The sequence below is a fragment of the Natrix helvetica genome, assembly GCF_964273705.1.
Source record: "Natrix helvetica genome assembly, chromosome: 5".
NCBI classification, from domain to species: Eukaryota; Metazoa; Chordata; class Lepidosauria; order Squamata; family Natricidae; genus Natrix; species Natrix helvetica.
Window position 1 is genome coordinate 37,181,025 of NC_138551.1, and position 288,358 is coordinate 37,469,382.

Here is a 288,358-nt window from a genome sequence, read left to right on the forward strand (position 1 = left end):
TCTGAGACAGCAACAGATGTGGGATAAAGATCAAGCAGAAGAAGTACAATGGCAAGACAAAACCTATATGGGATGTACCATGGAAAACTGAGGTGGCAGAAATTAGGAAATACTTCCAGTGGTTGAAAAGGACTTGACTAAAAGACAGTACTGAGACATTATTCATAGCAGCACAAGGAGAAGCATTAAGCATCACATCCATAGAAGCAGGGGTCTACCACACTAGACAGGACCATAATGCAACCTATGCAGACATCGCAGGCTAATGCATAGTGGAAGGATGTGTGATACAGGAGGGAACAAAGATCCTGAACAGCACAATAAAGGCATTGTGTACAGGAACATCTGTAGAGAATAGGGTCTAGGCCCTCTTAGGTTTTAATGGGAGATCCCGTAAAAGATTGTAAACATAAGAAAGCAAAGATCCTGTGGAACTTCCAGATCCAGACTGATAGGCAGGTACTGGCTAATTAGTCAGACATTTTGGTTGTATACAAGAACCATAAGGCATCCATAGTGATAGATATAGCAATGCCAAATGACAGCAACATCAGGAAGAAGGTATATGAAAAACTGGGTGCCTGAAGGTGCTGAAGGAGAAACTGAAGAGGATTTGGAAAGTAAGGACCAAAGTGGTCCCAGTGATGGTAGGATCACTTCGGGCTCTGACTCCTAAGCTGGCCCCGACAGATTTTAGGAATGGCATTGATGCTCTTTGTCCAGAAGAGTGCAATGTTAGGAACAGCTAAGATACTATGTAGAACCTTCAAATTCTGGGCCTCTGATAGAAGACCCGAAACTGTCTTATGCACGAGAAATGATTTTTTTTTAAAAATGTATTTATTTTTCTTCCTTTCTCCCCATCCAGGTTTTCCTTCATCTTCTACATGTAAGGGGCTTTACTGGGTGTTCAAAATATAATGGGAGAATAATTTCTAATAATTAGAAGTCATATTATATGTCTCTTCTTCTCCCTCTGTGTAAAAAAAATTATGCCACTGATTGGATATATTGATTCCGTTTTTGATACTTGTCTATTTGGTTCTCCAGGTAACTAGTTCTTTGCAACCATTGGGGTATGAAGTGCTGCCAGGTCTTATGAGATCCAAGTAATTTATCAGTCTTAAAATAAGAGTTTGTATTGCTTCATTAATGAAACATATAGAAAGTTATTTTATATCTTCTTTTCATATCTCTATATGGAATCCATTGAAAAATGCATTGAGAAAGAACTAAAATCATGTCATTGATTTTGCTATATATGTTTAGTGGAAAGTTGATTAAAGTAGGATTTTTTTGTGATTGGATGCCAACTATGCAGATTATGATTGTGAGGGAAAAAATACCTGTGCTATATATCCAAGTGGCTTCACTTAATTGTATGCAAACCATTGTATCAAGGGAAGATTAGAAGATACAGTCTTATTAATTCCTTTGTGCATATTTGTATGAGGCAAATGTATTTTGTCCTTCTATTAGAGTATTAATTTGCAAGATAGTAGAGATATGTAGAACAACCACAATATGATAGGATCAATAAATTGATGTGGAATATCCAATCACATCAAATATTCTTTTAAATCAAGAATTTCTGTGGACATACTTAATTCATTTCATAATTTGACTTGCTCAGTTTTGATTCTCAATTTTACTCAAATAATCAAATGAAAGGTTTGAACCAATTTTCCAAGCTTTTCATAACCCTTGTAAATACTATATTTAATTGTTTTTAATATGAAATAATGACATTTTAGAAAAATAATGTAAGGGTTAGGTGCTGGTTTGGGACCAGGAAAAACCAGTTTCAGATCTATATTTAGCTATGGTAAATATAAATAAATTATAAGCAGCTTACTCTGGAAAAATAGGATTGCAAAAAAAGAGAGAGATGTATTTCCAGTCTTGTTCTATTATGTAAAATTTCAGGGGAATTATCACTTTAAAAATAACTGCCAAGCTTGCCAATAAACTCACATTTGTTGCACTAAACAACTCTTTCTAAATGTTCCTTGCCTTCCCAGCAAGGATTGCATTTGGCATTCCGTTGGCCACTGCATACTTAGCAGCTTAATTTTACAGTTGAACATACAGTGAGACAGTAAAATGGATGCAGAAAGGGCAGCTACAAGGAAAAGGGAGCGTTGCTTCATCCTTGGTGTAATCATCAAAGGAAAGACGGACAGATTTGTGACCAGAGCTCGGCGTATATATGTGATTTCATCTGCTAAGTACTAAATACAATTGATTCTAAATCAAACTCATTGGCTTTGAGGCATGCAGCATTTTCATGGGGAAATGTAGCGCTATAAGATGCACATAAAGTTAAGATGCTGGCATTTCTCACATTCAATGTTGACTAACCGTATACAAGCCTAAGGTGAAAAATGGGGGAAAAGCTACCATGAGACTTAGCAATAGAGATAGCTCTAGTTGTCATTAGCTGATATAGGCTGAAAAAGAAGTTAAGAAGAGAAATAGGTTTCACTTCTACTTTTATTGGCAGGAGAATGGAGTAGCTTATTTACTTTTCTTATCTCTTTGCAAACAAATATATACCCAAATCTCTGTTCTTTAAACCATTCCTATTTCTGGGCAAGGTAATACATTTCCTGGATTTCCTTTGCAGCAGTGGCAGCAATAATCTAGTTGTCTGTGAAAACAACTCTACTATCTGAAAGCTGTTTTTTTTCTATTTTAGGGGGACATTTTTTCTCTATTTCCCCCCTTTGAACTAAATTAGATTCCTCTTGTGTTTATATACAGTCACATTTATGAAATTACAAGACATCTCATGTAACATGCTTGGGTAAGGAAATGTACCTATTTAAATTGCAGAATTGTATTTTATTGCAGCTGGAGGAAAAACCAGTTATAGTCCTCTATCCAGCTGCCTTATTCTTATTGTTCTTTTGAAGGCCAGGCTACAAATACAATTATTCCCATAAAGGAACAGACTGAAGTTATCAGGAATTTCACTTAAGATCAAAAGTAGTTTACATGTCAGTGTAAAATTCTTTTTCTAGGGAAGACGTAGTGAAGTTTTGACATCACAGATGTTGCTGAACAGAGTTGTGTAAAGTGGACTTGAACAAAACACCCACTTGAAGCTGTTCTGCAAAGCAATGGGGTCCTTTTGTTTCTGAGAACAAATGGTAACAATATCTGTCAGCCTTTTCCCCCACACAGAGATTACATTGAAATAGAAGTCTTGAAAGGACTCTAGAGTCCCAATTCTAGCTGAACTTTTCTAGATTAGGCAGATTTTGCAAATGCTTTGGGAGTGCCTGAAGTACACACTGAGGTTTGCCAGCTTGGATTGCTCTCTTGTGTACTGCTGACATGTTTCCATGTGGATCAAATGAAACAAATGGGATGTGACAGAAGTAATGGGAGAGCCTGAAGCATTTGTCAAAGTTGCCAAGCCTGGAAGATCTTTATCTAGCACCAGGGCAGAAAGACCTTCTCTGTCCTTTCACAAAACATAAGGTAGCTTGAAAATCTTGCAGGTTGAGACCTTCCATGCACTGTGTAATACGTTATACAGCCACTTCACCTGGAAACACTTTGGCTAGAGCCAAAGTGTTCCCACAGCACAAAGTGGTTCACAGGCATCTAAGATTTGCTTTGTTGAAACAACCAAGTTGCTGCTTCTCTACAGTAAAGCAACTCATATTGTTCCTATGGTATAGCTGTTTTATCAAAGTGAACCTAAGTTGCTTTATATATCTACTGCTGAGCTTCAATGTAGTAGCTTCAATATTCTTTACTATTGGCTATGCCTCCTAGAGATGCTAGTCAGATAGAGGAAGATGAGTAGACTAAAATCCAACTGCGAGAAGGCTAAACAATATATTAATAATTCATCTAGAATATTAGAAAGTACATTGTCAAAAAGAGCCATTTGATCTTTATATTTGAACTCTTACTTTGTTTAGATCATTGTTATTAGGACATTAGTACTACTAGACAGTTAGCTACACTATAGTATGTGTGCATATAATCATGCAATTAATGCAATTAATTTAGATACTGGTAAATGTTTTAGAGGAGATCCACTTTGGAGTAGTGGTTAAGACATCAGGCCAGAAACCAGGAGATTGTAAGTTCTAGTTCTGCCTTAGGCACAAAGCCACCTGGCTGACTTGGGCCTTTTACTCGCTCTCAGTTCCAGGAAGAAAGCAAGGCCAAATCACACTAAAAATGTGCCAAGAAAGCTGCAGGCAATCACTAGTCACCACTGACATGAAGATACACACCAGTGGTGGGTTCTGGATTCCATTCCAACTGGTATGGTTGAAAAGGCCCCTGCATCACCCACATGGACGTGTGCAGTGCGCGCATGCGTCATACTTGCCTGCGACGCTTCTGTAAGCCTCCGCAATGCTCCAGCTGCTCAGCAGAGCGTCACACAGGTGCTGTATGTGCCATGTGCGTGCGAGGAAGCGTCAAAGGCTTGAAGGACAGGTAAGGAGCTCAGGCGGGTGGGCAGGCCCTCTGGAGCACCGTACTGGAATGGTACCCAGTGTTCCAAGCAGGTTCCGGTATGCCTGTACCGGGGTGTACCGCCTGCAACCCACCACTGATACACACACGCACACGAACAGCTACCTCAGGCAACCACAGAAAAAGTCCTACCAAGAAATAAAATTAATTAATTAAATTAAGCATATATCCTGACATTTCCAATAAATATATTTTAAAATAAAGATGATTAGCCTTCTTTGCATCTTTTTTTTACAAGTGGGAGAGCTGAGTAAGGAGACAGAGACGACAACTATGAAAGCATCTGGCTTTAGGCATCAAGGCTTCCAAGCATCATGGAAGGAATCAGTTAATTAATGACAGAGGTGACAGAAAAATGGAATGGGTTTGAACCACTTTGTGGCAAAACCACCTGCTGATGGGGAGAGGGTCAGGCTAGGAACAGTAAAGAGACATTCCAGCTTAGAGTCATTTTGGGGGAGAAAATGGCTGAAGTCAAAACCTTATATCTTTTCCTTTCCCAAGGGAATGTGGACAGCCTGGTGAGATTCTTGTAATATTGGTAATCAACAATAAAATATCTGTTTGGTTGTATCCACAAGTAGATCTCGTTGTTTGTGCCTGAGACTTTAAGAATCATTTGTGCATTTGCACAAGTGGAAGTGGTCAGTAATTGCCTGATTTCATTTTAACTTGCAGTACAGATTCTTAGCAAGACTTGGTAAACTATAAATCTGAACTATGTGTGGTGAATAGTAGCAAAGTTCTATCTAGGCCAGTGATGGTGAACCTATGGCACGCGTGCCACAGGTGGCACGTGGAGCCATTTGTCAGGGCATGCGAGGCACTGCCCTGTCAGCTGGCCAGCGTGCATGCGTATGCTGGCCAGCTGAGTTCACGGTTTTTAAAAGCCATTTTTCGCCCTCCCCAGGCTCCAGAGGCTTTATAAGAGCCTGGGGAGGGTGAAAAGAGCCCCCCTCCCCCTCCCCGGAGGCCCTCCGGAGGCTTCAGGGACCGTCTGGAGGCTTTCCTCATGTGCATCTAACCATGACATAAACACACAAGGACTTTCTTCAGTTGTGTTTCTTGAGGTTGCTTTCATTACATCTCCAGTCCTTGAATAAAAGAGGTTTAAATCAGATCCACTTTGGAGGTAACTCATATGATTGTGCTAACTTAAAATAGAAGCTATAGAAGCAGGATAGGAATCTGCAAATTTTACGACTGTATTTTTCTGTCACCTCAAAGATCAGTAGGAATCCCACTTCAACTCATCAATGGGGTAGAAAAGCTAAAGGCAATTCTCTATTACTGAAACACTCCCTTCCAAAACTTCTATTTTTCCTGTTGCCATATTATAAGCCTGAGTCCAAATTGCTTTTCAGAACAATACAATACAATACAATGCAATGCAATACAATACAATACAATACAATAGCAGAGTTGGAAGGGACCTTGGAGGTCTTCTAATCCAACCCCCTGCCTAGGCAGGAAACCCTGTACCATTTCAGACAAATGGCTATCCAACATCTTTTTTTTAAAGAATTTTATTGGTTTTTACAAATATTTATAAGAAGGGGGTAGGTAGATATACAAAATTTTGACAGCTACATCGTGCGAAAGGTAGAAATCCCCCCAAATCTCTCAACTTTTACAGAAAAAAAAGTAAAGATCAAAAATTAAAAGATAAACATTGGCAGCTTTTTGTTTTACATTATATCAACAATATATTCAATCAACTTATATGTCACTTCCAACAATTACATTATAACAACAATTGCAATAATATTTCAAACTTATTTTTGTGACCTGAGTGTTCTCGATATTGCTTCCTCCCCCCTGCCCTCTTGCAGAGCCACAACCCCTCCATCCTTCATATCTTGTGTACTGTCCCCTGTTCCATCTAGAAAGGCAATGTGTTTTTTAAGCTATCCAACATCTTCTTAAAGACTTCCAGTGTTGGGGCATTCACAACTTCTGGAGGCAAGCTGTTCCACTTATTAATTGTTCTAACTATCAGGAAGTTTCTCCTCAGTTCTAAGTTGCTTCTCTCCTTGATTAGTTTCCACCCATTGCTTCTTGTTTTACCCTCAGGTGCCTTGGAAAATAGTTTGAGTCCCTCTTCTTTGTGGCAACCCTTGAGACATTGGAAGACTGCTATCATGTCTCCCCTAGTCCTTCTTTGTATTAAACTAGACATAACCAGTTCCTGCAACTGTTCTTCATATGTTTTAGTCACCAGTCCCCTAATCATCTTTGTTGCTCTTCTCTGCGCTTTTTCTAGAGTCTCCACATCTTTTCTACATCGTGGTAACCAAAACTGAATGCAGTATTCCAAGTGTGGCCTTACCAAGGCATTATAAAGTGGTATTAACACTTCATGTGATCTTGATTCTATCCCTCTGTTGATGCAGCCTAGAACTGTGTTGGCTTTTTGGCAGCTGCTGCACACTGCTGGCTCATATTTAAATGGTTGTCCACTAGGACTCCAAGATCCCTTTCACAGTTACTACTGTTAAGCAAGGTACCACTGTTAGATATTAGCATATATCGTAGTAAGTCTCCCCTGTGGTCCGCTGCTACAGCGGGAAACAGGTATCGTTCTGATTGGTCGAGGGGTGTACCCGATCCCTATAAAAGGGGAACCCTCCGACCACAGAGTAAGCTGGATCACTACTATTACTAATAAAGAGCTGTTAAGTCACTTCGTGTCCGCAGTCTGTCTCTCGTTGCCCAGATCTAACATTGGCGATGAAGGTGGGATTGAGAGGCAGATAGGACGAAGAACGCTACCTCCAGAATCTCCGGATTTGATCCAGCCCAGGAATTCGGCAGAAATTCCGGCAGCCATCTCAGATCACCACAGCGCGGCAAATTCAAACAGAGAAGATGGCGATGCATGCTCCCCCCGCTCCTTTCGACCCAGCAAATGACGAATGGGAAGCCTTCATGATTTGTTTCGAGTGTTTCCTCGAAGCAAACGAATACACGGGGATCACCGACGCGAGGAAGAAAAACATCTTCCTCGGCTACTGCGGAAAGGAAGTCTTCAATACGGCCAGAGACCTCACCGCGCCTACTCCAATACAGGCAGTATCGTGGACGGCGTTGCAACAGGCTCTGCAAACTCATTACGCGCCAAAACCTTCCCGGCATGTCTGCCGCAAGGAATTCAACACGAGGAATCAGAAGGCGGGAGAATCCATAAATCAATATGTTGCAGCCCTACGAAAAGCAGCAACTCACTGCGAGTTCAGGGATCTGGACGAGCACATCTTAGCGCAGCTCATCTGTGGGTTAAGAGACATTTCGCTACAAAAGAATCTGTTGGCAAACCCGAATTTAACCCTACAGATAGCGCTAAACGAAGCAAGAGCGTCAGAGTCAGCGGAGAAATCATCGGTGACCATACAACGAGGGGCCAACGTAAACCAGCCAGCACCAAGACAAACCAGAGTACACTACGAGGACACAAGCCCCGACTACGAGAATCCCGAGTTCGAGGACAGTCACCTGATGCAGAGCAGTCACTTGAGGCCTGGGGGGAGACCCGGATTCCGTTTGCCGCCCTGCGCAAGCTGCGGAGGGAATCACCCCAGGTCTACTTGTAGGTTCAGGAACGTTGTTTGTTCGCATTGCAACAAACTTGGGCACATCGCACGAGTGTGCCGGAGCGGAGTCCCTGCCACACAGCAGCCACCCATGTACCGCCAACAGAAGCCCAACCCAGGGGCTTGGCGAAATCAAAAAGGGCGCCCAGAGAGAAATCCACAAGTGTTTACCCAGAGAGAAAATTTCCAAAGAGCTGAACGAGCGTATCCCCAGAGAGATTACTCACAAGGAGCTGAGCGAGCGTATCCCCAGAGAGAATACACACAAAGAGCTGAAAGAGCGTTCTATCAAGACGCTCAACGAGAGTATTTTCAGGATATAGACGATGAGATAGATTTGACCCAGAGAGAGGAGTTGCGAACGTATCTCACCACAATACATCAGGTCCGCCCTAAGCGGCCAAAAAGGCTGAGAGTCACAGTCCTCTTGGAGGGCTCACCCTGCGAGCTAGAAGTTGACACAGGATCAACCCTGACGATTATTTCATGGGCATCCATGAAACAGGCTATCCCTAGCCTCAGAAAGAGCCAACTACGCGCTCCAGACGTCCTGCTACGAGACTACCAGGGGAACCAAGTCCCCATCGTGGGCCAAGGCACATTCCACATCCGTTTCAAGGACATCGAAGCCCAGCTGCCCGTGACCATCGCCAGCGCGCCATTGCAGAACCTTCTGGGGCTTGATTGGTTTGAAGCCCTGGGGTTAGAAGTCACCGGAATCAACGCCGTGAGAAACAGCAGCGCTGAACAGATTTTTAAGGAGTTCGAGGATGTGTTCAGCCCCGGTCTTGGTAAGTATGTGGGTAAACCAATATCATTCAATTTAGACCCCAAAGTGGCGCCAATCCGACTTAAACCGAGACGAGTGCCTTTTGCACTCCGCCCAAAAATAGATAAGGAAATAGATAAGTTAGTGGAGCAAGGAATCCTTGAGCCGGTAGATCACGCGCGCTGGGAAACACCCATCGTGACCCCAGTCAAACCAGACGGATCAGTCCACATTTGCGCGGACTATAAATGCACAATTAATGTCGCGCTACAACAGAGCGCATATCCTGTGCCTGTAGTACAGCACTTATTGCACTCGTTGGGGCCAGGAAAGGTATTTGCTAAGTTAGACATGGCACAAGCTTACCAGCAACTGCCAGTTGATAGCGCCACAGCGGAGGCCCAGACGATAGTGACGCATAGAGGAGCATTCAAATGCAACCGGCTACAATTCGGTGTGAGTATTGCCCCAGGATTGTTCCAGAGCATCATGGAACAACTTTTGCAAGGGATACCGGGAGTCGTCCCCTATTTTGACGACATCTTGGTGTCCGCTGCAAACGAGGAGCAATTAAATAAAAGAGTCAGAACTGTTTTGGCCAGAATCAGAGAAAAGGGTCTCCGCCTTAAAAAGGAAAAATGCCAAATTAACGTGCCTAGCGTAGAATTCCTGGGTTATAGAATCGATGGTCAGGGAATACACCCCACTTCAAAGAAAATTAAGGCGATCCAGGACGCCCCCACACCACGAAACCAGACCGAGTTTCAGGCCTTCCTCGGATTACTTAACTTCTACAGCGTTTTTCTGAGGCAGAAGGCGACCGTTGCTGAGCCACTACACCGTCTACTCCAGAGGAACGCACCATGGAAATGGGGACGATCCGAAGCTGCAGCTTTCGCCGGGGTAAAGCGCCTGCTCACCACTGACTCACTGCTTGTCCAATACAGCCAGACCCTACCGCTGGTATTGACCTGCGACGCATCACCCTTCGGAGTTGGAGCAGTCCTCAGCCACAGGATGCCCGACGGAAAAGAAGCACCCATCGCTTTCTACTCCAGAACTCTTTCATCGGCCGAAAGGAATTACAGCCAAATTGACAGGGAAGCGCTGGCTGCTGTAGCTGGAGTAAAGCGTTTCCACGAATACCTCTACGGCCGCGATTTTGAACTAATTACAGATCACAAACCGTTGTTGGGACTTTTGGCGGGAAACCGCCCCACCCCGGTCTCCCTTTCTCCACGCATGACCAGGTGGACTGTTTTCCTGGCTGCATATTCATACAAATTGATTCATCGACCGGGCTCCACTCTCGGTCACGCAGATGCACTCAGCCGTTGCCCATTACCTGACATTCTGCCAGACCCCACTCCAGAAGTACCGGTATTGCTCATTGACTGTTTGGACTCTGGACCGGTTTCTTCATACGACGTTGCAAGGTTCTCCTCTAAAGACAACGTAATAAAGCAAGTTCAAACTTGGGTTTGGAGGGGGTGGCCGAAGGGAAACGTGGGCCCGGAATTCAAAATGTTTTGGTCAAAACGGGACGAACTCTCAGTGTTACAAGGTTGTTTATTGTGGGGGGATCGAGTTGTTATTCCGTATGTTTTACGTAGGAATGTATTAGATGCTTTACATATGGGTCATCCGGGGATTGTTAGAATGAAGGCGTTAGCAAGAAGTTACGTTTGGTGGCCAAACATGGACTAAGAAATAGAGGAGTGGGTGGCCACTTGCGACCCATGCCAGGAATCGAGACCAGCACCCCCGGAAGCGCCCGCCACAGAATGGGAGAAACCTAAAGCACCCTGGTCGCGAATACACATCGACTTCGCAGGGCCATTCCAAGGTCAGACTTTCCTTATAGTTGTGGATGCATACTCAAAATGGCTAGATGTACTTCTAATGACTTCAACCACGGCAGAGGCAGTCATTAAGGTTCTACGGCGACTTTTCGCCACTCATGGCCTGCCCGACCTCCTAGTCTCCGATAACGGGCCCCAATTCACGGCCATGCATTTCGAAACATTTTTAGCAGGTCAGGGAATTCGGCATGCCCTCGTCGCGCCATTCCATCCGGCATCAAACGGACAGGCGGAGAGAATGGTGCGATTCGCAAAAGAGGCCCTCGCTAGGATGGGTCCAGGTGATTGGCAAACACGCATTGACCATTACCTCCTAATTCAGCATATTACCCCAAGCGCAACGACGGGTAGGAGTCCTGCTGAACTACTCATGGGCCGCCGTCTACGGTCTCACCTGGACCGTCTTCACCCAAATTACTCTGCCACAGCTCCCCCAGACTCCACAAGTAAAATTCGGTCTTTCAGCATAGGGGATTCAGTATACGCCCACAACTATGCAGGGGGAACATTGTGGATGCCGGCAAAGGTCATTGGCATCACGGGTCCACGATCGTATTTGCTGGAACTAGAAGATGGACGGAACTGGAAAAGGCACATCGATCAACTTCGGGGTCGCCTAGCACACTCAGACCTTCGAAACGAAGACGAGAGTTCCCTGCCTACAGAAAGTCAACCACGCGAGAGCCCCATCATAGAAAACTACGACACCTGCGAACCAAGCTTGGAACAAGAAAACACGCACGAAGCAGAGCGAACCCCAGACAACGCAACTGAGCAGACTCCAGAACGCCTTAGCAACGAAGGCACAAAACCCCCCGAACGTGAAACAGGAAAAGCACCCGATCCTGCAACCACTTCTAACCAGCCCGAACTACGACGCTCCTCCCGAGCAAGACAAACTCCCACATACCTAAAAGACTATGTTACCTACCGCAACGTTCCATCTAGGAGGGGAGGGGTGTTAGATATTAGCATATATCGTAGTAAGTCTCCCCTCTGGTCCGCTGCTACAGCGGGAAACAGGTATCGTTCTGATTGGTCGAGGGGCGTACCCGATCCCTATAAAAGGGGAACCCTCCGACCACAGAGTAAGCTGGATCACTACTATTACTAATAAAGAGCTGTTAAGTCACTTCGTGTCCGCAGTCTGTCTCTCGTTGCCCAGATCTAACAACCACCTATTCTGTACCTGTGCATTTCGTTTTTGTTGCCTAAATGTAGAACCTTACTCTTTTCACCATTGAATTTCATTTTATTAGATAGTGCCCAATGTTCAAGTTTGTCAAGATCCTTCTGTATCTTTAGCCTATCTTCTGGAGTGTTGGCTATTCCTGCCAGCTTGGTGTCATCTGCAAATTTGATGAGTTCCCCATTTAGTCCCTCATCCAAAACATAGATGAAGATGTTGAAGAGTACTGGGCCCTAAACAAAGCCTTGGGGTACTCCACTGCATACCTCCCTCCATGTAGATGCAGTTCCATTGAGGACTACACGTTGAGTGCGGTTGGTCAGCCAGTTACAAATCCATCTGGTGGTGATGCTGTCCAACCCAGATTCTTCTACTTTATCTAGTAGTAGGTTATGGTCTACCTTATCAAAAGCCTTACTGAAGTCCAAGTAAACTATATCGACGGCATTCCTCTGGTCCACTAATTTTGTCACTTTCTCAAAGAATGCAACAAGATTAGTCTGGCATGATCTGTTTTTGACAAACCCATGTTGGCTTTTGGCTATTACTTTGTTTCTAGGTGTTCGCTAATTCATTGCTTGATTATCTTTTCCAGAATCTTTCCTGGTATTGAGGTCAGGCTGATAGCTCTGTAGTTTCCTGGATCTGTTTTTTCCCCTTTTTTGAAGATGGGAACCACATCAGCTCTTTTCCAGTTCTCTGGCAGTTCCCCAGTTCTCCAGGATCTCTGAAAGATATAGTTCAGTGGTTCTGAGATCTCGTCTGCCAGTTCTTTCAGAACACACAAATAACACATATAACATTAGAACTGCCAGATACAATAAATGTGAAATATTAGTCTCTGTGTCTGTAGAGGTTCACAGGCTCATTCATCTCTCGGCTCTACTAGCACTTGTTCTTTTGTTTTTAGATATTTAACAACATCCTCTTTTTTCCCCTAGAGCTTGGAACTGGTAAAGAAAGAAGAAATTAAGCAATGTTGATAAATTATTTTACAATTTTATTTTACTTATGATTGCATAGATGAATTAATAGCCAGTTAACTCCTTGTTGCTAATCTTTATCCCATTCAACATGACATTTACCAACCTCTTACAGTTTGCCTTTCATGTACATATATCAGTAATGGTATCCTCTTTTCTTCACTACTGATTCAGTAGCGGGAGCGCAACTGCAGAAGGTCCATGATGATGTCTGCGTGGGTGCGTGGAGCCTTGTGCCGCCACCAGTATCAGTTCTCCCAAACCGATGCGAACCGGCAGAATACCACCTGTGATATATATATATCTGTATGGCTTTATTTTCAGGGTAGGTCTTATTTTAGTGTATGTGCCCAAAAGCCCAATTGAGCTTATTATCCGGAGAGGTCTTATTTTCAGGGAAACAGGGTAGAAAGATGAAAACATAGGGGAGGGGAGAAGGAGATGAGAAAATAACATACACACATTGCATTGTAGCATAGCCTTTTGTTTCCCAGAGTACGGGTGATGGTTCAAAGCCTTAAAAGGGTCTGAAAAGTTAACAAGGCAACTGAGTCCATGTCAGAATTTTCCATTTGGTGGCCATAAACATGATATATACATGCCAATTTCACTTGTTTCAAAGCCAAACTGTGTTTTAAATATGCAACATGGAGGAAAGCTGGCTGAAGTTATAAAACATAATGAAACACACATACTACACTTTATAAAAGATGGTTCAGTCTGCTGAAGATGCTTAGGAAATAGTAAAAGAGAAATAAAGTTACAGAAAAATGTTACAAACATTCTCATTTCTTTGTAACAGAGCCATTGGAATCAGATTAGAGCAAGCACTTACTATTTCTCTATGATATAATTACTTTCATTTCAGGTAAGTTACTATTGGAGTAAAATATTTTAAGTTAATATCATCAATGCAAGATAGGAAGATTTGGAGAGACGTGGCACAGAGAATCAGACAGACATGGCTGAATAGATAGCATCATCATCAATATCATCTTATCAGTTCTTATTATTTTCAACTCAGAATTGTGGTATAGAAATTGTTCTCTTAAATTTCTGGTAATTTGGACCTTGGGCGAGTTTTATTTTGACAGTAAAAAAAAGAAGTCTTCAGATGTTGATGTAGATGTTGTGGCCCAACAGCGGCCGGCTGAGCTTTTGGTGAAATCTGACAGCGATGAACACTATGGGACTGCCCTGGGGGCTGAAGAAGACTCATGTGTGTGTGTGTTCGGAGTCAGAGCAGGGACTAGAGAGTCCTGTTGGCCACCAGGTGGTGTCTGAGTCAGGGAGAAGTGAGGAAGAACAGAGGGAGGCTGTTGGGCTGCGAGGAGGAGGGAGCAGCTTTGGAAAAAGGATCACACAAGAAAATAGGAACAGGTGGCTACTGATTGGCCCCTCCTGGAGAGCTTATAGGTTGGGGGATGGGAGGGGAATTTTGCAGGAAACAACAATTTACTGATCCAGCCATAGAGAACAATTGGGAGAATTTTGTGAGTTCAAGCCTTGTTTCATAGAGGTTCCGGTTGCAGCGGCTGACGGCGACGGGCAACTTGTTGCTCGCTCCGGCTCCCCGGTGGGCTTCCCCACTTCTTGGGGGGCACAGGACGCCCCGCAGAGGCGTCCTGCCAGAGGGGCGGCATCGCGGGGGATCCCTGGAAGAATGAAGGGAGGTCCCCCACCTCGCCCAAGGCACCGGGGAGCAGATTGGAGGACGCGTGGGCGTCTTTACTGAGAGGCTGTTCGGAAAAAAAAGAAAACTGAAGGATGCGGCGGCGGAGCGGTGAGGCGTAGACTCCCTTCATTTCTATTACCAACTTAAAAACTTGTCAGTTGTGCAAACTTTTTTTCGGTTTGACTTGAAGAGGTGCGGCTGGAGGGGAGGGGGATTTCCCCCCCCTTCGGACAAGCGGCTGGAAACAAGCTCTCAGCCCCAAGGGAAGGAGGAGGGGGAGAGCCAAACCAAAGATGCCACACCCTAACTAAGTGGATTTTCGGACTTAAACCTATAAAATAATGAGATCTGGAAGCTTTGGGATTTTTGAACTTTGAAACCTTTATTTGTTGCCTCGAAACCCGAAGCTGGCAGGGCAAGATGGCACACTTCCGTTGTCTTTATGAAATGTGAAACTTGACTCCACCTTCCAAACTTCAGGCTTCCGGTCTTTGTCTCTGTGCTACTTGGATAACTCTCTTGTTGATTGTTTGCCTTTGAACTCCTTGGAGTGAAAAACTTTTGCTCATCTGCCAGGGTGATTAGAAAATTCCCCTCTGCCTGGACTCTCTATCTCCTGGACTCTCTTGGCTGTTCTACTCTTCTGACTGATCCTTCTTTATACTGACTGGACTCTTTATTTTATAAACAATGGCATCTAAAAGACCACCTCCTGGAAAGTCAGGATTTGCTGCCTCTGCCCCAACATCTGCAACCTCCAGTCTTAGCACACAATCAACATTAACCGCCTTCAAGCAACCTAAATCTACGGACTTGGAGTTTCATCAAATGTTTCAGCAAATCCTACAGGGACAAGAGGAAATAAAGAGACAACTGAAGGAGATGAAAGAAGAAATTAAAGAGAACCAGGATAAAATTAATAAGAACTCACAGAGATTGGATCTTTTGGAGGATGGGGCGGCTGAGATGAGGGGGAGGGATAGAGGGTGTGCAGAAGGGAAACAAAGAACTTGACACTCAACAAATGAAAATAGAGTTTGAGAGAATGTCTTTTTATCTTAGATTCCAAAACGTGATGGAGACAGATGATGAAAACATAAGGGACATCATGACAAACATTTTGGCTGAGTATATTCAGAAGGAGAAACAACAGATGGGGTGGGAAATAGACCTGGTTTATAGAGTAAACTCAGCTTATGCTAGAACACACAATGTTCCCAGGGAGGTACACATTAAATTTCTTAGGAAAAGTACAAGAGATGAAATCCTGAATGCACAAAGGGGGCAAGCTTTGACATATAAAGATAAGGGGATAACCATCCTGAAACAGATCCCCAAGAAAGTGAGGGAAAAAAGAAAACACTATTCGCAATTGGCGAATAAATTATACCAGAAGGGGGTGTGGTTTAGATGGTTGATGCCTGAAGGTATGTTAATATTCTGGGAGGAGACAAGAGTTAGGATTAATACGCCCATAGAGGCGCAGGCCTTTATGGAGAAAAATAAACTGCTCCTAGAAAAACCAGATGATTCTTAAACAGACATACAAGACACGGGAGGGGCCGGAGCTCTGCCAGCGGGGGGAGATGGGGTGACAACAAGAAAGCTCAGATCACACAAATGAGTAAGAAAAGTTATCTGATATAAACTGATCGAAACTACCAATTGAATTTACCACACTGACTACATGTTATTACTTAATATTGAATTTTATGCAAATGTATACTATGAGTTTGGAGGGGGAGTGCATCCAACTGTATTTCGCAGCTGCCAAAATTTGTAACTTTTCCCTTACCTTTTCCCTTTGTAAAAATTAAAAAAACCAATAAAACTTTGTTTATCTGTTTCATAGAGATAACTTTCTGGGCTCCCAGCCAAGGGGTTGCAGCCAAGTCTGCATCCATATATATTGTAGAGGCTTGGGACAGAACAGTAGATTAGAAAATACATGACAAATTTGAAAAAATGACAAAAATACTAGATTATTGCCATTACATAACCTGTTTTTTTAAATAAATAATCTCACATACATAATACCTATTCAATATTTCCTATTGATTTTTAAATAGGAATAAATTAAATATTTCATTTAAGAAAATAGTAAGTTCACTTGATATTGACTCACAGAGTTACCTTAAGGTAAGATGGGTGGCCTATAAATTTTATAAATAAATATGGTGCTACTGCAGTCTTAGATTTATTCATTTTTGTTAATCACTAAATTAATTTAGTGCATTTATAATAATGAAAGGAATTTTAACTTGAATAGAGAAAAATTATTTGTAGCAAACTTTAACATATGCACACACATAATAAATAAATAATCCAACAAACAAGCACATAAGAGCAAAGTGTGGATTTGGTCTGTAATAGATGCTGTAGCTTTGTAGCTGCAGTATTGCTATTTAGAATTTTATCAGAGAAGAGTGCTAATGACATTTGTGATAACTCCAGATAGTAATCTGTATGTTCTTTCAGTGACAAGTGAACATACCGGTAATCATAGGGTGAATTCTGAAAAGATAGACTTGTGTATTTCACACACAGGCCTAATTTTTTAAAAAAATCAATCTTTTCAATCTTGCAATTTCTTCCCTCACAACAATTCTGCTTCAACTGATTTTTCAAATCCCAAAAGTGTTTAATGTTGAGCTGGCTTTCAAAGCATTTGTTGAGGGTGAGATTTCCATGTTTCTCTACAAAGAATTCAAGAATCCTTTAGAAATACAATGTACTATATCTATGCATTAAACTCTTATAATACGGTGGTTTTCACCAACTTTTTTCCTTTGCTATTCAACACTTCAATGCTTGACAATTTACTGCTTCAAAGAAGCTTATGGTGAACCCTAGCTCATAACCAAGATTCTAGGCCAAGTCCTAGATAATCCTATGAAAGGTTTAGGTAGCAGAAGATCTGAAGGACGTGTTCAAATTTGTCTTCTGTCACATTTTGCTTATGTGGTAAAGTTTTCATTTGATATCAATATGGACAAGAAGGGTTTTTCTTTATTTTCTAATAAAATATCCCAAAAGGAATGGCTTAAAATCCACAGCAATATCCTTAGAGATTCTAGGTATATAAATAATGAATAAATCTGAATCATTTTGCCTTAGCAACAGCGTTCTGAATCTGAAAATATACTGCAGTTTCAGAAACCTGAGTTAGTACAAAGTGAACTTGCTGCATTAGGAATATTACCACAAAAAGAGCTGTCAAATAATTTTTTAAAAAATGAAGAGACATCTAAATCTGATTAGTATGGTGCAACCATCTAAACATGCATAAGATAGAAATTATATGCAATTACTTCACAGTCTCGTTTTTAATTGAATGTTTCATGCTTGATTTTTAAAAAATAAAATCATTTAATTATGGAAATAGGAAAGCAATTTTATAAGTGAAGTTTAAATAACATGCAACATAAATTACCAAAGCAGAGCTGAAAGAGAGGTTCAGACCATCAAGCCCAACCTCCTGCTCAGTGTAGGAATCTAAATTAAATCCTACCCCAGAGATGATGATGTAACTTCTGTTGGAAATGGTCTGGGGCTAAACTGTTCTTATACAATAATTATGAATATTTTTCCAATATTAAGTTGGATCTGCTTTTCTGTAATTTAAATATATTATTTAATGACCTATACTCAGGCCTTTGTGGTTATTTGTGTGATATATGTTCAGGTATCTGTAGGATATGAAGTTTTTTTGCCACAGTATGTGTGTGTGTGTGTGTGTGTGTGTGTGTGTGTGTTTGTATGTATGTTTGTATGTACAGGTGAAACTTGAAAAATCAGAATATCGTGCAAAAGTTCATTTATTTGAGTAGTGCAACTTAAAAGGTGAAACTAGTATATGAGGTAAGACTCATTACATGCAAAGCAAGATAGTTCAAGCCGTGATTTGTCATACTTGTGATGATTATGGCTTATAGCTCATGAAAACCCCAAATCCACCATCTCAGAAAATTAGAATATTACATGCAATCAATAAAACAAGGATTGTACATAGAACACTATCGGACCTCTGAAAAGTATAAGCATGCATATGTACTCAGTACGGTGTGGCATGGAAGCTATCAGCCTATGGCGCTGCTGAGGTGTATGGAAACCCAGGATGCTTCAATAGCGGCCTTCAGCTCTTCTGCATTGTTCAGTCTCATGTCTCTCATCTTTCCCTTGGCAATGCCCCATAGATTATTTATGGGGTTCAGGTCAGGCGAGTTTGCTGGCCAATCAAGCACAGTAATCCCACAGTCATTGAACCAGGTTTTGGTGCTTTTGGCAATGTGGGCAGCTGGAAAATGAAGTCAGCATCCCCATAAATCTCGTCTGCAGAAGGAAGCATGAAGTGCTCCAAAATCTCCTGGTAGACAGCTGTGTTGACCCTGGTTTTAATGAAGCACAGTGGTCCAAAGTCCTGTTGCTCAGTGGTCCAAAGTCCTCTTTTCTGATGAGAACAACTTTTGCATCTCATTTGGAAACCAAGGACTCAGAGTATGGAGGACGAATGGAGAGGCTAATAAAGCAAAGTAATCCCAAGGTCATTGAACCAGTTTTGGTGCTTTTGGCAAAAGTTGCTCTCATCAGAAAGGAGGACTTTGGACCAAGAAGTAGGCCTTATATTAATTTCACCTTTTAAGTTGCATTACTGAAATAAATGAACTTTTGCACGATATTCTAATTTTTTGAGTTTCGTATGTATGTATGTATGTATGTATGTATGTATGTATGTATGTATGTATTCTGTTCTTTCAATCAATAGAAATTAATTCCTATTACCTTGACCATTTTGACTGCCCTGATTTTTCTGAATAATATCCTGTTTTTTAACTGGGCACAGTATTCAAGGTGGCACTATGGAACTATTATTTCCTAATAAGAAAATAATTTGGAAATTATATTTCAGCTTATCTATTTACGATTTACAGTATCTATTTACCAGTGGTGGGTTTCAATTTTTTTTAGAACATCTTCTGTAGGTGTGGCCTGCTTTGTGGGAGTGGCTTGGCAGTCATGTGACTCAGTGGGCGTGGCCAACTTGTAAAATGTGGTGAAACTCATTTACAACACTCTTGCTTAGCAACCAAAATGTTGACTCAGAAGACTTGTGGACTTCAATTCCCAGAATTCCTCCTCCAGTCACGTTGGCTCAGGAACTCTGGCATTGAAGTGTGCAAGTCTTAAAGCTGTCAAGTTACAAGACCCTTGCACCCCTAACCCTTTAGAAAAAAACCCCAGGGGTGTTCAAACTTGACAGCTTTAAGACTTGTGGACTTCAAATCCCAGAATTCCTTCTCTTGCTCTTCATGTTAATGATGTGCGGATGGGCGGAGGGGAGGGAGCTTGAACTGGTTCTAAACGGCACTGTAGATTTGTGGAACATCTTCTATAGAAGAGGTTAGAACTGGCAAGAACCCATCCCTGCTATTTACGGTATGCAATATAAAATTGAGTACAACACATATTCACGTTAATTATTATCTCTCCCAATTTTGGCAAATTTGCAGATCTGATCAACATTCTTTCAACTTCTTCACCCAGATACACCCAGATAATAACTATTAATTTAACATATTTAACTAGTTTGCTAATTACAGTATCATATATTTCATAAAATATTTACATGCTGCCTCAATTATGGAAAAAATAACTCAATATAGTAGAATTAAAACTGTCATAGGAACAGTTTTTTTTTGAGATTGCTTCCAGTTGTTGAGAGCGACGGACGTGTTTTGTCCGCTCTGAGCTCTCTTGGTGGGCTTCCCTCGGCTGGGGGGGGCACAGGGTGCCTTGAAGGGGCACCCTGCTTTATGGGCTGCTCGCTGGGGGTCCCCTGGATTGGCGGTGGCCGCGTGGGGGCTCCTGGCATTGCCTCAGGAGCCGAGAAGCGAGAGGGGGTGCACGACAGAGTTTTTTACGCTCCCGCGTCCTTTCGCTTCTAGACAGCTGAATGATTGACAATTTGAAGGATACAGCTGAAGTGCGGTGAGATGGGGATTCCCCCCAATTCTCCTTTTGACATTTAAATGAAAGATCCTCAGCTTTTTAAAAGATTTTCAATCCCCTGCTGGGAAGTGTGATTGGATGGAGGGGGATTTCCCCCCCCTCGGAAAAGCGGCTTGAACTCATCTCCTCTCTCGGAGGAGGGAGAGAGAGTTTTAAAGGAAATCACACTCGCTATAAGCAATGGCAAAATGAACATACTAATGCAATTGTGAAAGAAAAGTGATGATCTGACTTTTTTAAAAAAAAACTTGGAAAACTTTAGACTTGTTGCTTTCTGATCCCCGGGGCTGGCGAAGCAAGATGGCATACTTCCGTTGTCTTTATGCCCTTTGAAATTAGACTCCTCCTATGAAAACTGCTGGCATTGTACTTTTGCCTCCGTGACTCCCAGAAATATCTCTTGTTACAGAGTTTCTTGGATTTGGAATAACTGACTTTTGGCTGGATTTGAATTATATAGAGGGTCTTTATTCCTGTCTGGACTGCCTGCCTCATGGTCTCTCTTGGTTGTGCCTCTCCACAGTCGCCTCTTCTTTGTATGGACATAGATAGCTCTGAGTCCTCTTTTTATGATGGCTCTGAAGAAACCACCACCTGGGAAGCCAGGTTCTGCTCCAGCATCTTCAACACCCAGTCCAATTGGTCAACAGTCATTAACATCGTTTTTACAACCTAAAGCCCCGGAGGAAGAATCAATAACCCATCAGCTGCTTCAAAAGATTTTAAAAGGACAGGAGGAAATGAAAAATCAATTGAGAGAGATGAATGAACAGCTCAGAGAAAATCAAAACCAAACGGCACAAAACAAACAGAGACTAGACGTTCTGGAGGAGGGGACGGCTGAGATGAGGGGGGAGGTGAGGGGTCCAGAGAGGAAATTTAGAACTTGAGAACCACATGATAAAAATGGAATTTGAAAGGATGTCTTTTTTCCTTAGATTTCAAAACATAATTGAGACTGACAATGAAGACCTGAAGGAGATCATGACAACAATGTTAGCTGAATACATTAAAAAAGACAAACAGCAGTTAGGATAGGATATTGACCTGGTTTATAGAGTTAATTCAGCTTATGCTAGAACACACAATGTTCCAAGAGAGATTCATATCAAATTTCTTAGAAAGGCTATAAGAGATGAGATTCTGGGGGCACAAAGGGGGCAAACATTAAAATACAAGGATAGAGAGATAGCCATCCTGAAACAAATCCCGAAGAAAGTAAGAGACAAGAGGAAAAAATATGCACTATTAGCAAAAAAAATCTTTGACAAAGGATTCTGGTTTAGTGGCTTTTGCCAGAAGGTATGTTGATTTTCTGGGAGGGCAGCAGAGTTAGAATTAATACAACTATGGAGGCGGAGGCCTTCATGGAAAAAAACAAAGCTCTTCTAGACAAAGCAGGAGTCAGTACACAAGATATGGGAGGGGCCGAGGCTTTGCTGGCGGGCGGGGGGGGAGGAGGCAACAATGAGAAAACTCAGATCACAAAAGTAAGTTAGAAAAATAGTGCAATTGCTGATATAATGAATCTTTTTGTTAGATACAAAGTAAATGATTGAAATTATTGAAAGATATAATGTAAAAATAAACTGTTAAAATTTAGTTAAGCAGTAACATCTTGTTTATCATTTTGTAAAGGTTATGAGACTTAGGGGGAATACCATTTCCTGCACGATGTAGCTGTCAAAATTTGTACCCATATCCACTACCCCGATCCTTAAAATTTTTATAAAACCAATAAAACTTTTTTTTCAAAAAAAAAAAAAAAAACCAACTGTCATAGGAACAATAAAATGTACGATGACAATACCCACCACTCATTGGGAATGATATCAAGTTAAAAAAAAAGGAATCAAGTTGGAAGAAACTACCAGGGAGTAGATCTTTATACCCTACTCCATGGTTTTCTGAAACAACTAAGTTTTCAAAGGATTCAGGCCATTCAAGGCTCAAAGATAAAATGTTCTACAGGCAGGCACATATATGGAGGAGGAGCCTTCAAGATTATTTATAACATGCTGTATTTAGTTTTTATGTATTGGGCTATAGCTCTATGCATTCTTCTTATGACCCTTTTTGAACATTAGTATTCTTTAGCTCCTCTTCAAATTTCTAAAACATGTCTTCCTTTCAAGCCAAAGTAGTACGCAATTTTTTTCAGTACTTTAAGAGAAGGGGCAGGGCCTTCTCTGTGATGGGCCCAGCCCTCTGGAATGACCTCCCCCCCAACATTAGGACAGCAACCGACCTCCGCTCCTTCCGCACGAAACTCAAGACCCACCTGTTCCAACTAGCCGGCCTGGCCTGAATTATAGCTATCTTCTAATCCCTCTGGATAAAATTTTAAATTAAGTTTGACTCTGGGTATTTTAATTGTTTTTAATTGCATTTTGCTGTTTTTAATTAATTGATTATTTATTTATTATGTGTTGTACATTGCTTTTATATCTCCTCCTTGTTATTTATTTGTTGTGTAATAAATTGTACGCCGCCCCGAGTCCCTTGGTGGTGAGGGTGCGGCATATAAATTAGATTAATAAATAAATAAATAAATAAATAAATAAATAAATAAATAAATAAATAAATAAATAAATAAATAAATAAATAAATAAATAAATAAATAAATAAATAAATAAATAAATAAATAAATAAATAAATAAATAAAAGATATAATTTATTTGGCCTTGAACTCAAGTAAATATTCATTTAATATTTGTTTTAAAATTAGTCTCTAGCTTTAATCCTGTCCTTTTATTCTATCTTGACAATTTCCTTGTGGAACTTTTTACACACACACGCACACGCACACGCACACGCACATGCACACACACACACACACATTTTGCCTTATCTATGTGAGGTCTTAGATCTTGCATTTTACCATCTTCACTGAGCAGCTAGTGTTCCCTTTTTTTCTCTTCGTTTTATTTTGATCATGTTGAAAGAAGCCTTTTTGATTATTGCTCACAATTTTCACCATTCTTAGTTCATTCTACCTTTTCTTTTCTTGACAACCTCTCTCTCTATAAAAAAGGGAATGTAATGCTGGACAATAAGGAAAATTTATGAGAGCAAAGCCAAACTTGCCTCTATGCTTTCATGTTCTCAGTCAGGCTGTGAAAATGGAAGGTTTTATCAGCAAATGTTGAAGTGGTTGGAAGAATAAATGCTTTAAAAAATGAATGCTGTGAGCTTTTTAGGAAAGCAGGAGAGGCTTAGACTATATTTGAAAAGCTATGCTTTTTCTTAAATCTAATTGCTACATTGCCAAATTGGAATTGAAATTGAAAAAAACTGGTGTAAGGCTGGGGGATATCTGTAAGAAATTTCCTAAAACATAAGGAAGGTTTGCTGAATCAAACTAAAAGATCTTCTATATCAAGAATTACATGCATTCTGGTAATTTTAAGATTGGACTGAATTTTTCATCATTTTTCCTTAGCAGCTGATAACATCAAGTATAAAGCTTGTGATTAAAATCAATCAATCAGAATAGAGCTGGAAGGGACCTTGGAGATCTTCTAGTCCAATCCCCTGTACAGCAGGAGATCCTATGCCATTTTAGACAGGTGGCTCTCCGGTCTTTTATTAAAAATCTTCAATGATAAAGCATCTACAACTTCTGAAGGCTCCAGTGGTTAATTGTTCTTAATGTTAGGAGGTTTCTACTTAATTCCAGGTTGCTTCTCTGGCTGATTAGTTTCCACCCATTGTTTCTTGTCTTGCCTTCTGGTGCTTTGGAAAACAAGTTGACTTCCTCTTCTTTGTGGCAGCCCTCAAAAACTGGAATACTGCTATCATGTCATCCCTCATCCTTCTTTTCTCTAGCCTAGCCATATCCAATTCCTGTAACCATTCTTTATATGTTTTGGTCTCCAGGACTTTAATCAGCTTAATTGCTCTTCTTTACACTTTTTCCAAATCTCAACATCTTTTTTTAAATGTGATGACCAAAACTGGATGCAGTATTCCCGGTGTGGTCTAACTAAGTATTTATAAAGCGGTATTAATGCTTCACATGATTTTGATTCTATTTCTCTGTTTATTCAACCAAGGATAGTACACTATTACCTTTTTTGGCTGTGGCTGCACACTGCTGATTCATGTTTAAGTGATTGTCTACTAGGACTCCAAGATCTTTTGCGCAGTTACTGCTATTGAGCCAGGTTTCACCTAATCTGTACTTGTACCTTTAGTTTTACCTGCCTAGGTGTAAAACCTTGATTTTTTCCACATTAAATGTCATGTTGTTGAAATGGATAGGAAGAAAATATTTCTTCCATGCATTAGATTGTAACCAAGTATTATGAATGCATTTTATTACTTTATCCTGTGACCAGCAATCCATTACTGCAGACTCCATTAAAAAAATACTGGATCTGATACTGGTATTTGAAATCTGGATGATGTGGGCAGATTTTGTTTTCATTTATTTATTTATTTTAAATCTAAATATGCTATTCTAAGCACATGTTCTTTTATTTAATTTCACTAAGCAAAGGAAACCTTACTTTGAAGGAAGTATATAAAGATTATACATACTCTATTATTTTTTCCAGTAATTTGTACCAGTAATATCTAAAGAGGAAAGAATCTATTCCTTTTATTAAGGAATTTTACAAATGTGTGTTTTAGCAAAAAATATATGCACATGAATGAATCGCTCTACGTAGATATATAACAATATTTTGATCAATATAATATTTAAATTGAAGAGGTCTTACTTGGAATTTAGTCAAAGTAGGACCTGAAGTTTGGCAAAAAAAGAGAGGCTTTAATGGAAATTACAAGCCTATTATAACAATATCCTTAGTTAAGAAGCATTTTTTAAAATTATTCCTCTCCATTAAGTCTTAGCTTTCCATCCTCTCTTTTCTCTATCTATACAAAATAGAAATGCTATTTTTCAGAATTACCACAGCAGCTCCCAAACCATCCCATCCAACTACCTTTTAGTTTCACAACGGATTCCCCTCCCCTTTTGACTTAAAAGCAAGGTGATTTTTAACTGAAGCTCTTTCCAATTATTGATATCTAAAATTTGCATTAAATGATCATTACACAGAGAAAAAGCTTTTACTGAGTTAGTCATTTAATGGGCAATAAAGTTATGACAATAATTGGGACCATTATAATCAGCATAAACAGAATCAAAGCAATGTCAAGTAAGTAAAGCATTTCCATCTGCCAATGAATCTTGATTTTTAAGTGGCATATATATTCAAATCAAATTACACTAAGAACTTTTTAATATAATATAAATAATCTTCAAAGGCTTTGGATTTACTAGAAGAGGTTTAAATTCACCTCTCCTTTATTATAACATAAACTGGCATGCAATAAGACTGGGACTGAAACAAGGCTACTTTTAAAGTGGTGTCAGCTGAATGTCCACTACTGATGTATTTATGATACTGACAGCTGCGTGTAAATGTATATTCAAGGACATAGTTTGGCACAATAGTCATTAAGTGAAATATAAGCAATTTAGCTTTCAAAGTAGGTGTGACTGAGCCAAAGGTAAGAGTAAAAAAAGGAGGCATTTAGACAACTGTAGAAAAAAAGAAACCAGCCCAATGTTGAGAGGCCCATTGTCAAATGTTGAGGATCACTAGTTTACAGCATTGCAGAAATGAAAGCAAGAGCAAAGGGCATTACTGTGAAAAGAATTCAGATGCTGAATTTTTAAAATGTTTAATTTAGAAATGCCATTATGATACAAGTCTAATATTATTTCCAATTTCTATCAAAGTTTTCCGATAGTTTTATGTATACCGAATGTTCCATTATTTGGACTTTAAAAGGTATTTCTTCTTTCATTGCTCATAGCCATGAGATTTGGCTATGTGTTATATGATTTTATGGATAAATAATGAGAGCATGGCACTCAGCTTTGATTCTGATTGTTGAATTGATCCAATTCAACAGTTTATATCTATTTTTTTAAAAAAAAACTCTGATTTTTATTAAAGGTATCAATTTAAAAAAAATCAAATCTGGTAGGTCTGATTCAATTTTCTGCAATGACTTTTTAAAGAGGCATCTCCTGAATCAAAGCCATCAAAAGTTCTAAGGTTCAAAAGTGATTTGACTAAAGGATTGATTGAATTGCCTTTGAATCTAATCTATGAGATGGATCTTAATTGATTAGCTTGATTGATCAACTCTAGTAACAAAGCTCTGCCATTGCTTGTTTTGTTTTTGTTTTGCCAGGAGAAAGAAAAGGAATCATCTTCCTTGCCTGGGCATTCTGTATTATGCTGTATGCTTGCAATTTCATTGTGTACTATAAATGGGGAGTATAGTTTGAGTGTTAATCCAACTGTGGTTACTAGGATCCTATTTTCCCATATGCTAACGAAGAACAGTTTAACTGTGGGCAGGCGACCACAGATGAAGTTTGAAGCAATATATACAAGTGCTCATTTTCCTCTACCCAACAAGAATGAAGGATATGCTTGCTTTTGAATAATCAAAAAGAATGATTCCATGAGATATGGTTATTTCATTCTAGCTACAAGCAAAACTCCTTTTATCAGACCCAAGACAGCTTGTATTGCTTATTGTTATGTGAAGTTGTGCCAGTGGCATGCCTAGCTTCCTTTTCCTTTGGCATGTTTCATATTTCCTTCAATGAATATATCATAGGCACAGATATCACTTCAATCTACTTTATTTACTTCAGCCAATGGAACCAGGTTAGTAAAATGACTAATTTATTATGAACTAAAATGTTATTATGGAATGATTGTCAAAGTTATTTAGAATTCTTGGCTGAGTCTGAACAATGTTTATTCATTAATATTAGACATTCCCAAAATACTTCTGGCACAAGACTGAATCACTCTAATAATAGATGCTAAATATGAATTTATTGCCCAGTAATCATCACATCATCATTCATTTAAAATAACAAGCACAGTTAGAGTTCTGAATGATTTGAGGCAGGAGTCCAGGTAAAACATTATGTAAGCATATAAAATATAAACAGGTATAATTATTATAAGATTTGTTTGTTATACATGGACTTTTTAAAATGTACAATATATTTGAAGAATCAGTTTCAAAGTTCCTTTAAATGAAAGCAAAACAAACGGGGAAATATTCCTGGTTATTGTTCAGCCAAATATCTATAAATCCATTTGTCCTACCTTCATTGTGCAAAAATATCTGGAGTACAGCCATTAATTACTGAAAATGATGGAGGCAGGACCAATGCTCCCACTTCTATGCTTTTTTGGAACAGGTACAATGTACCTATGGGATGCGGTGGCTCAGTGGCTAAGAAGCTGAGCTTGTCGATTAGAAAGATTGGCAGTTCGGTGGTTCGAATCCCTAGCACCGCAAAACGGAGTGAGCTCCTGTTACTTGTCCTACCTTCTGCCAACCTAGCAGTTCGAAAGCATGTAAAAATGCAAGTAGAAAAATAGGAACCACCTTTGGTGGGAAGGTAACAGCTTTCCGTGTGCCTTCAGCGTTTAGTCACATGCCAGCCACATGACACGGAGACATCTTTGGACAGTGCTAGCTCTTTGGATTTGAAACAGAGATGACCACCGCGTCCTAAACTCAGGAACTACTACGGTAGCACATATGTGCAAGGGGAACTTTTACCTTTTACAATGTAACTTTCTGAATCAGGCCTTGATTTCTATTTAAGTGCCTTGTCCAATGATACTGGCCAAAGGGTTGTTGAGTAGACATCACATTATGTAAGCACAGAAGGCAGTTGTAGGCTTTCTTTCTATATTGGTGACTTTTCTGGAAAATCTGTAGTAAAACTCTTATTGATCTGAATATGATCACAAATCTCCAAGGGATTCAGAACCTTGGCAAAATACTGTTCCTGAACACAGACTTCTGACAACAAATTTGGACTGGATGTAGTTATATTTCCACTCAGATCTTCAGGCAAACAAGGGAAAATTGAAACTACAAATGATAATGTAGCACTCAGTAACAAACTTTCAGTCTATAAATTTTTAATGTGTGTATAATAATAATAGTTCATTTGAACTATTCTTACACCTTGCTAATCCTGTTATTTTTCTTTCTGCTTAATTAATACTTGCTTTTTCTATCATTGTTCATCAGAGGTGAAGATGCCAGTGAAAGGAAAATCTGGAATCAGAGTTTGTCTTCTGTGATTCTGGCTACTGGGGAACAAGAATGAAAGGCAGATATTCCCTTCCTGTTAATGATTTTGAATTACCATGAGCTTCTTGGAGGAAGAAGGGAATTTCAATGCAGGCAGTTGTTGCTTCGGTGTGATTTAAGCCCTATGAACGCATCTGGAACATTTACATATTTACCAATGGGTAGAGTTTGGATTCTGCTCCATGATTGCCATCTCATGTCTTTGTTTCCTGGGGGTGTTGCAGTTTCTGAATTACCCAAATAGATTTGGTTGGTTGCCAGGACACAGAGTTCTTGTATAAATGGGTCCTTAGTCTGATACTATAAAGTTTTTCACAAATTTGAATTCAGATCAAATGTGTGCTTAACCATATTTATTAATTATTTGCTATAAGACTGCATATATTTTTAAAATTGGGCTCTTTTCATTTTAGTCTATGTAATTTTTGCAGAAGATTTTTTTTTTAAAAAGTGCTTGGAGAAAACAGTATGCGAAAGCTTCAGGTGCATAGCATGAAGCTTTCAAGATGTTGGATTTCAACTTTTCACTACAGGCATGACTGAGTGGGAATGCTTGGAGTTGTAATTTAGCAGCACATGTAAGACCAACAATTCCTCACTTCAGAATTTTAAATCACATATTTCCTTTAACTATACATTAAAACTTTTCAGTTCCATGGTTTGATGTGGAAAAAAAAGTTATATTTAATTCCTGTCTTGAAAAGGAAGGGAGACCTTAAAATGCTTACTTTTTGATAAATACTGATGAAGCTATCAAGGACACAGTTTTAAACAAATACAATATGAAACTGGAATGTTTCCCTTTAACTTTTTCAATTTTCTTATTTAACTGAGATAAATTGAATAGACTTGTCACAAAGAATTTAAAACCACGAGTGATTTTGTAACAAGAATCATAGAACAAATATATTAGAATCCAGTGGAGAGATCACATTTGTTCAATTTTTCTACCCTGTTAGGTTTTTATTATATATGTGATTTTTACTGTAGATACCTTTCACTTCAACATTAATCTTTTTTCTTAGAAGCAGATTAATGCCCATTACAGAGATGGATGGGAGATTGTCTATGGAATGCAGCACTGCAATTCTGCACAAGTTACTTAATTTTTTTACATAGTGAAAAAATACAAACATTAGCATGAACTTGGAATAAAAATATGCATTTGAGGCTGCAATCTAACATATATTCACTTAAAAAAATGAAAACCTGCTGAACTGAGATAAACTTTATTTAAGGAAATTTTCTTACCTGTTAACTTAAATTTGCTTCTACCCTACAAAATACCTCACATGTAATTTTTAAAAGAACGGTTTGCCAACTTCACTGTATGCAAAAAAGATTAAAACAACAGCACTACTACATCTAACACTATTACTACTACTTCTTGTACTACTACTTTTAACAATAGGATGATCTGAAATAATAAAATTCAAATGGTCTCCAGAGTATTCTTTGCTACTTGTTATCCAAGACTACTTGTATTTCCAAAACTTCGCACTGTTAAGATGTGTGGACTTCAACTTCCAAAATTCCCCAGCCAGAAAGATTCATTTAGGATCTTTCTTGCAGCAGGTGCACTTATATTATGTTTCCATTCTGACCTTTTCCAGATTTATTAGATTCAAATCAAATATGTCATCTTGGAATTATGGGAACTAAATTTCAGCCCGTGTAGAATACTGTGGTGATACAGCATGCTCTTTGCAAATCCATACATTGCCTTTTCCTATTTTTAAATAGAAATGGCAGGTGTTTTTTTTTTAGCTCTCTGCATGTTGTCTTTTCTTTTAAGTAAAACATTTTTATAAGGCAGTCAATCTTGAAAGCTGTAAACTAATCAAAGTGCATTTCTTATCACTTGAATTTTTGTATTATTTTATAGGAATATTGCATGATAGTCAATGTACTGATTCAACTATTAGACAACTAACTGATTAACTCGTGGTCATTAGTCTACGCAACTGGTTATATGATATAATATAAGAAGAAAAACACTTTCTCCAGAAACAAGTAATTTATGACATCACCTTTATTGAGCAATTCTCCTTCCTTTCTTCCTTCCTTCCTTCCTCCCTCCCTCCCTCCCTCCCTCTCTCCCTCCCTCCCTCCACTCTCTTCAGACTGTAACTGCAGTCAGGGGCAATACATGCCATATACAAAGATCCAGATAACCAATCTGGGAATAGGAAGTTTAGTGTTTTTTATTTGTATTGCCTCTAGTGGCCATTCAGAGGATTGCAGCACAGATCAGATATTTGGCATAGTAAAATAAATAAATAAATTAAACATTTTGTTAGAATATCAATGATATGAGATTATATTTAAGAAATGTAAGCTGAGGCCATTAAAATTTACAAATATAAAAATCTAATGATAATATGACTAAAGCTTTGTGTATTTGTATAACCACTGAAGATGCTCCAACTGATTCAATTACAGATTAAACAAAATATAGGTGTAAGTGGTTAAAAAGTACTGTACTTCCCTTATTTCCTTGATTATTAAACTATTGAAAGAACTAAATTTGTCCACATTAACTCCAATTTCCCGGTTAGGATATACTGTAATTAAGTCTTTGAAAGGATGAGGAGGGGGAGAGGAAAAGGAAGAGGAGGAGGAGGAGGAGGAGGAGGAGGAGGAGGAGGAGGAGGAGGAGGAGGAGGAGGAGGAGGAGGAGGAGGAGGAGGAGGAGGAGGAGGAGGAGGAGGAGGAGGAGGAGGAGGAGGAGGAGAAAAAAGTACCATGCCTTAGAATGTATGAAATAGTCTTTGCAAAGTAAGAAGTGTTAAAGCAAAATAACACACTTTTCTATTTTAAGTTACAGTATCCTTTTAGAAATTGATTGATTGATATTTTATGTCATTTTGGTGTCATATGAAATAAATGTTTGTGGAAAAAAATCAGTGTTGTGTTTTATAAAGATGCTACAATTAAATAATATATCAAATTGATTGTTTATCATCTTAATGTGCACATATGATTCAGAAAAACCCTTGATAATGTACTATCATAGATAATCAAGTTTCTATTTTAGAGTGCAATAGTTTTATGCTTCAACCAGTGTAATCAAATGGTAATGCATTCTGAGAATTATAAGCAATGCACCAGGAAGATTTGGGTTAGATATGAACTATGCGGGAATGCATGATGGAATGCTTTATTTATAAAAAAAAATAACTTGTCAGGAAAAATATGTAGATATTTATAGAAAAGAGCTCACTCATTTGTTATCTTCTCAAAGCATGAAGAAGTATAATTAAAGATTGGAATTATTATTTTATGTATCTTTGTATAAATTCATACTGTTTCTTTATCTTTTCTGTCTGACTTCTGTATAAAAAAAGAATAACAACTGTCAAACAAATTGAAGTCAATTTATACTTAACAACTGGAACTTTGTTTTCTTGGGTAATGATCAAATTACCAGTAGAGGGTACCCTTGGCACAAATCTCCAAAGTTCTCTATAGCTACAAATATCTTCCACAAAAGTATGCCTTTTAGAATATACTTGGGAAAAGTATACACCAATCACAAGAGTTCTTTATAATATTGAAACCCATTATTACTGCAATGCAAAGAAAAATATGTGCTAAATTATTTTAACTTCAAATGCTAGGTATCATTTTTATGCAATGGGTAATCATTATAGATTTCCAGCACCACTACATTTTGATGGTTGAATCCTTATCCGTGCCCAAATGAAGAGTTTGTAGGATAATACATTCAATCATTTTCCCACTGGTTTGTGCTGAATTGTCAGACAGAGTTATCAATTGTGCATGTTAAATGGAAACTTTGGACTCATATGTGCATAGAATTAAATATATCTAAGTCTCTTCTTTATTTTAACTGTGTACCTTACTTTTCAGGATACCTAATCATGATGGCTGAACATTAGTCATATGATATGCTTTTTCTACTCTTTAAAATTATATATATAGAAAAGGATTAACCATTCTTATAATCTAATTTATTATTTTATATATCTGAAATTTATATTAAAATGTCCTTATTGTCCTTCAATGTCTATGGAGATTCTCAGTCATTCAGGTCATTGTTATCACAAAGGTGCTTTTTCAAAAAGCAACTGGACTTTTTCCTTGAAGACATTCACATTTCATCCAAGAAGCTTCTTCAGTCCCTTAATAATTTTTCCCCAAAATAATTTGACCATTTTTCAAGTCTGAAAAAAGAAGACAGACTAATTTCTTGTTAAAAGAGGGAAAGGTTTATTCTACAGACGAAAATTATTTCCATATGGTCCAATGCTATTCTGTATCAATATAAAAAATAAAGCTTGTTAACATTAATGCATTTCTTTCATCCAAAAACTTTTTCTAATTCATAAATAAGTCCACAAATTTCTATATATCTTTTCCTTCCCCAATATAAACATTTTGAGAGTTCAAATGGTCATTCACATTAAGAGGTTGTCAAAAGTGCTTCCACCTTTCTGCTGTTTAAAAATGGTGTAGATTTGAGAGACAAAAAAAATATATGAGATAATCAGATCATATTAGTAAATTTGTCATAAGATGAGAAAACACTTTTAAACTCTTCCTGATTTCAATGAAGCTATTGTGTATTACTCTTAGAGCATTGATAATTTTGGCAATCATCTTAAACAATATTTTGTTCTTAGCTAGTTAATAAAAGAGGCAACATGGACCAAATCGCACCCCTATAGTGAGAAACTAAAATAATATACAGACATGTGAGATTTGTCACAAAATACTTTAGAGAAGAGTATTTCTGTTCCGGATTCTGGCCTGCTGGCTGGGCTCTTTGCCAAGTTTATGTATTCTTTCTCTAATAAAAAGTAGCTGTTATTGTATGGCCATTAAGTATGAGACAGTGTTGGGCATTCCCTCTAACCTTTTTAGAAAACCATGAACCACTGATAACCATTAAATAGGTGTAGTTAAAGAGGTATTAACCTGAAGAAGACACCTTTGGCCATTACTTTAATGACAAAGTGGTATTACATAGTTAATCCTATACAAGTTATATTATAACTGGATTCCTTTTAAACAGCTATATTAGTGGCCTACAAATCTCTTGCATTGTATAGTCTTTCATTGGAAAGCTCTTGCAAATACAACTCACATATTACTTTCTCATATAATTATTTAACTACAATACATACAAATGTCAGCAACCTATTCTTGCTACCTTTAAGTCTTCTGTTATGAAGCTAGTGACATACTATCAGATGTAGCTATTTAACACTATAGCCAGATCACAGTTTTATAAATTAGTTCACCACAACCTCAATGAGAATAGTTCTGATTTTTCACACTGCTGCTTTGCATCTAAATACATTCTGTCCCTTAAAATGAGAATAGGCAAATTTCTTAGTGGCTCACTTTCTGATGAAGTCACAGTACAGCTTAATCTTCAAAACTTAGATTTGTATAACATCATTTCATATTTTTTTTAAAGTAGCCTTTTCTCAAAGAATGTACACTCAATTACTAATGTAAAGAGATGGGAAAAGTTGGGATAGAGGGACTGAGTGGGATACAGAAAACATCTCTGTTGTTGCTTAACTAAAATTGGTAATTATGTTCTGTCAAGCAATCACTACTCTCTGGCTGGCACAATTAAAGAAATAGCTGATCAGTTCCAGGTACTGATTCTGCTAACATGTTTGTTCACAGTTGCTTCTGGTCTAATTAGCTCATCCTACTCACACCTCAACCCATTTTCTCTTTCTCAGTCTGAGAACATACTTTTTAGTCAGATCTTTTTACAGACAGTACTGTACACTAGGCATATTTTTGTATTAACAAACTCTAAACAACTGGTCCTTCTTTTATTCTTGGCAGTGACTGGGATTCCTTAGAACAAATATGCTCTGTAAATTAGAGACTATGTGTCCGTGGAGGGGGGGTTGAGGAGTGGGTGGTGCACATGTGTGTCCATGTGTGTGGCATTTTCTATAAAGAAAAGCTTTCTGGAAGAAACATTTCAGCTTTTTGAAACGTTCGTAGTTGGCTATTTCATAATAATGAAAATCAATATGGGTAAAAAGTGTATAAGACGCTTAAAAATAAATTCAATACCCTAAAATAAAAACAAAACAATATACTAGAATATATATATATATATATATATATATATATATATATATATATATATATATATATATATATATATATATATATATATATATATATATATATATATATATATATATATATATATATATATATATATATATATATATATATATATATAATACAAGCATGATAAAAATGCAAAACCAAAACCATCAATAAGGGAGCAACCAAATACTATCCAAAATATTTCAGTTCAAAATATGGGTCTTAGTATCATCCATCAAAAATCAGAGTTGCAATTGCAAAAGAGATGGGGATTTGCATATTTAATTTCAGTGTATCCCATTTTCATTATACAAAGCCAGTTTGACTTTATTTTGACTCTGAATGTGTTCTAAAATATTTTTGTTAAAGCTTTGAATAGTAGACTGGCTATTCTGCTCATAGAATCTAGAATTTATTTCTGACCCAAAGTGTACTGTACAGTTAAATAGCTTTCTCTTTTAAATGGCTTTCCCTTAATCTTTAACCCTCATAATCCACTAATCTTTAACCCTCATAATCCACTAATCAACACATATCTGCATATTCAGTTCCTAGTTAGGGAAACTTGGATTGAACTTTATCACAGTCCTGCTCTAGTACACACAGCTTTTCTTCATTTAAAGACAAATGCATTTAAAGCCTAAACCCTTGTACAAATGATGCCAGTACACATTTGGTTTCCTAGCCAAATGTGGAAGTGACTATACATTTGACTGATGGCACTTCTAGTGTGAGATTTCTGAGAGCTTGTCTTCAAAACTAAGTGTGAGGAGATAAATTTGACCAAACTTAAACACTGATGGGAGACAGAGGAGACCTTTGAACATGAAGAGTAGGTTGAAAATTCTTTAACATAAAAAGTTCTTGCAAAGTGGGAGCTAAGTAGGAGAAAGATGCGAGATACTGTAGAGTAATTTTGAATTTTCATTATTTATTCCATTATTTTTATTGGAAAAACTGAAATATGTATAGCCTTGCTCATTAAAAAAAAGTCAACCCCATATCTAGATGATTTGATTACTATATTAAATGGAGCAATTAATAAACTCCTACATTTCAAATGCATATTGAAATGAATTCATCACAAACAATTTTTTACTTTAACTGTAATTGTTCTACGTTTATGTTTTAAAAATTTTGGGGCAAAAATGAAGCCACTTTTTAAAAAGTTAGATTTTGAGGCAAAAAGAATAATTCATTGAGTTTTTCAAACATTAGGTTAGATAATTTTTTATTATTTCTCCTTCAATATCATTTTACAACATTTGCTGAGGTTGCATGAAATGGTAGTTTACGATGCATAATATTTATTTATTTATTTGTGCTATATAAATCAAATACCCCAACAATAATAATTTTAAAAAAGTCTGAATCCAAAATTAAAAAGTGAAAGTCATCATGCAACATCTAGAAGCCATAGCACTTCCACAAATACAACCCAAAATATGAACCAGATCCAAGTTTACCAGCAAAGAAAGAAGAAAGAAAAGAAAGAAAGAAAAAGAAGGAAAGAAGAAAACAACTCACTACCCCTCCTGGACATCCTGACCAACAATGCTGGTCTGCTGACCCACCAAGTGCTCCAATACCAAAACAACAGCCCAACCTCCCACAAAGGAAGCTGCATAAGAACTTTATTTAGATGAGCCCAAACTCATTGCAGCAACTCAGAGCAGCAGGGAAAGGAAACAGAGAATCTATGCAACATATTCCAACACAATGGATATCCACAACCAACACAAATCCTAAAAAGAGTAACACAGCCATACTGTTAGATCGGGTAATGAAAAGCACAAAAGGCATCCACTGAATGCATGGTCGGGCAGCTCCCTTTTTAAGAGGAGCCGTCCAGCGCTCCAGCCAATCAGGGGCCTCTCTGTTCCCATACAAAAGAGAGGACCTGAGTGGACACTACTATTGTTTTGCTGCAACACCAGGAGGGGAGGGAGTATTTAACACATACATTAAGAATATCTCAGAAGCCACCAACAGACTACTACAACCACATCAGTGTAAACATAAACCAACTAAAGGCTTTCAAACCATCCTAAGCAAACTAAAAGATCCAATATTCAAAGGAAAAATAAGGAATCATATACAACATACAGTGAAATGACTGGAACAACCACTACATAGAACAAATAGACAGAAGACTGGCAGAATGCATCGATGAACACCAACTAGGTCACAAGATATGATGAAAACTCTTTAATTTCACAACATATAGACAGACTTAACCATAGTTTCAATTGGGAAAATGTGACCTTCCTAAAGCAAGCAAAGATTTAAAAAAATGCTTGGAAATGTCTAGAAACCCAGCACTCTGACAAATTACTCATCAATAGACATAAACAATATCTATATATTATGCAAAAGAGATAATCAACATGTCAAAAAAGGGAACAAAAAGACCAAAACACCTTGTCACCAACAATCAGCACCCAGTTGAGAATAGATTAACTCCAAGATTAACATTATATCAACAATCAAATAAACAATATCCCAACCAAGGTATTGCTGAACAAGCTAACAATAAACAGCCCAAACAAAGAACCTCTAACACCAGTTGTACCACCACTGACAGTACGTGCCACTAGAACATAAACTGAGAGAAAGTCCCACTCCTTACTAGCACTGACGATGTTATCTAGTTTGGATCATGAAATTTCTGCAAGAAAACAACCAAGCTCAGAGAGCCGAGAGCAGCCATACAGTGAAATTGGTAGCAAAAAATTTTGACAGATAAATACATATATATGTTGGTGATGTTGTACTTTCAGATGACCCCTTAATATTGTTAATGCAACACAGGTAATTCTTGATTTACAACCATTCCTTTAGCAACAAGAGTTTAGTTACAAAAGCACTGAAAAAAGTGACCCACAACTGGTCCAAAGATTTATGTTAACTGAAGCTGAACAAATAAAATGTTGTTTTATTAACGGATGCATAGTAGTAGCTAAGAAAAAAAATGAAAATTTCAATAGAATACAAAGTTTACCCCAAATATTATGCTTATAGAAAAATTGGTATAAGTTATTTTATCATTGGTAGAGTATTATTTTATGGATCATTCTTTTATGTCTGATAGCAAAGTTGTAAAGGCAACAGTTCTGGGATGTGATTCACATCAGAATGAAATTAATTTTAAAAGTTCAATTCCCATTTCAGCCTGCAACATTCCCTTGCTGGTATATAACTGAAATTAAAATTTGGTTGACATATTTTCTCAAAGTATACTGAATTAGCTTCTACATGCTAACTGCTATAAGGATATTTATAGTTTTTATCAGGAAAGTTATTTAACTCCCATATTGGAAAAATGGTTGACTAAGTTGTAGCCCTGTGCTTTGCTATCTAAAACAGCTTCATATCTTAAAATTAAATTTTATATCTAATAATTAAAACTGAAAATCATTAGTAGATTACAAATTAACACATGGGATTGTACCACATGCTTTACTATATGTTGTATTATGTATATACTTCAATTTTACAGGATTGAATTGCTGGCTGGAGATTTCTGAAAATTAAAATCCATACATCTTAAAGTTGCTGAGTTGAGAAATACAGCTTTATTGATTAGTAGAGAGGTCTGAAGTATTTCGTCATGCTGTGTCATGGCCATATCTATCCCATTATAAGCAGCTGAATGTATATAATTCCAATTGCTCATTTTAATTTTTTTTACGCTTTCCCCCCCCTTTCTGAAAAATTGTGCTTCTTACCATCAAGGCTTATGGCTGTAAGCTACCTCCCTGTCATCATACAATACTGCTACTTAGTTGAGGGTTAAAAATAGGTCACAACTAATATCCTGGATGTTTTTCAAGATAAATACATATATGTATCTATCTCAATCTTGAAAGCTATTCCAATTTACTGTATAGATAAATAATCATAAACTTAATATTACAAGCATTAGTAGTACATGGTTATTTAAGGGAATTGTTATTGTAAAAGGTGGACACCATTACAGAAACACCATGCTTCCTAATTTCCAGGACTGAATATTGAATATTTATATTCTCAATCAATATTGTTTGACAGAACCTGAATCATACTGAGTCTGCTCAATCTAGCCAGACAGGAAGAAACCATGGTAAATAGGTTGTCTCTCAGACAAAGGCCTTATTGAATACCAGAATTCAAGGTGATTAGCAGCAGTTTGATTTCCACCTGAAAAGTCATCAGGAACCAGGGCTATTTACAGAGTACGGGTATCACATGGGAACACTGTTGCTTTCATGGCTCTATTATCGGCTTTGTGTGGGCGTCAAATGGATAAATGTAGAAAAAGGATATTGGATTGAAAAAAAAAAAAAACCCAGGACAGCTTCTACGCATGCAAAAGCATTCTTACATGAAAATAGCAATGGATTGTTCTGTGTTGAATAAAGGCCCTATCTTAGGTACGATTTGGGAAATTCAGACTATAGTCACTTTTTCATAAATAAAGAGATGATTCTGGTTGAAGTAATGCTCTGTATCCTAATAAGGAATCCTAAGCATAAGCTATTATAAAACACTTTTTCAGAAGTTTATAGAAGATAGGTCTCACACAATTATTCTGAACATTTTAATTTGCAGTAAGATCTATTAGTGATGAATTCTACGGTATACCTCTGTATTTTAAAATACAACAATAGAATTAAGCAGGATGAGTAGATTTAATTTAGGGTCGGCTGAGTAAGAAAAATGTATTCCATAAAGAGTAATTGCTATCTTGTATGTTAAAGAAAAGTAGTAGAAAGTGACTGATTTTCACTGTTGGTCCTATACCAATGTATGCCATGCTGCTCCCTATTCAAAAACTTTGAGCAATTTTGATGCTACACCCAAATTTGAAAAGCTGGGAACTCTTATTTTCCCTGAAGATTTAAATTTTCTAATCATCATCCAAAAAAAGCCATGAGATAAAGATAATAAAGAGCAGGGATATGCACATGGCATCAAGAATTTCATATGAGCTGGGTGCAGAAGGAATAAAAGCTGAAAAATAAGATAACAAGTGCTTGTACAAAATGGAGGGCTTGCTTTTTTGGCACTACATAAGAGGTGAAGCAAGAAAGCTTTCTTGGTCTGTTATACTTGTTTTCAGTGGCTATGACAGCTGCCAGGGAATAAGGGGCTGTTGACTTCACGTTGAACATTTTAATCACTTCAGCAGGGATGCAGAATAAAATACATGTGCTTTAAATGCTGCTATTTTCAGACAACTCTTACTCACAGAAGAATTCAAAATAAGGCTTTAATAATTTATGCTCTGTGTCTTATATCACTAAAAAGAGGTTATATATATATGTGTGTGTGTGTGTATGTATGTATGTGTGTGTGTGTATGTATATGTTTTCGTATATATATATAGGCAGGCAGGCAGGCAGGCAGGCAGGCAGGCACACAAATCTGATTTATGTGGCCCGAGTTGGAGAATGGTATCTATGAATGCATGTAAGAAAATGAACATATCGATTAACTGAATGGAAGAGATAAAACGTATGTTATAAACCATGGATTGATGTCATGTAAATTATCATGATTGCTTGTGAAAGTAGGACTTCACTGATTGATGACATGGTGTTTTTTTTTTGTTTTTTGTTTTTTTGCTGTGGTAAATAGTGAACCCTAACCCTAACCACAATTATGCAAGAATAAGAAATAAACAACCCAGCAGAAACAACCTAACTACCTTAGAGATTCCAAGAATGTGTATTTTGTGCAAGCCTTCCTAGGAAGAAAGGCAGAAAAAAGCTACCTCAGGTTAGCTGTCTCTTAGATAATCAGTAGGCAAAATGATAAGCAAACAGGGTAAATAAAAGATCCTTAGCTCTTTACTTATACCAGTAGTATAAGTAAAGTACCTGCACATGCCCGTGTGTGCCCCCCACGTGGGGGGGATTTCCCCCCTGGCCCTCCATTCCCAAACTTCCAGTTTGCCCCTTGGGCTATTTTTCACTGTCCCCAGAGCCTGGGGAGGGCAAAAAATGGCCCAATCATTCCCAAACTTCTGGTTTGCCTGTTTTTCACCTTTCCAGGCTTGCACACGAGAGCTGAGGGCTGCCATGCTGGCAAATATGGCTCTGCCTGCCACCTGTGGCACACGTACCATAGGTTTGCCATCATGGACCTATACCATATTGGCCCTTAATGCCAGAAGATCATGTAGGGCTGAGCAGTGCATTTATACCTGAAATAATCTGACCATATCAACTAACTTTCATTGTAATAATTTAGGCTCCCAGTCAAAACCATGGAATCCTCTTTAGTCACAATAGGCAAACAACATGTTTCTAATTACCATAAATAGTCCTTATATTTTTACCCATGAATACATTAAATAATTAAGGGAGCATCAGATATTCATTATCTTGCTCCCTGTTCAATGTTAAACCAATGTTAAAAGCAGACGGTTGGCTGAGCTCTGGGTCCCCTCACTGATTGAGGGGACCAGAGCTCAGCCAACCGTCTGCTTTTACTGGCTGTGCAGAAACTCCAGGAAACATGCAACTCCTTAAACAACTGGGCCCCATGCCAAGTAGGGCCTTATAAGTAATAACCACCACCTTGAATATGCACATATAGTTGTAAGATGCTGCTTAAAACAAAGTGTGGTGATCTCATAGCAAGAAGAGAAAAAGAAAGAAAAGGAAGTAAGACCATTGCTATATGTCATGTTTTTAGTTTTGAAAACTTCTCAATCTAAACACAATTAATGTGGCTGTTGGTATAAACAGTTGACAGACTAAGTAACTAAATGAATCTATCTCCCTGATTGCATAGTGTTTTATTTAATTGTTACATAAACTACATGTTAGGACTGAAAACTAGCACAATGGTTTATAAAATAAATAAACTAATCATGCTGCTGGTAAGAAATATTATTTTAGAGGCAATCATTTAGCTTTCGCATGCTTTCTGTTGTGGCTTTATTCCTAACAACTAAAATATGACTGTATTTTTACTGGATAATCATAGCAAGAAGAATGCAGCTGTAATGGAGGTTTCAAATAAATTATACTCTCCAACACATACTTAGCCAAATATGCTTGTAAATCTGATAAGACCTCAATATTACTGCAGAATACAGCTTCAAAAGGTTTAATATATGCAAAAATGAAAAGTTGAATAGGCTTATACAACACTTGCTGCTCAGTAACAAAGAAGACTTAGCTGAATTCCATCCTGCACCATTTTTAGTAACTGCTGCAGTAAAAGTGAAGGCAAGGGAGATATTCTTGTGAGTATTGTCCTTGTAGTACTATTTTAAAAATATTTAATACCTTAAATTATTTACCATTTTTGTATCATTCTTTGAAGTAAAAAAGTAAAGCATTTAATTATCCTTTAACAATTTTATTCTCAGAGCTGGCGGCTTTAAGATGTATAGACCAACTCCCAGAATTCTGGAAGTTCAAAAAATCAGCACTGGCCAGCTAAGTTTTGGCTTCTGGAGGGCGGGGAGGACATTTTCACCTTCCCCAGGCTCCCGGAAAGCCTCCAGAGCCTGGGGAGGGCCAACTAGGCTCTGGAGGCTTTCTGGAGCCTGGGGAGGGTTAAAACGTCCTCTCCCACTCCTCCGGAGGCCCTCCGGAAGCCGGAACAGATCATTTCTGAACTTTCGGTAGGCCTGTTGGGCTCATTTTTCGTCCTTCCCGGGCTCCCGAGGCTTCCCCAGAGGAAATATCAAGTTAGCTTGGAGGCGAGTAGTGCGGCATGTGTGTGGTGGTAGGGTGGTGGTGGTGGTTGTGCACGCATGTGCATGTGAAAACGGGCTTTGCATTATGGGTGCCTGCACGCATGCATGCTATCACACAAGCCCTCTTGCATTTTTGGCACCCAACAACAAAAAGGTTAGCCATCACTGTCCTATAGCAAACTGGATTGCATTTTATTTTGGCACCTTTCGTGAATAACTCTAAACATGAAAATTTCTATACCATTCAATGCTTATCAAAGATACTTATATCCTTATAAAAGTAAACTATACATAATAGTACAGATGTGGTATTCAGCAAATTCGGACTGATTCAGGTGAACCGGTAGTGCCGACGATCAGTTGGCCCCACCCACCTGCCCCCACCCTGTCCTATCCTTTATTTTCTGCTTTTTAGCTCATCTCAATCATGCCACACAGCTGATTCCCACCCACCTCTCACTGTTCTACTTACCATTGCTGACTTGGAAGGTAAGCATCTGAACTTCTAAAGGCTCCATTTTCAGCGCTACATGCAAGCGCTTTAGCCACATGCATGCATTCACCAAACGGGTTGTTAAACTGGCAGCATCCCACCACTGTTTGTATCAGGTAGCTATGATTCATTTCATGTGCTGTGTATATTATTCTATTTACTCATCAGGACACTTTGGATTATACTGAGGTTCTGGCAGAGCTGCAGCAGCTGGACAAGGGTTTTTCATGGACTGTACAGGGGGGGGTCTATGACAATTCACTGTGGCCATGGCCAACTTACATGGCTACTTCACCATGACCACTTCACCATGGGCAATAATATCAAAGAAATGGTGGCATAGAATCATTAAAAAAAGAGTTCAAAATGAGGGACAAAATGAAATGTGCATGAAAATAATAATAATATTTTATTTATTTTAAATAATTAAATACAATTGTTAAATTGTCCCTCAGGGAGTTGACGAGTTGGTCATGGCGAATTTTTCAGCAGTGAATTGGCCTTGGCGAGTTGGCTGTGGCAAGTTGTCCAATTCCATGTACAGAGGTACTATAGCTTGCTACCAGAGTCCAGTGTAGCTAGCAAAACTGTAAAAGTTTTGCTTTTAGGAGTAGAGGTGTACTTTTCTGCTAAGCAATTTCAAAGGTGTGCTTTATATAAATTTTTGCCAAAGTTAGGCACCTTTCAATGCTGTCCAATAATATATCTTGGGTAGGCCATAAAAAGAACAAAAATAAGATCAGTTGGGCAGCAGATGGGGAAATCAGAAAGACAGTCATTTTTAGCAGTATAAAACAATCTAATCTTTCAAACCAAGTTTGAAATATTACACTAATGTAGGCATAACAAAATCGGACACAGCCTGTTTGTACCAAGTACCAGTACCAAGTATCAAGCTAAAAATCAACAGTCTTTGGACTAGCTAATCTCTCTCAGAAGGAAGTCAGTGTCAATAATGTTACCAATAAACTACATGAACTTGTTTGGGCATTTGCCAGGAGTCAAGATGGACTTCAAAATGTACAAAATGAGAGAGAGAAAAAGAGAGGGGGGGGGAATGGAGGGATGGATGGAGAGATAGAAATGTTAGTGGATAAACCATTTAAATAGCATAGAATATCCTATTTTCTTCTTTTGTGGATCAGTTTCTCTAAGTAGCTAAAAGCACTGAAAAGCACCTTCTGTTCTTATAATACTTGTTATTCTGCCAAGGGCATAAAGGAAAATAGGTCTTTTTTTTACATAAATGCTTACATTGGTCTCTTTTTACATAAATGCTTACATTATTTTGGAGAAGACAAATGCCATATAGAAGCTTGGTAGGAGAATGAGATACAATGTTCATTATAGGGCTACTTTATTTATAGTTCACATTTATAAATGTTACATAAAAAGATAAATTACAATAGTTTGTCCCTATTGTGCATCTGGAATTCTGTGTTTATATGTAATGGCTATGTAGCAGCTTGGACAATTACGTGTGCCCCTATAAGGACACATTGTATCTCTGGTTTCTGAGCTGCATCAGTTAGCAGTTTGCTTCCAGATCCCTTTAGGTGCCGATTTTGATTTTTAAACCCAGCTTATCTGAGAGACAGGCTGTTTTTGATTATATCTATCCATTCATCAGGTCCATGCAGAAGAAGCATGCTATAGGTTCTGTCTGTGAAAGAGTTCCATGCAATGGGCTCTGGAAGCAAACTTTTTCTGCCATGGCACCTGGCCTCTGGAACATCATCTCTCTCAAGGTAAGCCCAACCCTTATGGATTTCTGGAAAGCCCTTAAAAATAAGGTTCTTCAACAAGACTGGAGATAAAAAGCCTGGTAACAGGTAGACTGCATGCTGGCTATATTACTGTGGTGTTTTCTTGCTTGTGGTCTTGTTTTTATCTATGTTTACTATTTAATAGTTTCCAATTGGTTTGTAGTAAGTTTTAATAGGTTTTATTGTACAGAATCCAGATTCATTTTATGTGAGATGGGTAGCTATATAACTTTTGGCAAACAATACCTACCTACCTACCTACCTATATACACACATACATACAATAATATTGGGTGGCACAGTGGCTCAATGGTTAAGATGCTGAGCTTGTGGGCTGGAAAGCTGGTAGCCAAGGTTCAAGACCTAAACACCATGCGTGGATGGGGGTGAGCTCCCATCCTCACCCCAGCTCCTGCCAACCCAGCAATTTGAAAGCATGCAAATTCAAGTAGATAAATAAGCATCATTTTGGTACAAAGGTAACAGTGCTGCACGATGTCATGCTGCCCAAATCATTGTAGAAATGTTTTTGGACTGCACTGGGTCAATGATCTTGAAATGGAGATGAAGTACTCTCCTCTATAATCAACAACAACTAGCAGAGTAAAATCCACAGGGACTCCCTTTATACAATAATACACAAAACAATATTCACCACTACTTTTTATGTTGCACGGAGATATTTTTAATTAACAATGATCAATCCCATGTGTTCCAAAGATTTTTCTCAAATCATGCCCATTCATCCATCCATATTTCCATCTATCCATATCTTTTTGAGTAAGGTAAAGGTAAAGGCTCCCCTTGCACATATTTGCTAGTCTTTCACAACTCTAGGGGGCGGTGCTCATCTCCATTTCAAAGCCAAAGAGCCAGCACTGTTCGAAGACGTCTCCGGGTCATGTGGCCAGCATGACTAAACGCTGAAGGTGCACAGAACGCTGTTACCTTCCCATCAAGATGTTCCCTATTTTCTGGCTTGCATTTTTACATGCTTTCAAACTGCTAGGTTTGCAGAAGCTGGGACAAGTAATGAGAGCTCACTTCGTTACGCCGTGCTAGAGACTCAAACTGCCGAACTTCTGATTGACAAGCTCAGCATCTTAGCCACTGGGCCACCACATCCCTTAACCTTTTGAGTGGGTGGCCATAATTAACAACAACAACAATATCATTCAGAAGTATTACATTATAGATAAAGCAAACTTGTATTTTACTGAGGAAAGGCTTCTTTTAAGTTGAGTTTGACACCAGTGATTTCATGCACATACAGTACAGTATGTGCACCTATTTCTTAATAACAGTTTGGAAAAGATTTGCCATTGCTGTCTTCTGATTCTGGCTCACATATCAGCATTCTGGTCACCCAGTTAGCAAGACTGATTTTAGTTACCTCCACATACATTTCAGGAGAGAGAGGAAAGGAGAGGAAATGTGACAAGGGATTGTTATATGCTGGTAGCATGTTCATTGTCATAGTTAATTTACTTCAAACTCCTAGTTCCATAAAGATGAAATCAAAATAAAATAAAGTAGAATAAGGCTTTGCAACAGGACATATATTTCGCTTCCATTATAAGACACACAAACTAGCCAACCAACCAATCCTATTTGTGAGCATAAATGTTTACATATAAAGTTCCTCTGGAAAAGTTATCTGTATACAAAGCTAAGAACAGCCTTTGTTTTCTTTTGACCTACTTACATAAAATATCCCGATAAGAATTATTCTGTGGTTTGGGAAGAAATGTACAAGCTTTACAATCAACACCGAACAGACAGAGCTAGTCTCTGGGCTATAGAAAGCTTACATTAAAAATAATTCTACACAGGAAATTAAACAAGCAAAGGCAACAGATAAATGAGCAGGAATGGAAAAGAGAAAGAAGCATAATTTAAGACTTACAAGATACTAAATACAGTTCTGAATTGCATTTTTTCTGGGTGGGAAAATGTTACATAAATCTATCCCAATCGATGATTCAGAAAATTAACATGTTAGTCTGCTTCAGCAGTAATAACAAAAGAATATTGTGGCACTCTGAAGACTAACCACAAAGCTCTTAATTGTTTTTGTTCTCTATTACGGTAACTCAGGTAGAGGAAAAGTTAAGGCAAGGTAAGATGGAGGTGAAACAAAGGGTAAATTCCTGTTTGTGGTAAAGATGAGTATTTCTGCCAATTCTGGTTTTGTTCATTTTTCCATGTTACTGAAGTTTATTTGCCTCTGCCTAAAAAAAAGGAAAGAAAAAGTATCTATGAAAGCATGCATGTTAGGATTCCCTCTTTGAATATTTACATTTTTGTATGCATTTTTATAAGCATTTTCTCCTTGTCTATCCATTTTATGCATATTTTGGGAGCAAAGAGTAGCTTTTTAAATTTGAATTATATCAAAAACTCTGAAAAGAACAAGTATGGGCTTGTAAGGTCATTCTGCACTTCCTATAAATTTAAAATATATGAATATAATATTTTTATATGAAATTCAGGATGAAAATTCATCCATTTCTCATTTCTGTGGACCTACACCATTTTAGAAAACCAACAAAAAGCCTCTACAAACATAACTTTATAAATTATAAATCACAGCATATGTACTATTGACAATGTGTTCTTTTTATCTTAGTTATGCAAAACAGCTTAGTTTTTTTCAGACTATTTCATAAAGATATATATACTCAAGGGCTTTTTTCAGCAGTATTAAAGCAACAGCTACATTAAAAATAGAGAGTACCAATGGAGCTTGATTTTAAAAAATAGACACCTTCACACATATTTTTCAGAATAGTTAGCATTTTCCTATCATAGTAACATCAAAGCTATGACTATATGTACTCCTCATTAGCAGACAGGAAGAAATTATGTTAACGTGAAAATAAATAAATAAAAATAATAATTTAAAAGTCTGGTTTCTGACAATGAACTTTGAACTGTAAGCTCAAGCCTGTATAATTATGAGATCAGACACTTCTTATGGACTCAACACTCAATATATGTATTTGTGTTACAACCCCTGGTATGCCCAAATTTGTGTGTGTGTGTGTGTGTGTGTGTGTGTTGTATTTGTGCTGATAAATAAATAAAGGGAGACTTTATTTAACACAAATACATACATACATACATACATACATGTATTTGTGTTACACAAATACATACCTATTTCTCTGGTTCAACTGATAAGGAGGCGAGCCTGTGGCTCAGTGGCTAAGACTCCTGCCTAAGATATAATACAGCCCAGGTTCAAATCCCAGTAAGGGTATGGCTAGCTGATGAGAGCTAATTAGCTCGAAATAGATCTATACTAGTCTCCCTTTATTTATTTATCAGTACAAATACAACACACACACACACACACACACACACACACATATATATATATATGCTGATATGTTTAAAAAACAGCAATAGCAGTAATTGTGAAGCCTCAGAAAGTTGATAGAACAGTCCTACTCAAAATCATGATAGATTTACAGTTTTGCCAGTGTTTGCTAGTTTTTGCCTTTATGGGAAATATGATGGCATATATCTTCATATGCCTTTATTTAAGAAAGTCATATTTTATATAGAAAATAAAATATTTCAAATGACTCCACATTTAAGTTTGCTAATAACACTTTTCTATACTTATTATATCTATATCCAGACCCAAAGCCAGATACACACGGTCAGAGTTGGACAAGAGTTAGGGGGGCTGCAGAGCAATGGAGAGATGATTATTATATAGTAAACATTGATATTCACCTCATAAATATTTCAAGAAAACCACACTGTTCCCATGAAAATTTAATAGAAAATTATTTCCTCATTGAAATAATTTCTGTACCAAATATATATTTATGAAATGGAATCAAAATGGATAGAAAAAAGGATTTTTCTGCTCATCTAATTTTACCTATCTGTTCCAAATAATAGTTTAACTTATGAAATGCATGAATATAGAGGACTGCATATTTCCTCTTTACTAAGGTACTATTAAAGTTCTAAATGTATTGAATTATGATAAAAATGTTGGGAAGAATAAAGTTTTCCCAGAATATTCACTGAGTGAAATTGGAAAGGACAGGCAATCTTTCAATTTTATATCCCAAACCCCCAAAAATAAATAAAACAAACCACATATGACTCTGGTAAGGGGTTGTTTAGGTTTTCAGAGAGCTAATAGAAGCAGTGACAATAATTTGGGTGAACTTCATGAAGGCAATTCTGCAGGCATTCTGAAATGTTGAATGATGCAAAAAAAATTGCCAGTTGTCTTAACTCTAGATTTGAAATAATATTCTAGAAACTGATCATAACCCCTCCTGAAGTACAATTACCAGAAGGATATCAGCAAAAATGCAAAAGATGATAATGGAAGAAAGGAGTCTTTCTGCTGAATTTGTAATACAGAAAAAAACCAGTAATGTTTTCATCATATGAAAAAAGAAAAATAGAGTTCTATAACAAGGAATGTTTAAAGAAAGCTAATAACGTATTGGGATAAAAAATGCCTGTAAGTGAATAGAATACTTAAGTTTAGCCTTTCATTCATAACTATACTTAACTTTTCTTTAATCAAAATTATGACAATGGCAAGCCGAATCTTGGAGTTTAGAGATTACTGTCTACATCTGGTTTTTGCAGAACACTACCAAAAATAAATTGGCATTCAGATAAAAGTATAAAGTTTAAATTAAATTAAAACACATATAAACGTCTGACACCAGTCCTTATTTTCATGACTGAAACTTCCAGGAAGTATGCTTATGTTTGAAATGGAGTCCCGAATGTGTACATACCATGTTCACTAATAATCTCAACAGAATGCAGTGTTATCCCTCTTTTTCATTCCTCTTTCCTCGGTTTCTTTCATTCATGGACTTTTTATGGCATTATTGAATAGTAATAGTAGAACCTATGGAAACTGAAAAGGGAACCTAATGGCAGAGGTTAAAGTGCCCAAAGTCAGATTTTCAAGCTTTAATTGGATTCTAAAATCTCAACCATCTGAAAGAATGGTGATGTTCCCTTTGGGCTACATACAATAGACTGTGTGGGTTGATGCCATCTGCAGCCTAGAGATGAACAAAAAAGATGTTTGAGGAAGAGGGGGATTTCTCAAAGATATTATAGAATGGGAATTATCTAAAAGTCATCCATCAAACCTCTGACATAAATCACAACACACAACAGCCCACGGCCTTGGTGTCAGCCATTGCCTGCAGGGTGTCTCATTGGCATCGGCACTTTTGTGCCTTCTGCCCCTGTGTTTTGGAAAGGCAATAATTTCATTGGATGAAGACTGCCATAGTGATCGGTGCTCACTAATGCGGTCTTTATGATTGCGCACCCTAACATACACTCGTGATGCATTCATCTTTTGACTCTGCGGGACAATAGATCTTGAGCTGGGTGCTGAATTTGCCAGATGTTGCTCTGTCTCATAATTAAGTTAGCACTATTTTGGTTGCTTAATGACCTTGGGGCAATATAAGCTAACCAAGAGTATAAGAAGTCTCCAAGCCCAGTTGATGATTACCTGATTTATCGCTGAACGTTTAAATCAGAGCATTTCATTTTCAAATATGAGTTCAGCTTCCTGACTATAAATAAATTTTTCTGGACATTAAATAACAAAATTAAATAACAAGATGGTGATTGAAAAACAAAAGATGTATAATCATTAATCAATGGGAAAGAATCAAGTGTGCTTATATATGTCTGTCTCTGTGGGTAGATGTATCAATATACACTCACTTATGCTGTTTTCCAAAAAGAGTAATAAAATCATATCAATTTTCTGAAAGGTCTATTGAAAAAATTAGTTAGCATAATGTTTATGTTAGATAAAAACACTGTTTTTAAATATCTGACTTGAATTAAGAGAATAAAAAAGAATTAAAGTGGACTTACAGAGAAAATGTAAATGTTTACTTAGGAGTAAGATATATTAAAGTCAAAGTGATTTACAGGATTATAATATTACATTTTTTTCAGATAAAATGAAATATAAAACACTGCTGAATTATCAAATTAATCAATTTATATTTTAAATTGAGTTTTTTTTTACAGTTTACGACAAGAAAGCTATAAGTCGTCATGAGTCACTCTATGCTAAGGCAACAATAATAATTCATCTAAGAAGGTTTTTAAATCAGATTTGATATTCCAAGTTTGAACAAAGCCTCCATCTGAAAGTTAACTATAGACAGCGTGAATGACAAGCCTTTCAATCTTCACAATAAAATAACTATATGTAAATTGCTACCTCTACATTATCCTTTAGCTTGTCAAACTATCAAAAATTGACTAGAGAAGAGGATATTCAGCATGTTTAAGAGTGCTGCTGCAATGCTCTGCACATTTATCTACAACAAAATCCTTTTGAATTCACAAGTTATAAAAAGTCTTCATATCTTGGCTTCTAATCTGTAAAATCAGATCACATTTGCCAGTTTTAACTTTATAATCATACATGTCCATTTTTTTCTGATATGACCAAACACAAGCTTTAGAAATTTCTGTTCTAGTGCTTTGATTTAGCAGTATTCTATTCCCCTTTTCCATTGCTGCCACCAATATCGCTTGTTTTGCCTGACCTTTTAGCTGTTAGATGAAAATGTTGCTTTGGTTTTCCTTTAGTGATGCAAACAATTTTCAGTGGGGAAAAAAAAATCAAAATTCACTACAAAAATCAGGGTTAGAAATATTTGGCTGTTTTTACAACATGGGCCTTACTTCTGATTTCAACCAAAAGTCTTGAGAAACATTGTAGATCTTAACTTCTTCAGCTTTGAACATATCCTATGTAATGTAGAAATTTATACTTGGAATTAGAATCATATTAAGTTAGGGAAAAATGAAATTATGTTCTAGCTAATTTCTAATTTTCCATGATAATAAAGGTGAAAACACATTGATAATAATAGAATCATGAAGTTAAAAGAGACCTTGGGAGGTATCTACCCAAATTTCCTGCTCAATTCAGGATCTGTAAAGCAGAAGGCAATTACAACATACCTGACAGATGGCCATTCAGCATTTGTTTATTTTCCCCAGCAAGGAGAGTCTACTATGTTACATGGCAGTCTGTTTCACCACCGAACACTTTGTAATTTTAGGACATTTCTTAAATTTAGTTGAAATTTCATCTCTTGCAGAGTCTACATATTAATTCTATTTCTGCCTTTTTGTAGCTACAAAGAACAAAGAGTTCCAACTTCTGTGTGGCGGTCTTTTAGATATCAATGCTGATATGTCTCTCATGAATCTTATTTTCTTTTATAGACTAAACATCTGCTGGGGATTTTTTTTTGTTATGTTTTGCTTTGCTTTTAATGACCCTAATAGAATTTGGTTTCCATATTCCTTTCCATCCAGCTCTTTTCTCTGAACATATTCCAACATTTTATAAAATGACAACTGAACTTTGTCAGAATTGTCTTTTATATCTTTTGGCTTTATCAACTCTTTATAAACTCCTATCTTCCTCCTCCTTGCAATATAAAGTCTGAACTAAGTTCTGCAGCTTTCGGTAGATCTTACAAGATCTTATCATGCACTAAGTGTGCACCAACCCTTCCCACACAGTATATTTTCTGGGACACTTCTGCCTTTAAAACTATGAAGTCCAATATACATGGATCAAATCATGTTAATTTCTCTGCTGAACAAGGCAAGAATAGGCAATTAGTGTCTGAATATTTGATTTAGAAAAGCAAAACAAAGGCAATTTGATGGGATCTCTAAATCGGATTGGGTTTTTGAATGAAAACAATGATGTAGTCTGAATTATCATACTGAATTGAACACCATGAATGAGATTTGAAACAGCCAGTTTAGATACATGAGCATGTGTTTTTAATACATGCATTCATTCAAATCTATTTGGACTATTAAAATCAAATTGGACAGGTTTTCCAATTCAAATCAATGATTAGAATTACTTTGACTCAACAATCTAAATCATATTGTCTATTTGAATTGTACCAGCCCTAATTCACATAGGCCAAGTAGTTAGTACTGAATTCAAATACTGTTTCATTGACATCTTCTCCCTAATCTAACACAGCTCAGACCTAAGGAAAAGAATTCAAGTTACAGAAAAAGCCGTAAATATGCTGAAAACATGAGTAATACTTCACAGTCTTCCTTAAACCCAGTTTTTGCTTTGGAAAATTCTGAGACAAAGAGTCCTAGAAATGTATTACTAGTAGTAAATCTGAACACCTTTTACCGAGTATATTGACCATACAAAAACTCTATTTCCCCCCATAACTGTATTAATTTTCTTTTGATTTGTTCTCGAATTCTTGAAACTACTCAATCAGTGACAAACTCAGGTGGGAGAAATTGTCCTTCACTACTTCTATCCTATATCTATTTTCTATTTAGGCTATAAATCTGCGGGATGGACAAATTACTTTAAAGTTCATTTTCAGAGTGCTTTGTTGGAGATGTCATACAAATGATTATAGTTATTTTACTGTTTCTATAAAAACTGATTTGCTTTTTCTATTGAAAAGTACCTTGAAGGAATTTTACCCAATTGGGAAACATTTTAGTTGTGCAAAAATGATTTTATCCAGACAAGGGACTATACAACATTTGCAGAATGATAGAAGACAACTACTGTAATGCAACAATTTGATGTGTTGCCTAGAGATACATCTCTGTACATACATATGTACATACCTGTAGGTCATTAAATTAGGACCTTAGCCTATATTGCCAAACTTCTGAGTTTTGACATATAATCTGTGAAATATTATTCTCTACATATCCCACTTTCCTTTTCAGAAACAAAATATATAACCATACAACCATATTAAAATTCTTGACTCTACCTCCCTATAGATCCTACTCCAGACTACATCGGCAGCCACAATTGCTATTTTAATGAAGTATATATTTATAATATAGTTTCATGATATGCTGTAGTTTCATGTATGTCTTCACTGAGCTTCAATATTTAATTGTTATTGTGACAATAAAGGTTATCTTATCTCATTCGTTAAATTTATTTGTGGCCTATCTCCCTATGAGGTTACTATAGGCAGCTTTATATTTGTGCAAATGAATTTATATATTTATATCTATTTATATATGTGCATATAGATAACAGGTATAGGTTTCTTTCATTGCCTTATTTTCTAACCCTCATAATTTTTCTGCATATTCTTTGTTTGCTTGCTTTTTCAAATTGTTTTTAATACTCTGTATGCATATGAATTAACTGGTAGCTAGAATGATTTCATTCGCATGATCTCAAAATAATCTTACTCTTGGACAGTCTTGTCAAAATAGCTTAATTGAGATAAAAAAAGAGAATTAGGATGTGGATGCCTTTAGACTGAAAGAAATGTTCAGTATTTCATACTGACTTGGCTTGGATGTAGTTTGATTTGAGCTATCATTGCATAAATCATTTCCAGAGAATTTTTGTCTCCAAACACACAGAGTAAACACAAATTAAAGCTCCACAGCTCTCACATCTGTCATTTGGTTTTTAAATGAGTTTGCCAAAAAAGCAATTTGTTGAAAAGTGTTTTTTTTTCATAGACACTATCATGAGCTGATGGTATGGAGAGAGTTTGGCATCTTTGCTATATTAACATTTGAGTAGTCCAAAAGCTGATAGCTGCTTAAGATGGGCAAGACAGTCAGAATATAACCAAAAGATACAAAAGACTTTTGTTATAATTCCATTTCTGAAAAGCTTGTTCATATCCAGTGCTAAAGGCAATTGCCATTATCAGAGAACTTTGGCATAGCAATATAGTTCCTTAGGCAAAGCAGATGGGATTTTATTAGACGGGTAATAGTTTTTAATAGTAAGATATGGGCCAAGGAAAGAGTAGTTCATGTTGACCGAATGCATGAGCAACATACTGTGTATAACTGGGAGGACAAAGAGAATTTTCCATTCCTAAAAGCAGCTTGCTTCTCAAGCAACAGCAAATCTATGTCAAATACTGTTGTTGCCTTTGACTGTTGTTGTTGGATTGAGGCCACTTACATGAAGTGAGGGTGTTTTCATCGTAAGCATTTCTACAACATTCATCATTAAAAATAAATCAGTCAGATTATCTTCCTTGAATCACAGCAATTGCATGCACAGTAAGATGTTGGAATGCTTTAAGTATTGCCAGCCAATATTAATGATTCCAGCTTGATGGACCAATGTTAAACTTCAACAGAAAGTAATCTTTGTTGATCCTTCTGCCTTGATCTCTATAAAGTGCCTGTTTCTAGTGTTGCTTTTGTTTCTAGCATTTATCCTTCTTGGGTTCAGGTCTGTTTCTTTCAATGCATATGTAACAAGGAGTTTTATTTTTCAGCCAACTACTCACAAAATTAAATGCTGTTTAGGACTAAAAGGGACTTTTAGATTACCCAGATCACTAAGTGGGAGGAGATCAGAGCCTGTTTCAAGTCCAGCTGCTTAACGAGGGTTGGGTTGCTGCTGGCATTACTGCCAGATTGGCATGCAAAAATCTTTGTGCGTACCTGCTTGTTTCATTTTTGCACATTTGCACCTAAAAAGGGTCTGCACATACACACAACGTTAGAAAAGGGATTTTTTTTTTGCAGTGAATATTGTTCTGCGCATGAGTAGAACCAAACATCAAGATGGCACCGCCATCGATAGAACCGTTTCGGGGGCATGGCAGCCCAAGTTACTACTTATTCTTCCAAACCGGTCCTAACTGGTAGGAACCCACCTCTGTGCTTAACCATTATACCATACTGGCTCCCAAAGTACCTGTTTCTAATAAAAGTTTTTAAAAGAACAGTAAGAATAGAAAATTACTGGGTTGTAAAGATATTGAGTGTGCTGTGTAAAAGCAACAGTCTTGTTAAATCACAAATTTAACCTGTTAGGATTATTTGGATATAACGTAGGATAGATAAGAACTACATTATTAGGTCTTCAAAATTCATTAGCCATTAAGAACTTTCATTATTGACACTTTATATGAACTATTGGAGCACAGACCTATATAGTTTTATATTCTCTTTCATAATACTCTTTTGAAAGTGATACCAACATTAACCAGGCAATTGTAGAAAGCGCTGATGTTTCAGATATGTGTACGTATACAACTGTGTGATGTGGCATCATTCAAACATGAAGATTTTTGAAATACTAAATATACATTTCAAAAACATGACACTTTGTGATAAGTGTATATATTTCATCCAGGTAACACTTAAGTCTGGAGAACCATTTTAGGCAGACTAGGAATCTATGCTTATGAACTAATAGAAACACACTTTTCCCCCACTTAAATAGAAATGTATGTGATATCATAGCTTGAGTAGTCCCACAGACACCTGCCAAAGTCCTTGGCTTTGAAAATAAATTGTGATTCTCTTTAAAAAAAAAGAAAAGTGCCATAGTATAAACCAGTGGTTCTCAAATTGTGATCTGGAGACCTTTGGCACTATCCAAAACACTTTCAAGGGTAGGTCTGCAAAGTGAAATAATTTGTTTTTTAAAAAATTAAGCTGTTTGAGAAACACTGTCATAGAACAAAATTATAATCTAAACATCATTTTTACCTCCAAGTATGTTTTTCTATGCCATCAGAATGGCCTATAAGCTTTGATTGAAAGTAAAAATGATGGGTAATTACATTCATGTGTTTATTTGGAAAGAACAGGCTGCTCATAAAAATTGCAGGCACCTGTGCTGCCTTCTTTTCCTCCTGTTTGAGCTTTCACCTCAGCATCAGAATGGCAATGTTGCCAATAAAGCTGTAACCTTGAAACTGGTGAGGGAGGACATGTGTGTTTTGGAAGCTTTGCAGTACCAACAAACAGAATAAAGCAGACCAATAAAATAAGGTGTTTTTCATTCAAAGAGAATGAATGTTTCAGAGGAAAGTTGTATAGAGGCACAGCAAGGAAAAGTGTAATTATAAAAAGCACAATGTGGAAAATTCCAGAGAGATTTAAGACAGAATAGTGCTTGGAAAAAGAAAACTTCGTGAAAGAATAATGTATTCTATACAATTTTGTATTGTATAGCAATAGTTATAGAAAAACTATTGGGTTATAAAACAGAGACAATAGAAAACATACATACATACATACATACATACATACATACATACATACATACATACATACATACATACATACATAATCAATTATATATTGGAGATGAATCATGATACAATTTATTAAAACCTTTAATACAATCATTAGAAAAACAACTGGTTTAAAGTATGAATCCTTTTTGTTAGCCCAAGTATATCAATAGGAAAGAACTCTTTCACAGTTCTAATACATAACATGAGCTAATAGGAGGAGGAAGCAATATTATATACTTTTTCTGCTTTGAATTATATAAAAATAAAGGTGGAATAAAAAAAAATTACTACTAATCTTCAATTTACATTTCAATATCTTATAAAATTGGATTATTGGTTCAATGCACCATCATTGAAAAAAAAATAGAATTATAGGTGTTTCTGGGGCTGTTAAAGCATCTGGGTCATTCTGTTTTTCTGAGCATCTAAGTTTTAAATATTATCAATTATACATTGGAGATTAATCAAGACACAATTTACAATACAATACAATACAATACAATACAATACAATAGTAGAGTTGGAAAATTCTTCTAGTCCAACCCCCTGCCTAAGCAGGAAACCCTATACCGTTTCAGACAAATAGCTATCCAACATCTTCTTAAAGACTTCCAGTGTTGGGGCATTCACAACATCTGGAGGCAAGCTGTTCCACTGATTAATTGTTCTAACTGTCAGGAAGTTTCTCCTCAGTTCTAAGTTGCTTCTCTCCTTGATTAGTTTCTACCCATTGCTTCTTGTTCTACCCTCAGGTGCTTGGAGAATAGTTTGACTCCCTCTTCTTTGTGGCAACCCCTGAGATATTAGAACAATGCTATCATGTCTCCCCTAGTCCTTCTTTCTGTTAAGCTAAACATACCCAGTTCCTGCAACCGTTCTTCAAATGTTTTGGTCTCCAGTCCCCTAATCATCTTTGTTGCTCTTCTCTGCACTCTTTCTAGAGTCTCCACATCTTTTTTACATCGTGGCGACCAGAACTGAATGCAGTATTCCAAGTGTGGCCTTACCAAGGCATTATAAAGTGGTATTAACACTTCACGTGATCTTGATTCTATCCCTCTGTTGATGCAGCCTAGGACTATGTTGGCTTTTTTGGCAGCTGCTGCACACTGCTGGCTCATATTTAAATGGTTGTCCACTAGGACTCCAAGATCCCTTTCATAGTTACTACTACTGAGCAAGCTATCTCCTACACTGTACCTGTGCATTCCATTTTTGTTGCCTAAATGTAGAACCTTACTCTTTTCACCATTGAATTTCATTTTATTAGATAGTGCCCAATGTTCAAGTTTGTCAAGATCCTTCTGTATCTTAAGCCTATCTTCTGGAGTGTTGGCTATTCCTGCCAGCTTGGTGTCATCTGCAAATTTGATGATTTCCCCATTTATTCCCTCATCCAAATCATTGATGAAGATGTTGAAGAGTACTGGGCCTAAAACAGAGCCTTGGGGTACTCCACTGCATACTTCCCTCCATGTAGATGCAGTTCCATTGAGAACTACACATTGAGTGTGGTTGGTCAGCCAGTTACGAATCCATCTGGTGGTGATGCTGTCTAACCCACATTCTTCTACTTTATCTAGTAGTAGGTTATGGTCTACCTTATCAAAAGCCTTATCAAAATTTATCAAAGCTTTTAATAAATCATAAGAAAAACAACTGGTTTAAAGTATGAATCCTTTTTTAAGGCAAGGATATCAATAGAAAAAATTGATATCAATATAACCAAATATGAGTTATATCATAATGTTAATTTATCATGGATTCAAAATAAAAACATAACTACCGTACTTACATAACAATAACCTAAATGAGCAAGTATAATGTTTTGACTCATTTGTTTAATTGGATTCTCTTTATCTAATTTTAGGATTTGTGCAGTGAACAGATAATATTTTAGATTATATTGATGTAAAAATATTGAAAATTCAAAAGCCTTCATAAACTTTCATAAGTTCATAAAACTAAGCACCACTTTAATTTAATGGGTTGACAAACATAACTTTAGCCACAGGATGAATATACAAAATTGAAAGCAAAAAGTAAGGGAAATCTACTTAAAACACAATAAATTCAGTGTGTATTATACCAAAGCCTTTTCAAAATTACAGAAAATTCCAGCATATCTACAATTAAAACCATCATGTCAGTCACCAAAAACTATAGGATAATGGCCCATTTTTAATAAATCCAGATTGAGATAGCGGTATTATCAGAGGTGTCCAACCTTTCTTGCTTCATGGATTGGCAGCAGCAATGGTGACAGCAGCAGTGGTGGGAGGAAGGGATGGTTTCATGAGAGCAACCTAGTTCCCACACATGCACAAATAAAATTTTGTGCACTCACCTGCCACTTGCACAGCTCAGTTCTCTAGTATATTTGGCATTAGCTTCTGTGTTATTACTTAAAGATTGCTAAGGTTAGTGACTGTTTGAATATACAATGGTTCTGAAAGCAACTTTACAACTGGTCCTCACAGTTACAACTGTTGCAGCATCCTCAGGGTCATGTGATTGACTTGCAACAGGTGATACTTAGGACCGTGACAGTATCCCATGACCATGTGATGACCAATCACTTCATAACTGGCTTCCAACAAGGATAGTCAATGAAGAAGACAGCAGTAAAATCGCAAACTGAAGTCACATTGATCTGCAATTAATGATCAAACAGGGGTAATACAAGTTTATTGTGAGCACGCTTGACAAAGTTGCTGGTTCCAATTATAGCTACTAAGCAAAAACTATCTGTATTGTTAATATTGTATCATTCACATTAAGGAAAGATATTAGTCTATTGTTTCCACAACTTGTCATATATTTCTCAAGCTTGAATATTACTGTAATGTAATCATCATAGAATGATGAAGGAAATATAGAGAGATTAAATGACTGATTACAGATTGCCCTTGATTTACAAACACAACTGAGCGCAAAATTTCTGTTGCTGAGCAAGTTAACTGAATTTTGACCTTTCTTGCACAGTTGTTACATGAATCACTGCAGTTGCTAAGTTAGTAATTATTGTTGTTAAGTGAATCTGGTTTCCCTATTTACATTGCTTGTCACAAGGTGGCAAATGGATCACACGATACTGCAACTGTTGCAGCTATGAAACAGCAGCAAAGCATCTGAATTTTGATCATGTGACCTTGGAGATATTGCAATGGTCAAAAGTATAAAAACAGTCATAATTCAACTGAAAATTAATAATCTGGGGACTTTTCTCAATTTAATTGATTGCAATGTCTATCTCCTGTGATATCAATGTTTATACCAACTTAGGTTTATATTTAGAACAATCTCTCCCATTTCCATATGTTCTAGGAAATTAATAATTCACTGTTCTGCCTCAGAAGTCTCTAGTTGATATAATGTAGCTTAAAAATAATAAAATTGTTGATTAATAGGTTGTGCTTTGTTAAGTAACTGTGCATGATTAATCTGAACTCCAGATATAAAGTTTCATTGTTGTTTCAAATGATAACCTATAACTTTTCAGCTTTGTCTCCAATTCCCAATGTTTTTGGCTAATACATTTCAAATTGTTCTGGATGTGAAGTCCCCAATTTTAACTCTGCTATTGTAAAAGCTTGGTATGATTTGTCTGTGGGGTCTCTGGCATATAACAAAAGTGAGTCTTTAACCATCTGTTCCAACAGTATAAAATTAGAGTCCCTAAGTCTCCTTTTTTGCTGATGCAGAAGCAATAATGGATTCCCTAATGAATGCTTTAAATGTGTCCCAGAGAGTTAAAGTATTAGTTGAACCCTGATTAATTTCAGACAAGGAACAAATTTCTCTCTTAATATATTCAAAAAATAAAAAAATAAAAAGAAAGAAATAAGAAAAATGTGGAGTGTCTCTAAGGAGAGAAGCATTCAAGTACCATCTGGAATTAGCTGATTTATAGTTATTAATTTTCAAAGTTAGAGTCACAGGAGCAATAGAGCCAATTGAAAAGATCATAACTTCATCTATCAAAATAGAGAAATTATAGAATAAGCTAATCCATACCAAAGTTAATATGTATCCTAAAAAATAATGGTTAAGAAGCCAAATAATGTTCATATTTTGGGTGTAACCACTAGGTAGAGATAATGGAATCAAAGCTGGACTATTTCAGATGTTTGGGCAGAGGTGATAAGATTCTGTTGATATATTACTGACAGACAGTTTCCCTGCCTGTCCAGAAAGAGCTGAACTCCAATTTGGTTTTGAGATGAGTGGTTTGGTGCAAATCTGATTGTTTTTTATTGCCCACTTTGTAGAACAGATTTGTGTTCTAGTAGATTTATGTTCAGGCTTTTAATAAAAACATCTAGACATAAAATAGCTGGTCCATTAAAGGGAAGAGTTCAAGAATACCTACTTTTGAAAATATATGAGCTGGACAGCACTTTTTACTCTTTCTTTTCACAACCAGAATGCCACACATATCTGCAGAAGTTGCTTTTTCTTGGTATTTTTTTCCTGTAAATGTGCTGTGTACAATGAGGACTGACTGGATATGTACAAAAATCATGGAATATTGATTTACATAATGTGACTGCTATGGAAAAAGTGAAAATTGCAAGTACAAACAGGAAATGGATTCCTAAGCTCTTAGGGACTTCTTAAGTAAAGAACTTTTTACTCCCCCCCCGCCTCTCACATCTTTGGTAGATTTCTAAATTTCTAGCATAGCTATGTGACTCTGGACATTTTACAGATAAAACTATAGAAATACATTAAAATTTATCGTTAAAAACAAAGTTAAAAATGGCATTTAAAAAAGGTTAAAATAATGTTTTAAAATTTACTTTAATTGTTCTGGGAGTTCAGGATCAAAACAGAAATATATAATAAACATGAATAAATATATGCTTCTTTTGATATTTCACCATCATCTATCTTGCTGATAACTTAGTCATCAGAACAAAACTGGTTGCTACATTTTTCTTTTCAAGTAATAAAATGAATCCATGACTATGTATTAATATTTATGTATTCATTTTGAAATTCAAGTAGTTACATGTCACACTTCTTGTATCCAAGATGTTTCCCCACTTTTATATTTCACTAAACCAATTTGCTTGATTACTGCATTGAAAAAAGGTATTTCCTAGTATGTTGCTCATATTATATGCTTACTCTATATTTTGTAATTAAAAATCTGCAGAAAGAGAATAATGCCATGAAGCATTCTTTTCCTCAAGCAAAACTCAAATTATCCAATTTGCATGTTGCAGAGCAAGGGGTACTGGGTTTTAGAACTAAGAATGTAACTCTAAACTCATTCATTATATATCAGTACTCTAAATGTTTATATAGATGACTCAAACAAACAAAACTCTATTTTCATCACAAAGGGACTTAATTATACTGATAGGAAATTAAGAAGACATGTGCATCCTGCTAATTTCTTGATTTCAAGGTCACAAAAAAGTAGGTGCCTTTCTCCAAATTGTGTGAATTTTCTGTAACAGCCTAATTTATATTTTTCAGTCGTCAAAACTTTGAATGCCACATAGCATCTGTCATGGCTATCAGAGCTTGGGTGAAAGCACCTACTTTTAAAAACTTCCGCTAGGAAGACTTCAGTTTGAAAGATAATAACAGAAACCATAAGGAAACCATAAGTAGACTCACAATAGATCATACCACATCTATCTAAACAGATTGCTGTTTCCTACAGCACCTTTCCTGTAGTTATCTTTTCTGTGATTTGTGTAAGATTTTTTTTAAAGCTTCCCATCTTAATGCCATTATTACATCATACAGTGAAGCCTTTGGATAAAAGACTGCTTGGAAACCATTTATACAATTTTAAAAGCTAAGATGTTTATTCCAAATGATAGTATGTAGCTTAATTCTTTTATCAGTTTTGTCTTCATGCTACCTTTGCCTGGTGATTTCATTTCTGCAGTCATTAATTTTCCTTGACATCTTGAAGCATGCCTCTTTTCTTGGCAGTGCTATTATGCCAATGGAACTCTTGTCAAAGACATTGAAAAAAGTATTTCTTTGCAATAAAAAAGAGAAAAGAAAGAGAAAGAAAGAAACCAAAATTATTCTTGAATTGCTTCCAAGTGGAAGCTGCAACTAATTTATTAGTAAATTGAAATGCAAGTAAGGAAAGCCTAACATGTTGAAGATCTTTGGATTAGGAGTAGTTATTCCATGCTAGGTTTTCATGCTTAAAGTGCTCTGTTGTAGATTGTTTCTTGGTGCAAAATAAACATGATTATGGAATTCCAAATATGATGTTGGTTCTTTTTTTAAAAAATCACTTTCAAAATAGCTATTTATGACTGGAGTTTTATAAGAGAATTTTTCTGAGAAAGCAGTTTCTGAAGAAGCTGAAATCATCCCTTCTTATGCCCTGTGGGGCTGAATACTAAAGGAAAATTGTGTGTTTCCTTCTTGCCCTCATCTAAATGTAGCGCAAGGCCTCTAGAGGCCCAAGAACTCACAATAGCTGTTACTAAGCTGTTGTTAGACTGACAGCAAAAAGCTTTGGGAAGATGGAGCAATGTGTGTAGGTAGACATGGGAAAATACAGGGTTGAAAAGACTAAATAAAATGGGCCTGAGTACTGATTTGATTCCGCTTCACATCCAAGCTTACCGATAAGCTTTTCTTTTAAAATTATAAGCCAGTGTAAATAATCACTTAACCTCAGCTCCAGCTTAAAGTCTGATTGATTTCAGCACGATAACTAAATTTGTTTTTTTTTTAAATCACACCCTTTAAAGCAAGGTTAAATCATTATATAGGGTACTCTGTGCTTAAAGTCTGATTGATTTCAGTACGATAACTAAATTTGTTTTTTTAAATCACACCCTTTAAAGCAAGTCTGATCAAAGTTAAATCATTATATTGGATATTCTATGCTTATTTATCTATAAATGCATCTCACTGGAATCAACACACTTTTCTGCAAAGTAAATGTATATACAAACATTTTTCCAGATATGTTAGACTACAGAGACTCCTGAATATGCTAATTAGACAGTAGGAGAAAGTTAATTCAGCATATCTGGAGGACTTCAGTGTGTGAAGCGTTAACTAGACCATTCTCTTTGTTAGTTAAATCAACAACATTCCTATAATGAAAAACTAGTTATGATTAATATACAAATTAGGCTAAAAGATATAGGGATGGTGAAAAGTACATTTCCAAGGTCCCACCAGATGGCAACATTTAAGGGAAGAGACTTGGAATATTCTCACTCTATCCTATTAAGAAGAATGGGAAGATACCCTTAATTACCCTGAAATTAACTCAGCCTGGTGCTAGGTAGTAGCTTAAAGATAATAACCAACATTCTGAATTGCAATTAGAAAACAACTGGAAGTTAGTGCACCTTGCACAGCAATATTGTGACAATGGCAAACCAAAAAGTGCCCAATACTATGTGAGCAAATTAACCACCCTCTCAACAATCTTCCTTTTCCAGATGAATTATCCAAGAGGGTCACATCCAAGGATGATCTCCTGAAAAAATGGGCACACTACCTTCTTCAAAGATGTATCAACCACCACTTGGACCTGACTACATGACTTTCCCAGTAGGACTTGACCAGCTGGGAGAGGCATGGATCCAAAACACAGTCACAAGGATCCTATCCACTTATTCAAAATCAACCTGTTCATAACTAAGCCCAGATGTACCTCACTGACTTCTTAGGGTATGCTCAGTTATTGTCCAGCTATTCGAGTGAACTCAAACAATAGTGTGTAACAGACGCTGAGAATATTCTTTACGGTGACCCTGAAAGGTTTCCCTTGGATTCTCCTTACCTTCAGGTCACTTGAAACAGGACTGTTGGCCAGCTATCTGAGATATAATAAGAGCAGAGAAGTAATGCACACTAGCCATTCATGTTAAGCACAGACACATCACAAAGTTAGTCAGATATTTAGCCTGGATTTGGCATTTTAAATCACCTATTGACTCCTTCCCAAGGACTTGAGATAGGGAGACATTGTGTTTGATGTTGTTAAAAGTATCATCGCAGGATGTAGGTTGTTCTGAATAAAACTGCTTTTTGCAATTAACTGTGATGTGTCAATTCTTATGGTGTTCAAGTGATGCTTCTAAGGTTTTGTGATTGCACCTGAGACACCCATTACTACTACTATCTCTGTTTTCTTTGCCACAGTTATTCTACTTCTATTTGCAAACCTTGGTATTTTAGGATTTTCTGCAGTTCTTTCCCTTCTATTCATCTGTCTCCAGGCACTACAACATCCACATTCCAGACTTTTTTGTCTTTCTTATCAACAATTGTTATGTCTGTGGTGTTAGGAGCCAGATGTTTAGTCTTTTTGAATTCTAAAGTCCCAGAGCACTTTAGCTTCTTCATTTTCTATTAACTTGTCTACGTTGTAATTTTGTCAGTTTTTGCATGCAGGGAAATGATATTTCTTGTATTTCAGTGCACCATTGTTGCTATGTTGATATTTCTTGTATTTCAGTGCACCATTGTTGCTATTTTTTCATGCCGTTGTTTGTATTTAGTGTGTGCGATCTTCTTGCAGCAGCTAACCAGGTGGTTCACTATTTCATCAGTTTCTTTGCAGAGGAGGCATTTGCTTTCTATTGCTTTCTTCTCAATTCTTGCTTTGTATGCATTTGTTCTTAAGGCTTAGTGTTGTGTAGGCAGAATTAGCCTCTGTCTCTCTTTCTTCAAATTTCCAGCTTTTAGCCATTGCCAGGTCATCTTGTTATCTGCTTTGCCTGCTATTTTAAGTACTGGCCTTGTAACACTTTGACTTGCTATGTTTGTTTTCTATTCCTCATTTAGTATTTTTTGTGCGCCAGTTTGGTCTCTCCAATATTTAGTTAAGTTTCATGATATACTAGCATCAGTGCATGTTCTTCACTGTCCTTCAGATATTCTTTCAATGCCTTTTCCCCCCTTCAACTGTCTGGTATACTTGCAACATTCCACACTCACTTATTTGGTCATAAATAACTTTTTTTCAGTGCTGTTTTAACTTCGAATGTAAGTTGAGGACTACCTGTACTATAAATACACATTCATACTAATAATACTTAATAAGATGCAAGAAGCACAAGATAAAAATACAGAAAACCACTTTAAAAATCATGTTATAAAACATGATCAGTGGGCAAAACATTCAGCAATACTTAATATAGCCATTTACTAGACTCTACATCACTATCAGATTTCCATGCCAGACATTGTATTTAGACCCTTATGAAAGGCCAGTAGGGTCTTTCAGGGGCATGATGTTCCAAAGGGTGGGCGCCATGACAGAAAAGGGTGTATTCTGGGATCCTATGGGATAACACTCTTAACAGAGAAGAGCTGAGACATGCCTCTTTGGCTGGATTTAATAGGATGGGTAGATATAATTGAGAAGATACAGTCCCTCAAATAACTAGGTGAATGACATGTAGTGTTCTATAGGTCATTACCAGGCAGGGTTGGGTTCCGGCAGGCACTACTGCCAGTTTGCTCATGTGCATGCCGCACACGCTTCATGTGCATCTGCAGTGCAATAAAAATGTTTTGTGCATGCGCAGAAGCGAAAAACAAAAAACGGTTCAGGGGCGTGTCATGTTCCAGCAACCCAGGCCACCAAACCACTACCAGTTCAGCTGAACTGGTCCGAACCAGTAGGAACCCACCACTGTTACCAGGACTTTAAATAGATCCATTTCAGCTCATTGAGCAGAGATGCAATGTGATCTGAGCAGAGAGTGTACAAAACTGCCCATATTGCCACCTTTAGCCTTCCAGATGTTGTTCAAGTGCAGCCCCATGTACAATGCATTACAATAATCCATTTGGGAGGCAACCATGCAATAAGTGAGCAAGGAACAAATCCAGGAACAGGCTGAAAACGCACAAGAAAAAGTTGTACAAAGGTATCCTTCCCAGGACATGGCTGCTGCCTTTACTTTGACATGAGTTATAAGGTATTTCTTTCTTTCTTTTTTCAGTAATATTTTAAAAAAAGATTTAATCATAGCAATAAAATTATAACTGTGGTTGAAAAGAAGAAAGTGTGGCTAATTGATGGGGCAATAGCACGGAAGAATAGAACAGAAGACAGAGAAATTACAAAGTATCAAGATCTGAAAATCAATATTGAAAGATTAGGGCATAAACCAAACATGGTGGTCCCAGGGGTTATTGAAACACTCAGTGCCATATCAAAAAATCTTGGATGGCATTTACAAAATCTATACATTCAAAACATTTTAATCTGCCTATCCCAGGTCTTTGGAAAGGACTTGATTAGTGGACAGAAATGCCAAATCCAGTTTGAACATCTAGCTGACTCTGCAATGAACCACAATTGTTGATTAAGAAAGACAAAATAGTCTGGATAGTGGATGTTGCAGTATATGGAATAGAATAGAAAAGCAGAATAGAAAAGAACCGAAGTCACAGAATTTTCCTATTTATCTTTCATCTATCTATCTATCTATCATCTATCTATCTATCATCTATCTATCTATCTATCTATCTATCTATCTATCTATCTATCTATCTACCATCTGTCTGTCTGTCTGTCTGTCTGTCTGTCTGTCCGTCCGTTTGCTTGCTTGCTTGCTTGCTTAATTATCTATCTGTCCATTTATTTACTTAATTACTTAATTAATTTCTATGTTGCCCATTTCACAGAGTCAGTGACTCTGGGTAGCATACAATATAATAAAAGTTAAAAACTGCTAAAACAATTTAAAATTAGAAAACCATCAGGCCACCCCATCATCTTGTTTTTTTTAATCCTTAATTTTTCTATTGAAGTTTTCTGATTTTAAATTGTTTTAGCAGTTTTTAACTTTTATTTATTAATTTCTATGCTGCCCTTCTCAAATTTTCTAATTTCTAGTTTAGACACTTCACTAAGACATACCTTTGTGTATTTAATGTTTTATTACTTTATATAAATAACTTGTATAAAAGAGCCCAGAATGTTCAATAACATGCAAGTCTGTACATATTTATCTGGGAATAATTCTCACAGAACAGTTGGAATAACTTCTGAGCTATAGTGTACTGCACCTGGAGAAAATCAGGTTTATTTCTAAACAAGCACATTTAGAAGTTACATTAACTAGTTCTTATTTTTTCACCTCTGCCAACATACCTCTCAGAAGTGTACAAAGCTTTTTCTATTAAAAATTATACATTCAATCCAGCAATTGTAATCTTGGCAGGGTATGAATTACAGTGCTTTTCTTGTACAAATTAAATCAAAGAAGCCATGAAAGTATTTATCAATGCCTGACACGGCATCTGCTGGAACTCTATATAAATGGGACATAGCATGCTCCCCTTAGCGTGACGGTGGGGCCCCTCGTCAAAATGTAGATCACATTGTGCCTGGCTGTAAAGTGAGGGCATATACTGGTCCAATATCTGATTTTTTAAAATATAAACAATGCTGTGTTTCCATGGTTAGATGGCCTAGACATTAGTACTGAACACAGATCTTTTAAACATATACCCTGTTTCCCTGAAAATAAGATCTCCCTGGATAATAAACCTAATTGGGCTTTTGAGCACATGCACTAAAATAAGCCCTCCCCTGAAAATAAGCCCTCCGTGAAAATAAGCCCTCGCTGAAAAAATTGCAACACAGCAGCAGTCATGAGGTAACCACACTTGCCGCCTCCTGCACCTCAAAGCGCTTATTTTGGGGGGGGGGGGTCAAAAGAAAATAAGACCGTGTCTTATTTTCAGGGAAACATGGTATATAGTTCATTGTGTTTACTAATATGGGTGACATGTTAATATAGATTACAGGCTTGTGTACGCCATGCCATATACTAAATAAATAAATTTCTCAGTGTATACTGATATTAAAATAAGGCACAAAACCTTTATTTATGTGCCTTATATGCTATCCCATCATACTTGAGCACCACATGAACAACAGTGAGCAGCCATAAAAACAAAACCAAACAAACAAACAAACAACCTGCTCATTTTCTCCAGTAAGTATTTTCAGGCAAAGTATTTTCAGGATTGTAGATAATCCATTACAGGACCTTAATTAAAATAATCAACAACCAACACCTCCACAAACATAATAATCGAGGTGTATTTCCTTTGAGGCAGAGGCTGCTAATATTTGGGGTGTTGTCCATTTAAAAAGGAAAGTCATGTTACAGCAGAACTTTCTACCCACAGAACAGAGAAAATAATGATTTCATTTGCATGCGACAAAAAGGCAAGTGCTCAACATGTTCATTGATCAAACATAGTGTTCTGAAACTACCTCACTTTTTTTGTTTTACATTCATTTCATGTGAGCAATTTTGAGCAGGAGGAAAAAAGCTAGGAGCTTTAGAGCATTTCAGAAAATACCCACCATTTGGTGCAATCATGTGCATTCCAAAAGAGGTAGTAAAAGGCCCTTTGGAGCCAAGGAATAAAATTAAGGTGCTTCAAAGATGCTTTCAGAGGGCATCTAGGACGAATGACTTATACATCAAGGATGGCAAGAAAAAAAACAACAAAGCCCTTCGCTGCTCTGCTCCACATTTAACACAGAGAAATGTAGTTTTGTTTCAGGCTTCCCACCTTTAAATTAAGGAACCCATATTTTTGAAGTAATTAATGGCATAGGTAGAAGGAAAAAACAAGTTAAGTCAATAGAACAGTTAGGTTGCCAGAACTGATCTATGGCTAAGACAATAGCATACAGGCAGTGGTGCAAATGTCGGCAAGTAAATCATCATTAGAATCATCAAAATTGATTGGATCTCTCTATTGTTACAAACTGTTTCTGGTTTTAGCAATCCACCACTCCTACACTTATCACAGAACAGAGAAGATGTAATTGTTATGCAGTGATCAACTACCCAAAATATTGTAAGCATTAATTATGCTTAAATCTAACGGTATCTTCAGTCATAAAAACTTACCTAAAGATTGCAGACTTTAATTAAAACTTATCCTTAGAATAATGGTTTTCCAAAGGAAGCCTTAGGGGGAAGATTGCCCTGATTTTATTTGGTGGTTGCTGCTGTTATTCCTATAAACCTACTTTTCTGACAATGATGGTGGTTAATTGCAGAAAGAAAGAAAAAACAAAAAGAAATGCAAAATGAACTCCCAAACTAGTACAATTAAAATATACTGCAGTTATTTTAAACATAATAAAGCCAAAATTTAAAATAGTTTCTTCTGACTCTCCATCACTCTGCTTTATTTTATTAATAATTGGAGTTCCTTCCTGACCGTCAGACAAGCTGTTGACCTAGTTTTGTACATAGTCACTCAGGGAGCAACATTTGTTCTGCCTTTGTGTTGCTTTTACACTTCCTCTCAATTTTGAATAGTATCATTCCCTTGCAGGAATATTGCAAAATGAACCGTCTCTCTCCTAGCAACATGAAAAGGAAAAATATAGGGAGAAGAACACACGAGGGGGCTGTATGTGACTTATCTTTCCTGTACTACTTGTGCACGCAGCAATGCTGTGTGCATATTTGCACACGGCTCATAATTTTGCACTGTGTTTTTCAGGCCATGAAGTTATTAATCAGCATGATCACAGCTGCCATTATGTATCTGCTCTGTGATTAAGATTCAGGGCCAGAGATTTACTGTGCAGCAATTCTGGAGAGGATATTCGTGAAAAAAAAAACCATGCCTTAAATGTAGAATTGAAATCGCACATGTATCTTTCTTGTAAGCGTTTGGCACCAAGTAAAGATCTACTTGTTTGTTCAGACTTTGAATTAAATTTCTGCTGCTTTATTTCATGTTCTCTTCCTATTTTCACTATTTATGTTCTTTGCAAGGGTTGTACTTTTTTATTTTTACTATATTGTATCATGGGTGTGTGTGTGTCATTTTATAATGAAAAGTATGTGACCAGTTAATTTCAATGCATCGTATTTTCTGCCTGGCCAATATGGGGGAAGAGGAATAACTGTTCAACTGTAGAAATCTACCAGCTATGTCTCACATCACCCTTATGTGCTCAGTTTCTTCGCCACTTTGGCAACACTGTGAGCATTGTAGATGCTGATCCTCCATCAACTGGTTCAGTTACAAGACAGTATAGATATGAAGCAAGTTTCCAAAAGTGCCAATCCCAAAACCTTAGAAACCATTATTCACACTTAAAAAAAAACAAGTGGAACAAATCAGTACTATCTACAGGTAGTCAATTTAACAACCATTCCCTTAATGACTGTGCAAAGTTACGACAGTGCTGAACAAAGTGACTTAAAGCTGATTCTTGCACTTGCAATAATTACAGCATCCTTGTGGTCTTGTGATCAAAATTTGGGTACTTTTCAACCAACATGGATGACAGCTACAGCGTAAAGGGTGATGTGATCTTCATTTGCAACCTTCCCAACAGGCTTCTGACAATCAATGTGGGAAGCTGGATTCACTTAACAATCATGTCATTCACTTAATGACCATGGTGATTTGCTTAATGGCTATATCAAAAAAGATAATAAAATCAGGCATAACTTCCTTAAAGACCACATATTTAGCAATGGAAATTCTGGTCTCAATTGTGGTCATAGGTTAAGGACTATTTGTAACAGTTTGTCTGGTATATACAAGTTTCTATTTTTTATTTTTTATTTTGCTGTACAGACCACCTTCTATACTTCCTTAGCTTAGAATTTAACCAAAGCTTTGTAGGATACCCTTGTGTTCTTTGTTATTGGGAGGAAAATACTTTCAGTTCCACCATGCTACAGTCACATGACTTCATGTGACTGGAATGCTATATTTCACAGGATTTGCTAGAATCCCACTTTCACTGTGTTGTGATTTGCAATGCAGATCCATCACCATGATAAACAGAAAACTTTTAAGGCATCTCCATTTAAAACTGCAGTTTAAAACACCATCTATTTTTGCAAACATTCTTCATTGTAGCCTATTATAGAATAGAATAGAATTCTTTATTGGCCAAATGTGATTGGACATACAAAGAATTTGTCTTTAGTACATATGCTCTCAGTGTACATAGAGAAAGATAAGTCATTCATCAATAATCATAAGATGCAGTACTTAGTGATAGTCATAGGTTAATAATAAGCAATCAAATCATACTAGAAAACAAATAAAACAATATAAATTTTAAATTTATATGGTTATAGTCATAAGTGGAAGGATATAGGTAATAGAAAGGATTAGAATAATAATATTGATACCATCTTAGTAAATAGTTTTACAGTGTTGTGGGAATTAGTTGTTTATCAGAGTGATGGCATTCAAGAAAAGACTGTCCTTGTGTCAAGTTGTTCTGGTGTGCAATGCCCTATAGTGTTGTTTGAGGGTAGAAGTTGAAACAGTTTATGTCCAGTTTATATTTTCACAACCCTCCTTTGGACTCATGCAGTATACAGGTCCTCAATGGAAGGCACGTTGGTAGCAATTATTTTTTATGCAGTTCTAATTATCCGTTGAAGTCTGTGCCTGTTTTGTTTGTTTGCAAAGCCAAACCAGACAGTTATGGAGGTGCAGATGACAGACTCAGTACTTCCACTGTAGAACTTAATCAGAAGCTCTTTGGACAGTTTGAGCTTTCTGAGTTGGCATAGAAAGAACATACTTTGTTGTGTTTTTTGATGACATTTTTGATGTTAGGTGTCCATTTTAAGTCTTGAGATATGATAGAACCTAGTAACTTGAAGGTTGCTACTGTTGCTACTGTGTTGTCTAGTATTGTAAGAGGTGGTATTATAAGATGGTTTCTCCTAAAATCTACCAACAATTCTATGGTTTTTGAGTGTATTTAGTTCAAGATTGTTCTGGTTGCAGCACAAGGCTAGTTGTTCAACCTCCCATCTGTATGCAGATTCATCATTGTTTTGAATGAGCCAATCGCTGTTGTAACATCTACAAACTTCAGTACTTTAACAGAGGGATCTTTCGAGATGCAGTCATTGGTGTATAGAGAGAAGTGGAGAGAACACCCAGCCCTGGGGGCCCCTGTACTAATTGTACAGGTATCGGATGTGATTTTGCCGCGCTTCACCTGCTGCTTCCTGTCTGTTAGGAAGCTTATGATATGTTTACAAGTGTGGTCAGATATAGCTAGATGATTTAGTTTAGTTAGAAGAATATCTGGAATGATGGTATTGAATGCTGAGCTGAAGTCTATAAAGAGGACCCTTGCATAGGTCTTTGGAGATTCAAGATGTTGCAGGATATAGTGCAGAGTGATATTAACAGCATCGTCTGTCGATTTATTTGCTCGGTAGGCAAATTACAAGGGTCTAACAGTGGATCTGTGATAATTTTCAGGTGAACCAGCACTAGCCTTTCATAACTACAGATGTTATAGCAACCAGTCTGAAGTCATTCAGTTCCTCAATGGAGTTTCTTTGGCAGTGGGATGATAGTAGAGTATTTGAAGCAAGAAGGAACATCGAACATCTCTAGTGTCTATTAAAGATGCAGGTGAAAATAGGGGCCAATTCATCAGCACAAGCTTTTAAGCAAGAAGGGATTATCTTGTCTGGGCCTGGTGCTTTTCCTGACTTTTGTCTGTGAAATAGACCTTGCACCCCATTTTCTGTAATCACCAGAGATGGTGGGCCCAATGGAATGGGATCAGTTGTAGAAGGCTTGATTGTTGTTGGTGTGTCTGAGATGGGGATTGTGGAGATGGATGGCATTAGTAGTTTAAACCTACAGTAAAACACATTCAGGTCATCTGCCAGTTGCTGATTTCCTTCAGCATGGGAAGGTGGTTTGCTGTAACAGGCAATATTTTTAAAGAATTTTCCACATGTCTACTGCTCATTTGTTCAGAACTGATTCCTTAGCTTTTCAGAGTAGCTTCTTTTTGCTGCTCTGATCTCCGTTGTTAATATGTTTCAGGCCTGATTATCACCTTTCATGTAGGCTTCCTCTTTGGAACGATGTAGCTGCTTAAGTTTAGCTGTGAACCAAGATTTATTGTTACTGTATCTTTGCAGGTTTCTGGTTGGCACACATGATGCTACAGTATCTGTGAGTTCATCCAAGTCTGCAGAGTATCTTCGAAAATATGCCAATCAGTGTAGCCACAGGTTTGCCTCCTCAATCCAAGTTCTCACTGATTTAATTGTTGGTTTCATGGTTTTAAATCTTTGTCTGTAAGCAGGTCCAAGGTGAATCATGCAATGATCTGAAGGTCCCCCAACTTCTCATGGTAAAGACCAATAAGCATCTTTTAATGTTGTGTAGCAATGGTCTAAAGTATTCTTGCCTCTCATGAGACAATTGACATGCTGAAAATATTTTGGTAGCTCTTTCCTTAAGTTGGCTTTGTTAAAATCTCCTGAAATAATGCATCTGGATATTTAACTTCAGCCCACATAATCTGTTCAGCTAGAGTTCGTAATGCATTGTTTACACAAGCTTGTGGACAAACATATACAGCAATTATGAGAAATGAGAGAACTCTCTTGGAGAATACAATGTTTTGCAATTGATAATTGATAATAGAAAGAGTTTTTACAAATTATCAGAAAATTTTACCCAAGATGATGTGAAATATGAATGGATCATTTTGTTTAGTAATGTGCGAGAAGCATTTGTGTCTATTTTGTGAAAAAAAAGACTGCTTTTAACTCACTGGAGGGTCTGGTGGGCGGTTTCAAACAGAAAAATGTGCATTGATTGGCTAGTAGTTTACATTCAGCTTGGACACTGAAGAATAATTAGCTGGTTTCTCTGAAAGCAACAAATTCACATACCATACAGAAATGCATGAGATCTGTAGATAGTGAAGACATGTGGACAAAATGCAAGTATAATTTAAAGTGTGCTGCAGAGGACTAGCAAATGTAAACATGTACGGCATGGCAGATGTTACTAAATCTAATAATAGCAATTATAGAGTCAAACCATCACTAACCTGTCCTACGTTTTCATATTTAGGGTTGTTTTTCAACCACACCTCTGCCAATTGCCATCAGGCAAATCAACATTTTTTTAATAAAGGATTTTATACAACCAATTGGCTTGTTTGTTTCTTCTAGGGATGTAGAAAGACCACAAGGCGATTCTGTTTTATTTCTGGATCTTCCACTTCTAATCATAGAAACTCACCTTAGATAAACAGAAACAAAAAAAAAAACAATTTAGAACAGTGGATGTCATACTTAACAAATGGGATAGAGCTTCTCTGGGAACTGCTGAGGGAAAAACTCTAATGGATTCTTTTCTGACTTAAATTTTAAACTTTGAATTGAAATTTTAAGCCTTGGATTCCTTTTTGTCTTTGCAGTTCTATTTTGATTTTCAGTGTATCTTAAGTCTTCTATCAAAGGTAAGTCCAGTTGAGTTTGTTAAATAGAAGAGAACAGAGCCTTAAGAGTGTAGAGGCATAAATCAGTTAGATTTTAATGGGGGTCCAGCAATTATTTGCACGTTTCTTCTTTCTAACAAGGCTTGGGAAACTTTGTGAAGCAATTTATCACCATCCTCAATTTGCATTTTTCGTAAGAATGTAACATTCAGTTGTAAGCCTGTAACACCCACCCTTTTTTTTTGTTTCCTCTTCCTCCCCTGTATTTTAATCATCTTGTCAGATTAAGAGGTTGTCCGATTCTGAAAGTTTATACAGTGCTTTGTAATTGAGCTAATTAATTCAGATTTTGCACATTTTGGGCCACAGCCGATAGTTACTTTTTAAAAATGTTTTGCACAAATATCCCTCGATTTAATTTTGGTAACATATAAATATAAAACACATTCCATTTAGGGTACAAGAAAGGGGCAGAAGCCTCAGGGTCATCAGATTCTGCCATATTGCAACTTCGCCGGCCTCTTCTTCGCTCAGCCGCAACCCACGTGGTGGCGCTGTTGCTTTACGGAGGAATCACGCAACTGTGGGGAATGGAAAGGCTTTGAGAATCCTTCCCTCTCCCCCACCCCCACCCCGCCTTTTTGGGTTTATGGGTCCATCCCTTAAATGCACAGTCGAGAAAAGGGAAGTCCACTTTCCCTATGTGCTGGAGGACAAAGCAAGCAAGCGAATAAAGGTGTTCTTGAAAAGAGACAAGGTTGCTTGCAACGTTGATCTTCGCCGGCCACGTGCGCTCTTACTGATGAAAGCTGCTGCTGTTGCGCGTAAAAGACCTCGGGGACCGAGCCATAAAGTAGTTGCTCTCTAAGAATTAAGCGTCCCTAGTGGAAGGAAATTGCTCGCCGTCCGGTTTATATTAAAACAACAAAAAAGTCAGCTATTAGCAGGCGGATTTGGTGATCTCGGAGGAATGCCTTCCGAGTGGAGCTGCCAGGATGGGGAGTTTTGGCGTAAAGGACCAGGTCACCGTTTCGCATTTTTCTCCCCGAGACATAATCAAACATACACAAAAAGGATATTTTCGAAAATAGGCTTGTTTCTTGTTGCCATTGTCCTATTTACGAAAAGTTCTCCCCTGGTTTTAGGGAGGACCTTCTAAACCGCGGAATTCATGTGAATGCCTTATTTATTTCAGTTGGATTAGGCGAGAAAAACCACGGATGGGTCGTGGATGTTTCTTACGAGCGACCGCTTTTAAAAGCGGTTAGAATTGGCTGGACCAGACAGGAAGTTCCTTAAAAATCAAAGGCATGAAATCCTCCTCATTGCTTTTTCTATTAATTTTCATTCCTCTTATTTCCTGAAGCATATTTTTTATCAAGCCCTTTCCCTGAAAACTAGAGCACAGCCTAGTCTGCTTCAGTTCTCGTGAAACGTTCGCACACAATGCAGGCGTCTCTCGCGAAATTATCCCGCAATCTTCCTTTTCTGTATTGTATGCCATTCAAAGGGGAAAAAAATAAGGACATAATTACAGTAAACCTCAATTTAATAAGCTCGCGTTTTGTTATTTCTATAAAGATTTTTTTCCTAATTCGGGGGGGGGAGGGGAGCAGCGATTTCAGTTCTGACAGTTCATGTCGCTTCCCTGCTGGACATAATTCAGGATATCCTTCGTTAGTCCAGGAATTTCAGGGGAGAAATTCTAGAGAAGCGTCCTCTTGGAAGGAAACCCAAATGAGTTCAGTGCGATCTGCTCGCAGGTAAGTGGACATAAGAATACGAGAAAAGCTTGAGCCAAGCTTGGAGGCAAGAAAGTACCACAGTCGATGCCTACTTGAGGAAGGAGAAAAACAACAAAAAGGCGCAGACCGTCCGCCAGCCACTTCTGCACCTTTCGAGGAAGCTCTGAATACGAGAAGAACCAGAAGAAGGAGGGGCCCTTTGAGCATGGAGGGCGTGGTTTCGGGAAGAGGGCGGGTCTGGGAGGGCCTTTCTCTCAAACAGCCTTCCTGACAGGCGAATGGCGTTGATGGACGGCGAGACGTCACGATTTCTTCCCCGCCCCCTTGGCAATGTCTACAGCCTGCTGCACTCCCAATTTAAGCATTTATTCCACTGGGATAGAGGAGGCTAGAGCAGCGGTAGCACCAAAAAACCATGGCTGGGATTGTATATTTCACCGTCTTTTCGTTTCTCTTTGGGATTTGCGAGGGGGTCACCGGTTCTCGGATATATCCGGCCAATGAAGGTGAGTGAGAGAAAAAGGGTCCCGGGCCGAGCCGAGACTTTCCCCTCTTGCTCGTGTGGCTTGTACGGGGCAGGGGGATCTGAGTCGGTGCGAGGGGTCTTCCTCTCTTTCAGCACCCGCTGCTGCGGACCGAACACTGGGCAAAACTTGGATCAGGCAGACAATCTAAAGTTCGACCTCTCGCCTGCAAAAGAAAGGACAGCCGCGCGGGTAGCTCGCGGCAAACTTAGGCTGGTGGCGGAGAGCCAGCTGAGAGCAATGGGCTCTTTCAGAAGCTTCGCCCCCCGCGACCCCCGCTAGCCCACCCTTCGCCTTCGCTCCTCTCCGTCCCTGGGACGCTTTCTCGAGAGAGAGAGAGAGAGAGAGAGAGAGGCGAAAGTTTGGAGTGTGCCGTCTGGGGATCGGCAGCCTGGTGACCGGCCGGTCGGCTTGGATAGTCGCCTTTCGCAGCCGAATTTGCCGCAGACGTGACAGCTTTGCGCGCGGCGGAAACCCGCGTGGGAGCTTGACCTGGATTTTCTAGGCGAGCTGTTTTCAGCCAGCGAGTCTGGTGCAAACGCGCCGCTTTAGATCTCTTGACTCCCTGAGGGAAAAAAAAAGCCTCCTTTGCCAAGGCAAGCGAGTTCCGTGGATTTGGTTAGGCTTTTAATTTATTCTAGCAGACCGGCGCCTTAAGTTCAAAGCAGCCTTTCTCCGAAACGGGACTGGGCTTCTCCGTCTGCCCGCAGTCTTCCTTTCAGCACCTTCTTTGCTGCGGCCGTGGGGCTATTTTCTTACTGATTTAACGTCTTGGAGAGGCAGCGCTAAAGCAAAAAGAAAGAACCATTCAGGGTTTGGGTTTTTTTTTTTTCCCTTCTCCCCAGTCTAAATCTTACGTAACCGAGGACGCGCGTCCCCACACACAAACGCGCGCGGCAGCGCAGGCTTCAGTCGACTGCGCGCGTCGAGGTGACTGAACGCGCGTCTAGGTGACATGAACCTGCGTGACAGGAAAGTGGGTGGGAGGGGGGGTGCGTGCGTGTAGCTATGCGCGTTCCCGAACTTTCTCTCCCTCCCTGTGAGATGTCCTTATTCATTTCACTCCGGCTTCGGCCGCTGGGAGTCAGATACCTGTAACTTCAGCTTGAATGTGGTTTTATGATATGAGATGCCTGGGAAATCACTTGGCGCGTAAGACAAATAGCGTCAGTGAGTTGCTCAAACTTAAAAGCGAGAAAGCGGAGGATTTTGCAGAATACATTGCCGATTATTTTCCCCGTCACTCCGTTATTCCCCCCTCCCCAGGCCCCCTTTTGCTTTGGTTTCTAGCATCTTCGCTATCAATCAGCAGTTTGATAGCTCTTCGTCTATTGAAGAAAGAAAAGATGGTCTGTGCCCGAATCGCAAATAGGCTTAAGAAGAACAATGCGCTGTTGAAATAGGATAACCCATAGGTCCTGTTTTAAAACGTCACCTTTAAAACCTCTTGTATGATTTATACGGAACCTGTGGTTTTGTAGACTTATTGGGGTGGGGTGAATGCTGAGCAGCTGAGATTTCATTCAGTCGTCTCAGCATCTTTTAAGTTATCTGCACTGGGGAGCCATTTTTCACTCTTAACACATCCCCAACTCTTGCTCCATTTTTAACAGGAGCCTCTAGAGGTATAAAGAATGCAGTGCTGAAGCTGTTCAGATTTTGGTTCTGTCTCTTTGTTTCCTATAAGGCACATGCCCCCCCTCCCACCCCCATATAGTGTTGGAAATGTTTCCTGTACAACATAGTCCGCTTTTTGCTGTTCCCTTATATGTAGAAATATTTTAAAAATCATTCTGCTTTTCTTGCAAGTGGCATTAAATACCCAGAAGATGGCATGACCAACACAATATGTTGCATTTCTTGTTTATAGTGACAGTAGATTAAGTTATTTATTGAAGCTGTTTCTGGATTCACTGACATTTTCTTATGAGGTGTAAAATTCATAAAGAGAAGTGCAAAATGATGTAAACAAGTCTTGTTATAAAGTTAGTGAAATTAACATTTTATTTTCTTTTGGAAAGTCCATCCATCATGTAGCAATGTCTCAGGCAGTCATGTAATAAAGGTGAATTATGAGTAGGTGCTTTCTTTACACATTCATGTGAGAGGAAATCTCAGTGAGCAATATTGCACTTGCTTTCTGATTAAACACATACAGGATTACATTACACACAGCATTCAAAGATTGAGAATATCCCAGAACATTTTAATCCTAGGTTTTTTTTAAAAAAAAAATTCCAAACCAATTCAATTTGGGTGCAAGTGTTAACCATTATTGAAGATGACCTTTGAGACATGAATTAAGAAGTCCTAAATGCAAGTCACACTCCATCCACAGAATCAACATGTATCACTGGGATAGTGTAAACAGGACTGGCATCTTATTTATGTGGGCTGCAGTGTAAACATTGTAATACTGTATTGATTTCTCCTAGAGGATGTTGTAGTAATTGCTGGGATTTGTGCATTTGGAAATTCAGAGTGGATTAGAATTAAAATCTGTGAAAAATGGCATTAAAAATAAACAGGACATACTTGAACAGGACTTGGATGGGAGAATACTAGGTAATTTTAGAACTGTATATTACACCGTGAAGTAAAGTATATATATAAAAAGAAGCCAAGAGCAAACCATTTGATATTATTTCCAAGCAAATGACATGGATGTGTTCATGAAGTCACTAGGTATCATGCTGGATTTGAAATAGACTTAGCTTTAGTTATAAATAGCTCAGGTATTTCTTTCTCTCTCTCTTTAAGGGATTATTTTCAATGAAAAAATGGAAAATGCTTCAGTTCTGTGTTCTTTTTAGTTGGTCACACAGTCAGTTGTTTAGACTTGATATTTTTCTCCACCTATTAAGTCCTTTCCATGAACTTGAGTTAGACAGATCTTGTTGTTTAATAATATTAAAAAACCACATCAAGACAGTATTTCACTGGGGTATGATGATGATGATGATGATGATGATGATGATTGGTTGCACAGTGAGCCAGATGTTTATACTAGATTTGCCATTTTTACTCACCTGTCAAGTCTTATTATTATTATCATTATCAGATCCACAGTATGTGTTTTTCTATGTATGTTTTAAAATAAGTATTCTAAATTAGAATAAAAGTTCCTCTTATATTACCATTGGGAAGATACTTACTTTTTTGTTGGGGTAGCATCTTTCTTTTCTTGTGCAGATCATTTAATGATGCTTTTTGAAATATAATCTGAATTTGACTACTTGGGACTTGATGTGTGCTTTTCTTTTGCAGTTACCTTATTGGATTCCAGATCAGTTCAAGGTGAACTTGGCTGGATAGCGAGCCCCTTAGAGGGAGGGGTAAGTTCAGATTATTTTATCTAATCAATAAAATTTTGAAATGATTAGTAAATTTCTAATGATACTTTTCTTCGCTGATTGTGAAAAGGTCAATTTATTTCTATGGCTTTTAAGATATGTATTATATTTTGTTCGTGAAACTGTATTATTTCCTCGTATAAACTTGTGATACCCTGTTATGGAAGAGCTTTATAAAAAGAGAAGCAACAATAATTTTAGAATCAGGAGGAGGAGACTCTCACTGGAGGCAAGTTAGCAAACTTGTTAAGTCAATTCTTTTTAGGGAACTGAAAATGTATTTGTGAATTCTAACACAAATGCAAAATATTTCTTCAAAAGTCACTTATAAATACCAATTTTTAAAATAAATGATTTTTTTTCATTTTGATCAAGGGTAAATCCATATCTTTTATCATTTTATGATAGTAATAATTTTTATTCATAATTTATATGAATACTGTTCTTAATGATGCACAAAACCCACAATTCTATTCCATTTTATATTGGAAGTAAGCAGAAAAAATATTTTAATAGTTTAATAAAGTTATCTTTAAACAAATTCTCATCCAATTTTCATTGCCCATATTGGAAAATACTCTGAAGTGTGAAGCCACAATCATTTCATAAATTTATATCCTAGTCAATAGAAAGGTGAATGTTCAATATTCCTTTTAAAAATGTTAATATTTAGCTGTAAATATTCTTTTTCTTTGTAAAAATACCTATTTTTTGTGTACAACGATAAGAACATTGCACAAGCAGAACAGAAGAGTTTGGTCATCTATTAGCAAATGAAATAATTAAGACATTTGTAGATATGGATACAGAGAGAAACTTGAATCATGGTTTAGTTATATGCAAATATAATAAACTTTAAATAAATAGCATGTGACTTGATGTGATAGTTCTAAGAAGCTCAATAATATTTCTTACTGGATTTATTGGAAACCATTAATATTCTACATATCATAGGATTAGACATTTTATTAAATAATGAAACACAGCTTTCTTTTTGCTACAGAAGCAGGTCTAATATGGACAACAGTTTCAGGAGTAAAACAAGATGCATGGTATTCCCAGTGACCATAAAGCTCTTTAAAATTAAACAGACATTATTCTAATTGTATAAAGACAAACTATTGATACCAGTTGAGGGTAAATCAGCAGCTTTCAAACACCATAAAATATATCACAGGCACAGATGCAGATCTTGTTACTAAAATACATTATTCTTTAATATACCTTGTACATTTGTGTCTGTGTGCTTGCATGTAACTATCTATATGGAAGAAGGAATGTGAGGTTATTTATTTAGAGATGCATTATGCATAAGCATTGAAACAGCCCTTTGATGGGAAAATAATCAATTGTCCTGTCCCCATTGTTGCTATGCCTGAACTTGACTGCAGTTAAGTTGTGGTCTGCCTCGCTGTTCCTGGAACCCCTCCTCCTTTTCTTCATGCAAGAGAAAATGATTGGCAAGCTACTGGGTGTAGACAGCATATATTCACTGCTGATTGCAGCCAATTGCCCTCATCTTTTGACAATGGGAAAAGTATAGCTTCATCTCAGTAAGAGTCAGGAGTCCAGTTAGTCCCATACCCTGGAAAAGTTAATAAATTATTCTGTCTTACAGTGTAGGGAGTATTTCTTTGATAGCTTTAAATATTTTAATTTTGAATGAAACTAACTTCAACAATCTAAAAACGCTGAAGAAAATAGTTATTCTATAATAATAATAATAATAATAATAATAATAATAATAATAATAATAATAATAATAATAATAATAATAATAATAATAATAATAAGCTGTATACATTTTTTAATAAAAACAATGGGGAGAAGTGTTTTCATGATCATATATGACTAATTGTATTAAAGCTTATACATGATAGTGGTAAAAAAAAGCTTAAAGGGATCTTGTCAGCTTTCAAATCTGCCTGTAGGAAAGCTGGAAAAAATATTTAATGGTTTCCTATACTGCAGGTTTCATTCAGAGCATTGGCTAGATTTTTTTCAAAAATATTTTTTTCAAAAATACCCCAAAATATTGTTTAAAGATAAACTCTGCTTCCTCCTTACGTTTTAAAGAGATTTCTGTATGATGCAGAATCCCATGTTACCATTTAAGAAGTGGTTATTTCTGAAATGTGAAATATTTTATACATTAATAAGAGAGATTGGAGATAAAAATAGGTCATTTTACTGAAATGAATATGTCTATTGCTGAGTCCATGGCAGTCCTTGAAGAACAAATGTTTTAGCCTATACATTTAATTAATAGTTTAATTTTAAAATTTGAATTAAAAGAAACTGTTGGTCTGGAATGCTTTATCCTGGATTATTAAATCATAGGAAGTCTGTTTGACAAAACTGAAAAGGAGGACAAAGTTAATCTTTGACCAAACACTTTATCAAACAATAATTTATTTCATATGGAAATGTGCAGTTTTATTATATTTGGCTCTTTACTGATATAAATATTAAATGAAATATTTGTTGAGGAAGAGAAGAAGTCGTGACCAAATCCTATGAGGAATTTTGCAGTAAAGGGTTTGTGTTCTTTTCACAGAATTCAATAGGCTTTGGCCAGCCTTATAATTTGACTTGTCTTTTGTGTAAACATGCAAAAGGAAATCCCATTGACCATTTTTATTCCTTCTCCTTTTTCTTTTCCTGCCCTCTCTCATAGTATAAGGTATTGGATCATAAAGGGCAGAATTGTAACACAATGCTCATTTCATGGCAGCTGTAAATTAAAGAACTTTGTTGCTCACTTTTGCACTAGCACTTTACATTGATAGATGGTTTTCCAGTTTCCCCTATTATCCGTGACACAGTTTGACACGGTGGATATTCTTTCTCTCTGTGTGTCTCTCTCTGTCTCTCTTGCTCTCTCTCTCTCTCCCTTTCCTTGAATTCTCAAGTATCCCTAGACAATACCTCAAATATTATCATCTTGACTCTGTGGGTTAGCTGCCACAGCTCTATAAAGTGTTTTCAGCTATCCAGCATTGTATTTAAACTCAAGAGCTCTTTAATGGTTATGAACTTTAATGATTATGAACACAATACAGTGAAGGGTAGGTTATATCTGATAACATCCACCAGTACAAGGGTATTTATTTTGCTTGCTGATGAAGCCTCTGAAAACTATTTTATAATGCTATTCAATTGTTTTAAGTTCATGGGCTTCATTGAAAAGGATTGGATTTAATTAATTTTTATAAGCAAGGGGAAAAATATATTTTCCTCTGTCATAGATCCTGAATTCAGCAAAACTAAAATCAATTAATTTTTTTCTTTTGCAAATAAAGAAATAAATAGACACAACAGTACTTTTCTGCATCCTACGACTAATATAATCACAATTTGAAAGCTCTTTTTGACTGATATTATTCTTTTTTTTCACTCTTAATGAACCTCTGCAAACAAAATAAGATCATATTAGCTCTTCAGAATCATTTTTTGTGGTTGTGCACAGGTTTGTGTAGATGTATGTATATAGTAACTACACAAATATCAAAGGGAAAGATTAATTATTATAGACACCAGGGACATAACTGTGGTGTCCTTGTTCCTATTTAAGTTCTTCAGGAACACAGACTGTCTTGACTTGAAAGCTGTCTGTCTATCTGAAGACAGATCATTTTGAAATAAACCAAGATGTGCACAGAACAAAAAATAAAACTTTTAAGCATTGAAGCTATTTATTTTATTATATGTGCATATTATATGTTATTTTATTATATAATCCAAAGAACTAAATATTAATCTTTGTTGTGGATTACAAATATTGTTCCATTATCCAGTAATGTTTCTATATATTTAATAATTTGAGACCTGCACATTGAGTGGCAGAAGCCCTGCATAATTTCAGCAAATTTCTTTCCCAGGATTATTCCGAGATAGTGGTAATTGAATCTGACACCTGTTGTGTTCCTCTACTTGGCTATGATGCTTTTCTTACAAAGATAATATATGCAAATCACTTTGAAGACACCCAAACATTTTATCTTTCCCACACAATACCATGTTTCCCCGAAATTATGACATGTCCTGATAATAAGACCATGCCATATTTTTCCTGTGGGCAAAAATATATGTCCTCCCCTAATAATAAGCCCCCTGGACAACTCCCCCCTCCAGCCAGGCAGAGTGCAACTCACCAACCTAGCGATATCCTGAAGGTGCAAAGCCAGCCCTCAACCATAGAGCGTAGTCCCAGAGCGGCCACTGCCAGAAGACTCAGAAGCGGATCTCTGGAGTTTGGAAGCCGGTTATGCTCGGAGCATGGTGACAGCGGCGGCAGCAGCGCCTGTGCCCTGGCCCATCCCTGCAGGGAGAGTTGGGCATGGTGAGGCAGGGAGACATGCGAGCTGGAGGCAGAACAAGTGCTCACACAGCCTCTCTTTCCAGCCAGGCAGAGCGCCAGCGCAACCCAACCATTTGCCCCTGAGGCTGTACCCGGCTCTTCGGGCACCCGCTTGCAAGAGAGCAGTCACCCGGCAACCCCAAACCAATACCCCCCCCGATAATAAGGCCCAAGCAAAATTTGGGGCGTCAAAAGAAAATAAGACCGTCTTATTTTCGGGGAAACACGGTATGAATAGAGTGTGTTATGTGGATGTATGTATTGATCACACTGTTCTGATACACCAGGAATCCTTTAGCTTCACACTGAACACTGATTTAGATATGATAGGTGAAGCTTTTTCTTCTTACTGTTGGGCATATTTCGTTATTATTTGGAACTCTAATAATATTATTTTAATAAGTTTTGTGTTATGTATTTTATTATAGTCTGTAACTTGGTATGTGAGTGTGAACAACATAATATCAGAATAATTGATGATTAGAAGTGATTAATTCTTATTTCTGTTTGTTATTGATAGATGGATACCTATGATCAAGTTCTTTATCTTCTCTTGGTTTTTTTGCCTATACAAACAGAATATCTGTTCAGTTGATATCCTTTATTTTACTACAGCTCTTATTAGCAGTCTGAATCATTCAAATCATGCTATACAAATAACAACAAATAGAACGTATGCTGGCAGATTGACCATTGACATTCTAATAAACTGAAAAATTCTACTCCCCTACCACCTTATACAGTTTTTAAAAGCTAATTTCCTGTTGAATATTGCTTTAGTTAAAATAGTTATATGAGGCTTCCTTGGTAATTAGCATTAATGGCTGTTGTATAAAAACCAATGAAACCAGTAGTCCAATAGAAATAAATTTTTACGGTGGTTTGATTGCATATTTTACATGATTTTATTTATGTCTATCTGTCTGATTATTCACAGTGGGAGGAAGTCAGCATTATGGATGAGAAAAATACACCAATCCGCACTTATCAAGTCTGCAACGTAATGGAACCAAGTCAGAACAACTGGTTACGGACTGATTGGATTCCCCGTGAAGGGGCTCAAAGGGTTTATATTGAAATCAAGTTCACACTAAGAGACTGCAACAGCCTTCCTGGTGTTATGGGAACTTGCAAGGAGACTTTTAACCTGTACTATTATGAATCAAGCAACGACAAGGAGCGTTTTATTCGAGAAAGCCAGTTTGGTAAGATTGACACCATTGCTGCTGATGAGAGTTTTACTCAGGTAGACATTGGCGACAGGATTATGAAATTAAACACAGAGATACGTGATGTGGGTCCATTGAGCAAGAAAGGATTTTATCTGGCATTCCAGGATGTAGGTGCTTGCATAGCCCTGGTGTCTGTTCGTGTATTCTACAAGAAATGTCCCCTGACAGTCCGTAATCTGGCTCAGTTTCCAGACACAATCACAGGAGCTGATACATCTTCTTTGGTCGAGGTTCGTGGTTCATGTGTCAACAACTCAGAAGAGAAGGATGTGCCAAAAATGTACTGTGGGGCAGATGGTGAATGGCTGGTACCCATTGGCAACTGCCTGTGCAATGCTGGGTATGAAGAGCATAATGGAGAATGCCAAGGTAGGCCTTGTTGCTTTGTACTGTTCATTAAACGATGGCGTATGTAATTGAATCAGAAAGGAGGCTAAATTGAAGAAAGCCAGTAATTAGCAATTCCTGTGGGAATGCAGTGGGACAGCGTAGTCTAATGAGGAAATTCAGTACTTCCAGGAGGCAATGCTAAAGGATGCATCATTCTGAAAGAACAAAGACACTACCATAAGATGCAGAAGGCAAAAAATATAGCCATCAGAGGGTAGATTAGAACTACGTTGCATCTTGCCACTCACATTGAAATGTTTGTCATTCATTCATGTTATTTCATTTAAGAGGAAGTGCTTATTTTTCTCATTTGAAAAATTAAATCTAATAAGAATCATGTCAAAGGAATAGAATAATAATAATAATAATAATAATAATAATAATAATAATAATAACAACAACAACAACAACAACAACAACACGCTAGAAATTTTTGTTTTTACTTTTGTAATAAAAAATAAAACTTTGGTTTTAAAATTCTTCTTAATTTCTTTCAAAATAACTCTTTACTGTCTCACTTGAGAATTCTTCTACTAAGTAATCCTTGAATGGATGACATGGCTGCTTTTGTGAAATATTTTTATTTCTCAAAAAGTCTCCATTGTTTCATTTACAAAAGAACTTGCTAGGAGACTAGTCAGAAATGCAAGAAGTCATCTGTTTCTCCCCTCCTTTTCCTATCCTCCACAGAATTAGGGATTAACCTTCATAAAAAAGGCAGCTTATTTTAAAAGAAAGGAAAGAAAAAGAGCTTTAAATCTCCTTTATGATTCTCTTGATTTTTAGTTATACATTATTATGATTTTATAAGTAGACTATAGCTGATTATGGACTTGATTACCCTGTAAGCCACCTGTTCAAGATCAGTCTCTAATGAATCCCCCCCCCTTAAAATAATAGCTTCATTTATCTTTAAAGTAGTAAGATTTAGGGTACTGTGTTTGATGTTTTTTAATTGCATTTTGCTAAAAAAAAAACCACCTTTTTAGTTAATGAACAAAATAAACACCACACTATTTTATTTGGTAAAATTAATATACCATAGCAGTTTCATCTATCTATCTAAAATAGGTTCATACGATCATTTATAGACAATTTAAAATTAATTATTGCCTGAAATAAACCATTTTTCTAAACATTTTCCTTTGCTATCATGTATTAATAAGATATGCATATGCTTATTGAAGAACAATTGAGCATAACGTCTTGATACTCTAATTATGAGTTATTGGAGTGAGAACTGAAATATGGCTAGTATAATGACAGGACATCATCAGAAAAGCAAGTAATTCTCTCTCTCTCTCTAGAAAAGGAAAGGATCATTCAAAATGTTTGGATGCCTGGTACAAATAAATTGTTGCCAATACACAGATATCATACTTGAAGTGGTCACATTATGAGACAATTAATGTGTAGAAACATATTTTTGTTTTTACTAGTTTCTGCTTTTCTTGGAATTTAATTTTTATAGAGTTTGATTATGGGGAAACAGATGGATAAAATTAGAATATTGGCTATTAGATTTCCGCAAAGGCAGTGTTGAGGCAATATTGGCTCACCCTGATTGATGCAAAACTAAAACACTCCTTAGTCAATGATTCACACTTTATTATTTAATCAGCTGACAAAAGAAGCCCTGTTTTTGGAAGTTTGAGGAGAAAAAAAGTACTTTCTTATAAAAACCTTCAAAAATAAGAAAGCAACCTAGTAAATACAACAACTCACTATCTTTAAAAAGAAAAAAAAACTTGCATGCATACTTCATAGGGCTATTCCCCCTAAATATCAAATCCAACTCTGTTTTTCTGCTTTGAGTGTCTTCCATGTTAATATTGGTTCATTAAAGTTCCCTGAAGTGAATGTAAACCAATAAACAACACAATTTCACCTCCCAATTTCCATGATAATATATGCCAGTTTGTGTACACATTTCCTGAACTCCAAATTTTAGTAATTCTGAATAACAACATTGATTCTGAATCCAGAATATTTTCTTGTAAGTATGGCACAAAACAGATGATTAGGAATTAAATATTCTCACATTCTCGCTTCATAGAGATGTGTCATGAAATTGGAAGACAGACATAAGGGAAGATAAACCTATCAGGTCTACAATATTTGTTAACTGTCTATTCAAACTGTTTTTCAGTGTTAAAACTTGGCAATATAAATGCAAGAGCAGGTCACAAGTCGTTCATTTCCTCATCCATCTTCTTCCTGTGATCCTTAGGTCAGAGTTAAGATTGATTAAGATCTTAAAACCTAAACAAAGGTTTGATGGACATATGATAAAGCAGAAGGTGCTCCTAGTATTTGAATCTATAATACTACTTATCTATTGAAAAATTTAGTCTCCATTGGAGACCAAACTACATTTGTTCCTAAAAAAACATGTTAATTTAGATAATGATGGGAGTAAAAACAAATAACACTTAATCTGATGATGTCTGCATTTTGCTCCAAATAGGTCCAAGTTCATTCAGCCTTTTGATCTTGAATAATATTTCCTGACATGAAAGTCTTTTGTTACTCATTTTTCTCCATAATATAAGACCATTTACTAAAATATTTTTATACATACTGTTTTACATACTTCACTTTTATTTAAAACCCTTTTGTGTTGGCTGAATTTTTGTTTCAAAGTGAAGAAAGGAGGAAAATGCACTTGATTTCCAAACCTTTTGAGAGAAAAAAAAATATGAATGGGAAATATATTACTGAAACATAACATTGCTTTGGAATCTATTGCAAGGTGAAATAATTACTTTTTAAAGATAAATTCAGCCTGTGGGTGATATTCCCTTTACTAGAATTTATCATTGACATTTAAATGATTTTGTTATACAAACTAAGAAGAAATCAGTAAACACACTGAACAAATTCCCTTATTAAAATACAGAAATTCAAGAAAACATAGGAAAGGCAATAAATAAATTAAACCAGTAGGAAAATGCTAACTCTGAAATTGTTGTCATGCTCTGTGTGAAACTAAAAGTAGCACTTTTGTTTAATAATTTTACACTGTAAAAATACAGGTGCATTATTATTATTATTATTATTATTATTATTATTATTATTATTATTATTATTATTATTATTATTATTATTATTATTATTATTATTATTATTATTATTATTATTATGTATTTGTGTTACAACCCCTGGTATGACTAAATATGGGAGGAAGGTCACTACTCCCTCTTTCTGTCCTTCGGCTTATCACAAAGACCATGCAGGCAGAAAACCATATTTTTATTTTTACTGTTGCCTTTTTATATTTGTGTTGTAATTGTACTGATAAATAAATAAAGGGAGACTAGGATAGATCTATTTCGAGCTAATTAGCTCTCATCAGCTAGCCATACCCTTACTTATATATATATATACATTTATATATATATAAATGTTCCAATAATTTAGTATCTTACAGTATTAAATATTCTTAATTTTATATATTATATATAAGCTTATTGTAAAAAACAAACCTTAGAAGCCTTAAAGTATGATTTTCAGACATCTTCTCTTTGCTACTTTTGCTTTTAATTATGGGATATTTAAGATTCAATTACCTGAATCATATAAATCCACTTATCTCCGTGATTTTTAAATAGCTTCAAATATAACTGGAGAGTTATTTTTTTATTATTACTATGGTTTATTTTCTTTTTTCATTACATTTTAAAAATATGAAGCCCTATTTTGTTTTGATCTAAGCATAAATGTAATCCCACAGCTTTAGTGTTGTAGAAATCTGGGTTTTGTTTTCTTTTGACATCCATGACCTTAGATGATACAACTTTAGATCAACCACTATATGTATCCAGAAAAAAAGTACATTTTCATTTATAAATTAGATATTTTCAAGTATTCAGAGCCTTTGAATGTATTTTCATATCTGTTCTTTTAAAATTAGTAAGGCTTTCTATTGAATTGACAATTAGATTGTATTGTAAAATAGTGTCAGATACTGGGTAGGTTTGTATAGCTAGGGAAGTCATGGTTTTTAACATTTGCAAACTAATTAATTATAAATAAATTGTGACATACATAATATAGTTCATTTGTTCAATTTTCCCCTTCTTCCCTCATGTTCACCACCGAAATAATTACAGTTTATTTTCTTTCCTCATTTAATATGTGTAGCAAATTGTGGCTAGCCTTATCAGGTTTGTATGAATTAAATGTGAAATGTTTATAGTTTGCTTATAAAACAAAATATTTATTCTAATTTGTAAGCTTGGCAAGATTCTGAGAAATACAGCCTGGCAATTGCTGGGTTATTTATCTGTGTTTGGTAGAATGGCCCACTGATCTCAGATCTTTATTGTAGCTGCAAGAATACGTGAGAAAGGAAGATTTCAAGCCATCTCTTGTATCTTTTGAATCCCTCTGTCTTTTATCCTTTCCTTGGTTGACTTTTAACTTGTGGGATCAAATTCTGCTCTCATTCCATCTGATTATTTCCTTCTTTTGATATACTTTCTGGGAGCAGGTGAGGTCACATAGCTTCATGAGCTGGAAATAATTAACACTTCCATGACTAAATGGTCACTTTATGAATATTCAGGATCAGCTTCCCACCCTGGGAAGCAAACATGTTTGTTCCATTCTCATTACTCCCATTGGAAGGCCGAGAGGTTTCCCCTGTGAATGGAGGATTGTCAGCTGTCTGGCCAGTTTGCTTTCTGCATGCAGCAGATCCCTCATTTACATATCTTGTATACATCCTCATGCAAAATAGCCCACCCATTTCCCACTTTCACAAAGGAGATAAGCGCTTCCTTTGGAAAGAGTGGAGGAGAAGCTCCTTCTGTCTATTATGTAGATGCTGAAGTCTTGGATTTCATGCAAATGAACTCCATTTGGGTTTAAAGTTCTTTGTTTAAGAGATAGGGATGTGATATTTGCACAGTATTTCTCTTTACAGCTCAGGCCTTCAGCTGTAAGAATGTGCTTTGATTGTCACCACATATATGTAAAATAGGTCTGGGACCTCTTTGTGAGGGAAAAATGCTAACAATATACTGTATAGAATGGCTTGGTTACGAAGTGAAGCATTTGCACTTTAGATGGGATCTTTCCCCTTTGGTTGGAAAATTAAAGTAGCAACCTGGGTTAAAGGGGGTGGGAGAGGTGATAAGATCCTGATTTATTATTGCACAATTAATATGATATTGTGATGTGCTGAGTCCTTAGACGGTTTTCTATTGTGCTGATTTTAGCAGACATAAATTTAATATGAATCAACTCAATTAAAAATTTACGTGGCTTGTAAAAGAAAAATATGTGTGATTGTTTAAGAAAAAATACAATAAAACATAGCTACAGTATTTCAAAGTATTATTATCTCTGTTCCCTGTCCTCTGTTCATCATACAATCCTTTGCCTGCTATGGCATGATTGAATCTTGCTGTAGGCTGAAACAAGCAAGCTTTCATGGAACACATCAATTGAAAGTTCGTTATTGATTACACCACAATGCTATGCATACATGTTTCACTAAAAAAAGGGAAAAAGCTTGAGCATTTTCATTTTGTGTCATATATATTAACAGTATTACACCAGGACCAAAATCCATTCTAGGTGTCTTCTATAAAATAACAGTAAAGTATTGATTCCCCATCCTGTGAATATGCAAACAAAGCATTTTGATGTGCAATTAGTGTTTAATTCAAAGTTAATTTCACAGAGCAGTAAACTGCAGAGTGTCAGGCCATGTGGCATAATTAAGCAGAGGTTTAGAACAACAAAGAAACATGTTGAAGGAGTTGGTTCATTTCAGAGATTGAATGGAAATAGTGAGTCGTTTTTCTTCCAAGCAACTAAAAGATGGAGTAAGGATGATAATGGAAAACATCATACACCTCCTGGTTCCTCTTTCCTACCCATATGTTTATATACTTCATTTTAAATTCTCCATACAATTAACACAATTTTTAAGAACAGTTTATAAGTAAAAAGATTACATTGTAAACTAAAAATGAGAAAATAATACTCTCGGTCTTGGCTGGAATTATAAACAATCAAAATATGCAAAAATATAAAGTCTACAGCAGCTCTTGGACAAATGTTACTATTTTGGTTTGTAATGTTTATTACTCATTCTCAATAATTGTAGTAGTAGTGGTAATCTTTACTTGCCTTTATTAGCATTTATTATTTCCTTATATGAATTTCTTTATTAAATGTATATTGGTAACTACTTGTATCCTTTTCTGTTAAGAAGAAGTGGAAATAGATTAACCCAATGCTTAGTTCTCTTTAGAGATAAGTTTTAAAACGACAAAATAATTAGTACCTCAATAACTTTTCCGATTAAAGAAACTATGATTAGAAAGAATCACTCTTTTTTATTTTCTCCAAACTTCAAGGTTGTTGTTCTTGTTGTTATTATTATTATTATTTGGTTAAACTTTGGTGAGATTCACAGCCTTTGGGTCTGGTTGGTAATTCCACAGCTAGAGTCCTAACCAAGGACCTCGGAACCGTTAAGGTAACATCGGAGAATATAAGCTGTTCCAAGTAGGATGATATTTTGTAGAGTCAGAATGTTCAAGTCCGATAAATGTAGAATTTCCAAATAGCGAGGTAGCCCTTTAGGTATTGCTCCAAGGGCTCCAATTACAATTGGGACAACACTCGATTTCTTTTTCCATAGTCGCTCAACTTCAATTTGCAAGTCCTGGTACTTTGTGATTTTTTCTTGCTGCTTATCTTCAATTCACGCATCATCGTTACTACTACTACTACTACTACTACTACTACTACTACTACTATTATTATTATTATTATTATTATTATTATTATTATTATTATTATTATTATTATTATTATTATATACTTTTTTGAAATCCCCTGGCTGCTGGTTCTGCCTGGTAGTAATATTTGAGGATTTGTCGATTTCTTTGGTTGTCCAAGTTTTGCGCTTTGGTTCGAGTCGCTTTGCAGTTGCACGTCCTGGTTCCCTGGCAGTAACAACTGAGCCCTTTGCCCCTTTTTCAAAAGATATCCAGGAGCCTTAGCATCTGACGTGGTCCTTGTTGACGCGGGTGATAACCAATCCAAAGTGGAATTTTGTTGGTTTCTCCTCATTATTAGTGATGGTAGGTGCCTGGGTTGTTTCTCAGTACTAAGCCACTACTGATTCAAGGATGATAATATCATAACTGTAGGAACTGCACCAGATAGCTGTCCAGGACCAGCCATGGCAGGAAAGAGTCCTACCACGTTGTTTGATGGTAGGAAGGAAGGATCCAGAATGGGGTGAGGGGTGGGGGAAGAGGCCTACCTTCCTGCTTGGTGGTAGGAAGGAGGATCAGGAATGGGGGGGGGAGGAGGAAAGAGGCCTACCTTCCTGCTTGGTGGTAGGAAGGAGGATCAGGAATGGGGGGAGGAAAGAGGCCTACCATCCTGTTGGTGGTAGGAAGGAGGATAAGGAATGGGGGTGGGGAAGAGGCCTATGTTCCTGATGGTGGTAGGAAGGAAGGATCAGGAATGGGGGGAGGAAAGAGGCCTACTTTCCTGCTTGGTGGTAGGAAGGAGGATCAGGAATGTGGGGGGAGAAGAGGCCTACCTTCCTGTTGGTGATAGGAAGGAGGATAAGGAATGGGGGAGGGGGAAGAGGCCTACGTTCCTGTTGGTGATAGGAAGGAGGATCAGGAATGGGGGGGAGAAGAGGCCTAGGTTCCTGTTGGTGGTAGGAAGGAGGATCAGGAATGGGGGGGGGGAAGAGGCCTAGGTTCCTGTTGGTGGTAGGAAGGAGGATCAGGAATGGGGGGACGACGAAAGAGGGCTACCTTCCTGTTGATGGTAGGAAGGAATATCAAGAATGGGGGGGCAGAGGGCTAACTTCCTGTTGGTGGTAGAAAGGTGGATCGGGAATGGAGGGGGAGAAAAGAGGGCTATTTCCTGTTGGTGGTAGGAAGGAGGATCAGGAATGGGGGGGGGAGGCCTACTTTCCTGTTGGTGGTAGGAAGGATGATCAGGAATGGGGGAAAGGAAAGAGGCCTACGTTCCTGTTGATGGTAGGAAGGAGTATCAAGAATGGGGGGGAGAAGGCTAACTTCCTGTTGGTGGTAGGAAGGAGGATCAGGAATGGGGGAGGAGGAAAGTGGGCTACCTTCCTGTTGGTGGTAGGAAGGAGGATCAGGAATGGGGGGGGGGAGGAAAGAGGCCTACCTCCCTGTTGGTGGTAGGAAGGAGGATCAGGAATGAGAGGGAGAAGAGGCTTAGGTTCCTGTTGGTGGTAGGAAGGATGATCAGGAATGGGGGCAGGAAGAGGCCTACCTTCTTCTTGGTTGTAGGAAGGAGGATCAGGAATGGGGGGGGGGGAGGAAAGAGGCCTACCTCCCTGTTGGTGGTAGGAAGGAGGATCAGGAATGAGAGGGAGAAGAGGCTTAGGTTCCTGTTGGTGGTAGGAAGGATGATCAGGAATGGGGGCAGGAAGAGGCCTACCTTCTTCTTGGTTGTAGGAAGGAGGATCAGGAATGGGGGGGAGGAAGAGGCCTAGGTTCCTGTTGGTGGTAGGAAGGATGATCAGGAATGGGGGAAGGAAAGAGGCCTACGTTCCTGTTGGTGGTAGGAAGGATGATCAGGAATGGGGGAAGGAAAGAGGCCTACGTTCCTGTTGGTGGTAGGAAGGATGATCAGGAATGGGGGAAGGAAAGAGGCCTACGTTCCTGTTGGTGGTAGGAAGGATGATCAGGAATGGGGGGGGGGAGAGGCAATATAGCTATTTTGAAGACAATTACCTGTTCAGAATTGCTGGGACCATAGTTCCCCCCCCCCCCCCCGATAATGGCAGAAATAAACAAGAAAGCAGTCAAAATGGAATACAGCTGACAAGAGTAGTTTGCATTGGATTTGGTTGAATATGTGTAATGGTAAATGAGAATTACCTTGAAGGATTAAGGGAAGAGATGTTTATCAAATGATCAGACAACAGAATGAAGAGCCCCCAATAGCTTAAAGGTTACCGGAAGAAGCCTGGGAAGGATCCACCCTAATTGGTTGGGCAGTTAAAGTGGTGACATGAAGTTTGTACCTTCAGGTTTGTAATATTCTTTAAATGTAGCCCTATAATAAAGAAGAATTAGCTCAACTTAGTCATGTTTCCTGCCTAATTTACCTGGGAGGGCTGAACATACATCATGTGTCTATACATATTTCTTCTTTTTTTTATCCTGTAGTGCGGACTAGTTAGAGTTATTTAACAGGTGAAAGGCAATCTGCGAGTTTATATAAGGTAGTTTTCTTTTTGTAAGACATGTTCTTTCTAACCTTCTGCTGGTTCCATTTTGTTGCCTTCCTTGTGGCACCCTTAATAGCTGCACTTTCATAGTGTCTGAAAGCTGTAGGGGGTCTAGATAAGGGAAAAACAAACTTCGATTGAAAGCTGGTATGATAAGGTGGCTGTGGTCATGGAGAACTTCAGGATATGGATGTTTATAATCTTTAGTTCTGGATGGTGTTGCACTACCCCAGACAGATCCTGTGCACAATCTGGGGATTCTCCTTGACTCACAATTCTGGCTCAAAAAGCAGGTAGCAGTCACATTGAGCCTTTGTGCAAGTTGTGCCCTTATATGGATTGTGAGCCCTCATGTACGGTCACTCATTCCCTGGTCACCTCTGAATTGGACTATTGCAATGCACTCTACATGGGGATACCCCTGAAGTGTATTCAAAAGCTACAGGTAAAACAGAATGCAATGGTGCAGACAGTTCTGGAAGTCCTTATAACAGTACTGTTTCATAAGCTGCATTAGTTGCTAGTTTGTTGTTATGTTGATTATTACCTTTAAAGACTGAATGGGGCCAGAGTATCTGAGAAGTTGTCTTGCCCCAATTGAATTGGGCTGCCCCACGTGTTCCAGCAGAAAGGGTATGCTGTCTACTCTGTCTGTCATGGACTTTCAACTAGTGGGCTCTAGAAGAAGAACCTCTTCCACTGTGACCTCTACGCTCTGGAACAACCTGCCACTGAAAATGAAATCTGCACCTTCTCTTGTGACCTTCCAGGTTTTGCTGGCTGGCCTGTTAATGCTGTTAGTGCTTTTTTTCTGGAAGTGTGGAGATAGGAGAGAAGATTTCACCCCCTTACTATCTATCATCTTGGTTTTAGTTCTTATTTAAGCCTTATTCATTTTAACTATTTTTATATTTACCTTTTTACTATTTTGTAAGTTGCCCAAAATTACAAAAGGCTCACTTTATTGGTGAAGTGGGAGGTATAATAAATAAATAAATATATTATAATTTTAAATTCTGTTTCTATTTTTGCCTCTTCCATTATTTTTTTTCTGTATTTCTATCTGGTTTTCTCAGACTTCAGGGCATCTCGCCTAATTTTATAATCCTGTGAAGTAGGATGGAATGAAGGAGATTGGCTGGCCTGAAGTCTTTAAGTTAGTTTTATGTTCAGTCAATTACTTGAATCTCAGCCCTCCTCCTGTCAAAGCCAACATCTTAATCACTGCAGCTTGTTGTAGAAGTAAATAATGCATATAGGCTAACTTCAGTGTTACAAAATATTCTGAACTTGATTTTCCTGCCTATTTACTTGCAGCCTGAGAATTTTTAGAGTTTTGACCACCACATTCCAGTGGTGCCTGTAACAGCTAACACTCCCTAGTAGTAATATTTAGACTCAGGTTTTGAAAAAAAATAATTGCCAGATTCCTTTAGTCTTCATATCTGTAAAAAAAGTATCTGCTGGGTGAAAAGGTTGGAGTGGAAATTGATTTTAATTATCATCCTTTGTTCAAACTCTTCTGTTAATCCATTGACTATCATAGCCTTTGAGGTAGCTTCTATAATAATTGTTAAATTGTTGGATTGAGAATTCCAGGATCATATTCACAGTCTATGGAAGAGCTCACTGAGCCAATTTCCCCTTCCTTCCAATTCTTATCTTGTACTGCAGTGGTTCCTACCTTTTCTTTATGTATCATCAACACTGTCACCATCTACACTGGCGATGTGGATCCTGCCAGCCTAGAATTTATTATTTATTCTATTTATTTGTATCTCACATATATTATTTTTACAAATAACTCAAGGGAGTGAACATATCCCACAGACCATCTTCCTCCTATTCCCCCCACCCCCAGCAACCCTGTGAGCTGAGTTGGACTGAGGGAGCTGGATTGGCTCAAGGTCATGTAGCTGGCTTTTGTGGCTAAGCAGGACTTGAACTCAAGGTCTCCTACTTTCTAGCCTAACACCTTATCCACTAGATCAAACTGGCTCCAATTATTATGACTTTATTGTTATACTAAATAATATTTCCACAGCTTGGTGTAGAATTTGTTTAAGCTTCATCTTTTCCTAATTTGATGCTCTTTGGATCAATTCAATCCTCTATTTTCCCTCATTGAAATTATAGGAATTGAAATCTGACATGTCAGGAGGGAACTGGAGGAGTTTAAAACTAGAGAGTAAAAGATGGAAGAAAAATGCCCTTATCTTTTTGCTTTACCAGTATAGTTTTGTTTTAATGTCACCAGTTGACATTATGTTCTGCCCACTTGAAGTAATCGGTGCTACTTCTTGCTTCATATTGAATTTTTAGTTGTATTTGGAACCTTTTTTTATCTTGAAGAACTAATTATTACCAGCTTCTCCTTAGCATGAATTAATCATGAGTTTTGTGTATATTATGGACATGATGACTTGATGCGGTGAAGCAGTTTGTAAAGGTAATTTTTCTCATAAAAATAATAATAACATAAAAGTAATAAAGTGAAATAAAATATATTGTTTGTGTGATTCCTTTCTGAAATTGCCTTGTACACAAAAATGCTTTTCCTGAACTGAATGAAAGGTGTGCTGCCCCATATTCTGTGTTTTTATAGATGAATTATAAAGGAAAGCTTTTTAAAAATGTTTATTAGAATGAAGAGTTTGTGTGAATATATGCAGTTTTATTAAGCTCCAGTTCTAGATTTCATTCATTTGTTTATTTGTTTGTTTATCTATATCTCACCTTTATTATTTTTATAAATAACTCAAGGTAGTGAACTTAACTAATACTCCTTTAATGTCCTTCATTCTCCACAACAACCACTGTGAAGTGAGTTGGGATGAGAGATCACCCAGATGTTTTCATAGCCAAGGAGGGACAGTCTCTTGCTTTCTAGCTTTCTGCCTTAACTACTAGAGCAAACTGGTCCTCCATGAGCATTTTTATTGCATTTCTCAGCTAACTAAAATGTAGATCCATTTGATCCATTTTCTCAAAGAGAGTAATTAGTACTGTATTACATTAATCAGAGTGTCTGAGTGATAAACTATGAAATAGGAAATGTTGTCTCAGCCTATTGGATGGCACAATATTGCAGCCTTCTTTTGCAGAATACATACAGCTAAGGAATATTTCTTGAACTTTAAAGGGGGATCCAAGTTCCACTCCACTGTTAGTTTTAGAAGATCACTGGATGGTTTTGCCAGTTATTGTGCCACAGTCCAGTTTCTTTAATATGCTTATTGTTATGAGGAAAAATAGGAGAATAATAAATCATTATCATCTTTAAAGTGAGATTATTCCAGTGAACCTTTGATTAAGTGGACTTAAGGGCAATTGATTTCAGGTGCAGAAGACAACATTTTTGCTAAATTTCTATATCCTTTTTATTGCTGCTCTGTTTGTGGAATAGTTTTCTCCCAATGTTCAAATTTCTCTGGCTCATTTGGTATTCAGAAAGAGTGCAAAGACCTGGTCTTTGGACAGGTCCTGGGAAGAGAGCATTTTTATGCTGTTGTTTTTAACGTGAGTTATGTGGAGAAAATTGTTTACCACTTAGCATCAGCTGGAACTGGAACTGTCCATAAACCCTGTAAATAATCATACAAATAAGTTTGACATCGTTTTGGTAATGAAGGATACTATATTATTTTCATCATTTGCTTAATGAGCAAATGATCGCTGAATGACGTAAGATGACACAAATGATACTATTTAGTAATTTGCATAATTATGTTAGGATGAATGATGTACCCTCTGATTTAATAGATAATTAGAAATAATCTACATTCCTTCTCCCAATTGTTCCATTAAATCAATAGACTACCATATTCCAGATTTTAAAAAATATGAAATGTGGACATGTAAGTGAAAAATCCGCTCAAAGGCTACTGCTTCGATGAATAAATTTGAAAAAATGGAAAATAGAAGAAATGAAGCTTTTCTGTCTTAAATCTGGATCCATTGTAAATATCATTGTTTAAATTAGTGTAAGCCACTTCTTACTATATGCTTAAGCTTCAGAGTCTTTTTGAAATGTCCATTAATAATAGCATACATTATGGGAAAGATGCTTTACACAGCACTGGTTCAAAGCTGCAGTACAGTGTCTTAATTATCCAGATAATCCTGTTTGCTTGTATTTTTAAACTATGAACTGCTAGGTAATTATTCAATTCTTAATAGAAGTCAAATGGCAATGTAAACAATAATTAGGATGTTAGACAGACTAATGCGCTTCAAAGCAAATTGGATTTTTTTTCATACTGTTCAGCATGAAGTCCCATAAAGCTAACAATTTAGTGGCAAGGAAACAAGTTACATTTTGTTCATATTTTATGGTGTTATCTCTTCATGCCTTGTTTGAGAGAATAACAGTTTGCCCCAAAGAGGCTGCCTGTGCCAGAGCCAAATGTCATTTTAACAATTGGTTCCCTGCTGTTTGCCAGTTGGCTGTGCTCTCCCATGGCTCCAGATCCGTTTTTGTTTGTTTCAGCTCTGGCAGGTCAGAGGTTAAACAGAACACTGATTTCATCTCACAATATTGACAGCAGGTAAATATAGACAGGATTGATCAGCATGCAGTCCATGCTGAAGAGGTGGTGGTATCTTTTCAGGAGAAATATGCTTAGTTTAAGATTTACATCTTCCTACACGACTCTTCTTTGATTCTGGATCGTATCTCCTCGAAAAAGGAGCTCTCCTTCTCCTTGATGCATTTTTCTTTCAGCAGGCAGCCTTAGAAATCAGCAATATGTTTGTAAAAAATAGAAATATTTTAGAATAATGCATATCCTATTTAAAATTTTACCTCTAAAAGGATCAAAGAGCTGCAATCTGGACCCGAACATCTCTCTGAGTATTATACTTTTAAGATCTGAGTTAAAATACAGAGCAATTTAATTTTGCAATAAATGTATTTCCCCTTATCTTTTTTTCTTGTCAGTGCAATGCTTTTTTCCTTTATCTTTTCTCTACCCAATTACTTTCAACATGGTGGTGTTCCACATAAAGTTGTTGTGTGCCAAGTCCTTGTTTAGCATACGTTTAATGTTCTGACTAAGGTCTGAATGATTTGAACAATTGGTTTTCTCTTTCACAGTCAGAACTTTTAGGAAATATGCTGGTGTTTGTTGTAGGAAGTTTACTTGCTTCCATTGCTACATCCCAGATTAATGTTTCTCATAGAGATGGAGAGCAAAAAGAATGAATGAAACAGCCCAAAAATGTATATTTTATTTATTTATTTGTATTTCTTCTAAGCATGTGAATATTTTTCCATATCACCCAACAAAGTAAATAGGCTTGAATGAAAACTAGTTGAAGGAATTAACTAAGTATATCTTTCCCAGAAAATTGCTGAATAGCATCTTAAATAGAAAAGCCTTATATCAGTTTTAGTAAATAGTCATCAGCATGACCAATGGATTTTGACTTGTTTAAATTATGTTGGTTTCCTATGGAACTCAGTATCTTATGCCTGTATTTTCATAGCATGGCGTGGAAATGATTTGCTGTTCCTTTAAAAAAAAATCTACTTAGTCTAGGTTACACATTGTGTTTATTTGTTTTTCTGTCTCTGAGTGGCTTTTTGTCTGTAGTTGAAGAAGATGTTTCCTCTTAGAAACTGTTCCCTTTGAAGTGTCATCCTTTGGGTGATGACACCATCACAGGGAAATTAGCATGTTAAAGAAAGTAGATCAATACCTTGTCTCCTTTTCCACTTCCCATCTCTCCAAGGGAAGAGAATATTGCCTAGCACTAGAAGTGTCTGCAGAGAAAGCATGAATAACAGGAATGCACCTTGGTCAACCTGAGGTTGCTGATCCACCTCTCAGTCTCAAGTACAGTCATTTGCAAATGGATTCAGTATAATCAACAGGTTTAGGAAGCACAGGCAGTTCATGTAATTATGGATAGGATTAGAAGGCAAGTGTAGAGACATCGGAGATCAATACAAGGGCAGAAGTTGACTGAACTTCTTCTTAGATGTTGGAGCACTCAATTGTAACATTTAGCATGAGTATGTAAGAGATTTTTCTGGGCTTCTCTTACAGACATGTAGATATAACCTCTCCCCACCCCCAGTCATTTTATAAAATGTTCAAACAGCAGGATGGATAAATTAATTGCAGTACTGTTAGAACAGTCTTGTAAATTGAGAACAGCTAGAGTTTCCTAATTGTTTTCATTAATGCTGCTTTTTTCCACATTTTTATAAAATGTGGTTTTGATAGGACCACTTAGATCAAGTGACAAGTAACATCAAGAGTCTGTGTCTTATTATGGTCTTCACTAGGTGGCTTAGGGCCAATTATTCCATCCTAGTCCATTTATTTCACATGATTGTTGCTGTGAGGATAAAATTAGGCAGTTCTCCCCCTCCCCATATGTATGTTACTTTTAATTTCCAGAAAAAAGGCGAGCTTTAATGGAACAAGAAATAAAGCATCATCAGTGCTTATAATTGTTTTATTTCATTTTAACTTTGTTTGCTGCTCATAGATGCTTGTTTAGATGGGTGACCATATGCATTGAATAAATAAATAAATAAAATGTGAATTTACTGTATTACACTTTTAAGAACATGGAGGATTTCATGGTATAATGATGAATTTATGGAAGAGTTTTGTGATTCTGTGAAAGTTGCATCTACCTTTCCCTGACAAAATACTTTTCATTTTTTGATTATTAACATGACACAAGTTTGTTCTTAGAGAATTCTGACCTTGAGTGCTGCATTGACTATAGACAGTACACTTAGATTTTCTGTTTTTACATTCCCATCTGTCAAGCATAGCTGACATTAAGTAACAGAATTGGGATTCTTTGCATAAATATATTGAGAATGAATAGTATTCCTCAGCTGGCAGGGACCTTTTATTCCCCAACTATTGTGGTATTTTAATTGGGAAATCAGTTTGACTGATAGTTATATTTGGATGCACTTTACCTGAACTGGAAGATTTTTTTTATTCAAAAATATATTCCTACTTGTCTTATTTCTGCTGCAATTAAATAGTTTTTCACATAAATAAACATATGTCTTGCTGGCTGTAATAATGTGGGATGAAAAAAAATCTAGTCCTGATGAGGAGGAAATAAAGTAGAGAAAGATTCAGGTTTCTTACTTTTAAAATCCAGTTTAGTTTACAGATTGAAATAAGTCAATATATATTCGCTTATATCCCATTGTAATATTTTGGCAGCTAAATAAAACTTTTAACTTACTATGATGTATTAATTATAAATACATAGCAATCAGACCAGCTGATTATTTATTATTGTACTAATATACCAATATTAATGTCAGTACTGTGTTAGTATTGTATTATATAGTATATTTTAATGTTAAATAAGAATATTTAAATTTATACCATATATTTCTGTTTCTTTTATCATTCAAAGCAGGTTATAACTATTAAAGAATTACCAATGAGAATAAACCCCATTTGGCTTTGGAGTATATCATAGTTCATAGTTAATGGTTATCATGAGAAGGCTTGCTAAAGATCTTACTTTTGCATTAAGTAAGAAAAGAGTAGGCTAGAAAGTAGATCTTTCCATAGTTGAACACAGTCTCTAGCCTTTTGACATTTTTAAGGCCAACAGCAACATAAGAAAAGACAATTTCCACATAACAGTAGGCTTTGTTTTGCAAATACTAATAGTCAGGTGTGTAATGAGAGAGACAAACACTTGAATAGTTAAACTTTGAGCCATCTAGGGCTTTAAAAATTAATACCTATAACTTGCAAGCAATTTACAACTAATGTAGGTCGTTCAATATAGGGATGGTATGATCTTCAATGTTACAAACTTCCTGCCATATGTACCACATGTAACTTCTAGACACTTAGCCTTACAGAAAGCATATTGCATAGTTAAAGTATAATCAAGGTATGGATAACAAATGCAAAATCTGATTGGTTTAGGAAGAGTTGCAGCTAGTGCACATAACAGTGTGAAAATATTCCTTCACACAGTTATATCTGTAAATCCAGAGACAGTTGACATGTAAAGAATGAACACTATTCAAAACAGGCTGAATCACAGTCCTAAACTCCAGTTTATTTCCCAATAGCAGCTTTTTTAAAATTTAAATTCAGCTGGATTCCTTTTAGTACATTCAAGGGAACTTATTGCTTTTTGTCCCAATGATCTCCCCCCCAAAATTTCATGTACATATTCAGTATCACCCAAGACATGATGGTTCCTATTACATCAAACTCAACTTTCTGTTCTACTACAATCCCTCAGAAAAGACTACTTAGACAAACCTGGCAGTCTAAAAGCATACCATGATCAGTGACCTTGAAAGCTGATAATATTTCAAGGAGAATTAGCAGGTGTCTACTGAGGCATTCTAGTGCTCAGCACAGATTTGTCCAAAATATAAATAGAGTTATTCTGAGGTAAGATGGACAGCCAATTAAATAAATAAATAAACAACAAATAATAAATAAATAAATGGATTCTATCTATATTTCTTAATATTACCACAGAATATGCTTAAATACAAATTCACTTAGAGAATTTCCTCAGAATTTTTGTGTGAAGATAAACAAGGGAATCTGACCACAGTTTATAATCTAGTTCTCCTACTTACTAAAATTATTGTTATGATTCAGTGACATCAAGTCTGATTGACTTCCATTTATAGACCAATCAAACAGGATACCAAAATCTTATATTAATAAAATATAAGGTTGAGAGTGGACATTTCTGAACTAACTCTAAAACATAACATATCCTCTGCATAGAGTTGTAACGTACGAACTTTCTCCAAAGACGTTCAATTGATGTCTTCCGAATTTCTGATTATGTTTTCAAGTTCAATTCAAATGAAAAGATAAAGAGGACATCCTTGGTACATACCCTAACTTAAAGTGACCCTAGGAGAGGGTATACAATTAAAGAATTACCCATGATTTATGACTTAGTTAAAACACATCAATTAAAAGTACAAAACTTTGGAGTAAACCAAAATAAGTCAGACTCTGTTTAAAATTTCTAAGAAAGATATATTTTCATAAGTTTGACAGCCTTATAGAAATACATCTGGAACTGGCAGTCAGAAGATGAGCTGTAATCAGTCAGAGAAGGTAGTTGTTAAAGTCTTAACCTCTGTGTTTAAAGCAATAGGTCTTTAAATAGAATACATAGTAGGATTGTTGCCTGGTTCAGGAATAACTATATTTATTTCATAACAGTTAAAAGGTAGGATTTATTTGAAAGAGCTTTGCCATATAGTAAAATGGGAGATAAAATAAGAAATAAAAAACCCAGTGTACTTCTTGTAGCAGTTCACTTAAAACCATCATGTCCAGAAACTGATTAGGAATATTATATGTGTGGACTAAATGTTAATGTATTTAACAAGTCACATACCCATACAAATAGAAATAGGCAATACAAGTTAATTTGAAAAATAAATAATGTAAACAACTAGTAATTGAAGAATATAATTCGGATTTGTAAAGTTACACTTAAAAAGGAATTCCAAATTTAATTTCAGTCATCTCCAACTATTATTTTTCTTCAATGCAGTTGGGTCAAATTTTCAGATTGCTTAAACAGGCCCCTGCAGTTTTCTTGGTAGGTTTTTCAGAAGTGGATCACCATTGCCTCCTTCCTGAGCCTAAGAGAAACTAACTAGCCTAAGGTCACCCAGCTAACTTTGTGTTTAGGGTGGGATTAGAACTCATGGCCACCCAGTTTTTAACCTGATGCCTTAACTACTACATCAGACTGGCCTTATTATATGGTATACTTAATAATATAAAGACATTGTTTCAGAGAATTTATGATTTGATCATGTATCCAAACAACAACTTCTCCAATAATTAAAATACAGTGACTCACCACTGCCACTTCAGCTAACAATTCAACTAGCAATTAAACTATTATCAGGGTGATATTATTATGGGGTTCCAGAAAATGTTGATACTCATGTGATTGTAATTATTTTGGCCAGAATTTCCTGTATATATTAAATTTCTGTGTGTATCCAATTCCCATGTATGCCAAATTCCTGTGTGTACCAAATTCAGAACCCTCCAAAGTAATTATAAAAAACTGGATGCTGTAATAACCATAAAGAAAGTTCCAGATTGGGTTAGTCTTTCCTGTAAAAATTATTGGCAGTATTTTACTTTAATGGCAGTACAGAAAGACAACTACCAGTTAATAAATGCTCAAGAAGATACAGGATTACCTTTCTGAGTCTTTGGGGATCAGAACTTCAAATGTCCCTTTAACTACTTTGAAGATATATATGTTTAAGAAATATAAACAGGGTGAGAATCATCTTTTGAGCTAATTCCATGCTCATATGGGGACATGAAATCCTTTATTTCAGTTCAGCATTCAGACCTCTCAAGCTTAAGGCACCAGTGCTCATGTAAGACCTATCAAAAACAGCTCCCATTGGTCACCTCCTTCCCTCAAGAGGTTGACTTCTAGGTAGATGTCTCTAAGATTGCATTATCACATTCTTAAAACAAATGGATCAGTTGTGAAGGTTTATGTACTTGCTATAGCTTCTCTAATAAACCAATTTTTGTGCTTACTTTGCCAAGAGGGTAATAAATTAGTAGGTTTTATATTATTTTCTTATACATTCAAATCCCTCACTGAAAAATTTTAAAATATAAGTTTATTAATGTGCAACATTAATTCTGTTTTAACTTTTGTTAAATTCAGATACTGTTGTGTCAGCTTGTAAAACTTCTTTCTGAATTATGACACACTGATGACAAAATGTTTATGTAATCAGTAATGCTCATCAGATATTTTCTGGGTAGCTGATCTGCTATGTTGACTATTTCTCAATACTGCCCGAGTCCCTTTTGGGAGAGGGGGCGGTTTAGAAATCCAAAGAAATAATAATAATAATAATAATAATAAAATTTATGTGCAGCTTGAAAAGCTGATAAAACATGTACAAATTATATATTTGTACCATATATATATATTTAGATACATGGCTGAAAATAGCATGTAAGTAAATTTTCATGTTAATCTATCCATTTGAAAGATGTCAGACTGTTAAATAATAGTAGGATGGGGTCTTCATTAAATAATCAGGAAGAAACTGAAATGGCTTCTTAATTAAGAAGGAGGTAGACATTTTGGTTTCCTGAGCATAGTTAGAGTTTGTATATTGGACTAATACCCCTGTTGCATCACATTACTTGTTGCTAAAATAATTGTTTACTGTGTTATCCAAGATGTATAGTTTTGAGTTTTCATGTCTTTGTGATATGCTTATCAAAGAGAAAGACATTAACAAGAGGAATAGAAAGATGTTGATTTTTTTCTAATATCAGCTGCCTCTAATCGGCTTCTTCCTTAAAGCCATCAATCACAAATGCATGTAATATTCAGTGAGAAAAATGGCTGAGATATAATTTACAAAGCTTTTACCCAGGGTGCTTTGTTTCACAAATTGTACATGACTTTCTTTCTAGCGCAAAGCCTAAATAGCTTCTTAAAGTTCAAAGTGAGTACAGGGTCTTGCTTGGTCACTAGCAGATAATTCTTGTTCACCATAGGTGATCAGGCAAGCAGCTAATTGTAAACTTAAAATAAACCATTAGTTGCAATTCTTTCCTAGGCTGTGAAAGACATTAATGGTTTTATGAAGGTTATAAAACAGTTGATAATCTGTAATGTTCTTTGGAAAATCTCATTTCCGCATCTTGGATCCCAGAAGGCCTACAGGATTAAATATTATTGTAATCAGGTTGAATTCCAGCAGTGGTGAAAAAGAAGCCAAGGGCTTAGAAAAGGAGAAAAATATCTTTGCATGTATGAAGTAACAATGGGAGACTCCCTGTCGTGGACAGATACTGAAGACATTTTCAAATAGAACAGAGGGAAAGGTGCTTTAGTCAGAGGTTATAATACTTTTTTAAACCACATGATAGCAAATCCCTTTAAGTCTTCAATTAAAAAAAAAGAATTGCAGCTTTAATACTGCTGAAAATATGTCGGGTCAGTCCTTTAGTTGTACTGCAGGCAAAACAAAAGGAAAAGAAAATCATTTATGGCACAGTCCTAAACACATCTGTTCAGAAGCAAGTCTGAAACTATTACATACCATCTTCTGTCAGATAAATGCATATTTTGCAAGAGTTAAGTGCACAGAATATACTAGGGAATATTTGCATGTAAATACAAACATGAATGACATTTGGATGTATTTTTAAATTCCAGTTAACCATTGTATCTTTTGGCTTTCCATTACTTTTTCCCACAAATTTTGTGGGAAATTATAATCATAAAATTTGTGAGATCTGCTTGCTGATTGTAGCCTCAAGGAAAGAACAATCTTTTATTCTGTTCAGGAACTATTGATTGGTTCTTCTTGAAGTCCATGCCCAGTTTAGCAAAGAGGACAGCTTCATCTACAGCAGGCTCCCAGGCCTGACACAGGGCTATCACACTCGTGGCTTGTGGGCTGGATGAGTCGTGCTGGCCACGCCCATGCCCAGTTTAGCGAAGGGGAAAATAGTCACAATACATCATACGATGATGCCATGACGATGCAGGTTTGACAACCCTGATCTACAGTTTCATAATGAACATGCATTTTTATTACTTCTCTTCTCAGTCTTCAGCTTTCATGGTTGTATATTACTGACCATTGTTTTAACTACTCTGATCTTGTAAAGACATTTAATCAACCATTCTTGGAAATATGATGCTGGTCTAAGAGGATCTTTGATCTGATATACAAGGCTTTCTTCTGTTGAATTATTCTTAACAAAGCAAGCAATTAAGTGAAAAAAAACTACGGCTAATATAAACAGTGTCTGAATGTATTGAGTTATTTTTCTTTCTCTGCTTTAATCAATTGTTATATGCTAGCCCTGCTTTTGTTTACAGATGTAGAGGTCAGATAGATTAAAAAAGGAACATTTAATTTTGTTATCCTCCATCAAATGGAACACTTATGGAAAATAAAAGCCTGGAATATTATGTTAAGCCTTAATATTAGCACAGTTATATTTCTGAAAAACCCTGATATCTTATATGAAAATTCAGCTGCAAAAATAGTGACACACACATAATACATGTATACACAGTCACATGTATACAAAATGCATAGCTACAAAGATTTATATCCTTCCAAGAGTGAGCTGCTTATGTTTAATAAAGCTGCAGGCAAATAAATTGAATACATATAAAGGACTTCATGAAATGTGCCAAAATATGTTTTGATAAATTTGTAGACTTTTTATTGCTGTCCATGTCAAGGCACATTTTCTGCAAAAAGTGGCACTAGTCACTAGTTTATATGACTAGTTTAGCTATAGTAATGGAGATGTCATAGATTTAAATGCTATAATTGAACATGAATACACTCTGGTATTAGTTACAGGATCAAAACACTAATTCAACATGTAATTCTCATTCCCTTTGCCAGCATAAACTCTTCCGTTCTTTGAAACCCCAAGGATATTTTAATCATTTGTGTCATGAGAGTTCTATCTAGTTAGCTTCTTACATGTATTGTAATCTGGAATTTTTATTATTATTATTTTTGAGAATACATAATACTAGTACTACTGTTACTACAACTATTATTGATGGAAATTTGCTTGGATGTGCAGTATGATGTGGTACATAATTATAGCTATAAATGTGTCATTGTAAAGATGAGGTGTATCTTGAAAAAATATTGCTAAAACCTGCAATGATTATTTAAACTCCTACAGAAAACACCATATTACAATTTGCATTAGTCAAAGAGAAGCTAGATTAAAAATCATATGGATATAAGAAAATTGACAGCAGTTAAAAGCTTGCAAGGTTCTTTTCAAGGTGAAAAACAGAATATTTTTTATTTACAGATAATCTTAGAACAAAATAAATCAGGAACTGAATCCTCACTATCCTGTAATGTAACTGTGATTAGTTTTTCAGTACACTATACTGGTGGCTCAGCCACCAGTATAGTGTATAAGACGCTGAGCTTGTTGATCAGAAAGGTTGGCAGTTGGGTGGTTCGAATCCCTAGTGCCGCATAATGGAGTGAGCTCCTGTTACTTGTCCCAGCTTCTTCCAACTTAGCAGTTCAAAAGCATGTAAAAATGCAAGTAGAAAAATAGGAACCACCTTTGTTGGGAAGGTAACAATGTTCCATGCACCTATGGTGTTTAGTCATACCAGCCTAATGACCACGGAGACATCTTCAGACAATGTTGGCTCTTCGGCTTTGAAATGGAAGTGAGCACCGCCCCCTAGAGTTAGGAATGACTAGCACAAGCAAATAAACATCAGTAGATACATCGATAGCTAGTAGTTAATTTATTGAACACAAGACCTCTGATAAATACACAGTTTCTGTCCTAGCAAGAGCTTACAAATTCTTTTTGGATGTGTATATAATATATATTATGTAGAGCAGCTTCATTAATTGAAGTAGATGTAAACGTTTGTTTGTTATTTCTCTTCTGTTGTCTGTCTTCTGCAGACTTTCCAGACATTTTTTGTTTTCATCGTCCACATTCTTATTAGCATTATTACTGTTCTGAAGAGAACATTGTCAGCCAATTTTTATCCGTTTTATTCTGTATCTAGAAATGTTCTGCAACCACATGTGTTCATTTTCTTCTTCTCATCCATGTAATCCATTATCAAAGCTCATTTCTTTTGTAAAGCCTTTGCTAAAGTCTATTCTGCTTCACATCCTTTTCTTAAAACACTACCTATAATCTCAGAAAATAATATCAGCTGCACAATTGCATCTTCTGTATTTGCCTGCTGAATTCCTTCCCTTTCTTCTGATATTTTAAGCCCATGCAGCTTTGATTTTTTAATTTTTTTAAATATACTAAACCAACTGTTAGGAATATTGAATGAATTACAACGAAAGGAGGAAAAGGGTCTTCATACTCTTTTTGAAATATCAGCATCTCATTGTAGAAACAAAGCCATCATATTGTTATAATTCTTATCATATGCCTGAAGGTCACATGGAACACAGAAGTACCCCCTGTGCATTAAAGAGTGCATCCATTCACTTACATTAGAGCTGTGAGATATCCTACATCTTCTGAAGTGACTCAATAACCAGACAGTAGATCAATGGATTTATCTACTGAGAAGTAAATCTTACTGATGCTTAATCTCTGGAAAAAAATATGTATGGATTTGCAAGTACCATTTTTTTATTTTACAGATTTGCAAGGAGCAGCTGATTGAATTTAGTATGATCATTACAATTCTGCATTAATAATGCATTAAATATAGTGTAGAATAAAATGAATGTACATGCACCATAAAATCAAGGTGCATGTTTTAAATATAGGGTAAAAGAAAAAGCTCATTTGTTTTAAACGAGTTAAACAGAATGTTTGCTCTGATTTGCTACCTTTGGCTCATTCAGAAGAAGGAAAGGATTTCACTTCTCCTGCTTTATTATTTGGCAACATAAAATCCTAATTGGATTAATAAAAATGCAAATTTATCCCTGCCACAAAGAACTTTGCTTCCTAAACCTGTACCTACTCAAATCAGATTTATCATTTGGGGATTTAGGAAAAAAAATATCTTACTTTAGCAGAATATGTGCCTCAAATTAATATTCTATATAAATGCTGAACTAAGTTGATCATTTGGTGAAAGTTTTAGGACAAGCTGCTGCTTTATTCCCACAAAAGAAGATGGACAAGATTGGTGATTGATACTGACAAAGTATCTAGTTAATTTCTGTAGTGCATTCCTACCTCCAAAGTTAAAACTGATCTGAAACTGCTTAAGGCATTTGGGGCATGGAGTAGATTGTTAAATCTCAATCCATCAGTTTGTTTCATCTTTCAAGAGCACCATTCAACTCTCACTGTGACAACCGAATGGTATTTGAAATTCACCTCTCAAATACACTGAATTGTTTTCTTCATTCTGTGAAACCCTCCTTCTTGAAAGAACACACATTGCTTGAGTTTGTGAAGGATCAATCAGTGATTTGCATTTCAAAAGACCTAAGAGGTATTTCCCAGTTAATACACTCCACAATTTCTCAAGTTCACTACTAATACCTTTTATTTGTAGACTAAAGACTTAGTTTCTGAGCCCAGTGATTAAAATGGTTTTTTAATATTTTTTCCTTATTAAAAACTGCACATGCATTTCTATTTATTTCTATTTAGGTAACTTTTGTAATAGAATTGAATTTTATTCAAAATCTTAGTGACAAAGCTAAAATTTAAAATAGATTATTTTTATGTGGATTTAGTAGTATGTGTGTGTGTGTGTGTGTGTATTAACTGCTATTTATACAGATCCCTCAATATACGTATGTTTCTAAGTTTAATGAATAAAATTATTCTTTGGTTTGAATTAAATTAGTTTGTGCTTGTTGGTTTTAGGATCACAAATTGGGCTGTTCAGTTTTGTCAGGCATTTAGTACTATGAATACAAAACATATGAAGAGACTGTCAAAACATGCCTTGGCCAGTCCTTCCCAGATGACTTATGATTAGAAAGAACAATGCAATACCACTCTTTTTAAAGAAGCAAGTGTCAGATTCGGGTTAATGTCAGGGTTCCAAATAGTCCAGAAGTAAATCCGAGTCCAAGGCAAAGTATTGCTTAAAGTTTCAATTTATTAAGAGAGCCATGTTGTCATATCTGGGAAAACTCGAATCTTAAAGTTTCTTGGTTTTCCCCACCCAAGTTGAAAGTTCAAGATCTTGCCTCCACACCCACAAGTCCATCACATGGTCTAACCTTCCACTGCCATGCTGGCAGTTTCACCCATCCAGTTCCGGTCAGGTGCAGAGGTGCAAAGACAAAGGATGACCTTGGCTTTCTAGAAAGATTTTTGTTATGGCTACATATCATCTAACTCCGTACAACCCCTCCTCCCAATTTCCAATAATAGAAAATGCGTAATACAATAATATCAAGTGTGACAGGCCAAAGATCCAACAGAAAAGATGGCTGCAGGCCTGACAGCAAGAATACTAAGGAATCCAATGCTGTCAGATGGAAAGGGGTTATTCAGGTTCTCTTCAGAATGGTAGCTCACAGTATGGATGGTACATGGGAACTGGGGGGCAAGGCTAGCACTCATAATGTTAAAATCAGGGTTGTTGTATGGCTGAATGTTCCACAAAAGCCTATGGATGCAGCCCTTTCAAATTATAATTTTGAATATGACAGAAGTACATTCTTATGGCAAATAATTGTATTAAATCAAAATAGGTTGAAAATAAATCAGGCATTATCTATAGGCAAAATAATACCTGAAAATGTTTATATAGGTTAATTCTTTTAATTTTTTTTATAATCCTGGATATCAAATATTTGAATGACATTTCTTGCTTAGCTACAGCCATTTGAAATTTTGTTATGGAAAATACTCATGGCATATTTTAGAAACTGAACTCCAGGTACTTTTGGCTTTTAGGAAAAGGGGAAAAGGGCTGTGTTCACTGTCCCTCTTGTATTTCAGAATGTGGACATACTAATAGGGCATTTCACATCTGGGAGACACTATGTATGGTTTAATTTGTTTTTCAACCTCTGTAAATTTAAGATGATTGGACTTTGACTCCTAGAAACCCCTAGCCATTATGCTGAGTAAGGGATTCTGGCAGTTGGTTCACCCATATTAAAATTGCTGGGTTGAAAAACATTCATCCATGAATCTGTATGACAGGTCAGAAAATGAATGGGATATTAAATCATCCAAACATCTGTATACAGTACGTTAGGATAGACTAATATATTTGTAACAAGGAATGTAATACCATGGTGGAGGTATTACATCTTACATTAAGATAACGATGCTTTGTGGGGGAGGAGCGACATTTGGGAGGCTATATTTATTAACTATGACAACGTATATTTCAGGATATATATCATAGTTTTAATTTCTTCACAATAATGGAAAATTCTATTGTTTATTTTAAACTGTCAAAATCAATGTGAGATATCAAAATCTAGAATATTCATACACAATCCAGAAGTATAGTTTGCCTCTCCATTTAGTGGCATCCACAATAAATCATAATATCAGAATGTTTCCTTTTTGTTTCCTCTTAAGGTATTTCACTTTAATTATGAAAATTTAATGCAGTATATATGGCAAGCACACAAAAATACACATACAGACATATATTTAGGAATGTGTGACAGTGTATGTGTCTGTATTTTATGTGTGTGTGTGTGTACACACATAATTGTGCAAACATACAATCGTATTGCCATTGTTGCTGCAATTTTGTTTTTGCTAATTGAATTAATTTTTTGTTAATTTTTGCTAAGAATCTGATAGACAAACGAAATTCTATAATTATATATTTTCAATTATATTCTTTATGTCTGAGATAAGTGAATTAGTAATAGAATTAATAAGTTTATGTCATTACAAGCATTTCATTTACTGACTGCTCTGTTCGTAGACACTCCTATGCATGTTAAACAGTATTGGTTTCTGTATGAGGAAAAATGCACTATTTTAGTAGTTACAGTATTATGTATTTTTCAAGTTAAATTTTGGTTAAATATGAAAAAGAATCAAACAATAGCTGATTTTTCTATTTTAAAAATTAAAAATGCAGTGCACTCCTGGTTGAATAAAGATGCTATCCACACATGTATTTTTTCATAGGGCCTAACATTTACTTTGTTTTGTCATTTTTTATAATCTTTACCTTACATTACAGAAATAGAATCATGCACCACATATGCACATGTGCGCCTATCTGCATTTCTGAATTCTTCCATGTGCGCTGAAGCAATAAAACAATAACCATTTCTTGTTCAGCTTTCCCATTTGTAGCTATTCATCTGCCTTGCTCTGCTTGAGGAGTTTCATTCAGACTTCCTTATCAGCTTTACTGACAGCCCTTCTCCTCAATCTCATGTTCACCTTCACTTTCTAAAAGAGAGGGCTGCAAATCACATTGCATTAATGGAAAATCCCTGGCCTCAGAAAAACAAAACAAAACAGCTTTTTACTATTGACAGAATGGTTGAGTGAAGTGAACGCTAGTGAGATATGCTGGTGTTTGTGTTATATTTTCCTCATTATGAAATACAGGTACAGAATTCTATAATAGAATTTCAGAGTTCTCTTTTGTTTGTTTAAAGTCCCTGTTGACTGTGGTGTTACTGCGAGTTTCAGCAGAATAGTAGTTTGACACAGACAACTCCATTTTCCCCACATCCAATTTCTTAACCAAAATTGTTAGAGGTCTTCCAATAGATTTTCTAATTAAAGAAAAACAATCAAAGATATTTAAATTCGAGATCACTTCCGGTCCCCGAAAGCGACAGACGTTCGCGTCCGCTGTTCGTCTTCTCGGTGGGCTCCCCTTAAGCTTAGGGGGAGCACAGGGAGCCTTGGAGGGCCCCCTGCCGTAGGTCGGCTTGTTGGGACCCCCTGAATCAGCGGTGGCTGCAGGGGGGTCTCCAGCTTCGCCCCAGGAGCCGGGGAGCGTGGGGGGTGCACAACAGCGTGCCTTCGCCGAGCGGAGCCTGGAAGGAAACAACTAATCGGATGTTACAGCTGAAATGCGGTGAGGTGGGAAGCTTCCCTCAATCTCCTTTTTAACTACTTAATTGATGAACAGCAGCCTCTTTTAAACTCTGGTTTCAATCTTTTGAAGTAAGACTGGAGGGGGGGTGTTTCAACCCCCCCGCGGAAAAGCGGCAATTGGAAAATCCCTCTCTCTCGGAAGAGAGAGAGAGAGTTAAAAGTTACATTCTCTTCCTTTAAGCAGTGGGAGGATGACTTCTTGCTACAATCGCAAAGGAGGATTGCTGAGTTGATTCTTTTAAACTACTTTATGGAAACTTTGGACGTTGCTTTCTGATCTCCTGTGAAGGCGGAGCCAAGATGGCCAACTTCCTCCTTTTTCTTGCACTTATGAATGAAATTTCCCTTTTGAAAGAATTTCTGGAGATCTCTAGGAGCCTCTCCTTGCACGTATCTCCCTTGGATTTGGAACATTGATTTATATCACCTGGCTTGGAGCTGTATAGAGACCTACGCTCTCCTCTGGACTTGCTTGCCTTGTGACTTCTCCCGGTTGTGTCTGTCCACAGACGCCATTTCTTTGTGCAGACTTATAGCTATCTCTGAACCTAATATGGGTCCTAAAAAATTACTGGTAAGCCGTCTTTGGCACCAACATCTTCTACGTCCAGCCCAGTTACCTAAAAAACACCATTGGCTTCATTTTTACAACCTAAAGCGACTGAAGAAAGCTCAAAGGAACTATCTGTTCAATCTCTCTTAAAGGGACAGGACAAACTGAAAAAACAATTGGCAGACTTAAGTGATCAGCTCAGAGAAACGCAACAACAAACAACACAAAATAAACAGAGAATAGGGGTGCTGGAGGAGGGCGTGACTGGGTTGAGGGAAGAGGTTAAGACAATCCAGAAGGGGAATGTAGAATTTGAAAACCATATGATAAAGGTGGAATTTGAGAGAATGTCTTTTTTCCGTAGATTTCAAAACTTGCCAGAAACAGAGAATGAAGATCTCAAGGAGATTATGACCACAATTTTAGCAGAATATATTAAAAGAGACAAACAACAGCTATGGTGGGATATTGATCTGATTTATAGGATTAATACAGCATATGCTAGAACACACAACGTGCCAAGGGAAGTACATGTTAAATTTCTTAGAAAGACCACAAGAGATGAGGTCTTAGGAGCTCAAAGGGTGGGACCACTAAAATATAAAGACAAAGAAATAACCACTCTTAAACAGATTCCAAAGAAAGTAAGAGATAAGAGGAAGAAATACTCCTCTTTAACAAAGAAATTATATAACAATGGAATCTGGTTTAAATGGTTGTTGCCAGAAGGAATGCTGATTTTCTGGGAGGGCAGTAGAATTAGAATTAACACAGTTGCGAGGCGGAGGCCTTCATTAAAAAAAATAGTGCCCTCCTAGATCAAACAGGGGACAGTACACAAGATGTGAAAAAAGGAGGGGCCGCGGCTCTGCCAGCAGACAGGGGGAGGATGCAACACTTAGAAGACTCAGATCACAAAAATGAGTTGAAACATTATTGCAATTGTTGTTATAATGTAACTTTTGGAAGTGATACAAAAGATGATTGAATATATTGATGATTGAATGTAAAAACAAAAAGCTGCCAATGTTTCTTCAAATTTTGATGTTTTTTCTCTTCTTTTTTGTTAAAGTTGTGAGATTCGGAGGGATTTCTACCTCCCGCATGATGTAGCTGTCAAAATTTTCTATACCTATTTACCTTTTTCCCTAAAACATTTGTAAAAAACCAATAAAATTTTTACAATAATAATAATAAAAAGATATTTAAATTCATACAAAGAGATGTGACCTACTTCAGTGACGACAGCCACATTCCATCACATGAGGGCCACATTTGTTGGTTGTTAATCTTGATACGTTTCTTCACAAAGAACTGTTTCCTGCAAGCTTTCTCATTTACGGTATTACCTGCTGAGACTGAAAGGCTTGTTATATATGTTTATATCTGTTTATTTTAATTAGTTAGCATTAACATATTTCCCCTCCCTCTTTGCCTTCCACTCTGTAATGCACAACCCACCCAAAGCAAATATTGCAAATGCTTCACCATTTCTCATGACCTAAACATTCAGACACGCCTTGCTAATTGTCACTTATATCCAACTCTCAGAGCCTCTGACTGTGACTGTAATTATATTTCTATACATTTGCTGCAAAAAAACAGTAACAGTCATGGCACTAGTAGTGGTAATGGTAGAAGGAGGATATTAGAACAAGAGGAAAACAACAGCAACCAACTTGGAGAGATGTTGACAAAGTACCCTCTGTTATTTTCCTTTCCACCACATCAAGAAAAAATGTATTTTTTTCCCAACCAAGAGGTTACTTAATTCATCATCTGAAAATAATTCCTTTACGGGTAGCACATATTAGAACAACAATTATGGATTCTAGAGTTCTCTGATTTGTAAGTGTTGATGCAATTCAAGTATCAGAAAGTTAATTCTGAAGTAGAATTTGACTTCTTTATGTTTATTATCCTGTTAACCAACAATTTGCTATTAAGGTTTATGTAGGCTGTCGTCAAAAGCATTTTTTTTCAGAGCAATTGGTACATACTTAAGCCTTTTTAACACTTTGTACATGATGGATAAAAGGATGGAATTTCTGCTTGTTTCTCAGATTATAAATAATTTTAAATGACATATGCCTGATAGGGTGGGATCTCACATTGCCCTGCCTGCAGTGGAAATATATTGAGCCACAGCCATGTCAAAAGATTCTTTTTATTTTTTGGTGGGAGGGGGAGTTGATTTGTGTCCTATAAGAAAGTGCAACCAAACTGCTTTTATTAATGAATGACCTTCTTTGTTCTCCCTCTCTCCTCCCCCCCCGACTTAAAGTAACTGGGAACCAAAAAGGGACTAATTTCATTTACAGCCAGAATTTGCTTATCACACTGAGACCTCTCAAGTATTATTCTCTGGTGAAGCTTTAAAGCAAACATCCAGGTAATCATGTATTAATGGAGAACAGAGCACATTTAACAGAATGATGTCATTAAATATTTGCACAGCCGAGCCTCGCTTTATAGTAACAAAGGTGAATGGAGTGGTATTGCTGTACATGACTATCTCATGGCAAAAGAGGCTTCATGGGGAGCGCATTAGCAAAAGCAGAGATAAACTTCCTATTATGAAATACACTTCAATATATATGATTTATCTCCATCAAGCAAACAGTCCTGAATATTCTGTTTCTATTGACAATGTGCAAATATACTTGAACCACTAGTGGTTGCTATTTGGTTGCAAATTTGCAGAAATGTGAACTATTTAGAGGAGCTTTTAACAACAGACATATAACTAATTCATTCCAACACTATTTTTATTCTTTTTGCTATTTTTTACATTGCTACTTAATAGGTAGCACTAGTTTATGTTTGTTCATATAAAATGCTATTTTAATTCATGGATTCAAGCAAGAAAAAGTATATATTTTATGAAGTAATCTTGCTGTGTATACCTGATCAGAAAAACGTATTTTAGGAGGTTTGAAACGGAGCAAGGACTTGAGTTTTTCTAGGATTATAAACATGTCATATTTTCATAAATACAAGCCAGCTCACAAATTAAAACACCACAGCACCGATCCTGAATTAATTTATCTTCAGAATCCTTCTTCTGAAGACTATGAATGAAAATTGAATTGCTGCTTTGGGGATTACAGTCATGCACTCTTTATTAAGGTTGAATCCATAATTACAAATATAATCTATTTCTGCACACATAAAAGTGAGCATGGGGTTTATATTACACAGCATTATTTTAATAAAATAATCTCTAGATGCAAGTGCTTGTTTGTCGAAGCCAAAGTATAAGCCTGGGTCTAAATTTATCTGAGATATGTTGAAACTATGGTACATAGTTCATATATTTGCAGAAAATGAAGAGAAGGGACAAATGTTGGCATAATTTCTTAGAGTTCTCATTCAGTTGAATCATATATTTCTAATTGTTGAACGAAGCAATCACAAACAAGATATCCCGGATAATACTGAGCTATATATCTTGTCAGTGCAAAACATCTATTCCTCCCAAAGTGAACCTTTTTTGTATTATCACTTGCACTTGATGAAACAAGACTGATTGTGTTAGTGTTATCGTATCACTAAAAAACAAATATCCATATGTGGCAAAATGAGGTTTTCAGAATGAAATCGTAGCATATATCTATTCTTTTGGCTAGTGCTAAATTGGGATTTATATTTTTTGACATGCTTCTTGTTCTTTGGAGCAGCCCAAATGCTAGTGATGGAGGGAGTCATACAGTGGTGGAATTCACTTACTTCCCTACCAGTTTGCAAATGTGAGCGCGTGTGTGTATGCTTTGCTAGCACACACTGTTTCTGCACATATGTGCTACTTTCTGCGCATGTGCAGTGCTTGTGCATTACATTGGGGTGGGTGGGCAGAGCCTTCCACAGCCGCCACTACCCGTTCACCAAAATCAGAGAGAACCAGCTGAATACCACCTCTGGAGTCATACCACTTGTATTGTTTCTCTTCTCTTTGTAGCTTTTTCATGATTGGCAGAAGGATTCTCTTGATTGTGCTGCTTATTGGTTGTGGATCACTTCAGTTACTTTGTATACTTTTATAGGATGATCTTTAAGTTGAGAATTTGGGAGTATACAGTTAAGTTAGCACATTTTTCTTTCCAGTAGCACCAGGTATTCTAGATGCTACGGGAGTATTATTTCTAACAAAAGTAAAGAGAAGATGAAGATTGTACTAAAGTAGCAAATGTAACTAACAAAATGACAGTCTTTAATAAAACCTAAGAGTTTAACCAACTGAAAAATATTCTATCAGGCAATTAATTCACAAAATTATCTACAAGAAGACATTACAGGTAGTCCTTGATTTATAACCGTAATGGATTAATTATAACATATGATTAATTTTAAAATTTTACAATCTTTTTTGTGCCATTATTATGCAAACATCACAGTCATAAAGTAAATGGCATGATTGTTAAATGGGTCAAAGGACATGTATTCTTATGTGCTTTTTTTGCTGGAAAATAGCCAAAAAAATCTAGTTTTCAGCAAAACACAAATCATGATATGTGATTGCATATGATTGTGGAATGTTTGCAATTAATCATAAACATGAGTTAGTTTCCAAAGGCCCAAAATGCCATTCTATGATGTTAGCGGGCAGTAACATTCACGAAACTCTGGTACTGGGTTATAAATACCGTGTGGAACGGATATGTCATAGTTTTGAATGGTCACTAAGCGACTGCTGCTTATGTGAGGACTATTTGTACACCAACAGCCAGGCTGCACAATTGTTACAAAAATATTCATTATGCAGCTTTGCATAAACATTGCTATTCAAATGTTGAGCTCTGTTTTTAACAATATATTGGTTTTTTATGTTTTTCAAATTACAGTAAAACTTTCTTTTATCTGATGATTAAGGCAGAGGCACTAGTGTAACAAATTTAATTCTGGCCTTACCAATCTGCCATGCTTCTACATTTCAAAAGCCACCGCTATAGAAAACGTTTGGATCCCACCCACCTAATGTAATTAATTCTCTAAGCATTGTGTATTTCTTGCTGTTAATTGGTTACAGTGCTGAAGTTTATGATTTATTTCCTAAGGGGTTATTAAGATGAGTATTTCTACATTTTTCACCACCTTCCAAAATAAAATAGAAAATGCATATAAAATATCTGAACAGATTACAAGGTTATGAATGTGACATACTATGCTAACTTAAATGATAAGTTGGTCGAAAGACACTATCCTCTAGATGTCTATAATTATTCAACTGTAATTGTTTATGCCACATTTAATGATCAAAATGAAGTTGGTGCAGTGGCTGCCTGATGATGTGTTGTAGTCATCAAAAGAAAATCAAGTTGAAGTATTTTGCATGGAATATAACCTGGACTTTATACAAATTAACAAGCAGTGGAAACAAATCTGTCTCTAGTTGGTTGGGGTGGGCAGGAGGGCAGGCCTATATAACTGCAGAATTTTCCTCCACATTTGTTTTTCATCAGTGGCAAATCAGATACATATTCTGCAAGATCTTTTTCTGCACACAAAAAGCTAATGTTGCCAGTATGAAGTTATCCTCTTGCCAATACAATAAAGCTTCACTCCGCTAAGCCTTTTTAAGCACCATTGGGATGTCACCAAGAGCATTGTGTTAATCATGACTGTAAAATTAAACCTTAATACCTTTTATTGAAACTAGATAAAAGTTATGACATTGAGACTGTATACTGATAGCTTTAATCTTATCATTAATATATGGGACCGAATTCAGAGGTTATTGTTAGATTGGGTAATGGATAGGCAGGCTTAACGGTAACAACAGTTCTTTATTAAGTACAACAAGTGAGAACAATCCAGCGAAGGTTGAGTCTGACAGCAGCCCTTTTATAGGGAGCTGTCAGACCCTTCGACCAATAAGATTATACCTCTGTTCCCACCTGATCAGAGGACCTTGGGGGAAACCACTGTAGTTAGAACAAGTATCTAACAGTTATAAAGGGCTGCAAGTAGTTTGTAAGACCATAGAGCATTTTAACAGTATAGTGTTTGTGAAAGCCACTTTGTTAAACAACATCCCTAGTGTCACTGCTTCTAATTTCCATATCAGATTTACTCTGTCAACAAATAAATCCTGTGGCTGTTGACTGATGTCCTTGCTGTGAATTGTAAGGAGATTATGACTGCAGGAGACAAATTTTAGTGAAGAGAAGAGTAAATGCACATCTCGGTTAAAAGTTGTAGCCTCTGAAAGAGATAGGGAATCCATTGCTCTCCATCCATATAAGCTTTTATATAGCTGAAACCTAGAGGACATGGTCTCAATTTTCTCTAGACATTAACATTCTTAAGTTCTCCAGAAACCAAGATTTGGGGCTTTAATTTCTGGAGGTTCCTGGCATAAACTTTTGTCATTACTACAATCCAGGGGGATAAAAAGGCATGGTTGGGGAAGGTTATACAGTCATTCATTTTGAAATTTCTCTTACAATCTCTTTTTCCCATAGTAGCAAACTTCTCGGAACAGAACCTTTGGAAAACATATCATAGCCTAGGAATATTCCAGGATGGGCAGTGCCAAGCCATCTTATATTTCTAATTTGGGCCCAAGCTTTAGTATTTCCAATTTATAAATGTATTTGCCAAATTTAAAAAAGAAGTCATGAGATTAATTTGTGTAGTGGTTAAAGTACTGGGCTAGAGATTGGGCTACTCTTTCTCAATTTTAGGAAAAAAGTAATGGCAACCCACTTTAGCAGGTTTGCTAAGAAAACTAAGAAAACCTATCCATGCAATGTCCAGAAGTTATTAGTGACTCAAAGATATTTTTAAACAATGAGAAAATAAAAAAGAACCCATAATACTTTTCATAACCATGGTTACTATTCATGTGTCAAACCATGGCTAATTGACAGTTGCTGGTCTGTGAGGCCATTTTAAATACAGTATCTTCATGGTATAGTTTTGATGAGATCATCAATAATTGTGCAAATGCCACCATAAATCCTAAAGATATAATTATGTGCCAGTCTACCTGAGATTAAACTAGTCACCCCTGAATAAAATCTATCCTGAATACTTGCTTGAATAGAAAGCCAGAATATAAATTGAATATATAAATAATAAATAAACTGCCATAGGGTGGGGCTTTTAATCAGCCACACTTGAAAAGGCTGGGGAATTGACCTACTAGAATTTGTGATCATTTGTTTCTTTAGAAACGAGGAGGAAGAGGAAAAAGAAAGGAAAAACACAAAAGCTGTTCGAATGCATTTTGTTTTCAAATCTTCTATAGATGAAATATTTATACTTTTAAACCTATTATTTGCTATAGAAACTAATTCAATGTACTATACAGGTTGCAATAGCTATAGAAGGCTTTTCCCTGCCCATGTTCATTTGTGTGATTTTCTATAATTTTTGAATGTAAAATACTTAAGAAATGAAGCCATATAAGCCACAGTCTTGCAGGAAAAGAGGCCTGGGAGATCTTGTTTTGTATGAGGTACCGGTTCAGATATTTTGGAATAAAAATCCTGGTTAGCTGACAACTTGTTTCCCCAATTTGCAGAGCAGAGCTAAAACACCCAACAGTAAGTTTGTCACCATTTAGTGTGTAGGATATTGCTACACTGAAGTATCCCCGTCTCTTGGTCATGTTGCATGAAGCCACTGCAAGTTGTATTCAGCAACCAGTAGCATACATTCCCTACTCCTAGCTTAGGTAAAATACATTTATTAAATGTAGCCAACATAGTTATTTCCAGCACAAATAGTTTTTTTTACCCTTTATTACATTAAAGTTAGAGAAAAGTAAGCTTGAACTCAAGATTTTCAGGAGTCAAAAGCACTCCTGTAGCCTTTGTTCATCAGCTCTATATCAAGGGAATGGCTCTAGTGACAAGTATATTGTTACAAGAGATGGAAACTATTTCATGCTTGGTAACTGATTTCAGTACCTCTTCTCCTTCTCATTTCTCTTCTTCTTTTTTTAACCACAACAACTATAGAATCACAAAAGTATGTGCAGGACAGTTATTCCCACATTCAGTTCTTTCATAACACAGTTTGTCCAAGAAACTGTGTGTTAGATCATGAAGGCATTTGGAAAAAAGAAATGTCACTAATTTGTATGAAGTAGTTATAAGATAGAATTGTGATAAAATAGTTTCAGATAGCTCAAAGTCATTTGCATTTACCACATGGGGAGATGGAAATAATGACAACAACAAAGCTTTGTTGTTACATGCTGTTTTCAGATGTTCAGAGTGCTTTGCATGCATTATCTTGTTTTGATATGTTTCACCCAATTTGGCTTTTGAGCAAAACGCTGCAAACAGCTCCAAATTCTATCTCTGGCATTTCCATGTTTTGCTGGCAAAGATTCCTGTCTGAAATCTTTTGAGCCACTGTCAACATAAGTGAGCCTCAGCTTGGACCAATGGTCTGCCTTGATATAAAACATTTTCCTGTGCTCCTTGATCTGCAGTAGTTTTTAATGCTTCCTGCCTGCTTTACTCTCTCACTGATTTGAGTAAGGAAGCTTACAACAAGGATTAGGATTTGTTTATGTAAGGATTCAGACAATTAGTAAGCTTAAGAAAAAAAAGATTGTAAAGTCTGTCCAATTGGCTACTTTCTAATCCTAACTAAATTCTGATGTTATTGGCACTGGCTGCTGGACCTCTGCTCATTTCTATACTTCCCACTATAAATGTACCTAGACACAGAATTACCTATATGTTCTTCATTTTTAACTTCATTTTTATGTGCTTGGTGGCATCTATTTGTGTTACCATTGGAACTTCATTTTTATGTGCTTGGTAGCATCTACTTGTGTTACCATTGGAACAAATGTATACAAGTTATTTTAATAATTATTAGAAGATGAGAAATGTGTTCCTACTTGCCATTCCTCTTTTCCCTGTTTTCTATCTTGCAGTTTGAACTACAATTTAGTTGAAAATCCATGGGAAAGATGAATCAGGGAAACAATTATAAGGGGACTGGAGAATGCAATTTGGAAGATGGGAGAAAACTTTATGTATCCATTTCCCCTACTTTAAACTGTCTTCAAAAGGTTTTATGTTACTTACACAGTTTAAAAGCACATCAACAGATAATATCAATAACCCTCCCCCACCATTAAAGAATGACAAAAATCCCAGAATATTCCTGGACTAAATATAATGTAACATTATGAGGAAAACTGTATAGTACTTAAAAGTTGCCTGCACTTAAAAGTTAGTAATAATGATGCCAGATAAATGTTCCTAGGAAGAGTATTCCAGAGTAGTAGGTGATGTTAAGCATGAAAAAAGATGTCCCCTGCACATTTCAGAACAAATTAAACAAGGCCTTAAAACAGTTTGGATCAGCAACTTGAATAGACTCCATTAAAATATCTGTTATTATACTCAGAATGCATATAAAACGTATTTGGAAAATGTACACCAAAATGGAGCAATTTTTTTTTTTAAAAAATATGCTTATATATTATGATTAAGCTTCTAGACTAAGATTCGACAGACTCAGATTTTAATACTCCCTTGGGTACAGAATACAACTTAATGACTGATTTCACGATTGCTCTTTTTCAGGTCTAATTGAAAAAAAATTAAAAATCCCAAACCATCCATACAGTATATTACCAACTTGTATTGGATCAGCATGCTACATTACAGTCCATAAATGAAGAAGCTGTCATGCTGCAATGGACTGATATATGCTGATAATATAATTTGTCACAATATAATATGCTTAGCATATACCTGTTTGGAAAATATATTAGGGAACGTTTCTAAGAACAGTTACATATATTTTTATATTCAGAGATATTAATACATCCAGAAGAAATTATGTACTGTAAGACCTAAGATAGTTTTACCAACTTTTTAAAAATTGCAAATGTTGAAAATATGTTTTGAAAAAAATATATTCAATATTGACAATATTGAACACATTAACACAAATTATTCACCATAAAACATATTTTTATACATTTGACTTTTGAAAATACCCTCGGAATGGGGTCACTGGGAAATCCTGATTTGTAGCTTCCTTATGTTTAATTGTTCCATTACTTGTCCCAGCTTCTGCCAACCTAGCATGTAAAAATGCAAGTAGAAAAATAGGAACCACCTTTGATGGGAAGGTAACAGCGTTCCATGTGCCTTCGGCATTTAGTCATGCCGGCCACATGACCACAGAGACGTCTTCAGTCAGTGCGGACTCTTCAGCTTTGAAACAGATGAGCACTGCTGCCTAGAGTTGGGAACAAATAGAACATATGTGCAAGGACAACCTTCATCTTTACCGATGTTTAATTATTTCTTATATTGTTACTTCTTTGCTCTCAGACATCTTTCAGAGGTGAACACCAAAGGGTGCAGTAACAACCATATAACTGACCACCCGCTCCTTTATATATGCCCTTAATATTACACACATATAAAAGAAATTGAGCTTATTTTATCCAGCTAGGCCAACCACATTAACATTCTTGACCGACTAGATTTTCTAGTCACTCCCAAAATTATTGTATGTTCGTACTTTAAAATTGCCATTGAATTCCTTATACATATTTGTGTTTCATGTAAAAGATAAGGAATATCTTCCTGTTATCCTTTATACATAAATGACCTGTTCCAGCTCACCACTCAGTGTAATATTTATCAAATAATAACTCGCCTTTTTTTTCTATGTCACTGCAAAAGCTTCACTGATCTAGTTTTTAAAAGTGCCAATTTAACAATGTCATCATAGATTGCCCCTAGTTGCTTGAATAAAGTGAGAAATGATGCCTAAGATTTTTTTTTAATGGTTAGCTTTCTAAAATTTGCTAGCTGACTCATTTCCTGAATCTTAACAGCTTTCTGCAAAAGCAATTAAATTTCCCAAGTCAGATGAAGCCTATAATAAGCATAGCAGCACATTGGGCAGTCTGAATTAGGAAAGCTAGTACAGATATTATTCTTCACTCAGCATCACTTGCTGCTGACACCAGTATTAAATGTTACTCGATTGGATGAAAAAAAAATTAAGTTGGAGCAATAGTAGAAGGTCAGTGCACTTGAAGTAGATCCTAAGTATAATTAGCATAATTTTTAGCATCCTTTAATATTACATATGCAAATCTTACTTTTCTCCTCTTTGCTAAGGAACATATTGCTGAGCAGTTTTGTGGTGTGTGTCCTTCAGTGACACTGAATACCCCTTAGTGTTGATTCATAGCAATCTTCTCATCATAAATGTTCTGATCCTGATACTTGTGCTACTTTCATTTTTGTGAAAAATAAAGATCCATGCATGTTTGGCTACTATAGTTTCTCTTTCTTTCTTCTTCCCTAAAATATGAGTGAGACAGAAAGAGGCAAGGTAGGGATCTCAGCAGAATTTACGGCTGGTGAAGAAAAAAACAAAAAAATAGAATTACAGAAAAAGGAATAACATCTTCCTGCCCCAGGCATGCTCTGCTTAATGTCATAAGTAGACCATGGCAACCACATATAACAAGCAATGATTATGGTACGAGCAATCACAATGCAAGTGGAAATGGTGGCCAGAACCTAAGAAGAGATTCATTAATAGCAGGCAGAAGAGTGGGTACACAGTTTGAAAAGCTTTCAGTACTCACATTGAATTTGTGAACCATGGGTTGCCAATGCTATCCTAGTCAGAAACAGAGCTTTACTTCTGCCAGGGGTGATTGTGTCACTTCATTTCTGTGGACTTAACATAGATTTCGGAGTCCTTTCTTTTCTGATTGTGGTGAAATCACATAGAACACTACTTAGTTCAATCATGACATGTTTCAACAGAATCTGAACCACCTCTTGTGACTGACGGATAATTTAAAAGCCGAAACCATGAGAACAAAAGAGATATTTCATGGTGTCATGAGAAATGAAGAAAAGAAAACATTTTTTTGACTATTAAAAAGGTGCCACCTTTCATAGATCAAATGGAACTGGTTGTACTTGAATGGCTGAATCATGTAAGAAATACCAGGATTTAAAATGAAGGTGACCCCAGGTCAACCAATTTGAAAGTGAACCCAACCAAGCCATATAGTCTTAGGCCTCAGCAGTAGTGTGCTAACAAAACCCATTCCCTACTTTTGAGAAATTATTTGCTTGCACAGAAGAAACATAGCTTTCTGCCTCTTTAGAATGTAGTAGAAGAATTTTAATTAAAATTGCAGGAGAAGAAAATCCAGAAAACATTAAAACACAAGTATAATTGAGTATTATTTGCATGTGGCATCATAATGCATGTTTTGTCATTTTGGTGGAAAGGAATTCTAGGGAGAGAGGAAAAGAGCGAAGGAAGGAAATTTATCTCTCTGCTCCTTCCCTGTTCCCTTCCTTTCTTCTTTCTTCCTTCCTTCCCTATGGTTCAAAATGAACATCTATGACAACAGTGTTCCTTAATTATGCAGTATTATGTTTCGGTGGATTGTTTCCCACAAAAGATATATATCAAGATTAAATCAAATTTCCTTAGCAAATCAGAAAAATTACTAGAATGTGGAGAAATTGTTTTTTCCTCTATATATAGATTTAGTAATAAAATAGTTCTTGGTATTATCAAATACCTTGTAATTTATTGAGATTCTGAGGCAAAGACTATAAAATACATATCAATAAGAACTGCTAAACAAAGGCAGCTCTTTTTTACTTGGCTACTTCATACACTGACCTGAATTCTATAGGTCGCAAATAACAACTCAAAGAAAGACCCATTTTATTTATTCCCTTTTGACTACTAAGGAGCTATATGGCCGTTAAGGCAATGCACTGAAAAATTAGCTGGAACCAGAAAACTATAATTTTTACAAGTCTCTTATTAATTCACTAGACAACCTGTGTCCTATTGTGTCAAAGTTTTAAATATATTTCTTTACCTAAACAGAAAAGCATAATGACCACTGGTAGGCAAAAAAAGCAAAGCAAAAACAAAACAATGGAAGCAGGAGCAAGTTCTGACTTTCTGTTGAGTTCCCCATTGAATTATGGGAAGGTGGTAGGGAGTATCAGAAATCTTCCTTCCTTCCTTCCTTCCTTCCTTCCTTCCTTCCTTCCTTCCTTCCTTCCTTCCTTCCTTCCTTCCTTCCTTCCTTTCTTAACAGAAAGGGTATGCAGGGTTGTGATTCAGGAATGATTTATGATTGCAAATGAAGGGTGTTATGTGGGTTGGGAAGAGTTGTGTGCACGTGCTAGAGATGCCATGAGGGTGCACAGCAGGGCTGGGTTCCTGCCAGTTCTAACTGTTTGGTAGAACAGGTTCCACAAATCTACTGTACCGGTTAGAACCCGTACCTCATGGAGTGCCTTCACCGCCCCCTCGCTCACTTCCCCCGCCTGTTCCATCACCGCTTGCGGACAGTAGCTTGCATGGCACAGCCAGCCTCCTAGGACCTCCCTGAAATTACCTAGAAGGTATGGCTGCCAGCAAACCAAGGGGGCATTCCAGGGCATCCCTCCCCCAACTGGTTCCCTGGCTCCCTTCCCGGCAAAGTTTTCCAAGGTGTGGTTTCAAAAGCAGCCTCCCATCCCTTGTGCCAGGCTCCCACTGAGCTCCAGAAAGGAGGGGAAGACCCTTTGGGAAGTGAGGAGGAGGAGGGAGGAAGAGGTGCATCTGCGGGGCCATGCCAGCCGGGCAATCGGCACTAAGAAAGTGCCTCACAGCTTTTGAAGGGAGGAGGGGCAAAGGAAAGGGAGAATGCGGAATCGCCTTACAGGGATGCCGAAGTGGTGGGAAACCAGTACTGCTGCCAGAGTCTAAAGCTTTCGGTGGCTCCAGGCAGGTGAAGTGGGGAGCAGAGACCCAGGCGGTTTCCTTCACTCCCCTTGCCAGGGAATAGTAGGCACTGTTTTTGCATTCCTGCCTCTGCTAGACTTTGTGCTCTTTTCTGCGCTGTCCGCAGCTCCTCGCAACTGCAATAGATGTCCAGAAGCAGCGGGGGCTGTTGGGCTCGAAGCCCAAGCCCCATTAGCCCCAAAAGCTGCTTCTGGAGTCTATTGCAGTCACAAGGAGTCAAGGAGAGCATGGAGAAGAGCACGAAGTCCAGCGGAGGGGGGAAGGTTCTCGGCGCTCCGGGGAGTGTGAAAATGGCTGGGTGAAGCGCACGGCTCCAGGGAAGCTAAACCAAGCCATGCACCTCTCCCAGCTGCTTTCGCGGCTTCCCGGAGTGGCCAGAACCTTCCTGCCTCCATTGGACTTTGTACTCTTCTCTGTGTTCTCCTCGGCTCCTCCTCCATCGCTCCCTCGCTCTTTCACCTGCCCAGACCGCCTCGGTGCCACTCCAGCTACCTCCGTCTGTCCACGCCTGGCAGCTGCAGTGACATCATCAAGATGAAGAGCGAGAGGGAAGAGGCTGGCCAGGACAGGGCCCCGTTGCCGCATAGGCAGAACACCAAAGCCCCTTCGCCTTCAAGCCACTTCATCTTGATGATGTCACCGCAGCTGCCGGGCACAGCCGGATGGAGGTAGTCAGAGTGGCACTGAGGCGGTCCAGGCGGGCAAAAGAACGAGTGATGGAGGATCAGGCAGCCGGATCCTCGCTCGCTTGCTCGCTCGCCCACTGAGCTGCTTTGGTGCATCTCCAGCTACCTCCATCTGGATGTGTCTGGCAGCTGTAGCAACATCATCAAGATGAAGTGTGAGAGGAAAGAGCCCGGATGGGAGAAGGCCCCGCCACTGCTTCATCTGAGTCGCAAAGTGAAAACTGAGTTGCAGGTGCAAAACTTTGGGGGATGAGGGAGTGGGTGGGAGTCGAGGGTGCCTGGGGGTGGGTGCAGCTTTTCCTTCCTGCTTGCTCGGGCACAGCCTCCTGGAAGTGACCACAGGCTGCGTGGATGTGTGAATGACGAGGGTCAAGCCGAAAGAGTCGATTTCCTATCTTTAGGGCACTCCCATGGCATTGCTTGATGGAGGCCCCTTGAGGGCTGAGAAGAAAAGATGAACGGCAACTAAGAATCCCTCCCCACCTTCCCTATTTCTCAGTTCTGGTGGTTGCACCTTCTCACTGCTTTCATTAACTCCACCCCTTCTTGTTTTTCTGTGTGTGTCGCTTCTTTCGTTAGGCTTCACAATTAGTGTGTTCACTCTTAAGCAACATGAAAATGACCTTGGCTTTAGCTCTTTCAAAGTAGATGTATACTTTCTCTTGAGAGCAAACAACACCATTTCATTTTTAAAAGATGCCAGCCAGTGTGCTCACCGTAAAGATATGTCAACAAAGTTTATCTTAACCTGGAGGCTTTTGTAAGAGTAGATTGAGAGGATAGCAGAGGAGTTATCCCTCCTAATCCCTCTTATCTCCAAACATTCACAGTTAAAGTGGCTACCTCTAGAGCAGCGTTTCTCAGCCTTAGCAACTTTAAGATGTACAGACTTCAACTCCCAGAATTCCCCAACCAGCCATTCTGGGAGTTGAAGTCCACAAGTCTTAAAGCTGTCACGTTTGAACACCCCAGGGGTTTTTCCCCCTAAAGTGTTAGGGGTGCAAGGGTCTTGTAACTTGACAGCTTTAAGACTTGTGTGCTTCAAATGCCAGGGTTTCTGAGCCAACATAGCCAACATTTTGATTGCTAAGCAAGAGCTTTGTTAAGTGAGTTTCACCACATTTTGCAAGTTGGCCACACCCACACAGTCACATGACTGCCAAGTCACTCCCAGCCGGTCAGTCCAAGCCACTCCCACCTGATCACATGACCGCCAAGCCATCGCACAAAACAGGCCACACCTATAGAAGAGGTTCTAAAAATTTTTGAAACCCACCACTGGTGCACAGTCAGGCAGCATAGATTGGGAATAAGGCATGAGAGACGTTGTGTGTATTAGGTAGGGTGCATAGGGGAGCAGCACATGTTAGGGGAGTGTATGTGAGGATAGCATGAATCAGAAAAGATGTGTGCAAGTTTCTTCTTCCATGTTCCTTTCTCTTTACTTTCCCTTCTTTTCTTTTCCCTTCCTCTAGATAAATAGCTGCTGCAGTGTGGGGGAAGGAGCGAGGGATTAGGAAATTGGCTGGGAAACTATCAGGGAATGTTGAAAATCAGCACAGCAGAAGCCAGGGGCACTGAAGCAATCACAACTTTTTCAAATGTCATTCCCTCAGGAGTCACGGGTCCTGGATTCTGGATACCTTCAATAAGATAGCTCATTTGAGGTCCTTTGTTTTCCTATGATGCATCATTTTGCCCTGTTAAAAATCACGACAAAAGTTTAAGTTAAATTAAAATGTGTTCCCAAATTATCTGTATGCTACCAAAGAACTAGGAAATAAAACTCGTGGAATTCAAGATGAGATGAAGGATAGTGAAAGAAAATCCTGCAATTTTGTTTGAGGTAGAGATTAGTGGCTTTTAGGTCAAAAGAGCCTGGCCTGAGATGGCTTGTCAAAAAAAAGCCCTGATGAATTTTTGGATTCAAAATTGCGGAATATTTGCTGAGGGGGGTCATGGTGCAATGAAACAAATAATTGAGTTGTATAATTAACACCCAGTAAATTTGTGGAGAGCCAAAAAAAAAAAAAATCCCCTGAAATAAGAAGAAGCTGTCGGCTTGTGGCGTGGCAGATGTGAGTTTGTTATAATTTGAGAATCTGTCAAAAGAGGGAAGAAAAAACAGGTACTATTGATATTGTAAAAAAAAAAAAGATGATCAAACTAAAATTCAGCAACACAGTGCCAAATAGGTTTTGGTCATTAAAATGGTAATAATAGTGATGCACAAATTGAAGATAAGCAACAAGAAAAAAATCACAAAGTACCAGGACTTGCAAACTGAAGTTGAGTAACTGTGGAAAAAGAAATCGTGTGCTGTCCCAATTGTAATTGGAGCCCTTGGAGCAATACCTAAAGGACTACCTCACTATTTGGAAATTCTAAATTTATCAGACTTGAACATCCTGACTCTACAAAAAACCACCATGCTTGGAACATGTTATATCCTCTGATGTTACCTTAACAGTTCCTAGGTCCTTGGTTAGGACTTGAGCTGTTGAGCTACCAACCTGCCCCAAAGCTGTGAATCTCACCAAAGATTAATAATAATAATGCTGATGTCATTTTTGCCTTCAGACAATTGAGATCAAGTAGGTAACTTGATACTTTTATTTTTTTTCTCATTTGCAAATCTATATTATTTTTAACAGTTATGCATATTGTGCATGGCGTTTTCAGATCTTTCAGAGACAATGTCCCTTTCATGTCATTTTTATGAAACAGACACCAGAGCTCAGCAAAAATGTGTATAGTACCTCTCTATATCTTCATGTAAATACATTTTCCTTTATAATATATCAGTTCCAATCATGCCATAGTGACAGTCATCTTTTAAATGCTGGTATATTTGAGATCTTTAAAAAAGACGTATTTTTAATACTAGCCTTCTCCAGCTACAAATTCTCTGTAACATTTGTTTTTTAATTACTTTGCTTTAATCGTGTACTATTGTTTTTATGACTGTTTAATCCCTGTGTGATGATATATCCCAATGTCCAATGTTCAAATGCCATTGCTTACTTTCTTTGACTCACTGGGAAAGTATATTCTTATATGATTCCAATATTCTACTTTGGCTCAAGAGACCCATATTGTCACACAGCATCAATCTGTGTATAACTATATTTGAACCGAAGCCATTATGTTGATGTGTGACTGCCCCAAGAGGCAACAGAATTCCAACAACTGCCCTACAGTGTAGCCTAGAGTAAAGTGCACTAATTGTTTTATTGGAAAAAAGATCTCTGTGTAATAAAATTATATGCTGGAAGAGATCAGGGAGTCTGCACAGGTGTTAGGGTTTTGTTTTTCTCTGATTCAGTACTTCCATTATGAAATCCTGAAGACAATTATATTTCCACAATAACCTTGTCATGTCAGTGTGTGATCTGAATAAAAAAATGTTTCCCCTTGGCCCCGTTCACTCTCTGTGTCTTTCAAACAGAAAGAACTAATTAAGGCAAAGCTAAGGGAATTTAATTCAAAGTTTGCATTGCTCATGTGATCTAATCTTTTTACAATGGCATCTTTTGCAATCTGTATAAGAATACATCTTTCTGTGAGCCATGTAAGGATGCCATTCACACACTGTCTTCTCCAGAAAATCCTCCCTAGAAAAAGAAAAGAATGAAGAATTGTCTTGAATGTTCAATAAAGATTTCAGGAAATTGGGATCTATGCAGCTTTGCTTTTTTATCACTTTGTTAACATGCAAAAATACTGTATAATATCTTAAGTTTGTTTCATTTGAAAGGCCTTAGCTGTTTTTCTGTCAGAAAAAGAGAAGGGGGGGGGGGCTTTCAAAGAATAAGATTAAATTGTGGTATAGAAGTCTGTTAAGATGTAAAGAAACGTTGAATTAATGTAGTGGATTAGCAAATAGAGTAAAATGCCAAGAACTGGGATTCGTGAATAAAGAAAATGAAGATATTGTGCATTTGGTTTTGTGATTTTCTACAGCTGAAATAAAACTGCTGCATGAGAGATGGAAAGAGAGAGACAGATGGAGGGAGGGAAGGAGAGAGAGTGTGTGTGTGTGTTTAAGCGAGTTTTCTTGGGTTCTAAAAAATTAATGAACTGGGATTAATATATAGGAAAAAAGCAAATGCTTTCCAAAGAATAGGTATGTGAGTTGTCTTGAGCCAGAAAAGAATAATGCTGGACCCAGCCCTTTCAAAACACTTGGACTGAAATACAGCAGGCTAAGCTCCAAAGTGACTTAAGGGCTCTTGTCACAGATGAGCTTGAATGTGTTTCTGCTTAAATTAGTCTATAATGTGCATGAAAAACCTATGTTTGGTAAAATGTACATTCTGTTAAAAAATGGCTTTGTTCCATTTTTCTTTTTTGGATTAACATGATCTGCATGTATCATAGTACGAGAGAAGCAGAAAAAAGCACATTTCAGCTCGGATGTGAAAATGGATACATTCCTTGCACTATTTTTCCTCAGATCTTTTCAAGCATATTAAGCGCAAGGAAGATGTTTTGAGGAAAGAGCAAGAAGTTAGTAAATGGGTCTCAAATTGCTAGTGTTTCCATCCTTAAATTTTCCTTCCAGATTTCTTCTTTGGTTTCTGGCATTTTGTTTAATTTGAGAATCAAACTGCCTATATGGAAATGTCATGCTGCAGACTTCAAAACCACAATATTCAAATGTAGAAAATACATTTTTTGGTCTGAATATATGACTACTAGAATTTTAATATATGCTGTAACTTCAGCTACATATTTCTGTAAAAAAAGCAATAACAGCTGTACTATATAAAAAATTGAAAAAATCAGTTCTGTAAAAATATATAATGTTATAATATAATATTTCTAGGGGGAAAAGTACAGCAATAAATTTTGTTTTCCAAGATAATTATTAGGCACATAAAAATACTATAGTCATTGGATGTCGCCAGGTAGATTTGATATAAATTTGAATTCCATGATGGATAGCATTTTCTATTTAATTTCACAATGTTTACTCTATCACGTCTACATCTTATGTTTTCTATAGGTTATGTCCACGATATGAGCCATTTTGATTGTGTATGTAACTTTCTTTTGCCTTATATGTGCATTTCTCAAATACATTTAGTTGCCCACTATTGAAAACAATTCATGTTCAACATGAAACATTTTATGTTTTTCTGTGTTCTTGGATATGAAATGGGATGCTGACAATATTAGCTTCTGCAAATGTTAACAGTTAGCAAAAATCCACCAAAAGCATTACTTAAAAAAACAACTTTATTAAGTTTTAAAAAATAACAAATTAATGGAAAACTAATAGTCAAGTGAGGGGACATGTTGGCTCAGTGGCTAAGATGCTGAGCTTGTTGATCAGAAAGGTCAGCATTCTACGGTTCAAATATCTAGTGCCGCATAACAGAGTGAGCTCCCGTTACTTGTCCCAGCTTCTGCCAACATAGCAGTTCAAAAGCATGTAAAAATGCAAGTAGAAAAATAGGGACCACCTTTGGTGGGAAGGGAAGAGCGTTACATGTGTCTTCGGCATTTAGTCATTCCGGCTACAGGACCACGGAAACGTCTTCGGATAGCACTGGCTCTTCGGCTTTGTAATGGAGATGAGCACTTCCGCCTAGAGCTGGGAATGACTAGCACATATGTGTGAGGGGAACCTTTAATAGTCAAGAGAGAATAGAAGTCAAAATATATAGAAAAATGGCACATAGAAGTGCAATAAAATATAAAACAGAAACAAAAATGCAAACAAATAATAATTTTCAACTTCTTTACAGCAGATATAAATAAAACTTGAATTCAACTGTTGCTCTACAATTACAATGTAACATCCATTTTTGAATAATCTATAAATATTTTAATACCTATATCCATATGATTATTTAATTATTTCTATTTTATGCAAAAAGTCTAAAAGAAGCTTCAAATTGATATTAGATTTAGCCAATTTTTGACTAATTGGAAGAGTTAATTTTGTCATCTCTGCCAGCTCCAACAGAAATGACAGGGACTCTTCCATTGTAGATATTGTCAATTCCTTCCATTGTTGGGCACACAGAAATCTTGCTGCCATTATCACATATAAGAAGAAAATACAATTTTCCATACTTTTCCTGTTAAATGTCTCTAGTTTGAATTGTACATTAACCTTTTTTGAGTTAATTTATGTATTTCAATCCATTTTAAAAAATCTTTTAACTAATTTTTTTTTCCTTCTTGGTATATAAAATAAAACACTCTATGACCATTGGAAACAGCCAAAATTCACCTGCACCTTGAACCCTATTTAATTATGTAATAATTAAAGCAATAAGAAATATTAAGTCTGTAGTTGTCTGTTTGATAAGTTACTTTAGCCCAATGAAAATCAAAGTAAACAAAGACAATATATTCATTTTGATGGATGTTGTGCCAAACTTTGAGACTCCTTGAAGAGATTCCATAAATGGTTTTGTTAATACAGGTGAAGTGACTTGCTCCTTTATAAACGTTGCAAGGGAGTGCTGAGAAAATTTTGGAATCAAATCCCTAGAGAGGAACTTAAAGTTTCCCTTGGTAGTGAAATTGACTTAATGTAAAACAATCATGAGAAGATATGACACGATGAGAAACTGATAGGAGGAAAACTGAAAGTATATATTGATTGTTACACATGCACAATTAATTAGAGGCAAGTTAAGTCAGGAGAGGCAACATTGGTGCATGAGGGCATTGGTGTGACTCCAGATACCTCCCTTGAGGTCTGACATTTATTTATTTATTATGTGACTTATATGGCTGCCTATCCCATATAATGACTCTAGGTGGCTGATATGAGGGTTTTATTTTTTAAAGACTGGAAATAATGTGAAATGGGCATGTTTCAGAACAAAGCACTAGCCTCTAGCTTTATGTTGATTTTCAGGAATATCTTTTAGCTCACTAAGGCTCCATCTTGGGAGGCTACTAAAAGGATGTGAGTGACTGACTTACTCATTGTTTTGTACATGACAACTCTTTCATGACAGCCATTTCCTAGTCATGCCTTTCACATTTAGTCAAAATTCAAGATATGCCTTTGATTGAAAAAGGTCATTGATACCTAGACCAGATGGTAAAGTTATAACCAATAAAGTGAGCTATAAATATTGGCAAACATCCACTCTTCTTTTGATCTTTGCCATTTATAAAAGCCTCCCAGGTAGCTTTCTCTGTTTTGAATGGCTTTTAGTGTTGAATACTTTTCTATCTTAAATTTCTGCTTAATTAATTACTTCAAATACACATTTGTGGGCAGGAAATAAATGAGATTTTTTTCCTCAACCAGATTTCTAAACATATAAGATTATAGGTGTAATTGTAAGCCTGCTTGTTAAAAAGGCTTTCGCTGGATTTAAAATTGTATCTCCCAGTTGAGCAGCTTGCAATCAAGAACATGATAACTATTTCATTACTTGGCTGGTTGAGTGGTAATTATTCATTTCCTTTTGAAAATGTCCATGAATCCTCATATGAATAAATAAAAGAACCATTTATTATCTAACTAATCTTTCTTTTCCCTTTCCTCTCTCTAAGCATGCAAGATTGGATACCACAAAGCCTTCTCAACAGATGTTGCCTGTGCCAAGTGCCCACCCCATAGTTTCTCCATCTGGGAAGGTTCTACTTCTTGCACCTGTGATCCAGGCTTTTTCCGAGCAGAAAATGATGCTGCTTCCATGCCCTGCACTCGTAAGTCAGATGCCTTCATTTATTAAATTTCATCTCTTTCTTTTTATGCTGTTTCAATAATTTATACACAGAACACTCCCCAGAGATGAACATCTTCCTACGGTGTTTCCCCGAAAATAAGACAGGGTCTTATTTTCTTTTGACCCCCCAAATTTTGCTTGGGCCTTATTATCAGGCGGGGGGCTTATTGGTTTGGGGTTGCCAGGTGGATGCTCTCTTGTGAGTGGGCGCCCAAAGAGCCGGGCATAGCCTCAGGGGCAAACGGCTGTGTTGTGCTGTCACAGCAGCGCAACAAAGCTGCCATGAGGTGACCACGCTCATGAGCAGCCGCCCGGCAACCCCCCTTTCCAGCTGGGCAGAGTACCACTCACCGACCCAGTAATATCCCAAAGGTGCTAAGCCGCTGGCGCTGTGCCCAGCTGGAAAGAGAGGTTGCAGGAGCACTTGTTCTGCATCCAGCTCGCGTGCCACCCAGCCTCACCATGCCCAGCTCTCCCTTCAGGGCCAGGCCAGGGCACCACTGCCGCTGTGGCGCCACTGCCGCTATGGTGCCACCGCCGCTGTGGTATCCCAAAGGCATCAAGCAATGTGAGCGCCTTTGCCCCCCCTCCCCCAGCTCCTGTGGCTTTGCACCTTCAAGATACTGCTAGGTTGGTGAGTGGCGCTCTGCCTGGCTGGAGGGGGGGTTGTCCAGGGGGCTTATTATTGGGGGAGGGTGTATATTTTTGTCCATAGGAAAAATATGGCATGGCTTTATTATCAGGACATGTCATAATTTCGGGGAAACACGATATGAACGATGTCTTGTTGGTGACAGGAACATTCAGTAACAATTCCCTTTTAAATGAGTCAACACAGCATGACAGCAGCAGGTTCTCTCTCCTGGCACACATCATAAAATGAAGTTTGCAATTAAGTTACAATATGTAGGTCAGCAGTGAGAACAGGAACTCCAGCATTTCCCTCCACTTTTTTTTTTATGACTCCGGTACTTGTACTATACAAATGCCTCGAGGCTGCATAATGAGGAGCAATTGTAGGTTTGCATATCTTACTTGAAACAGAAAATGGTGATGATGGAGGGAGATACTTGAAAAAAACAGTCGTGTAAAAGTTGATTTGTAGTAGCTCTAAATTGGTTTTTGTCTGGCTGCTTAATCTGTCTAATGGGTAAAGTTAACACACTGTTTTAACATAAGAGCTGATTCACTCAGTTACTTTTACACAGTAAAGTTGCTGCCTGTAGGGCAGGGGTACCTGAACAAGAACTATATGAATTACATCCCAAATACTACTCCCCAAACAGGTGAAACTAGAAGTAAGAGACTGAACCAATAGAATAAATTGGTATAGCAAATAGACTGATTATTCTTCTGTTACAATTATGTTAATTTCTTGGGCATTGTAAGAATTAAAATTTGGTGGCAATCTTTGGATGTGTCACAAGCCTAAAATAATTTAGGGGTATCAGGAAATGCAGCTCATTATATTGTTAACCTCTTTCTAGAATTAAAAAGATAATTATTATTTGCTATGAGCCCGCTAAAAGTCTGAAGAAGATTAGTGAAGAATAAATGTTTTTAATAAGCAAATAAAGTCTTTGTGGATAGTACTGGTAAATGGTTTTTTTTTTCCACACTGGATCAGGAATCATAGTATGCAATTTGCAAAATATCTTTTTAATTCTAGAAACTAGGCTATAGTTTTCATCTGTTTTCCATTTCAAAATCGCCAATAACCGTACCAGCAGCTTTTAACAATTATGATTTTAAGGTGTTTTAAGGGCTATAAAAAGATGACTCAGGTGCTAAGTCATCTTAGTTTTTTGCTCACTGATGGTGTCCACAGAAGAGATAAGGGGGCAGATAATGACAAGTATATGACAATCAAATCATGCAAATGATGCAAATTACATAGTTGTGTGAGACAGCTGGATGCAAGTATGCAGTGGCAGAAATTTTATGATGCTGTGATTGGTTTGAGTCATCCTATTGGTGACAATATTTTAAGCTGCAGATACCATTGTTGTCATTTTCTGGTCAGGGGCTTCAGAAAATCAACATATTTCATTGGAGGTATAGATAAAAAGCCCTTACCTACTGTTTATAGATCACAGGTAGTTACTAATGAAAGCTTTTTCAATTAGGAAGGCCCTATCCATATCAAGTTTTATATGTCATAAGATGCCTTGTTTTGAGCCACTTCAAAAATGCTAAATGAACAAACAATTAAGGTTTGTATATGAAGAGCTGTAAAATCATAAATATTTTCCAGAATAGTTATTTTTGTTGAAAAGGTAGGTGCTCCTGTATATGGGAGTTTCTTTTCTTTCTAGATCAATGGCAAAGAAATTAGCTTTGTAGAAATGGCTGAACTATAGTTCTTTGGTACTCCTATCACATTGTGTTAGCTAACTCTCTGAAAATTCTTCACTAATATCTGGAGTAACAGAAGTTCCCATTCCTAAAGTATACCCTTCCCCGTCTTTCTTTCTTTTTCACAGCCATAAAAGGTCTGTTCACACAAAGTTCAGTGTCTCTGCTAGAATAAATTAAACCTGATACACATACACATGCCTGCCTGTCTGATTGCCTTCCTGCCTTTAAAATCTCAGGGAGTAGAACAACTTTGAGGATACATGCTGAGTCGCAAGATAGAAGATTACATCTTAATTTGTCAAGAATGCTAGTAGCAAGCAAGAGCAGAGAAGTGGAACTTGGAGCATGCTGGTGTCACAAGGGCAATGATTTCATTGTCCTTGGACTACTCAATTTATGAGCAAGTGCCCTGATGCTGCAGTTCTGTATAACAAAATTCAGCTCATCTGTTTGTATGGGAAAATTCAGCTGCTTCTTTCATAAAACAGTCAATTTAATTAGTCTGATACTTCCCAAAATGGAAATTGGATGAGGTACTTCTTAGTACTGAGATCAGTACAAAGGTCAAAGCAAGATTGATGTTTAATTAGAACAAATTAAACTGTATTAGCTGTATTAATCCATATTCTTGGATTCTATTTAATTCTGAATATCCTGAATATTCTCTAAGCAGAGTTCAAGGGACAAATCCAAACAAGTTTATGTTGCGTAATTCAATCCTGAGCAGCTGCATTTCTTGTTTGTTTGTGTGTTTTTACCTATTCCCCTCCATGACTTACATTGATGTACTTTTAGTTCTATACATGTTCATACTCCTTGTTGCTGCAGAGGATAAAGTAGGGCAATGTAAATTTGTAAATGTAAAAGTTACAGGTGAAATCACAATGTGCTCCAAAATGTGGTTTTTCTACTGTGACTAACCCCTGTCTCCAGCATTAGGATAGCTACAATACTCCTTGGGAAGCAAATGAAGTCCTCCAGAAGAGAAGAAACTGACTCAGCTTATACTCTCTGTAGTTACTATATACAGGAAGACCAGTGACGTGCGGTGAGGTTTATGACTGGTGAGGCACTGACACAGTGCTGGGTTTCAAATATTTTTAGACTTGTGGACTTCAACTCCCAGAATTCCACAGCCAGGCATGCTCAGTTCCAATTTAAAGCGACAGCATTTGTTTTTCTCCTTTGCTCCTTCTTTCTTTTTCTTTTTCTTCTCCTTCCCCTCCTTCCTCCCTCTCTCCCTTCCTCCCCCTCTCTCAAACACACACACACACACACACACACACACACACACAGAAGTTGGATTGGACTATCTCTCCTACCCCTTCCCTCTCTCACTCACTCTCAAACAAACCCCCCCACACACAAAAGTTGGATTGGATATCTTTTCCAGTGGCTTGAAAGCAGCTCCTCTGCCATCCCCCCCCCATTCCCCTGCTGCCTTTCCCAAACACCTCCACCATTGCAAATGCAGCCTGCTGTCTTGGTGGGAAATGCCTGGAACACAATAAAGCCCACCCACCACCTCCTGCTGGCAGGCTGGGGTGAGAGGAGAGGCAGAGAAGCTGGAGGGGAGCCGAGCCTTCCAAAAGAAAGAGGCTGGGGGGGGGGGAAAGTGTGTGTACTACAGCATGGCTCTTTGCCTGGCTTCCTGCCTCCTCCTGTGGTCTCCTCAGTGCTCCCTTGTGCTCTCCCTCCCCAAGTGTAGTTTGATTGCAGGTGGAGCCACGTTGCCTTTTCAAACTTGTAATCAGTGAAGCTGGGCTAGATTTTTATATAGTTTTATCCAGCTGTGTGTGTGTGAGAGAGAAATGAATGGGGGCCTGGGGAGGAAGTCACTACACTTGGGGAGGGAGAGCACCAGTGAGGTTAAGCAGAGTCATCCACGGTGAGGCAGCAACTAGCTCAGATTTTTCCTTTTACTTTTTTTTTTCATGATGAGAGTGGTGAGGCTGTGCCTCACCTGCCTCACCTGACTGCACGTCACTGAGGAAGACAGATCTGTCATGCTTACTTATTGGAGCAATCAACACTTTGTAAAATGCTGAAAAAGAATAGGAATAGTCAAGGAAGTTAAACATGTGCTTTAAGGCATGGAATAAAGGTAGAATATAAGGAAAAGAAGGGTAAAATCTAATCTGCATCAATATCAGTTATATTTTTCCCATGTCATTCTATCTTTGCAATATAAACTTGGTTCTATCACATCCATTTATTGATTCATACACTGTCTTTTCATATTTAAACTTACTACCTCTCTTTCAGAATCCCATAAATTTCAACTAGCAAATATTTGTCAGTTTTCTTCTTCCTCTTTGACTCAACTCATTTATTTTTCCTTCTTACATTTGGTTTCTGTTTCTCTGCTCTATTTCCTTTATAGGACCATTCTAAAATCAATATAATTCTTTTCATTTTTGTATCTAAACTACATTCATTGAGGGCCCATATATTTTTCATTCTGTTTCTTTTTGTTTTACTATCTGCTACTTACATTCTCACTACATTCAACTTTTTTTATGACATACTGAACTCACTACCATATAACAAAGTGGTCAGAAACATGTTCTTACACAAGACCATTTTCATTTGTTCAATATTCAGTCTTCACAAGAGATCACAAGCTACTAACTACCTTTATATTCCCTATTACACACCTTAAAATTTTTCCACTCGTTACTTGCTCTATCTTTTTCCTATAAATGTATCCTTTGCAATCTTTTTTTCCCTGCCAAACTCAACTACCTTGGTCTTTGATACATTAATTTCCTCATGCATGCTTGTTGTGTTGTACATTCTATTTTCACTGCAAGTCATTCCATTTTCAGCCAGTTTGTATTAGCTATATTGAAGCCAACTACCCAACCAAGATATCTTTAAAATCACCACAAAGACTCCTTACGTATTTATCTGTAAACTCAGTAAGCAGTGAATGGACATCACCCATTCTGTCTTATTCACTGCTCAATGTTGAACCATTCACTAAGCATTAATCTATTCTTATGAATTCTTTATTTTGATTATCTATTCCTCTCATTACATTTAGCAATCAACCTTAAATCCCATAATTGCTCAAATTACCCCATAATTCATGCCTTATCACATCCTTTCCTAAATGAACGAACATACAATAAACTTTTTCACATTTATATAACTCTAAGTAATCTGCTAAAGAGCAAAAACTATTCAGCACACCTCCCTGCTCAACCTCTGCTTATTGCCACTTCTCATACACATTAATCAGAATTTTGCCAAACACCTTTCTACCTCCTGTAGTTTAGGCATTCACTCTTACTTTTTTCTCTATTTAGAAAAAGTAATAGCATTTTTTTTTCAATTTTTAATCAAGCTTTTGTTCTTCACACTAACATTCATAGGGTTTATTTCGCCTTTTAGTTTTGATCAAAATTGATTTTTAAAATTATTACTCCTGAAAATTAGACCTCCCCAGATAATAAGCCCAACTGGGCTTTTGAGCGCATGCACTAAAATAAGCCCTCCCTTGAAAATAAGCCTTCTCCGAAAATATTGCAACACAGCAGCAACCATGAGGTGACCACGTTCGCCGCTTCCTGCACCTCAAAAATAATAAGACCTTCTCCAAAATAAAGCCAAGCGCTAATTTTTTTTTGGGGGGGGTTGTCAAAAAAAAATAAGACCCTGTCTTATTTTTGGGGAAACATGGTATTGGTATTTTTACTTCAGTTCACTCTGCTGGAGGCTTCTTATTTAATTTTCTTAATTCACTTTCAAACAACTTTGTTTCCATTAAAATCTAAAATTTTTAATGTTTCCCTACAGTCTTGCTGTTTTTTATCACTTATAACTTAACTGTTAAGTTTATAAAGAACTTTTTCTTCCACATACATTCTCTCATTTCATCTTTTGTAGCAATTATTTTCTAATATACATTTTTCCCTTATGCATTGCCTCTTTCACTTCATTATTGCATTTTTCTACTTTCTTTGAGTAACTTCCACATCCTCTTTCCTTAGTTCATTTTTTTTTCGTTACAGAAATCCAGACAACCACTAAGGGGTATTAAAACATTTCTTTTTCTTTATACCACCATCTTATCATTGCCTGGAATTTTTGAGTTTGCAAGTATTAGCTTTACTAAAACTGCTAACAGTGATCATGCTTAAAAATTGCCTTGCTGTCTGTGAAGTTACAGTTTAAATAAATTTTAAAAACTGACTTTTAACAATATTTTTTTCCTTTCATTTCTGTTTCAATGTCAGTTTTCTAAAATCAAAATTGTAGCCTTATTGTATACCTTCAAGGTCTAAAAAAAGGATGAAATATTTGAATTTTTCACTTTATGGTTGATAGTGTTGTTGACTGTCACTGTCATTTTGGGGGAAAAATAGTTTAGCAGTATTGGTTATCAAGATGTTTGAATAAATCTGTAAGATTTCATATAATGATTTAAGGATACAAAATCATTATTTGATGCTACTTAATTGGTTAATTGAGCAGATTTTTTAAAATTAATCAAATGTACATTTATGTTTATATTCTGATTGATTGTGATTTGTTTATCTATATGGCACATAGGAATATGGCTGGCAAACATTTTAATAGTTGAGTTTGCAATGATATTGGCACTTTTTAAAATGTAACATGTTGATAATGTTTAATTAGAATTTTTCTACCTTCTACCCAAATTCTTATCTTAATTTATAAAAAAAGGACAACAGAATAGAATGGAATTCTGTCTTCCAAACCAATGTACCCTATTGCTACACAATTATTTGCTATATCTTTCTTTGGAAGTTTTCTGTTTGCTGAAAATCCATATATAGCTTTGCATTTTCATGTCTGCTTCAATTTCAGGATAACCAGTCTTTCAGATTTTGAGCTTCCACCTGATAACGTGCCTCAGTTTTTTTTTTAAATCAAAACTGGCTATTCTATAGCTAAGATTTTAGACCAATTTTGATTTTCTCATGGTTGTTATTAGCAAAGTTTAAATCTTAAAGCTTAATAAAAGAGAGGTTCTGGAAAATGTCGCCCTAACAAATTTGGAGAATAGCTATGTTGGTGAAAGCTGGTTTTACTGTAGAAATCATTGATTTCTCTTCAAGGTTTCTTCAGGATTCTTCTTTCTCAGTGAATTATGTAAATATGAACAAATGGTGTTTTCCGATTCTACACTTGTTTTTCAAAGATTTAATTTTTTTACCTTCTTTAAGCTTTACTTTAGTTTTAGATAATGCCATATTTAAATGCTATTTCTTTCTTTTTCCTAACTCCTTTTCTTTCAATTTAAACAACAAAACCTTTTCCAAATTGCAAATGTGCTCTCTTGCTGTCTGTGTGTCGTCTTTTTAAAATTTGATTTCTAGTCCAAAGATTGGATTAAAATTCCTAGCTATCGGGAAACATTAGTGTTCTTTTGTTTAGTTCCCTGACCACATAATTATCAATTCACAGTGCTGACAATAGCCAAATTCTAAAAAGCATGTCATTTAAACATGCCAGAAGCTAGTCTGTATTTAATTGTCTTGCCACAATAAAAAGGAGATACGTCCAAACCCACTGAAATGTGGTTAGATGTTGGAAGAATTTGAGGGGATGGAAGTTGAAGAAAGGATAAATTGAAGCTTAAGTGAATAATGGTCTGGTTGTATAAGAGAGCTTATTAAAAATGCAGTTGAAGATAGATATATTTTTCAAATTGTCAAAAAAATATGAAAGCTATATTCCAATGTTTTGATAAATAAACTACAGGTTTAAATTGATGTTCTAGAAGTCAGCTATGGCATGTTCCCTCATCTGTCCTCCCCTCTCCTCCCTTCCCCTCCCCTCCCTTCTTCTCAATAGACAAGACAAAACATTTAAGCTGGAAGAGCATCAAGAAAAGAAAAGAGCAGGATGTGGATAGGCAAAGCAATAGCAACTTTTAGTTGCTGCTCATGTATTGGAACTTTGGAAAAAATATTTATTTTGGAGACAGGTTGTAAGTTTTGTCTAAAACAATTTTTTTAGCCAGTCCCTTTTAAATGGAAATAGTTGCCGCCTCTAACAGATTTTGGTTGATCCCAAAACAGGTTTAGTCCTGATTAGTACTTGGATGGAAGACTAAAAAAATATGAGGACTACAATGGCCAAAGGAGGCCATTGAAATACACTCTGGGAGAAGGCAATATCAAATCATTTCTAGGAAGACAACAGGGTCATATCCAAGTAATTTCTTTACCCGCAAAAGGATCCACAATATCGAGTAAAGATAACATATAGCAGTTTTGAGTAAAAAACCACCCAGGTGAAACACTAAAAAAAAAAAAAAATCCTGGCACCACACTTAAATGTTCCTGGCTTCTTCTAAGAAAGAAAAGGCTAAACAAACCACACGAGCAGCTAAATTTGTTCCTAAAATATAGTTTTTTTCCCTTGATTTCCAATGTCTGATTTGTTTGGGAACAATCAGCCAGAGAGCCCAATTCATATTATTAACAGTCTAAGATGAAATTCTACAATTCCTAACATCCTTCATCATTGGTCATGTGGTTTAAACTTTCAGTATTTCCTGGAGAGTTGCATATGGTTTGTACCTCGTTAAATAGCCCTGGAAAGAGTTCGACCAGTTACGTTGGGAAGAATTATCCAGGATATTTTTTCATTCAAGCCAGAACTTTTCAGAACCATTGTGTGTGTGTGATAATAAAATTCCATGAGAAATAAATGTCCATAATTCATTCAAGCATAACCCAAGAATAATCTAGCCAAGTATAAATTCCCAATGATGCAACATTAGCATTATTGTAAACAATCTCAGACAAGTGACCAGTTGTTATAATTAGTATATCATACAATATGGCAAGAGAAACAGGTGTCCCTGAAAAATACTCTCCTCACCAAATCTACATTTTTGATAACTCTAACCTTTATCCATCTTTAGATGAAATTATGCTGATTTTCCACTACATTTTAAGACAGCTTTGTCCAGGTTATTGTCTTTAACATATATCAAAGATTCAAGTTCATAATTCCTTCAATAGGAAACTGGCATTGTAATAGTCAAGTCCAGGACATCTGCAGAGTAAAAATAAAATGATTCTAATTTGAAATATTTCCAACTGTTTTGTGTATATATATATATTCGTAGATTTTCACGGGTGTAGGTATGCTGGTTTTGTTGTATTCGGGTCTTTTCCCGTGTAAGGTTGAGATTGTCTTTGCAACGTTTCGGCAGGATCTCACCTGCCATCTTCAAGCATGGGCTCAAAATGTGGGCTTAAAATGGGAACGGAGCTGCCGTCTTTCTGTATATATAATATATATATATATTACCACCTTTTCAAATTTACAAAATATATATTTTGAGGTCAGAGCAGCTACATCTATTAGATTTGGGAAAGTTCCTGAAAGAAATCAGAAGTTAGGCAACTTACACAAAATTTATTATTTTCATATTTCAGGATTCAGATTGGTGACCCTTTGACTATTAGTGATTAGTGTTAGCATTTTTGATATGTGTTTGTATCTAAAAGGAATACAAGACTTGTTCCACTGTCACTCCAAATACTCTTGTGGTAAGGTGGCTGAAAAGGGGGACTGTTCCAAAGTGACTCAGTAAATTCCATGGCTGAGGGTTATTAGAAATCAAGCACACATATGCACACACACTATCTCTCACACATTCTCACTGCCACAACCATTACATTGTACTGACTCTAAAGGACTAGAAATATGAACTTTAGTTTACAAGTAATATCATTTTATAAAGAAATAAAGACATCCCACAGAGTAAAATGTTTCGGTAGGGGTTGGTTTCGGCCAAAACAAGAGAGACAAAATTAAATGCAAGAGTGGCTATTCAAAATTATATCAGTCTGCATGGTGGGATGGTGGCTACATTTCATTTTAAATACTTGATTCAAAAAAAGCTGCTTATTTCACTTAACTTGTTTAACCAGGAGAAATGGAAAAGCACACAACCAGCAGAGGGTTTTTCACATTTATCTTAGTTTTTCTTACCAGTTGGTTAAACCAGGTGATAAACCCAATTCTTGTGTGCTGACAGCTATAATAATCAAGAACCTTCTTTGTTCATTATGCTGTCTTTTACTCCAGCAGTCTCATTCAGCCTTGCATTTAGTAATCACTCAGTGTGACGGCCCCCTAATGAAGAAATAAAACATAGAATCTAAGACCCATTCTTCTAGCAAAAACATACACTCTGCTCCATTGGCTTGTAAAATCAGGTTTCCGTTCACTATTAAGCTAGGTAAAAAAAGTAATATTGGGTAATTTGGAGAAAAACACCTGGAATGTGTAGAAAATTACTTTCCCCTCAGTTTTACAGAGGGGAGGAAGACATTTGTATCGTTAATTATTTATTTTAGTTTCTTGCTCTTCCTATGTTTGGACCATATGTAATAGTTGCTTTAGCCATGGAAATAGCTACCTTGCTTCTACATCTTGCTTTTCCAAATCAGAAGAGGTGCACTTTAATTAATTCTGCTTTATTTGAATTTCATAGTAGCAGGAAAGAAACTAGAATTCTTTTTAGTACTTCCCCTTTTATATAATTCCCTAAAATAAATTAGAAAATTGCAAGTGTAATCTTATGAATTGGCTAGTGAATGCAGTGTGCACACAATACAAATAACTAGCATTGCCATGATCCAGTCTATAGCTTAAGCATCTGTCTCTTTTTAAAGTTTTGAATCTTATAATCACTGAATATTCTTTTTAAATCAGTTGTGCAGTTTTATGTTTATAGATTGACCTAAGTGAAAGACAGAAAGTGGATATCCAAAGTGAATGCCAGAGCTGTTAGTTTGGCAGCATATGGTGGGCGGTTTAAGACTGATTAAATTTGCAAGCTCCTGCTGATGAAGAGTGCACATGAGAGTGTTATAGATCATAAAAATGGAGCACTGCAAACCCTCAATGGAGATCAGTGATGAAAGAGGAGGAGACAAAAGGAGTGTTTGCGGTGAAGTTTGCATAGTTATGGAGGAAGTAGCCTCAGTGTGCATAGTGACCACGTGCCATCAGTTTTGCTCGTGATATTACTCTCCATTCACTTCAGGATCCACTAAATAAATGGGACTCACTGACCCCTATCTTGTGGGTCAGGTAGTTATCAGGGTTAGATTGGCAGTGTTCCCTTCTTGCAATTCTAATCACACACCCTCTTCTAGGCATCAATTGTGGGATGATACACAGTGGCTTCAGATCTTTTGTTGAATGAATCCTTCCTTATTGAAATACTATATTGTAGGCATTTTGTATATACTAAATAGTTTCTATTTGAGCCTGGCATTCTGATTTACACACTTATAGAATTGTGGCATATATTCACATCACTTATACGTTAAGATACGAACAGCTCATAAGAAGCCTACACATAAATGATAGGAACAAAATATCTCCAAGCTTACAGATATTAATTCAGCAGACGGATAGCTGAAACATATATGTTGATAGATAAAACTGGAATGACCGGCCAGTTATTATTATAGCCTAATTAACTACTCAGAGTTGTCAGAATAGAATGCTGACTGCCACCAGCATAGAGAAATAAGTTTAAGGGCAAAGAATAATAAATTGATAAAAAATAAAATTGAAGAACAATATGTATGTAATTTTATATATTTTGCTTTATTCCAAAGGATTTGTCTTTCAGTTGTTTTGGAAATTACTCATCTCTAGAAAATGTAATATTTCTCTAAATGAGAATGGATACCATTTAAATCAATTTTAAAATGATATTTTCATTTATCTTGATGACTTATTTTGTTAATTTATTTTTCATGAAATTATTGATAACATCAATAATTTTAAAAAATCATATGAAAATAAAACGGAAAGATTAAAATCAACTCAGAACCACGTATAAAACAGAGTATACCAGCATTTTTTTTTAAAAAAATCACCCAAATATTATTTCTTTCTATTTATGTCATATCTGTCTATCTTTGAGTTATGTTAGCATATAGGAGGGATACTTATTTGATCAAACATATTAATCTCAATGAGGTCAAGGTAATTAATATTGTCTACCTATCTTGAAAGCCTAATGTAAATCTGTCTCTTTGTAAATGATAATGAATAATTTGGTTTCTTGGGCTAGCCAAACAAAGAGCAATTGATTGACATTATAAAATAATCTCCCTGCAAAATCCTTTGCAAAGGGAATTTAGGTTAAAGACTCCACATTTTCAAAAGCTGTAGAAAATTAGTGTCTCTTTCTAAAACCTCTCTGTTCGTTTCAGATTGCTATGGAATTGCAAAAGGGCCTCCCTATAAACTGAGGGTATAATTTAAGTTGTTTTGCCTTTTTATAGCTAAATGTAGCTCACTGTTTATATTCCCTAGAAAGGATATTGTTTTTAAATTACCATTTTAGTCCTATTACTCAAAACCTCTGCTTCTAATACTTTCTGACAGTTATCAGCATAATGAAGCATAATGAAATGATGGTCAATCTACAGTGAAGCTCAGCATGGATTCCAGGAGTGCTTGAGCGACTCTGTCGTGAAAATGTGAATGGCCCTTACCTTGTTTCCAAGGTCAAGGACTCTAGACAGAAGTCTAAATATATACGTGCAAATGGACCCTAGGAATTTTCATGAAGCCAATGTATATATAAAAAACAAGTGGGGTTATTTTTCTTTAATTTTTGCAAAAGATTCAGCTTCCTTTTATTTAATACCCATTTTGCACCCAATTTCAGAAGCCTACTTACACAATGTTAAGATCACTGGTGGGCACACAAAAAACATAAGTAAAGGAACTTATTACAAGAAGAGCCTTGAAAGAATATTGACTCTCTTTTCTTTTATGTAGCTTCCTGTGATTTTCCCCGTTTCCATTAATTCTAAACAAATAAACCAATGATTATAGTGGGTTTATCTGTAATTTAATTCACTATTAGTAGACAAAGTAAATTAGATAAAATAATATGGTTTTAAAGTCTGAGCAGCATTTGAATTTCCTAATGATTCCCCACCCCCTTTGGAAGTTCTTCTAGTCAACTTTTTTGTAAGCCCAATTTTATGCACATTTTTTCTATGTCTGGTTGCTATTGTATAACCTTTGGTGATGATTTTGGTGCTCTCCCCCTCCCACCAACCAACCAATAAAACTCGTAAGATTTCGTGTGCGATGAGCTCTTGCAAGACTTTCATCATTTACATTTTTTATTTCATAGAGATTTGAGTGTTTTAGGGAGTAAAGGCTGCAGCTCTTTTGTAGGTTAAGTGGACGATAAGAAAAAATTTTAAAAAACTTACCGGTGACATCATGAACATGCCTATATAATTTTCTTGACTACAATACAGAAATGATTTACCTTTATTGCTTTCTGAGGGTTACTTATTAGTGTATCATTCTTGGACATCCCCTATCCAAGTATCAACCAAACTAATCTGCATAGATTTTGAATAGAGTCTTTCTTTGTACAAATTCCTATTCACGCTCATTGTCTTGTTTTCTCAGCTTTTCTGTTGATTTTCTACAATAATCAATATTCTTCTTCTACTGGTAATAGCCAGTCTTCATTTAAGTAGAAAAAGCAAAAACACCAGCAAAGATTCTCTCACCTAGGATTTTATACTTCTGCAAACTTTTCTATTTTTCCTTAAACTTTCAACTTCTGTATCTTTGATATGGATGCAATGTTTTGGCTATTTGAGAATTTACTTTTAAAATTTAACTAGCAATGCTCTTGTTGCTGCTTCTAAATGCTAGGTCTGTTTATGATTAATGTTTCTTTAATCAACCTTTATTAGATTAGACCAGGGGTCGGCAAATTTAAACACTCAAAGAGCCATTTGGACCCATTTCCCACAGAAAAGAAAACACCGGGAGCCACAAAGGTCCTAACCAGAAGCCCCATGTTCAATTCTGGAGCTGACCGGAAGTTCAGTTCCCCCACCATAGAGTCTCCTCCTAGCACGGCATACTTTTTCCTCTACCTGTCATAACTGAAAGCCCCATCAGGTGTGAAGACAACTGGAAAACCCTCCCCTTGCCAAAGAGTCTTCTCCTGGCACACTGTGTTTCTCCCCCCCCCCGACTGGAAGCTCCTCTCAAAATTGTGGTGCCAACTGGTGACGGAGCTGCAGCAGAGGGAGAAAAGAGCCACATGCGGCTCCAGAGCCACAGTTTGCTGATCTCTGGATTAGACCAACCATTTGCTTCTGGATACAATTTAAGGAGCACCTTCTAAAACCCTTCGTGACATAAGGCATAGCTGTGTGAGAGATTGACTGGCTCTTATAGTTTCTACCCATCCTTTGCCAGGTCTTGTTGATTACATAGTGTCATCTGAGACAGTGGTGGGATTCAATTTTTTTACTACTAGTTGTGTGTGCGTGGCTTGGTGGGTGTGGCTTAGTGGCATGGCAGTAAAAAAATACTGTAAAATCTCAATTCCCTCCCCATGTTTACTGCAAAATCCCCATGTCCTCCTGATCAGCTGGGACTCGGAATAGATGGGTTTGGGGCCAGTCAGAAGTGGTATTTACTGGTTCTCCAAACTACTCAACATTTCTGCTACCAGTTCTCCACAACTGGTCAGAACCTGCTGAATGCCACCTCTGACCTGACGTAATGCAGAAAGCATGCCTTCTGTATCAGTGATCAATATGGCGTCCCATTCCTATCTTTAAAATAACATTGAAAACCTGTCTTTTTTTCCTAGGTCTTGGGTTAGAGTGAGACTTTCAGCATGTGATCAAATTGGCTTTGTAGATTGATCATTTGTTTGATTTACAATACTGATGGTTTGCACATACTCTATAAAGTATAGAAAGAACTTGATGGTTGATATTTTAAGTGACTTCTGCACTTAGTTTATCCAGTTGTGTTCCTTGTAAAAACATATAAGGCCAGTTTTCAAGAATGAACAAATAGCTGTAAAGTAAGAGTAATCTTTAATGGGAAAATTCACTCCCAATATTAGGTGATCAAGGAGAAAAAATAACTGCCATAAATATAGCTTTTGGGTTACAGCTCTTTTTTTTTCAAAGTCAAACATGCAATAGCCACACTGTTTGCTGTAGCTTATAATCTGTCTTTCAAGACAGAAAAGAGTGAAAGAGATTAACATTGAAGTGCTGATCTGAAGGGCTTTAAGCTCTCAACCTTAAGACAGTATTGATACATTCTTGGCAGTTTAGAAAATATGTGATGAATAAAGCTATGGAAGGAAGAGTGCATAGTTCCCATTTATCTTGCAAATGGAGGTGGACTTTCTTGTCACATAAATGTTAAGGGAAGTCTTAATCAATTAATCTAAGAAATACAGTAAATACATCAATTATGGAAGTGTGGGTGGAGGAAGAGATTGGAATACTATATAATGAAAGTAAAAAAGAATAAGCAGATGCAGTGAACAACAAATGGGCCTCACTTAACAACTACTCATCCAGTGACCATTTGAATGTACAATAATGCTAGACTAGTGATAATTTTCATGCATCGTCAAAATTAAGTCAGTCACAGCATCCCACGATCACATGATTATCATTGGTAATTTTTTCTTCAGTTTCCTACAAGCAAAGTCAATAGGGAAACAAGCAGAAGGTTGTAAATAATGACCATGTGATATCCTTTTTTAATGGCAGGTGGTAGTTTGCTTAGTGACAGCAACTGAAACTGTTGGAATTGCCGCTGAGTCCTAAGTGGCACATTATATGATAGTGTGCGTTAAATCTGTGGTTCAGTGATGAACATTCGAGTTCCAATCACTGTTATCGAGTGACGACTACCTGTACTCATACAGCAGTTCTAATTTTGGACCAGTTCAATATCTTTTCAAATAAATGTATCCTTTCCATTCCACACCCCCATCAGGCGTTGATGTTCCAGGGGATAGGGGCCACTGAAGAAAAGGTTGCTTCCTAGTTCCCATCAGATGGAATTCTTTGGCAGGTGGAATCTGCAGGATACTTCTCCTACATGAAGGAACAGGTAGATCAGAGGTGGTATTCAGCAGGTTCTGATCAGTTCTGGAGAACTGGTAGCATAAATTTTTGAGTAGTTCAGAGAACTGGTAAATGCCACCTTTGACTGGACCTGCCCGCATCTATTCTCTGCCCCTGAGTTCCAGCTGATCAGGAGGAAATGGGAATTTTGCAGTAACCTTCCCCTGGAGTGGGCTGGGAATGGAGATTTACAGTATCCTTTCCCTGCCATGCCCACCAGGCCACGCCCATCGCAGCATGCCACAATCACTAAGCCACGCCCATAGAACTGGTAGTAAAAAATGTTGAATCCCACCACTGAGGTAGATATAATGCGGAAGAGGCAGACCCTCAGTTAACTGGCCCCATATAAAGCAGGGCTCGAAAGGTCAAAACTAAGACTTTTGTCTCAGCCCTGGAAACAAACTGGTAACCAATGCAGCACTTGGAGCAGAGATGTAATATTTGTCTTCTAGGGACACACGTAACTGCCTATGCAACTGCATTTTACAGCAGCTGAAGCTTCCAGAAACTCTTCAAGGGCAGCCTCATGTAGAGTATATTATAATAGTCCACAATAAATAAAAGATTCAAATGCTGATTTATCATCTAGTCATTGTCATAGCAGTATTGTAAATCGGATCACTCATTTCCCCTGCTGTGCTACAATAATGATACTGGGCAGCTTTTCTTGTTAGTTCATCTTTATTTCTATTAATCAATTTAAGTTTTCTCTGATATAAGGCCTAGTCTGAAAAAACATTTTGAGCTGTCAGCTGGAGCTTTAGCACTATCAACTTCTTTTAATTTTGCTTACATTTAAAGAATACAGTAATAGGATATGACTCATAAAGGAGGGCAGTTATTTAATGCCTAATATCTTCAGAATTAAATTTCTAATAAGAAATATAGACCAAACTAATAGCTTTATTTATTTCTCTCTCTTTTTACTTCTGTCTTTTCCCCCTTCAAGCAAGTGATTTGCAGGTATGGGAAATAACAGCACAATCTTTATCATGCAAGTGTTACTAAAGGCAGCTGAATAAAAGAAGCTGCAAAATATCCTTGAAGTAGAGCATGATGTCACTTCATTCGAGATTAAATATATATATAATTGCAGATCCCACCCAAAAATAGTTTTCTCTGTTGAACTCTAGATGGATATAGGGGAATCTGGAATGCTGATGTGACTCAAGTTGAGAGGCAAGTAAGAAGAATTGGGGTACCATAATTGCTTTGCTTTTTTTTTTTAGGAACAACTCTTAATACTACTAATTCAGTTTAAAATGCAAAATCAAGAGAAAGAGAAGGGAATCCTTACAAAAGTGCCTTAATTTAGATAATATGTTCATAGAGAATATTTTTGGAGGGATGCCCTTGATGTTGATTCCTGACAACTACCTCTAGAAATCACTGTAGTTTTCTTGATAGGATTTCATTGGTGGCTTGCCATTGTCTCTTTGATGTGGTTGAGAGTGACTGGTCCAAGGTCACACAATTTGCTTTGTAGCCAAGTGGAATTAGAGCTCACAGTCTCTTGTTTTCTGTCCTGATGCCTAATCGCTACATCCAAGTGACTCTCCTTAGATTTTTACAGACTATAATAAATGTGATACTTTCATTTCTGCAACTAAAACAGTCCTATTGTTCGGAACAAGTAGATGTTTCCAGGAAATAAAAATTATGTAATTGAAGGACGCTTTTGTGTTTGCCATATTTTCCTAGCCAAGGTCCCTTGGAAACTTCTAAAATTTAAGATTTTTTAAAAAACAATTTTTATTTATTTTTGAACAAAGACAAACAATCATAAAAATAAATCATCTTCCATTACAAATTGTAGAAAGTGTGTCAGTTGGTTACAGTATTTCCATGCATCTCTTCCATAGTTATCACCTGCTTTTCATATCAAATCACATATTTTAAATTCACATACATTCATGTATATCACGATTATTATATCTCAACCTTAATATGACTATAATTGTTTTTACATTATTTTATATATAATATTCAAAATCTAGAATTGGATTATATGATCACATTCTATTAAATCATCCTGAAATCATCCAATCACATCTTTATAACATATTCTAGATAAAGCTTTTAAACCTTCTCTCATATTCTCTGTGTTGTTTATATAAAATTTCATATTATCAAACTAATATATCTATATGTATTGTTATCATTATTAATCATTATTGAACTATAGCTATTGTCATTTCATTTTATTCATACTACTAGTAAACTAAATTTAGCTTAATTTTTATTATACATTTTCATTGCATCAACTTGTATCTTTCCAGTAATAGTCCAGTCTTATATCTCTTGGCTTTTATAGCATTAATATTCTAGTTACTTTCTTAATAAACCTTGTATAAACTTCTCTTTGCAACATGTTGTTCCTTTCGTATCTCATAAAAGCTCAAAACCCAGCATCTGCTCTTTCCATCAGCTTATCTTTGGTTATCACTGGTGTTTCTGTCAAGATTTCTTTCCTTATCTCTGTCAATATTTCTCTCTTTTCTTCTTCTGTGCTTTGAAGTCTGGGGTAGAGTTCCAATCCATCTATCTCCCCTTTCCATATTCCGCTCTTGCCATTACCAACCACACTCACTTTGTTGTCAGTATCCACAGATTTCTTATCTCTTTGCTCATTTTTTCTTCCATTTTTTGAACTCTGTCCTCCACATTCTTCATTTGATAAACATTCTCAGTTTTTACATCAAATTTTTCTGTTTTGTATTCCATATTCTCCAATTTCTTTTCAATTCTCTCTGTCACAACTAATAAATTTTGAATTTCAAACATAATCATTTGCAACGTTACAGTTTCTTTTTCCTGCTGCGCCATTGTTCCAATTTTACAGGCACTGCCACTATAGGATTCAAGGCTATTTTAATAAACTTCAAACATGTTCATTTATTATCTTTCAAGTGAAAATGTTGTCTTCCTCCACTATCTAGTGATAGAACTCCCAAAAGCACCTATATAAACAACTTGTGCTCTTCCTACTATCACTCTCAGTAAACAAACTGAAAGAAACTTGAATCTCAAGTGATCAAAGAGAAAGAAGAAAAAACAATGTATCCAGCCTCCAGCCTCTAAGTGGGAGTGTAACTGCTTTTCCTCCTGTTGTTACAACCCTCTTTATAATCCTTCTTATTTGCTTCTTTATATTCCAAGCTTAAAAAAGAAAAAAACTCTTAAATTGAGATAAAAAACAATCCAATCAATCCAATCAAGCATTATAAAAAAAGAAGGAAAATTTTATTTTATCCATAGGTGTAAGCAAAAGTGAAAAAAGAAGAAGAAAAATTAATCCATTCAGTTTAAAAAATAGGGAGTCTTTGCAAAAATTCCATCCATGAAAAAAAAAGAAACAGGATAGCACACTAAGTTTAATTTCGCCGCTTGCAGTCTTCTATCTTCAATTTTAATTTAACTTAATTTTTTTGGGTAGTCTCTTTTTCTAGTAATAAAATTTCCTCACCAATTCAACACACTTTCTCTTTCCACTTTCTTCCTGTTCCGGAGCTGTCCCAACTTCAGCACCTTCCTTAGCTGCGTTTCTGTCACTGGAAAAAAAGGCTATTCCTGGATCTTTCAGGGACTTTACAGTGTCCCTGAGATCAGCAGGAGGTGCCCTTCTCAATCACTGTCTCTGCAGGACGGTTTAGGTCTGAATGGACCGCCCTGCAACAGAAATATCGACTTGTGATTTCGGAGCACCAAGATCGCACATCATGCCCCTTTCTAAAATTTAAGAATGTGGGCAGAGTACAGGAAGCTGAGGGAAAGGGGAATGTTTGCAGAAACCAGAAAAACGAAACAAAACTTCTGTCACTTTTTTCTTATTCTTATATGATGTGGCTGCTTTCTCTTCTCCCAAAGCCCTGCAACATAGCAGAACCTTAATTCACATGTATTTACTGGTTTCCAATGTGTTTTCTTGTGGCTAAGATACCTATCAAAAAGAAAATAGTGGATGAAGTTACTAGCTTACTTCTTCCCATTATGCGCATTGTTCTGTGGGTTTCTTGCAACTAACTCTTAAGCACAGTTGGAGTAAGAGTAGTCCATTATCTGCAAAAACTTACATCTTTCCCTTCAGCTGATTCTGTGCTTTTGTTCAGCTATTTTATCTTTGTGTCTGTGTCTGTGTACATTATTCATATTGTATATTAAGTATACATAAAATGAATAGAATAAATTTTTTTATAAAAAGACTGACAAAAAAAAGCCTGCAAAAAGGTGTAAGAATTTTTTGAAGCGTTTTTTTCCCACCTACACTGAAAGTTGTCAATATTCAGGTAAGGAAATCTTTATTATGAAGGGGATTATAGATTTCATAACCTAGAAAGACGGCTTTGGACTTGGTAATGTAGGGGCCAAATTCTCAACCATTTCACGAGATTCATTATCAGCAGTAATCAAGACCTACCTGTGTATCAAAATAAATGAACTCACCCCTTTGGGAAGGCTCCTCAAAAAAAAAAAAAAAAGGAGTGAAATTTTAGTTCACCATTACTTTGTCTTTCAAAGTCTTGAGACTACTTCAAACCTAAGATAATGATGGATTAAAAAGGCCATCAATACAATACAATACAATAGTAGAGTTGGAAGGGACCTTGGAGGTCTTCTAGTCCAACCCCCTGCCTAGGCAGGAAACCCTATACCGTTTCAGACAAATAGCTATCCAACATCTTCTTAAAGACTTCCAGTGTTGGGGCATTCACAACTTCTGGAGGCAAGCTGTTCCACTGATTAATTGTTCTCACTGTCAGGAAATTTCTCCTCAGTTCTAAGTTGCTTCTCTCCTTGATTAGTTTCCACCCATTGCTTCTTGTTCTACCCTCAGGTGCTTTGGAGAATAGTTTGACTCCCTCTTCTTTGTGGCAACCTCTGAGATATTGGAATAATGCTATCATGTCTCCCCTAGTCCTTCTTTCTCTTAAGCTAAACATACCCAGTTCCTGCAACCGTTCTTCATATGTTTTAGTCTCCAGTCCCCTAATCATCTTTGTTGCTCTTCTCTGCACTCTTTCTAGAGTCTCCACATCTTTTTTACATCGTGGCGACCAGAACTGAATGCAGTATTCCAAGTGTGGCCTTACCAAGGCATTATAAAGTGGTATTAACACTTCACGTGATCTTGATTCTATCCCTCTGTTGATGCAGCCTAGAACTGTGTTGGCTTTTTTGGCAGCTGCTGCACACTGCTGGCTCATATTTAAATGGTTGTCCACTAGGACTCCAAGATCCCTTTCACAGTTACTACTACTGAGTAAGGTATCACCTATACTGTACCTGTGCATTCCGTTTTTGTTGCCTAAATGTAGAACCTTACTCTTTTCACCATTGAATTTCATTTTATTAGATAGTGCCCAATGTTCAAGTTTGTCAAGATCCTTCTGTATCTTAAGCCTATCTTCTGGAGTGTTGGCTATTCCTGCCAGCTTGGTATCATCTGCAAATTTGATGAGTTCCCCATTTATTCCCTCATCCAAATCATTGATGAAGATGTTGAAGAGTACTGGGCCTAAAACAGAGCCTTGGGGTACTCCACTGGCTGGGGTACTCCACCATCACTTTGGTAATCACTAACCTCAGTAGAAAACTGCCCTGAAAAGGAGATTGCATTCCATATAGAACAACCTTTCCATCTGGTCAAGTTGTAAAATGCTTTAATTGAGGATAGCATCTGATCACACCCAAAGAATTTGCTCAGAATAACTTGCTCAGCAGATTATTCATGAAAATGTAGTCTGGGCAGACACTATTAAAGTCTTAGTCATAGTAATTGCTCAGAGGCCTTTCTAAAGATGTGTCTGTTCGCTGATGTTTTTGAAGAGTGTTATTGTTTTGTTTCTTAAAGGGTAATGTGTGTCAGAAAAGATTTATGTCAACAAAAGGACAGGCTTGTTTGGATTGTCAATTGCAAAAGCCTACTGGGATCTTTATTGCAGATTCTCTCAATAAAGGTGGTGGCTTGACAATATGTGAAGCGGGAAGTATTTCTTTTTTCAGTTAGACCTATTTCCTTCAAAAAGATATTGCACTCATTGGCAATGTGCCACATTTCCTTGTTCCTGTCCTCTGAGAGAGTAGGAGAGAAAGAAATCCCACAGTTGTGCTCTCAAGATTTTTTTATCCCTTTGAGGTTGTCTCTGTGAACAATGCTGCAAGATTTACAAAAGTGGATTTTAAAGATGACTGTGGTTTATCTTATTGCCACAAGGGCACTGCTGTACAGATTTTACTAAAATGAATAGAGCATCCACAACAATACAATTATGTATGTGTGTTTGTATGTGTGCAAATGTATGTATGTATGTATGTATGTATACAATTTATATAGCTGCCCATCTTATGCCAACTCTGGGTGGCTCCCAATTAAGAATTTAAAACGTTTCAGCATTAAAGCAATATAAAATCATATTAAAAATATTAAAATCATAAACATTGAAAACAAACTCCTTGAACCAAGGTAAATGTGTGAGATGTATCCTGTTCCAGCATCCAGGTTTATAACTATGAAAAAGTCAGTGTGTTAATAAAGAGATCAACAAGTGTTTTGGTTTAGTGGACACATTTGGAATTTTAGAGGATCATATTGGTACTTTCACAGAACAATTGCCATGATAGGTGCAGCAGTGGAAGAAAACACCTACTTGCCAAAAGGCAAATGAAACTTTAAGCCTCAGCTACCCATTGTTTTATCTTAAAAAAGTTTCCAGCACCTGTGTCTAGTCCAATGATGGAAAACTAGGTTATGCTTTAGGTTGGTACTCTGTTTCATAGTAAGCTAGTTTTCCATTTTTTTTAAAAAAATTAAATAATACTTTTAAACAATGTTAAGTCAAATGGTCAGCAAGCACCAAAGGAAATAGTGAACACATTTTAGCCTTCAGACCTTATATTGTGTTTGAGATGCAGGATTTAGTGTAATATACATGAGTTGTGATAAGCATCTGACATTTCTTCATTTCTTCTGTTTGGCCAGGAGGGATATTTTGGAATTTTTCTTCTGTTTCTTAAACATATTTTGCTGGCTATGCCAAGAAGAATGTTTGTTACCTTTCTTTTTCCTTGAATTAACACAAAATAGGGTTGAATTTGCTAATTCCCATTCCATTAACTGTACAGAAGTACACAAGCATACTTCAAACCTCAGTTTTGTCTGTTTTCTGCTTGACTGCTTCTCTGTTGTTGCTCCACCCTTATCTGTCCCATCCCATGTGCAAATTATTGATTGGTGTACTTGATTCAGAGCAGCACATTTTCATATATAAAATTGAACTAAGTGCCTTCAAGAGCATCGCAATGAACCTGACTGATACTCTGTTATTAAACCCTAAAGCTGTTGTAATTGATGTAACGGGTACCAATTCTGAAATTGGGAGATAGAAATTATTGAATATAAGCAACGATTTGTTATCTGGCATCTCCGTATTCTATGTAAACTTTAACCTTGCAATCCATCAAGAAATAATTTCTGATGTATACGTCATTTTTTCTCAAGGAGCTCAAGATGTAGTATTTCTGGCAGCTAATATGCCTAAGAATTGAAAGTTGAAGACAATTTACATAATTTCCAATTATAGGAAGAACAATCTTCTTTCATTAATGCGCACATAGATGCACAATAAAATGTTTTTTCACAAACCAAACTATTGCTATCTCATCTATGTTTGTATATCTTTCTCACTTCTACAATATTTTTCTTTAGGCTCTCCATTTAGTTATATACCCGCACACATATTCCCACACAGACTGCTCCCATTTTTTCCATTGACAACATCTTTTCTCATTCATATGTGTGTATCTCGGGTACAGATATCCTTCTACATCTTTCCAAAGGCCAGCTTTATCTATCTAGAGCAGGGGTGTCCAAACTTGGGAACTTTAAGACTTGTGGACTTCAACTCCCAGAATTCCCCAGCCAGCCATAGCTGGCTGGGGAAATCTGGGAGTTGAAGTCCAAAAGTCTTAAAGTTCCCAAGTTTGGACACCCCTGCTCTAGTGCTTTAGTATATTAAATTAGAACCTAGTTATGCATGTCTGTGGTTTGTAGAAAATGCAAGCTTAGATATACAGTACCTATAATATTACACTCTTTGAAGTCATATAGACATTACCTGTGATATATTAAGTCTCCTGATGCTCCTGATTCTCCTACAGCCCCCAACCCTCCCACAAACAACAACAAAAACCCAAAACAAAATCCTAATGAATTAATAAAGAGATGCTAGTTAGGAAGGGGAATAAACATGTGTGGATAGGACATTTGAGTAATAAGTACTTTTTTTTTACTTTTGATGTTCAGTTACTAGTAAAAGCCAAGATTAGGAAGGTAATAAAAACAAGGGCCATGATAAAAGAACAGAAAAAGATTTCATTCAGACATTTGCTCCTCATATTAAGGATATTATGATTTTGCTTTGGGCCTTGGTTCAACAACACACACATTCAGAAATTGGCTGTTGTGTTCTGTTTTCTTCCAGACTAAGAAGTACAATATATACATGTAGGCAGTGATAATCTATTCTTAGGGTTGGTGGGTAGCAGAAAATTGTACGACATCTCATTCTTATACCCCAAATCACTCAAATGAATGACTGATAATGTAGCAGGTGGACTTTTTTCTTTTTCTTTTGGTACTGCATAGCACATGGTATGTTGGACATTTGCTTATACATTTTTCTGTCCGCCAGATATTTACAAATGAAAATACATTTGGAAGTATGGATGTACAGGAGCAGTTTTTATTTTAAGGTAGCTTCTGACTGAAACACAAGGAAGCAAACTGCTAGAATTACTTTTTGCAATGCGTTGTGTTTGAAGCTTTAGTGCAGGTCAGAGAAGTATATCATGAGGCTTCCAGGGTGTACACATTCTGCTGGGTTCTTTGAAAGTCCCTCAATTGTAATTTTTAATATGAGAGAAAGCAGAATTATGAAAACATAGAGACAAGTAACAATTTACTTGAAAATTGTAAAGTATTATAATGAACTGAAATAGTATTTATCCTGAGTGTATCTCTTTTGTGGAGATGAGCACATGGCACAATGTTCAAAGTCCCAATTGCAGCTATTGAGTCCAATGAAGTTACATAATCTTGGGTAGACATTTCTCTAAAGAAGCTTCCTATTTTTTAATTTTTTTTAATTTTTAAACTTTATTTAGGTAATTTTAAAAAGGATGCTTTTCTTTTTCAGGCCCTCCATCTGCTCCTGAAAACTTGATTTCCAATATCAATGAGACATCAGTGAATTTGGAATGGAGTTCCCCCCAGAACAAAGGTGGCCGTGAAGATGTCTCTTACAATGTGGTGTGTAAGAGATGTGGAGCTAGTGATCTGAACCGCTGCCGGTCCTGTGGGAGTGGTGTTCACTTTAGCCCTCAACAGAATGGTTTGAAGTCCACGAGGGTTTCCATTACAGACCTTTTGGCACATACGAATTACACTTTTGAAATCTGGGCAGTGAATGGAGTATCCAAGCAAAATCCAAGCCAAGACCAAGCTGTGTCTGTCACTGTGACCACTAACCAAGCAGGTAAATGTTTTATTCTGTTTTCAATTTTCCACTCATTGGACCTGTCTCTGCAGATTCTCAGTCATGGTTGCCCCAACAGGGATTTTTTCAAGAAGCAACTGGACTTTGGTTTTTGAAGTCATTTTGCTTTTCATCCAAGAGATGCAAAATATCTTTAAGGAAAAACATAGAAAGTCCAGTTCCCTCTTGAAAACGCACCTGTGGGAGTCATTGGAAGTAGTAACAATTTTGGAGGGAAGAGGGCACATTTGAAATGTTAACAGCATATGTTGGATTTTGTCTTGAAATTCTTACCCTAGAAGATTCACCTAATCACCTAATGACTGAAATGTTCCCTCAGTGCAAATTGTCTGCATCTCCCAGTCAGAACAGTTTCTGATTTTTTTCAACTATCACCTAGCAATCTTTTCAACAGACTATAACAAAGAGAAGGGAAATACTTTCTATGATATATTTTAACACAATGCTAAATTGTAAAATACATTCACAGTCATTGTTTTTCTTTGGCAGTATGTACTTGACTGTGTATGCTAATCTATGACAATATGAGGAATCATATGACATAGGAAACATTTCCTTTTACTGAAATGCATCCTATTCTTTCTTAGGCTGAACTCTTCAGCCATAAATTTGCTTCTTTTTATATGGAAGATAACTTCCAAGGAGTAAAGTATACAGATCAATTAGTTTTACTCAAGTCTTGACTTCTAAACATTATGTCCCCTTAAAACTATCACTGAAATTAAATGAATTATTATCATTTTTCTAAAATGTATTATTTTGACCAAAATATAAATATATATGCTAATATAAATAATATAAATATTACTGTCAGTGTAAATATTTATATAATTTTCTTTCATCAACCATATGCAACATTTCAAAAATCAAATTGGCTTCTAAATCAGAAGGTGGCAATCCAACACAAATGAAAATTTGTCAGTAATTAAAGATAAAAGATCTGACCTTTTATTTGGACCAACATTGTAATTATACAATTTTTAATATTAATTAGTTTTAATAAAGCAAACCCCAACCATATTAGTATTTCCTAGGCAATTGCATAGTGTATATGCCTCTAAGTGGGAGCAATCTGATACTTTGATAATAATATTTGTATTTATATTTTTAGGGTTGGAAATATAGAATGATAGGCTGCGGTTGCAAAACATGTTACTGCTAAAATTGGTTTCTGCCACAAGTTGGTTTCATATTTTTTTTCTACCATCTGATAGAAAAATGAAAATTTGGAATTTTACCGCAATGGATTAGAAAAGTCCTTCTCCCTACATTTTCCCTGGAGATTTTGCTTGTTTTTGATTCGTTTTCTATAGTTTTTGACATCTCTTGGTGTTTTCATTGCCAACTGCCCAAAAAGATGTAGCTATTTTAAAGGCATATTTTGCTGCCAAAGCATTCCAATTTGATTCATTTTAGAAAAATAACTTGTTGTTATATTCTGATTAAAAGTAACAGGTAGTGGGCTTATATGAAAAAAATGCATTTTTTCAGTTATTAACTATTGTGCATATATTTGTCACAGGGTTTGTTTCCATTGTAAATGAAAATATAGTACTATAGTTACAAAGATATAGATTGTTAATCATGAATATTTTCTATTTTATTTATCAACTTGATGGAAGTTTAAACACTATACTTGGCCTTACACATTGCTCTTTAATTGGGAAGGGCAAAAAGTATGCTTCAAGAGATTCCTTCTATAATGAACCCTTAGGTTTCCTCCCTTCTGGCCTCAGAGGCATATTGCCTTACGTGATCTTGACCTGACAGAAATATTCCTATTTACACAGTATGTGTGAGTCTGTATGTGTGTTTCAAAATAAAACATTTGCATTTATTTTTTTTTAGTTTCAAGAAGTGCAGGCTTAAATAGCAATAAATAAATACCATTTTGTGCTTAAAGTGAACATATGAATATGTTGCTATTTTTATGATTTGTGTTTCTACATTTATAAATTCTATCTCAATAAGATTGTATCTTTGCTTGAAGTTTGATATTTAAAATGGTAGCTTGCTGTTAATTCAGCTTGATAAGTTTTTATTAAAAATATCTGTGATATTCTGTAGGAACTGATGTTTACATAGTGGATAATTGTGGAAAATAGTTGAAGTTGATTATACTAGTATTTCAATTGCAATTTTCTAACAGTAAACTTACCATCTAAAAGTCAAACAAATGGAATCAGTGATATATGACATGTTGAATGGAATTGCTTCTACTACATACTTTGAGTAGCAAGATTGTATGCTTATGATTTATTAGTTCTGCTTAGATTTTCTAATCTAAATATTTTTAAATTTCTTTCAGTTCTTTAACTTCAGTGGGTTGGTTAAATGTACAATTTTTTGTTCTACCTATGATAGTGATAAACTTTTAAAAGTTTTTTGGTAAGACATTGTAAAACACAATGCAAGAATGTCAAACAATCCCATATGTATTACATTAAAAGATTGGTTTCAATGGGGAATCACAGAAATATTGATTAAGAGGGAAAGTCTATAAATAAATAAATAGACTTTTACCTCACAGCTCTTAGCGAAAGATATTTTAAAATTGCAGCTTTAGTCAAGGAAAGCTCTTTTGAATGAAGATATTCAATTCTGGATGATTCCTCTCACCCCACTTTTTTTTTCTCAATGTGTCTAGTTGTCAGCCTACCTGTTGCAAATCTTTATTTTAGAAAAGTTGAGATTTGTCGATTATTTTCTTATAGTTTTCTTAACTACCTCCCAGTATATACCTGCATAAAAATATCATTCTTATTCTGTAAACATGCATTTTAACATTTGCCTCAATTTTCTGTCATGCCAGATATGATCTATAATGCTGCAGAAGTATAAAATGAACACATATTTCTACCAGCTACATATTTATTTGATTTTACTTCAGTAGCATCAAACTATAGAAAGGTGAAAAATTAGAATATCGTGCAAAAGTTCATTTATTTCAGTAATGCAACTTAAAAGGTGAAGCTAATATATGAGATAGACTCATTACATGCAAAGCAAGACAGTTCAAGCCATGATTTGTCATAATTGTGATGATTATGGCTTACAGCTCATGAAAACCCCAAATCCACAATCTCAGAAAATTAGAATATTACATGCAATCAATAAAACAAGGATTGTACATAGAACAATATCGGATTTCTGAAAAGTATAAGCATGCATAAGTATTCATTACTTGGTTTGGGCCCCTTTTGCAACAATTACCTCAATGGCATGGAAGTTATCAGCCCGTGGCATTGCTGAGGGGTTATGGAAGACCAGGATGCTTCAATAGCAGCCTTCAGCTCTTCTGCATTGTTCGGTCTCATGTCTCTCATCTTTCTGTTGGCAATGCCCCATAGATTCTCTATGGGGTTCAGGTTAGGCAAGTTTGCTGGCCAATAAAGCACAGTAATCCCACGGTCATTGAACCAGGTTTTGGTGCTTTTGGCAGTGTGGGCAGGTGCCAGGTCCTGCTGGAAAATGAAGTCAGCATCCCCATAAAGCTCGTCTGCAGAAAGAAGAATGAAGTGCTACAAAATCTCCTGGTAGACGGCTGTGTTGACCCTGGACTTAATGAAGCACAGTGGACCAACACCAGCAGATGACATGGCTCCCTAAAGCAACACAGACTTTGGAAACTTCACACTGGACTTAAAGCATCTTGCAGTGTGTGCCTCTCCATTCTTCCTCCATGCTCTGGGTCCTTGGTTTGCAAATGAGATGCAAAAGTTGCTCTCATCAGAAAAGAGAACTTTGCAGCACTGAGCAACAGACCAGGTCTGTTTTTCTTTAGTCCAGATAAGACGCTTCTGACGTTGTTTGTTGTTCAGGAGTGGCTTGACAAGAGGAATACGACATTTGAAGCCCATGTTCAGGCTCCATCTGTTTGTGGTGGCTCTTGATTCACTGACTCCAGCCTCAGTCCACTCCTTGTGAAAGTCCCCAACACTTTTGAATGGCCTTTTCCTGACAATCCTATCCATGCTGCGGTCATCCCTGCTGCTTGTGCACCTTTTTCTTCCACACTTTTCCCTTCCACATAACTTTCTATTAATGTGCCTTGATACAGCACTTTGGGAACATCCAACTTCTTTTGCAATTACCTTTTGAGGCTTTTCCTCCTTATGGAGGGTGTCAATGATGGTTTTCTGCACAACTGTCAGGTCAGCAGTCTTTCCCATGATTGTGATTCCTACTGAACCAGACTGAGAGACTATTTAAAGGGTCAGGAACCTTTTGCAGGTGTTATGGCTTAATTAGCTGATTAGAGTGGGACGCTTTGAGCCTAGAATATTGCACCTTTTCACAATATTCTAATTTTCTGAGATTGTTGATTTGGGGTTTTCATGAGCTGTAAGCCATAATCATCACAGTTATGACAAATCATGGCTTGAACTATTGCTTTGTATGTAATGAGTTTATCTCATATATTAGTTTTACCTTTTAAGTTGCATTACTGGAATAAATATATATATATGAGAATATCATTTGCATTGCATCACCCCGCTCATCTCACCCAGAAATGAACAAAAGGTTGTATGTGTTTTGCAATTCTTATATGAGCTGTACAGTATATAAATCAAATGAAGATCTATGACGAGATGAGTTGTGCCATGAGACTGTGCTACTTTCAGTGGCAATGATGGAAATTGCACTAGCATCAAAGGCATCAGATAGCCTTTAATTTGAATTCAAGTACTAAAGAAAAATCTTTCAAGCCAACTACAGTATGCTAAGGATGTTTACCTTTCTATTAACCATCTTCTTTATTTCTAACTGTTTCATAAACACATATCTACATATATATTCCTCTCTCGTTCTGTCAGTGAAATGCAGGTGAACAATTTAAATAAGTAGCTGTTAAATCACATACAATTTTTGTGCTAAAAATAAAATATAGTTTTCTATGTTGTGAAAAATAATTGAGAATACGTAACTGCTACCTGAGCCTTTTTAATGAAATATCTGCTTATTTAAATTAGTGTATAATTTCTTTCTTCCCAACCTGTTTCCGTCAATGATTTCTATGTTTTATCCATTTATTATCTAAATGAAGTAGATATGTTTTTTTTTTAAAGTAAGATATAATGTTTAAATGTCAATAACCTGATGTTTTATTTATTCATTAGGAGACCCAGTGCATGCTTGTTTCTCTTGGCTTTCTTGAGTGAATGTTTGATTTAGCATGTGTTGGGAATTCAGCAACAGGAAATTAAGTCGACTAATGAATATTATGTAGATTTCTCAATGTTGGAAAAGCCAAGGTCATTCTTATTTTTGGTGGGACTTAACTGTAAAGACTAAAGCTAAGTCCTTTGGGAATTCTATTTCCTGTACTTGTGAGCTTCCATCTGCCAGTTGCTTTTGTCTTGCTTGATAAGAATGTACTGTAACTGGATGGTGTCTTGTTCCAAGAACAAAAAAGCAAAAAAGATGTATCAATGGAAATTTTTAAATATGATACTTTGAAACAAAATAAAAATCCAGGAAATCTGACTTTGCTTTATTTATGCAGTGCATTGCATACTTCATTCACATACATGATATGCATGCAGTGACATGATTTTTAAACCATTGTTAGAGAATAAACCAGAAAGGATGAGGTCACATGTTGCACTAATCCATAAGTATTTTTTTCACAAACTACAGTGAATGGGTTCACTGATACCATGCCAAAACCAAACAACACATTATGACTTAATGTAATGTGTGAATCCAAGCTGTGTCTTTAATACAATAATCCTTTCTCCTTGTGTCATTCTTACTTGATTTGGAAAGTGAAGAAATTAGAGTGAACAATGTTATAAATTCCTGGGATGTTAGAATTCTTTCAGTTCATGACTGTCTCTTGGAAATTCCAGGTTGTTTAGCCTCTTCAATCTGGCTGATTAAAATTATGGGGATGGGAGAGATGAAGTTTTGAAAAGTCAGAGAAATATTTAAAGCCAGACACCCCCAAAGGACTGATGATATGAAATCTTATTGTAATAAAGACATTGTTCTGCTTACCAACGAGATCCATTAAATGAGAGTATAGTATTTTCTATAGCAGATGGTGGTGAAATTTGAGGAAGTGTTAATTCTCTTCTTCCTTCTATTGCTGGAAGATGAGGTTAACTTGGAAGAAAATTCAGGGATTCCTTTTAGGGTCAAAGGCTTGGGGTATTATTATTATTACATAGACAACAATTTGAAACCACAGCTACCAATTTTTTAGTTGGTATTGGTATTCATACATATTGACTTCTTTCCAAGGACATTGTATTTTGCAATGTATCATTGTAGTATATGTGCTGATGAAAGCAGTGTGGCCTTTTGTAACTGACAGATAGAAATTTTGTCAATGTGCAGATTTTCTAAGTGCTATCCCGGATGTTTTAGTATTGCACGCCATTAGATTGCATAGCTGTTTTTTGTAATCATCTTTCAGTTTTGATTTTCAGATTTTGATATTTATGATCTCCAATACTTTATATTCTATTCCATCATCTTCTGGTATTGCCACAACAATTATGCACACTCTCCTTTTTTTATCCACAGTTTAATCTGATGTATTATGACCAAGAATTTTATCAGTTTGCATTTGGAAATTCCAAATGCAAACTGTACTGTGTGTACCATAAAATTTTTTATTACTGGTACATGATATTTTTACAAATATTTTAGTGAATAATTACAATATTTATTGGAAGTATCCCTACTTTGTTGGTTCTATTTTATAATAATAGGCCATAATGGTGTGATTTACAGTATGCTTTGTCTTATCTGTGGTTGCTGTTGTTTTCCAGTAAATCCACAGGGTTAGGCTCTGGTTTTTTAGCCATAGTTCCTGAATAGTCACTTGTTCATAGATGACCAGGAGTGCTAACATCTGACACGGTCCTTATTGACCTGTATGACAACTAATTCAGTATAGATTTCCCCCCCTGAATATATAATGTGGTTAAAATTGAAGTTATATCTGTGACTTGAAACCTACTATAGCCTCCAGTATTACAAGTTCTGCATAACAAACACACAGCAACTATTCAACTATAGTTTATTTTACAGTTTAACTTTTCTTTCATGTCTTTAGGATCTATAATTATCTATGCAGCATTTTAAAAAGCAAATAAAAATGATTAATATTGGGAAGATAAAAATTGTAAAAGGTTCAGAGAATAGAATAGCCATAGCCTTGAATTTCTTAAATGCTACTGAACCAAATGGTTAACTAAAATTTGTCTATTGATGGGCTTGGGTAAAAATCTCTGAAAGATAAATAGTGCTGATAACTGAAAATTCTTTCCATGGTCATTTAATTATGTCCTTGAAAATGTGTAATGTGGCAGGAAATATGTGCTCTTTTCCTTCCCTTTGGCATCCAGCTTTATTCATGTGCAATGGACGTGCTACTCGGAATGTACATACATGCATCCAACACAAAACAAAACAAAAACCGGGAAATCTATTATTGGGAGGGGTTAAATTTATTATTTTAAAGCGATTAGAATTTTACTGAGAAAAATAATATAAACAACTGCCTGCTTCTTGGCAAAGCACTTGTACCACCCATTTCCATGAATTTGTATTCAGAAGGAGATTAAAATATAAATCAGCAAGCAGAGAAAAGCTTTTTACCACCTTCAGTAAATCAACAACTTTAGAGGTCAATGAACAACTTTGGGCAAGTGAAACTACTTTGCAGTAGAAAGAGATTATTACAATATTTAAATACAGATTTTGTCCTGCTATAATATAGTCTTGACAGTTTTCTGTGGGAAATGGAAGTTCAATTATTGCTAATATTATTTTACAAACAGGTGTTGTATCTATTCATTATTGAAAAAAGGCCAGATGGTTAAAGACCAAATATTTTAAAACTTTTTAAGAAATCCATAACATCCTTCTCTGTAATTGTTTGACTCAGTCCATTGTATGTTTTGAACTCCTCTCTCTCTCTTCTTGTCCATTATAATTCCATGAGGGGTACACACGGTCAAACATTTTGTTTTTATGTAGGTTTTATTAAGTTTAAACAAGAATATAAAAACTAACTCCAACTAATACATAATAAGAAAACAGAAAAGAAATAGGAAAAAAAGCTTCCAATTTCTATTGCAGATATATAAGTATGATTACAAAATTTTCTATTACTCTATGATTACTAAAAAGCTCACTTTTTATTTTATCCATTTTTTTTATAATCATCGAAATCACTACTCATAAATGCAAATGTTTCATGAAAAAATCTATAAGGAGTTTCAAGTCAGATGCAACTGGAGATAATGACTTTGTTAAATCAAGGAAGTCTATTTAGCCATGTCTGCAAGTTTCAACATTTTCACAACCATTCTTCTAGTGTGGGTAGAGTTGAACATTTTTACTTTTGAGTAAATGTTTGTGATATAAACTTTTGTGATATAAACTGTGATATAAAAACAAAGTTATTACCTATCTGTTTATTAATTCCAAAAGAAAAATCCCTGGTTTAATTGTATGTTAGTCTTTAAGGTCTTTTTAAATTAGCATTTTCATTTTTATCCAAATTTTTACTGACCCATATACTGTAGATAGGCATACGGCGGTTCATTTAGTGATGGTTTAGAGTTACAACAGCCTTGGGAAGAGTGACCTATGACCTGCACTCATAGTTACAATTGTTCCACTACCTCCATGGTCAACTGATCAAATTTTAGGTGCATTTAGGACTGGTTGCCACATCCTGCATTCAGGTTTTCATGGTTTGCAACCTATTTAGCTGATTTCCAGTAAAAATGCCCATTGGAAAAAACGGATTCACTTAAGCATGATGTGATTCAGTTAATGACAAAAGTAATTCACTTCATGGCCACCACAAAATTGTTTTAAAATTGGGTCTGACTTGACTTAGGCCTTCTGTGACTTAATGATAGAAATTCCAGACCTAATTATGTCATAAGTCAAGTACTACTTGCAGATACATGATAAAGAGTCCCTTAAAGTCTTTGTAGACAATTTCACTGATGACAAATACCAATATGTTTATAAAATTTCTCTTTAAGGTACAAGAACATAATGTAAACTTCAGTCCTTTCAACCACAAATTTTCTTACTGATTCATTTGTATATTGTAGCCAAAGTTTTAGTCCATTTTGCCATACATTCTTTCACTTGTTCTTCTTCTATTTCAACAAAATTGTATACATTTTAGCAATAACATGTTCATCATTTGTACATCGCTCTATTTGAAACACAATATTGCATTGTTCAAAACCATTTTTAAAAAATCTATCTTAAGTCTTTCTGATAATTTTATCAAGACAACCATTGACAAGTATGTTATTCTGTTACTTAATCTTTTCTTTTCAAGCAGCTTGAAACATTGTAGTACATTACGGTACATTAACCATTTACATTTCTCATCTATGAAATGTTTCTTGTTCAGAAAGCCACAAAATATTTTCTAAAAAGAACCTACGTACAGTATATTTAATCTATAGAGACATATTCTTAGTTTCTTAACAGCAATTATACCTTGTTTTTTCCCCTCTATATCCACATATTCGTAGAGGCCACCATCTTTTCCAGCCAACTCCCCCGACTGAGTGAAATTAATTGTTATCTCCTGAGCATAGCCTGAAAGACACCAGGGTCCAGTCTGCAGTTGAGTAACAATAAAAGGATTCAGAGAACTTTTATCAAAGCTTCTATTAAACTCCTGCTGGTGTCCTCAAATGGGTTTTTTTTCCAAGCGGCAGAACACAAAAGCTATGCTACACAACTGTCCCTGTGTGTCCATTCAGAGATTTTAAATCTACAGAGTTACTAATTAAAATGCCATGCAGTGTGGTACAAATAAATATACCCTGTTTCTAAGTCCTTGCATTGCTCTACTGAGTCACGATTCAAGGAGCAGGGAAGGAAGCTGACCTGATTATACCCATAGATAAGAATGTTAGTCTAGCCTTCTCTTTTCTATAATGAATGGTTAAAGATTAGCTGTAGATCAAATGGGTGGGTGGCAGAAACTGCACTTGGGCTTGTAGACTTTAGGGGCTGATGGGACCAACAACTTATTTCTTTCAGAATCTGTCAGTCATAAGGAATATAGGTGTTGCTCTTTCCCTTCCAATGCAAACTTTATTGTACAGCACAGTAAATGATGAGTGGGTGTTTGGAGAATCAGTAAAATTACCACTTTTTGCAGAGCTAAATCTCTCAAATAGAGCTGTAACATCTGCATACCCTGCACACATCATAATCTTTCTAGTAAATAATTGAGTCACTGAGGTGATGAAAACTTCAGTAATTGTTGTCAGTGCTTCTCATTTTTAAAAGGCTGCAACTCATACATTAACCATAACTGCCATTTTCCTGGGTTCGGCTTCTAACTATTCTTTCTGACAGAACTTCTGATCTTCCAGGCACATCCCAAATTTCAAGTTTGATCTATAATAGGAAGCACCATCCAGAACCAAGGTGATGCCATTATAGAATAGATGGATTTTGAATCAACAACCACTGGTTTCCCATTTTATCATTAGTGGCAACTTCCAAACTTAATTCAGAGTCCTAGTTATTACTTTTAGAGTTCTTTAAGCCATGGCATCAGTGTAATAAAGCATAAATAAACTCATTCCATTCAATTTGATCATCTTGTGAAGATCTGCTGAAAGTTCCCCATTCCCTCTTAGGTTTAAAGTACTTGGATGAGGCAGTAGGCCTTAAATTATATTTTTATACATCAATGCATTTATTTATATAAAAAAATATTTTCTTGTAATAAGGCTGCTCTTTGCTGTTTTTGTTTTGTTTTTATTTTTGTCTGCTACATCTAGAATTATGTGATTGGTTAACAAATGGAATTAATATAAATATGTGTTCAGTTAATATAATATAAATGAAGTTACTATATTTAGTATAAATAAATATGTAGACTCTCTTTTTTTCTTGCCCAATTCCTTGCAGACTTTAGACCTTGGGTCAAGATAAGATGGGGTCTTATTTTCTTTTGACCCCCAAAATAAGCGATAGCGATAATTAGGGTTTGCAAGAGTGGCATCTGCCAGCATGTGGGGCATGTTTCCTCTCTCTCCCCAGAAATGGTGGGGATTGGCTATGCATGCAATATTTTAGGGGAGGCCTTATTTTTGGGGAAGGGCTTATTTTAGTGCATGTGTTCAAAAGCCAGATTGGGCTTATTATCCAGGGAGGTCAGGATATATCCTTTGGTCCAGGGTGGAGATATACAGCTGGATATCAGCAGTGTAACTCATTCCATGTCAGAGAGGATCTTTCCTAATGTTTCTTAATATTAGTATTAAGTAAACAAAGTAACTCTTAGTAAACAAAGATTTCTTACCTAGATCTTTAAAAAAAGAACAGAGATTCAAACCTTGATACAAACTTATATTGCAAGGCCTGAGGACTTGACTTGTCCTAACCTGCACAAGTGATAGGGATTGTCTGCTGAAGAAAAAGCATAGCCAACATAAAATAATGCTTCCTGGTGCTCACATATAAGTGATCCAGATTTAAGCTGTAGTTGATGTATTCTTGAAGGTCACTGAATGATCTAGTAGGGACGATCACCCTTACACTGGCTCCTACCATAGGTTGCCCACAAGACTGATCAGTGTAGCTTCAGTCCCATCTCCAAGCCTGTACCCTGACTAAAAAGGACCAAGACGATCTGCTGCTTCCAGAACTCTTTGTAACTAAATAAAATGTCTTTCTTTGTTTAGCTAATTTATATAACATTCCCAGGGCTCAGGAATTTTTAAAAATATAATGCAAACAATGAGGTATATTCAGCTAATTAAAATCAATATCATAACATTCTAAAGTATGTATTTAAACAAATAATTTCAGAATTCTGTAAAATAAGAGTAGTGATAGATGCAAAGATGTTATTTTAAAACTTGTGCAGCTAAATATATCTCCCAATTCAGCAAGTAACTATGTTTATATGACATGCTAGCAGCAGAGCTTGAAGTCCGTTTGTCATGCCTTATAGAGTAAATTACACCTTAATCTATGATGTATGTTTTTCCTGTGATGGTTGCAGTGTTCTGCTCTAGTAGGAGATGGTTGGCCAATGGTCTCTAATAATATGTTCTTGATTGTATGGAATATTGAATCAAATTCAGCTAAATGCTTCTTTTAGAATTTCTAGAAAAGGAAAGATCAGATCAAAGAAGAGGCGCCTACATCATGATTAGCCTTAATCATAGCTAAAAGGCACACACACACACACACACACATACACATACACACCCTTTAACTGATACTTACAGATTTATACTGAAAGCTCTCTCTCTCTCTCTCTCTCTCTCTCTCTCTCTCTCTCTCTCTCTCTCTCTCTCTCTCTCTCTCTCTCTCTCTCTCTGTATGTTAGTGAACCAATTTGGTGTAGTAGTTAAAGCATCAGGCTAGACACTGAGCGACTATGAATTCTGGTCCTGCCTTAGGCAAAAAGCCAGCTGGATGACTTTGGGCCAGGTATTTTCACTCAGCGCTAAGAAGGTAATAAAGGTAATGGCAAACCACTTCTGAAAAATGTCTATGGAGATTCTCTTTAATCCAGGTCATGGTTATCCCAAAGATGCTTTTTCAAGAGGCAATTGGACTTTCTAGTTTTTTTTGAAGATGTTTCGCTTCTCCAAAAAGCTTCTTCAGCTCTGACTGTATGGTGATGAATGGAAGGGTTTATATTCCTTGCAAACAGCAGTCATTTCCTGAGGCCACCTCAGGATAAATGTGTGTGGAGCCTTCTTGAAACTACTGAAAGGACTATGTTCTGGAGCCATGGTTTCTGCAGGAAGTTTTCTGCCCTGTGTCTCTTCACTGTTGAACACAGGCACACACTGTTGGAGATGAATCTGTGTTGTCTGCATCTCAAACTAAAGTGCAAATGGTTCTTGTAGTCTGCAATTTTTGGGAGAAATCCATTCATAACACCCATACCATTTGAAGAGTATTCTTCCCAAAGTTCATTACTAAATGTCTATGGAGATTCTCAGTCATCCAGGTCATGGTCATCCTATAGGTAATTTTTCAAGAGGCAACTGGACTTTCTAGTTTTCTTTGAAGACATTTAGCTTCTTATCGAAGAAGAATCTCATTTCATTTCCGATCTGACTGGATGGTGGTGTATATAGAGGCTAGATTTTTTAGAAATGTCCCAAAGGTGCTTTTTAAAGTGGCTTCTCCACCTTCCTCTCCTTCCTTTCTGTTCCTCCCTTCCTTTCCTACTTCATCCCTCCCACCCTCCCACCCTTCTTCCTCCTCCTTTCCCTTCTTCCTTCTTCCTCCCTCCCTAGTCCTTCCTTTTATCCCTTCTTTCTCTCTTCTGTTCTCCCTTTCTTTCCTTTTTCCCTTCCCTGAAGGCAATTAACGGACTACTGCTGCATGGAGGAGGAATTAAGGGAGTATGTGAGTGAGGGAGTATGTGAGAGACTTGCGCACTGCAATTGCAGAGGATGCTGTAGAAGGCGCATCATTTCTCCATTGAGTTTTTCCTGCAAGCTTCCCACCAGCAAAAACTTTGCTGGTGGGAAGGTTGCAAGGTACATCAACAATATCAGTTCCTTTCAGGTTCACCATTGACTTGTGGGGAGTTGTCAGGAAATCTTGAAAATAATGATCACATGACTAGGGCTCTTCAGGACGAGGAAGTGGCAGTGCTGAACATCAGTAGTACAGGAGCACTGAAGCAGCAAAAAATTCCCCAAATTTCATTCCTTCAGGAGTAATGCATCTCAGCCTTCTGTACATTAGGCCATTTGAGGTGCTTTTGTTGAAAACATTTTGTCCTGTGATGCAGTATTTTGCCCAATTGAAGGTTTCAGACATGAGAGTTTTGGTATTTTGTTTGTATGTGTGCACATACATACATACCCTGTATATGCATTGGGATAAGAGAACATTATTTTCTACTGAAAACGGTAATGTTACTGAAATTTGTATTTCCATTTATTTCAGTGGATCTAGGTTGAAATTAACTTTTTGTGGATTGCAGCATTCCTGCATATTACAATAATCACTTTGCAGTTGGTTGTAATTTCTTGTATTTACACATTGTGGCTGAGGTGGAAGATTTTTTTCATTTCTGGCTCAGCAGTGAAAATGGATAGCCACATTTCAAAGCCCTTGTATTTCAAGATGCCAAAGGAGCACATAGAAACATTTGTGCATTCTGAATTGCCTCTCATTCTCATCAGTTAGAATAATCGGGAGTGAGTAAGGAGAATCTTTTGTTAGTTAACATGCACAATGAATTATCTGCAATATTTTCAGCATTAAGAATGCCTTTTGTTTTTTGCTGCAATGCTGTGTTAAAAGTTTGAAAGACTGCAATTATGCAAACAGCATGGAAGGGAGAAGTCGTCTTAAGAATGAAATGGGCTCAAAGTAGGAGACATGTGATTTTCCCTTCAGCCAGAAGGCATTTGTTAAGAGTGATGAGTAGCAAATGCAGTAAACTGCAAAGCTCCACAGGGTAGGCATTGTCTCACATGTTTTGAGTCAAATACAAGCTGATCTTTACCTAGTGCTATAAATTGCTCACTTACTTTGCTTCTTTCACATGTCACCAGCTTCCTCTAAGCATTGCAAAAAATAAATAAAAAATTTGTGGACATTTCTGTTACAAAACAGAATGATGCCAGCCTTGTAAATCAAAACAACTCTAAAAGGCACATAAACATGTAGCTGGTATATTTTATTGTAAGATGAACAAAGCCCTTTAAAACTTTTTAGCGTTTGGAAACAACTATATTTTTTTCAAGGGAGCTGTTAATACCATGTTTAAAAACTCAATATATCTTTTATGGGACATTTTCCTTGGTTTTTTTTTTCTGAGTATCTTTTTAATTCTTGGTCCATTTGAGATTAATTTTCTTTCTTCTAAAAACTAGGTCAAATCTTATGATTAATTCATACTGTTTATCACCATAGCTAGTATCAATATGTAGCATTTTTTGATAGCTCAAAAGGACTTGAAAGAATCTTACTATTCTGTCTTCTGATCAGGGCCAGATTTAGATGAAAACCGGCCCTAGGCTATTCCACTTATGGGGTCCTTTCACCTCCCATTTTTAAGTTTGTAAATTACATGAGAGATAATAAAATACATCATTACTGTGATATATATCAATATATTAAATGAAACATGTTGTAATTGGTACTAACCTTTATAAAAAATGTGGCACGGATAATAAATAAAAATAAAAGGCCCCTCTTGATCTTGAGGCCCTAGGCTGAAGCCTAGTTAGCCTATAGGAAAATCCGGCCCTGCTTCTGACATATTCTGTGCCCCTGAATCTGCCTTCTTATTTATACTGGACCCAGGGGTGGGTTCTAACCAGCTTTACTTCCGGTTCACTCATGTGAGTGTGCACTTTGCATGCGTTGGATGCATGCTGCGCCTGCATGCGCAGTTCAATTTAAATTATTGTGGCTGGATAAAAGCTGAAAGGATATGCAGCTACTAATGTATCCAAAAACAAAAAAAAGATATATTGATGCTGCAAAGGTAATACGCATAGAATTGGCTTAGGAGATGTCAGAACCATGAATGAAGGCAAACTTGATATTGTCCAAACTAAAATATTAAGATTAAACATTTACATTCTGGAAATTACTAGACTTTTAAAAGACCTTCAGATCTTACAACTGCAGACAAGCAAATCATAGAAGAAATTCAGAATCCTTATTAATAAAAGTATGTCACAGATAAAACCTCATAAATGACAAAATGATGCTAATATGAATTCAATACAAGTTTATCATTATGATGATGATGATCCAGGCCTATGCTACATCCACAGATGCAGAGGAAATTGAATTGGAACATTTCCACAATGATTTGCAATATCTTGTTGACACCATACCAAAAAAGATGTCATACAAATTATGGAAAGCTGTAATGCTAAACTTGGAAGTAGTGTCTGCAAATACCCTCAGTGTATATAATGAAACAGGCAACAGACTGATACAAATATGCCAAGAAAAATCAGTCTACTTATAAACAGTCTACTTAAGTTGAACAACTGAAGAAGCTGACCAAAACCATTCTAACCTTCTTCCTATCTAGTTCAAGATTTGTTTTACCCCCCATTTAATTGTGTTCAATCCTTGCAGATGGCCTGGACAAGTCCCTGCAGTTTCCTTGGCAAGGTTTTTCAGAAGTGGTTTGCCATTGCCACTTTCCCAGGGCAGAGAGTGAGTGCACCCCAAAGGTCACACAACCAGATTTGTGCCTAAGATGGGACTAGAATTCATGGTCACAGTTTTACCCTCATGCCTTAATCACTACACCAAAACTGGTGCTGGATTAAGTAAACTTGTAAGAATAACTAATATTAACAAAACAGAAAGGACTTATTTTATTCAAGAATGCAGATTTCACAGCAACATTATTTGTTTTTATTTATATTCCACTTCTAACATGAAATTCAAATAAGTTTTTTTTTAAATGATCTGTCCTCAGTCTTTGACTGGACTCCTCCCTGCTTAATTTCAGAAATTATAACATCAGTTCCTTCAGCAACAAAAACATAGATAGGGAACTGATAAGATATAAAAGTGTACAGACACAAACAAAACATATCTTTTGAAACAGAGGCCATGTTTGCATAAATATATAAATTCCTTTACCTCACAAAGAAAACTGTTAATATGAAAATTTAGGAATTTCTAATGCATAAAGTCTCTGTGCTAGGAATAGGATTATTGTCAAACATACTTGCTTCAGTCTGACATATATGGAAGATTATTTTGCACAATGAAAAGTCTTTGTAACCATCATGTATAGAGACTATATGCATTTGACATAATTAAATAAGACGTTGTCTGTCTTACTTGGGCTGCTTTTTGTCTGATTTTAAAGAATCACATATTCTACAAGTTTTCCTGTGTTCAGAAAGATGGATTCTGAAAGGTCACTAGCTACTGACCTTTTTTTAAAAAAATGTTTCATTATTACCGAGCTTTCTTTTTTTTTCTCCTCATTCCTTTCACCATTAGGGCCTTCTGAATGGTTTGAATCTGGCTTATGAAGGTGCATTTTCTATAATTTTAAATTATGAACAATTGCAATTGAATATTATGCATTTTGCATTGTTTTTGTTGTTGTTGTTGGATTTTATAGTGCTTTAGGCATGTAACAGAAAATATTAGATATTTGAATTCTAGGTCAATGAACCTTCCATATCCCTCTTCATGGCTTGATGATCAGCCTTGAGCAATGAAATGCTTGTGTTAAGCTGATGATTAAATCAGAACCCTTATTCAACCATTCTCAGAAAAATGAGAAACAGATATTCAAAACAGCTCAATCCCAAGAAACAGGGCAAAATTTATTTCTGGATGATGTCAACCCTCATGACAAAGAGGTGAGGTAACACAAAATTTGGTTTTCAGATTTATCTGTTCCTAAATACATTATCAGAAGGCTACAGACAATTATTCACACAACGCAGAACAAGAAGAGAGAACCTGTATTTTCCCAGAGGTGATGGAATTATAATAACAATTATGCCTATCTTGGCTAAATGAGAATTGTTCAACAAAGCCTAAGGTGATGATATTTCCTCACCATTGGGGTAGACATATCAAACAGTAAACTTGTAGGTGCTCAGTGCACAGCTTTCAGTTTTCTGAGATCATTTCTGCAGTTTGAATCAGACACAGCAAGCAGCTTATAAAATGTATTGTGGCTTGTGTTGTGGGCCATTCCATAATTCACTTTACTTCCTTCACAAACAATTTTTTTTATCATAGTCCTATATACTGGATAATATATGCATATGCAAATTTTGGCTCTTTGTTTTCAACCTCATGTTTTTATATCCGTTTTTTTTTTAATTATACAAGGATAGTTAAAAATTAGTTTCTCTTCTATTCCATCCAAGCTGTATCAACAGGCTGCATTATACTCACAGAGAGTGTCTAATCTTTGTCTCCTAGGTCTTGGCAGCAGATCCATCTGGGGGAAATGCAGTTTAATGGTCTGCAGAGCTAATAAAATTTTAAAAATTCAGCAGTCATTCAATTTAACTGTAAATTGGAGGTGTGGACCTGCTTCAGCCGTTCTCTGTGTTTAATGGAGATAGAATAATATATGACTCCAAATTTGGATAGCCTGAAAGCAACACTGGCTTAAAAGCAAGAGCTGACATGTTCATTGGGCATACAACATTTTCTGATATTTAAAAGACTAATAGAATAGACTTTACTTTAAATCGAAGCAGTGAGATTGCCATTGACAGTGGTATTATATCCTCATCGTCCACAGTGCATTGTAATCTTTGGCATCAGTCGTACTATTTGTGCCCAGGCAAGGAATAAATTTCAAGGAGGAAAACAAAAAGACAAATTATATTAGTGTGGGCATATTGCATTTTTTGAGACGATTAAATTCTCAATTTTTTGAATTTTGACAAAACAGCCATTTCATTTCATATTTTGCATTTGATATATTATCATTGATTTTTAAAAAATGTATATGTCATTTGTATTTATGTTTTACTAAGAAATCAATTATCAATCAGTTCTCACTGATATGTCCCCCCCCCCATTTTTTGGCACTCATCCTTAGCATCTTCCTATTGGTTGCATACACTGATGTATTGATCAAAAAGAAAAAAGAGAAAACCCACAGTATCAACATTGTCATTTTAGTGTCATTTGAGATACTCAAGAAGACTAGCCCAACGGGCACCTCCCTATAGTGAGAAGGAAGGAAGGAGGAAAGGGAGGAATACTTTTATCTCTTCTTTGTCAACTGTCACTGTTATCTATTAAAAGGAGAAGAAGAAAAACCCATTGTTTCACAATTTCACCAGGAAACTTGTAAGAAAAGAAAAAGCTTTTTTATCATTGCATTGGTTAAACCAGTTAAACAGTGAGATGGGGTGGAAGTGGGAAACAGAGAAACCCAGCTTTTCATAATTATACCATAAATTTGTTTTTTAAGGAATCCACCTGTCGAAGTCCTTCAAAAGGAAGCAGGTAGCCAAGCAGCTCAGTTCAAAATGCCATGCAAGGTAGCAACCAGAAAGGGGATTAGTATTAAATTAGAGTAGAGGCATTTGCCTACAATGACATGAAGCACAATGGATAAGGAAGACAGTACTTTTGTCATCTCAAGTCAGAGAACACTACTTTTCAGTAGTGAAAGGAAAGCAGGAAAAATGGAAGAATTGTCTTTGAAAGGTCTGAAGGTAGATAGAAGATAACATCTAATTTTCCAGTCTTTGAGAATGCCTTAGGACTGTGATGGGAAACCTATGACACATGTGCCACAGGTGGCATGCAGAGCCCTTTGTTAGGGCATGCCAGGCGTTGCCCTGTCAGCTCCAGGTCATGCTGGACAGCTGACTTCGGCCTTCTTTTTGGCCATTTTTTGCCCTCTGGTGGATTTCCTGAAGCCTCCGGAAGGCGAAAAACCACCCAACGCACAAACTGGATGTTCGGGAATGGACTTCCGGTTTGTCCGTAGGGCCATTTTTCGCCCTCCAGAGGCTTCAGGGAAGCCTCCTGAAGCCTCCGGAGGGCCTCCTGGGTGGGGGGGGGCTGTTTTCATCCTCCCCAGGCTCCTTGAAAGCCTCTGTAGACTGGAAAGGGTGAAAAAAATGTACCAAAAACAGGGAGGGTGCTGTTTGCGCATGCATGCATGCTGCGGGGGATTGCGCACTCATGCACGCTGGGGTGGTGTGCACATACACACGGGTTGCACGTGCATGCATGCTGGGGTGGCATGCATAGCATTATGGGTGTGGCACGTCCACGCACAATACCCCTGTGCTCTCCCTGCTTTTGGCACGTGATCCAAAAAAGGTTAGCGATCACTGCCTTAGGATCTTGTAATTATTCAGGAACCATCTGGCAATCTGATAAATATCACCACTCTGAAGCCCATCTTGATTCAGTGTATCACTCCACTACTTATGTAGCCATCCCACTTTTAAAAATTCTTTATAGCACGAGCCATGGTGGCACAGTGGCTAATGCAGTATTTCAGGCTACTTCTGCTGACTGCTGGCTGATTGCAATTTGGCAGTTCGAATCTCACCAGGCTCAAGGTTGACTCAGCCTTCCACCAACCCTTCTGTGGTTGGTGAAATGAGGAGCCAGATTGCTGTGGTGCAATATGCTGACTCTGTAAACCACTTAGAGAGGGCTGTAAAGCACTGTGAAGCAGCCTATAAGTCTAAATGCTATTGCTAAGTGCTATTTGGAATTAATGGTATATTTTTGTAATAACGTTAACTGTAGTAATTGTTATTGTGTTAGGGTTTCAAATAGCCAAATAAACCAAATAAATAAAAATAATAAATAAATAAATAAATAAATAATAAACAAACAAACCAAATAAAATTCCGAGGCTAGAGACTCCTTAAAGTTCCAATTTATTAGAAGAGCCATATTGGCACATCTGAAAAACCCGAATATGAAAGCTTCCAGATTTTCCCCACCCAATTGAAAGTTCAAAATCCTGCCCTAGCACCCACATGTCCATCACATGGTCCAATCAATCTTTGTCCCACAAAAGGATTCCTCCGAGTCACGTCACTCCAGGTACAGGGGCAAAATGACCTTGACTCTCTGAGAAGGAATGTCATTTTGCTATGAAGCTCCCATGCTCCATACAGTCCCCCTCCCAATTTCCTACAGTAGAATATGTGGCATTTTTGAGGCCCATTGTAAAAGATGGCTCTCAAGACTGACACATTGATGTATTGATACCAAACTTGGTACAACAAATACTACATCACATTTTAGGTTCCTGTGCTTCCCTATGGACTGATTCTGAATTGAATAAATTGCTCAGAACATTTCTTCAAATATTTCACAAGGCTAACTCCATCCACCCATGTCATCTGAATTTCTGTCATTCAAGAATTTGGAAATGTTTCTTTATTTTCTTTTATTTCTAAAGCAGCTGTAGTGTTTTGACAGCTTTTTATGCATTCTTATAAAGAGACTTGTTTTCCTGTTTGTTTAAAACTGGCATTCATACATACAGGAAACATACACACTGCTTCCTATCATGTTTCTGTTGGCAACAATTGTTATCTTTCTAAGAATGTGCCAACTGTCTTTCATAGAAAACAAGCAAGCAGACTAGTCCTCAAACTAAACAGATGTCTCACTTCATTTGCACCACAGGATCCCTGTCTTATCCTTCCTTGCTTCACAGTTTTATAGTAGGGATGTAACATCTGTGGTTCTAATGATTCTAAAATTATGCAGGATCTATTTTCTGAGGTGGTGAAGACCTTATATATCAACTGTTTGGAAGTGGTTAACTCAAAGAGATTTACATAAAAAACAGCACGCCTTGAAATGAGCTTCCTATCTCATTAATTTGGCACATCTTTGGAGCATAAGGCACCACAAATGTACTATCTGTCTACACAAAGCAGCTGCTTTCAGGAGTTGCAGAAAGATGCTACATTCACCCCTAACATTCCTAAATGTAAGGGTGTTCATCCCTAACATACTCTAAAACAGCTTTTTGGGATTAAGTCTGAAGTACTGAGCTATCCTAATAACAATGTTTTAGAGTTTAATATAGTTGAACTTTAAAGTGTGATGTGTAATGTCTGAAATTACAGGATTTCTCAAGTAGTTCTTGCATTCATTAGACATTCTGTCTGTTGTAAGAAAAATAGTACATAATAAGTTGGCACCTTAGAACCAAAGTTTGTGAAGATTGTAATTGGAGCAGTACTTGGACACACCATGTTTAACCTTTTGACCCCAATTGGTTTTCTTCTTTGGTAAGTACCTTCCTTTGCTTATTTCTGGGAAACAAATTACAGATTTTACAAACCAATCACAAGAACTAAAGCTGCTGCTTGCCCTGTGATGAGGTGGCAAAATTACATAAATAGCATATGCTATTCAAATCATGCACATTCCTGGGAGATCAGTATCTTCCACCAGTTTCAGTGGATTATAGATTTGGATAAGGAATGCAAGCAGATATAATGCCTTCTTAGCCAGAGCTGGCATCCTTCTTTGAGGTTCTCCTCAGCTATTAACCTAAAATTGACAAAATCAGTCATTCTATGTGTACATTATAGCATGTGTAATTTGGTCAATTATTGCTGTATACTGCATAGGAAACAGGTATGAATGTTCTTACACTATATTGCCAAAAGTATTCGCTCACAACTGCTTCTGATTATGTGGGTGGGTGAGCGAATACTTTCGGCAATATAGTGTATCTAGGATCTGTAATTACGTGTGATGTTCCTGTGAGCACAATGTGAAGTATTTCCAAGTGAAACTATTACTCTAGACCATTCTTTCCACTGCATTTCCTATCTATATAGCTATTAGCCTATGCACTGGGATGACAAACATGATGGAAAAATGAGCCATTGGTTAGAAGCACTTGCTGGAATGTTGCCATTAATCTGAGACATGACACTTCTCATCAGAATATGCCAAGAACAGATCTTCCATATCATGTTATAAGGATAATATCAGCTTCTAACATATTTGGAAAAGGAATTCGTATCTATTTTATGTTTAATGTATGTTTCCTTCAGGGAGTACAAAGCAACACAGATTGCTCCACATCATTCTTCTCTGTCATCTCTCTTTCTCCCACGTTTATTCCTTTATTCTTGAAATAAGCAATTTTACTAACCCAAACTAATAGGCCTGTGTTCCGTCGCTAGGAATACAGAGGTAGTCTAGGGAATAGAATCTTTTATGTCAATATAGAGCTAAGATTTTTCCACTTCCCCAAATCCATTTAAACCTCTCATAATAAAAGCTTAATAATTTATGTAAAGTAGCATCTCGGTTCACTTGCTTTCGTATTTTCTTGTTTCATTTCTCGTGATTCAAATTGAAAATCTGAAGACAGGAGCTATTTTATTTATTCTTAAATGGTGGAAATAAGGAAAATTTGAACCATCAAACATCATATTTGGTTACTTTCCAGAAAGTTTGTTCACATGATCAGTACTCACCCACATTTCATTTAAATGTTAATCAAGAAAAGTTCTCTCTGCATTATGGAGATTTTCTGAATATGAAAGAAACACCACCATATTGGACAGCAATGTTTTTCAATGAAATTAATATAGTGTTTGTAACACATATACCCAATTTAGAGCATGTCAAAATGTTCATCTTTCAATTCCCAAACATTAGGGCTGCTCAAAAGTTGTGACATGCCTTGGGATTGTAAATATATTTTGGTTACTTTAAATATAAATTAGATGTGTTTGTAAGTAACTACATAAATATCATAAGTATGAATGAATTAATATTATTTCCCTGTGCATCCCAGAAAGGAGTATTTATCCTGCTTTAATGTTTAGACATTTTTAAAACAATAATTAATAAAGAAGGTTTTCGGTATCTCTCATAGGGTAAATAATAGTGTTATTATACTTTCAAGCACTTAATTTTGATCCTTGGTAATTTGTTGAAAGCATCAAGTGGGATTGAGTATTTCTTAAAACTGAAATCATAACTAGGCATTAAGTAGAATTAAATATTTGAATATAATATTCTATGAAAAGTAGATAAGAGCTAGTTTGGTATGGTGGCACTGAGCTAGAAACCACAAAATGTGAATTCTAGTCCTGTCTTAGGCATGAAACCAAATGTGTGACTTTCGTCTAAGAAGAAGACAGTGGCAAATCATTTCTGAAAAAGTGTTTCCAAGAAAACCTACATGGGCACAAGTCCTTGTAATCACCAGTCTCGTAATCAAAAACTGATATGAAACTGTTCACCCCACAAGGTATAGTGTAGTAGAGGTCCTGTAACCTGGACTTTTTTTCTTTGTAATTATGTATAAATTTCTGGATCCATCATCTAATGAATGTGTATGAAAACAAGCATTTTACTGAATGTATCTGTCCATAATTGGGCAGCATTAACTAACTAGATATACTTTAGGACCACATAAAAAGATGCATAATAGCCCATATTTTCCTAAAAAGATATCTTGGGTAAAAAAAATATGTTCCTGTGTATTGTTATTTAACAACACCATGATAATTTTTTAAGAAAAAGGTTTTACTCATCATTTCTAGCAGTGTAAAGCCTTTCATTTGGTTAATTTGCTCTATTTTCTACTCTGATAGATTCATTTTTTAAAAGTCACCTGATATCTTTTTGTTGATAAAGACTGTTTTATTGATTTGGCCAAAATGTATTATATTATGCAACTTAATTCTTTCTTTCTTTCTTTCTTTCTTTCTTTCTTTCTTTCTTTCTTTCTTTCTTTCTTTCTTTCTTTCTTTCCTTCCTTCCTTCCTTCCTTCCTTCCTTCCTTCCTTCCTTCCTTCTTCCTCTTCCCTCCCTCCCTCCCTTCCTCCTTCCCTCCCTCCCTCCCTCCCTTTACCTTTTCTTGCTCTTTCACTCTTTCGCTTTCTCTCCTCCCTTCTATTTCTATTTTTGCAAGCAAAGAACTGAAATAAGAGAGACCACAGGCAGGGTATTTAATGATGGGGGTTGAAGAACAAAACAAACTAAAATTGCTCAATTCACATCATGCAGTAGAGAACAGATCTTTTGGGGTGTAGGCAAGAAAAGAAGATATGAATTCCTGAGGACTTGCTGAAAGTTAATATTTTTTTCCAATTTCTTTCATGTATAATTGAACTACATTTGCAGGGATAGAACATCTTCTGTGAGAATAATATGCTGGATAAAATATTGCCTCTACATGCAATAATACAACCATAAAAGAATATATAATCTTAGCTAATTATTCATTTTCCTGAAGTAACATTTTAAATGATGAAGGAAAGCAAGGCATCACCTCAAACCTTTCTTCATTTCTCCATTAAATGTGCATTGTGGTGTACAGCCCAAACAGTGTAGTAATTATTGCTGTCATATGATACAATATTTTCATTGTAATTTATGCTTATCTCTCTCATCACTGTATTGAATACTGGATGCATTTGGAATTCACAAGCATCTATCCTTCTAAATTTATGATTAGGAAAATTAATTCCCATTGGAATTCTAGGCAGGTTTCCTTTTAAAATTTACATCATAGTCATCTAAAGAACATAACCTATTTGTTGAATAAAGCCATTGAAAGCTTTTCAGAAGACCAGGAAAGGTATTTGCTAAGACTGGAGAAACTTGAAAAAGAATTGTAATTCCCACATCTTTAGTGGCCATCCTTTTCATATAGAGGAAAGGAAGAAGCGTTAGAGAAATTAACATGCAGTCTTTTTCAACTCTGTAGACCTCTGATAAAAGTTCAGGGAAGGAAGGAAGAGCTGGTTTAGCATTTTATGTCTTTTCCATTAGGCATGAAGACCACTCTCATCATGAAAGATTTTCCTAGCTGGGATAGGAACAATCAAACCTTCTTCTATCTTAAAAGCTTTTTGAGCTATAATCACAATGGTAAGAGCTATCATAAAGGATAGATGGTATTCTAGACAATTTTTCAAGCTAGAAAAAGTGTAATTCAAAGAAGTAAAAGAGCATGCTGGTATCTTTCATGTTGATATAGTGTCTTTAGAGTAAAACAAAATATGTTTCTGTTTTTCTTCCTATTTTCTTCTGTTTTATTTTAAAGTTATATGTGGTTTAACCATTAGAAAGGAATATTTCTCATACCTGATATCGAATCATTTTGCCAGAAGTTGACAGATTGAATGACAGAGCTCTCCTGCTGTAAAATGATTTCTGCTATCTTACAGTACCAAGATGACAATCCTTTCAGTCCCTGTCATTAAGTGAGGATTGCAGTCATTATGCAAGGATATCATATGACCACAGCTTGCTTCCTGCTGGTTTCCAGCAAGCAATGTCAGTGTGGACTTATAGGAAGTTCAAGTCAGAACAAGTTTTTATTTAGGTTCCTCGCAAACAAATTGGCAGGTGGCAAGGGGTGGACAGTATGGCATGGCACTAGTGCAACTGAGCAAGGTGGTACTGTGATACGCAGATAAGCACTGTAATCCAGTAGAAGCAATCAGCATAACATGAGTGTGGGCAGGTGCAAGTGTAGCCAAGTGGGATATGCTACTAAAAGTGCTATTGCAATAGCACTTAGACTTATATACAACTTTACAGTACTTTAAGCCCTCTCTAAGAGGTTACAGAGTCATCATATTTCCCCCAAAATTTGGATCCTCATTTTACTCACCTCAGAAAGATGGAAGGCTGAGTCACCCTTGAGTCTGGTGAGATTTGAACTGCCAAATTGCAGGCAACCGGCAGTCAACAGAAGTAGCCTGCAGTACTGCACTCTAACCACTGTGCCACCATGGCTCATCAGTGTCTGACATTTTACAGCAGTTCCTATTTTTTTATTTTTTACTAATATAGAAAGGATAAGGAAAAGAAGACTAAATGGAATCGTTTAAGTTGCACATAAAATATATACTTCTAAAGTGACTTATAGTAGTGGATGGTAGCTAAAGTCAAATGCTCCTCAGAAAAGACTAAAGGGATAAAATATTTGAAAGTGAGACAAAAATGAAAGAATGAAACGAACACCTTGTTAATTTTTTTGTCTGGGATGTTACAAGTTTAATCATAAACAGGGAGTTTTTGTGATCAATGTTTTCTTATGAACAGCACAGTACTTTTACTGCAGAAATGAATCTTTGGATAGTCCCTTTGGGGAGAGGGAGCGGTTTATAAATCTAAATAAAGTTAAAGTTAAAGTTAAGGATAAATCTTCCTTATCCTAGCATTTTCTTTTGTGTTTAGTAACCATTAATTCCAATCATTCTAAAATCACATTGGCTGTACTTGCAATTTACCTGAATGGTACCAGGAGAAAACTTGTTCAGCCAAAATATTTTGGGATATCATTTCACAGCCTTCACAGTAAAATATCTGTGACTATATGGAGATGAGAGAAAGAAAACTGAAATTAACTCAGAGATTGCTGGGATCAGTCGATGAATATTTCTATATGAAAGAGTAATCCAAGTGGTCTTCAAGAGATACTGATTAACTGGAAAATGTGATTTTATGGCTGGCATTTCTTCTTGTTTGAAGTGGATGGTAGATTTACTTCATTGAGTGTTGACACTTGCAAATAAATGCAAAAACGCTGCAACAAAGTTTGTCCTTGTATCAGGGTCACAATTGGGTTATCAAATTAGTGTAATTCTATTTGTTGGTACTGGTTACTTCATGTAAATAACTCCCTGTAATCCATTTTAATGGATCCTGCCACTCCTGTTTCTGTCACTCAGTATATTTTCATGCACATAAGTTTTAGGGTAAGGAACAAACAGACAGATTGGCAGATGTGCTGAAGGATGCAGAAGCAAAGCTCCAGAATAATTTTTAACAGAGATGCCAAACTGTCAAAATGTAGATCAGAAAACAGCCTTCCTGACAGAGAGTGCCTGCTGCTTAGTTTTTCTCCCATCAGGTCTGTCTGATATGTCAAGTAATTCTGAAGTTTACATGTCCAATTTTTATTGTTATTCCTTGTGACATATATTTATATGGTTATTTAAAGTGTTCCTTGAGATATACAAATTATATAGAATAACATAAAATAAGATACACATTTAATTATATTTGTATCTCTCTCTCTCTCTCTCTCTCTCTCTCTCTCTCTCTCTCTCTCTCTCTCTCTCTCTCTTTCTTTTGTTCATTCATTCCCTTTTTTATGGGGTATTTATATTATAATTTCTATTGAAAGGTTTTAATAAATGTTCAGATGGTTGTTGATTGCTGGTTTTGTTTTGTTTGTTTCAAAAATAAGCACCTGCATATTTCTAGGTGTTTTTTTTAAGGGACAAAAGAAGGAATATATTCAATTTGGAAAGCTGTCTAATCTCTGGGTATACAGCACAGCTTTTGCTGATAAGATAAAAATATATATCTGTCCTTCCCTGGAGACCACCACCATTTGTATCAAAGCTGTGTCAGTTGTGGCAGGACTTGATAACAGCTGGTTAGAGACATGACCACACAGTAACAGAAAAATAAGGACCAGGAAGCTTGAATCATAAATCTTCTGAAAGCCCATCCGTCCAGTAGGACTACGAATCTGTTTCTGTCATAGTTAAGGGAAGCAGCATTGTCCCCTGGCCTTTCAAACATCTGAAGTTCAGGCACCAATTATACCATAAAGGAGACCTTCAGAAGCTTCTATTGATACATTTCTTTCTTATTTACTCCATTGTTTGTTTTATCTTAGTATTCCGTATTGCATTTGAATATATAATTCAAAAGAAAGCTTAGAATTTAATCAATTTTATAATACTGGTTAAATTGTTAAGAAATCTATTGTCTTTTGGAAAAGGGATGAAAACGAGACAAAAAGGTCAAGGTAAAATAAATTATCTTGGACACTTCCACATGGTCCCTGTTTTTAGTACCAAGCCATGTTGACACAATTGCAATTGCCCTCAGCATTGCTATTCCTGAAGTATTAATAACATTGCATGAGAAAATGCAGCTGAGCAAAATGCAAGGACAAGAAATGACTAGCATATTACCCCTTTACCTCTGTCCAGATTTGTCATTTTTGTTGGTTTGTTGGAAACCTGCCAAACTACCAAGTCATTGTCTTGTCTGACAAATGAAAGACACCTTAAGATGCTTGTATAAAGTTCAACAGCTTTGTTTCTTAGCGGGGAAATGGGAGAGCCTAAGAACTGGGAAGCAGAGTCCTTGCCAGTGGAAAACAGGTCCACTGTTTTAACTCTGAAAAGCCAACTTTAAATATAAATGTATTGAGTATGTTTCCTGCTGAGCCACAGCTGAATTGGAAGTAAACTGGCTCTTATGTTTAGAAGAGCTGACAGCTTATGGTATTAGGGTAGGGAATGAAGCAAGTAATAGATGTTACATGCGAATGGCTTTTAGTTCGGTGTTTATGTGTTTTAAATGTTGGCCATTATAATTTGTACTTCTATTTATTATGCTAGACTAAAACCAGAAAGAATCTAAAAAACTAAACCTAAATTGTATATGTATAATGTGGAAAGTTTTTTCATTAATAACAGATAGATTTCCTGTACCTCTTGATTCTAAAATTATTTCAAATTTATATACTTGGACTACTTCCACATTGTCTCCATGATCTCTGTCCCAAGTGCCACATAAGATATATAATCAATATAACCAATTCAAGCAGCAAGTAAAATAGCTTGTTTCGCTACATCAGATACAGTTTTATGGTTGCTTAAAATTCATTTTAAAGAGAAAACTGAGACAAGGATTCCATAACATCATTGCCTGACAATGGCAGAGTGTGTGAGAAGGGCCTCAGAAAAAAATTAGAAGACCTGGTTAGTTAATATGAGGAAAGGAAATCATTTAGGTCACATAAAATTGTTGTGAGTAAAAGCCACAATGCCATCATTTGTGGCATGATACATTATGTAATTCACATCAGATGTATCATGATTAAAAATACATACATAATTTTCACCATTTGTATGATAATATCATAATTCATGACATGTTACTTATCCATTTGCTCTTCCATGAGGATGCACAAGTTTCAGTTATAGGGTCTAATGTTTTTCTTGGCATTGGTTTTTTCTGTTATTTCCTCAATTTCTCTATGCCAAAGATAGAGTAACAGTTAAAATGACATCCAGAAATCATTGGAGAAAAGAAAGAAATTATTTGAAATAATGCTTGATTAGAGGAAATAAACTCCATCTCACCAACTATTATCTTATGTGTATGTGTGATATCACTTAATCCTTCCTCACAGCATAGATTCTTTTGCTAGTTTCAGTTTCCTGATGTAAGCAGCAGATATAATTAATCAATTAAACTGTACTGCTGGTGTCACTCAACAATATTTCATTATTTTCCCTTGCCAGAATAGTTGAAAGACTTCATTAAAATACTTGTATTAGAAGAGAGCTGGCATAAGGCCATAAAATCAGCATAACAAAAAAGGAGGAGCCATCAAAGCCCAGGGGTTTAAAATATAATTTAGTGCAGAAATACTATGTTAATAAACTGCCGGTCGTGCCAATATGCCTAAAGCTAGAACTGTTCTGAGTTGTATTATTTGATATGTTAAGGATATATGTGTGTGCTAAAGAAATCAAAACATTCCAACATCATTCAATACTTGGATTTCTTCTGACAACATTGCTTGATATTTCCCAATCTTTCTTTATTGGTAGCTCCTTCTCAAATTGCTTTGATCCAAGCAAAGGAAATAACAAGGCACAGTGTGGCATTGGCTTGGCTGGAACCTGACCGGCCAAATGGAGTCATCTTGGAATATGAAGTCAAATACTACGAAAAGGTATTATTATTCATTATGGATAAATCCCATTTCACCATAATGTTTGATCCCTGAGTCAAATAAGCCCACAGTTATTATCACATAAAAGGATGTTATTATTAAGAAAAAATGGTTTTATAATCATACCCATTTTGACAAGTTGTATATCTAAGGAGTTGAACTGAATAATAACTTGCCTATATTTTTTTTTTCCTTAGTAAGTAATGGTGGTGGGCATCTTTTTCTTTTTCTAGGAACTGTCTGATCCTAATAAGGCTATTTGTAATGAGAATCAATAGAACAGAGAAGCAGTGCAACATTAGCCTTACAACAGAGACAGACGTGTAATAATGAAGTATATAACACAGTAATAATGAACTCTGTATGAGCTGATAGCTTTCGCCCAGAATGATAGTGGGGATTTAATAAATTTTAATAGGAAACAAGGAAAAGACAATTACATTCTTCACCTCTTCTAAATTGTGCAGAATTGTTATTTCTCTATAATATAATTTGTTGCTCCTCCATTCCAGAACTATAAAAAGATCTATTTCCTCTCAAGGTTGTCTGCAAAATGAACAAATACTTTTTCCTTCTGTTTCTCTCTTTACATTTCTTTTAATATAATCCCTTTATTTACTTTCCTAATTGTATAAAAATTGTATATTTTCCCTGGAACAAAATTACAGTATTTTTTTTCTTGAGGTATTTACCAGGCAGAAAAGCAGAATAAAGTTGAAGAAGATCAGCAGCCATCCCTTCAGTTACTTTGGGATTTATAGTTCTAAACTGCAAAGGAAAAGGGATAATGTGTGAAAAGACTGCTAGAAATAAAACATTGTTAGTTCATCAGGAGAAGGATGACAACTTCTTTGTTATTTTATCAAAAAATTCTTTCTTGCCTTTTTTCTCAGCAGAGCTTAAATTATAGATATCCTCTTTGCTTTTTCAGGCAAGAAAAATCCTCTGACAAAATATAAAGCTCAATAACACTCATGTCGTTAAAGCTAATAATAGAAACACTAAAAGAAAAATCACATTCATTATCTAAATGTGACTATATTTCCTAATAAGTAAAATACAAAGATCCAAGACCTTCAGGGGACCTACTTACTCACTTCCCTCCTCCTTTTTATTTTTCTGTCTCATTGCTAGGACCAAAATGAGCGTAGCTATCGCATTGTGAAAACAGCAACCAGAAATACCGATATCAAGGGCTTGAATCCTTTAACTTCATATGTCTTTCATGTGCGAGCAAGGACAGCAGCTGGATATGGAGACTTCAGTGGACCGTTTGAATTCACAACCAACACAGGTAATAACAATAGATCTCTCACTGGGGTAATGGAGGCACTTTCCCTTGTCACTATTTCAAAAGCATATTGTATGCACTTGAGTTGAATATGAATGATTTGTTGGTTGTGGTTTGGAATTCATTACCAAGCTTTGACTAAGAAAACAAAAAGATGCTGTGTTCATGTGTTTTGTTGTTTTTATTGCTTTTACCAAGAGTCCAATTGGAAGTATGATCTTTTGTGTGCCCCTGAAATGGAAGGATGTTGTTTCCTTTACTCTGTCCACATTACACTCAACAAACCTTTTCCAGTGATGAAAAAAGAGAAAAAAAGAAGCATGTTACTAACATTACCAGAGATGGAAATATAGGTTTTTAATTTCGACATCCTCATATCTACTTTTTTTGTGAAAAGAGAAATAGATCCTTGGATTATATTGAGTCATTTATGTTTGGAAGTTTTCAGGATTTGAGACTTCCAAACACAAGTATAAACTTGAGTTCATAGATTTAAAATGCCAGAAGCAAAAGAGAGGAAATAAAATAACAACATAATCTCTCTTCATTGTTATCTTTACATTACAGGCAAGCTGTCTTTAATATTTTAATGAGAAAACATATATTATTTTTGCTATTCAATTTATTGACTAATAGTAGATTTCCAAAGTATACTAAAAGTCAGGCCACATAGACAATTATAAATTATATTAATGTAAGAATTGGTTTTTTCTCCCTAAATAATTCTGTACTTGTTTGACACAGAAGTTTTGAACATTCCTTACTTTTGGTATACTGTACGTATGTACAGGTCCCTAAAACAATAATAAGGAGTCATTTATGAATTGTTAGTCCAGTTAATTTGCATACATGTTGGATAGATAAGAGTGTCAACTTGTTCTTGACTTCAGGCTTCAATATACCTTGGGCTTTTTCTGATGTATAGCACATTTAGGAATGAGAATATATGGAATCCTAGAGAACTTTTTCCCATGAAGTTATCATGCTAGATGAGCCAGTAGCTAAGAGTTTTGAATCTTTACTTCCTTCCCATTCCAGTTAATTCGCCAACAATCAGACAATCAAGTCCAACTGCCATTCTGCTGCCTTTTTTGGCCAAGGAGGAAAACTGTTCAATATAATGATGTACTGTTTTAGATCTAGCTATTATTTTCTCTTCTTTGATTCATTTGAGAAATAAAATGTCTATATTGTGCAAGTGTGTGTCTGTTGGACAAATGTTAAAAAAAAACATAGTTGCTTCTTGAAATAACAGGAGAGATTAGATGTTTAATGTTCATTGCATGGAGAAATTTTAATCATTTCAGGTTGTGCTGTTCAGTGTTAACAACCCTCAGGCAGAGCATGTGAGAATGTGAAGTGCTCTATGTCGCTAAAGACAGTGGAAAACATCTTGTTCTGTTTGAGTCTTTCTCTTGCTCATAGTCAAGGAATGAGCATCTGGTCCATTTTAAATTAAATAAAAAGGAAAACAGCTCAGCAGGCACTAAATCAGCCATTATATTCTCAAGGGTAAAAGTGAAAGGAGAAAACTGAAGAGTTTTCCCAAAATTCATTGTGGAGCATAATGTCTTTGAGGGCTTTCCTGGAGAAGAATTGCAAATGAATATCTTCCACTTTAAAAAGTTAAACAATAATTCTGTACAAAGTCTGACAAAGATAAACTGTCTTCATCTTCACATAAACTGCATATACTTCACTGTCTGATCCTGTGCTATTCCTATCTGTGACATAACCGTAGAATCTTAACAAATATTGGTGTTTTTTTTTCTAGTTCCTTCTCCCATCATTGGGGAAGGCACCAATCCCACCGTCCTTCTGGTCTCAGTGGCTGGCAGTGTTGTCCTCGTGGTCATTCTCATTGCTGCCTTTGTCATCAGTAGGAGGTAAGGGTTAAGCTCCCCTTCTTTCCCCTTTTCTTTCATGTGGGAGCTTTTTGCCTCCTTGAAACAAAGCTAAATTCGTTGATTAGCATCATAAACACTGCATTTGCATCACAAGACTTCTCCTGTGTTGCTTTGATCTTCTCAGCATCAGTACTACAGCAGCATGTAGTGTAATGGTAATTGTTCTAGAATTATTTGCTGTTCAGATGCAAAATCATTTCTAGCTATGGGGATGGTGGTGGGAGGTTTTAAGATGCAAGCCAGCAACTTGAGATCTGAAGAGAGACTGTAATTTGATGTAGAATTTAATGAATGCAGTATTCTGGGTTGATGAGTTCTGTGCTAAGAGTGCCAGACCAGAGGAGGGGTTCTGGGAGATGGAATGAAACAAGCTCCTGTATTTGAGCGTATACCCGGAAAAAAGAATGCCTTTTTTGATTTTCTAATCACTTCTGTATTTGGCCACATCAGTTGATGTTAGCTGTGAGAAACACAGTAGAAGACACTTATAAATTCCATAGTGGGTATACCAGCTAGGTTAAATTAAAAGTCCTGAAAAAGAAAGCTTTTAATCATACTTCCACAGGTAAAAGGGTCTTTTATTTCAGAGCATAAATTATCTTGCTTTCTTCTTGGGCAAAGGAATAAAGGAAAATATTAGATAAAAATTATTTCTTTGAAATGTTCATAGCATATTTGGAACTTACCACCATCTGTAAGTGAAAAGGGTTTAGGGCTGGCAGACAAGTAGGTTATTTTTCTTTTTCAATAATAGAATAGAATAACAGAGTTGGAAGGGACCGTGGAGGTCTTCTAGTCCAACCCCCTGCCTAGACAAGAAACCCTATAGCATTTTAGACAAATGGTTATCCAACATCTTCTTAAAAACTTCCAGTGTTGGAGCATTCACAACTTCTGTAAGCAAGGAAGATCTCATCATTCTCTTGGTTCAGTTTCAACTAATTGTGGAAAATTAGAAACAAGATATGGAAAGAACAGGATTGCACAGTGGAAGTTGAGGGCAAAGTCTTCTCTAAGTAGGGAATTCAATTAAAAGAAATGGCACAGAAGGAAGTTAATGGAATGATGAGGAAAGTGGAAGAAGATATCTGGAAAGATTTATATGTTTCTTACCAAGCAATCTGGCTCGAGGGAAATGAGAGAAAGAGATAGGGAAGCAGTAAGAAGACAGGTAGAAGGTTCAACAAAGATTAATTAATAAAATAAATAAATTAAAAATAAATACATAAATTAAAATCCCCAAAAAACTCAAAGGGAAGACTTGATGAACCACCAGATCTTTTTCTGCAGTCAATTTTCTATGTTTCTTTTAGAATAAAGGTTTTATGTATACAAAAAAGTGATCTCTTTCACATTTTGCTTCTGTTGCTTTAGAGCAGTGATGGTGAACCTATGGCATACATGTCAGAGATGGCACGCAGAGCCCTCTCTGTGGTCATGGGCACCGTCACCAACTGGTTTTCGGGGGCACCGGAGCATCAGAAAATGGCCTGAAAACGCCCAAAAAACAAACACAAAATGGGCTGTTTTGGGGCCATTGTTCTAGCCAGTTTCTGTGCAGTTTTGGGGCTGTTTTTTGAGCCATTGTTGCCCCTGAAAATGGCCCAAAACAGCCTGAAAAATGGCCCAATATCAGCCTGAAATTGGCCTAAAAATGACCCAAACCCACACTGTTTTTCAGGCCCTTTTCATGCTGTTTTTGGATGGTTTTTCAGGCCAAAAATGGTCTGAAAAATGCCCCCAAAATGGCCTGAAAAGAGCCTGAAAAATGGCTAAAAACAGGCAGGTGCACGCCAGCCAGCTGATCTTTGAGTTTTCAGCACTCCAGTGCAAACACGTTCCGATTTGGGTACTTGGTGCTGAAAAGGTTTGCCATCACTGCTTTAGAGTCTCCATTGCCAGCATTTAACCAATCCATCTTAATTCCAAGAAAATAAAGTCTTGATACTAAAAGGGAAAAAAACCACGCCTAAATAGCCTTATGTCATTCTTTAATCACTGTTGAACAATTGCTAAAGTCATGGAATCTCTCACAAATTTTAAAATTGTAAACAATGGGACAAACAATGATTGATTATAATTCCCATGCTTTTCTTCAATTCCAGATCTATTTTTTAAAATTAATTATTTTATAGATGAATGCTGGGAATATATTTTATTACATGTTTTTTTTATTTTTTGTACTTGTCTTCCCAAATGAAGATGAGTACTGTATCATAATAATATAGTATGTTATATTAATAAGGAAATGTGTACCATTTATTCTTTTAGCACCCAGGAATTGGAATGAATCATTTAGGCGATCCTATATATATATATATATATATATATATATATATATATATATATATATATATATATATATATATATATATATATATATATATATATATATATATATATATATATATATATATATATATATATATATATATATATATATATATATATATATATATATATATATATATTGTGTGTGTGTGTGTGTGTGTGTGTGTGTATCACTTTATTCAGATTATAACAAAAGTGATTTCTCAAATTACCAGATTTTATTTTTATTTTTTCTTCCCATTCCATGGCTGAATAGAAATTATTTAGTGGTTTGTAAGAATCTATGCAAGAATTAACGATAAATATTAAACAATCAAATAAAATGTAAAGATACTTCAAATAATTCACAATGTGTTGCCAATCTGCTGATGTTATCTTATTTAATGTATGGATATCAAATACGAATTTTGATAGGATTAAAACAAGTTTGGACAACTGTTACTGAATTTTATGTGGCTCTTGCCCTCATTTTAAAAGTGCTTACGAAGCTATTCTACTTCTGGCAAGATTTTCCTGCCCTTTTCCCAGTAGTCCACTGAACAAAGAGAGAGAAAAAATGAGGTTTTAGAACTGTGATATATGATGCATAAACTGTAGAAATAAAAATTGGAGGTGTGCATAAGGCTTGAAATTCATTCTGGTTTAAATTGGAAACACCCACTGATACGAGTGCAAAGCTACTATTTTCCAATGCAGAATAGGCTGCTCTGAACCATTGTGGAAATGTTTCAAGAAGAAAACATCTCTGTTCCAGAAGTAAAACATTCTGTTTCAAATTCAGAACAACTTCTAAGGGAAACAGCCTATTTCACACTTGAAACAGCTGTTTCTCTTTGAAGCAGGACATTTTGAAGTCAAGATGAATTGTTTCAAATTCTAAATGGTTCAAATTCAAAACATTTTGCATACCCCTAAATATTACTATGCTATACTGCAGAAGTAATAGCAGCCTGTTCCACTGCCCCATATGTTCCATTGTTCATTAGAGGATATTAATTCCAACAGATGTCCTGTTTCATTAAAAGGATTGATAAATCCATCGCTTCCCCTCATCCTTCAAAATAATAATAGTAATAGAGTATGCATATATAATACTTTCCTAGATTGAATGAATATGTTTGGCTCTGTGCTACTGAAAGATTTCTAAGATTGTATTACAATTCTAATGACCAGAAAAGTACCCTGCCTCAAGATGGCAAATTTTACGTTTTAGTGCTTGGCACTGGTTATCTCTTTTCTTGGGGATGGTGGGTGGGGGTGATGGAATGTTGCTCCAGTAAACAGTAAATAAAGTCAGTAAATAAAACAGAAGGCTATATTATTCATACTGTATTAAGAAAGGTCAATAACCAATGCTAGTTAACATAGTATTTCCTGGTCCATATGCTCTGTGATTTAAGCTTTATTTCTGAATATTTTCTTTTGGAACACTAAGATACTAAAAAAAAACTTTTTAGTGTCAAGATCTACTTCTAGTCTACTCATAAATTCAATTGAAAATAAGAATCTAAAGTGGATGATGTAATCCAGGATTATGTAAATAAAATCTTATACTTTCTAATGTATTCTTATATACTTCCTTTTTATTTTTTATTTTGTTTAAAAAAAACCAAAAGCAGTTATATAATCCATGCAGTTATAAAAACTGAGCACTAGCCATCACTGTAATAGATTTCAGTAGGTGTTTAGCTGTTTCCCCAGCTTCCTTGCTTATAAGAGAAAAATAATTTATGAAAATGCAGCAGAGAGAGATAGCTTTATTAAAAGCTATTCCAACAGAAAACAGTGTTGCTGAGCCTGGTGACTTGAATTCCCCCCTGCTTTTTTTGATTGCCTTATTATTTAAGACAGGATTGATACTTAGATGCTTTGGATTTCTAATTACAAATCAGCACCTTAGAGAATTGTTCCTGTTGAGTTTCTCTAAGATAATTCCTATCCCACTTCCTCATTTTTATTTTATTTAAATCACCACCTCTGAAGTCAGATAAACATACTCTAGTAATTGGACTTCACTGGATCATTTCTTAGAAAATGAAATGTCAGCCCCTTGGCCTCCTATTGATTCTCTTTGATATCAGCATAAAACTGAAACCAGATAACTAATTTGATGTGTATATGATTGTATCTTACTTGACAAAAACAAATAAGTGGTTTATAAAAAACTTGGATGCTTGGCCCCACTGCTTGTGAGTTCATTATAAAAGTATGCAAATAGCCATTGAACTGAAGTGTGTTGCTCTGAAATTGAAACACAAATATCATGGTATGTAATAGATGTGTAAAGTTGTGCTGAGCGCTGTTAAAAACTATTAAAGACAAAAGAGTTTTCTATGTAAGATTTTCACATTCTGTGTTGAAGGAAAAACAATTATTTCCTGGAGCTAGATTTAATACATTACCCTCTCTTGTTTCTTTAATATAAATGTTCTTGTAAGCTAAATTGTTTACATTGCAGGCACGCACGCACATGTGCGTGCGCGCGCACACACACACTAGGAGAAAACATTTTTTAAACTGAACTTAAGTATTGATCATGATAGTTATCAAATGCAACATGTCTGTCAGTGCCAGGAACTGAAATGTGTTGATACACTTTTGTGCTGCTCATGGCTTCCCAAAGACATCAGTAGACAACTTTTGACCCAAAATACTGAATCAAATAGATACTTGATTTGATCCATATGGTTCTATATATGCTAGCCATATGGAGTTTATCACCTAATAGGTTATCAGTGATACCATCTTTGAAAGTGTTGATAATCTGCAGGAGGAAGAAATTATCTGGAAGTCAACTCTTTTGAAACATGAAGTATTCAGAGTTTATAAATAGCTTACTTCTTTGTTACTTTATATATGAACTAGTTTATTATGCTTATTGTGTCATACCAACAGCTTATTGATTCTGATGCTGATTACTTAATGTTGACCTACTTCCTATTTGAACATTCTGGACTTCTATTTGAAAAATTGTGTATGATAGACAGATTCACACTGGAGTTATTGTACTTATACAATTTATTTCTACAATAAATTGTGCTGACCTTAAATTTAGCTACTGTATTTGTAAAAAGAGATTTCAGAAATTAATAGGATTAAAACTATTAATGCCTGTTCACCTAAATACATATATTGCCTGAATACTGGATATCATGCTTTAAATTCCAGCAGCTGGGAACCCACAGAGGGCTATCACCTCCTCTGTTTATTTAGCTTTCTCAAATGCATCATTGATCTAATGGAGCAGAGATGTTGTGGTTTTATGTAAAGGTACCCACTCTTACAAGGTTCGATTTCTTCAGTAAAGCTTTGCATTACTGACATGATACCAGTGCTAATGTCACATATTATGCAGGAAAAACGAACTTACTGCCTGTCAAAGGATATGATGTATGGCAATTCAATAGAAACAATAGAAGATCTCAACAGTTTCCATTAAACAGAGCTATTTTAAACCATGCATTTTACTTACGTTTCGTTAATCTCAGAATTAATTCTATAGATGGTCTTCTGTATTTGATATTATTTATTTGCTTGCACTATTTTTTGGTTTGTAATATGTTTGGGTGTTTTTATTATATGTTTATACTATTTTCTAAGGCTTATACCAGTATTATATTGCCCTTGAATGGGCAGGATATAAAGTTTTCAGTAAGTAAATAAAAGGTAGTTGGTTAAAAGAAACGAAATGGAAAACTGTTCAGTAAGAGGTTTTCATTGCTTTTTCATTAAAAAAGGAAAATGAATAGTTTAATGTGTTTTATTTTATCTTATTAGGTGATGTATTGCTGTTTATTATAATCACTAAATCAAATAATTTAGGATTCAGTAACTAAGAGTTCCATTGCCTTGTACTGATAATTTGGGGAAACCTGTATGGTCACACTCTTCTAATTCAACAGAGTATCCAAGCTTCTTTAAGCTTTTTGTTGGTCTTTGTGTTTCCACTTTACTTTGTGAATGCTGACATTGCAAACTGATGCATTGACTAGGAAAGAAGAATGTAGATTGCATGCTGCTTCTTTATAATACCTGCTAATACCCTTGGCACTTACTTTTTGTCATGTGCTGTATTGTGCCCTCCAGGTTTAAGACCCACCTTTTCTTTATCTCTAAATCCCACCTGTAGACTTGCCTGGATCTCTGACCCCTGGGGTTTTTTTTCACAGCACTTGTATTCCCTTCCTGAACCCCGCCTTCCATTTAACCACTGTCACCCAAATCCCTGTAATTATTGAACTGAATATGACAAAAGCCTCCTTTGCTGTCATTCAGGTAAGCTGTCTACAAATGTCAGTTTGTGTCCAGCATTCCTCAGGCATCCTGAGCATTTTCCAGACCCTCCTGATGACTAAACAAGCAAAAGGGAGGAAGAAAGAAAGGAGTATCTTTTCAAAATAAAAAGCCCCAGTAGTCTCCAATTCTGGGTAAAAGCTCAACAGGTGATAAAGATAGAACTTAAGTAACGAGTGGGTTGGGAAGCCTCTGTTAGACCTTAATAGGGTATAATTAACAGACTAAAAGAAGTCCCTGCCCTCTTTTACTTGCCCCTTCTTTAGAGTTTGATTTTTTTTACATTCTCTTGTTAATTGAAGATAAAAAGTGTTTATTAGGTTTATTTCCTCTGAACAATGTATCATTCATAAATATATAAAAACGTTTATTCCAATCATTATAGGGCATGATAGGAATATATTAAAGTGAGCAGCTTGTTAACTATGATTAAATGCATAATAAACCTATATATGTTTGCACGGTAAACTTTTCTCTCCCGTATTTGAACAGAAATCTATGTCTGTGTCAAGATTCTGATTGAAATGTTGATATAATGTTTAAACTGTCATGTACTTGTGAAAATTGGGCATGGTTATGATGCAGGACTCCACAGCCTCAGGAGCATAGTTTGCATGCAGATTGAATTTTGTTCATGACACTTTTAGAGACATCAAATTTGGTATTACTTTGTGTCTTCCTGTGGCATCTTTTTAGTATTTTATTTACAAATATCTGTTTAGTAATAATTAAAATAGCGTAATCAACTTTAGCCATTTTGATATCTTTGAAATGTGTAAAGATTGCAAGGCCTGTAATTCCAAAGTCTTATGGCTTGACTAAGACTTTTGAAAGAATATCATAATTGGCTACAAGTGATTGATACTTTCATTGTTGTCTACTCGGTATATTCCAAACTATTCCTGAAGATAACTATGGATGCCATGATGCTGGGAAATATTAATAGCTCCCAGAAGAGCAAAAAGAAGAAAAAGACTAAACACCATGATGTCAGAATAAGAATGTTTTGAATTATATCTAATGAGACTTGTATTTAAAGAACATTCCCTGAACTGAATCCCGAGGCCTTCAGAATTTATGGAGATGTATGTTAGGGTCACATGGTTATTTGTTTCTAACTGTGTGAAAATCCCTTCCTTAAACATTCCTTTACATTTCTATGTCTTTGCTGCTTTTGCTTGTTTAATCTTCACTGAAGATTTGTTGAAGATTAAAGATATGCCACATATTACAATAATATGAATAGTCTTGAAGCTTCATTATGCAAAGTATAAACAGCTTAATCAAGTACATGTTAATAGTTGCCATTGAAACACTGCCCAAATACCAGCCAACACTGCCCAAATGCAGCTATTTTATTTGCAAATCTGATGGCTATAATAATTAACTCCAGTTTTTCCCTACATTTATTTACAAGTTTTTTTAAAAAAAAAATGCTAGGAAACTCCGCCTTCTCCAGTGACTCTGGATACGTTACATAGTTAAAACCAGAATAATAAAGTAAAAGAACCAAGTTTTGTCTTATAAAGAAAAAAAACCACCCTTTCTTTTATGACTTTATAATCCTTAATTCAGGGTAGAGTTGGGGGTGACTGGATGGAACTGAGCATTTACTGTCCGGATGCCCTTCCTGACACCATGCAGAGTTTGCAGCAGATATTTTTTCTTTGCACCCTAGGAAACATCTGCCGCTACCTAGGATTGAACTCTCAACCTTCCAAGTGGAAGGCGAGGATCTTCACCACCAGGCCACCACGCCGCTCATTTGTCTTAAAAAGTATGCCAAGCAAAACCAAATATTAGAAGGGTCACTACCATCCTACCTCATGGTGTGGGAGAATAAGCAGTTTTCCAACATCTTATGGAGCAGTATTATTACTGAGGGAAAATGTTGCAGCAGGCACACTTGACATTGTTTAATTGAGAGGACCTGAACTGCTTTCAGTCTGCCATAGCTTGCTGGATATGTAGAATATGGAGATAAGCAGTTTTTACGTAACTAGGCACTATGCCACAAAGGATTTTATATGTGATAATCAGCACCTTGAATAATATTTATAAGCCATCTGGCAACAAATGCAACTCACAGATGTGTGTACCACCGTACTCTTTGATTAGCAGATATCAAAACAAATGAGTCTGATCATAGAAGTAGATTGTTTTATAGCAAAGTACTGGTGCAAAACATTTTCTCCAAGTATCCATTGATTATATGTATCTATAGATGCAGACAATAAAAGTACAATGCAAATTATATAGTAATGTCTATTTCAGGTAGGCCTTAAATTATCCCAAACCTGTAATAATTGACAGAATAAATTTTGGCATATACTGTAAAATAACCCAGGAATTCTGAAATCTCTCTGCATGATAATTCACTAATCAGATAATTCTTTTAATCTTTAATGCTTTTTTCTCCATTTCTACAGAAGGAGCAAATACAGTAAAGCTAAGCAAGAAGCAGATGAAGAGAAACATTTAAATCAAGGTAAATTTTGCAGTCCTTGATTTTCTTCTGTTGCATGCATTTTGCAAGCTAGTCTATATGGAGCAAAAAATAATCATTATTTTTTTTGTAAGTTCTATTGCTTAGTTTTCTTCACTTGGAGCTTTTTCATTCAAACTGTGAATTTGTATTTCTATTATGGGTAACCTCATAATTGCCGCAGGAAACTTATATGCATACAAATTCCAATAAAAGCTGAACCCTGTTACATAGTATTCAGACGATACTTAAAAGTAAAGTATTTCATTTGGGGAAAAAAACATTCTGAGGCTTGGCATATACAATCTGGAATTATATGTTGCATCCTTCAGCTGTACTGTGGTTTGTTTGTTAACATATTGTATGGCCCAAGCTATTAAAAATATGTATACCATGATTTATGGCATAATGAGTTGGATTAATTCTGGTCATTTAAGATTGTCAAAATATAGTTAAGCATATATGATTTAGCATAGTATTTGAACACAGAAAGTATTCACCTTTTCTCTTTTCCATGCTATTGCAAATTGTTTTTATAGATATGATTTTTAATGATTAATATATGAAAAGATTTCTAAGATGTAGAACTAATAAGAATTGTTCCTTTCTTTAAATCCCATTGGACTTCTTTCTACATGGACATAGGAATCAATAGAAAATTTAAGGATGAGCATACTCATTGTTGTTCTTGATGTAAGCTATTGAAAAGTCAAACTTATTGTCGGAACTCAAGAAAACATCTTGCCATCTCTCACAAATGTATAGTCTTTGTTATAGGATCTGACTTTAATGTATTCTATCCATCTGTGTAATGTATTCATGAGAGTAATGTATTTTTGAGTATATTATTTTCTTTAGTTTTTATAATCCTCTGTGGACATGCAGCAATGTTTCTTCACTATCTACTGTATCTTGTATATAATTCTTGATATTTCTTGTATATAATTCTTAAGTTTTCAGAAAATCGTATTTGCATTCTAGGTGTCAGAACCTATGTAGATCCCTTTACCTATGAGGATCCCAACCAAGCTGTGCGGGAATTTGCCAAAGAAATTGATGCCTCATGCATAAAGATTGAAAAAGTCATAGGTGTTGGTAAGCTTAAGACATCATTTTAGCACTGAATTTATAATGGTGGAAGGCTTACTGAGGTGTTGAATTGTTGGTTTAATTTTTTTAATTTAAACATTCTGTTCCATCTTTATATTGTCAGTCTTCAGGCAATTTTCAAAAACATTTGAATAAAATAGTTTACAGTGTCTCTGAGGAGACCCAGTTTTTAAGTTTTCAACACATTAATTTAGATGACTGGAACAAGTCTATTATATTTCTGTTTTTACAAGTTATTGAATATAACTTCTATATAACTTCTATAGTATTTTTTCAAATAAACAAAAAGAGCAAATAATAAAATAAATCCAATGAAGTTGGCATACCATAAACCAAACTATACATAATCCTCATTTGAATGAAGATGCACAATCTTTGTGTGCCCACAGATTGTGCTTAATTTTTGGGGCCGAGAAGGAGGAAAAAAGAATGCAATAAACATAACAGTGATGTAAATATATAGCTCTAGGTCAAAAATACATTTGGATGTTGAATGGTACTCCAAGTTTTTAAATGATGGTAAATGAAATCTACAGGAACTGCGCAGTTGGAAGTTGCAAAGGGACTTTGGGATTGCATGCAGCCTAAATCAGACAAAAGCTTCTCTGGGTGTAATGGAAGGAATGTGGTCAGGTCTTAATTGCGTTAAAATAATGTATGTGTATCAGCAGATTCCTTTTGATTGTGCTTTTTTTTCCTGCAGGTGAATTTGGTGAAGTTTGCAGTGGCCGTCTCAAGGTTCCAGGGAAGAGGGAGATCTGTGTGGCTATTAAAACTCTGAAAGCTGGCTACACAGACAAACAAAGAAGGGACTTTTTGAGTGAGGCCAGCATAATGGGACAATTTGATCATCCCAACATCATCCACTTGGAAGGAGTAGTCACTAAATGTATGTTGGCCGTGATCTGTCACTAATGTGTATCAGGCCATGATTTTAGCAGAGCAAACTGAAAGTTTCTATGAAATAAAATCAGTGCAGAGGTTCCTCCCACTCCCATTTCTTTCTGTAAAATGACAGATGGAATAGATCCACTGAAATCCACGGAAATCAGTGCAGGACTAGTCATTAATCTTGTTGTCAGCAGTAAATGGTTTTATCATTGCAGCTGATACCTTATCTTGAAGCAACTTATGCATAATTTAACAAGGAACCACAACTTTTAAAAGAACAGGATGAAAATGGTAGAAGAATTGTTTGATTTAGAAATTGTGAACGGTTAAAAAAGCCCCCACCCCATTATTTTTAAAAATTATGAGGCAGTGATAATGTGGTAGTATTGAGGAAGGAAGGAAAGTAATATTTTTCTCTCTCTTCCTCTCTTTCTCCCTCTGTATATCTGTGTGTGTGAGTGTGTATGTATGTGTTTGTGTTTAATAAAAGTTGAAGCACAGTGCAATGTTGAAAACTTTAAAAAAGATTTTGGACTCAGCTGTGAAGACAGGAAGCTTTTCAAAACAAAACCCTCTTTGCCCTTAACATGAGACGTATTATTTGCTGATTTCTTTCATTTATGCATTTTCTCCCATATTAGACAACACTTGGTTTCTTGCTTTTAAAGCAGTTAATATTCAGCATATCAATTAAGTCTGGTCTCAGGAAGAATGAGGTACAAGCCAACTGTCCTAATTTTCAGGCCAGAATTAAAATGCATCTGTGAAGCTTCCTTAGCTAAAAATAAATAAATAAAAGTATTGTTGTGAAGATCATAACTGAATGAAACCAGATAAATACAAACAATGTAGTCATCTCTAAGTACCTTATCCACTCAAAACCCAATCTTGAGAGTCAGGTGATTAGTCAGAAATAAATTGCATGGTATATTATCAGCAGAAGGAAAACAATTAAAAATTTTGCTTGCAACTTCAAAAAGTTTTGTTGTTGTTTCCTTTTTGTTTCCAAGGAAAACTCTGAATTTAACCCATGATTTCCTATTCAGCCAATGAAATCACCTTCTCTTCTCCTTCTGATAAGTTTTAAAGGCAGAAAGTTACCATCAGCAAATCAATATAATTCTGTAAGCCATAATGATGAAGGGAAAGAGAAAGATTTCAAAACTCCCACATTCTTCCAACACTTAGTATTAGACAATCCCCAAAATTATAATTTTGGACATTTTCTTAAATTGGATTTAGGAATTATATGACCAAAATGTAATTTAGTTTCTGATTCTAAGCAAGATATGTAAGTACATTTTTGAAGATAATGTGTTTGAAATCAGAGTTTTTACTTTGTATCTTGCTGATTCTTCTTTATAAAGTCTGCCTACTTCAAACATTTAAAACGTACTTAAAAACATATAATGATAGATTGCTTACAGTTTCAGAATTTTGAATAAGTTCTGACACTTCTTTGTAGCTAATTCCTGATGTTTGTAAGAAAGATTCCTAGTTTCTACAGTATTTTCAATTAAGACATAAACAATTTAAATGATTTTAGAGGTATTTTTCATTAAAGAAGACATTTCTGCTTGGTCCACAGCATGTTTAGTATAGTGATTTTTATATCACCTTAATAAACCAGACAATCAACAGGGGAATCTTTATACTGAAACCCCACTGAGGCTTTTAACCTCCAAGCTGTTACAGCTGTAACAGTTATAAATGACTAGATCGTATTTGCATAATGTACTTGTCACTGCATTAAAATGATTTAAAATTTCCAACAGAAGGTTGTAGGCCAAAACAAGTGAATTTTGAAGCCTGATTTCCTAGAGTGTAAGCCTTTATAAACATATCCAGGTTTTAGTAAACAAACCCTTATCAGTTTTCTTTGTAAAATTATTAGGAGTTGGTTAACATATAGTGCATTTATGAATCCTGAAATTATAACATAATGTAGATTGTTGGACTGTCTGATGTTTGTGGGAATAAAATGATAGGAGAGGGAACAAGGTAGTATAGATACACCATTAGTCGTAAATTGAAATTTTAAATTTAAATTTCAAACTTCTTTTTTTGGATTGGGAGTTGACTCCAAGAAACATGCTGTTGAATTTTAGTAGCATTTTGCAAATGAATAATTTCCCTAGTTTATAGTAGAAATGAACAGTAACATTTGTATTGAATTTAACATCATTCTGTCCCTTTTCCATCTCCTACCTATAAAGCAAAATGGTATCAGAACTTCTGACTATACCTAGTGTTTCATATTTACCAAAAGCTTGCAGATCAGGCTCCATTTCGCTAGTCAATGGATAAGTGTTGAGATTCTACAACAATCTTATATGGTTATCTAGGTCTAGTAGATTATCAACATGTTTAACACAGCAGGTAACAAAATACTATCAGAAACAAATGAGCTTTCAAATTCCTCCTTTGATACCCACTATGTTCCTTGTCTTAGCTTTGATGTCTATATGGTTTTTTGGGTCATCTTTTTAATATTTGTTAATGAAGGAAGGAAACATTCACAGAGGTTTCACTGAAATGTTTGCCTTTTGGAAAAAAAAATATCTGTGATTAGCTATGACCAATGTGGTAGCTATTTTGTAAATATATAAAACTCCTATGACAGCTATTTTGAGCATACTTGCTCTGAAATTTCAGAATGTTGTTAATCTCTATAATATATATCACATTTTGCATTAGACAATTACTGTCCAGAGTAGAAACCAATTTGAACCAGGAATATGGGTTCCTTTAGATCACCCATTTCCAGGTTATATGATATGTTGAAGCAGAAATTAAAGCTCAATAGAATTAGACAATATTTTCATGCCATATTTGTCTCCTTATTCTTGTGTTAGCTACTCTCTGTTTAGGTATAATAGAGCCATTAATTAATATATTCATCTGAAAAGTTATGATAGTTCTTTAAGTTTATAAAATGTATTTTAATTGAAGAAATTAATTAAAATTCCTTTAAATATATTTGTTAGGTAACTTTAGACATGTTGCAAAGAGCCTGTGTCACATATATACATAGACTGGCACTAAGTAGATTCAATTTTCAATGATGAATGTGAGGAGAGGTGAATGTTCACACATAAAGACAAATGGCTTTGCTTAGCCTTTGTCTTTAAATAATTGAATTCCTAGTCAGAATGTCTAAATTCATACTAATGTGCCTGCCTTTGATTTCTGCATTTGGGGTGAGAAAGGAGTCATTGCTTGTGCAAATAAGATAGTAGAGGGTCATAGATGCCTGATTTGTAATTCATAGAAAAATGTTTCTTATAAACAAATGTTGAACAAGATCAGGGGATAGAATGTTTTGGCAATGGTTGAAATGTGAAGGGCTGTGAATATTTCCATGTCAAAGAAATTGGAATTAAGGTAGACATCCCTCACTAAAAATGAAAATGATAAAAAAGCTTCAGCTTATTAATGTTCTATAGTATATTGTTTTCTAATAAAAATATTTATAAAGAGAAACTATACTAGAATTACAACATGCTGAGATAACATACTGGGTGAAATAGATGCTAATCTAGAAATAATTATAGCAGTTTTTCAGTATGAAAATATTTTCCAGGACCAATTTTCTCAGATAAATGTTTCAGCAGATCCTTCCTTCCTTCCTTCCTTCCTTCCTTCCTTCCTTCCTTCCTTCCTTCCTTCCTTCCTTCCTTCCTTCCTTCCTTCCTTCCTTCCTTCCTTCCTTCCTTCCTTTGAATTATATCCCATTTTGTGATCTATTCATGACATATTAAAATCAAATTTTAATAAAAGGAAACATTATTTGTGTCCCTCACAGGACAATGCACTTAATTGCAGAAAGTCTATCTACAATGAAGCATGGGCCTTCTATTAAAAAAAAAATAGTGTTACACAAATGGATCTTCAGATGATTCTAAAAAAATATATAAATATGCGTAAAAGACACTTTAAGAATTAAATAGTGTTAAAATAGTCTATGAATAAATACACCAATGGCCGCCATTAGATAATAATGGAGTCAAAGCATAATGATTAGCATGCCATCACTTATGGACAACCCAAGGTTAGTTTTCAACTTTGTATTAAAATTAGGCTTTTCTGGAGTAGAGTTTGATAACTAATTGGCCCATGCCTTTTCAGGATAAGACAAATGAATAAAGCAAGATTAAAACATTAAATATAAATCATAAATTAAATAAAGAGAAATAAAATTATTCTTGAATGCCACACCTGGATCTTTGCTTACAGCTGACAGGCTATATCTTTCAAACTATAAGTTTGATTTTTTTTTCCAGCCAAATGCCTACAGACATACAAACTGTCTAGCAAATGATGCAATTATCTTTACGTTACTCCAAGTGCAAATAGGCCTATTTGGTCTATTACTGCATCTCCATTTCTCTTTAGTGAGCAATTATGGATTCTTATACTCTCTGGAGATTATGATGTGTACTGTAGTTAAAGACCTTGTCAGTGAGTTAGCTTAAGTGCTAATTTTCTGGCTGAAACTCACTAATACTTTTACATTATTTGTTTTCTGGCTCATTCTATAGGTTGGAAGTTGTTCCGTATTTTTTAAAAAATAGTTTTTTTTTAAAAAAAGCCTTATCCATTGACCCAATTGTCTGCATCTATGAACTCTGTTTTTTAATCTCCAACTTCTAGGTAAACCCGTCATGATTATAACTGAGTACATGGAGAATGGTTCTTTGGATGCCTTTCTCAGGGTAGGTACTTGGCATGTAATAAAACCTAAAGAGAGAAAAACTTTAATATCTTTGTTTATCTATTGGAGTTTCAAGATGAAATAGAATTATGTTTGGAGATGCTTACTAGGGCATTTTTCCATATTTCTATTGCTGGGAGGGTAAGTGAACCATAAAATAAGCTCTAAATAATCCATGTTTACTCAGAAGCAGGTTTGATTAAAATGCTTATTAAAAGTCTCACGTTGTTGTTGGTTAATTAAAATGGGAACATTCCATATATCCCAGGAAGCTAGTGCAAAAAGCACAGGATTATATTTTGCCAGTTAATTATAGGGCTCAATGGCAAGAAAGAAAGTAATATAGTACAGTACCAGAGTTTTTAAAAGATGCCTCATCCCTTGAGAACTGAGCAACAGGAGGTCTTGGTCCCAAGGAGGAATACAATCCTCAAGTATAGAATATATTACTTTTCTCACTAGTAAAGTTTGAATACTTCCTGCTGGATTTTTAGAAATGGTTCACCTTTATTACCTCACTTTTTAAGTGAGTTATCAACAAAGTCAGCATGTTTAGTATGATATATTTAGGATTTCCTACAAGTAGCTTAGGGAAAGAATCAGAGAGCACCAATTTGTTATCTAATGCCGGCTTGAATTTACTTTATCAGTACAGACATTAGTGCAACTTCATAAAGACCATCTTTATTCACTTGTAAAATATAATTGGGATGGTGGGTTGAGGGAAACTCCAAAAAGTTGTAAAGACAACTTATAATTGATCAAAAATATGTTCTTTTATTTATCTTCCTTATTCCTTCCCTTCAGAAGAACGATGGCAGATTTACTGTAATCCAGTTGGTAGGAATGCTCCGAGGAATTGGTTCTGGAATGAAGTATTTGTCTGACATGAGTTATGTTCATAGAGATCTAGCTGCTCGAAACATACTAGTTAACAGCAACTTGGTCTGTAAAGTTTCTGATTTTGGTATGTCCCGGGTTCTAGAAGATGATCCTGAAGCAGCCTACACGACTAGGGTAAGTCAAAATCTGTCTGTCCATCACTATCTGTCTGACTCTGTCTATCTATTGTATATGTCTTCCAACTCAATAAAGATACTAGATGTATACTTGCAAAATATGTAATATTATCCAAAGAAATTTATTAAAAGACACCTGTAAATCTTCTTTCCTGGTCAATATTTATATAATATCACTCCTTATTGGGATTTTGAAGAAAATACAGCTTTAATGAAAGCATTGAGAGACAATGTAGATGACCTGCTTCTGTTAAATAGGTTTGGGTAATTTAAATTGTTTTAATTATTATCTTTTATGATTAAGAAGTGTTTGATGTTATTTTGATTATTATTCTATTTTAATGATTTTATTGTTGTGTTGCTTGATATAATTGGCCCACAGAGCCATTTGGAGCTGAGCAGCATTCAAACTATAGTAAGTAAATAAGCAAAGAAAAAAATAAACTTGTTTTTTCATGCGCTGTTTGCTTATTTATGGAGATCAGTGACATTTTCATGAGCATGAGTATGTTTACAACGGGTGGAATAATACTCATTTAGTGGCTTCATGAGTTTTTGTTGACTGCATAGAAAGTCTAATGAGGCAAAAATCACAGCTTATACAGTAGCATCCTGGTGATCATAAACACCCTTGAAGCTTATACGCATTAGGATAAAAGTGGGTGCAAAGTTTATCATGAAGAAGTATAATTTTGTTAGATGTTTTCCCTTTTAAATGCCAGCAGTTCTCCATCTGTTTTCCCAAGTACAGAGATTGTTAGAAAAATCTAGTTTGTGCTGTTTAATTTTCAGACTTCCCCTATAATGAACATGCAGTTCATTAAAAAGACTGGGGAGGGGAGAGAAAATTGCAATCTGCCTTCTGAGTATTTTAATGCTGTCCAGCCCTGTAATTTCCCACTAACAAGGGCAGAGAGGTTTTGAGCCAAGACAGATTTCTAGAGAGCTGTGTTCAAACAGAAGGTCAGGAGGAAATGATTGAAAAGCTTTCCTTGCAATTCAGCTATGCAAATATAGTGAAGTGTTTTCCCTTCCAATGGAACGGCAATATATATATATATGTTGTAATTGTACTGATAAATAAATAAAGGGAGACTTTATTTATTTAGTCATACCAGGGGTTGTAACATAAATACATATATATATATATATATATGTGTGTGTGTGTGTGTGTGTGTGTGTGTGTGTGTGTGTGTGTACATTTTATTTATATATATATATATGCTGGTTTTGTTGTATTCGGGTCTTTTCCCGTGTAAGGTTGAGATTGTCTTTGCAACGTTTCGGCAGGATCACACCTGCCATCTTCAAGCTGTGGGCTTAAAATGGGAACGGAGCTGCCGTCTTTCTGTAAGTCTTGGTGGGAGGGGATGGGGTGGTGGCTTCCAAGACTTACAGAAAGACGGCAGCTCCGTTCCCATTTTAAGCCCACAGCTTGAAGATGGCAGGTGTGATCCTGCCGAAACGTTGCAAAGACAATCTCAACCTTACACGGGAAAAGACCCGAATACAACAAAACCAGCATACCTACACCCGTGAAAATCTACGAAAACATATATATATATATATATATATACTTTCACAGTACATTGTCTTGTTTTAATAACACCATTCAGGACAGTTTGGATAAGTTCCATAGTTGACTAACCACAATTAATTTTAAATTGTTATAGTTTTTTTTTTAAATGCCACTGATACAAGCCAAACAACCATATGGGTTGTAGGGATAAAAAGTATTTTTTTCCATTACCATAATAAATGAAAAAGAAAGCTATAACTTAGCTACCATCAAAGTATCAAATACCATGAATGCAAGAAATCAGCTCATGTGCTTGTGTCTTTCTCATCATTTCAATGAGCAGCTGCCAACACTAAAGTGCAAGACTGTGTTCCAATCACCAGTCATTGAATGTTTTCAATTCTAGGAGTTGGTGCAGGTGATTCTAAAAATGAAATGCCACATAGACACAGATATAATCCAGGCACAAGAACATGTATTTTAAGTGAATTAAACAAAAAAAGAGCATATGACAGTTTAATGTCTTACTTTCAGCCATAGATATATGGATGTACCCAGAAAACTAAGAACTAAAAAAAAAAAGAATATCATGAGAAATTCAGTAAAGCGGAGTATCACTCTTACTTTAAAGTAAGACTAGTTATAGTAACTAAAGTAGTACTATATAACAGCATAATATGACAAGTTTTCTATGTTCCAAAAGTGTTCTGGATGGATTTTTTTTAAAATTTATATTCTTTTTAATTATTTTTATACATAGTTCAAGCTAGCCAATGAACCTAATATTCCTTTCTCCTCTGCAGCCAAACCCGTGGAATGAGCAGGGCTATGCTGAGAGTCAGTGATTGGCCCAAAGTCACCCAGTTGATTTCCATGCCTAAGGCGGGACTAGAATCCAAAGTCACCTGGTTTCTAGCTTGGTGCCTTAAGCATTAAATCAAACTGGCTCTCTAAATTTTATAGATTTATAAAATCATACATAAATGCATTTATAAAATCATACATAGCTTGGAAATATAGAGCGCAGGTTTTCTCCTCTCATTTATTATCTAAAGGAAAGGAAAATTAGAGCCAATGCAACAAATAGTTAAAATTGTAATATCAGATAAAATGGTCACCAATTTTGATTATTTTAAAAGGAACTCAACGCATTTTTAGAGCATAGAAAAATGGAGGGGGGGGGGCTCTTTGTCCTGGCTGCTATAGATAAAAAAAAAAAACAGGTTGTTAAGGAGCACCAGTGGAAGAGAATTTACCCTTTATGCACAATTCATCTGTCTGATGTGCTTGTCAGATTACTGGACTAGATATGCTCTTGACCTGATCCAGTAAAGGTCTTCTTGTGTTTCTATGTTCTTAAATTGTAAGTCATGTTAAAGGTTGGTAAGGCAGAATTTCATCTTCCTGAAAACAAAGCATTTTCCCCCAATTTCTTTAAATACAGTAAATCTATTGTAATCATGTTTTCCATCACTTTTTTAGGATAGAAGCTAAGGCAGGACCTCACCCTCAGTTCTTATAGTGTTTCAATGGTTTTCTCCTAATCTGCTTGTGTGGCAAGCACAGGAAATACCATTGTATTTTACTTCCCGCATCATTTTAACGTACGGCTTAATCCTTGAGTTTGTGATTAAAATTAGATGGTGACCTGAGTTTCTTTGTCAATTGTATCTTGCTCTGTAATAAATATAGACTTTGGTTTCATTGGCTTTGGGCCATTATCCCAGTTTTTCATGTGTTGATTATAACAGCCCTATATAGCCATAGTTTCTTATTATTTAAAAGGACAAGTAATATAATGCATCATGAAAATCATCCCAGGATTTATAAACAAGTTAGATAAAACAAACTGGGTTTGATTTTGATAGCAGTGGTCATAATACAACAATACGTTATTCATAAAAATTAAACTTACATGGGGAAGTAATGGCAGAGTCAGCTCAGAAAAGGAATCCAATGAATTCACATCTATAGATAAGGAAAGAGCTGAGTTGCTCACAATGCTCCATACAGAGGTTTCCCATTAAGAGACTGTAAGACTGTTTTAGAGATCTGTGAGCTGGGGGAACGACATCTCACTTAAACCATGGTTCAGTGCCTTTAAATTGATACTAGGTTCATACACCTCCTCTCTTAAACATCTTAGCATGTTGCTTGTTAATGAGTTTTTGGATGTTAAGAATCTTCAGAAGGCCAAATTTCATTATACAGCTGAATTTCATTTTATCATTGATTAAATACTTTTTTTTTTACAAAATAAGAATAAAAATAAAAAGAAATTTATTTTTAAACTTATTTTTGAATGAAAAGCAAAAGGGTGACTAGTTGATTTTGAAAAGTTATAAAGAGAGGCCATATGGATGTGAAAGAACATTTCCTGTGAGTTGTTTAAAATTTTACAAAAATATATAGGAAGATTTTGAAAATAATTGTAAGAAATCTGTGTGTGTGTGTGTGCGTGTGTGTGTACACATACCTACATACCTACATGCATATATGTTATTCCTATAGCTCTTAATGGACTTTTGCTGATTCAGAGTGAATGATGAAATTGTGTAATTTATCCATTGATATATATATATATATATATATATATATATATATGAGTTATGGAAAGTACAAATATTTTATTAAAATATCAGAAATTGTCATAAATTCCTGAAGGTTTTGTTCTTATTTGGAGAAAAAAGAAATCATTTTTAAATAAATATTTTTATTTTATTTTACTTTATTTTACTTTTTATGTTCTTCTTAGTTTGCAGTAATTTTTTTTATTTTATTTTACTTTATTTTACTTTTTATGTTCTTCTTAGTTTGCAGTAATTTTTTTTATTTTATTTTACTTTATTTTACTTTTTATGTTCTTCTTAGTTTGCAGTAATTTTTTTATTTTATTTTTGCATTTGTAAACTTTAATAAAAATATTATAAAACATGCTACTATGTATCATAAAAATACGTGTGTTGTATTGTATCACATGAGGGTTAAAAAAGGAAGAGTACGTCTGGTTTTTTTTTTTTAAGCAAATAAAATTTATGTTATTTAGTAATTGCCATTTTAATCTAGAAGAGGCTAAAGCAAATAATAAGAATGGTACTGTTTTCAGCCATTATTCTCGCCACATTTGGTGATAAGAAGGCGTGCATTAGGATTGCAATAGCAACATGTTTTATTCAGTTTTAGAACAGTATATGTACATGTACTGAACCATTCCAAAGTGGTATTCCTGAACTGATTTCTATGCTGTGCATAGGCCACCGAGTTGCTTGATAAATGTATCTCTGAGTCGGGTTCATGTAAAAACAAGCCTGGCACACAAGAAAGATTACAGTAGCATAGTTCCTGCTAGCAACCACCAAAATCAGGGGTGTCCAAACTTGGGAACTTTAAGACTTGTGGACTTCAACTCCCAGAATTCCCCAGCCAGCATGGCTGGCTGGGGAATTCTGGGAGTTGAAGTCCACAAGTCTTAAAGTTCCCAAGTTTGGACACCCCTGACCTAAATGATAGGAATGAAATGCTAATCTTATAAAACCATATTTTGTGAGTTTAGCAAATTAATGTACTGATAGAAGAAGAATATGTGTCACTCAGGGTTGAACTGATCCTTGATCCTTTCTGAGCTTTTATTCCAGCCTTTTCACTACCAAACTAGGTCACAACTAGCAGTCTAGCTCTGGTGATATTACCTAGTTTTATAATGAAATGTCTGAAAGAAAACAACTCAGGCTCAGAGAGCCTGGACCTCACAGTACATTAATGTAGCTCTAAGCAGAGAAAGCAATACATTGTTGTTTGTGTACACACCCACACATAGACATATACAATACATATGCACAGTGCAATGTAATACCAATACTAATAACAAACAATAAAACAAAAGCTCAAACTCTATAGCAATGTAATGCATAAGACCATTTTATGATTTTGAGTCCCTGCCAGCAACACTTGATCTTCTTTTCTCCTCATAAATAAAAAACAGAGCCCAGTGTAAAAGCAGAATTCTATAAAATTGAGAAAACATGAACTCAATCAGCATTTTTCTTACAAGGAACAAACAGTTTTGTGTCATTTAAATAGCAAATGTATGCCTAATAATCTGCAAGGCCTGATCATAAATAAAAGCGCAAAATAAGGTCTTAGGCTTCCCTTTCTTTAGCAGGACCCTGAAAACCCACTCCAACCACTGAAATGTTTACAGGTAGTCCTCAACTTACAACAGTTCATGTGATAACCATTTGAAGTTACATCAGTAAAAAAAGTGACTTATCACCTACAACCAGTGACGTGCAGTCAGGTGAGGCAAGTGAGGCACAGCCTAACTTCTCATCATCAGGGCAGCGAGTCATTCGATGGGAAACTTGCCTTTTGGGAGGAATGACCCAGCTTGGCTTCCGCTTTCGATCTGCCGCCCAACGACCGAACGGAGAAGCGAAGAGGCAGGAGAGACAAAGCAGGAGCCAAGCCGAGTCATTCCTTCCAAGAGGCAAGTTTCCTATCGAATGATTCGCTGCCCTAGACTCGAGGGGGGGGGAGAGGCTTCCTCCGCTCCGTCCGCTCCCCATCTGCACTGCCCTCACCCGACAAGCGCGCCCCGGATTCCGCGCAGCTCTGGTAGGCGGTGCCGTGGCCGAATCCCAGGGCGGAGGGCGGCAGGTCGCCACTGAGCATGCCTGACTATGGAATTCTGGGAGTTGAAGTCCACAAGTCTAAAAAAATTGTTGCCTCACCAGGTATAAACTTCACCGCATGTCACTGCCTACAACCATTGCAGTATCCCCATGATCACACTATCAAAATTCAGAAACTTGGTAACTCATTCCCATTTATGAGGGTTGCAATGTCCTGGGTTCATGAGCTTATCTTTTGTGACCATCTGACAGGCAAAGTGGGAAGCCAGATTCACTTAACAACCATGTCACTAACTTAACCACTTCAGTGATTCACTTAACAACTGGGGAAAGAAGAGTCATAAAATAGGGCAAAATTCATTTAACAAATGTCTCATTTAGTAACAGACATTTTGGGCTCAATTGTGATCTTAAGTTGACAGCTACCTGTATTATATCTTCCTCACCTATATACTTACCTCATACTTTATATACCATTTGAGGTATGCACAAAGATGAGAAAACTATTTCTTTTCTTTCTGATGAAGAGGTTGAACTTTTCATGCTTAAGTCTGCTTGCTTCCAAATTTATTTTGCTTATAAAAAAAGTATGTCTTTTGGGGGAGTTGTGGTGGGGAGACGGATTGTTCTGTTATCTTTTAATTTAATGTTCTGTTTCTTTATATAAGTAATTCTATATAATTGTAAGCCTATATAAATGAATAAACAAACCTTAAGTATTTGCAGTTGTATAAATGCTTCTGTTAATTTACTTGTAGGGTGGTAAGATTCCTATCCGATGGACTGCACCGGAAGCAATTGCCTATCGTAAATTTACATCGGCTAGTGATGTCTGGAGCTATGGAATTGTCATGTGGGAAGTGATGTCATATGGAGAGAGGCCTTATTGGGATATGTCCAATCAAGATGTAAGTGTCTGTCACCATCATGGGAACTACTTTTTGTGATAAGTTGCCATGATGTTGGAATTGAACATAAGTGAGACTATAGCACAATCATTTTATTCAGTGTAATGTGATATTTTATTTTCAAGGCTAGCCACCTCCACAATATAAGAGAGAGATAGAGAGGGAGAGAGAGAGAGAGAGAGAAAGAGAGGGAGGGAGGGAGGGAAGGAGAGAGAGAGAGAGAGAGAGAGAGAGAGAGAGAGAGAGAGAGAGAACACCACCAGGTTTTAGCAGTTTATAAAAAGTTAGAAAGGTAGGGTTGCATTGGATCTAAATGAATCTAAATGGGGGAAAAGGTGCCAGAACTCCTGTAAGAAACTAGGAACTGTTGAGATGTTGATAACAGTCTACATCACTTGGGCATTTTTCTTTCTTAGTTTAAGTGGCCCATAGGGCAACCTTCTGATCCCAGAAACAGTACTAGATTTTTTTTACCACTCTATAGTTGAAGGTAATGGAGCATATTTTGTGTTGGGATAAATACAATTTTGATAAGATGTATTTGATCAGAAAGTTGCTCTCCATTTATTTATTTATTTATAAAATTTACTGACACTCCATATTACCACAAGGTAGCTCTGGGCAACTTACAATCATGAAAGATAAATATAAATATTCTAAAACATTAAGTTAAATCAAGCCAAATGCTGTGGTGCAATTATGGGGAGGGCAGGGGCAGGATAGGATTGCGGGTGGGATCTGTTGTTAATTGATCAACCATCTCCACTCTACCCTAGTGCAATGTTCCACCATTGGAGCCCTGAGCTAGCTAACAGAACCAGGTCTTTAGGATCCTGTCGAAGGTCAGGAAGCCAACCTTATACTGGGGCAAGTGGGCAGGTGCAACAGCAGTGAGGCTCTTCTTCTGGACCCAAATCACCAGAATAAATGGGCTGAGTCTTCTGCCAGCACAGTGGGATGGGCCAATTCCAGTGGGATGAGAAATTCCCTCAAGAAACCTGGACTCATGCCATGAAAGACTATCCATAATTGCCTGTAAAGAGTGAACTTGGATTGGACCAAGACAATCAAAAGACTATGAGCCTAATTCATTTCCATTTTTATTTGTGGGATGCCATCAAATGAAATTTCTTACAAATTATACAAAGCAGAAAAAAAGTCATGGTGAGAAATTAACTGGAAGTGCCCGAACTTCCAGCAGATTTTCTGAAGTGTGTGAAATTGATTAGAGAATGGGAAAATATCAAGGCAATGATTGAAGGGACTGCTGATGAGCTTTGCTTCTGTTGTTGTTGGTCAGGAAGGGAATAATTCATTCATCCATACATCTACCCTTTAAAAAATATCTCACACCTTACAGCAATGTGTAAGATTGTAGGATGTGTAAGATTCCTACAATGTGTAGGAAGGAGAAATGTTGACAAGACAGAGAAATAAGTGAGAAAACTTGAAATATCTGGCTGCTGGAGATTTTGCAACATATTTTATAGGTATACATATAGGCAGTTAAGTAGTCAATTTACATATTTTAATCATACCATAAGAAGGAAGGAATGCATTGCCTCCAAAATAAATGTTTCCATTTATAAAACATTTCAAACTGTGGAGATGAAATTGTTGATATTGATTCTGTATAACCTTTTTCACTTGAAAATATTTTATTATATCTATAAAGCAAGTTTTCCATTGATATTTTGAACCTAATGTGAGTTTAACTCCTATTTTGAGCTGACAATTTTATTGATGCTTTTATTATTATTTATTGTGCAAAAAGTTTGAGGAATAACAACATCAGAAGATATCTCCTTGGAGTACATTAATAAATGAGCTTTAGCCAATGACCCTTTGTACATTATGTAAGTTCTTTTTACTCTAACATCTGGAATACTTCATTCCAAGTGGGAGTTAATAACATTTCTGTTTTTCTAAATGAGACTGAATGCAACTGCAATATGACAGAACAATCTGAAAAAGAAGAAAATTAAGTGAGATAAGAAATAAGCATTATCTGATTGATTTATAAACAGCTCAACATTTCTTGCTTCCTTTACTCTTGAGATATAAAACAGAGAACCCTTTGTCATCAATTGGAAGTACCCTAATTTTACCCCCCAAAAAATGGGTAATTTAAGATGTTCACCCATTAATAGAAGTTAAAGGTTACTGATGTTTAAAAATGTGTTTTATCACATCAGTCAGATGTCTTTTTATCCTTCAAAAATGAAATATAGAAAGGGACACATTTTATCTTAGTGATATAAAACATAAAATAACTGTATAAGATCATGCACACACTTTGAAGATAAGGGATTTTAAGTAGCAGAATTAAGAGAGTACAGCTATTCAGAATGGACAGTATTAGAACAGGATGATCCTGTGCTTTTGACTCCGAATAAACAAAATCACTAACATTTAATGTGGAAAAAAATGTATCAGAGGCATTTTATAAACACAAATTCTTATCAACAAGAAAAGTAGATATAGTGCTGTCCTTTTGTTCTTATTGTCCAATTAAAAGAATGTCAAGATTAATTAGACTGTAGTGCAGTTCTGATGCCTTTTACTGGAGTTGTGCCCCTTTGGACATTGAAACCACAGCTCATGTCTTGTTGTATTGCCCCCTGTGAGTCTGTGCGTCACAGACATATAACCTTATTTGATTAAATATGCTGGAAACTCTGATCATTTCTATGAAAAACTACAATTGTTGACTATTGTTGGATCAGTAAGATTCAATTTCCCTTAATATAACTAAATTTTGTCTGTCAAATTAGGCAAACTTTGATCACCCATTGATTTCACCCTGAAGTATAATATATTATTATGCCTTGTGCTGTTTGGTTCTGTACAATTTTGCTTTATTTTAATGTTTAATTTTTTTCTCTGCTGGTCCATGACCATAATAAAAATTGAATTGGGAAAAAAAAGCCCTTTACCAGAAAAGATTTTAAAAATTCTCACAGCATTCGAATTGTCACTTAGATGGAGAAAATGCTTACTAGTGACAGTGGGGTTCCATCTTTTTTTCTCTCCATTTGAATGTAAATAAGACTTGGAAAGTTATTAATTTTATTTTCGTGAAGAGGGTGCAATTTCTAGAAACCTCAAAGACAACACTCTTCTCTTAATGTTTGGTGGCCATTTAGAAGTATGAATCCACATTGCTAGCCATTGTGCCTGAACTACTCTTCATGTGAAACAAATTGTATGGTTGTGTGAATCAAAGTGTGTGGCCAATTAATCTTTCTTCAGTCTGTAAAGATTGCCAGCAAGAGTGCCCATTAGTGCCAGCTGTGATGGTATGAAGTATTGTGAACTAGACATGCCCAGCAGTTGGAAGCTGGGTCTTGATTATACATGAGCTTATTCTCAGTAGCTTTGCCAAATAGGCAAATATGATAATGAGATACATGTATGGAAGAGTTTATGTGATTTTTATGCAAACTGGTTTGAGATCATATTGCCATAGTTAATGACCATACACATATAGCATTACACACTCCATAATAGGATAATTTGCAGCTGGCCTTTTGGGGTACAGGGTACTGAGCAATTACGCCACTCCTGCATTTCATGATGGACAGATTTGGGTAACTTAAAAAGAGCCAGGTGTTACTAAGAGTGAGACTGATGCAAACCATTATACAACAGTTGAACTGTAGTCTGGTTCATGGAATGTATATGGCTATATGTTGATCTCTTCAGAGTTTCACTGGCAGCCAGAAGATCAATGATCCCTGGAACAACAAAACTTTTAATACAGTTGCTGAGCATTTTTAATAGGCATACTCCTTAAAGTACATTTCCATTGCCCTTTCTTGGGGCGGTGTGTGTGTGTGGGGGAGTATTTGAGACTTAGAAAAAAAAATTCTATGGCAGGATAGAATCATAGGATATGAGGCTGATTTAAAAGAAACTTTGGAGAATATCTCATCAAATTCTCAATTATGGTATCCTAAGCAGATCTCAACCAGCCTGTGATCCAATATTTTAGCAAATAAGAGTCCACATTTGATCAGGATTGTTCTATTGTTGAAAACTCTGACTATTTGGAAATAATTTCTGATGCCCAGAAACAATGAATTTCCTTGTAACTTAAGTCCATTGTTTAATGTTTTGTTCTCTGGAACACTTCTGCTTTCTATTCTACATAATTGCCCTTTGGATATTTGAATATAGCTGTCATACATTCCACATTCTTTTCTGGGGTTAAGATATAAAATGATTCCAAATGAGTTTCATAAACTTTCCCCCCTAGTCCCTTATCATATTGGACACTGACCTCTGGAAATACTTCCATTCATCAATCTCCTTCTTAAAATGTAATACCCAGGACTTAACCACTTATTCTCCTTATACTCTGACCATAACTGAATAGAGAGAAACAATGGCTTCTCTTGATCTTGATGCTGTAATTCTGTCCAATATGGTCTTGCCCATCTTACAATCATGTCTTTGATTTTTTTTTGCCTAAATGAAATATTTTACATTTTTCTTGTAGAAAATCATCTTGTTAATTTCATTGTTCTAACTTGCCAATATCCCCCTGAATCTTGATATTGGTCTCTATAGTGTTTGCTATGTCTCCATTTTTTATATCATCTACGAATTGGAAGATAAATCAGATAATCATATTACTTAAATTTTACCAAGACATTTATAAATATGTTGAATGATATCAGGGCTAGAATGGAGTCCCGAATACATCATTTGACATCCGGCCTTGATGTAAAACCAACCCTTGAGTAGAATTCTTCAGTCGTCTCTGGACCTAATATTTGAATAGTTTATTTTCATTGTGCTATTTTGTATACTAGGATTTTATGCAAGTCAAGTTAAATTATGTCCCCCTCTTTTTCATGGTCATGATCATGTTTAGATCGTATTAAATCATGACTTCTTAATAGGGGGATTCTATCAAGATGTATACTATTTTATAAATTTTCACAAATACATTGTTTAATAGACATTTTGCCCAATAACAAGGTAACTAGAATGTAATTACAAACTCCTTTATTTTACCTTTTTGTAGTTGAAATGATATTTGTCTTATTTGCCAAATTTACATAGCCACTCTTCTCATAAATATGTAATTACGGGCATCGTGAAACACAACAGTTAAACCTCTATCACAATCTAACAACTTTTTAAAAGTATTCTGGCATTATGCTGTTATCTAACCATTTTTCTCTAATCCCAATTTTAAGGTGTATATTTTGGCCTATGTTTATTATCTGTATATTTCATATGACATTACTCTCTATTATTTTAATACTACTAGTGGCTGAATAAGAATATATTGATGGGTTTCTTATATAAACATAATTTTTGATTGATGCCAAAACTGAATGAAACTTGCTTTGTTTTATCTTCTCTGAATTAAAATGTCTCCTAAAATATTGTTTTACTATGTTTCTTAGGTTATTAAAGCCATTGAAGAAGGATATCGGCTTCCACCCCCAATGGACTGCCCTGTCGCTCTACATCAATTAATGCTGGATTGTTGGCAGAAAGAACGTAGTGATAGACCTAAATTTGGACAGATTGTCAACATGTTAGATAAACTCATCCGCAATCCCAATAGCTTGAAGAGGACAGGCTCAGAAAACTCCAGGTCAGTTGTATTTTTCTAATGGTAATGGATGAAGGAAAGTATTGGTAGTGACAGCTAACTGTAATTCAGCTCAACAGTTGTGCTAAACTGAATTTTGATCAGAGTACTTATATTTTACCAGTATAAAATAGTAGATATACTTAATATTACTTCCCCAAATAACCGTACTCTATAAATTTACCATTTACATTTCCACGGTATTAAAATAAATATTGTATGTGCATTTTAATTGTGATCCTGTTCTGATGGTTCTTTCATGGATACAAGGTCCTGGCAGGAATCTAATAATTATGCCAATGTAATCTAAGGGATGTGGAGGCTCAGTGGCTAAGATGTTGAGCTTGTTGATCAGAAAGATTGGCAGTTCGGCGGGTTGAATCCCTAGTGCCACATAATTAATTGTTCTAACTATCAGGAAATTTCTCCTCATTTCTAAGTTGCTCCTCTCCTTGATTAGTTTCCACCCAAACAAGAAGCAATGGGTGGAAACTAATCAAGGAGAGAAGCAACTTGGAACTAAGGAGAAATTTTCTGACAGTTAGAACAATTAATCAGTGGAACAGCTTGCCTCCAGAAGTTGTGAATGCCCCAACACTGGAAGTCTTTAAGAAGATGTTGGGTAGCTATCTGTCTGAAATGGTATAGGGTTTCCTGCCTAGGCAGGGAGTTGGACTAGAAGACCTCCAAGGTCCCTTCCAACTCTAGTATTGTATTGTATTGTATTGTATTGTATTGTATTGTATTGTATTGTATTGTATTGTATTGTATTGTATTGTATTGTATTGTATTGTATTGTAATGGAGTGAGCTCCTGTTACTTGTCCCAGCTTCTGCCAACCTAGCAGTTTGAAAGCATGTAAAATGCAAGTAGAAAAATAGGAACCAACTTTGGTGGGAAGGTGACAGCATTCTCTGTGCCTTTGGCATTTAGTCATGCCAGCCACAGGACCACAGAGATGTCTTCGGACAGCATTGGCTCTTCGGCTTTGAAACGGAGATGATCACCGCTCTCTAGAGTCGGGAAGGACTAGCACATATGTACGAGGAGAACCTTTATCTTTACCTTTAGGTTAGAAGTTAATCACTATTTAAAACAATACCTTTACCTTTAAAACTAAGTAGCTGCCTTGGCAGCTGTGCCTGAACTTTTTTTCTTTTATGACTGAAAGTATCTAATATTGGGGTGTACTCTCTATATAGAAAGCTTTCTGGTTCCAGCCAACACAAACATGCATGCACAGAATAATCTGTAATACTTTCAGTGGAATAGAAAATATATAAAGCAGAATGGAATGCATTGTTATTCACACATCCCAAATGAAAGTCACAATTGCCTTGAGCAGCTTGCCTGAAGGGAAGTCCGTGTAAAAGAGTCCAGAGCAGTGGGTGGAAAGGAGCCAGCCAAAACCATCAGTAGAAATGGTCATTGATGACAAATCTTATTTTTTTTACCCTTTTCTGACATGATGTAGTCTGATATGTAATATCACAAACTCATCCTTAGCCAACATAGTTTTTGGCTGAACTGGCTGGGCGTAATGAAATTTACACACAAACAGATCTGAACCAAATTGGCGGTAGCTAGTTTGTCTGAGAAGGCTTTTCTGTGAAAAATGATGACTTTAGAAGACTAAAATTTAGAATATGGTTGTTAATTTTTCATTTAAATGCCTTTTAATGAAGCAATTTGAATAGGTCACCTTTTCTTTCTGTCAAGCAAAAGAAGTAGTAGGCTCCCTTGGATGCAGCTGGGATAATTTGCAATTTACTCTATTCATGCATCATTGTAAATTGCGGCTTATGTTAGAAACCTACCTGAAGTTGAATTTCACAGTAGGAAGTTGGCAGAAGGCTTTCCCAAGCCTACAATCCCTAGCTCCTCCAGTTCCCAACTCATGAATCATATTTTTACTCCAGTAGCAGAGCATGAGATCTTCTTTCATGCAACTGTTCCTAGCTCAAACTTATGTATCGGTCTTCCAGTAAGGCTGGGAAAAACTTTAATTTCAAATCATGAGTGGTATTCTGAATAGAGTAGACTAAAATAGAGTTTTCACCCAGTATAATTCAGATTTAGATTGAAACATGTAATTATTTTCCCTTCTCTAAATAGGCTACCATAATTGGACTACCACAATCTGGATAACCATCAAAATTTTAGTGACACCTAAAATTTTACAGTCCTATCCTAGTAGCACCTCAAAACATAAACCACCATTTGTATATCAGATACTTTGGACCATAGCTAATATAACATTTTAGTGGAAACCTCCAATTTTTCATATCATGTTTTTAATGTAATAGTGACACAACTTTTAATGTAACTCTAATTGAAGTAATATTGCCACAGCCACAGTAATAAATAGAGAGATCTTCCATTCAGCTGAGATTAATTGAAATTTAATATATTTTTTACAATTTTTTTAATTATTTTAATACCTCTTATTACAAGGAACAGAGAATTCTCCTAAAGAGCATAAGCAATCATGTGTCTCCGGAACAAGATGTCATGACTAGCCAGAGAGAAAAGGTGATAAGAAAACAAAATATTCCAAAAAGTGAATATCTTTATCTCAAGAGAAACTCCACACCCCTAAATTAGTTCAGTCAGATGCATTAAATGAATAGAGAGATGAACAATATTAAATTTAAATTCTCACAATACATGTTTAAGAAAGAGTTGTTTTTAAAAACAAACATTTTAATTTTACATTCCGAAAAGTAGCTATCTTCTTATTTCTTCTAGTTGGTTCTAACTGCACCTGTACTATGACAAATGTCATTATTTGATTATTTAAGAAGGAAGGCCTGTATATTATCAGGTGTTTAATCTTTACCAGCAATATTTGATTCCAATTTTCTGATAAGCATATATCTTAGACTATTATAGCTTTTCCTGTCATGTATAATCTGATCTCCAGTGCTTATTGTTATGAAGTTCCTTTTAACACCAGCATTAAATATCCTGAAATGAATGGATGTGTATATTTAGGTATAGCTTTGAACAACACAGGCTACCAAAGAAGAAGTGTTCTTTTAAGGCTGTCAAAAAGCATTGGCAAAGATAAAGATTAAAAGGAATATTCTTCTCATACAAGATGCTTGCAATCTTTGATTACCCACACTTGAAATAAATAAAAGCCCTAAATTTTTGTTTATTTTAATAATAATAAATATTTGTTGTGGTTTATTTAAAAATAGTACACAACATGTAAACGTTTCTATTATTATATGGTATTTCCACATTAAAATTTAAAGGTAAAGTTTAACTTTACATTACATGACATTAAAAAGTAGAAATTGCAATTGAAAAGACAAAAATTGAAGCTGTATGTGGTCAATGCTAGCATTTTGCATATATACATACGTACGTACATACATACATACATACATACATACTTGTCAGAAATTGAGTAAAATAGATTAATTCTTCCCTGTACCTGCTTTGTATGGAAATATTTAACTTTTTTTAAAGAATTGTTCTTTTTTAAAGACAAACTTACACATACAAAACATAAAAACATCTTCCAGTTACATTCAGTTAGTTACAAAACTTTTGTTCATTCTCTCCATAGTCCTCACTTACAATTTATATAAAATCTCATATTATCAATCTAATATATATGTATACATTATTATCATTATTAATTTTTTACTTGACTATAACTATTATTCCTTCATTTTGGAAATATTTAACTTCTATATCTGGCCAGGAAGAGGCCTGATGGAAGCTTTTTCTAAGTTCTGCACTTCCAGATTGTATGAAGGGCTACACTTTTCATCACTGATGTTTCATATCTATTAAATCAACATTTGTGTATGTAGTGAATATTGGTTTTTTTAATGTTTGATACAGGCTATATGGGAGAGGACGTAATTCATTCACAATTCACCATCTTCCTTAGAACCTCATCTGTATTATTAATGAAGATTTTTTTGCAGGATCCAATCTGGGTCAGTCACCGGGACTAGAAGTTTTGTCTTCTGAGCTTTTGGACTCATGCTGGAGCACAACCTCAGGAAACGTCTCTCTAGCAGACGGTGTGATGTTCTATGAGTTGGAGGCTTCTGTCCTCTGTTAGGCATCAAAACCTTTGACAGCTTCAACACTGGATCAGTCTCTATTTATTTTTATTGTGTTAAAGATTGCTTTAAAAATAAGAATTGTGTATATTTCAACCGTTCACAAATTTAAAGTCTTACCCATCAAACCAAAATACAGACCATTTCCCCCAGAAAATGTGCATACATCTTACACCTCTAATTATACAAAATAATTGAAAAGCTTAAAATCTAGATGCCTTCCTTGTTAATTAAAACAATATGCTTATCTTTGGTCCTAGGCCTAATACTGCTTTGCTGGATCCAAGTTCTCCTGAATTCTCAAGTGTAGTTTCTGTTGGTGATTGGCTTCAGGCTATTAAAATGGAACGATATAAGGATAACTTCACAGCTGCCAGCTATACTACCTTAGAGGCTGTGGTGCATATGAACCAGGAGTAAGTACTCAGCAGTGTTAACAAAATAAAGTATAAAACTGTATTTAATCAGATTACATTTAATCAGTCATTAGAATGTTGGTATGTCTTTAATAGTGAAATATTGAAATTGGTATGATTTGAAAATACCTTCTACAGTGCACTCAGACATTCGATTGGGAAATTGCTTCTGGCTTTATACTTGAAATACACAAAAATGAAATTTTAGAATTTAGTTTGAAGATTTAATAATTGTGTAGTACTAGAATAGGACTATAATAATTATAAGTAATGTAAAATTTTAAGCTATATTAATATTTTACCATGCTGGAAATTATGGGTAATTAGGTTAGAAGTTATAGGGACGCAGTGGCTCAGTGGCTAAGACGCTGAGCTTATAGTTCAGAAAGATCAGCAGTTCAGCCGTTCGAATCCCTAGTGCCGTGTAATAGAGTGAGCTCCCATTACTTGTCCCAGCTTATTTTCAGTGTATTTTATGTTATAATAAACCTCAATAAAACACAGAGAATACAACACATCAGGACATTTAATTAAGAATGTATATAAATTCACTTTGATTTTCCTTTTTATTATTTATTGGTTATTGATAATGATATGTATATATTTGGCATAAAGATCTTATTTTTTGGCTCATTCCTTTTTTTTTAAATTCATGTAGAGACCTGGCAAGAATCGGAATTACTGCCATTGCACACCAGAATAAGATTTTGAACAGCGTCCAAGCAATGAGGACCCAAATGCAACAAATGCATGGCAGAATGGTTCCAGTTTGAGACAGTACTGAATAAACTCTAAACTCTTGAAATTAGTTTACCTCATCCATGCACTTTAATTGAAGAACTGCACTTTTTTACTTCTTCTCCTTGCCATTGAAATAACAATAATAATGATTTGCAGCACTGTTTGATATATAAAGATTGCTAATAGTGTTGCAAGGAGGGAACCTACAATAATGACAGGTCGTCATTTGAGAACAAGCCTGGAACAAATTGTTTCCTGGAATACACTTATATGTGGATCAGCATTATGTAATATACTTGTATCTATAAAACATCCATTCAAGTTCTGAAGCTGTGTTTCCTGCCAGATACTGCGATTAAACAAAGGAAATACTGTTGTTCTCCCCAGCAGCCATGGGATTACAATTATTGTGTTTGATCTGTGGATAAACCATTCCCCCCCCCCCTTTCATCTTTTATTGGAACAAAGAATCTTCTGAACCAGGAAATGTTGGCATATTCTAGGCATCCATGGTACTCTGCAGAAAGCTTAAAGGAAAATATTTGGATGATCAGTGCCTCTCAAGATTTATCCACTTGCAATCTAAGAAAGACAGGGAGCAACCTTCATGGATTACTGGATTTATTTATTTTCTTTTATCGAGGGAAGAATGTTGGTTGCTGTTGCATTATACTGAGTATATCTGTCATGGTTCTAGAAATCATCTTACTAGTCAGCCATTCTTAATAATGGATTTCCCAAATCTGCATCTAACCGTCCTTCAAGAGGCCACTGACAATACTGAAAAGGTCAGTGGAAGTATTCTATACCTGTTGTTTCAATTTTCATTAATGCATTTATGAAGTGGAAATCATAAAGGATGTTTATTATATATTTTTTCTGTGCTTAATAGGAGATTGTGATATCACAAACTGGCTCCATTTCCCCTTAATAATTTGTTTACATATTTGTAATGATTGTCATTTTGTGCAAACTGAGCCATGAAATTCTCGCTTTTATACTTATTTGTTTGCTGGAAAGCATGGGATGATTCACATGGAAACTTAAACAACTGTATATTAAAAGATTACAGGGGGGAAACGGATTCAAAAATACATATCCATATTCTTTAAATTTGGAGCTGTTTGCATATATATATAAAACTATATTTTCCTATTTTAGTTGTCTAGATCAAGCATAAGTTAAACATCTTCACCATGTTTTTAAAGTGAATCACATGGTGATCAGTCTGAATCCATATCCCAAGTATACATTGGCAAACAATGCTGGAAAGCCGCAGAAAATGTTGAAAATCATGGTTAGATGACCACTTACTTTACTTTTATTTAGATTTTTATACCGCCCCCTCTCCCCAAAGGGACTCGAGATGATGCAGCTGGTAATAACAGTGAGCCAGCTGCCAAGCACCTGAAATGTATTCACATGAGTACTAGAGGGGCAGTGCCACACTGCACAAAGTGCTCTAGGCCATATGCCACCCTTTCCAAGGCCATCATACATTGAAGCTCTCCTATTTCCAAAACGTTGTTAAACAATCAGTCTTAAGATAATAACTACCTGCAAAGCATTTTAAATGATTGATTTTGCTTTCTTTAAATCAACCGATACAGTCAATTTATCTTAAATGACTTATTGCAGAATTGTAGAACCAAAATAATAAGAAGTATGTTTTGGGGCTGACGGTGCCAAAATAATCTAGAAAATATCATAAATTCAAATTTAAAATTCATTACTTACATATAAAATAATATGATAAATGAATATGAAAAAGTGTTGTTAACTTTATCTTAACATTACTTGGAGTTGAGAAAGTGCTAAATATTCCAAGATTGTCTATAATTTAGCTATTTGTTACTTGAAATTATTTGGAGTGGAACGCCAAGTTGACAGGTCCAGATGATGTGCTCGACATATGGCTTGTAAGATTGTCTGTAGAGAGTTTGTAGCTCTTGAGGAAGTGGACAAGATCTTCCAATCTTAAACTTGGCCATCTGTTCAATCACGGTATCTCCTGAATGATTAAAGCTATCTGGCCCTTCAGATAGCCACTCATGCCTTGGTCTCTCCTGACTGAATTATTATAATACATTCTACATTGAGATACATTTCTAGAAGATAATGACATGAACAATGAAAGTATGAGAACATGTCCCCACTGTTTCATGAGCTGTACTGTTTGTAATGTGTTGGTTTCTGGGTGCAATTCAAAATGTTGATTATCACCTATAAAGCCTAATACTGATGATGTAACCTAGTTTGGGTAATGAAACTTTTGCAGGAAAACAAGCAAGCTCATAGAGCACCAAAGACCCCTCAACATATAAAGCCTGAGTAACACAGGACCTGGTTACTTGAGTGGCTTGTTTCTATTTATGTTTACCTATGTGGTGAGGTCAGTCAGAATGAGTATGCTCCTGGAATTCCAGAAAATTATTTATACCTATTCTGATCCAGATCTAAGGGAATATGTTTAGAAGCTCCCTGTTGTGGTTTCTTTTTATTGTCATGTTTGTTTTAGTCCATGTTGTATATGTTATGTTTTTAAATGTTTTAACTTTTTTGAGGTTTTGTAAGCTACCTAGATAAGAATTAAATATGAATCCATTATCCTAAGGAACCTAAGAAGCATGGCTTCTCAGTGATGGCTCCAGCATTGTGGAATGATTCTTTCCCCAGAGATTCATGGTGCTTCCATACTTTGATTTTCTTCAAACTACTAAACACATAGCTATTCCCCCCAGGCAATTATTGAGTTAAAATGATTGAAGCCCTTTGATTTGATTTTACTTTTTTCTTTTTACTGTTTTATACTTTTGCTCTCTCTTCCAGTCAGTGGTATTCTTTTTCTTGATATATTTGGCTTTTATTTTGTTATATTTTTAATTTTTAAACTGCCTAAAGTTGTTCTGGAGTTGGACAGTCCCATTTAAAAAAAAACCCCACATAATATATACATACATGTATGTATGTTACTCTATGTTAATGTACATACAAAATACATACATATGTACATACATGTCTTGTGGTCTTATAGAACTGAATGAGACATAATCCCAGATAAGCATGCATAGAAATTTCATCTATAAATTCAGATTATGAGATAATTTGTAACAGAAGATGTACAGCCACATAAATTAGTGCACGTAATAGAAATACCATGAAGCAAAAGTCTCCTTTGGAAGCCATTTCAACTAAATTTATTTTCAGAATAGCAACATCATTTTCAATGAATTAAATTTTGGTTGCCCTCTGATCTGTAGTTCTACTATTTGTGACAATAGTTTCTAGTTTCATAATAACCTATAAATGACAATTGAATTTGATGTGCTAGGAAGACAGAGGACTTAGTGAATTACACAAGTAAAACCTGCCATATTTCTAACATCACTGTCATCAATTCTTGTCAGTTATAACAACAAGCTGTTGATTTTAACCACAAGTTTCTCTCATGAATGAGTTTTTGAAATCAAGTTGTTGGGAATAGATGCTAAATTTGCATACTGTCCAAATGCAGTGTGACAGCTTAATAAAACCTTCCTTTCATTCTCTCTCTCTCTGTCTATCTCTCCCTCCCCACCCCCCTTTCTAGAATTATCCACAAATATTTCCTATTTGGAAGGATGTACTTTCATTTTTTAAAAGCCAATTATTTTAATACCATTTTGTTAACAAACATTACACTATTTTTAAAAATGCTTTAGAGTTTTTAAATATTTTTATATCACACCTATTAGTTTTTAAAATAATAAGGCAAACCCAAATAATATCCATTTCTCCTCCTATTTTCCCTATAACAATAACCCTGAGAGTGACTGGCCTAAGATACCAAACCAGTTTTTCATGCCTAGAGTGGACTCACAATCTTTTGGACATTACTTTAATCACTACACTAAACTGGTTTTCGGTTTGCCTAACACCACATATATTCACTAGTTCAAAATGGCTTTTTGCATCCCATATGATGCAAGATGATGGAGATCTATAAGAAGAATATCATATCTCAATGGCCGTCAGTTTCATCAACTTGTTCTACTTCTAGTAGCTAATACTAATCAACATTAAATTGGTCTTCTTAGAATAAGAAATATAGAAAAGAAAGGAAAACAACATATTTGTCTTTGGCATAACTCAGATTTTTCATTTGTCAGGTTTTTTTTTCAATAATGACCTTTTCTAAGTCTTCATTTTAAATTGACAAAGTGTTATTAGGAACACATCTCAAGTTGTTCAAGACTTCAGCCTCTTATTTTGATTTCTGCCATCACCTATTCCAAACCTTCCGTTCTCTTATTTAGTATTTCAGATAAAGCAGTTCTGGAGAGAATTTGAATCTTTACCTCACTTTTATTCTGACCATTCTATTTTTTCAATCTCTCCATTTATAGTGGCCCAAATACAGGAGTATTTTGGCCATTCTAAAGCTTCTTTGAAAGAATATATTTTAGATATTGTCAGGTGATTTGAAAATGTGATAAATAAATATAATTGTTCTGATTTATCTGTTTCCCTTAAAGTTATCACATTCCTTTTAGATAGTTTTCTTTATCCTTTCTTGATACTGGAAGTCATCAGCCATGGTTTTCATTGTCCAGAAAGCCATAGCTATCTTTGTCCAAGAAGCCCTGAATTACCATAGGTAGAGTTCCCCCTCCCCCCACATTTTAGGCATATTATTCATCTTTGGTTTTCACAATAACTCTTATCTCTTTCTATACTTTCTTCCATGTAAGTGTCTGACTCTACTCTTTACATTAAACTTACATACTGACTGCATATTTTCTAGATTAAATATTGCTTTTTTAAGCTTAGCCCATATATTTTACATCTATTTATTTTTCTAAATGTAACCCATAGCTGTGCAAGGGTCCTTGTTAGGAGGGACAAGGGGGCAATGATGACAAATGTGTCAGGAGATCATCAGGCAAATGTCATGAATGGAAAAAAAAGTCAAATTATATACACTATATTGCCAAAAGTATTCGCTCACAACTGCTTCTGATTATATGGATGGGTAAGCGAATACTTTTGGCAATATAGTGTATTTCATATCATTTATGCATAGATACCTTAATGTGCATGTATTCCACCAAATATACATGCTGTATACTGTGTGTTGCACAGTCTGCATTTGAAACTGTGCTGGATGAGATTGGATTGCAGGTCTTCATGTTTTATTTTCTATTATGTAGTTAATTTGATTCCAGTGTTATGCATGTGTTGATATCTATGTTCAGAATATCTGTTTAAATTGCTTTAACATGATCCACCAAAGATTGCTTGTTCCTGAAACTTCTTGTTTAATATGATTTGTGAATACGTGTGTGTGTGTGTGTGTGTGTGTGTATATACATACATACATACATACATACATACATACATACATACATACATACATACATATATATATATATATATATATATATATATATATATATATATATATATATATATATATAGCAACTGTTTAGTGAAATATTATTTGCAAAAAAAGTGTGTAAATGAATCTGCCTATTGGTCTGCTTAGCTTGCTACCTAGTCTGATTCTAATTGCATTCCATATCCTCAGTTGAGAATTTAGAAGACATTGCTGTTAATGAAACCAGGACAAGGATCTAATTTATACAGGTAGCCTTCAGCTTATGACAATAATTCAGACCAGAAGTCTGGTTGTAAGTTAAGGCACCCATGTGACCAGAAGCAATTTTCTGGCCTTTTTCATGGTGGTCATTAAGTGAATGCTGCAGTCATTAAGCAAATTATATGCTTGTTAAGTGATCACAATCATTTATATCATTTTTTTTGCTGAATTGCTTGATGTAACCATGAAACCCTATGACCAAATGACCAGTTTTAAAGCTTCAGTCATGTGACTGCAGGGAGAGCAGTGCGCTGTTCCATGGCCATAAAACTTAAAACAGTCATAAAACAACTGGTCATAAGTTGAAGATAGCTTTATCTTTAAATGCAATGCATTAAAGCATTAGCTCACTATCTCAGTCCTGCTTCTACTAAAGGTTTTACATCTTTTCCTAATACAGTTTTCCTAGATCAAAATGCACTATTTCCAAAATTATTATGTTTTCTTTTTAATTAGATAATGGATGCTTTTCCATTTGAAAACATTCAATGTTTCCAGTGTCTGAAATCATACATTTATTGTAACTGTTTTAGAGCGGGAAAAAACTATTTGGAAGATAGTAAAATAGCCAATGGAGGATATTTCTATGATAAACTTAAAATATGCATTTTATTTCTCCCTTTGACATTAAAAATAGCGAAGATACCAAGTTCTGACTTGGGATTTGTTTGTTTCCTTTGATAGGTAAAATGGAACCTGCTTTCTTGGAACCTGGCCTTTCTGGTGATCATCTTAACCCTGGAAGATAACAGACTAGAGACAAGAACCTTCAATTGTCTCAGTTTATTCAGCACTGACTGTAGAGAAAATGGACCGTGAATAAGCAGCTTTTACTTCCTGAAGAGTATCTCTTTGGATTTCTTCCTTTTGAAAAGGTTTTGTCAGCAACAAAAAGCAAATATAAGATCCAGATAAAGTTCTTTTATTTCCACTTAAGGAATGTACTGTATAAAAGCTCTACAGACATATATACACATGCACCACGCACACACACACACACACACAAACCCCTACATGCTGTGTCTTTTTTTCTCCATTGCATGTTATTTCTATGTCTCTCCAAATGTCAGTGTCGGAGCCATAAGGACACCAAGGCAATGTACCCCTGTGCAGAACTTGGTTAACAAAAGCTGAAACTGCATATGATAGTCCAGCGATACTTTATGGAAAGTGTGCCAATGCTAAAATGCCAATATTTTTAATAGAATGGAAAGTAACTTATTTCTTCCAAGATTGTGTAAGGATATGTATGACTTTAGTGTGTGTGTGTGTGTGTGTGTGTGTGTGTGTGTGTGCATGTGCGCACGTGTGCATGCATGCATGCACATGTAATAAGTTTGTTGCCTGTTGCACAGGGCCACCTGTGAATATGCAGATAGCATCTCAAGATAATTTGACAGTTTGTGGCTGGGCTGTTGAGTTACCAGGCCAGTAGGTGAGCTATGCAACAGTAGGGAGAAAACACACATACTCCTGAATGTTCCAGTTCTGTATCTATATATATTTTATGTAGCTGCCACACTAACCTTAAAAATTAGTTCTCTAGCCTAGAGCAGGGACACTTTCACTTTGGTTGTGGAGTGATCCATCATGAGTTCCATTATGGCTAAAGAACAGCATTGATAAACATTAGTCTTGCCAAGGCTGTTCATTATTAAATCAGTGATACCTTAAGGTAAAGTAGATAGAGAATATAAGTCTTCACCCATCAGCAGGTTGCTTTGAACTGAACAATTTTTCTTTTCCTGGAAAAACAGTATTGAAAAGACTTGTTGAAAATGAACAGAAATATGCAATCCTTATCCATTCACAGTAATGAATTATCCCATGTGCCATTTGCAAGAATTTCTGGGCTTATAAACTGACTGTGGAGCATATTATTCATTCTCCCCCAAACAGCTGAGTAATATGAAAACATTTAAAATGATCAAAACACATTTAATTTGAAAAAAGTGACCAGGGTATTTTCTCTGCATTGCTACAATAATCTTTGTCATAATTGGTCCTTCCTAGAAAGGTTGACAGACCATGGAGACTTTTCTTTTTCTATATATCGATTTTGGAAGCAGATGGATGGAGACAACCTGGAGACTTTACTGCCATTCCATATTTTGAGCTCAGCCATTGATGTATTTGATCTGTTTTCTGGTTGCAGAATAGTTTTCTCTGCTGAAATACAATGCATTACAGCAAGTTGAAACAGAATAGTCAAACCGACATTACTGAGCGAGAAAAAATAAAATAAAAGAATGTGTAAATTTTGCATTAAAATTTTCTAGCATTTTTGGGATTTTTTATCAAAATATCTTTGCCTTTTCTCCTTCCATCCCTACAGTTCTCTCTACCCTCTTTTTGTTGTATTCATGGATGCAAAGTCTAAAACCAAGTTTTGGGGCTCAGGTATTTGTGCTGTTGGCAATAAAGAGGCATGAAACACTATTAAGGAGCCATGAGCTGCATGGACTGCAAAGCCAGGACATAATTGCAATCAAATATACTAAACAATACACATTGCCCAGTAAAAGCCAGAATACTGTATAGAACTGGCCTTCATTTCTTCCTGGTTACAGAAGAGACATCAACAGGATTATTTTAACACAGCAAACCTCTATACATTAAGGAAATATCTGCTTACAACCTCACTGGTTAATGTTTGTCCAGGTTTCTTGCTGTATTAAATTTGTGATGGATTTGTGTAATAAATATATAAATATATATATGTATAAAACAAAAAAGCTGGTTCTAGCCAGTAACCAGAACTTCAAAGCAGTATTTTTCTTTTACATGCATTTTCATAACCAGAAAGAAAGCATCCTGAATATTAATTAGACAGATTAAGAAGTAAAAAAAAGAGAGTGCATTTATTTTTTGTATCACTGCAAATATGCTGGAATATGCAAGGACTGTTTTAAAAAAATAGAATGTATGAGGCATATGATACTTTAGTCCATACTGGGGGAAAAAGAAATCTTAACAGTACATTGCTTGGGTTTGCAGATTTGAACAATGTCTCAGATAGAAATATAGATTTTCTATTTTATTTTAATTTGTAATTTTTCCTTCTCCATCAATGTTAGGTACACATAACTTATGTCATTTATTTATGGTCTTTTATACCTAGTTTGTAAAATTGTAAAATAGCAAACTAAATGCAAAAGTTTGCATTTGAAAATAATAAAGTAGTTGCTGTACAAATCTCACTTGTGATTCATGATATTAAATATAGTAAGCTTTAACTTGGTTATATATATATATAATGTATATATAATACATATATATATGTATTTGTGTTACAACCCCTGGTATGCCTAAATATGGGAGGAAGGTCACTACTCCCTCTTTCTGTCCTTCGGCTCATCACAGAAGACCATGCAAGCAGAAAACCATATTTTTATTTTTAATGTTGCCTTTTTATATTTGTGTTGCATTTGTACTGATAAATACCTATTTCCCTGGCTCAACTGATAAGGAGGCGAGCCTGTGGCTTAGTGGCTAAGACTCCTGGCTAAGATATAATACAGCCCAGGTTCAAATCCCAGTAAAGGGTATGGCTAGCTGATGAGAGCTAATTAGCTCGAAATAGATCTATACTAGTCTCACTTTATTTATTAGTACAAATACAACACACACACACACACACACACACACACACACACACACACACACACACACACACATATATATATATATATATATATATATATATATATATATTATATGTGTTTCCATCTAGAATATTTTATTAAACAGTTTGTCTGAATAAACATTGTCCTAATTCAATTAACTAACTAAGAAATGATAAACTCTTTCCTCACCTTAGTTTGCAGATGAGAGTTAGCACAGCTGAGTATTTCCACATAAAAGGAATGGCCCAATTATAAAGAATATTGAGGAACAAACCAGTCCATATTATATCATTACAAGTCTGGGAAAATTGTTAACTTGCCTCCTCTAAAAAAATGACACTGAAGAAAGGGCAACTTGTTGCTTGGTCTGGCTATTTGTTTTTTTTCCTTTCCTATCTTTTTAGGGAAAAGGAAGTGGTTATCCTATTTATCCTCCATTTCTGTATATATTATATTATTATATATTATTTTATTGTTATTGTTTACTGTCAAGAATCAACAGGAAATCACATCTATTCATCCTGTTTCATTGACAGATTTCCATCTTCCACTTCCTTCTGCGAAGGTAGTGGTTTAATGATTCAGGAGATGGTCTTTCCTCCAGTGGTTCAAGTCCTAGCGCTGTGTGGAAAGGTGTGCTCCCATCACTTGCCTTAGTTTCTGCCTGCTAACCAGTTTATATGTTCAAGCATGTTCTGTGCGAGTAGATAAATAGGTGCCACTTTGGTGGGAAGACAAGCTGGTTCTTCATACAGACAGTCAGATTTCTGCTGGCTCTGAACCTTCCCTGGTGGGATGACATTGCAGGAAGAGCTTTCTAGTGTGAAACTAGCTGATCTCCCTGTGGCAAATGGGAAATGTGTGAGCATGTATCACAACAGAGTAAATTGGACCACATTACTACTTTGCATTAATGATATGGTCTCCTGGTTAATATAACAATGCCAAGTGCTGATTCTGGTCCATAGGCAGCCCATTAGCTTTAGGTTATCTAATCCTGCTGGAAGTTATATATGCATTTCAAAAAGTTATATACCGGTAAGTGCATTAATGGGATTGAACATATGGTCAACCTTTATATGCATTTTAGTCATCCAAACATTTTAAGTAACACACATAATCTAATATCATTTAAGACATATATTAGAATATCTGAAAATTTAATTCATTAAGGTTGGGTTTTTTAAACCATAAAAACAAACATCAGAATTTGCAGTTACAAAAGGCTGTTATCTTTTGCACATAGGAATATATGATCATTGGTAATCATGCATTATTGCACGATTCTTTTATAATCCTACCATGTCACTAATGATTAAAAATATGATGGAAAGAATTTCCAAAACAGCTTGAACATATGCAATAATTTGTTAAGTATTAGAACATTAAAAATACATGCCATTATTTCAAGGTATTTGGAAGCTACAGATTATAGAAATGGACAACCAGCAATACTAGAACTTTATATCTTTTTAAGCCCTATTTTACAGTTTCTGGAGTCTTTTAAATTCTTATCAATTATAATTCTTAGTAACAAATTTTGCACTATAGTTTACAGCCCTTTTCTTTCTCATGAAATAGGCTAATTTTTTAAAAATAAACCCATTCAAATGTTTTAGAAATAAAGAAAGGAAAAAAGAAAAAATATACCCACAGGGATGATATTAGCATACTTATTGCATTGTTGCCTCTGCTTATACCTATCTGTTTCCCCAAAAACTTTTAAATATAATTTCTGGTCTCCAAAGTGAAATTGTGAGACATCCCATGTTTTTAAACAAAATTCTATTTTGTACAAGTATGTGATACACAGAAGAAATGAAAAATCCTCTTGGTAGAAATAAATGTAGCTCAAAATTACAAAAGTAATGTTTCGGAAGATCTAGTCCATCTAGTATTTTGCAGAATCAACCTCTCTCTCACTCTCACTCTCACATTTTTCTAAAGAACTAATGTTGTCTAACAAGATACAGAATCAAGACACAATGTCTGTGTTACATACAAATAAAAAATAATAATATTAGGCCAAAGTCCATGAAGTAACTTAGAGCAATATTTTTCCTGGGTCTCAACCCAACCCAGGTGGTCTACTGAGTTAAAAAGGTCCAATACGATATGGAAAATAAAAGCATTGTTGGAATGTTTTTATTGTCCTATTTTCTGTTGGACTAGAACAATGACATTATCAAAGCATAAGGTCTTATCTCGGATCTGGATTAGCTCTTAAAGCCTAAAAACGAGTTCCTTCAGTCCCGGGATCAGCTTTATAGTACTACAGTTTAACAGAAATCCAAATGTTTATGATAGTTATCCTAAAAATCACACTACTTGCTGCATGCAGGTGAAAAATTGGGGGAAAGGAAAACCTTTGTTATCTTGAAATCTTAAACCAGTCCATTCATGTCTGCAAAAGCTAAATTAAGTCTGACAACTACAAAAAAAAATGCCTGGTATATTCTAAATCAGCAATATGATTGAGTTCCAGATACATTTGGGGCCTCAGTTTCAGTTATTTTACCCTTTCCAATTTAAGGAAATGCCCTTGGGCAATTTACTGATTCTCGATTGAATGGGTAATAGACCTCTGACATATCTTATTTCTGGCTGCAGTCCTGAACATAATTCATTGTTTACAGCCAGTGCCAAGAGATTTCTATGAATATGTTAATGTAGCTCTTTTAAAAAAGTAAATTAAGGAAGATGGAAACCTAAAGCATATCGCTTCTAATCATTTTTAGTAAAGTAGATAGAAGCAATGGCACAAAGATACCGTAAATGAGAAATCTAGGCAACCATGTCTATATATAAACTATATTTCAGTCTACATCAGAAATATGTTCAGGTGATTGTAAACAAAGTATTCATTGATGGAAATCCTATTGTTTTTTATAAACGTCTGTTTGTACTCAAGGTCTGTGATCAATAAATACGTCATTAATTTTCTTGGAATCTCTTGAAATCCTTATCCAAATTGACTTTCCACATTTTGGTCTTCTATAAGCTTCTTAAAAATTAAAAACAATCAGTGGTTGCAGACCAATGCTTTCTTTGGAAGTAAGGCTATTTGCAACAACAAAAAATGGGAAATTACAGTTGGAATGGCAGGGAGAAAGCATGATTAGGTCAGATAGAACATCACACAGATGCTTTATGACTTGTAATTATCTCATTGCAGTCATTTGGTGAGAAAACCTATGACAATCTTCCAGAATATTATGAATAGGATGATGATGCCGGTAGAAATTATGAATATCAAATAGTTTATTCTGTGGGAAACATTTGTCAGGAAAAAAAAAACACATTTCCACAAGTAAATAAAGTTCAGAATTCAGCTGTTCTTTGGTCTCACCTTGAGGCCATAATTTTTTTGGCAAATCTTTGGTCCCTGTTTGTGCTGGGATACATTTCAATGCTGAAAAACAAATGAGGACAACATTGGATATATTTTTACCTTTTGACCATTATGAGATATTCACAATTTTTAAAAAATTTATTTATTTATTTATTTTATTTATTTATTTATTATTAGCGTTTATATACCGCCCCCTCTCCCGAAAGGGACTCGGGGCGGTGTACAGTCTGTATTAAAATACAACAGATTAAAACATAGAAATAACTATATAAATACATGTATAAGAGGAGGGTAAAATATGCCAAACTGTACAGCTAATAAATAAATCAATACAAAAGTTTAAAATATCAAGTTAAATTTAAAACAATATCCCTCTAAAAACCAGTAAGAATGTGTATGCCAGGAGGTAGACGTTAAAATTATGCCAAACCAGCCAGTCGGAACAGGTGTGTCTTCAGTTTCTGTCGGAAGGAGCGGAGGTCAGTAGTGGTTCTAATATCAGGGGGAGGTCATTCCAGAAGGTTGGGCCCATCACAGAGAAGGCCCTACTCCTTGGTGTCGCCCGTTGGCATTGCCTCGTGGACGGCACCAGGAGAAGGCCCTCCCTGTGAGAGCGGATTGGCCGCAGGGATGTATGTGGGAGGATACGATCCCGCAGGTAACTAGGCCCTATGCCATGGAGCGCTTTAAAGATGGTGATCAGAACCTTGAAACGCACCCGAAAGACCACAGGTAGCCAGTGCAGCTCGCGCAGGAGAGGTGTTACGTGGGAGTACCTAGTACTCCCCATGACTACCCGCGCGGCTGCGTTCTGGACTAGCTGCAGTCTTCGGGCGCGTCCCAAGGGAAGCCCCATGTAGAGAGCGTTACAGTAGTCCAGGCGAGATGTCACCAGTGCATGAGTGACTGTGCGTAGGGCATCACGGTCCAGAAGGGGGCGCAATTGGCGCACCAGGCGAACCTGGTGGAACGCCCCCCTTGCCACGGCTGCCACATGATCATCCATTGACAGCCGGGCATCTAGGAGGACGCCCAAATTGCGCGCCCGTTCCACAGGGGGCAATTGTTCGCCCCCTATGGCCAGTGATGGAATCAACTGGCTGAACCGAGGCGCCGGTAGCCACAGCCACTCAGTTTTGGAGGGGTTGAGTTTGAGTCTGTTGTCCCCCATCCAGACCCCGACGGCTTCCAAACACCGGGACATCACTTCGACAGCCTCGTTGGGGTGGCTTGGGGTTGAGATGTACAACTGAGTATCATCAGCGTACAGATGGTACTCAACCCCAAAACCACGGATGATCTCACCCAGCGGCTTCACGTATGCGTTGAACAGAAGGGGCGAGAGGACCGACCCCTGCGGCACCCCACAAGAGAGTGGCCTCGGGGTTGACCTCTGCCCCCCAGTCAACACATATTGCATCCGGCCGGAGAGGTAGGAGCCGAACCACCGTAAAACGGTGCCTCCGACTCCCATCCCCTCCAGCCGGCGCAGTAGGATACCATGGTCGATGGTATCAAAAGCCGCCGAGAGGTCTAATAGGACCAGGATAGAGGAGCAACCTCTATCTCTGGCCCTCCAGAGATCATCCACCAACGCGACCAAGGCTGTCTCGGTGCTGTGCCCGGGTCGGGAGCCGGACTGGCGTGGGTCTAGATATACGGATTCGTCGAGGTGACGTGGAAATTGCTGCGCCACCACATTCTCAACAACCTTCGCTAAAAAGGGGAGGTTGGAGACTGGACGATAATTAGCTAGCTCCGTTGGGTCAAGTGAAGGCCTCTTGAGCAGGGGCCTCACCACCGCCTCTTTCAAGGCAGTCGGTAAGGAACCCTCGCTCAATGAGGCGTTCACCAGGCCCAGAAGCCAGCCTCGCGTCACCTCCCAGGATGCCAGTACCAACCAGGAGGGGCACGGGTCCATTGAACATGTGGTGGGTCGCAGCCGTCCACGCAACCCGTCTAAATCCTCGGGGGCAACAGAGTCAAACTCCTCCCAGAGTGGGCTCACAAGACTCACTGATGTCGGCTCGTCCGGTCCACTGAGGGGGGCCCATCCGCTCCAGATCTGAGCGACTTTGTCTTGCAGATATTCCCCAAACTCCTCTGCTCTTCCCTGCAAGGGTGCCTCCCGCGTCTCCTGCGACAGGAGAGAGCGGGTCACCCTAAACAGGGCGGCAGGGCGGTTATCCGCAGACGCAATGAGAGCGGCACAATGTCTACGTTTGGCCGCTCTCAATGCCACAAGGTAGGTCCGTAAATAGGCTCTTACCTGTGTTCGGTCAGATTCGGAGCGTGAGGACCTCCACCTGCTCTCTAGACGTCTCCTATGGCGCTTCATCACCCTAAGCTCCTCGGTATACCAGGGAGCCCGGGTGGGTCGTTGCCGTAAGAGAGGTCGCAGAGGCGCAACCCAGTCCAAGGCCCCCGCCGTCGCCCTATTCCAGGCGTCGACTAGGTCCTCCGACTGAGCGCGGGTCAGGGCTACAGGTAAAGGCCCAAGCTCCGTCTGGAACCTGTCCGGTTCCATCAAGTGCTTGGGGCGGTACCAGCTTGAACAAACTGGCTCCGCCTCCTCGCGGTGGAGGGTAGCGCCAGGGAAGTCCAGCCGGAGACATGAGTGATCTGACCATGACAGGGGCGTAATCTCTAAATCCCCTATTCCCAGATCACTCGTCCACTGCTCAGATACAAAGATAAGGTCCAGTGTGTGGCCGCCTTCGTGTGTGGGGCCCTGAATTAGTTGGGTCAGGCCCATGGCTGTCATGGAAGCCATGAACTCCCGAGCCACCTCGGACGCTGCTCCCGTCGACGGCAGGTTGAAATCCCCCATAACCAGAAGTTTGGGTATCTCAACCGCCGTCTCCGAGACCAGCTCGAGGAGCTCGGGCAGGGCCGCTGACGTATAGCGAGGAGCCAAGTATACAATCAGCAGACCCCACTGCCTCCCTGGGCCCCATTTCATACCCAGCGACTCACACCCGGGTATCTGAGGAACAGTGAACTCCCTCGGCTCCAGACAATCCCGTATAACTACCGCCACCCCACCACCCTTACCCAGGGCCCGAGGCTGATGGAATGCACAGAAACCCGGTGGGCACATTTCCACGAGGGGTAAACCCCCCTCGTGACCCAACCAGGTCTCCGTTATCCCTGCAAGGTCCAGCTCCCCCTCCGAGATCAGCTCGTTAATGAGGGGGGCCTTGTTGGTCACGGACCTTGCATTGCAGAGCATCAGCCTCAGGCCCTGGCTCTGTAGTTCCCGACCACCTAGGCTGCGGGGGTTGGTACAAACGACAAATAGCATCTACACTCTCCAGCCTCCTTTCTCTCTTGCTCTCTCCCTCTCACACTCCTCAGGTGAATTGGGCCTCTTATTAACTTGGTTTTGAGAAAGCATTTTTAAAACTTCTGCAAAATTGAAAAATATATTTGATTTACATAGTGCTTCTTGGCAATTTATTCAACTAAAACATTTGGTATTTAGTTTATTTAGTCCAGATGCTACTATTGCTTCTGAAGTTCCACAGGGGTTCTAGAGAGGGTAGCTGTACCTCCTAAGCCAATAATCCTTTTTTATTATAAATTGATGAAAGTGATTTAGTTATTTTCACAAATTCTGAAATAATAAACTTGAATGTCCTGTCCTGAGAAGCTGATGGCAGATCACTATAAACAATATGAAATTTCATTTCCTAAAATGTTAAAGTGAGATTAAAATGATGGCTTGCTTTGTGTAGAAATAATATCTTAAAGAATACTTAATAAGGGTTGTTTACAGTCATCTTGTTTTTAGAGATACAGCTCAGGAGATTGTGTATTAATTCATGTCTTTTGATTTTATCCAAATGTTACATTTGAGATGGAATTGTAGTATGATTCTGGATAAATCATTATGCTAAAAAATAAAGGTAAAGGTTCCCCTCACACATATCTGCTAGTCGTTCCCAACTCTAGGGGGTGGTGCTCATTTCCGTTTCAAAGCTGAAGAGCCAGCACTGTTCAAAGATGTTTCCATGGTCATTTGGCTGGTATGACTAAATGCCAAAGCACATGGAACTCTGTTACCTTCCCACCAAGGGTGCCTCCTATTTTTCTACTTGTATCTTTTACACGCCTTTGAACTACTAGGTTGGCAGAAGCTGGGATAAGTAACAGAAGCTCATTCCATTACATGGTGCTAGGGATTTGAACCACCGAACAGCCAACCTTTCTGATTGACAAGCTTAGGCACTGAGCCACCAAATCCCTTAAATCATTATACTAAAGATACGTATATACTTTTTGGCTATATCCCCAATATTTAAATTTTCAGAGGTCAAGAATTTTGTTTTATAGAAGAAAGAAAACAATTAATGAAAGAGAAATGAGAAATTTATACTTGATTTGTAATAGTGGATTGTAATATTGGTTCTTTGTTGACATCTGAATTACCGTAGTTCTTTTTGTATCAGGAGGCAAAGAACAAAGAGCCTTTGTAGAGATATGCCATTATTCAGGTTCAAAGCAGAAAAAGTGCTTCAAAGTGTGGGATTATGTTCTTGATGTATCTGTATGTACTCCTGAAACAAACTGTGCTATTTCTTGTCTTGTAAAATGGTCATGCAGTCCTAGGAAAATATTCCTTCAAATTAAAGAGGGACAATTATGATCACCTTAACCTGCTGCTTCCTCCTTAAAGCCTTTGTAATGCCAATAGGTATTTATTTCCTGGATCTGCATAATTAGAAGAACTCAGAAAAAGATATTGTTTCTTTAAGAAGGACTAAGCCTTAAAATGCATATAAACCCAGAAACCACAGGACAGCAACAGACAAAATAATAGAATTGGAAGGGACCTTGGAGGGTCTTCTAATTCAAGCTCCTACTTAAACAGATAACCCAATCATTTCTAACAAATGGTTTTCCAATCTCTTCTTAACAAACCTAAGTGTTAGAGCACCCACAACTTCTGGAAGCAAATCATTCCACTGATTAATTGTTCTGTCAGGAAATTTCTAGATTGCTTTAGTCCTTGATTAGTTTCCATCCATTGCTTCTTGTCTTGCTTTCTGGTGTTTAGGAGGATCTCTTCTTCTTTGTGGCAGCCCCTCAAATATTGGAACACTGTCATCATGTCATCTTTAGTGCTTCTTTTCACTAAACTAGACAAAGTCAATGTCAGCAACTATTCTTCATACGTTTTAGCCTTCAGTCTCCTAATTACCCTTATTGCTCTTCTCTGTACTCTATCTATAGTCTCAATGTCTTTTTTATATCCTGGCATCTCTGCAAAGAAGCTGAAGAAACAGTGGCCACTAGTTAGCTGCTGCAAGATCACACACTACAAACATGGCATGACAAAGTAGTAACAATGGGTGCACTGGAAGATCTGCAAGAAATACCATTTGCCTGCAAAAACTGGTGGGGTCATAAAATAGAAAATGAAGAAACTAAAGACCCCTTGGGGAACATTAGAATTGAAACAGACAAGCACTTGCCGCACAACACCCCAGACTTAAAATTGTTGATAAGAAAGACATAAATGTCTGGATGGTGGATGTAGCAATGCTACTATCTACCAAAGAACTGGAGAATATAACAAAATACAAAGACTTGCAAATAGGATTGGAACAACTCTGGAAAAAATAAGCAAAGGTAGCATCAACAGTAATAGGTACCTTGGGTGAAATCCCAAAACAACTGAAGCACCATTTGAACACCATGTGTGTTGACAAAATCACCATCAGACAATTGCAAGACCTTTTTTAAAAAACTCAGATCAGCTTACATCCTACAATTTTACCTCTAACACCATCAAACATCAACATGGTGATTCAAGGTGCTGGTTATCATCTTCAAAGCGCTCCATGGCACAGGACCTAGTTATTTGCGGGATCGTATCCTGCCCCACATATCCCTTCCCGCTCACACAGAGAGGGACTCTTCCGGGTGCCGTCCACTAGGCTGTGCCAGCGGGCGACGCCCAGGGGAAGGGCCTTCTCTGTGATGGGCCCAACCCTCTGGAATGACCTTCCCCCTGATATTAGAACAACCACGGACCTCCGCTCCTTCCGCCAGAAGCTCAAAATCCACCTGTTTAATCTAGCTGGCCTGGCCTAATTCCAGCTCTCCCACCCCAGTCTGTATTTTTAAATTTCACGGGTTGGTCTTAAGGCTAAGTTTTTAATTTTTATAAATTTGTACAGGGTTCTAAAGTTTAATCTGATTTTAATTATATTTATTACTGTTTGTATGGTTTTAATTTGGTACCTGTACACCGCCCCGAGTCCCTCCGGGGAGAGGGGGCGGTCTAGAAATCAAATCAAATAAATAAAATAGGTATGTATTTGTGTTACAACCCCTGGTATGCCCAAATATGGGAGGAAGCTCACTACTCCCTCTTTCTGTCCTTCGGCTCATCATAGAAAACTATCCAGGCAGAAAACCATATTTTTATTTTTAATGTTGCATTTTTATATTTGTGTTGTATTTTTGTGCTGATAAATAAATAAAGGGAGACTAGTATAGATCCATTTCAAGCTATTTAGCTCTCATCAGCTAGCCATACCCTTACTGGGATTCGAACCTGGGCTGTATTACATATTAGTGTATTACATACACAAATACATACCTATTTCCCTGGCTCAGCTGATAAAAGGAGGAGAGCCTGTGGCTTAGTGGCTAAGACTCCTGCCTAATATACAATACAGCCCAGCTTCGAATCCCAGTAAGGGTATGGCTAGCTGATGAGAGCTAAATAGCTTGAAATGGATTTATACTAGTCTCCCTTTATTTATTTATCAGCACAAAAATACAACACACACACACACACACACACACACACACACACATATATATATATATCTGGATTTTTCCTAAATAATATCCAAACAAGTAATTATGAAATTTGTAATTATTAAAATATTATTATGAAAGTGGCTTTCTTTTACCATATTAGTATTTAAAAAAAGAAAAAAACCAACAACAATGGGAAAGGAGAAATAGTACCATTTTTTTATAGCCACAAATGGATTCCCTTTGAACAATACCTGTAGGGTTTCAGCATTTCATCAATAAAAACCAGAATCACTTGTCTTAGACACTTCTTTTGTAACTATAGTATTGATTAGGACCAGTGTTTCCTTTCATAAGCATTTAAATGAGGAAAATAGACAATGAAGAGACGGGAAAGTGATAGTGGCACAGTGGCAAAGAAATGAGTGGTAAAGAAATGACTTTCCAAAAGAGATCATAGTATATATTTGTTATTTTTATAATTATGAATTGTATTCATATCCTATGAACTTCAAACTTCACCAATACCTATTCTTCAAATCAAATCAAACCTTTATTGTAATCATGTGTACAATGAAATTGAATTAGCCTCCCTTGGTGCTTATTATTCTTTTAATCATTTTATTAGGACTGCCCTTTTGCTTGCACAATCTTACAAACTTTTGGAATATATCTAGAAGCAATCAGGATGTAATAAGAGATGGAAAATTCATTTGTTTTATAAACAACTTTAATATTTCTGCTCTCAGTATTTGTGCAATCAGGTAACTGTGATTGGTTCCAACTATTTCAGGATTGAAAACTGAAACCAAGTGCATTTCAATTGTAGCTAGACTACAATTGTGATGAAATCCAAAATTTACTCTTTAATAGAATCTTCTTTAAGTGGCTGTAAATTAAAATTGGTTTTGATATTTTGGTGGTGTTTCTAAGATGTACTTATAATAATAAAATTAATCATTTTTCCTTCCACCACTGCTCCTCTGGGTCACACAGAGAAGACTGTGTCACTGCTATTTCCTTTTGATTCCTATTTTGACGTTCCTCATAATGGTTCTTGCATCAAAATATGCATCAGTTTAAAGCCTAAAGCTGGTTTGGGGTTTTATTGACAATAAGGGAAAACTCCATATGTGTAGTTTTATAGTTCTCAAAGAACATATTCTTTACTAGCACCTTCTCTTTTAAAATTAATCACTTCATCTTTGATATAAAAGAATTAGAATCTCTTGTTTCCCCTGCCTCCAACATATGTAATGAAACAACCCTACTGATTCCTGGCACAAATTTATAGATGCATGAGAGGAAATGTGTAATAGAGTTCAAACATCCGTTGTTCATTTTTTCTCATATCTAAAGGCTTCATCAGAAAAATGGTATATACTATAGACCATCTATAACAAGCAACAGATTTTTTCCATTCTTATGGATTTCTGAAAAGACAATTAGGTAATACAGATAAAATGTTATTTTATCTGCATCTAAACTAATCATAAAGAAGAAAATACAACATTACTAGATTGGACTTGTACTGTTTTATCGTATTCTTAAAATAGATGCCCTTTTACTTTTATCATTTAATTACTTGAATTCTCTTGTTCAAACCATTTCTTCATGTTCTTTGTGTTGATTGATAACTGTTTGTCTTATGTACTTTTCTCTGATACTAGATATAGAAGAGCAGGAAATTTAATAATCCTAGATTATAGATACAGGATTTACATGATTGATTGCTTTCCAAAGCATCATGTATGTTCCATATATATTTAAACAGTACCCTAATTGCTTATGTTAAGAGATTTTGTCCTCTGTAATTCAAAAGCAGAACCATAACATTCTTACCTGGTGTAAGACGTATTGTAGTCCAGCAAAAAACAAACAACACATATTGCTAGTGAACATGCATCATATTAACATGCATCAGATTTCTTGATAATACCCTGATACAACTGCATGTATATATATGTATATATATATATATTCCATTTACATCTACATAAACTTAAAATATAATAAGCATTATTTTCTATGCATGTATTTAATAATGTTTCCTTTCATCATATAAAAAAGTTCAAAATTGAAAGTCGGACTCACAAAGATTTATAAGTCTCTGATCTCCAACATGGGGGTGATATTAACTCCTGTAGTCTTTCTTACACAGATCAATCTTCTCCAAATAGTCAATGCAAACAATATTTCTTTATTGTTACACATAGATACTCAAGTAAATTCTAATACATATTACAAAGCTGCTGTATTTATCAAAGTAACAGTGAAGTGTAGTCAGGGGAGGGAGGGGAGGCAGAGCCTCACCGCTCTCATCATGAAAAGAAAAAAATGTAAAAGGGAAAAGGCGAGTGCTGAGGTGAGGCTTAAAAAAGCCTATAAAAAGGGAGGACTGTGACAACTTTGATCTTTGCAAGCGTGCAAGCAAAATACCCCAGGATCACGGTGGCAGGGACAGCAACTCCTTCTGCTGCGCTGCGGAGAAGAGCCACGCTGTGCAGGAGGCTCCTCAGCGCTAGCCTCAGATCAGCGCAAGCTGCAGTCCCATTCATTTTGGCTCAGGAAGGAGGGGAATGGGACCGCATGTGCAGGAGGCTCCTCAGCGCTAGCCTCAGATCAGCGCGAGCCGCGGTCCCATTCCCCGCCTTCCTGAGCCAACATGAAGGGGACTGCAGCTCATGCTGATGTGAGCCTAGCATTGGGAGCCTCCTCCACATGTGGTCCCATTCTTCTCCTTCCTGAGCCTACATGAAGGGGACTGCGGCTCGCGCTGATCTGAGGCTAGCGCTGAGGAGGCTCCTGCACGATGTGGCTCTTCTCTGGAGCGCAGCAGAAGGAGTTGCTGTCCCTGCCACCATGATCCTGGGGTATTTTGCTTGCATGCTTGCAAAGATCAAAGTTGTCACAGTCCCCTTTCATGATGATCATTTGATGACGTCAGTGCCTCACCAACCATAAACCTCACCGCACATCACTGCAAAGTAATAAAGTAAATCTTATTTTATTCTTGTCTTGTGTAAGTATTACTGAACCAGACCAAGAAAAAAAATTGGAATGGAGGCACCTATGTTCAAGACATAACAGGCAAAAATAAAACATCAGAAAAAAGATGAAGATTAATTCATCTTCAGTTGAATTATTTGCATATAGAGCTCAGGGATAAATGCTGGATCTATTCATTTTCTGCACTCATTTCAGGCTAAATGAAACTCCATCCATTTCTCCTCTTTGTGTGTGTGTGTTTATTCAGCAGCTGTATTCCTTTAAACAGAACCTTTGGAACAAATTCCACAATTTACCATAGTATCCTCTTCTCTTTCTTTTATATTGTCTTACAATTTAAACATTGCCCTGTTTTTCATTTATTTTTGAAGGGAAAATACCCTCTGTTTGCATCTTCTTTGCATGCTATAGTTATTTGTGTGTGTCTCATTATGACAAATATGAGCCAATCAAGGCCTCTAACAGCGCTGGGACTGTAAGCATATAATTTCATTACTTCAGGGTGTGTAAAGATGGAAAAATCCTGGCCTGGTGGTAACACACCATTTTTTAAATTGTTTTGAGGAATGGAAGATATCATTATATTGGCATAGCAGTCATGGCTATTATATGACACAAAGAAGAGAAATCAGCATTGCCCTGAGTTATCAGGTTACTATTTCATTTTTATAATTGGTCATTTTCATTGTAAATCCAGGAAATAATAACACTTGGAACTTTTGTAATTATTAAAATAGAACATCTATAGTATGAAAAATATTTAATGCATGTGTTCGATCAGAATGCATTTGTGAATTGAGCTCTCTGAGGGCTCAGACAAGAAGTTTGCCAAAATAATCTTGAGTTGAGTTTTTATAAAGATTTTATAAATGTATTTATGGCAATTTTGAGTCCTTTAGCATCTTGTGGGCTAGTGCTCAGAGATAGTACCAATCAACAAATAGCATTTTTTTCTGATTTAAAAATTAAATGTAATACCCTATGGCTAAGCTGAAGACTAAGACAGTCTTCTATTTTCTACATTTTCTTGGACATTTAATTTACACAATGAATAATCCATTCTAATGTTATCCAGAAAGGACTATTGGGTGATTTACCATAGTTTGAAAGTATGCTGTATGAACTTAGCCTCCTGATCTAGCAAGATCTTAAATGGGTATAGTCTACTCTGCTACTCGTAACAGCTCTTAGGGATTTCAGGAATGACCCATCAACAGGTATTTCAGAGGTTAAAGTTATACTTCATGGTGCTCATGTCCATTTCAAAGCCGAAGAGCCAGCATTGTCCAAAGAAGTCTCTGTGGTCATGTGGCCAACATGACTAAATGCCAAAGGCACGCGTTACGCTGTTACCTTCTCACCAAAGGTGGTTTCTATTTTTCTACTTGCATTTTTACATGCTTTTGAATGCTAGGTTGGCAGAAGCTGGGAGAAGTAATAAGAGCTCACTCTGTTACATGGCGGTAGGTATTTGAACCACTGAACTGCCGACCTTCTGATTGAGAAGCTCAGTGTCTTAGCTATTGAGCCACCACATCCCCTAGTTCAATATATGGAGTTTCAAAAATCATTGCTGCCAATATGAGGCTCACAAATTGATCGTCAGGAGGTCATGGCCAGTCACCAAACATTTATGTGACTGAAGGCATACCGATAAAATGTTATCCATTATCTCTTTTAGTTCCCAGAATTCTAGCTTTCATTCCAATATACTTTCTAGTAACTTAGAATTAGTTTTCTTTTTTTATATACAGATGTGTTTTCACACAAACCAAGTAATTCTGGGGTACTGTTTTCCTAAGAATGCCTCTGAGGCCTCTATATTCCAGAAGAATTCTTGCCTATAAGAATTATGTTATACATTGCAACACACATATATTGCAGAATGGCAATTTGTAGTAGTAGTAGTAGTAGTAGTAGTAGTAGTAGTAGTAGTAGTAGTAGTGGTGGTGGTGGTGGTGGTGGTAGTGGTGGTGGTGGTGATGATGATGATGATGATGATGATGATGATGATGATGATGATGATGATGTGAGATGTGGTACTTGGAGGCATCCACTAAGACTTTTGTGTCTGCAGATACTAAATTTCAGTTCAACGAAGCAAATCTCATGCAAAAAAGAGATGGAATTCAATGTAAAATCATAAATTTTAATTGAGTGTTTGAATAGCCATGTCATTTGTCAGCCCCAAAGCATATTTTATTTTATGAGACCATATAAGTACTGTGTAGGAATTGTGCAATGGTGATGGATATTTATGAAAACGAAAATGTTTTCTATTAGTTTCATCTTCCTTTTAAATGAACAATCAGGAATTAGTTCAGTTGGTTCTGAAGCAATTACCTTTAGAGAAGGAGGAGGTAATGGAGACAGTATAGATTTTCATAAACAGTACAACAGTGACCTCAAAACCTCTCTCCCGCTTTTAATTAAAACACACTTAGGGACTTTTTAAAAGTTTGCTTGATTTTCCAAGTGTTTTTCATTTCAGTAATGACTGTTTGATGTTTGCTTCTTTGTAAATAAAGGAGTAAGAAGGGAGGGTCTTTGATTAGTTGAGATCCAAACATAGCAATCATAAAGGCAGCAAACAGAATGACAGATCAAGTTTGCATCAGATCCTGACAGAAAGAAAAATGGATGGAAAGCAAAAGGAAAGCATGCCTTCCTGAGTTTTGTCTGTCCTTTCATCGGTCATCTAAATGAGCCAAGAGATAGTAGTAATTATGACTCAAGACAACTATTCAAGACCTAATGACAAAAGGACACAATGTAGTATTGTAAGTTAGTATAACCAATAGGCCACCCAGAGTCACCTTAACTTGTGAGCCACCAAGAATCACCTTAAGCATAAAAGTAAAATAAATAAATAACTACTGGTACCCTATGGATGGCCCTTGATTAAAAGGTCTCTTTGCACTAAGGAAACCTGATATCTTTTTTAATATCTCTAACATTTGAATGCTACAAAGCTCTGGATGCTAGAAACCCCTCAATAAATGAATTTTCTTTACCACCAAGAGCTGTCTCACCCTAGAATAACACATTGTCACCATCTACTAATTTACAGAGCAGCAGTAGAACATTTCATTTTATATTGCCAACTGTTTATTGAAAGCCAACATGGGATCAGACAATTTTGGAATCCATTCAGATAGAGTACCTTCATAAATTAAAACCTTTATTATATAATTATTACTGAAAAATAATAAAACAAAATAAATAAAATGATAAAGTAAAATATAAAATAAACAAAATACTTAATAATAAATATTAATCCTAATATCCTAAACCAGGGTGTCAAACTAAAGACCTGCGGGCAGGATCCAGCCTGCAGGGTGCTTAGGTCTGGCCCAGGGGGTTGCCTTGGAAATATTGAAGAACTGGCCCACTGTACCCCTGCCAGCCAAACATGGAACTCAGGACCCTATCTTTGCTGGTAGAGTGCTCAGACCACCACAGGTGCCACTGACAAACATGACATTGAGTAGGGCATACCCACCTTGGCCATGCCCTTCCTGCCCCCTTCAGGTCAAACATTACCCTGATGCAGCCCTCAATGAAATTGAATTTGCCGTCCCTGTCCTAAACTAACCATGTGCCATGAAATCCTATCTTATTGACTGCCAGCAACTTGGTTCATTAATGATTATGTTTTAAGTGGGTTTTTTTCCCCATTTCATTACAAATGTAAAAATGTCATGTAAAAAAGACATTAAAAAGCAAAGTGGGAGACTTTTCTTTCCTTAAGGATACCTATGTCTTAAATATGCTCTATGGCATTCTTGGAAAATAGCGAATAGCTCCATTCTACTACTTATTTTTGGAAGCATGTGTACCTGGTCAAAAAAAAGAGAGATAAAATAATATAGAATTGTAGACAGCATTCCTCAAGAAGTGCTGTAAAAGAAATTTTGAATTTGTTCCCTTCATTAAATGTTGATTAAAGATGGGGAAATTGATGGAGAAATTTTAAATGGTGAAAATATTGGTAGAAAGGTAGCGAATAGTATGTGGTCTGTTGTGAAAAATGAATGTTTGTACAAAGAAAATAGATTTTTCTTTGTAAAAATAAAATAAGAGACAATGAATGAGAATTAAACTACAAAACAAATATGTGAATGAAAAGTCACTCAGTTGAGAAGAAACAGAAGATTAAGAAGCTTGTGGTTGAATGGAATTTTCAAAATTCCCTAAAAAAGAGATTAGAAGAACAATGAAACACTATACAGATCTAATGGAACAAAGATTTAAAGGTATGCAATTTGTAAAGATATAGGTTTTAGAGAGGAATAGTGAATGGTGTTATTTAGATTTATTTGTATTTCATATTTTTAATTTACTGGGCTTAATATTTCTATTTTTTGTGCTCCACATAAAGTTACTTAACTTGAAAGAGATTGGTATATGTGCATGTATTTTCTGGCACCAGCTGTCTTTTTTTTAACACTTATACCTTGGCATGGCTTAACAGAAAATAATTAGTTGCATTCTTGTAAACATCAGCAAAAACTGGAGAAAAATGCAGTAGAGCTTTAGGGACATACAAGGATCAACAGCTGTATCGTTGTGCCATGCCAATGTAACAACTGCTTGTTATCAGTTGACTATCAAAAGCTATCTGTTTCCTGCCTGCCTATCATCAATCTACCAATCTATCAATCTATCTATGCTATCCACCAAGCTTCATTCATGTTTCTCATAAAAATGGTTGTCTTAATATAGGGTTACATTAATTTAGTATCACCTCCCTTTGTAGATTATCAGAAAGCCTAATTTTTATGCCTCTATAAAATGAATGGAAATATTTTTTTCTAAAATCCCATTGTCAGAAAAAAAGCATCAATTTTTTTCTTTTTCTTGTTTTTTAACCAAACTTTCCAAAATGAGTTGAAAAACAACAATTGTTTTTGAAGATCAAAATGATTGGCCCATAGGATTAGAGGTCTGTGAAACCCGAATCAAATGGTTCCCAAGCTATTTTGCTGGGGAAGAAACTCTTCTTTTGCAATCAGAAGGCATTTCAGAAGCCTCCATTCTCTTCTCCCTCCCTTTTTAGTCAGGAATGACTGCTGTCAGTTGAGACGATCTTATGCAAAATTGTTCTTGGTGATTGTAAGACATAACCAAATAAAGCCATTCCAAAACACAGCAACCAACAGCAATCACACGCAGCTTAACCTGCCAAAATGCTTACACTGAGTAAAATCTGTTCAATGCCTAATTGTTGTCGGCTTTAATATGGACTAGCAAACAGACTCAAGAGGCTGTCATAGAGGGGCAGCTGGACATGTTTATATTTCTCACAGCTTTCTCCACTAAGCAGGTAGTGAAAAAGTAGCTCACCAAATGCTGCAGGAATTGTTCCAGTTCAGGAGCCAATGAAAAGCTGAAGTTAACTAAATTCTAGCCAGCCAAAGGGAATTCTATTGCTTCGTGCAGTGTCCCTCTCCATTCATCACACCGATGCATTCAATAAATCCCTTGTGCATCTGTGTACTCCTATTTGTTTGTGTGTTTTATTATTTATTTATCCAATGTATATAGCTAGCCATTTGCCATTTGACTCTAGGTAGCTAACAACTAGCTAAAACATATCAATAAATAATAAAAAAACAGCAATTAAAACATATTATCCCCAAGGTAGCTCATACATCAATAACAAGTAAACCTCTTAAAATAGACTCAGTCCCTGGAGGAAAACCCAAGTCCTTCAACACCTTATGAAAGAGAAGGAGAAAGGTTATTATTAGTTTTTAATGATGTTACTAAATGAACTGTTAGTCTATTTCATAGGACTCATACTCCAAAAATAAATAAACAGAAAAAAAAAGAAAAGAGACAGGGAAAGAAAACCCTTATAAATATAAATATGACAACTTCAAGTCTTTACAAGGGCAGGATTTTAATGGCTGAATAATGCACTGGAACGAAGCAGTAATTTCTTCTTGAATGTTGGGATGAATTATTTATGCTTTGACAACATTATGTGTCTCTAAAGCAGCTTTTAGTTATTCGCCTATTTGAGGCTACAGCTGATCTTGCTGCCTGCTCTTGTAATTACATTAACCTCTTGACACAACATGACAAGCTTTTCCTGTGAACTGCGATCAATAGCCCATAACTGCTACCTATTTAAATCAGGCCATGGTTACATTTTGTAATATAATTAGTTCTTCCCCCTTCCCATCTTTTTCTCCTTTCATTTTAGGGATTTTGGGGTGATGGGAGATCTGATCTGTTACCAAATTTATTGTGTTTTTTTTTACTGTTTATAAAAACAAAAGCAGGATGAGAATTCAAAGGAGAACAAAGTTTGGTAGCCCCCAGTGCCAAATGTGCAGTCTTTGTGTTAATCACATCTGCATATAAATGAAGCTGTAGACCTTGGACCCAGAACATTTCCAGAAATCAATTATAGTAGTGCTGGTTCAGCTGGGCAAGGCTGTGACTTGATACCATTCAAGTCTATCAGATTATTTTCCCCCTCTGTATCCAGAGAGCAAAGGCACAACAAGCTACATGCTGAGGAAGGAATAGGTTCCCACCCAAATCACAGCCTGCATTGCAGAAATCAAATAATCCAACTTGTTCTCCTTTTCTCTTCCCACATTCCATCATAAACTACATCCTGGATGCATGCACTGTTCTCACTCTTACTTAAATTATTTTATTTATTAATTTTATGCCAATGTGTCCCCCGACAAGGTTAGTCTTCTAGTTTATTCCCAAACCTTAAGACTTGGTTATAAATTACCCATCAACCCAAGACATCTGCAAAATGATACGAGTGGTGACCCCCAAATCTATTTTTATTTTTATTGTGGGGCCAACAAATTAAAGTATATTAAACAAATTATATACTGCATTCACGTACGCACACAAATATCCACTTGGTCTGCCCAGCTTTGGCTGACACACCCACTTGTGAGAAGCCCTGGCAACAATGACTCATGTATTCATCATCACAAAAGGAGACTCCTGCTCTTCACATGGTTGAATTCCATGGAAACTGCAGTTGGTGCAAAAGACAGCAGGCCACTTGCTAATGAACAAGAGTTACCTGTGTTGCAAGTCCTATAGTCATTGCCAATTGGTTTCTGAATTCCATTCAAAATTGTGGGTTTCATCTACAAAGGGAGCTGCCAGGCATCTTTGGGATCAATGTCTTAACTTGTCCAGTATGTATTCCCAAATAAAATATGTAGCCCAGCCTTCATTGAAAAAAAGTTAAGAACGTAAAAAACTATGTCTTTCCATGGTTAACTTAAGGATTCCTTTCCCATCAATATCAGATCAGCCCCACCATTCCAGTCCTTTTCTCCAAAGTAGAAAAACTAAAACTAGCATTTGGATGATAACAAATGTGAACTATCTACATTACTCTAATGAATTACTGCAATACTCAACCATTTAATTGATAAAGGTTCACAAATTAAAATATTTTATTTATTTTATTTATTATTTTATTTATTTTATTTATTTTATTTATTTTATTTATTTTATTATTTTTTATTATTTATTATTTATTATTTATTTTATTTATTTTAGTTATTTTAGTTATTTGTTATTTTAGTTATTTTAGTTATTTGTTATTTTAGTTATTTTATTTATTATTTTAGTTATTTTATTTAGTTATTTTATTTTAGTTATTTTAGTTATTTTAGTTATTTTAGTTATTTTAGTTATTTTAGTTATTTTAGTTATTTTAGTTATTTTAGTTATTTTAGTTATTTTAGTTATTTTAGTTATTTTAGTTAGGCAACATATATGTATTAACATGATTTTGCATACATGAAATGGATACAGATAAAAAGAAACATTAGGACAGACATGGTGGGCACATTGATGCACTTACGCATGCCCCTTACAGGCTTATACAATACAGTAGCAGAGTTGGAAGGGACCTTGCAGGTCTTCTAGTCCAACCTTCTGCCTAGACAGGAAACCCTATACTGTTTCAGAGAAATGGTTATCCAACATCTTCTTAAAGACTTCCAGTGATGGGGCATTCACAACTTCTGGAGGCTTCTTAGGAATGGGGTGAGGTCGACAGTAGACAGTCTAAGGTTAAAGTTTTGGGGGTTTGGAGAAGAAACCACAGAGTCAGGTATTCCAGGCAATGGCCACTCTGTTGCAGAAGTTGTATTTTCTGCAGTCGAGTTTGGAGCAGTTTACCTTAAGCTTGTATCTATTGTGTTGTATTGTTGTGGTTGATGTTGAAATAGTTATTGATAGGTAGGACATTGTAGTGGATAATTTTATGTACTACGCTTAGGTCAGACCGAAGGCAGCACAGTTCTACATTGCCTAAGCCCAAAATTTCAAGTCTGGTGACATAAGGGATTCTGTTACGAGGAAAGGAGTGGAAGACTCTTCTCGTGAAGTATCTCTGGACTCACTCAATTGTATTAATGTCCAATATTCAGCATGGGTTCCAGACAGATGAGTTGTATTCTAGAATTGGTGTAGCAAATGTTTTGTATCCTCTGATTAGCACTACTATATTACCAGAGAAGAATTTTTCTGAATAAAAACACACTCGTGTAATCAGTAATTTTTATTGCCATAATCAGCTTTTTTCAACATGATTCTTTGGTATTGCAACCCCCAGAATTCCCAATCAAGTATTTTTCCAGATGCGCTGGGACGTACAAGAGGCTGTCCTAATTGATGGATACATATGCATTTAACAAGATTACTATTATTTTTAGTCACATAGTCTAGGCTAGAAATCATCTCTTACTGTTGAGTTATTTAACAAAATATTGCAGCAACATCAGTGTTCAACTGGTCAAATTGTTCCCTAGTGCACCGTATCATCCAACATTTATTTGATAGGATATTACATTTCCCTTTTCTGAAAGGAAATGTTTTAAAGATACTTACAGCTTACTCTGATTACAATATTTTTGTGTGATTTACAATCTTAAATGGAGTGGAATTGTGAATATTACATTTATAATTCATAAAGCAAATTTATTTTCATTCTCTGATTAAAAATAATGTAACCAATTGTTTTTTAACAATTAAATGACAAAAATCTCCCATCAGCTATAATTAATAATGACAAATTCATTTATTTTCCTGAACAGTTACAAGCAAAGCTCTTTTAAAAAGTTTTTAGATAAGAATTAGGAGCAATTACAAACATAAAAAATGTAAGCTATGCTAAGTGCTATAACACTAAGTCATCAAGTGATTTGTTTGGTCTGGTTAAACATGTAGTTGTGTGAGTCAGTCTTTTAGCTTCTAAATCATAACATTGCTTGTCATGGCCATTATAATTTATTTTATAACTTATTGTTAAACAAATTACAGCTTAGATCCTCATTATTCTATTACACTGTATTTATTTATTTATTAAAATTATATTCTTCCTATCTCACTCTGAAAAGTGGGAGGTATTTTTTTACAATTACGTTGCTATTTTTAAGTCCCTGCTGTATTTATTCCTATTAGTCATGATATTTATATGATTTTACTTAATCATGATATTTAGTGCCAAAATGAACAATGTACAGGTAGTCCTCATCTTACAACAATTCATTTAGTGACCGTTCAAAGTGACTTATGGCCGTTTTTCACACTAACAATTGTTGCAGCATCCCCATGGTCACACGATCAAAATTCAGACGCTTGGCAATTGACTCATATTTATGACGGTTGTAGTGTTCCAGGGGTCATGTGAACATCTTTTAGACCTTGTGATCAGTGGTGGGTCTAGGCAGTTCTCCCCAGTATGGGCATACCAGTAGCAGCTGGGAACAGCGGACCGGAACGGTATTTTTGGAAGGCCCACCTGCCCGCCCATATTCTTTACCTGTATTTAAGCCAACTGGGTCATTTGCACAGCTGAAGTATCGCAGGGAGGTGGGTGTGCATGCGAGCACAGCACACATGCCCGAGGTGGATACCCAGCACCATTGTAGCATACCGGTTGCGCCGGGATCTGGAACCCACCAAGCGAAATCAATGGGGAAACCAAATTCATTTAACAACTGTGTTACTAACATAACAACACAGTTATGTAATAACTGTGGCAAGAAAGAATGGGGCAAAATTACTTAAAATGTCTCTCTTAGCAACAGTATTGACCTTAATTGTGGCCATAAGTTATTAGCATAAGTGGATTTATTCATGTATTTTTAGTTACTTATAGTGGAGAGTCATATTGGTCTAGTGATTAAGGCACATGGCTAAAGGAACCAGGAAAATATGAGTCGTAGTCTCATTTTAGGCATTAAAACTTTCTCAGACCATGACATCAAATTCAGATGACAATCCAGTTGATCAATTCACGTCACAATGAATGAATGAACACTTGGTTGGTCTGTCCCCCCCGCAAAAGGATCCGTCTTGGAGAAAGAAATATTAGACATTTACAGTAAGTTTTAATTCAATTTCTTATTTTTGCTTTTATCTGTCAATGTTAAGCTGGTATTATCTACAATTTTGTAATGGTTTCCAAGTGGAGTTTAATAAATATTAAAAATAAAAAGAATCCAATATGTCTAAGAAGACCAACTCAGCCTGAAAAAGTCACAATATTAGTTATACAAAAAGCAGAGGTTGCTTTAAATTCACAAGCCATCAGTCAATAGGCATTTAATTAGCATACAAATCTATGTTGACAATAATCAAACAGATCAAATTACATGTTTAAACAATTTAAAGAATTCATAGTATTTTAGCAGTTGTTACTAACATAAAGTCCAGTATATGGATAGAAAAGAACAACAGTACTGTACATCTGATTTTAATGATAGCTATTAAGGTCCGTGATGGTGAACCTATGACATGCGTGCCAGAAGTGGCACACAGAGCCATCTCTGTGGGCACGTGAGCCATCATCCGTTGCTCTTCCGGGTTCCAGCGTGCCAGCCAGCTGGTCTTCACACATGCTGGAGCACCAGAAAGCGGAAGATCATCTTTCTGGCGCATGCATTCGCACCAGCCACCTGGTACTCACACGTCCATGCATGCCAAAAACTGGAAGACCAGTTGGCTGGTGCACATATGTGCATTGGAAACCATGCATGCACAACAGGTGGCTGCTCTTCTGGTTTCTGACATGCACGCAGTCCTGTTTCAGAACTCAGTGCCAAAATGGATTGCCAACACTGACCTAGGTTACCTTAAACCACATCTGAAAAGATGAGGAAACCAGGAAAGATCCAGAAAGACTGGTGTGTGAAATGAAAATTTGTATAAAAAGAGAACTTGAGTTTATGCTTCCATTTTGAAAGCACCACCTGGGCACCCAATCTTGTAGTGGAGTTTTCTCAAAATCACTAATGTCTAATCTCAATCATGTTCTAGAACAAAATCTTCTATATTTTTGAATTGCTATAACTAGGAAATATAATGCCAATTCAACGGAAGGATGAAAAAGCCATACCAGAGGCACCATTTTTGCAGCAAACAGATTGGGCTGTCGTTCAGTATCAGAAATAGGCTGCTTCAATGGCTTTCTTGCTATACTGACCTCAAGATTCTGTAACAGCTGCAGTGAAAGGCCAACAAATTTAAATCTAGGAGTAATGGCTTTCATCCAATTGCTCTCATGTGAGTCAGACAAAACTAAAGGAAGCAAGCCAGAAGGGATTACATCCAACCAAAGCCAATAATTAAATGCCAAGGGCTATGCCTGTGTAAACATGGAAGGAAGATCAGCTTCCAGTTGCAGGGAGGCAGCTTGAAAATGAAAAAAAATACTCCTCAAAGAAACTTAGACTGCATTACGTTCAGCAGACTTGAACAGTTAATAAACCAAATGTGAATACCAGAAAATGGTTGAGCTAAGAGTTTAATTCTGAAAACTTTATGCAGTGAAATGATGCAAACACATACACACAAATATATACATGAATAATGAAACAGAAAGATACTTTCAGTTAGGTATTTATAAATATGCTTCTGATTGTTCAAAACCATGTTTAGATATTTAGAACTTTAAAATAGAATAGAATCGAATAGAATTGGAAGGGACCTTGGAGGTCTTCTAGTCCAACCCCCTGCCTAGGCAGGAAACCCTACACCACTTCAGACAAATGGTTGTCCAATCTCTACTTTAAAAATTCCAGTGTTGGAGGATTCAAACCTTCTGAAGGCAAGTTAATCCTCTGGTTAATTGTTCAATGTAAATTTAAATTTTAAAGTCGCAGTTCTCCAATTAACTTTGATAAACTGATATTTTTATGGGATATTTCTTCAAAGTGTTTGCAAGTTAAACCTTACTAAAATGGATCATGATTGAGATTATTCAAGAAATGCCTTCATTGCTATTTTCCCATACACATTTTTGTTTGACATAAAATGCAATAGGAAGGGTGTCCGCAAGGGATGTGGTTTAAAAGAGTCAAGAGATGTGAGGAATATAAAAAATGGCTGGAGATTTCATCTTACTCTCATTGACTTTTGGACTATATGCCTTAAATGTAACTTTGTGACATAGTTAATACCCACCCAAGGGACATTGCCTGAATAAAGCAAAACAAAGGAATATAATCGTTTAAGGTAGCTAAGAACAAAAATAAACAGAACCAGAATGCAGTTTATAACAGTAGTTAAAAATGTATGTATGGTTTGATTGATTGATTACATGGCATCAAGACTCCACATAGATACTGTGTATCCCCAGAAATAAGACTCGGTCTTATATTTCTGGGAGATCAACCCAGCTGGATGCCACACTCTGGCACATGCTCAAGAGGGGCAAACGCATGGGGACTAATGGTATCCGGCAGCAGCTGCAGACCGCCAGCCTCTTGGTCAGTGCACTCTGGGACTGCACAGCCTGCAGGTGGGTTGATTCCCTGTCCAAGCAGCAAATGGAGGCAGAGGCGCAGGGGGAAGGCAGGCAATCCGGACACACCACAGCCAAGAGTCAATGAGCTGTCCATTTGAGGATTGTCTTTACATGGTGACACTGGCAGCCAAGGGAGAAGAAGCGTGGGGCAGAAGGCAGGCAATCCCAATGCTCCATACAGGCTGCAGGCAAATTGAGAGATGCAAAGACAAGCCTCAAATGAATGCCTGCCCACTCTGGCCCACCAAATCTTGGCTTTTCCATGGCATGTCCAGATCACATGCCTCCCCTGCCTGCTGCTTGGGCAGGAAATCAACTCACCTGTACTGTGTGGGCTGCGGCGTCTGTTGGACACTGTCAGCCCATGTGCACGTACCACTTCCTCTGCTGGCCATGTCCACCCCCCTTCATTAGGGGTTATTTTGGGGGTAGGGCTTATATTAGGTAAACCCTTAAAAATCAGTCTAGGGATTATTTTCAGGGGAGTAGGCCTTATTTTGGGGAAAACGGTAAATTTTCTTCATGGTGTATGTATTCAACTGCTTTGAAATACAGGAATTGCATAGTTCAGTGAAAAAGTTTTTTTAAAATCAATTTTTTAAAAAATGCCTCCCTCAGAGAATTGATTGTTCTTACTTAACTTTGCTATTCTTAAGAGATATGTACATAGACTACAAACTAGGTCTGTCCAGAGAATTGCATGGATGGAGCTATTTGGGGTTCCAGTGAATTCAGTGTAACCATATTTTCACAAGGAAAACACACTATCTGAGATACTCCACCAATTGTAAAATTTCTTTTTTAAAACTAATTTATGAAAAAAGTTCATAATATAATTTCAAATTGCAAACACTAATGTACAAGTGCAAGTCTTATCGTTTAAATTAATTTGGAATTTTTATTCAGATTCAGTATAAAATAGATACTTTATGTTTCCTCCCCCTCCTTTCATTCTTCTCATGTATCTATAAATCATTTAACAATGATCATCTAAGAGCTGCTTTAAAAATGAGACATTATGTTCCCTTTGAGATTAGCCTGTGTTAGTATTCTGTTACATTATATACTGCCTATAATGGACACATGTGTTCTTCAGCCATATCCAGTAACCCTTTAAAAGAAAATAATGGAAACAGGGGGACTATATAATGCTATGTTGGAGATAGTTAATGTGGCATGCGACCTCTTTTTAAAGGCTTCTTCACAATGTATTGTTCAAAAAAACAATTCTTCAAAAGAACAATATAGTTCTTATAATGTATTCCTGTTCATTTAGTAAATGATCAGTAAAATAAGATATTGTTAAATAAATACCACACTAGACTTTCAGAATTGCAGCTTTTAAGAATTTATAGAATGAAGAAACTTTCTAGTTCTGTTTGTTTTATAATACCAAATCAAAAAATCCATTTTGAATGGAAAAACATCTGAAGATATTTACCATGCAAATTGAAAATATAAAATCTCCATTTTATTTTTGTAATATATATATATATATATATATATATATATATATGTGTGTGTGTGTGTGTGTGTGTGTGTGTGTGTGTGTGTGTGTGTGTGTGTGTGTGTGTGTGTGTGTGTGTGTGTGTGTGTGTGTGTGTGTGTTGTATTTGTGCTGATAAATAAATAAAGGGAGACTAGTATGGATCCATTTCAAGCTGTTTAGCTCTCATCAGCTAGCCATACCCTTACTGGGATTTGAACCTGGGATGTGTTACATATTAGGCAGACTTGCTAGCCACTACACCACCGGTTCTCCTCCTTTATCAGCTAAGCCAGGGAAATAAGTATGTGTTTGTGTTACAACCCCTGGTATGCCCAAATATGGGAGGGAGCTCACCTCTCCCTCTTTCTGTCCTTCGGCTCATCACAGAAAACCATGCAGGCAGAAACCCATATTTTTATTTTTAATGTTGCCTTTTTATATTTGTGTTGTATTTGTGCTGATAAATAAATAAAGGGAGACTAGTATGGATCCATTTCAAGCTGTTTAGCTCTCATCAGCTAGCCATACCCTTACTGGGATTTGAACCTGGGATGTGGGATTTGTTCAGGTATTATGAGAGGAATAGGAATAGAGGCTTAAAAAGCAATCAAATATATCTGAAAAATATCTGGATTCTCAGAAGCAATATATCATGAGGAACTACATATTTAATATACTGTATGCAATTCTATCAGATTTTGTTTGAAAGTGGAGGTTATTGACAAAGTGAATTTGTTAAGGAATGAAAGCTAAATATCTCCTTTTGCAAATAATTAGACACATTATTTTACTTCATATCTAAGATTATTTAAAAAATAAAATGTAATAACAGTCAGTAGTAAGTTCCATTGATATTATTGTTGTTACTGTTACTGTTGTGTTATTATTAGTTTAATTATTTCCCTCATACCTGACAAAGAAATATTTTTTTCAAAATGTATATTGGTCTATTATTAAAATTATTATTTTCTCAGAAGCATACTCAACATAGATGATATTTGAGATTTTCCCTGGGTTTACGGTCCTGCACTGTTCTGGGATTCCTTGTTGACTCTGTTGACTTTTTAATAACAAAACTACTTCACAATGCTCTAAGTCCACGATGGCAAGCCTATGGCACATGGAGCCATTGTCAGGGCACTGTTTTTACCCTCTGGAGCCTTCAGGAAAGCCTCCTGAAAGCCTCTGAAGGCTCCGGAGGGCAAAAAACAAACCTACCGGGAACCCGGAAATTCCGGTTTGTCCGTAGGGCCAATTTTCCCCCTCCGGAGCTTTCAGGGGCCTTCAGAACGCTTCCCTGAAGGCTCCAGAGAGCAAAAACTGGCCTTATGAGCAAACCGGAAATGACTTCTGGTTTGTCCATGGGCCCATTTTTCATCCTCCAGAGCCTTCAGGGAAGCCTCCTAAAGGCTCCAGAGTTCAAAAATCGGCCCTATGGACAAACAGGAAGTCCCCATTCCCAAACTTTCGGGTTCCATGTAGGTCCATTTTTCCCTCAACGGAGGCTTCAGGGAAACTCCTGAGGCCACCGGAGGGCATCCTAGGGGGCAGGCGAGGCTGTTTTCTCCCTCTCCAGGCTCCCAGAAAGCCTCTTGTGCCTGGGTATGGCAAAAAAACCATGTCAAAAGCAGGGGGGGTTGCTAGTCACATGCATGCATGTGCGGGGGTGTCACGCACATAGCATTATGGGTGTGCCATGCTGGTGCACAACCCCCCCTGTTCTCCACCTGCTTTTGGCAAGGTAGCCAAAAAAGGTTCGCCATCACTGCTGTAAGTGGTTTAAAGGGTCAGCATACTGCCCCAATAATCTGGGTTTTCATTTTACCTACCTTGGAAGGGTGGAAAGCTGAGTCAACCTTGAGCCAGTTAGTATCGTGGCAGTGGCAGAGTTAGTCTGTAATACTGAATTTTAACCACTGAGCCACCATGGCATATTAAAGTGATTTAATGTCAATGTCCACATGTATGGCATGCAATTACAAAAAAATAAATCACTTAATGTCTTGTTAGGGTATTTTAAAAATCCAAAGTTTTCTTCTGCATACAGAAATAATTTTGGAATCTTAGATATATTCCAAACCTATGTGGTTTTGAAGATAGTAAATGGGAAATTTTAAAATAAATAGATGACTAAGAGTTAGGGTTAAGCATGAACACTATACCAATATTTAAGCTGCTACTGCTGATGGATTGACTCTAAACTGGTTTAAGAAAATCTTGTTTTCATTAAAACACTTTAGCAATAGTTTGCAAAGTATTTATTTGAACTGAAGATTACCATAACCTCTCACTGGTTGCCTGGTACCTTTTCTTCCTATTTCTGTTAAGAAAGTAATGCTAATCATTTTCTATGGAAGGTTCTTCTAAACAAGTATATTTTTATATATTTGTGATCATAAGGATCTCACTCTTTATGTGATATGAAGTAAGATTGTTGTTCATTTTTTTTAATTAGGAAAGTTATATGGCTACCTATTTAACAAAATAACTTCAGGCAACTAAGAAAAAAATAAATATAGTATAAAACACAGGTTCTTCATTGTTCACTCTGTTTAATATTCATTGCACCAAACTAGATCTACTGCAAAAAAACAGACATTGGGATGAAACCTTGAGTGTGCAATAAATTCATTCTAGATGGAATTCCTGAAAGATAATGTATGAAAGGATTGATCATATTACATTAATAGCTCTGGCAGTTTTCTCTGTTTAATGCATCTGCCATAATATAGATAATGCTAGAAGGGAATTAATTAGTGTAAGGAATCCATGTAAAAGAGAAAAGCAGCATATCTACTTCGTTAGGCATTAATTTAAAAGGCTGAAATTGAGATATATAATTGTGTATTCCTATGAAGATACAATACAATGCAGCCATGCTATCAAGAAGTCTATAATAGTTTATTGAATTGGTGGGATGAGGAGTGGAGGAGTGAAGAAATGTAGTCTAAACTTTACCTGTCCCAAGTTTAGGTGTGGAGAATGAACCCTCCAATCAGACTTTTTGCTTTATAGAAAACAAATATTAAATAATATAATAGATGCTCATAAGCTACTGCTACTATCAGAGGTAAAAAGTCAACAAACTCTATCAATCTTTTCTTATAATTTCCCTGAAGCCAGTGATCTGTAGCGATTTTTTTGTGTGCTCTGCATCATTGTGGCTGCTGTTTTTCTTTAAAAGTTATTTATTACCAAACTATAACTGCTGAGTGCATTGCATTTCTGATGTGCAGTAAAGGCCAGCGGTAAAGGAAATAGCAGTGCAGTTAACCTCTTTATCACTGATAATAAATTAACACTAATAAGTTAGGTGCTGGACTAACATAAGGCAATGAACTATTTTAAGTTTGCAATGCAACCATGACCCATTATGAGGATCACGCATTAGATTTGCAAAGTAATTTAGCATGTCAGGCTTTCCCATAGAGCCTGGGTCCTATTTAGATGCTCTAAAATCACATCTTTGGCTAATTTTCCTAGAAAGCCCTTCAAAAATTACAGTTTCAATATCTGAAACTAAAAACTTGTAGGACAAGAACTAATAATTAAATTATGAAATTAATGTAAGATTGTCAGAAGTACTCTTTTAACCGCATGCCAAACAACAGATTTTTTTTGTAATATTTCACAGTGATAGCTTTTACAAATACAATCCTTATAAACTGATTGAATTGCATGCCTAAAGTGTCTACTCAACAGCGAACCCAATGGGGGTCAGTGGGGCTTATTACCAGGTAAATGGCTATCGAGTTGCAGTGTTGTTTCTCTTACTCTTTCTTTCTCTCATATGAACACACAGAGTTATACAGCTCTCCCTAATTTGTTATTCAGACTCCCATAGTTCCCCAGGGAGTTGACTAACAAATTATTTGTTTTAGAATTACAAACTGTTTCCTAGGTTAAAATAGCTTTACAGAAAATTATGATAGGAAATTTTTTTACAGCATTTAAAAAAACCCCCACAATTATCAGTGTTTTTCACGTTCAATATTTGGCAGTTGAAAGTCAGTAATAGCACATATTTTACAAACAAAATAAAGTATTGGCAATATTAAATGCCTGACATGCAGTGATTTTTTAAAAGTAACTGATACCACGTTTCCCTGAAAATATGACTTGTCCTGAAAATAAGGCCATGACAGATTTTTGGGGTGGTCAAAAATATACGCCCTCCCCCAAAATAAGCCCCTTGGACATCCCCCCCTCTGGCCAGGCAGTGTGCTACTCACGGACCTAATGGTATCCTGAAGGCGGCAGGCTGTGGGAGACAGGAGGGAACAGGGGCTTGAGCAGGTGGTGCCTTTGGGATACTGCTGGATCAATGACTGACGCTCTGCCGGGCTAGAGAGGGGAGTTGCACGAGCACCTATTCTGCCCACACTTGCGCACCTCTAGCCTCACCATGACCTGGTCCAGCTCTCTCCAGCACTGATATGGCTTCTTCTGCAGCTTCCAAACCCCGGAAATCTGCTGCCAACTCTTCTGGGAGTCAGGGCAGAGAGTCTTCAGGCAGCCGGCCCAAAACCATAGAGTGGGAAGTGCACTCCCAGAACAGCCACTGCTGGCAGACTCCCTTCTGGCTCCCGGAAGACTCAGCAACAGACTTCTGGGGTTTGGAAGAAACAGAAGAAACCATTCTCAGTGGTGGGATGGTGGCGCCGCCAGTGGCACTGGTGGTGCCGGCGCCCTGGCCCACGTTGTGGTGAGGCTGGGAGGCACATGGGGGGGGGGTGGAACAGGCGCTCATGCAACCCACCTCTCCAGCCAGGCAGAGTGCCACTCACCAACCCAGCGGTATCCCAAAGGCACCAAGCCATGTGAGTGCCTGTCCCCCCCGCCAGCTCCCATGGCTTGGCACTTGCAGGATACTGCTAGATTTTTGGAGAGGGAGGTTGCTGGGCAGCTGCTCTCTTGCGAGCGGGCTCCCAAAGAGCCTGGCGTGGGAACGGGAGGACATGGGCACAGCCTCAAGGGTGAATAGCAATGCAACACAGAAGCCATGAGGTGACTACACTCGCTGCCTCCTGCACCACCAAAACAATAAGCCCTGTCCCGATAATAAGGCCAAGGCCATATTTTAGAGTTCAAAAGAAAATAAGATCCTGTCTTATTTTCGGGGAAACATGGTAGCTCACTTTTATTCTAAAATCTCATCATAATCAAAAGTACCTAGTAGGATGGAATATCAGAGCTTGGAAACATGGAAAAGTGAGCAGGATCGTTAAGGAGGAAGGGGAAACATTTATTCTGGAAAAATTGATCTATGCTTTTTCATCGTCTAGTTTAGGAGGAACATAAATACTTGTAATCAATGACTTATTCTATATAATGAAATGACAATCACAGGTAAGGTAGAATTTTATGCAGGAATAAAAACGACAAATTTCATTGACCTTTTGAGTTATATTCCTTTAAATAACTGGAGACATTTGGCAAGCTCCAGTACCAAATTTTAGAAACCGAGAAAGTCTTGTGCAAATGAATGATTGATGACAAGGAATTAAAAGATTCTTTCCTGAATATGGTGGAGTTGATTTTCCAGCGATTTTGGCAAAAGTACATATAAATTCAATGAACATATTCCATCATCATCTTCTGTTAAGCACACACAAAAAATTATAGGTAGTATTCCTTGCCTTTTTGAATTAGATGTCACAGAATAAAGTATAAAAATAAATCAAGTGAGCTACCTATTGGGTTCAGAAAAAAACAGATCAGTTTATTGGGCAGGTAATAATGAATGCATGGATGCAATGGTTAACAAAAAAAGAAAGGTTCCTACCTTGGTCTCCCCAGTATCAGGTTTAATAGTGGCCAAACCACTTTGATTTGAGTCAGTTAAATCTGACATTATACTCCCAATATAGCGTTTTTATGTATAATAAAGTTTCCATCTTTAGCAATGCACTAAGACTTGAAACAACAGAACAGGAGCTGTGTTGAGGCCTCAAGATAAATATCCTATTTTAAGACCTAGAGCTCAGGCAAATCTAATTAACAATTACTATTTGATATCCCAGCGTACTAGATTAGACTGCAGTTAAGGGATTTGGTGCTTTCTTGTCTTCCACAATATTAAATATAGCACTTTATATCATAGTCAAAATGCTTTTTGATAATATTCTAGATCCTTTAGTCTGTTAAGAGAATTATACATGATAACCCAACTGTGTCCCTAGCCATGCCCCAGAATGTCTATATGGCAGTGTTGGTGAACCGTTTTGGCACCAAGTGCTGAAATAGGAGCGCATGTATGGGGAGGGGGAGCACCAAAACTTGGAAGAGAAGTTTCCCAGTGCTAGGCACCCACAGGGAAGCTGAGCTTCCGGTTTCCGGTGTGCACATGCGTGCCGGTCACTTGGTCTTCTGGTTTCTGGCACTCATGCAGTTGTGAAGACCACATGAATGCACCAGAAACTGGAAGCTCATATTCCTGGCACACGCATGTGCCCCAGGGAGTTGCTCTTCCGATTTCCAGCTTGTGTGAACACCAGCTGTGTATGCGAACCAGGAAGAGCAACAGGCAATGGCTGGCGTGCCCAGAGAGATGGCTCTGCGTTCACTTCCGGTACGCTTGCCATAGGTTTGCCATCATAGCTGTATGATATCCAAGGAAATTTGGGAGAAAATAACTAAGAATCAACAATTACAACATTCCCATACAAATAGATGCTTATATGCAACAATAATGAATTATATGAGCACATTCCTAAATACTCTTATAAGCAACTTGTAAGAGCATTGGAGCTACTACTTGCCTAGACACGTGTAATTTTTTGTGATTGTGAAACATTTCCTTTTCTTCATCATGTGCATGTTTCAAACTCAACAATCCTCATCCTATATTACAAGAATTGTCCCGGAATAATACACAGTGCTTGTGAATAACAACCAACCCTGTCTAGCTGCATAGTCCTAAGGCCTATGATTCTCCTGTGACAGAAATTGCGGCTATTAATTTAGGCTCCTGCAGCTCAAGTAGCTAGCTCTCATTTCATTGACAAGATATCATGACAACTCAACAGTAAAAGCACACTGTGCGACTGAAAGGCTTGCTGCCTGGTAAATGTTTCTTTAAACAGCATGCCAGAAGGGGAAGGCCAGAATTTCCCTTGCTTAAAAAACAGAAACTGGAACAGATTCCTACCTCCCTAAATCATTTCCCTGGAACTTGGCACAACTGAAGCTTTCACTGCACTTTAAGCAAGGACCAACTAAACAAATACAGCAATAATTAATATTTTCATATGTTTAGCTGCTCCTAGTTATTATTTACATTTGCATAAACCATAAATGCTGTAGAAGGATATGGCTGGTGATTTGTGATTAAATCTCACTGGTTATTTTAATTTATGATGCTTTTAGAAACTCACATGCAGATTTGCAAGCCAGGGAGCTCATTATGGAAGGTTCTTTGTTTATTATATTTCACAATCCCCCAATGTTATTTTGCTTCTTCTGCCATGTTGCTGGAGACAGCATAATAATACGGAGTAGAGAGATAGAGCCCATTGTTTTGCATCTGCTTAATGTTGTTGGCAAATTGAAACAGTAATTGGAGTAAATTCTTCTGGCAGGTTTCTCTCAGAAGTTCCTTCTTTTGTGGTGTGTAGAACTTTTCAGGTTTTCCTCCTCGCCCAGTTGCAAAAGCATCTGGTTCAACTTGTCAGAAGTATATGTAGCCAAGGCACGTCAGGTTTTAGTTACTGTTCCTGAAACATTAATGGATGACATACTGTATTAATAGATTTTATCTCTACTGTCTTATATCTATGAAGTGTAGATGACAAATGGTAGCCTCATTTTAGCATGGACTATAATAATAGCAGCTATTTACTGAAGAGCTCTTTGCTGACCGAGTTTAAGAGATGGGCAGTCCTAAAAAGGGGTGGTGACTTGGTTTCAAATTTGCAAGCAGACAAAAAAAAATGTGGAACATTTTAGGGCAGCGCTTGACAAAACCAGACTTGCAAAACTGGCTTTGATGTTATAGGCAGATCTTTTATGTGAAACTGAAGTAGGAAGGTTGAACTAGTCGTGGACTTAGAGTCATGATCATTCCACTCCCATGTGGACTTAGAATCATGACCACTCCCATGGTAAAAATGTTATATAAGAAAGAGTTATATGTATGTGACCAAACATAGGGCTGAACAGCCCAGGTTCAAATCCCAGTAAGGGTATGGCTAGCTGATGAGAGCTAAATAGCTTGAAATAGATCTATACTAGTCTCCCTTTATTTATTTAGCAGCACAAATACAACACACACACACACACACACATATACATACACACACATATACATATGTATGTATGTATGTATGTACATATGTATGTATGTATGTACATACATATATACATACATATGCTGGTCTTGTATTCGGGTCTTTTACCATGTAAGATTGAGATTGTCTTGGCAACGTTTCAGCGAGATCTCACTCGCCATCTTAAGGCTGGGTTTTGAGCTTAAAGCATGATTGGAGCTGCCATCTTTCTATAAATCTTGGTGGGGGTGTGTGGAGTGCTGGCTTTGTTTCAGTAAGTGGCATGATTGGCTGTGTGGTTGTACCATGATTGGTAGATTGGTGCTGATTGGTGCTGGCTGTGTGTCCATTGTTATTTCGTGTTGTAATGGCCTGGGTGGTGGGTAGGGCTCATTTGTTGACTAGGGCTGGTTTCCAGATGTCTGGTTGGTGGGAGGTATTGTCACGTTTATTCATGTTGTGGGGGTGTTTCTCTATTTCAATAGCTTCCATAATTATTCTCTTGTTGAAACACACACACAGAGTTGCATAGAAATATGCATGTACAGATGGATAACATTGTTATGCAAAAGCCAGACATATTTACTGCCAGGATTGATTCCCTGTTAGAGTTCCTTAATATTTGTTCTGATTACAAATATGAGCCATTACTTAATCCATACAAGTAAAAGTGTGATTATCCAAACATTACCAGAAACCATCCACGCATATCACACACATAACACAAATAAGCAGGACCATGAACTCTCTCAGTTTGGCTGCACTGCCAACTGCTGAATTTAAGATCAGCCAAAGTTCTATTACTGTAATTGATGATATGTTTTGGTATATATTTTCCTCTAGTCCAAACCTGACCTTGACTTTCATTATGGACCACTGACTAATTTGTTATCTATTTCATTACTTTACATTATAGAGACTTCAAGATGCTGTCTATTGAGCCTTCATTACATTAGCAACAATATGAATTAAGTTAAGGGTAAGGGAGAAAACAAAAAGATGCACCTGACACCAGTAAAACACCTGTAGACCTTTAAAGACCCTTGGATAATATGGGACTCATACAGACTGCATCTAAACTAAGCTTGTGAGCAGAAAGGAGTAGATTCTGCTGGAATATTCATAGGGGACTACTTAATGCCTTTTCAGTTTGTTCTAAAGCAAAGCTTTCCTTGAACCATAGTATATGCCAGCTGGCAGGACTACTAAAGAACTCTCCTATGAATAAAGGATTGTGGTTTTTTTTTGTCTGTCCGACTTTACAAATACGGATGGTTTGCCTTTGTATTAACTGTTAATTGTCAAAAAATACTTGTCCATTTAGATTTCTTTCTTCATGTCTTTTAAAGAAATCCTTTATATTCGAAAGAAATAGTCATTGGTCCTTTTCTTTGACTTTGTGGTTAATGCTTTCTAGGAGCTTTGTGCAAAGTTGAACTGTGATGGTATTAGCTTAGCTTTGACTTTTGCACAAAGACTGTCCCAGTTTCTTTGAGTCTGACACTTCTCCAGTTATTTTTCTGAGCACAGGGACTCAAATAACATTTATTTATTTATTTATTTAGGACATGGCTCAAATAAAACAATTTATCATTATCTGATTAGAAAATAGGCATGCAAAATACCTCCAGTTTAGTCTGATCAACAACCATCCCCAGAAAGCACAAACACACACACACAAATCTAAATCTCTAAATCTCAGAGAAAAAAAATGAATTTTGAGGGAGCAGGCAATAGAACAAGGATGTCAAACTCACATCGTCACGGTGGCATCACGCGACATATTGGGACTTTTTTCACCTTCACTAAACCAGGTGTGGGTTTGTCCAGCACATTATGCATCCAGCCCATAGGCCGGGAGTTTGACAGCACTGCCTTAAAAGATTATTGACTTTTCTGTAACTAATGCTAAAGCACATTGTTCTTGATAGATCTGATCCAGTCAAATGCACACTGGACAACATATGCAACGTTACTAACAGGAATATCATTCTCATTGTACTATTAATGATACATATCATCCTACCTACTCCTGCCTTTCTCATTTCTGAAGTAGTAGCAGACCAACACTTATGTGTTAAGTATAACAGTTATCTGCCAAATTGATTTTTATTGGAAATGCAATAGCTACTTCAATGCAGAAACCATGTTATTAGTAACAATCATAAAAGTTAATGGAAGTGAACAAATTTCTATTTCACTTTGGCAAGATACAGGCTTGCAAGTAAGAGAATAAGCATAAATGTTTTTATACTGTACAACATAGTTTTTACCTTATCTGCTACATAGCATTAAATTTTACACAAAAACCCTCAAAGGTAAACATATTCACATTTGTTCTGATGCCTCAACTCTACTCTGCTTAGAGCTTATGTTGTTTCAGTGTAATGATTCAGTTTCACCACACATCTAGAATGGGAATAATTAAAAGCTGTGGCTACCGGCGCCCCGATTTAACCAGTTGACGCCATCACTGGCCATAGGGGGCGAATTATCATGGGAGGATCAAGATACTCCCACATAACACCATTCCTGTGCGAGCTGCACTGGCTGCCTGTGGTTTTTCGGGTGCGTTTCAAGGTGTTGGTTACTATCTTCAAAGCGCTCCATGGCATGGGACCTAGTTACCTGCGGGACCGCATCTCACCTCATACATCCCTACGACCTATCCGCTCTCACAGGGAGGGACTCCTCCAGGTGCCATCCGCCAAGCAGTGCCAGCGGGTGACGCCTAGGAGTAGAGCCTTCTCTGTGATGGGCCCAACCCTCTGGAATGACCTCCCTCCCGATATTAGAATTACCAATGACCTCCGCTCCTTCCGACAGAAGCTCAAGACTCACCTGTTCCAACTAGCTGGCTTAGCTGATTGACAGTTCCATCTTCCACCTCCTGGCAAACATTTTATTGGGGAATTTTTAAGGGTATTTTAATATTTGTATTTTAACTAAGAATTGTACAGTATATTTTTTACCTCCTCCGTCTACGTCCACGTCTATGTCTATGTCTATGTTCATGTCTATGTATTTGTATATGGTTTTTTTTAAACATGACTGTACACCGCCCCAAGTCCCGCCTAGGAAAGGGTGCAGTCTAGAAATAAAAGTTATTATTATTATTATTATTATTATTATTATTATTATTATTATTATTATTATTATTATTATTAAAAAACAAGGTAGAAAGCAAAGTCAGGAATGATATGGTATGCACAGTCTTAAAGAAAGAACGGATAAAATGTAGACCATATTAAGAGAAAGCTTTCTAATTAACAAGATACCACAAATTTACATGCATTCAAAGGTGATTCCCCACTAGACTTTAAAAAGGATTTTTACCTGCTCTTGGCTCTACAGTTCCTAGAAAGTGTTGATTTGCTGACATCAATGATGATTTTAATTCTCACAAATGTGTCGTGCTTTTAGTAACCTATCATCCTTCTATGGATGGCTACGCAGGAAATGGCTAAGCAGAAAAACAGAAACATTTCATAGTAATGACATTGCAGATCTTACCATTTGGTTCTGATTATGAAATATCTAAATTTTCCTGTAATTTCTCTGCATGGTTATAAACTAAAATTATTACTTTAATAGGAAAAAATGAGAATTAAAATATGTCTGTATTGTAATTAAGTGAAATGCCACAAAATTATATATTAAAATGTAATATTATTCAATTTTTAGCCGAGAAATTAATCTTTGACTACCCAAAATTGTATTGTTTTTGGTGGTTCTTTATCATAAAGATCCATCAAGGCTGAAACTTTGTGCAATTCATCAAGTCAACTGTTAATGTCTGGTATACAACAATCTTTACTAGAACACGTACTTATATTTTTTGCAGTAAGCATATCACAATAGATTCAAAGTTCTTCATAAATTAATTCAAAATTGGGAGATACAATAAAATATTACTGACCCTATTGAGGATATATAGACAATATAGAACAACCCAGATCCTGTGTGTTAAGATATATGTTGATCTACAGTATTGTGTCTTTATCATAGAAACATAGGTAACCAAATATCTTAAATATCTGCTTATGGGTCCAGTACACAACTTAAATATTTTTAATGAATTAGAGCATCTGAACATCATATTTAATATATTTGTTTTAAAATGCTTATCTATTCTGGAAGTACAGAATTATGTGGAATTTGTATTGAATGGTCATTTCTAGATGTCTACCTTTCTTTAAGCAATTTTAACTCCTCTTTTAAATCAATTTTCCTCCCTTTTTAAAGGCTACTCCTTATACCAATTGATACAGCTTTAGAGCTCTTCTGGATAAAACTCTATGGGGCTTGGATTATCATTTGGACCTGGTTGAATAAGCATCTGTTACCCAAATTCCTAAAGCTACCAAACATTTTTCTTTCTGTAATTAAAAAAGAAAAAAAAACTCAAGCCAAAAGTTTCAAGCCACTTCAGTCACACCCAGGAATTCTCTTTTGAAATATTCACTGAAGAGGAATTTGTATTATTTTTTTTCACTCCACATTAATTAATTTGATCTCTTTTAATATCAATTTACATTTAACACATGTTTCTCTTTTGAACCAGCTAGCCTCTTAAGACAAACTTCGAAAAAAAATGTTTAGCAAAAATGATTTCCATAGTTTTTAAGATTGTAAAAAAAAACATTTCAATGATTGGTTTCACTGTTTTATCTGTGTCAGTAGATAAAAAGAAGCTCCTACAGTAACATTAATTTAAATCACTTTTAAGCATAAAGATGTATACTATATCAGTTATGGTGCTGAATATTTATTAAAATAAAAGCATGAAAATTGTGAATTAATGATATACTGATGGTTACATATTGCTGAAATAAAAAGAGCTAAGTGATAATATTTTATATAGTCTATTGCATTAATTTATTGCTATATCAAAAAACTGATATATGCTGTCTTCAGATTACTGACAACTCAGTTCTAAACGAAATGCTATATTTTCAGGCTTTGGCTATTTCTACACTAGTGACTTAAAGTGTTGAAATGATATAGAGCCTGTCCTCCTTACTGTTTTATCAGCACAATAATGGTTGGATGACTCTAGAAATTGCTATAAATCACCAATGGGGATCCTGCCTTAATGCCCAAGTACTTGAAATGAGAGAAATTGACATTGTCAGCTGAATTAGTTCAAGGATAGTTTGTAAAAATGAAGAGTAGGCAAGCTAAGGCCTATCAGTTCATCTTCCCCCACTCCTCCCCGCTCCCCAAGATTTATATATATATATATATATATATATATATATATATATATATATATATATATATATATATATATATATATATATATATATATATATATATATATATATATATATATATATATATATATATATATATATATATATATATATATATATATATATATTAAATGTGGGACATTATCATGCAGAAGAGTAGTAACTCCTTAGCTCTTTATGTCTGGCCACTTGTATAATTTTTATTTCAGGTTCCTCCCATAAACTGCATAAGCTTTCTTGAATTTTATAAATTTTCATTGGCCAAAGCCTGTAATTTTGGAAATGTCAAGAGCATCATCTATGCTTCAGGAAATGCCAGGGAATAGTTCTACTGGTTTGGCTTCTGGTTAAATGAACATTTTGTAACTTGTCACCATGAGAGCAATTCTTTAAGCGTCCAAGCTACTTACTTCTTTGAGTGAAAACTCCTTATTTCATCTCAGACTTTCAAATGTGCAAAAATAAAGTCCTGTTAGTTGTAGTCCTGTTACTGATAATAGGAATAAAAAAAATCCAGAGAAGGAAAGAAGGGGGTGGGAAGGACAATATATGGTCTGCAGACTATGGTAAAGGGTTCTAAAGCCTTCTAGTTGAGCATAATCTTTGTGCTCCCCCAAAAGGATTGGGGCTGGGTAGGAGAAACGATAGAGAGGACAATCCAGGCCAAACTTTAATATTTCTCTTAACTAGATGGGACTATAAATTGATTAATTTTAACTAAACTATTTCTATAATTAGATGGAATTCATGAAAGGAAGGGAAAGGGGCAGTAGCAGTCTTGACTCTTTTGACATATGTCAGGGATGTCCAAACTTGGCAACTTTAAGACTTGTGGACTTCAACTCCCAGCTCTGCTGGCTGGGGAATTCTGGGAGTTGAAGTCCACAAGTCTTAAAGTTGCCAAGTTTGGACACCCCTGACATACGGTATACCTGCCACTTGCACATATATTATCCACATGTAAGAAATTATATAGAAAAAATTACAGAAAACGTACAGTAGAATTTTATGAATGCACAGTAAAATATTTATTTAGTGAAATATTATTGTTACTCTTGGCTTCTGCTATTAATAATAGCTATTAGAAGAGCATTACAATGAATTTGGATCGATTACTTTTTTAAGTGCAGAAAGGTTCATGCAGATTAATATTACATCATTTTGATTTAATTAGATTAAATGATGTTTCTTCAAAATATTTTTTAAAATGTCTTGTGAAATATGTATGCTTCTGGATTGTCTTCGTCCATTTAAATGAGTACTTGATGAGTTTATTTTATCGGGTCAAATTTTGCATTTCAAAAATCATAGCTAGGATTAATCTAGCAATTTTCTGCTTACAATATCCTGAGCTGCAATTACCTAAGCATACTTTTCTATCACTCTCAGAAGCCATGAATATTTTGAGGCTCTACCAGAGGCCACCAAAGGGCAAGCTAGTCTGCTTATTTTCCATTAAAGTTTTAATTTTCATCTAAAATTAAGCCCCAGGACTATCTCCTTTGGTTACTGACAAGATGTTAAAGTACTGCCATTCATTCATCGTTTTACTCACAAATATATTACCATCTAGGGGGATTCATTGTTTCAGTTCTCAAAGTGAATAGCCTATGGCATAATGTAAAGACTTCTGCCCAATTAAATCAGTTCAAGGTCATTTGGAGCCAATGAAATACAAAAATAAAAATCTAGTAAAATAAGGATGTGTTATTTAGCCTCATATTTTAACTATCAAAATATGCTTCTCTGCTTCAGTCTAAGTATTCTTAATAATTACTGTGGTACAAACATTTTGAACTTTTACAATGAAACTTATTGAGAAATACAATTCCTCTCCACCTTATAGGGGAGATGGTGACATACAAGTTTAATAAATAATTTCTGTCATTACAAAGAGTAAAAATAAGTAAGTGGATAATATATAATGTCTATCTAGTTGTCTGTCAGTCTATCTGTCGGAAATGAAACAACTTGGTTGAAGGATAAACATATGTTTATATATAGGTAGTTATTAACTTATGATCACAATTGACCTGGAATTAGGGTATAAGTCATGCCAGTTATTAAGTGGGTCACCATATGACCCACCATATGACCCACCATATGACCATGCCTGATTTCATGAACTTTTTTGCAGTGGTTGTTAAGCAAATCCATTGTCTGCAATAGTTGTTTCTGCCAGAAACCAGAATGAAATGTATTTCCAGCAAAAAACCATTTTAAATCATTGCCTAGTTGCCCAAAATATGATCAGGTGCCCAACCATTGGATCTCTAAATCCAGCTTCAAAGGAGTTGTGGGGAGGGTCATCATAATTTTGAACAATTGTGAAGCAATAGGTTGTAACTGGAAGACTGTACATTTACAAAAAACATGTACAATATGTGCATTTTCTCAATATGTCTGTGGTGATTCTCAGTTATCTAGGTCATGGTTGTTCCAAATGTGCTTTTTCAAAAGGCAGCTAGACTTTCTTTGTTTTTCTTGAAGACGTTTCGCTTCTCGTCCAAGAAGCTAAACTGAAAAATCTTCTTGGATGAGAAGCAAAATGTCTTCAAGGAAAAGTAAAGTCTAGTTGCCGTTTGAAAAAGCATCTTTGGGACATCTCCATATATTGCTCTTACATTGGAATTGTATTGATTACTATTTCTAAATTGTTCAGGATGCCAGCTAAATGAAATTTATAAGCAGTGAAAATGAGTGGCATTTTTATAGTATAAAATCAGAAAACTAGATTTTTTTTAAAAAAAAACAACATCTTAATAGGTGACAATTTATCTATGAACATGTATAATCAAACAGAATATAGTTTATTTCTGAATTAAAATGCTTTTAAAATGGAAAACTAGGAACAAGCTGGCTTGCTCAGACCTGAGTTTACAACTGGTAGCACAGCAGTTGAAGTTGCAACCAAAACAGAGGTGGATTGCTTTTGGTTCAGCCTGGATCAGCTGGACTGGTAGTAGTGGTGGTGGTAGGCTCCGCCTACCCACTCAGATGCTTTTGCATATGCACAGAAATGCCATGTGGACCCGCGAGCATGCATGGGAACGCATCTGAACTGGTAGCAAAAAAATTAGCAACCCATCTCTGAACCAAAAATCCTTATTTTAGTGCCCTGCAATTCTGATAAGTAGCAAATATTACTATTAGAATAGAATAGAATAGAATAGAATAGAATAGAATAGAATAGAAGAATATTGCCCAATTGCTGTGACCTAGAGGTGGAACTCTCTCCTCACAATCAGGAGGTTGTGAGTTCAATCCTAGGTAGAGGCAATTTAGGGTCTCCTGCTTGGCCAGGAGATTGGACTAGATGACCTGCAAAATCCCTTCCAACTCTGTTAATCAGTTAAACTTCTGTTAAATATGGAAACTTTGTGAGGCAGGTGTATAAAGTCACTTTAAAAAATTATATTAGCAGAGCACATTCTGTGTGATTATTTTTCCTCCACCTTTACTACATTAATTTTTTCATATTGCAATTACTGTATGACTTTCAGATTTTATGCTGTTTGTAATTGCATATGGGTTCATTGTCAGGGTCAAATCTTTAATCATTTCACCATATTTGAATTTCATCCCAGTAAACTCTCCCTTAAAATTCAACTTTGCATATCCAGTTTTCAGATTCACGGTGGTAGACCTCAAAATAGATCTGAAATGTAGGCATAATTTCATTGATAAATTTTATATGTGAAACTGTGAACAACTAATCAGTTTTCTCCATTCTATAACTGAAGCATAAACAAAGTATATTTTGTACAGTGAAAGTAATCCTAAATTATTGAATATCAGTTTCTAAAACCAAAATATGGAAATACTTTAAGCCAGTTTTTAAAACCAGGCAAAAGTAACAACACTCATCCTACGATCATTAATTGATGATAAAGAAGAATAAGGATATGTCCACTGGAAAAGGATTTCAGTCAGCATTAAGATCATTGGCATATTCATCTAGCAGACTACAGTAGTATCAGCAGCATAGTACAGGTTATTGATGCTTCTTCATCCAGTTTGAAAATCATGCTTATCTTCTTCCAATTTAGTTTTTGCAACTAGCATATAAATTGAATGAATAAGGATAGAATATGAACTTTCCCAATCTTGAGTAACTAAATTTCACCTTGTTCTGCTGTTTTTCCTGACTCGTATAGGTTTCATGTGAGCACAACGAGATGTTCCTACTTCTTTAAGGACATAATTCAACTTATTTGTAATCAATGAAACTGGCTTTTGGTATTCTTTGACTTTGTCAATTATCCTGCATGCATCAATTATATTGTACTTTGTTCTTCAGCTTTTTTTAAAGCCCACTTGAATATATGGAATCTTCCTTTTCTGATTTATATTGTATCATCTTAAGCATTATTTTGCTAGCATTGTACAATTGTTTGCACACTCCTTTAAGCCTTCTTTCATTGTTATCAGTGATGTGCAGTCAGGGGAGGCAGGGGAGGCTGAGCCTCACCACTCTCATCATGAAAAAAAAATTACTCTGGGAAGCCGTGAAAGTGGCTGGGAGAGGTACGTGGCTTGGTTTAGCCTCCCTGGACATCGCAGCAGCAGCCCCATGTGCACCGATCTTGCCATTTTTTGCATCGGGTGAGCCCGGGATCCTTGCAAGGGGAATGGGACCACATGTGCAGGAGGGTCCTCAGCGCCAGCCTCAGATCAGCGCAGTCGCGGTCCCCTTCATGTTGGCTCAGGAAGGAGGGGAATGGGACCATGTGTGCAGGGGAATGGGGCCGTGGCTCGCGCTGATTTGAGGCTGGCGCTGAGGAGCCTCCTGCGCACATGGTCCCATTCCCCTTGCAAGGATCCCGGGCTCGCCCAATGCAAAAAATTCCTAGGTAACATCATTAATGCTAGAAGGGAGTGGGGGGCAGGAAGAGAGAGGATAAGTTTCTCTTCTCAGAAATGTCTTCTCAGTGGAGCTGTGGCAGCCTGCCTGTACCTTTCTGACATTTCTGAGAAGAGAAACTTCTCCGGTCGGGCTGCACCCGTGCGATCAGAGAAATCACGTGGTTTGATGACGTCACCAGCCTCACCAGCCATAAACCTCACCGCACGTCACTGATTCTTATTATTATGCCCACTAACTTCTTTCAATCTGTTGGCCTATGTGTTGTTCTACCGGGGCTGCTGGCATAGTTAGGTTAGAAACTTACTTATTTTTATATTACTTGCCACATTTATATAGATATTCCATTGATAACTGTAGCCATTCTTTAACATTCTGTCCATAATTGCCTGTCCATTCTTTAACACTCCATTTTGAGTTTTGAACCTCCTTTTAAATTCAGTTCTATTGGAAAACCTTCTTGTCTTTCTTTGTCTTCATCTTCAGTGTCACTTAAGATTAAGTTCCTATCAAACAGGGAACAAATAGTCAAAATAGGAAACACCCTATCAAACCCTGCACCTGTTAATAGCGGTGTCCACCCAGGTAGCATTTTAGGACCCACACTCTTTATACTTTTCATAAATGACCTTTGCGATCATATTATTAGCAACTGCATTCTCTTCAATGATGATGTAAAACTACTCAACACCACTGACAATGCTGCTTCCCTACAAAAAGACCTTGATTATGTGTCAGAATGGTCAACAATTTGCAACTCCAAATCTCATCCAACAAATGTTCTGTCTTACAAATTGGCCAAAAAAAAAAATCAAAATACAAAATACAAGCTGGGCAGATATGACCTCATAGACGACTCCCACTCTGTCAAGGACCTCGGAGTACTAATCTCAAATTATCTAAGTACCAAAGCTCATTGTAACAGCATTGCCAAAAAAGCACTAAGAGTTGTAGACCTAATCCTCCATAGCTTTTTCTCTGGTAATATTGAACT

The 288,358-nt window shown here is 36.4% G+C and overlaps 1 protein-coding gene across 2 annotated transcripts; it reads left to right on the plus strand.

The window, feature by feature from the left end:
• The first annotated feature begins 77,259 nt into the window (after positions 1–77,259).
• On the plus strand, positions 77,260–241,133 carry EPHA4 (EPH receptor A4). Of its 2 annotated transcripts, XM_081956369.1 has the most exons (19): positions 77,260–77,384; positions 80,670–80,737; positions 86,053–86,716; positions 138,086–138,241; positions 163,763–164,101; positions 194,203–194,327; positions 195,462–195,621; positions 197,393–197,504; positions 206,579–206,637; positions 207,616–207,729; positions 208,448–208,633; positions 213,289–213,350; positions 214,157–214,366; positions 214,751–214,783; positions 221,277–221,426; positions 226,847–227,040; positions 231,383–231,538; positions 232,197–233,067; positions 238,602–241,133. In XM_081956369.1, the coding sequence occupies exons 1-18, from the start codon at positions 77,294–77,296 to the stop codon at positions 232,309–232,311; spliced, it is 2,994 nt and encodes a 997-aa protein (XP_081812495.1). In that variant the 5' UTR covers positions 77,260–77,293; the 3' UTR covers positions 232,312–233,067; positions 238,602–241,133. The 2 variants fall into 2 exon arrangements, with proteins under 2 accessions (XP_081812495.1, XP_081812496.1); XM_081956370.1 differs by lacking the exon at positions 214,751–214,783.
• Positions 241,134–288,358: the final 47,225 nt, after the last annotated feature.

What these genes read in the sequence shown, in the direction of transcription:
- EPHA4 (XM_081956369.1), top strand. Translation starts at nt 77,294, where the DNA reads ATGGCTGGGATTGTATATTTCACCGTCTTTTCGTTTCTCTTTGGGATT. An exon ending in TGAAAAAGTCATAGGTGTTG is followed by an intron (nt 207,730 to 208,447) that starts GTAAGCTTAAGA and finishes TTTTTCCTGCAG; the next exon opens with GTGAATTTGGTGAAGTTTGC. An exon ending in GGAAGGAGTAGTCACTAAAT is followed by an intron (nt 208,634 to 213,288) that starts GTATGTTGGCCG and finishes TCCAACTTCTAG; the next exon opens with GTAAACCCGTCATGATTATA.